Source organism: Lichenostomus cassidix, chromosome 5 (genome assembly GCF_008360975.1).
Source record: "Lichenostomus cassidix isolate B80296 chromosome 5, HeHo_3.0, whole genome shotgun sequence".
Lineage (NCBI taxonomy): Eukaryota > Metazoa > Chordata > Aves > Passeriformes > Meliphagidae > Lichenostomus > Lichenostomus cassidix.
In genome coordinates this window covers 48,725,872-49,014,229 of record NC_139486.1, presented here as the reverse complement: position 1 = coordinate 49,014,229, position 288,358 = coordinate 48,725,872, and the positions used below count along the sequence as shown (strand labels likewise).

Sequence of the window (288,358 nt, the reverse complement as noted above, 5' to 3'; positions counted from 1 at the left end):
GGATCTGAATGTAAAATAAGTTGGGGTTTTGTTGTTTTTTGGGGGTTTTTTATTTAAAGTAGGCTGGACTGTGAATCGAAAACATATGCAGAAATGTGTGCATATTTGATGTAGATGATTGATAACATTTTAACTGGAAATAAAAACATTTTCAGTTTTATTTTAAAATCAGATTGTTTCCATTGACTTGGCTTATGACATTGAAGTAAGTCAAAAAACAAGGTTGGAATTGAATTGATACAAGGAAGGGGTGAGACCATGGTTGGTATGTAAACACTGGAATTACAGGGAAGTAAGTCCAAGACAGGGGGCGGTTTGAGTTTCTCTGATTCTTCTAAAATCCTGATGAGAAACTGGTTTTAGCGCAATGTCTGGGTTGCTGTTCTGTTCACTTTTTCAGAGCGATTGTTCCTAGTCTGGAGAGTTTAAGATGACACACTCAACAAAAGGCATCTGAGATTCAGCAGTGTGCCTCAGGATAAAATTGGTAGTTAGTTCTAATAATAAAAAAACCCCAATAAAACTGCCCTGAAATTAGGTTGGAAATTTTTAGAAGTTTTGATGTGTTCCTGTTTCTTGTTGCTTTGGAGACACATCTCAGGTTTAGAGTGACAAAATCATGAAAAGTACAACGGGCTCTTTATCTCTCACCTTTGTTTGCTTTTGTTGTGTGGTTCTTTGGGATTTTTTGGGGCAGGGGTGAGTAAATTGGGCATTTTATTGGTAACAAAAGGGTTAAAATAAGCCTGCGCAGACACATGCTAATAATTTCTTTCCCACTCCTCAAAAAAAAAGAAGCCTTGTCACACATTGCAAGGCTTAAGAAACTGGATCCATTAATTCCAAACTGAGCAATGCTTAGATCTCTGTATGACTTTTTTATCTGTTTAATTGTATCATCTGGTATATTGATAAATCTTGTCTAAAGAACGACTTCTGTTCCTTAAAGCTGGAGTAAGATGGATCCATTCCAATATTGCTGCATGTCTGTGTTCAGTCTTTTAAAGCCTTACATGGAAATTGTGTCCTGCTGAGAAATAGTGATCTTGAAACAGTGGTTTTCTCCATCTAGAGTAAACTTCCATGCTGCTCCCCCCATCCCAATTTATTAAAAATAGAATATGTTCCTGCCTGGTTGATCTCATTTGGTAGTGTAGAATGTAAACATGGCTCTAAGTGTTACACAGGGTTTTGTGTGAAGTTACTGATTTTTTTTTTTCCATCATAACCTGTTTTAGACACTCAGACATACATTCTTCCATACATACATTCTTGATTTCTCCTTGGCTTTCTAGAAGATAGATCTGTAGAGGTGGGAAAATTAAAACAACCAAACACCACCCTCCCAACCCCACCAAAAAGTCATCTTCCTGAACAATGCAAGACTGAGTCATGAACTTCCAAAAGTAAGTAAAACCACCTGTACCTGGTTCTTATCTAATCACAGCTTTGCTTCTCTGCCTGAGCAGTACAGTTGCATTGTCTGAATAAAATCTAATCAGTGCTGGAGACTAGATGGCTAACAGCAGGGAAATAAGTCATCAGGCCTTCCACCTACTTCAAGTGGCTGTAAGTAAAAGGCAAAAGTTAGTGATTTATTGTATTCCTGGCATTGCAGTAGTGTATAAAAATCCTGGGCTTGAATTAGGGTTAGAAAATGATCACTGTTTTCTGAGCATGTATTACCTTCCATTCTAGTAAATGACAATGAAATACAGTGGCCTATTTTGCCTTCCCCTGACATTACAAAAATTACAAAAGTATGGGGGAAAAAAGGGTCAGAGTGGCCAAGCAGTGTCAGAAAGAGTAATTAAAATACACATGTAAAGGACCTTGAGAGACATCCAAGGCTTAGGCATTTTTTGACTTACTATTGCAGAATGCTAAATTGGATTGTTGTGGACCTTCACTGTGCCCCTGGCCTGTAGTCCTGCAGGGGGTTATTGTGGCCAAAGTGCAGGACTCAGCACTTGGGTCTTGTTGAACCTCATCAGGTTTGGTACGTTTGCTCCACTCCACCAAAAGTATCTTGCAAAGTGCCTGGCCCCACTGGAGGGCATCAGTGCAAGCATGTGTCAGTTCTTGAATCAGCACTGTAAATATGTACTGTGTTTTACAGAACAAAACTTGAACCTCTGTGTGGCAAATCAGAGAGAAATTATGGGAGATGACTTATGAGTGAGAGAAAGAATAAAAAACTGCCAAGAGTGCTAAAATAGAATAAATTGGCCAAAATTACTAGTATATGCTTATGCTCCAAATTTTGAAGATAGTTTCGTATCTGATAGATCAACATGATGATAAATCCTAATTAATGTGCTTCCCTTTTTCCTCACAAGATACAAACTGGTTAAAATAAAGCTGGGATTCCTCACTCCAGTAATAAGGACTCTGCCAAACCCTATTGAGTCAGTTGTCTTTTAATTATAAGAGCTTTTCAAAAGGACAATGTAAGGTCAATCCTAATGCAACTGTGGCACTGATAGATTGGTAATGTAACTGCTTCAAAATATGAATAAAAATACAAATTTTTGTTCCACTGCAGCATTTGAGAGAAAAAGAATAACATAAAGTGTGAGACAGTGCTGAGGAATTGTGTACTAAAACAAAGCAAACACAACACTTCTCTTCACCCTTAAGGCTTCATGTACAGGAAGAAATCAGTCTCATGCAGTGACCCAATCATTTAATAGAATCTGCCAAAAAAAGCTATCTATGACTAATTGTTTCCTTATAAGATCCCCTGTATTTCTTCATGTGCATTTCTTTTTCCAAAGCATCTGGGTTACTCTGTGGTGATGATAGTTCATGTATCAAATCAAGTTTTCTTTGATAAAGGACTTGAACAACGGGATTTTATTCATTCTTGCACAGGAGCTTTAATAATATTTTGCTAAACAGCTTAGGATAATGGACGTGTGCTGAGAATAATTTGTCATTGAAGATAAGTTTACTCCTTTACATTACTTGGTCTCCACTATAATTCTTCAAAATAGGGTTTAAATAGGATTCAAAGCTATGTAATCCTTAAGCTGGTCCTCTGCAAAGGCAGATTTCACCCTTAAAGCGCTGCTTTGTTTAGGTTTTTAATTCCTGGTGTAATGTCTTGCCTTCAGTTTTATACTGGTCAGCACTCTGGTGGCTTATAAAAAAATAATAGGTGACTCAATGTGATTCTCGTTGTTTCCTATGAAGCATCTCTGGGAAAGGGGTATGGGCAGGGTGGGAGCTGCTCTAGGTGGCTGAGCCCACTCTAGATGCTGCTGGAGAGCCCCTACCTGCCCCTTCCCACTCCTCATTCACAGTGCTCTTCCTGCTACTTCTCTATTGGCCACATATGGTGAAATATGCCAAAATGAATAAAATACATATTGGTGGATATGGATGCTGCCTTTTCAGGCATTGACTCAGTGATCAGGCTTGGCTTTGAGCTGCTCAGCTTTGTTCTTGCAGGTTGCTTCCCTATGTAGGTCATAGTGAATTCTGTGCTGAATTCCACATACTTCTTTGTAACCCCTTTCCTGTGCAGTATTTGCTCAGCATATATAAACTGCCCCTGGTCATGAGCCAATTTAATTTCGGTTACCCTTTGATTTGTCTTAATGTGTAAAGTATTTCACTCTAGAATGTCTGTAGAAAATCTTGATTGTGTTGTGTTTCTAATGAATATTTCATATAAGGAAATTAATCTTTAAATCATCTGCATTTTAGCGCCAACTGGACCAATTTCTTTCAAATGAGGGAGGGTTCGTTAGCTCTGTCTAACTTAGAAATAGGTTGAATTACTGCAAAGTGCCTACAGAGTAAAGCAATGCTCAAATCTAAACCAGGAGGCAAGTGGTCAGACAGAGAGGAGAGGTGCACAGTGTCTGCCCCATGGTGGTGTTCTGCCAAAGGCCTGCAGTTTGGGGCAGGTAGAGGTTGAATCTCAGGGCAGGAGAAGCTGGGATTCTGACCTGCCACAGGTTGCCCAGACAAGCTGTGGCTGCCCCAACCTGGAAGGGTTCCAGGCCAGATTAGATGGGGCTTGGAGCAACCTGGTCTAGTGGAAGATGTCCCTGCCCATGGCAGGGGGATTGGAACTGGATGAGCTTTAAAAAGGTCCCTTCCAACCTGAGCCATTCTATGATCAGGCTACCCACTGCTGCTCTGGGTTGGGTGGGTGTGGGCAGCATGGGAGGAACTTGGTGCTGCCTGCCTTGTGCCTACTTTCATACGGGAAGACAGAGATGTTTTGTACTGTCAACTTAAAGTGGAATATCTTTAAAAGCTGCAAAATATGAATTAAAGCCTGTTCTTTTATTACAACAACTTTCTAGATAGAATACAGACCGACATGAATATTAGACTAAACTCTAAACCTAATTTCCAGTAATTTTGTCCTAAATTGCTTTTTCATTCCTGTAGAGTTACCTATTTTCAGCTGATGACTGGGCTAAAGTGCTAAGATATTAATTTGTTACAATGTTATTATGGTGTCCCTCTTTTTTCAAGGGAAACACATAGTACTGGAGAAACTCCAGAGCTGATTCTAGACAGCAGAAGAGCTGACACACCTAGGCTGAAAAATCCCAAACAAACAAAAAAAAAAAAAAAGAACAAAATCATGAAAATAACAACCCTCAACACACATTTTTGTGAGCTGTCCTCTCTTTTGACTTTGTTCTATCCAATTCACAGAAGGTGTTGGAATAAACTGCCTGCAGTCATTTTCTTTTATTTATGGTACAACGTCTCATTTCTGCTTGCAGCCCAGCTCACTGCATTTCAGAGGCATCTTTTGGAATAATCAAGCAAGGATATAATAACCAGGCTAGACTGCAAAATAATTTATGCTCTGGACCATCAAGGTAATCCACACACAGGAAAAGTGGAAGAGGCACTGTACCATTGAAAGTTAAGTACTGTTCACATATAAAGGTAATATTTAATTCTAAGCAATTTTAAAATTCATTTCCTCTCAGGTTTCTATTCAGTATTTAACTTGCGTGTTTTTTCCTTCACTCTCCATGTGCTGTTTCTCAACTATGGATCTTAGTGGTCTTCCTTGTCCTCATTAGTTTTTCTTGTTTTACAGAGGTATAAAGTAGATATTGAGAAACAAATTTTCTGGGTAAGCTTTTGACCCTACCAAAATAATTTTTTTTCCAATAATTTTTCTGAAGTCTTAAATTGTTCCTATATTTCTGCTATACCAAGGTTTGGATCTTTACCTTCATTTTCTTAACAAAACTTTGAACTTGGCTCAGCCTTTCATTTGTCACTTGTTTCCTGAACTGATTTGCAGTTCAACTGAGTAAAAGTTTCAGCCTTATTTTTGTGGGAAGAAGTATACTTTCATTTTACAGAGAACTTGCTTTGTCAGTGCAGCTGTTCCAGACTGTTCTTTTTCCACAGACAGCAGTTCTATGTCATGTTCTCCAGGATAACTTTTAATTTCCTTGTGTTGTGGTTTAACCCCAGTCAGCAACCACCCAAAACCCAAGCTGTGTAGCTGGAATCCAAGTGTTAATTGAATTTGCCAGCAGTATGGAGCTAAATAATGGCAACAGCAGCTTTTGCACATGATGCTTCTTCACAGTAAGCTTTGGATGAATCCTTCAGCTCCATCTCTAGCCTATTTGGAGCATAAACCTTATTTTTATCACTAGACAGAGATAAAATTTAAAACTATTCTAAACTGCATACATTTCTGTGTTTACATACGCATACTAAACTGGGTCTGGGCAATCCTCAGGGAGGGGAGCAGCCCTTGGAGCACATTCTCCCACATTAGCATTTCCAATGGAGGATAATTTGGACTGTGTGAAACCAGTGGTGATGGAAACCAGGGATGAAACAGCTACCTTGTAGGACTAACACACTGACAGCATTTTTACTTCAATTTATAAATTAAAACCTCCATGCAAATCCCATTTTTTTCCTGTAAAGTCTAATAATTTCTTAAAGCAAAACGAAGTTTTTATCATGACTATGATCTTTGCATTCCCATTCACCTGCATTCCTCTTATGGCACAGCTCTAGCATCAAGGAATTCTGCTGCTCCAGTCAATTTATTGTATTTATTTTCATGTCTGTGCTCCAGGTCTTAATCTGCATGCTCTTCAACATCAAACTCCCATTAAATCCAAATGAATTCATGTCTCTGAAGTGTGATTTTTATCAGAAGTCGTCATGTTGCTGGACAATAGAAGAAAAAAATCTAATGTCCATATTTTTGTATTTCCCCCCTATATCTCTCAAGCTTTCCTAATGCCTGTTTATGAAATGTCTGACAAAAGTTTCAAAACCATGTGCCTATACATCAGGGTCTAAATCCTGAAGATCTTACACAGTGATAGATCAGTTTATGGTGCTTTCCAGTTTCCCTGAAGAACAGAGAATAGTTTCTCCACAGGTCAACCAAGATGAGCTATTTTTGTCTGTTTTTTTTATTATTGACATGGTTGCTTGACCCTCATCTTCTTCACCTGGTTTAAAGCACACCTCAGGATTTTTCTCTCTTTTGCAGTTTTTTTTTATTAAATAAGCTAATTGCTGCCTTATGCTGTATTTTGGAATATTGGAATTTGTGATATTAAGGATTGCTTCAGACTGGATTTTTAAACTATGATAATTTCAAAGTCCATAGTATAATTTTTAGTTAAATAGGTCATTTAGTAAAATGTGGCCATATTTTTTCAGCTTTAAGACATCTTAGCATGTGGATCTTTGTTACATAAATGAGCCGGCTTTGCAAAAAAAAAATTAGGGTTTTATTTATAAAGGAAAATAAAACCAACAAATGCCTGCAAACAGGAGTCTGCATCAGAAGAAAGTGAGAGAAATGGGAACTGTTTATGGGGAGGAGAGAGCAGTGATCCAACAGTGCTAGCAAGGGAGAGGCAGAGGTTGAAAAACTAAGGAAAGTATTAATTTGCCAAGATGAGTTATGGACTAACTGAAGGTAGCAAAGCAGTATTGACAGAATGAAAAGGGGAAATGGATTGCTCCTAGGACAAGAGTTTTGAATATAGAGGTTTCAGAGAGCTGCACTAAGGAAAAAACATCTGAAGTGATGCTGGGAAAAGAAACAGAAAGACTGAAATCAGGCAAGGATTGAGAGGAAAAGCTAGGCAATCCCAGTGTTTCAAAGCTTAAAAAAAAAAGCTCTGCTATTCTGCTTTTACCAGGGACCTTTTGTCCTTTTTTTCAGAGAACTTCTGTGGGCATTACAGGGTGCCACTGCTGCTGTACAAAGTAACCCCCATGCTACTATTTGTCTTCCAAAATCCGAGCAGGCACTGAGGGCCATTTCTGCTCCCATTATCTTTGGTTAGTGAAGTGAGACTATTTGCAGAGTGAGTATAAGTGCTTTGTTATTTTTCTTTGCCAGTAGTAGAAGTAAAATGTCACTTTTTTCTTACAGGGATTGGTTTGGATCTGTTTTGTTGAAGTAAGTTAACACCTTTAAATTTTTTCCCCCTTCTTTTCTGGTTGTTGCTCCTCCACTGCTATCCCTGAGCAATGGCACAGAGAGTGACATGAATGCACGGTGTCTTTGACCCTGACATTTCTTAGAACAACATGGCTTTGACAACAGCATTTCTGTGCCAAGATCAACTGGGGAGGACAAGAGATAACCGTATGTGTCTGTATTTGTATGGCAAAGTTTTAGCATACATTGGTAGATTCAATTTTGAGAACCTCATATTTCTCACAAGGTACAGGACAAGCCCATAGCCTATTAATAAAATGACCTTACTTTTGCACTGATGAGTGATGATGCTAATATAAAATCAGTGCATCAGGAACAGGATCCCTAAATGCAAGAAAATAATATTTTAATAACTATGTAAAATAATGTTAACACTTTTGGAAGAGAGTTAGAAGTTGAAAAACAATGAGGAGAAATGCAGGAGCTGGAGGTGGTGATGATTGGAGGCTCTATATTTCTAGGGTACCTACTGTGCACTCTACTTTCTTGGGCACAGATGATTTTAAATCTTCAGGTGTCCACTATTTTTACATGTCTCATTTTTAGTTTTCATCAAATGACCATTTTTAAGCAAAAACTTCTGCTTTTTTCCCCCCACCTCAGTCAGCTCAAGAAAGGTGTGATTAGCACAGACCTCAGGCTGGCATGGGATGTCCTCTGGGATGTCAGTCCTGTTACAGGCAGTCCTTGGGAAGGTGAAGTGTAAGGTGTGAGCTCCTCAGCTCCTGACTGACCTGCACACGATCAGAGCACTAGTGCCAGGCCAGGGTCGCTATGAACGCTGTCTCTTCACTGTGTGTCTGCTGGGAGCAGGCCTGCCTCAGCCCTGACATGTTTGCCTTACTGTGTGTTTGCAGGTATTTAGAATTTTTCATATGCAATGCAGGAATTTGAAGTAACTGCTGCCAGGCCATGCGACACCCTCGTGCAGTTGCTTTTACTTTGGAATAAGGGTTCAGTTACCACTGCAGATCTGCTTCTGGCTTTGGGGAATTTTGGAGCTCAGTGTATACACGGTGGTGTGGTTCATCCCATTTCAGTGCTGCAGCAGAGGTGGCTTGTCAGCCCCTGACTACTTTCTGTGCTTCGCCATCATTTATCCACAGAACGGACAGAAGAGTTCCTGCCTACCTGCCTGTGTCTGCAGTGGGCTCTGCGGGTGTTTGTGCAGTTGAGGTTGGGCTGTTCAGACACCTGCCTGGGTGTGACTCAGGCTGTGCCGGCAGTGCAGCTGGGCAGGCAACTCCCCAGGCAAGTTCAGAGCATCCAAACGAGACATGTAAAATAGGTGGTGTGAGTGTGCACAAGGACAAGTCCCAGTGCCTTCACAGTGCTTTCTTCAGCCAGGTCTGTTGGTTCAGAGCTCAGAGCCCCTCTGGACCAGAGGGGCCAACAGTGAGAGGTCCCAGCTGGTGTTACCCAAGCGCTGCTGTGACATCCCCAGTGAGATGCGGTGATTGCATGGAGCACGGTGCGTGAGTGAGCTAAGCTGAACAGGCTTATTCCTGGTGGTGGCTGCAGATTACAAACATCCAAAAGAAAGTATTAAAAAGAAATTGGGTGATGGAAGGCACTACAGGGGTAGATAGGCTTTTAGATTTGTTTAGTACTCTTTTTAAGGTAGTTAGGAGAAGATGATACAGACTGGCACAGGTTTGTTTGTGATGTATGAGTTGCATAAAAGCCACGGCAGTGTTTTGTGTGGGAAAGAAACAGTTCTTTAAAAGCAAACCGGTTTTGAGAAGAGCTTGTGCTGCAGTCACTGCTGCTTTGGGAACAGGAGTGTGAAATGCTTTTGTGTCGCTGAGGCAGAAGGACGGCATGGCCCCTGTCCCCGTTCCCAGGGGATGGATGTGCCGTACCAGCTGGAATCCTGCAATACCGGACCCCGAACAGGGCTGCCTTGATCTCCTCCCGCTGCACGGTCGGGGCCTTGTCGGCACCGGTGCCTGCCGGCTGCCGGGCGATGCGGGCCCAGGCGCTCACACGCTCCTGCCGCGCCAATGCCGTAGCTGAAATGGTGTCCCGAGGTCACGGGGCCCGGCGCTGCCCTCGTTCGCAGGCCAGCCTGGCCCCGTCCCCGCCGTTCCTGGGCTCGCTGCGCCGCGTTTCCGCGGGCAGGGGGCGAGGGGCCTGGGGCTCCCGGGGGTCCAGGCGGCCGCCGGGGAGCGCCCGGGCGCGGCGGCGGCGCGGGGAGGGCGGGGCTGCCCGGCCACCGCCCCGCCCCTCGCGCCCATTGGCTACGGCCGGGCCCTGTTTTACATATTCCCCGCCCCGCGCCGGCTCCGCACCAATGGGAGCGCGGGTGCGGCTGTCTCATTAGCATACGCACCTCTGCCCTGGGCGCGGAGCCGCCGCGGCTGCAGGACCGAGGTCCGGGAGGGGCGGGTGCGCCGAGCGCAGCCCCGGAGCCGCGGCCGCCGAGGGCCGGGGCGCACGGCCCGGGACCGCCACGGCCTCCCCCTCGCGCTGCCCGCGGGGCTGAGATGAGCGGCGGCGAGCGGCGCTGCGGGCTGTGCACGGGGCAGGCGGGCAGCGGAGGAGGGCTGACTTCCCGCTGAAGGGAGAGCCGCGCCGGCCGGAGGAGCCTCTTTATTTTGGTTTTTTTGTCGTCGTCGTTTTTGGAGGGGTTTTTATACGTTTTCCCGGCAGCCCGCCAGGCTCGGTGCGCGGAGGGCGCCAGCGGAGAGCCGCAGGCCGAGCCGAGCCGGGCCGGGCCGGGGGGCTGGGCGGCCGGCGATGCGGTGCCTCGCTCTGCTTGGCCTCGTCGCCTGGGGCCTGGGGAGCTGGGCCGGACACAGCGGCGGAGCGTCCCCCCCGCCCTGCCCGGCCCCTTGCAGCTGCGACGGCGACCGCGGCGTGGACTGCTCCGGGCGGGGGCTCGCGGCCGTGCCTCCGGGACTCAGCGCCTTCACGCACGCCCTGTGAGTCGGGGTGTGGGCCGGGCCGGGACGGGCGGGCAGGTAGCCGCGGCGGGGAGGTACCTGCGGCGGGAGCTCCCGGCGATTGAGCGTGTACGCGGTTGTTGTTGCCGCGGCTCTAGCGCGGTCGGCTGCGGGCCGCCGCGCTCCCCCGGCCCAGCCCGCGGCGGGGCCTCCGGGCCGCAGGCAGGGCCCGGCCCGCCGGGGCAGGTGAGCTTGGCAGGGCCCGAGGCGGCGCTCCGGCGGGCGGACTGGAGCCGGCCGGCCCCGAAGGCATGGCCTCGGAGGTTTAAAAGGCCGGCAGGAAGCCGCTCGGTCCGGTGGCAGCGAAAGGGGAGGTGTCGGGGCGTTCGGTGGGGCCCGAGTCAGTCCCGGTGCCGTCCTGAGCCGGGAGGGAGCTGCTGCCCGCACATGTGTGCGCCCCGAGTCGCCTTGCTCCTAGTTTTTCTCCAGAAACAAGTCGCCAGGTTACTCAGTTTTCTCCCAAAAGTCAAGGCGTTTTCGGTCCGAAGAACTCATAAGTCTGGTTAAATAAGGTGCCTTCGCTTTTACAAAATCTCTCACTGTGGTAAAGCATAGGGGAACCTTGGAAAAAAACAGCATAACAAAACCTCGAAGGTTTATCGAGTTTTGCTTGTGAATGAAGAAAAATACAAACTCCTGAAACATTTTATACCATATTCTATGATAGTATTGGAAAGCAGGCAGAAACTGGTCGATCTTGTGTGGAGTTTTGGTAACTTTATTATTAAAATTTTAATTGAGGAATGAGCACTGTTCTGTAGAGACATGACCGAGGAGGGATTTGCAGCTTTCAATACGGTAGCTTTGCTAATCCACAAACCTGTTAAGTTTCACAATAAAACCTGTCAGTCTTGCCCCACTTCTCAGCGCAGATTTCACAGGGTGGAGCAAGGTCTAGTGTGGGCCAGTGGTCAAGTCTGGTATTACTAAAGCTTTGCCGTGTTTACAACATATAACACGGCACACTACGGCAAATGATGGTGCGTGGCTTCAGATCGGTACTCAATTGCTCTTTTGTTGAAATACAGCAGTGGTGTATGCCTTCGAAAATTGCACTTTTTTTCTTTCTCTTTGTTTTCCTACACTTAATATGCAAAGGGAGTCTGATTCTTGGTTACTGGATGTTTTGTTTACTGAGGAGGTTTCCAATTTCTCCTACGTATTTGGATTGTTTCTTTTAATTGTTCAAGCTGGGTGGAGAAAGATTACTGGGCCTTTTTCCTTGTGTAATATTTGATGAATGGTAGAAGTTGCAGGTGTCAGTTGTTACCTGTGCTTAAATATTTTGTTCCTTTTTTTGTGCTCATGTGGTATTAGTGGGACCTCACTTTGTGGTGTTTTTCCTGTGGCAGAACTGGTGGTTTGTGAGTATTTGGGGTAGGGAGTTAGGGGCTGCCATCATGAACCCTTGGACTTACTGGTAAACAGTCTTCTCTTTCTTCCACAGATAAAACAGGGAACTTACCCAAATTCATAAAGTGCTTGAAGCCTCTCTGGTAAAAGCTGCATTTAAGCATGGGATTTTACAGCTGCTACATTACCTGGCTGTCTTATAAAAATGGGCTGGTACATCCTTGAGTGTCTGCAACACGACATTCGTTGTCTAATGGCCCTGAGTTGCCATAGGGAACACCTATTAGAGATAAGGCTGCCAAAGAGTTTCAGTTTGTAAGTTTCTCCTTACTGTACAGGTAAATTTCACAAAGCTAACGTCACACTTGTGGCAAAAGTGAGAGAAGACCTGCACACACTTCAGTGGGCTTTGGAATGAGTTTTTGTAGCTTTTCATTCTATGTTCTTTAAACTTGAGAAGAAACTTCTTTGAACTTGAGAAGTATCTGTCTGATTCTGTGGCAGTAGAGGATAGTCTTGATCCCTGTTTGTGTATAGTTCCTGCTTCCTTATTTACAGAAGGAAAAAATTTGATGACTTCTTAGTACTTCTGAGCTTCTCTGGTCTCTCTTGTAGTGAGGCCAGTAGAAGACAGTTTTGGAGGCAATAAAAAACTCACTTCTGACCTGCTTGAACTGGGCAATGTATAGTTTTGCCAGAGATGCTGAGTTGGTTTGTGTGGAGGAAGAACACATGAAAATAAAATTACACCCCTTCCTGACCATGTTTGTGTCATGGCAAAGCACCTTAGCTATGTGAAGAGAAGAAAGCTTTTCAATGCTGTTTGTCAGGCACTTTAATGGTGCCATGAAAGGCCCTTGGCACTGCTACAGGGCTTTTTTTGATTATAGCCATGGCAGCAGAAAGCCTATAGCATAGAGATGGCCGAAAATGTGTTACAAGTGATGTTCTGTGATAGTAAAGCAAAGCTGAGCCTAGATTTTTGCTTTGGCTAGGAGAGAGCAACTGAAGAAAAGTTGCTCACACTTGAAGTTGGCAGTGAATGAGTTCCAAGGCAGTTCAGAACCATGGAAGGGAGCTGGTATTTAATTTTCACTAGTTCTGTTTTCCTGAAGTCTTAATTTCTTAGTATTAATACTAATAATTTAGAGGTGACAGCACTAGATCCAGACTTTCTGAGGGGATGGAATGGATGGGAGGAACTCAGAGAGAGTTGGGTCAACATGACCAAGGATAATTGCTCGATACTTCTACTGTAGGCAGCCATTTGTTCTGTATAATTTAGGTAGGTGTTTATGTAACTCTTAATTACCATCTGCCTGTTTTTCTGTTTATGAAGGTTCACTTAGCTTTGTTGCAAAATAACTGTCATCTGTGCAAGTGGTGCCTGTGCTAGAATATGAAAATATTTCAATGCTACTGTATGCTTCTGATTTTTGCTATGATGTTTCACATGCCATGTTCTAGAAAACTTCATGCTAGTGAGAGGAAATTGTGGTAGGGCATACATGTGCTTGTGTTTCTCATAAGTGTCAGTTTGAGAACTGAGATTCCAGTTTGTAGAGTTTAATACTCATGTGAGTCTTGTACAGGAGATTAAAAGCAAATACATCTCTCCAAAAGTAATTATCTAGATCTTCCATGGGCCTAGCTGGTTTAGGTCTTTCCTGACAACCATGAGGAATATAGCCCCCTCTCAATACCTGCTATTATATTTTAGGCACTTGAAAAAAGAAATAAGTAGAACACTTTCAAGAAAAATACTAGTGCTTCTTGCATGTATTTTCAGGGAATGGTAGGGTATCTTGCTTTGATTTTACTTTCTTTGAGTTGTGAAAGGTGGGGGCTTGTGAGCTCTGTCTGCCCTAGACTAGGGAATAGACCTTCAGGATGGAATTGTCATCTCAATCCTTTGGGTTTTATTGCTCATTTAACCTAACAGTGCTGTCTTTCTGTGGGCTGTTATGCACTAGCTTTATAAGGTCAAGATGTGGCAGTTGAGATCCTTTTTTTCACTTGTTTCATGCTACATGTTGCTTCAGCAATCACAGAGAGTTGGCAATCTGTATTTTGGTATACATGGTATCTGGAAGTACCTACAGGCTCTCACGCTCGAGTGAGATGCCTTGCTCCATTTATGTATAAATGGTTCTGTTTGGATTGAGCAGAGCTTGCCCATTCTTTTTTGTCTTTTCATCTATCACTGTTATTTTTTTTGTAGAATGGTGGTAAAAAGTAGTAGAGAGATATGAGGTGACTTCTTCTGATACAACAAAGATAGACATATTTAGCGTGCTGCTATGGTCAGATATGTAAGAACAGTTAAGGACCTGGATGAGTTTTGTTAGTGCTGTCTAGCAGAGCTGTTATAGTGAAAAGTGAAGATGTCCAGATGTGACATTGAGTCTGGAAAATGTAGCATAATTGCAGTTCTCCTGAGATAGCAAAGCCTTATCTAATTAGAGGTTTGAAGGTTTTACAGTTAAACCATTTAGTTTTTCACTTGCCTGTGCTACGGACTGGTGATGTGATGGCAAGCAATAACTCCATACTTCTTTTAGAAAGACATGGTCATGTCATTGCAGCTTTTATATTCCTGTAAATCAGCAGAAATGTTGTTATATTTGTACAGGTCCATGAAATCCCATGGACCTGTACTGAAGAAATTCAGAACTTGAGTTTGGTGCAATATTCAGTGATTGCAGCAACAGTCTTTCCAGCAAATATCATGCACCAATTGGAGTCTTTATCTTCATTTTAAGCTGGCCAGTTTATCTGTCAGTCTTGTAAAAAAGTAGATGCTCTTAGGTAGTGTACACAAAGTGAAACTGTTGGTGTTTTAAAGTTTTGTTGAGTATTTTTGCCTTTTTTATGTTTCTGTTGGTATCAAATTTGGTGTTTTCCTCTTTACCTTTTATCCCTCCCCCAAAAACCCCAACATTCTGCCACAGCATGCAATTTCTCAGGTATTTGGCACTTATTTTGTACACTGAGCTCATTTGTATCAGCAATATATACTTTCTTGTTTGATGCTTACTGGCAGAGGCTTGTAAGTGTGATTTTGGGGAATAAATACTAAGATAAGTCTGCAGCCTGGAAAAAAGTTCGACTTTATTGTAAGCAAGTTTATGCTAGTAAATAATCACCTTTTCAGTTCTTGAGAGGAATTTGCTAGTAACTATCTACTTGAGAGGGAAAATATGGAAGCTGTAATATAAGGACTGAAAAACAAAACAAAACCGAAAAAACCTCCTCTGCAAGGATCTTTGTTTGTTTTGTATTCTACATCTAAGCCAGCAATTTTTGCAGAACACAAGCTCTTATTTACCCAGAGAAAATTACTGGCCTAGATTTCCGAAGGGCTGAGCACCCATATCACGTTTTAGAGAGCATGGTAGCTGCGGGGCTCCGGGAGTATCTCTGAATGTCAGAGATCTTCCTCTCAGCCACCCTTGTGCTTTTCCTAAAAGTTTGTTCCTAAAGATGAGCCTCTTGTTGGGAATGGATAGGAGCTGGTGTTCTGTTTATATTCTGGAGGATTTGCCAGCAACCCAGGTTTGCCTGCTCCTTGTTTTGCAAACAAGCAAGGGAGTGAAATGGATGGCATTGGTTTGCTTCAGCGTGGCTGCATGAAACTTCATGGCCAGCAGTTACTCTGTAAAGGGATTAATGTGTTTCAGGCAGCAGATCTGTGCTGCCAGGCTGTGGTTTTGGGTCTCTTTATGGAAGAAGCAGAAAGTCAAAAATAGCTTGAGGAAGAATTAGAGAGATCTGTATAATCCTAGAACTAGGAGACAGACGTGGGAGAAGGTACATAAGAGAAGAGCAGAAGCGGCCATTCCTATTTGAGGAAACCTGTAAATTGAAGCAACATAGATTTAAATGCTACAAGACTTTTGCTTACAGAGATATCAATAGCATTTCATGGGTGAGAGATGCCTAGCCATCCTCTCCACCTGGTAGATTCACCATCTGCTTCAACAGTGACCTAGGATTTTGCTCTTCTGTAAAGTTTATAAGAACTACTCGTCTGTAAAAGAAAATCAAAGAAATACTCGTCTGTAGTTTTTTAAACCTGCCTTTCAGGTACTGCTGCAGTTTCTGATAAGATGTTCTCAAACTTTGGTCTGGAAAGAGATTTCTGGTCATGTGATGTTGGTTCTCAATGCTTTCCAACCACTAGCTTGCCCTGCACAACCCTGCTGAAAACGTGGAGGTAGCTGCTGGTACTTCCTTTGCTGATAGATGGGTAAAGATTTGGTTGATGCAGAATTGCATGAAGTGATGCTTGTCACAGGAGCTCACACAGAGGAGAGGAAGATCTTGGTGTGACTATATAAATACTGCCCTTGCTATAAATATGTCTAAGAGCTCTTCTTTCAGAATCAGGCCCAGATTATTTTTTGTTTTGTTTTTGGTTTGTTCTTTTGGGGGTTTTTTTGGTTTTTTTGTTTTGTTTTGGTTTGGTTTTTTTTGTTCCAAATAAAGCTGGTGTGTCCAAATTGGAAACATGCAGTCGTACTTGTAAGCGTACCTGGAAAGTATAATCAAATAATGAAAAAATAGCCTGTGATGTACCTGCAAAACAGTTGACCTTTCTGCCCTTTTTTTTAAAAGTGCTAAGTTATTGTTCCTGTCAGTGAGTTTCACTGAAGTTGAAAGTTTTCAATATTTTCAAATATTATGTCATTTGTTTTAAAATACATACTTGAAATAGCAGAATCCTTTTTTTTTTTTAATGCTGAATTATTTAACTGTTACAGGATTATGACAAGGTCAGAATTTTCCACTTCCCAGAAACATACTCCTGTTGCTGAAAGAGTTGGGGAAATCTGTATTTCAGCTTCACCATGAATTTGAAAGCACAATGATATTATACATCTCTTACAAAACAACAGAGGACTTTAGTGATTTCAAAAATAAAAACTTGAAGTTGGTGTCTGAAAACTGCTTTTGAACTTGAATGGGTAATAGCCAACTGATGGCATTATGCATAATGTCAGCCAATATGATAACATGTTTTAAAAAATACAGATAGCTATTTTTGAACAGGTGATATTGATATATATTCCCTGATGGACTGGGGTCTGACATCTGTGAGGGATATGTTTGATTTTGGGAAATAAGAATATCACTTCAGGAATTTCTATCAGCTTCTTTTTCCTCATATGTTTTTAATATTTGCTATTTACTGAGTTAGAAGGAAGTAATATTTTTCTTTGGTGGCCTATTTCAGTCATACAGTGTGTTTTGGAGTTAGGAAAACTTTGGCTAAGCTTTGAACGTTATTACCCTTTCTTAAACCTACTAAAAAGTATTTTATTAAATATATTTTATTTGATGTCCTATCAAAGGACGAATGGTCTCCATAGCATGGCAGAAATAAAAATCAGTTCCTTAGGATTTCCTTGTGTGTTTTTTGCATTTATGTCTGATAAATGCAATTCATAAAGGACACATGTGAAGTAATGAGTTGTGTGTGAGATAATGATGTCTTTTTCACAATAGAAAAAGTTTCTTGTGTTTCTCAAGTCATAGCAGTTTTAAATGTATTCAGATGTTTGTTGCTATAATGTCAGATAACTCGAAAACATCCAAGATTTGTTGCTGAAATTTGGTGTTCAGTGTGCATCAGTACTGGGGTTTTTTGGTTGATGTTGTTGAAGCCTAATATTGATAAATACATGTAATTAAGAGTCTTCGTTTATAACTTGGTAGGTAATTGTATGACTTGTAGGTAATTCAGAAAGTGGTTAGTGACTTCTGACAACTCAGCCTCAAGGTTTTACACAGTAAAGATATACTTGAAGTAATTTCTGAGTCGGAATTTGTTTTGTTTTGTTTTTTGATCTAAAATGAAAATTAAAGTTTAAAATTATGTAAGTTAACTTTTTTCCTTAAGGCTAGGAAAGCCATTACAAAAACTAAGAACACCTTTTTTTTTTTTTTTTTTTTAATGTAGTAACTAATTCCTGTAAGCTTTGCATTAAAAATAAAGGAGGAGCCTCAAATCATTGTGGTCTGGAAGACAGGGCTGAAGTTGCACAGAAGGTTCTGTCTCTGGGGCAGAAAAAAAGATCTTTCCAAGAGAGCAAGTACTAATTATTTACATTGAAAAAAAAAAAAAAACCTCCACCAAAATGAAGAAAAACCCAAAGTCAGAAGAAGTTGTTGAGAAGACTGTGGAGAGCACCCTCAGAAGTAAGGTCATTAGAAAGTAAACAGCCATCCTTGCAGCTCTTATTTGAGCATTTTCTTACTAGAATTTTTTTTTTTTTAAGTGATGCGCCTTCTCCTTTTCTCTCTCCAGCCAATTGTGGTAAAATACTAGGCCTTGTAAGGACTTTTTTCACCTTAAAACTTTTAAGCAAATGTGGCTGGAGTTTTAAATGGTTACATGATTAGAAGTGAATCATAAATGAATGTGCAATTTCAGAGGTATGCAGGGGAGGCCTAAACCTGTTTAATTTAGGTTAATAATGCTGCAGATGCAGTTGTGTATTTTATAAGGTTGCTCTGCGAAAACGTGTTTTAATTTGGGAGTTTTCCCACTACCTTCTTGACATCTGCATGGTTACAGATTAATTGCCTGACCCAGTGACCCAGTGGGGAGAGCAGCATGGCTGTGCTTTCAATAGGCATGTCACTGACAATGGAAACATATGGAATATTTCATTCCCATCTTTGAAAGCGATGTATGGGGCTGTAAGGGCAGAGGGCCGGGGGCTTCAAACTTCACAGTAGGTTGGTAAGCTGCTAGCCATAAGGTTTGCTGTGAGCAATCAAATGCTCTTGCTGAAGCTGTCATACTTTGCCTAGCTCTGCTTTATTGTGGCACTAGAACCTCAGATGTAAAGCAATGCTGTTTTGGCATTGCAGTATTGCAATGTATTGCAAAAGTATTGCAGGTTGAGTTTCATTCTTCCCTGTATGTGATACTATGGAGTGTTTTTTCTCAACCATTTGGGCACTGTGGTGGTTGGTGTTTGGTGTTCAGTAGATGCAAAAGATGTGAGTGCAGATTTGGGGGTCCTGCTGGGATGTACCTGGGGGTCAATTTCTCCTGTGCCCATTGCTTCCCTTTCAGAGCACAAAGTGGCACCTGCTGTTCCCTGCCATCCAAAGAGGACATGGCAGTGCGTTAGTTTGTAAAGTGAGAGTTTGTTTTTCTTACACTCAGGGCTTTAGAGTTGTGGCAGGAAAGCAAGACTTTCTGCTCCTGTTGCAGGAGGAGAAGATAGTGCAAGTCAGGAAAGGATGTTTGGGGAAGCTTGCTGTTCCTTGAATGTCAGAAGGACTCTGTGGTATCAAGCTTCAGTCCTTTCTTTTTTCCTAGAATTTGATGTATGGGATATCCTGACTGTCCTTTTTAAAACTTTGTCTCATGTTATTTTAAAAATAATTCTCACTTGAGAAGTTTCCTTGCTGTTTTCTAAATGCTGATCCAGAATATTAGCAGATGTAGTTGGTTCATCCAGAAAAGTGGAAAGACTGTGAAACCTGTGACTTTGGAGTGCAGGCCTCTCTCTCTGGTGCAGTGGGTCTTTCTGTCTGGAAATGTGCCTGGTGTTTTCCATGTGGTAGGATTGGATCCAACCTTCACTCCACTGGTGCATGTATAAGCTGTGAAGAGGCTGTCATCTTTTTCAGGTGCTATGGTTGGAAACGTTAGACATATGTTGGTTTTTTTACTAGGGGGAACCTTTCCCAGACTGGGGTATATGCCTGTAGTGGTGCTCTCAGCAGTTCTGAGCTGCTCCTGCAAATTAGGAGGCCTTTAACCTACTGAAAGGGGTCCTGCACTGTTTGGAAGATAGATGCCTGACTTGAAGAAATTTTGCAAAGCTGCTGTCAGCAGCAACCTACGTATTCCTCGTTTGTCTCCATTATTTACAGTTTAATTCATAGTAGGTGCTCTCTTGAGGCATTAAATGCTCCCTGTGCTGGGTATCTTTTTGTGGTCTTGGTGGCCTTCATGGAATTGGCTGGGGAGAGAAAAGGAAATGGTCCTTTGTAAAGAGTCTACTCTGAGAATATAGTTACGATTTGGGCCTGTGCAGGCTTCTGCCTTTTGGTAATTTTTTACTGCTGTTGGTTTTGACATTTAGGTTAAAAAAAACCAATAGAAGTGGATGGGCTAATATTGACCAAACTGTTAATATTTTACAGAACTAGTGTGAGTCTTGCTACATGTAGAAAATCCATGTCTTTTCCAAGGACAAATCTGCTGGCTCTGTGTTACTGTGGCTAAGTGTTTACTGGAGACATTGTATCTCTTCAATGTCAGGTCAGGCATTTATTCAGAATTGACTTGATCTTGCTTGGCATTTTTGTCCAAAAATTTCAACTAGTTTGTTTACATGTTGTTTTTCTTTAACCTGCTTACTGGAAAGGGAGGTCTCTAGTTTTCAGACCAAAACTGTACAACATATCAATGCTCAAGAGCATTAAGCAGGGATTTAATTTGTTTTCGGGATAATAAGTGGCAGTTGTTTACTTCTTCAGAGGAATCCTTTGCTGTTTTGCAGCAAGACCGGTTTTTCCTCCTTAAAACTCTTCAACCTCCTGAGTAATTATGCCAGTAAAATAAGTCTACGTATTCAAGAAAGACTAGCATGAAAACAATAATATATCTGAAATCCCGCTTAAGAGTAGGACTGTTTGCACTGTGATTGTATCTTCACTTACATAAAATATTTTTTTCCCTGTAATAACATGAATGGGAGAAGTTCTGTAACATTGGATAAATATGCAAATACCCTTGGTATTTGCCTCAACAGATATATTCCCTATATCCTTCAGGCAAAGTGCATCACCTGGTCTGGGTTGGTTCAGTGCCATCAGGAATAGTGAATAGTGGAATAATAATGTAAACATTAAAAAAAATCTGTCCCTCATGCCATTTTTTGGTGGACTTGCCTCTGTGAATTTGGTGCCCTGTCTGATTTATTTTACTGTAAAAAGGTTGAGATTTATATTGTTGGCCACTTCACTGTGCAAATTGACTTTCCAACTAGTTTGTCCTTTGTCATCTTCAATGGGAATAGGCAGCTTCTGTTTCATCTCTGGCCTGCAAATGCCTGTCAGGAGACACACTTTAGAGGTACTGGGGAAAGTGAGGATTCTACACAGTGTTTATGATATATGTACATACTTAAAAAAAAACCCAGTTCTTTCAAAAGAAGGTACATTGGTTGCATTGTGTTACAGAGAAAAAGAACAAGAATTGTGCCCACCGTCACTTACCCCGTATGCTATGTAAGTTTTAATTGTTGGCACCTTTCATGAACTATCAAATTGAAAAGTAGCTTCTTAAGAGAACAGATGAATCATAGTGTGGATCAACAGGCAGAGTGCAGAGGTGGTTTTACATGTGACCATTTTCAGTATTATGATTCTTTTGCGTCTCTAGTTTAAAGAAAGAAAAAACATTGAATAGTAGCAGCCTGCCTTGGGATTTGAGCCCGGCTCATGTTTGTGTTGAAGTAGAAGCCTTATGTATGATAGTGGTGAGTTCTGTTTAGCTGTGCTGTACATCAGTGAAAATCTGCAGGAACATATAGATATCCGCTTCAGCAGCTTTATCTAAGGGCTTTGCTAAAAGAGTTAGGAGTGAGTAATAAAATTTTAAAGTTTGGTAAACGAGGCAGAAAGGTTCTTGCAGCAAAACAGTGCTAGCAGATGCTTTTTTTGAGTTTGGTAGCAGATATCTTTAACGATTCACATCTGCAAAACTATTGGGAAAGCCTTAAGGTCTGTCAGTGTTATAGATGTTGCTTATCTCCTTTCGGAGCTCAAACATGTAAGCATAGCCTTAAATAGGATTACTTTTTAACCTGTCACTATGAAATAGTCAGTCTTTGGTTTAGGTCTTCCTGAAGTACATAGGGTGTTAGAAATACAGAATATTGCTCCATATTTGCTTTGTATTTTACAAGCAGTTAACACATAGTATAATTTCAGAGAATATATGTGGATCACCCAAGAAGCTTCAGCAAATAATCACTGCATGTGCAGTTAAAAACACAAACAGGCCCTATTGTGCTGCCATCTTGTCAGCAGCAGCACTGCACTGCTGATGTCTTGGAAAGGCTCTTTTCTCCAGGTATGCAGCTGGGAAGGAGGAGATTCTGTTACAGCTTTTCTTCACCAGCTTTTCGGTGCAAATGGCTTTCATTAAGTTTTCACACAATAGCCCAAGGCTTTTGGGGAAGGACTAGACTGGAAAGTCATCACACTTATTGCCATATGTTGCTTGCATTTAGACAAGGTGGTGAATGAAGCGCAAGAGGCATCTTAAACACTGAAAATCTTGGTCATATTTTAAGCTTTTTTAACTGTTACAAAGATAACATCTGTGGAGAGATTAATGAGCAATAAGTAAACTGGGTTGAATCCGGGCTTGCAGAATGCAGTTTAACTGCTTTAGGTTTCAGCACACTCATTTAATTACTGGGTTACTGAAGGTTTTCTCTGCTGTGGGGGAGTGTGTGTGTGTGTAGGGAAAACGTGAACATTTATACAAAGAACTGTGAATGAAGTTTGGGGTATTGCCTTCATGTTGCCTAAACAATCCCACTTTATATTATCCCTGCATTAATTTCCTTTCAAGAAGATTGTAGATAGGTCCTGCTATCACTTACACTCAATTATTTCAGTGTTCACTTCCCCGTGTGATTAACACGCACAAGCTTAATTATTCTTTTCTGGCCTAGGGAGAGATTTCCTTCCAATAATTACCTTCACTGCCCTTTACCCTTCTGCACATTAGTTTGTTTGGAGAAACGTAGTTGCTTGGTAAGCAACTCCAAACAAGGCAGTGCCTGGAGCTGTCTTGGAAACATAAATTATACGTTTTAAATAGCATGTTAAGCTTCAGTTTGCAGAAACTAAACTACTAGATGTACTGAATTAGCAAGCTCTAAACATTTCTTCCCTAACTAAAGTCACTCCCCTCCTGTGAGTTCAGCAGGAAAGCCCCAGTTTACACTGCACTTCTTCAATACTGTATTGGGGCAATACAGGTATGAACGAAAAGACATTCAAGTTACCAAATAACATCCATTAGTTCAGCCATTTCTTTCTACTAGCAGCTGTTTAGTCATACTGTGTTTAAATGTATTTATAAGGTGAATGTGATGCAATGCTGCCGAACTGATTGCTCTCTGGTAGCAAAGAAATACACATTTCATCTTGTGGAAATTTCTCAGGATTATATATCCTTCTGTTTGCCTTCCATTTTGTCCTTCCTAATACATAGTATGGATGAAAGAAAATACAAATAGTAAACATCAGCAGGAATAAAATACAGCAGGAATAAATAATGCATTCTTTGTTAAAACTGGTTTTGTTTGAATTCCGTGGTGGTTAGAAGATAGGATTTCTTGAGCTGACTGGTACAGAATTAGTTCTAAAAGCTTTTTCTGTTGCAACATTTTTTAATGTATGTGCCATACAGTATACGGTCTGATACGTCAGAGGAATGGGTTGCTTCACCCTCTACCATGTTTATTGTAAATAGTCCTTATATCTATTTCGTGGTAAATATAATGAAAAGTAGCAAAAAGTTTCATTTGTCTTAAAACTTTGAATATTTAGTGTTCTTATAAAGATGGGATGATTTTTAACTCCACTGTTAATGACATGGTAAATATTTGTAAAGTTTACAGCCTTTGTGTACGTGGAAACAATAAACTGTTTTAACTTGATAAAGCTATGTATGTTTTTAAATGAAATTGCCTTCTTCAGTATACCCTGGTTTTTGTTCAAAAACAGACAAAAAGTGATCATGTTTTGTGCATTTCCTCACCTTTTTCCCCTAAGGTAGTCTCTTAAACTAATCTGATCATCTGTCCCTCAGCTAAAATTTAAGATAAATCACTGTATCTGCTTTACACTCCTCAGATTTAGTAGCGAATATAAGATATATTGTTTTTTATTGTGGAATCCAGCATTGGAATTGCATTACATTACTTCATTTGTTGTATTAAAAATGATTTGTCAGTTTCAATAATAAACGTTTCACACTCTCAACTTGCAGGGCATTAATTCTTTTTTTTTTTTAATGTTATCTTTATAATTTTGCTGGGGATAAATTGGAAAAATCGGTGTGTTAATAGTAGTAAATTATTAAATTGTTAATGAGGAAATGGGGTGTCATAACTTAAAGGTGTCTGTGTTAGGAGCAAGTTTCAAGCTGTATGGCAAGTTTTATTCGCCTTGGCTTACTGATTCAGTAAAATTCATAGTCTTTCAAGGTAGAAGGAACACTTCTTCAAAACAAGCAAGACAAACCAGATCATTTTGTAATGGAGCTTGGGAAGGCTATGTTTTGTCCACTTTGTAACCATTATAGTTGTCTTAATGTCAATTTACATTGGTCAATGGCATTTAAGTAAGAGCTAGAGGGCATTTCCTTGCCTATAGAGCAGCAGTGATGATGTAAAGATATGCTCATGTTTGTCATGTAGAGATAACGAAGGAGACCAAGTGTTCATAAAGCCCATTTTTTTTCTAGCAGTTCATCTGTAAAATGCATATTGCTGGGAAGATGCATGTGCTTTTTTCTATCTGTGAGCAAGCTAGAAATACAGGCAGGTTACTTGATTGCCTTCTGTGGGTTGCTTGCTTTTCGATCACACATGAAGTAGATGTGTTTGTATAAAAATTGATCCTATGTACATGATTAAACTTGACAAGCCTTAATCTCTGTTGCAAAGACCAGATAGTTAATGTGGTAGGTCTTTGCTTTTCATGTGAATACTTGAAATGTTCTGTTTGCATTAAGTAAGCTGTTTTTTTCCTTGGTAGTTTAGTGATTAAAATCTGCTCAGTTTTAAATAGGTGTAGTCATTTGAATACTGAGAACAAAGTCAAACGGAAGAGATAACTTAACCTTTTCAAGAAAATTACTAGTAATAAGTGCTTTTTTGACCTCTTTTCTATAATTACAAGTGATGGCTATCAGTTCTTTTTGGCATAGAGTTTCTGTGAAAGATTTCACTTGCTTGTATACATTTTCCTTAAAAATTAGAACATATGCTAATTTTTTATTGGCTTATATTCTTGGGTCAGCAGTAGTAAGTATTACTAATTTTATTCATGTTAGGGCAAAATCCAGAAGTCCAGAGCTGCCCTTGTAAGTTTGCTTAGCACAACTATCCAGTTTGGGATGCAATTCCTAACCAACAGTCATGCTGGTGAGTGCCTCTGATGTCTGAATAGTTTTGGGGGTTTGTTTGGTTTCATTTTTTTTCACAAAATTATTAGGGTTGGAGGGTCCTCTGGAGATCATCCAGTCTAACCCCTCTGCCTAAGCAGGGTCACCTAGAGCAGGTGACCCAGGAATGCCTCCAGGTGGGGTTTGAATGTCTCCTGAGAGGGAGAATCCACCACTTGCCTGGGCAGCCTGTTCAGTGCTCTGCCACCTTCAGTGTAAAGAAGTACTTCCTCATTTTGCTACTTCAGTGAAACTTCTTGTGGTTTAGTTTATGGCCATATTTGCTTGGGTGTTTTTGTTTGTTGGGGTTTTTTAATTTGTTTGAGGGTTTTTGTTGTTGGGCTTTTTTTTTTTTGGGCTTATTTTTTTTTACAACAGCAGTTTAGACACTGAGCCATGCAACTAGTGAGAGGCAAAGCCTCACCCTTTTGAGGGCCTTGAGTTGTACAGGGTGGGCTGGGTTATGTTGTGCTTTTTTATGTTATATTGCAGTGGCATATTTTCACATTATATTGCAGTTTTATCAGACATTCTTGCAGTATTTTTATCAGCCTGATACAAATTTGGGTTGTAACTGATGCGTTAGATGCACTTAGGATGCAATTTCATGCTTGGTTTTAGAATGTAAATTACTTTTCTTGCTTTTTGCTAATAGAAAAGAGTTCCTCCTTAACTGCTGTGGTAAATAATCACAGAAATTGTCAATAATGTAGTAGAACTTGAGTGAAAATTCCTCCTTTATTAATGTTGAACTGTATTAAGGTTAGTGATATGAGACATTCTGATAAAGGCTTGTGAATAGGCTTTCTGAAAATATGTGCTTGGAGTTAGGCCTTCAAACCAAGTCATGCAGACATTGCTCTGTGTTTTTCCTCCTTATTTTTTTAGTGTAGTTACATCATATTTTCTTGGAGGAGGAGGAAACAGGAACACCATGTAGGACAGGTGCTAGTCGTGTATTGTTTGTTGTGGCCTTAATTCAGTGGTCTGAGGTAAGACTAGAAAGAGATTTTTATGTATAATACCTAAGTAGGCAGTCTAAGCTTTGAAAAGCAGAATCACTGAGTGTCATTAGATTACCATTCCTGAAAGGCAAGTTACTGCTTTGATTATGGGAACAGAATTACAAGCAGCTGACTGGTGTATTTAAAAAAAATAATGAAACGGTCTAAGTTGATTTGTATCCAGTTGCATTTTCATAAAATTATAGAGTGGTTTGTGTTGGAAGGGGCTAAAGATCATCTAGTTCCAACCCCTTGCCATGGGCAGGGATACTTTCTGCTAGGCCAGGTTGCTCAGACTCCTATCCAAGCTGGCCTTGATCAAGGATATTCCAGGGATGGGACACCCACAGCTTCTCTGGGTGACTTGTTCCAGAGTCTCACCACCCCTACAGTAACGAATGTCTTCCTAATATCTAATCTAAACCTACTGTGTTTCAGTTTGATGCCATTCCCTGTTGTTCTGTCGCTTCATGCTCTTGTAAATAGCCTTTTAGGCTCCCTTCAGGTACTGGGAGACTGCAATGAGGTCACCCCAAAGCCTTCTCTTTTCCAAGCTGAGCAATCCCAGGTTTTGCCTAGATGCAAAGTTTTCTTTTTATAGCATGTGTTGTTTGTTGAAGAGTGCCTGCTGGATACATAGGCGGTGTATAGAGTATTTTAAACCGTTGCTTTTTGCATTTGCTCAGATTGGTGTTTGTAATAAAAATGGTTTGGCTGTTCATGTTGTGGGAGTTTCTGTCAATCGCAAAAAGGCTATTCCAGTTTTCTTTCAGGGGAGAAAGTGTTGTAGAGATTACCAGAGCATCAGCTTGTGGTTCTTTGATGTGAAAAATGTCCTCTACTAATGATTTTGGTAGTTTTTGGCCGGACTGGCTGGGCCAGTCCTCCACTGGAAGCTGCTTGTATTCACAGGACAAGGGCATTTACAAGACAATGGAGTGGAGACTGTGGCCATGGTTGGGCAGGTGATGGCTTTGTTAGGTGGTGGTTGTACCTGGTGCTTCCTACTCACCTCCAAGCCTTTCACCACATGCATTGGGTGCCTGGCACAAAACAGTGACCACATCAGCCTGCTGCTTTGGCCGGTTTGGAGTGGGAAGGGGTTAGATGACTAGGTTTCTTCCAACCAGCCTGCATCTATGAGGATGATATTTCAATGGTGTTTTCTTAAAACTGTTTTGTTTCCTGTTTGTGGCCCAAATATTACAAGTTTCTATAGCATTTCTGTTAAACAGAATCTGCCTACACTGCTGAAAAGCAGAGGTAATCCTCAAATGTCCTATTTAATACACCAACATAGGTATTACATCAGTTTGGTCCTAAATAGTGGAGTACAGATTACCTTCATTATATTAAATGCAAGCAGATATTTAATTGTATGAGAGGCCACTTACATAGCAGGGTTTGTACTTTAGCCTTCACCAGCTCTGTTTTCAGACAATGCTAGTCATGTGCAGTCTCAACGTTACCCAGTCCTTTTTCAGCTGTGTGCTTCAGGATGACCAGGGATGTTGCATCAACATGCGTTGTTCGCCTTGCTTTCATTTTGGGAGCTGCTGTCTTGTGATGGATTTGAGTGAGCTGCTGCAGATACGCCAGTTTTATGACTGTTTAGCAAGGGATATACAGCAAAGAGTGAGCATAGTAAGCTTGAACTTCTTGTTATTGACGATAATATTTAAAAGCTAAAATGTAACAGTATTTTGGTAGTGAATACGTGGAAATTGTGTGTACTGCTTAATGTATTTCAGAAATCCCTGTTACTTTTCTTCTTTAAATACAAGAAAACAGGCGTGTAATGCCTCATTGAAAGAAGCCTGTAGGGGTGCTTTGTGAGGGTCTTAATTAAGGGCTTTGAAAGACTAAACAAAAGGAAAAAGAAAATGCTACAGGGTTATTGTTATTCCAGCCCATTGGCTCAGAGAGCTGACCATCCATTGGTGCCTTCTGTCCTTTTGGGAGCTGAATGACACTTTTGTTCATGGTTAACAGAGGTGAAAGAAGCCAATTATTGGCTGTCTTTTCCACAGGGCAGCTGCAGACGGATTTCACTGCAGGCAAATATGGACTCTTCTACCACAAGGACGGTTGTGATGACAGTTATTTTTGTGGGATTGTATGAAAGAAAACAGATCTTTTTTTCCCCTTCCAGTGACTTGTGTAGATGTTTATTGAAAACTACTGTGAATATGCTGGCAGGGAACAGGAATGTTTGAGGGACTAGATTCCCCATGCTAACAGTGTACTCAACGTTTTCTCTGAGTGAATTTTTTTTTATTTCTTTTTCTCCTCTTACTTTCTTTTTTACTTTGAAATTGCAGTTGATTTTAACTGTAGAGTTTTTCTAATTGGTGTTCAGTGTGCATTTAACACTCTTATGGCTTGCCAGCTCAGACTGTGCTGGCTCCTTTGTGTGCAGTAATGACAGAGGGGCAACCTCTGCAGGTTAGTGGGAAGCCCTACCAATGGCAAAGCACGTCTGCATGCCATTAAGGACCTCAGATAGTGTCTGTGCCTGAAACTTGTCACCCCTTCTCCCACACCTCTATTGCTTGGTCCAGTACATTATAAAAATCTTTCCCACAAACTCTTTCTTTTATAATTCAAAATGTATTCTTTCCCCTGCAAATTTTCTTTGTTTCAATCTGTAGTTGTAGTTTAAATGTGTAAAGAGAGTCAGTAGACTAAGAACCAGGTTCACTGACTGTTGGGATTCTGTAGAAGTCACCTCCAGTTAGGGGCAAATTTTGAGCAAGGACCCATGTCTCAGTCAGGGTTGATCCATCTTTGTTACACTAGCAGACTTCTTGTCATGTTAACTGCTCAGCAGGCCTGCCAGTGGTTGAGGTGGGCTGCTTGTGAGATAGCCTGTTTGCATTTAGGCATAGTTCATAATAATAGCAGTAAACAAAAGGAAAAGGTGATGGTGCTCATCTTATGTGGCTTTCTGCTGCAGGTGAGAGGAGAGTCTGCCTTTTGTCCTCAGACCTTTGGAAATAGAAGTGCTGAGTACATTCCTCCTTCATCTCTTGGTGAATAGAGGAGTTTTTATGCTTTCATTTGGTTTCTCTTCATCCGGACTGATTATTTTCCTTCATAGATTTTGGTTTTTTGTGCAATGGCTTATTATCCGCAGATGGGACTGCTCCTGCCAGGAGCTACTGTATTGCTAACTCACATTGAGAGAAGTTAGTTGTGCCCCCATGAGCTTAGTATGGTGCAGGCAGCATTGTCTGAAGCGCTTGAATCCTTAGAGGGTGTGACTTTGAGGCACTTGTCATCCGTGGGCCAGTGTCAGTTGTAGGGCTGTGCCTCTGCCAAATTCCTGGGAACGAGAGATGTGCACATGTGTGGGGCTGTGCAGTTGGCTGCACAATGCCAGCAGCAATGGCTGTGCATGCAGACACATTGGCAGTGACAAGGGTGACTCTCCTGGACATGGAGCTGGGCTCACCTGGTGGATGGAAGGACAGGCAGCCTGGCTCTCAGGGAAGTAACCAAGAAGAGTTGTGGTTTTTTGTCACAAGGCAAAAAGTGTACGTGCATTTGGCTTCCTGAAATGAAATAATTAGCCCTGTGATAAGTCAGATAATAACAAAATAATTCCTGGCACTCTATATGAGAGGAAATAAAAGTGGGTTTGAATACTGCCTTGATGTTTCTTGTTCAGTCCTGTGTATTGAAAAAGAAGCTGAATTTGTAGCTCTTCTCTAAGTGTGTTCTGGCAGATGTTTTGGGCAGCTTTCATTTTAATTCATGCCTGAGGTTCACTAGAAGCTAAGGTGGATGCTCCACCCATGTCTTCTTATATATTTATAAGGGACTTGGACACTGATCTCAAAAAAAGGGAAATGTAGCTGACAGCATTGTAACTCTACAGATCAGGAAGGCTGATGAGGCTGTTTGGATTATTGTATTCAGCTACACTCCTTGTCAATAGACAGCAACTTTGCCATTTGTTGAACATACAGTTTCCTGAGAGAAACACAAGAGTTGTGTGTTAGTACACGTGAACTCTGAACATGGGAAACTTAAGGCAGCTTTTAATCCTTTAAATGTCATAAAGTCGAAAGTTCTCTCATGCTAAAATGCTGTGCAATAATTGATGGCCAGAGATCTTCAAAACTTAAGTTTTGCATCTTATCAAAATTGGTTGTTCTTCGTCAGCTTATTTAAGATGCCCTGAAAATTGCTACATAAAAGCATGTTTGGTTCTAAAAAGGCCCTTCCAGGTGCTACCATGAAATCTATTTTGGCACTGGGAAGTTGTACTATGTGCTTTTAGTTTTCCCACAGTGTATAGATATTTATAGTGCTTTTTGCCAGAAATAGTTTTTAGTTACATCCAAGATACACGTTATATGTAGTTGAAAAACATTCTTAAATGCTAAAGCTGTTGTAATACAGGTTTGGACTAATTGTGACACTTAGATTTTGTCGTCTGGCTTTATTGTATCAGCGACTGTGTTCATACACCACTTTTGTTTTGCTGTTTTTTGGTTTTAGCCTTCTAAAAATGTAGGTCTTGCCCAGACTTGTGAGGCTCTGGTTGCTTTCTAAACATTGGGTGGGACAGACTAGAAGACCAAAATAAACCAGAAGAAAATGAATAAAAATTCAAAGTACTTAGAGTTACTATAGTTGGTGTTTTTATGAAATTGGATTTATAGCTGTTCATGTTCTCTTTTTGCAGCAGAGCAAAAACACAGGGTGAAACTGTAACAGAAGGTTTTTATATGAATATATGTGTGCAATGATAGCATTGCTTTTTTATCAGTAAACAGATCTAAGTGCCAGGCTCTGTCTGGACAGCTCAGAAACATGGGTAGCTTTAGCTTCCTCCTTCCTCACAAAGATGCAGAAAGATTATTCTCCTTTGAACCCGAGACTTGGGAAGGAAAACAAACCTGTCCAAACCCACGAAGTATGTCTCTGCTGGAGCAAAGCAAGGCTCTGAACCTCGCTGGGTCTGCGTCTGGAGTTGTAACTGGGAACTTATGGGGTGAAACATTTGTTGTTGTAAATACAGTGTTGCTAGGTGGAGAGGGATGTGATGTCCTTGGAGTCCGAAGGGTGAGTGCTGCTCCCGACGCTCCTATTAAGGCGGTTTAAGTTTTATGGAATTGCCCTTGAAGCTGTTAAATGGAATGAAACGTGCCTTGTAGGTGTTGCTGGTTATGCAGCAGAAACCTGAGACTGGAGCTCGGCGGGGGAGGCGGGGAGGGGCGGGGGGTAGTGGGATGGATGGGACCCAGATCTCATTAAACTGGTTAGATTACATACTTTGGTGATGTTCCTAGTGTCTCAGCAATGGGTGTTCATGGAGGTTTTTGATGAGAACTTCCTTAGTAGTAATGAGCAAAACTGTGGCTTGGTCATGTGTGAAGTGTTGGTGTCGGGTTTAGCAGTATGTTTTAACTTAAAACACAGATATGTGTCAAACCTGGAACTGACAACTCATTAAAGACAAATCAGAGTTGTTTAAAAGTGACATAGTTAACCTCAGTTGACTGGTGGTTCAATATGACTCCATGATGGTGAGGAAAATTGATACGACTGGCAATGCTGCCCTATTTTAACTTAGTTGCAGGTATGGTGTTAAACTTTATTAACTTAAAGGATAAAAAATACCCTTCCATAAAACTCCTTTAGGGCTTCTGGCGTTGCTTTCATTACGGGCATGAGCTACAGGTGATATTTTTTCTTAGTGTGAAGTTCCCACTGTCTTCTTCAGTACTTCTGTCTCCTGCTACCATATCTGCTGCTCCATAGTTGTGCTGATATGGCTCTTTCTGAAGCCGTACTATGTAAAAGACAGCTAACACCATCTGATTACAAAAGAAAAACAAAAAAGGAAAAAAAAAAGCCCAAAGCACAGAAATACACTTCCAGGGTATAGTTGGTTGAAGTCTACTGGCTTTTAAAATAATCTCAAGTCTTGCCAAAAATGATGGTTGTATTGCGTGGTTTTAGATGCATATGTTTTGAGCTAAGATGATCTTACTTTGTATGAATTATTTTAAAAATGTCTCAAGTCAGAGGGTAGCTGTGATGCAACCATGCTGAAAGCTTTCCTAGCAGGAGTTTGGGTGGTAGCAGGACATGCAAATTGGTTACAAATCAGGGATGTGGATGATCTGAGTTCCCACTTGTTTTTGTCTGTGGACCTTTTTGTGGTCCTACTGGTTATTCACAGTTTGTGATGAATACTCGTAGGTACAGGAGGAATATCTTGGTACAGGCTTACCCTCAGAATGCTTGATTAGCATGCCTGTCACATGGTTTGATTTTTTTCTGTTCAATTCCCTCGCACTGCTGTATTCCACAGAGTAAATAATTATGAAACTGTGAATAATACACAGTTTTACTTTCTGCTATAAATAATGTCTAATTGTGTAAATCTCTGTGTAAAAGAAATACTCCTGCACTGAAAGACATTTTGTTTCCTCTTCCAGTTTGCAATGAGCCCTTCCTTTAGTCTGCAATCTGCACCCAAAGCGTGGCTCTTAAAAATTAACTGAAGAGCATGTTAATTTGCCCTATATTCCTCTTCCGGGATAGGATCGCTTTCATAATAATGCTGTGGAATTTTTTTCTAGGTTAATTCCCCACCATGTGTCAACATAAGCCATTAACCGTATGTGTGATTGCTTAATGGCTGGCCTGCAGTGACTCAAATACCAGTTCAAAATAGGGCTTTGCATACAAGCATTGTTCTCTCTAAGATCTTGATGATGGCTTGATTGGCACCTGAATAGGGTACATTAGAGCTAGTTACTGTGTCTGAAAGAAAGCTAAAACATCATGTTGGGAGAAAAAAACCCAACAACAGGTTGATGTGACACGGGAAGGAGGAGGCAGGAGAAATAACTTAGAGATACGGTGGGAGAAAGAGGGGGATGTTGCTTCTCTTGCAGGAACAGACCTGCCTGAAATTTTGCAGCTTTTCTGTTGCTGCCAGGGAAAATGTTGTAGGTCCTGCTTCAGCAAAACGCTAAAAGCTTACTGGAATCTACAGGATTTATATGCTGCTTTAATTTTTTTTTTTTTTTTTGCACTGAAAAAGGGCTCTGTGTACTACTATTTCCTAAAACTTCGGATAATCAAAATCTTCTTTAATAGCCGGGGTGTCTGGGTAACATGAAGTTTGATTGTTTCCATGAGAAATCAGGTGAAGTGCTTCATCCCCACGTGAGCTGTCACATACTTTCCAGTTAGTTAGAGACACAGAAATGTGAATGAAAACATTGCACATAAGCTGCTTGCATAGCAGTTAGAGCATAATTTCTTTCTGCTGCTACCAAATGGAGAGAACCTACATATGTAGCAAACAAGAAATTGCCAGAGCAATCTGCTGTCCTGTTTTCCTGGTAAAAAAAACCAAAAGGGGCAGGGGAAGAAGGGTAATTAATTGGTTTTGGAAAGGACGTGGTGGTTAGTAGCTGGGCATAGAACATGGGAGCAGCACTGGTCAGCTGGAGGGGGCTCCAGGCTCTGTTGGTGACATTGGGCAGCTTACTTCACCTACCTCTGCGTAACTGTTTTCCTTGCCATGCTGTTTGTTTCACTTATTTTCATTTAAATTTAAAGAATTTAAACAGCAAATTCTTCTAGGTGAGGAGTGTCTCCAGCTGTGTATTTGTACAGCGCCAGTCCATTGACGTGTTCAACACCCTTAGCTTCTCGTTGCAATGCAAACAACAGATGATAAGACCTTGTGCTGATTAGTGAGATAGCATGGGTACTTAGGAAATGGCGAGTGTATTTGCTGGGTGGGAATCCAACCTGTGTCTTACTTAGCTGGTCACAGCAGATGTTGACTAAGGCTTTAAGTATTTGGATATTTCCTTTCTTGTAAGAATGTTTCCTGGAAGAATTGTAAAATGAAGCATGCTCATAAATGAAAAAATGTCATGTCTGATAGGCTTTCTGCTACTGCAGAATGGCCTGTGAGTACAGAACAGGTTTCTGTGCTTTTAAGTTTTGGCGGTCTCTGTGATCATGTAAGAGGCAGTAGAAGTGTGCTTGAGATTGTTATTCCATCTTTCCCCAACAAGAAGAAAACTCTGTATTAATGCAAAAATTGGTATAAAATCTTCCCTTTTGTTATTAACAGCTTTGCCCCATGTTAAAAGGAGCAGTAGATGAGTATCAGGAGATAAAAAATATGTTGGGACTTGGCAGTAAGGGTTGGAGATAAGGGATGGTTAATACTGCGGAGTTCTGGCTGCTGGCATACCCAGTGAGCCCTTCCCACTGGGAGATGGGCACTGGTGGGTGTGACTTTGTCAGAAATGGAAAGAATGTAAATTTTAAATACAACGCCAGTCTAACATCAAGACATTAGGGTCCTATTGCCATAAAAATGTTAGCTAATAGTATAGGTATTATGCTATTATACTACTACCTTGCAGTAATAGATGTAGGTAATATATAAAAGGCAAGAAATTAATTTCTCAGCGTGTTATTTAAACTTTATTTTGAACTCAAACAGCATCGCAAACTCAAACACTTTCCAAGTGTAGGTTCCTCTGTAAACATCATCTTTGCTTGCCTATTTCATTGCTTCCTGTTCATGATTTCCGACTGTTGGCATGTCTGCATGTAATGTATATCCTTGGAATTTAGCTGCACTCATTGGATTCATAGTGCAGACAGTTACCATTCAAAGCAGGGGTTGTGAGGTGGTGTTTCTGGAAGAGAATTGTTTGCTTCTTGTCATCTGGAAGATACAATAAAACAAAACTCTACTACCAAATTTGTTTCTTTTTAATTGAATTGAAATTTTCTTGCTGATCCTCTATGCTTTCATTACTACTGAATATAATTAAGATATGGGACATTATTAATGCAAACTCATTTATTCTGTCCCTTCAGTGGTTTTTATCACCATCCTGAAGGAACTGACTAAATGGGAAAGAAGATTTAAACCAGAGATGTAATTCAGTTCCTGCTGTCCCCTGGGACTGGCTGCTGAGGGGTGTGATTTGAATGAAAATTACATTAGTTTTCATCATGTGAACATGTTCCTGCAAGGAGCTGGGCACAGAATGTATTTCTTCAAGACCGTAGCATTGCAGTACAACTTAAATTAGTCTAACTTTGAGTTTCTCTGATTTCTTGTCTCCCTCTGCCCACTTGTCTTGGCTTCAGTGTCTCTGCCTCTCCCTGCTGCCCCAACACCAGGAAGTTTTCTCTTGCTTAACACAGATGTGACCTGGATGAAATTTGGAGTACTGACCATGCAGCTGTATGATCTGTCTCCCTTTTTTTTTGTGGAGGTTTTATTTGTTTGGTTTGGTTGTGATAATTAGGGAAGAACAGTTGGTGTCCTATGCTAAGAACAATATATGTTGCTTTGTCTTTATCTTCACCAATGTTAATGTAATCAGGTCATTATCCATGTCATCAATGGTCCAGATGGTAATGGGTGGCTGATTGTGGCTGAGTTCTTTCCAGCATCATGTTGAAGTGCGTTTGCTATATTCTAGCTTATTTAATGTAGTTTCTAAGAATATGAACATCTCAGCTTTTCCTAGTATTGCTGAAGCTGGATCATGGTTACTACCTGGGGAATTTTATACAAGATTAAGACCTATTACCTAACAGTTTTGTACAAGTAGGTAGGAGGGCTTTATTCAAATATAGATAGCTCTGCCTAAGTAATTTTCTAAGTGTTATAATTAAATAACTCAGTGGCAGAGGGCCCAGACATTGGAAAAGACTGAATGGAGCCTACAGTATTACATGCTATTATCTATCAACAAACAGGTTAAGCTTGCTCAGAGGCAATATTTTATAGGATTTTAAAGGTCCCTTGTTGAAACATGATCTTTCCTTCAACCAACACTCCCCTCTCTTTTTCTCTCTCACTCCTTCCCTTTCTCCCTTCTTTTCTAAACTTGACAAAGTCAAAGAGCCAAAAAGTAGATAGCTGTTAATGAAGTGCAGGGAAGCACAAGGGTGTATTTTGATTTTTTTTTTTTAACTGCCAATCTCAATTTGGTTTTGTTGAGAATTAGTTTTGTTTTTCTGTAGCTAGGTATTTCTTGGTTTATTTGGCTTAAGACCATTTTACAAAGTAGTGTGTTTTCGGTCATTAGTGTGTGTTTGGTTGCAGTGTATGAATGAGGTTGGAAGGTGTCTGTGCACCCAGTTCAGTGTAGATCCAAGTGTTGAGACATGAGGCTGTCAGCTAGGACAGAAAGCATAACACTGGCATCTCCTGTGACTGCTAGGAGACATGCCAGCACACCAGAGCTGTGAGTAAGGTTTCTTTGCCTAAAATGTGCTCATATTTGGGGGAGATGCAGTTAAGAATGGCAGGTATTGTCATTAAAAAAAAAAAAAAGACTGTTGCAGTTAAATGTCCCTCAGTTCAGACAGACAGTCACTATTTTCCTTTTCAATGCCCATCGGTTATTGTATGTAATTTGCTTTTATTATCTGCTTATATCTTGGGCTAATTTATCTATCATTTTGTTGTCCTTTCTGTCCTACAGGAAGTCTGTACTTCCCATTTTGTGGTCCCTTTGTGTTGTTACAGCCTTTCTTCTCATGCAAGAATTGTCATCCCACTCCTCCCTTTCCCCCATCTTTAGTCATCTGTTCTTTCTAGCTAGAGTCATCCTCTGGCGATTGGTAAGAGAGATGTTTAGGGTAAATGTAACAAGAGTCAGGCTGCTTTATGGTAGAGGCAGTACTTTAAAATGATAGAGAAGGCTGCCTGTGCCTGCAGGAGACACTGTGACATGCTGTGCATTGCGTCTAATTCTGTTCCGTGTGATGCCACTGATGAAAGCTATGATTGAAGCCACTACTTAAAGGTGACAGTTTCTATTTTTAAAATGTGAGAGATTTAATAAGTTGCCATCCAAGAGACAAAGTATTTCTAATCATCCTGAAGGCTGGGGATGTTTGACTTTGGTTAGTGATAAAATCAACAATCCTTGAAAAAAAAATCCAAATAACTGAAACCTCACATCAGGAAGTGAAATTCTTGCAGAAGGAGTATAATTAAAAATTCAAGTGCGTTATGTTTCCTAGTTCAGTTTTCTGAAATCTCCACTGCTGGTTGATGTAAAAAGTGATTAAATATCTGGCATTATGCGAAGTGAGATGTGGTGCTGTGCTTTTTTACTGCATCCGGCAAAGCTGCTTTTCCTCTTCCAAGGAAAATGGACACAACAGCTTTAAATGGGGAAAACCCAACTGTTTCATATTTGCAAGAACACTGAAATCTCATTTGATGCCTGTTTTCAACAGAGGGCCATTTTCATTGCTTTTGCTATCATTGCCAGTTAGTATAAGTTTTTTTAATGATTTTGAAGTGTTTCTGTTTTAGGTGAAAGCAGGAAACTCTGCTAAACTCAGCTAGAAATTAATATTCAGGTAGTTGTCAGAATAACCTGAAAGGATCTACTTGAGCAGGCTGGAGACAGCAAATGAGTGCTAGAGTACCGTGGCTTGACTTTTCACCTTTTGCCTGTAAAAATTAATCTCTGCATTACCTGGGATAGTGAATTAACATTTAGAGTTACAAGCTACTAATTTTAGTTAGTTTTATTCTTTTCTGTGGTACCTTCTTGGAAGAAAGACAAAACTTCTGACAGAGTATAAGAAGCCTTATTTATAATTCAAAACTGCAGCCATGGCACTGTAGGAGGGAGTGCTGCAGTTGTGTTTATTTTCTGGTATTACATCTCTCCTACTTGAAATGGTGAAACTAACTGTAATTTTAAGGCTGTGATTCATGTTATCCCCTGAGTTGCAGCCTGTCTTCTTACTAGACAGGTACCTTTGGTGGCTCATATTTGAGTTTCAATGCCAGCTTCTTGCCCATCATTTTAGTTTCAATGCCAGCTCCTTGCCCCATCATGCCCTTCAATGTTTCCAAGCAAGGTGCATCTGGTGCCTCTGCCTTGGTTAAAGTTGGTTAGTGAGCAAAGAGTTAGCCTGGCTGCTTAGTAGAGATAAACCTAGTCAATGGCTACCTGCTGAAAGGTGCAGGCCTACTGTGACTTCTTCTTTTTCCTGATGAATCTACTGGGTAAAACCATGGTATTAACATCATCTTAGATCTCTTAAAGCTGTTGTGTCTGTTTTGCACTTTCTGGGGAAAATGTCCCAAATATAAATGTACATCTGAATTTAATTTCAAGTCAGAGGTATAGTTTGCTGGGCTGACAGACCACTCTGGAGACTTGTTGGAAGAAAAAGAAGCCTTTCAGATACCGAGTCTGAACTTCAGTTTACCAATAAAATTTAGGGCAAATGTATGGAGGTTTTTGTGTTTGGTAGTCCTGTGTGCATGTGTTTGGTGGCAATCCAAAGGTTTGCAAGTGTTGTGCTTTTTTTTGGGGACTTAAATCTGGATGTAATAACCCAACCCATAGTAGGTTCTTCAGCTTAGTCCTGCTGAAAAGGGGCTTTAGGCTACTGCTGACATGATTCTTCTGTTGTGTGATAGCACAATTCCCATGAACACTACTAGAATTTGGGAAAGTACTATTCTTTTGCTCATTCTTAGAGCTTTATTTTATATATTAGCACCCTAAGGGAGTTCTGCGCTTATAGACCTGAGGGCTTTTTAGTAAATGTAGAGAAACGAGTACAACAGCTTCTCAGTGGAATTTTCATTGACATATTAAGGGTCACACTAATATTTATCTTTATTAAATGGACAGCCTTCTTGATACTGCATAGACTGATCATGTTTGTTTTAAAGTTTAGGAGTAGTAAAATGACTATTTCTAAAATACAAACAATAGAAACTTAGTAAGGGCTATTTTTGTTTTGGACTGTGGTTTTGGGCAGTATTTGTCATTATTTTGTCATAGTATATTGTGCTCCACCATGTTTGTTGCAATTCTTCTATTAATTATGTGTTATTAAGAGTATCTTCCCAAATTAACTAGGTAAACTTTATAGAGAATTGTTATTAAGTCATTTAATTTTAGTGCCATGGTTGTTCCTAATTCTGTTTTGTAAATTCTTGCTCATGAACTACTTAATATTTTATTACCAGCATATAGTGCCTATGAACTCGTTCTTTGAGGAGATTCTGTAGCGTGAAATGAAAATAAAAAATATTATATATCTGCAAAGTTGCTTTTACATGTTTTGAATTAAACAAGAATTTTTTTAAGACTTGCATGATGTTCATGAAGAAACTTGCAAAGTTGGTGTTTTGATGTTCCCCAAAGTTTGCAAATCAGTGCTATTAAAAATTGGCTTATTTACTGAATAAGAGTTACTGTCACATGTAATGAAGGCAAATACAGAAATTTCATAATAATTTCAGATTTTTAGTAGGGCATTGTGATAAGCAGTCCCTGAAGATTCACGTGATAAAGACAATCACAATTTATATTTGTGTCTGGTTTTGTTACAAATTGAGCTTAATTGAAAATAAATTTCAGTAGAATTTGAGAATATTGATGATGGTTCTCAAGTCCTCATTATTAAGGTAATCTGTTTCATGCTTACATCCAAAGAATCTACCATGTTAGAAGTTGTAGAGGCTGACTTTTGGAGCTACAGGCAAAAAACATTTTTAGCTAATTTCATACCTCAGAGGAAGCAAAAATTGCTTTGAATTTGGATGTCAGCCTTTCTGTATGTCTGCATGGCTTCCATTGACTTTGTTTAGGCTTGCATAGGGCACTTCTGAAATTGGGAATTTATAGCTCTAGAAATTTCAAGACCATTGCTTTCAGGTGGATGTGATTTCCTCACTTCAGCTGTCAAAAAGAGCTACCATGTAGTGCAACAAATGTGGCTGCAGCCAAAATCTTTGCCAAAGCAGTGTATAAGCATTCATCAAGTGCTTTCTGATGAAATGTACTGTTGACTTATTTTTCCTACCACCATTTATTATGGTGCATATGACAGTAAGGTTTTCTATCACCTGGACAGTCTTTTGAGAGTGTTGTGATTTTCTTGCACAGGTTACTGTTTTTTCAGATTAGGGTCTCCACTGCCTTCTTACTCTTCTGCTCTATTCGTAAATGCTTCCCACCTGATACTGGAAGTGGATTTGCAGTCCTCTGGAAAGGAGTTTTTGGAGTACTATTTAATTAACATCTATTTTAAGAGAAACCGTTTCCTCTAGATTTAATGCAAGAGCAGTTTTCACACTGGCAGTGCCTGAGGGTCTCTGCTGCACAGCTGGGGCAGCAGACCAGTTGCCAGTTACTTGTTAATGTCATGGAGGAGTTTTAGTGGAACTTGTTCGCCATTAGCGAGATAAGAGTAGTTCGGCTTTGTTTGTTTGCTTTTTATCTGAGTTACATGGGGAGGTGGCACATAGATACTAGAGAACAACATGTGGAAGGCAGCAAGCAGGGAGGGCTCTAACAAGCACTATTGAATTGCTCATTAACTACATACTAAAAAAACACAAACCAGTAACCAAGTGGAAAGTAAGAACTTGGATTATGTCATGAATTGTTATGCAGTTAGTCTAATTATCAAACCAAATTGTTTTCATGCTGTTTTTATGCACATTGAGTAATAGTTTGCTTTAGGACTGGATTATCTGTGATGGTTGTGTAGGTGTGAACTGAGGTGATGGCACCAAGTTTGCCACTTACTGTTGCTTTGTAAAGAAAAAAGCTGAGCAGGTCCGCATACCTATCATGTAAGCACTTGCTGCCAGCTTTTCTCTGCTTATGGACTGAGAATGAAATCTACTTAAAACTATTACCTCGAGGACTTTTATAGGTTTTGTAGAAGGAAAACAAAACAAAAAAAGACTGTGGTAGAGCTAGGACATGTTTCTGCTATTCTTGCCAGTTGTTCCAGAAGGCTCATTTGCCAGAAGCTATTTATTAAGTCCTAATGCATGTATTCTTCTTTTTTAAAAGACACTGTGGGATGAAAATTTGCATGGTGGGTGGTCAAAATATTTTTTTTTCATATGCTGGGATTTTAGACTAGTCTTAATCATCTGAGTTAAAACTGTATGTAATTTGGTAAAAATTAGTACTGGGGATAACAGTATTGTAGGGCCTCTTCCATTGATGCCTTCCCTGTAGTTTCACAGTAATTATTATTGTTTAGAGGTGTTGGAAAACTTTGCCAGCTTCCCATTTTATAGGTCTTTGCTGCAACTAAATTCTCAAATTACAGTGATTTGAAAGTTTAGCATGCAAATTTCTAGAAAGAGATATTACTGTGTGATGCTAGATGTTACATACCGTCTGATGAGGCTTTCTTTTTCTTATCCTTTTCATAGAGTGTAGAAATCCTTTCCTGGTTACTGATAAATCTGTATTTCTTCTTTTCCAGAGATATCAGCATGAATAACATCACAAGACTACCAGAAGATGCCTTCAAGAACTTTCCCTACTTGGAAGAGCTGTAAGTATTTTACACGTTCAAGTTTTGCTACAACATCATATGGCTGTATAAAGTGGAAGGTGGGTGGAGAAACAGTGTTGAGTTGTGAACAGAAAAAGCAATTATACTTTAAAAATATAATCCTGTACATGTTTGGAAACCAGGACAGTAAATGCTACTTACAAGGGACTTTTTGCGGTAATTATTTTAATCATGGCTAGAGTGATGAAACATACTAATTACAGTGTTATCCAAAGATAACACAAGAGTTGTGTAATTACCATTGTTTCTGAAGGAGCTACAGCGTAGCTGTTGCATAAGTTCCATAAAGTGGATGTTGCTTCATTTACTGGGCAGTTGTCTTCCATTGTCCTTGTAGGCTGCAAATGCAGTGCTCATGAGCCCATCCTGACCTATATCAGAAATTCTGTGGTAACAGGGCATCTTGTTCTTAATTTCTCTGGCAGATTTTTTTTCCACTTCCCATCTCCCTTTTGTTCTGCTCTCATTTTAGCTTTCTTTGTTGTGTTTTACTTAACTGATACTTGGATTTCTGAATCTTCAAGCTCATGTGGTTAGTATTTTGCTGAAGTCTTTACTGAGATGCCTTTGCAAAGCTGAAGCATGCTTTCACAGCACAGTCCTTAATTAGGTTGGGTTTCAGAGTCAGTAAACAGGGAAGCAGGTTTGACATTCACTTACTACTTTAGTAAGTACTATTATGTGACAAGTGCTTTCTGTGTGCCTTATAGTTTCCTTATCTTTGAAGAGAGGGTAAGGGTTCAACCTTTGCAAGAGAGCTTTGAGAACTTCCACTGCTAAGCAATAGATAAGACAAAACCCCTGCAATTTGCTTTGCTTCTCATATGTTTTCAGTGACAAGGTAGGGTTTCTTATATTAAAACGTTGTTAAAATACGGATCCAGTCTGTCTCTGTTTGTGACTTTGGGAAGACTAGGGCTATGAATGCTTTATTGAGGGGTTTTTCAGTAAAAGCACCTTTGGAGAAACAAGCTTTTCTCTCCCTAAGAGACAACCTCTATGAGGTAGGGAAGTGTTCTTCTGACTTTACAAATGAGGAAACAAGCAAAGAATGGAAACCATTTGTAGAGGGCAAAAGGATAAATGAACCCTATAGTAAAACTGCAGATAAAGTGCTGAACCCTTTGACTCTCATTATCTACTATAACCAGTACCACCACCTCACTTCACTGGAGCAAAGATATTGAGAAATTGATAAGAGATGGATTGCTTGCTTCTGAAGAAAGACTGGAGTTCCTGAAAGCTTCTTCTTTGTACCTCAGCCTCACTGGTTGCTCTAATAAGGTGTTCCACCTCTCCTTAGAATTTTGATCTCTCTTATATACTGGTAATGCAGCAGCTACCATTACTAATGCAGTTAACTCCATTTTGCCTAGTTCTTTAGTAGTTTTGACTCAGTTCAGTACAATTGTGAAGTGCAGTTGAGTCTATTCACGTCAGATGAATTGTGTGTGATATCTTATTTCATGTTTAACAGGTTCTGGTTCATTCCCTCTGATTTTATGTATTGCTTAAGTCTGCAACATAAGAATGCTTTATGAAGAAAAATAGATCTTCAGCTGCATTTGTGTGATTGACAGATTTTAAGAAAGGCTCTATGGCATGAGTAGTCAGTTGGAAAAAAAAAAAAGAGGCCTAGGAGGGCTTGGTTGGCTTCAGAATATATACTAGCCAGTATTCCACATGTGCTTTATAATATGTGCTACTGTATGTCTGTATGTTTTGTTAGACTAGATTTGTAATTCCCCCCACCCTTTCTTTAATACTTCATAGGCATATTTCACACCAGAAGTTGAAAAATCCAAGCAATTCTGTTTTCCCAACTTAGACGACTGTGGGAGACTTCATTTTTTTTCCCAATAAGTAATTAAGCAATAAAACTTAACTGGTGGGTGTGCATATTGTGTAACTTCATAAACCTTGGGGTGTGTCAGGAGGTAAAGAGAAAAGGCAGAGCCTTCAGCCATCATCTGTTGTGCTTATTGCCTAAGAGCCATTTGCTACATGTACCTCATTGTCCCCCTACATTCCAGGTTTTCAGTTTGGAAAAAAAAAAAAAAAAGGCTAGCATTAAGCTCAGCATTATGTGTGAATACCCAGAAGCCTTGAATCATTCTTAGCGTGTTTACCTGCTGGGTTAAAGCAACTTCTGGGGAAAAAAAACCCCAAACCAAAACCAGAAGTCAGCTCCAGATTCCCTTGTTTCAGTTCAAGTTGTTCTTAAATGGGAGTATAATACAGTAGATTCAAACAAAAGCAGCTTACCTCCCTAACAGAAATGATCAGCACCAGATACGACACATTTCTGCTTCATTCTGCCCGTTACTTTTTCTCTATGGGAGAGGGTAGAAAAATATTTCATTCTTTATTTTTGATGGGTATGAACAACAACAACTGAACTCCCATACTTCCTACTGTACAACCACAATTTTTCCTCTCTGTGATTGTCAGAGTTTCTTCCTGGCTTTTATTTATAGTTGAACAAATCCAAATTCTGACTGCCAGGCACTAGCAAAGTTGCTTTTTCAGCATGCAAACCTGGGCATTAGTCTCCATGCCAAAGAAAAATAATGTAGAGAAAAGACTTAAAGTGATGTTGGAATCTGTGCTGGAAGTGGCTTTTCATTGAGAAGTTCTTCCAAGAATTACATGTGTAAAGCAAATGAAAATCCCACAAACTAATGGGAATGCAGTAAGGACCCACAGCAGCATGAACTCTAGTAGCTCTCCTTCAAGGAGACAGCCCCAGACAACTTTCTCTTCATACCATGCCTTAGCCCTTCTAATTGTCAAATGCTGTGTTTGATTAGCCCTTGGCAGAGTTTGCTAATTAAAATTGCAAAACAGTATCATCGAATTTAATTGAATGTAAATGGGAGGCAATTAGAATGTATTATTTAGGCAACTGAGTTGCATGTATGGAGAGGCTGAGATTAAAAAGTGCAGTAGAAGTCACTTAAAATGGGGTTGTCATTTCTTCAGTGCAATGAATTTTTTAGTAGTCTGCAGAGACTTCAGAGGATCATTTTCTGAATTCTAAAATGAACACTAGTGAAAGAAGCAGAGTACCTGACTTGGAAAAGCTGTCTGCTTGATTCAAAAGCACCTTCTGCATCACCAAAGAGGAAGCAAATCGGATGCTTCAATTATGCATCCCAGGCTGTTTTTAGATGTTCTGGGTTATCCTGGACGCCCACGCCAGACTGACAGGTCTGACGCAGATGGGAGACCGGTGGCTGCTGTGAGTGGCAGCTGACACTAAATGCCCATGTTTAGGCAACTGAATCCCCAGCAAAGTATCAAATTTGCAGGAATAATCTGAGAGTTTGTAACTTTGAGGTAGTGTCCTATCAGAGTATTACTCACAGGTACGAGAAAAGGGATTTTGATTTGTCCATGGGCAGAATCCACCCATTGGGTTGAGTGTTCCATGTACCTTCATTCACAGCCTCATCATGCATGTCACTGCATAGCACACTTACCATATGTCTGCAGGATTCTAGCACTATTTATAAATGTTGTAAAAATTCTCTGTGTCTGTGTAACTGATACCCATCTGGAAGTAATTTGCAAACTATTGAAATGGCAATGGTCAGAGTCAGTGAGAAGCAGACCACCAAGGGTTTTGCCTTAGCAGTTAATGATGTGTATTCTTCAGAAAATGCTAACATAAATATGCTGCAGCCCTGAACATGATATGGAAACTAAAAATTCTTGAAGAACTTGGCCATGGTTTTCTAACCACACCTTAAAATATTTATAGAAAGCTAGAGGAGGAAAATATAACTAGATAATGCAGTGTTTTTGGAAAGTAAAAACCATTTTCCAGTGTGAATTTTTAACTAGAATATCCAGCCTGTGTTATGTTTTGATTGTATTTCAGAAGGTGGCAGTCCCTTCTAATATTTAAAGTTATCTAAAGTAGTTTGAAGGATTTTACACTCTATTTGTGAATGATCTGCTAGATTCATTAAAAAGGCAGTTTCTCATTGAGGAAGGCAAATGAAAATGATTTTTATTCTTGGTAAGTTTTCCAGTCTGTCTTCAGAAACTTGAACCACTCCAGTAAAGCAGAAGTCTATTTGACTTAATGACCTTTTAAGTTTGTTTTGATTTCCACTCTTAAACCTTTAAAATGTTGTCATCTTATTTGCCCTGCACTCGTGGGCAAGATTTAGATGATAAGGTTTTAGCTGTCTGGCTGCTGGTCCATGTGAGAAGAGGATGACTGCAGGCTGTTCTGTGTCTGTCTGTAGGTTACCTGTGACAGAGGGATGTGGTTGTCTGAAGGGGAGCAGAGCTAGTTTCTCAACCATCAGCCTTGGGAATTGCCCTGACCTTCTCCAGCGAGGGCTCGGGAGGGTGCTCTCCACTCTTCAACTGTTAGCTATAAAAACCATATCTCACCCAGTAATACTGCAGGGAAAATAATCCTTCCTGAAAGCACCAGACAGGAGTGCTCGATTACCTTCCACATGTGTGCTGACACCAAGATCTGTTGTCAAGGTCTGCTGTGTTTTCATTTTTTGCTCAAACATGATACGAAATTGTCTCTCTTCTGTGACACTGCCTTCATCAGGCAAAGGCAAAACTTTTTTATGGTTTTCATTTAATGGCTGGTTGAAAAGGGTTGGGGGAATAAAGTAATAAAAGGAAGACTTAGATCAATAAAAGTTTTCTGAAACACAATGCTAATCTGCTTTTGAGAGATGAATAAACAGTGAACAAGAGACCACACGTGCAACTAATTTTTGCAAGAAAAGAATGGTGTGACTGAGTATTTGCTTGACTATTTAATTATATCCATGTTGATTGTAAGTCTTGAGAGGTCTTGCTTAAATATCTCCTCACCTCCCCTCCCCAGCCAGAGTCTCTGATCATGGCTTTTAATTGACGAAGTACATTTTAGGAACATAAGGATTAATTAAAATGTGTACTGGCAGTGAAAATGACGTGGGTTTTTGCCATAAGGTTGTAATCAGGAAGTATCTGCAAGGGAAATGTCTAGAGTTATTTTCCCTCTTGACTGCAGCTGAAGATGACCACCTGGCTGAAACGCCACAGCTGCTTGTTTTGGTAGTATCTGTTTCAGTGTGTAATTTAGATGGTACCCTTTCTTCTAATTTCTGCATGAGCACCAAGTTGTATTATCTTTGGGCAGGGAGGGGGAGTATTGTGTCTTTTTTATGGGTTTTGTTAGTAGGACATGTCTTGGAGTTATGCCAAGGCTGGGCTGTGAGTTCAGGATGCTGTGTCTTTCCTCACCTGGCTGTAGAACACTTGATGGAAAGACTTTCTTTGTCCTTCAGTGCTGGGTCTTTTAAAGCAGTATTTTCAAGCTAGTGTGCGAATGTTGATGAGATGGTGCAATTCTTTGCTGTTTCATATATGTGAGAAGTCCCAAGGTTTGTAGTTAGAAGCTGTAGATGAAGGACTTGCTTTGAGTAGAAAAGGTAAGGATGAATCTTCACGTTGTTCTGGTGCCTTGTGTTAGCTCACATGAGATAACTAAAACTGTGGTTAAACATCCTCTTGTAAAACAGGCTGGCACAATTGGAGACATTACTGCCCTGTCTCTGTCCATTCAGCCACACCAGCAAAATCTGAGGAACAGGCAGAGATCTTTCTTCAGCTGCTTTTTTACAAAGGCAGCCAGTGTATATACCAGCTGTTGGTTTTTCAAAAATAGCCATCTGACATTGGGTTGGAAGCCAATGAGTGCCCTTCATCGATCTACAAGCTCCAAATATTTGAACAGCTGGAGGAGGTGATTGCCTCAGTTGCTCCAGCCTGAATTCCAAGAGGTAAAGTTTAAATGAAAAAAATGCAAGGTGTAGGTTTCACATGTGGTAGCAAGTTAAAAGCCTAACGACTTGACCAGCCAGCTCACATTAGAAATGCTTGCTGCCTTGTGTGCACCGAAGCTTTAGAAAGCGTCAGCGTGTTGTAACTTGCACCTTCAAATTCTAGTCAAGACAAACCTTTAGGCAAAGACTCCCAAGTAGAATTAACCACAGTCAGCTAAGATATTTTTAAACATCACTTACTTGGTCTGCATTAGATGCTAAATGATGTTTAAAAACATGTTGGCCAACCTGTGTTTAATTAGTGTTTTCTTATCTCTGCGAGTCCTAAATCAGTTTGATTCTGGATGAGTTTCAATCATGCTGATACAAGATTAATATTTCTGTAGCTTAGAAGGTTCTTTCTCAGCTTGACAGTTGCATGTTTTTTCCTGTTTGTGGGGACATATTCTAGTAGGTTGAGTAAATTCCATTGTTTTTTAGAAGATGAGGAAGCTTCTTTCTTTCCAGTTTCTGTTTCTACATGTTAATTTCCAAAGTTGGCATGGTTGTGTATAAGGAACCCAAGACTGGTTATTCTGATGCAAGTACTTCAAGAGGACAACAAAACCTTTTCCTTATCTGTCATTTTTTCGAGTTTCAGTGTTCAGTTCACATGCACACACACAGAAGCTGTCTTAGGTAAATGGCCTGAAGGCTGAACTTTGTGGTGTTAGCTTCAAGACCAGTCTTACCAGCCTGAATTTATTATGCTGCCTCAGTTGCTAGGTTGGGGCTGTCTGAAGGTATAAACCAGATAAGAAAATTCTGGAGGCTGAGCAGTAGCTTGAGAAGCTCTTGGGCTGTGTCTCTGCAAGTAAGAGAATCGTACTCTGAGAAAGTAATTGAGTATATTCTGTCATCATAGTTTCATAGTCTGATGCTGTATGTTACCATAAGAAGACATTGTGATGTCATTCTTTTACCTCCTTTCCTCCCTTCTGCTTAGATGTTTGTATTTTTGTATATTTTTTTGTTGGTACAGAGATACTTTTGCCTTATTAGCCCAAGCAGATGTCCTGGCACAGAAATAGTAACCAGACTCCTTTTTCGTGCTCTGCTTATATAAAATAAAATTCTAGATGATTCTGTTAAAACATTTGCTTTTATTTCAGCAGGAAGAAAGTTAACAGTCAACCTAAACTTCATCTAAGAATCCTACTGAAAATTACCTCCATTTCTCTAAGGTCATTCATTGTGAAGGTGTCTGCAGAACCTGGGTCTTGGATTTACCCAATATGTATCTGAAGTAGTTAGAGGACCAGTAGCAGAAGTTTAATTGCCAAATATATATAGGCTTAATCCACTTGTCCGTTTTGCAGTGTCACTTGCTGGATGCATGGTTATTGAAAAGATCCTATGTCTGGATAGCCAATAAATGCCAGGACAAGAGACAAGAACAATATGAACAGGTCAAAGCACTTTGAGGATTTACTATATCAGCAGCAGTTTTTTCACCTTCTCATGTCTGACCATTAATGTATTTCATGATCTTGGAAACCTTCTGAGCATCCAAATAGCACAATCCACTAAAAGCACAAGTCTGTAGTTAATTCAGTTGTTGCATCCCACTTGATCAAAACCAAGCTCGGTGGCTTGCAGCTCTGTGTCTCTGCTGTACAGACTAGGTAAGGGAAATGTGTTGAAATAGCTGTCAAGGGAAAGGTCTACCTGGCCTGTGGTAAAGCAAAGGAAAGTTAACCGCAATATAGTACAAGATGTGCAAAGGCATGTAGGGAGAAGAGAATGTATTTTGTAAAATATCTTCTGCATTTTGCTTTCGAGGTGAGAGGAATCAAAATTGCTTTGTGCAACCACTTGGCATTACTGCTGTAGACTAGGTGTTAACCAGTTTTCAAGACACCATGGTATTGCTTCTTATGTTTACGACATGTATGTCCATGTTAAAAAATTTATCCAAACTTCTGAATTTTTTTGCTGCAGAATACTAGTTGGGATTACAAAGGCTGCTTGTTTCAACAGCTTGTAGTGTCTAATAATTGTTTTATGTTATAGAATTTCTTTTGGGGTGTATGTTGCAGCCTTTAAATTCTACTTTGAGAAGCTCTTGCACAAATAGAGATAGTGCTTGAAAATGAAATGATAGAGCATATTTTGCATGGTTTTGAATGCTTGTTTTCCTGAAAATCCATCATAATTTATTTTCCTGTTAACAAAAAAAAAAAATTCTTTGATAGTCTATGAAAGCATTACCTATAGCCGTATTTTGTCTTGTGGTAGATGCTGGTGACTCTTGCTGGCAATTTAACCAGAGAACTTCTGAACGGGCTTTAGACTTTTTAATCAGTCAGTTTAGTTCACTTAGACATTTTAGCCTTTTAGACCTAAATGCATTTTGAAAATAAGCAATTATCTTAAAGTTCAGTATAACTTTGAGAAAGCTGTAAATGCTGGAAAGGGAAGGATCATGACAGGAAATGGAGTTGGTGAGGTTTCAGTGCTGGTTGTAGTTACAGTCCTCTTTCTTCAGTCATGATGCGTCGGTGTACGCACTCACAATTTTATAAATAATGGTTGAGGCTGTATAATACTAAAACTACTGCAGGAAAAGGAGTATACAAATGCATTTTCCATTAGCAGCAGCAGAATTAATTGTCCATTTATTTTTGTTAAATTGATGTGGAGGAATTTGGAGTAACCTGTAGGTAATAGATTGGCTTCCTAGCAATTCAGCATGCTGCAGCTGACAAAAGTACCAAAGGGGCTGTTTGCTACTCACAGATAAGCAAAGCCAAGTTTAGTCTGGAGACACAGCTTCCATTTACCAGCTCTTCCCTTTCTGCAGCTGCCCATCTTGGGCAGGAGCTGTCTGCAGAGGCGTGTGCCCTCACCAGGCAGGGCATCCACCCCTGCATGAGGGATGCAGTGAAACCAAGTATTTTCCTGCAAATGGCTGTACCTCTCCTGTAGAGCTTCAAACCTTGATTTATAAATTGTAGTACACAAATATGCAGCATCTGTTAAGAAAACCAGAATTCTGTTCCAAAGTGACTGCTATTCTGGCACAGATGGAAACTGAAGCTCTTTTTTTAGGTTTGACCAAAACACTTGCTGGGCACGATGGATTAAGTTATCTACTAAGCATTTTCAAAGATTACTTCTGTTGTGGGAGAACTTAAAATAAAATTCAAGTTTGTATTTGGGAAGCACAGAGAACCCAGAAAAAGTGGAAGAAAGGGACAGGCATGTAAGGATGGCAGAATAGTTCAATGTGAGACAGCACAAAAAGTAGAGATTGTGAAAATACAGGTGGAGAAGCACTGGAATATTTTCCAATGGGATGAAAATAGGTAGGTAAAAGCTGGATAGCTACAAGTAGATGTTGGCTGGGGAGAGGGACAGTGATGAATGTGGAAGGTTCAGCCTTGACTAAACCTTGAAATAGGAGTCTTGGGTCTTACCAGAAAGCAGCTAGTGTAGAAGTAAAAATAATAAATCAGGTGTTTTATTATGTCAGGATTGCAGTCTGTGTCCCTATCTAAATTTGATCTGTGGAGAAAGCAGCCATTATATTTTTTATCAGAGACAAAATAGACAGAAGATTAGGAGCATCCCAGAAATACCACCAAGAGGAAAAGAAAAACCAACCCAAAATCCACAGCACAAACATTTTCAGTATGAGCATAAGACCTTCAGATGGACAGTCAGAGATGAAACTCTTTGCTCAAGTATCCTGAGGTTCACTACCATCTGGGATGCAAGACAAGGAGAGAGGTTTCCAAGAAGTTTGTATTGCGTCCTGTCATAATAAGAGTGATGGTTTTAATTGTTACAGGCAAAAATGTATCCTTGGGACACCCTCCCTGATTTTTGGAGTGACAGCAGTGATTATCTTGGCTTGGTTAACATACATCTGGGTTGCCAGACTCATAATTGCAAAAGTTTTAATTTCCCAAAAGAGAGAAAACAGTATTAGCTGCAGTTCCAGTGCAAGAAACTAGACTTGTGTACTCTGGGAGTGAGACACCATGAAAGGGTAGTCTTCAGCCACGTTGCATCCTGGTGTCTGTACTAACAGTAAGGTGTCCTCCACATCTGGAGATAATTTACTGTGTCACTTAAAATAATGACTCTGTATGACAGGCTAGCCAGAAGTATTTCATCCTCCATGTGTCCTACTCTGTTTTCCTGCTATGCTGAAATTGATTCTGTAAATTTGAATTTGTCCAAATTTACCATTAAAACACTCAATTTTAATTTTTTAAAGTAGAAGACTACAACATTCAATGCTAATCAATTACTAGATTGCTCACCTAGAAGAAAGATACCTATTGTGGCCATACATGATAGCTGTGACCACTGCAGAAACCTCCAAGGTTTAATTCAGATGCACTACTTCCAGATACCTGCAGTCCTTGGCAGAGTCTCCAAACAAAGGGAGTCAGGATTGAGTTAGCAGAAAAACTCATGATCAGTGTAATACACATTTGCATCCCACTTCAGACTATGCCAGCTGCTGTGTCTCTGTGCCTTGAGAAGTAACAGATAGCACATAAAGTTTTTTGGTGGCCTTATAGCGTGGCAAGATACTTTACAATGGTCTGTTTAATTTAGTTTTTACTGTCTTTGTAGGTGAATCTGATTTGCAGCCTGCTGCCTTTTGGGAAAAGATCTCTAATAATGGAGATGTACCTTGGTTCAGTGGCAACAGATGGACTTTCAGACCAGGTTTCTGTAACTATTTCCACTCAGAATGCAGGGAAGGAGGGGTACTCAGCCCTTGATAGTGTAAATGAAGGGCTGCCTTCAGCTGCTGCTTTGTGGCAGTGTGAAGTTGTCCCATCACAGAGCAGAAATTTCCAGGGCTGCTCTTAAACAGGATAACGAGTTTTGCTGCAAGGAAATGAAGGTTATGTCCTTTCTGTTGTGCTAGAGTTTTGGCCTTGGTAAAGCTGTGATTTCCCTTAGCCCATTTACCATGTGCGTGAGAGAGAGAGAAGCAGAGATGCTTTTAAAATATTTAATAATAAATATTTTTAAGACTTGCTGAAAGAAGGTAACATGGAAAACCAGACTGGATGCTTTCAGTGATAATTTATAATGCTGTACATGTGCTATACTGTATGCTATTAGTTTTAAAATGAACCTGGTTATGTAAAGAGAAATATTTCCTTCCACCCAGCTGCTGCATGCTGCTGCAGAGGGAAGCGTGTTGAGAGCAGTGTGTGATATTCTGATCTTTGCCTGCTTGGGAGCTGCAGTTGGAACCTCCTCACGGGCAGCTCCCCAAGGCTAGGATGTGAATGATAAATGTGTATTTGGCAAACTGATTAGTAAAGCCTTTGCACACTTCCTGGAACACTCCCAGATGGTGGAGAAATGGAAATGTAATTGATTGCACGGGTTGGTTTTTTTCTATTGGTTGGTTGCAAAAAGGCTGAAGAAACAGGAGTTGCCTTGAGGTAGGCAAAGTCCTACTATTTGGAAGCACACAAGTCTTGCTCTGGCTCAGCTGTAATTTGCTTCCAGTGCTCTTTAGGTTGTTTTTAGTGACATTCAGGTTGGGGGAGGCTATTCAACTGTACTTAGTTTAGCTTTTTTAAAGCTAAAGTAATAATCTCCAGACTTTTTGGGAGAAGGAGCAATTACAGCAGATGCCTGACAAGCCACACACACAGCAGATTAATGGGGAACCTTGGCTGAGCTGCAGCCTGAGCTGCCTGACACATTTACCAGGGCTGCCACTCCTTGAATTGTGTAATATGTAATCTTAGTAGTGTTTGTATGCAAAATGATTCAGTGTCACAGCCTCAGTTAAATTTAGTTTGATTTAAGGATTTGTGTTTTGCTGTTTCAAACACATTTTAACATAAACATGTTTTGCGGATTACTGCCTCTCTGCTGTAAAGACCCAGCATGTTTCATCAGTATGTCTTTCTGTTTACAGTGAACTTCGTAGGAAATGTTAAAAAGAAAGACATGAAATAGTGGAAACCTCTCTCCACATCCCCCTGATAAAGTTAATAAAGTTGATTTGGACAGCTAATGACAACAAAATGAATTTTAGGGGAATGTTTAGTTGCCATCTGGAAACTTCCATTAATGTTAAAAATTCAAAGTGTTTGAGAAATCATGTCCCAGCTCTGAAATTCTGAGGTTGCTTGCAGGCAGGAGATTTCAAGAATAAGCATACATAGACTCTTTTTATTTTTCTTCTAGTTTCAGAGCTGTTTGATTATACACAAGCCATGCAGACAAACTTTTCTCAGCAGTCAGCAGACGTGGGGGCTTTTTTAAGCATGCTTGTAGTGATGTCAGAGCCATACCTATGGCAGTTGGGGTGTGTGTGAAAATACCAGGACTAAAAACATCTGCCTTAACAAGCAAGAGTAACACAGTTTTCTAAGAACAAGTAGTGTCTTCTGCTGTCATTTTCTTGTTCATGAAGGTGTTCTTGTTCTCTTCTCCTTTGGTTTATAAATAAAATCATCTGCATTTAAGAAACTGATTTAATAAACATAACTAGTATCCTCTCTATCAGGCAGCATTTTATTAAGTCACTAATTCTTTTGCAAGCAGATTTATGTAAGCATTAAATGCTGTGGGTAATCTCTTCTCTGTAGTTAGAGAAGATAAAAATGTAATAAGATTGCTGTGTTCTGGCAAGCTGATACTTTAGATGTTGCTCTTCTTATTTCCTTTGTTTGCCTCTGAAGTCATATTTTCCCTTTACTGTGTCTGGCTTGCTTTACAGTGCCCTGTAACAGCAGAGGTGGGTTTTGACATTCTGTGACCTTTGTTAAAGCACATTGATTGTCATTTAATTATTAACACTCATTGGATTGTACATAGTATTTCCATGGATTATTTCATTGCGCAACCTTGTCCAACATTGCTTTTGCTTAGCTTGGATATGAAACCAAGTCTGAAAGCAAATACTTGGCTTAAGTTATTGCATCTTTTGGCAGTTATGGATTACCAGGTGTTTTGCATTATTGTCTTTACCCTTGATAAAATACAACTATTAGGAGCTCAACCAAGGCTGGGCTGCACAGGGTCTGCTGGTCGGGGGATTGGTAAAACCAGTGAACAAAAAAAAAAAGTGGGCAAAGTGAGGGAATGAACTGTTTGGAAGCAGCTGTTTTGATTGCTGGTTCTGCTTTCCTGCTTTGTGTTCTGCAGGGTCTCCTGTATTTATTACTTTTAATATTGATACGGTGATTTTCATAATTTACTTTGTGTTAATGTCTAACAGGCCAAGTTTGAATCCAGCCACATTTTGAGAGAGACTGAGTATGGCTGAGAATCTTGTTCTATTTCTCCCTCCCCCAAAAGAGTTTAATTTCTTGAAAAGTTCCTTCAAATAGCTGACCAAAAAGAGATAATATTACCAATATTATGTCTTGGTCATATCAGCCGGTGTTCTGTCAACTGTCAGCACTAAGAGAACATACCACTTGCTTGTGAATATTGTTTTCATATTTAGGATTCTCACAGAGACTTCTGCTTTGCTGTAGCATCTAGCTGTTTTTACATAACTTCATACTTTCTTTATAAACTGCTGTATAGATTAAAAATACATGGACACCAGAGCATGTGTTTCAGTGGAGCAATGCTGAAAGTATTGTGCTGGTAAATGCACTTTCAAACCTAGTACCATAAGAAGGTTCTTCATCATTCTAGGGTGTGTTTTTTCTAGTATGTTTGCAAAAGAATATCCATGAGGCTGAGTAATGCATTCTCATAGTTAAAAATGTGTAATAAGTGCAATAACTGTTACAAACTTGGAAGATTGGGAATGTAGCATAACTGAATGCAAAATGCATAATTGATTGCAAGATTTGATATATGAGTGATTTTCCTTGTTAGATGGTTGTAGAAGTGCTGTATTTTGTGACTGAAATTATTATTGCAATTTTTTTCCAGGAGACTGGCTGGCAATGACCTTACTTTTATCCATCCAAAGGCCTTGTCCGGGCTGAAAGAACTCAAAGTTCTGTAAGTAATTGGGTTTTAGCACTTCATAGCTAGCTGTATGCTTTCTTAGTGTACAGCCAGACTGTTTACCAGTAGGATGGAGAAAATTTTTTTGCCCTCCATCCTCCTAAAGCATAGCTCTCCTGCTTATATATATATATTTTTTTTTTTAAACAAAGCATGCTGGATGTGGTTAAGATGACAGTGATGAACTTGACTAAACTATAATTACTGCATTTTATTAGAACACTTATTTGTTTCTGAAGTATATCTTGTAGCAGAAGAATCAGAGGAAAAATCTTTAAAAGGACATGTAAAGCATTTGTTGTTCTCACCCTTTCAGCATACTCTGTCAGGTGCCCTGACATTATCAGGTAGTACTAGTACTTAGAGATTTAATACACTGTTCGAATTACTCCCCACTGGTGATAGGAAAAAATTGCTATAACTTGATGCTTCTCTAGGTGAAAATGGCTTACTATGAAAAAAAATTTTGTTTTTCTTTCTGAGATAAGAATTTTAACATCAGCTGTTTTTCCATAGCTAAGGATAAAAAAAGCTCGCAGGGTAATAAATAATTAATTAGAGAGATACTCTGAAAAAGTAGCAGATCTTGAGATTATAAAGTAAAAAACATAAACAGAGACAATAAGCAGGGTACAGATCAGGGAACTGCCCATCTCACAATACTATTTAATACGGTATTTTGTAAATTGAATGCATAGTGTCAAAGCTCTTGAAGGCATATCCACTGAAATACTCAACACTGGAGGTGCCTGAAATTCTAGCAGTTCTTGGAAAAATTTGGGACATGGGTCTTAAGTAACAGTTAACTGTCTTGTCCACTTGAATTTTTACCCCAGTATGCACCAAAATGAGTAAGATTTTATAAGATTATTTACATTCTTGTTATAAAAGAACACATAGGACATACATTGTCCCATAAGAGAATTCTTAAGAAACCCACAACAGTGTAACTTAATTCAGCTTGGCCCAAAGGTACTTTGTTGTGAGCACACTTTGTAAATTAGATTGTTAGTGCATTGTGTATTGATGCAACTTTGGGAAAAATTAGAGATTTGTGTGTTTTGTAGCATGTATAAGATAATTCCACAAGAAAACAGTAAATTACTGTCTCTCATATCAAATTTGTACTAGTATTAAGTTGTTCAACCTCTTCAGTGAGTTCCCAAGGGAATTTCAGCGTATTGTGTCAGACCTTTTTCTCTGCAAATTAATACTGTTAATGAACGAGTTGTAAATAAAACTAAAATAGGCAATTTTCTTGTTTCATCTTTGCCTTTGGGTATTTGGTCTTGATAATTCTACATGGGAAACCATAACAGGACTGTGGGGATTTTTTTCTCACCTCTACTGTTGATAAAGGTGACTGTCAAATTCTAGTTTATTAACACAGTGGATTTTTACAGAACCCTACAGAATAACCAGCTGAAGACTGTACCTAATGAGGCCATCCGAGGATTAAGCGGTTTGCAGTCCTTGTGAGTTTCCTTACTTCGCTTTTGGTTTTCAATTGTTCTCCAAGTTCCACTTGCCCTCTGTCTGTACACCTTTGCTTCATTTGATAGAGTTATGAAGTATAATGATGTGTGTGTAGAAATGTTTCTGATAGTGCAATTGGAACTGCAACAAAGTTTCACAAGTAAAATTCATTTGGAACTTTGTCATCTTTGGTGGGGTGACACACATGCAAACTCTTTCAAAACTCTAACACCAAGTGTGAGGTTGCTGTATGAATGCAGTGGTGGTGTAGTTAAATTATCATCCCTCTTGCACATCCTGAGATGTTTAAGCAATTTTGAAATGTTGTCCAAAAATGAATGATGCCCAAGTCTCTTGTATCCAGAGGAGGAAAAGAGAAGTATTACTTGAGACATGCATTGTATTGATTTTACGGGAAGATGTTGAAATCTCACAGACAGTTATGAATACATCAACCATTATTGCTAGTTGCACATAAGGTATTTCATATGTGTTTATACTATCTCATGGCTTACTATGTTTTATAAAGCATCTTAATCAGACCTTAATAGTTAGTTACAGCTCCCTAGGTGGTAGATGCCTATCACAGTGGTGAGGAGGAGGAGGTGGGAAGGGTTTCAAATTTTTCCTACTTCCTGCTTACCTCCAGAGAGAGAGAGAGAGGGTAAATTATCCATTCACTCTGTGCCAAAATTCAGTTTTCTGGCCCAAGATCCTGTTTCTTTTGGTGTTGTATCAGATTATAGATTTTGGAAAAAAACCCGTGGTTTTGCAAAATAGATTTGCAAACTGTTGCACAACTTTTGCAAAGATGCTTTTCTGCATTCCCTGAGCTTGGATCTTGGCCCTACTTCTCCTAGCTGCTTTGATATTCCAGTAAGCAGTGATTTTAATGTCTACATTTCACTCTTCTTTTAGCCTGTGAGTAGAAGAGAAAATACTTTGGTCTTGGTGCAAATACTATGCATCCTAATAAAAGCCCTTCAAATCGTGTGATATTTATAAACATGTAGTAATTATTATTTAAAACAAAACAAAACTTTCTTTCTGGCTTCTATCATTTCTGTGATGCCAAAGAGAGAAACTGCTTTAGCAAAAATGTTTGTGTGCAAATCATCCATTTCATTTTCAGTAAACATTCTTTTGTCTCTACATATTTACAGTAATGTTTGTTCTCTAATTAAAGTTGAAATTACTAAATCTGCAGTTGCTGGAGATGATAATTTGATAATTTTATGTGCAAAAGAGAAGGAACAAAATTTAAGGGAAAAATAATGAATATATAAATTAAGCCATTGCCTCTCTTTTTTCTTTAAATTCATATGTTTTTTAATATTTTTTGAAAGACTATGTTAGAGCCATTTTAAAAAAGCAAACATTTTAGTTTTGAAAAAACAGTGGGATGATAATGTAATATTGTATAATGTAATCATTATAATCACTTGACCAAAACATCCTTATAATTAAAATATAATAGTGACAATTTTAAATGTAGTGAGGTTTCTCTTTGTAGGAGCTTCATTGTTCAAGGGCAAATGATAAACTGTATCAATTTTAGGATGGTGAAAAAGGAGGAAATTAGGTTAATAAGTAGTAGCAAGTGCTTGTTACTTCTTTTTCTGAGGAAAACTAAATTGAAATTTCCAGATAGCTGTTGGAAATGTGGTGGACAAATCCAGTCTGGATGTCACTGGTATAAGAATCACGGACAATTCTGAGTTAGAAGGGTTGTTGAATCCAGCTCTCAAGTGAATTGTCCACACAGGGATTGAACCCATGATCTTGGTGTTATTAGCACCATGCTCTAACCAACTGAGCTCATCTGAAGCTCAGGAAGGTTTTATCATGTTTTTTTTTTTTTTTTTCCATCTACTGATGTGGATCAGCCTTTGGTTTGTCCCTCTCTGTTCCTGAGAATGATACCTGCATTGCAAAACCACTGTGATTTGTTAGAATGGGCAGGAATTTGATAGTAAATAGGGTTTTGAGACAAGTGTAGTGAGAAATACAACACATTTTTTCTATGCAATTTGTTTACTTCACCAGAATACATTTCTGTGATTTGAATGAATTTCAGGAAAACTTTGTTAGCATTACTCATGCATAATTACACTGGTTATGCATATCTCCTAGTAATGCAGATAGCACCTTCTGGCAAAGGAATGTAAAAGTGGTCCTCTGAATTTTGTGTCTGAACATGTCAGTGTCCTGCTTTATTAATGTATTAAAAAAAAAAAAAAGAAAAAAGTGGTTTATTCCCCCCCCAAAGGAATTTGTGTGGATTCGAAACTCGCAAGTTGCTGTGAGCTTCTTTCAAAACAAATAACTCTTTGCAGAATATGTGTTAGGAAACCTTCTTCTACTCTTTTAATATTATAATCTCCATCCCAAACCTGCAAGTTTAAACATTACTGAACTGACCCTCTTTTGGTGGTTTCCCAGTTTGCTCTGAAGTGTGGTTCAGGGGGATTTTTTTCTTGGTGAAGGCACAATTTACTAAATTCCTCGTAAAACCTTGTAGTATATTGATAATAATTTGATTTGAAACTCCTTTACGACTGTTTTCTATCTTAATACGCTCCAGTTTTTAGTTTCATCGGAAGACAGTTGCCACACTGTTGTATGTATTAACAAGCTCAGTAAACATACCTGGGTGGAAATAAAAAAAAGATGGTTACAGGAGCCTCATGATCACTTAGCTGGTGAGTAGCCAGCCTAGTTCAGAATACTAAATGACAGCTCTTTATTTTCTGTTTGCATTGAATATTTTCCCCAGCTCTGGCCTCCAGAAGAGAGTTAGAATAGAGTTCTTTTTGTGGAGGTGAAATGTAGCAAAATTAAGGAGTTTCACTGAGTGCAAGCTCGCTGTGTAGCACCTCAGAAAAGTTTATCTGGGAGGATATATCCTCACATTGCAAGGTGCTGTGATAGGTGGGATTGTGGGACTGCTCTGCCAAGAAGCAGAAGGCACTGCTTGTCCAGCTTGTGCCCACCTTTTGGTGGCAGAAAAACCTGACAAAGAGCTTCACAAATGTAAATGGTCTTGATGCATTTCGATTACCACAAAGCATCAACAGCATGTTTTTGCTCTCACAAGGCCATGAAGTGGTGTAGTGTGTATTTTAGATCTGGAAATGGTGTCAGTGAGGTTTATGGGCAATCCAAGGGTCATTCAGAGAGCCAGAGGTAGCACAGCAGTGTGCTGCTCAGCAGTGTGCAAAGCTGCTTCCTGGGAATGACCAGGAAGCCATTAAAGAAAGTCACTCCTTTAAAAGCCTTGGCATATTTGGCTGTGATGACTTATTTGGGTAACATGGCTTGTTCTGAGCTTTTATCCAGAATCTGGAAATTTGTAAAATGGGTCTGTAAACTACAGCAATTTCTAGAGTTGCTCTGATTGGCTGCAGAAACCCAGCTACACAGGAATTCTAAGTCATAGCACAGAATATTGTAGTACAGTCCCCAGTGTGTGACAAATGTTGGAATTACACTATTTAAACAAAGACTTTCAGATACTTTACAAAGGAAAACTTTATTCCACTTGAATTAAAAAACCCACAAACCTAATTGCCACTGTGCATTTCCTATCAAATCTGGGAGTCTTCTTTTAAAAGTGTGTCAATATCTGCTAATGTATTGAGTATGATTTGTTATAATTGCAGTTCTACTGTCCCAGCACATGTGCACACATGTCCACATGCAGGGAATATTAGAGCGTTCTGCAGCAAGAGTTCAAAGCACTGCAGCTTAGCTGCTCTGCCAGATTGCTAAATTGTGGGATTTGGGATCATGCCAGTGTGATACTCAACTGTGATAGCTCCTGCCTTTCTTGTTGTGTGGGTGTTCACCTGAGCTGCAAGGGTAAGTGTCTTCATGCATGTGGTCAGCAGTCATTTTCTGCAGTACCTGGTGGCAGTTCTGGCTCCCTGAACAGCCCAGTCTGCTCACAGCAGGATCATAACCAGTTTTTCAGTCTGCTTTCCTATCTTAGGAGGCTGGAGCAGGCTTGAGACAGGATAAGGCAGGAAGCATAAATGTGCTGAACTGGGATGGGATTATATTTTCTGGGAGTGGGAATCATCTTGACCCAGGCAGGAAGGATTAAGGTCCTAATGCAGAACTGAAATGAATGAGAACAGAATGATGCTTTGCAGGGTAAAAATGTGTGGTAAAAGCATGGGGACAGAGAATGGAGGCATATTTCTGTCAGGACACCTTTAAAGTATGCACTGTAGTACTTACCAGCTACGGTCTTGAATTTCCAGCTTTTTTTGTATTTTAGAAATGATTCCTTATACAGATCAAGTTATTATCTGTATTTATTAAAAAAAGTCAAATTAGAAACATTTTGCTGGTAGTGAAACTGGCCAATTTTAAGCCATAGTTCATGGTGGTGACTATTTCAGTAATGTAAACCATAAATGCAAAATGTGTCAGAAGGGAAGATCCCTGAATTTGGAGAGGACAATGCAAACATAGTTTTAAATCAAAAAATACACAGTTCTGTTCTAATTCTCCTATTTTCTTCTTAAAGAGTACTTCAGGGCTCCCGTTGATAATTTTGTGATTCTGGATTTTAGAGTTTAAAAGGACAAGAAGTATCTGTAGGGACAGTAGTGTCTGGGAGCCTATGGAAGGTGTCATCAACAGCAATGACTAGACGAAGTTAAGCCTTAAATGGTTTTATGTGTAGTATCTACCTCTAACAGTAGCAGGTGTCTTTTTAACTAAGCATGTTTTAATGGGTTGTCTTCAGAGGTTTTCTAGTTTCCTGCTTTGCTGTTGTTAAGGGGTTAAAGGGGAATCAGCCCTCAGGTTTAGTCTGTGTTAAGATATGGGATTAATCAGAATGGGAAAGAAGAAATGGGTATGTTTTCTTTTTAACCTGCAAAACCAATACAAACTTAGATACACTGAATATGTTTTTCTTCCTTGAATATTTAGAGTTAAGAATGTATAAGAGCTCTTCTGAGCGTATTCGATTGGCCTGAAAAATCTTTTAATATACTGCGTTATATACTTCTCATACTTGCTGAATGATGAGAGTTGTATTTTTTTATGCCACCTTTACCTTTAGAAGCTGTTCTGATTTTCTTGAAAGTGAGGTATGGGATGTTTCTTGGGAACTTCAGGAATTTCTGGGATTATTGTAGCTTTTTTTTTTAACTGTCTGGGCTTGCTTAAGGAATTGGTAAGTTTAAATAAAATTAGGGAATTATTTAGAGATTGAATTGAATTATCAGAAATTTAAATGAGATGGTGAAAGTTAAACAGCATGTAGGCAAATATTAGCTGAATCCTCTGTGGGTAATTTGCAGCAAACTATGACCTCTGACTGGTACCATCTTAAACATTTAGATGGAAGGAACAGATGTGCTGGCACATCAGTACTGGTGATTGAAATAGCTGTGGCATGTATCATTAGTTTCTGAGGGCTGCTGTAAATTTGTCTTTGAATAAAGCAAATCCTTGTAGTGATGTTCTCAACACATAATGCACAGAGAGCCACTGCTTGATACAGTGAGCAAACTTTCAGAGTGTTTTAAAGTACCTCTGTTAACATGGGTTATTGCCTCCCATTGTAGCAGGATTTCCGAGATACCGGGCTTATCGGTACTCAACGTCAAAACCTAAAAATCTACTCCACTGTTACTGGAGTGATTTCTTTGTGGTTTTTGAAGGAGCACTTTAAAGAGCAAAGTTCTTTAATGATTGCCATTGAGCAGAAGTGGTTTAACACAAGAGCTGGGAGTGATTTGCCTTTTATTAACATCAGCAGTAAACTCCTGCTAGTACAAGGCTGTTAATTAGGCTATTAGTACAAGGCTGTTAAAGTTTCCTAGTTGCTGAAGCCTGGAAGACTGCCTGTGGTCACTGATGAGAGCTAGTGAGACTGGGAGGCTCACTCTGTCCTGGAGGCCTCTCAGGTGTTACCTATAGGGGATGCAGGCAGTACAGCAGTTGCCCTAAGCACTGTGTGTACACATATATGTGAAATTTCATTTGTATTTGTGTGTTAGACTTGGAGCTTTTATTCATTTGAATTGAGGTAGGAGTTCATATTTTAGTTCTGGTTTCCTGAAAGCAGAGTCAATTGTTTGAATACCTTGCTATGTTCCTGTTTTAACAATCAAATACTGATATAAGAGGTGCTGAATGTTTAGGGTTCTACCATCCTCATGTTCTTTTCTTCTTCTGGACTTGGTGCTTGTGTGAGGAGGGAACTTGAGAAGTAATAAAAGTCAGGATGGCAGCTCCACAAGTGAACTCTTAATTTATAGACTAAAATGTAAAGGTCTCTCACAAGCCAGTGCCTATAAGAAAGCTGGAATTGGAGCTTCTGGAAGATTAAGGAACTAAGTGCATGCTGCAAGCTCTAATTTGCAGAATATACTCTTATCTTTAACAGTGTAATGGAAAAAGACAGTCTTTGTACAAAGTTCAGTCCAGGCAAAGAATATTGCTTCGTTAGTTATTGGAGCTAGTGAGTATTCCCTTATCCACCTTAAAGAAAAGTTGTGGCCCTTAGTTGTTAATATTTTGTGAAGGTTGTCAAATATTTCAGCTTTGCTTTTCAGTTGTTTCACCAACTGCTTCGCTATGTGCATTTTGCACTACATAGGAGCATTTCAGCTGTGTTTTGTGCATTCAGTATCATGTGGATAAGTTTTGACTGTTTGGAAGAGAGAAGAAAAACAACCATGGTGTATTAGGCTCTTAGGAGAAATGAAGGAACATAAAAAATTGTGGATGAGGCGAAAATGGCCAAATAACTTAAAAATTTGTCTTTAACTTTCCAAACTTCCATGCTTAATGTCAGTGATGGGTGGTGATGCTTGGTCTCACCTCATCTTTCCTGCTGTAGGTTGAAGAAAATGAACACAACAGATTGGATAGCTGTGAACAGTCATCAGTGTAAAGTATAGTTACTTGGGTACTTGATCCACCTGTTCTGGGGGACAGAGGTCTTGGCAAAGTAAGCTAAGAATGCAAGGTCTGACATCATCTCCTTGACTTTCTTTGCTCTCCCTGGCTTGAGAGTTCAACTCCCTCGTTGTGTGCATCCATCCTTCCTCTGTTCAACTCCTTCTTGAAGGAGGGGAGAGGAGGAGCAGGATGTGCTGCTTTTTTGTGTGCTTTTGTCTTTCAAGTCTCCTAGAATAAACGGAATTTAGCAAGGACCTAGTGGAAGTACAAATGGACTAGAAGAGTAGGCACAGTGATTGAGGCCTGTCTTTTGAGTATGCTCCTTCTCTTAAAAAAACCCAAACCCAACCCCTTCCCCCTCAAAAGAAAATCAGATAAAATAAAGGTGGGGGGAGGTGCAGGGAGAAATTGGAAGATTCAGATATGTTTATTCCATTGGGAACTAATTCTTTGATCTTCAGGGAGATGTGTAAATTTAGGAGAGAGGAGAGACAGGTAATTTCTAGTTGCTTTAGCCTCAGGCTTTTTTCCTCTCTCCCCGCAGCCTCTTTTTTTTCCTCATTTATTATCATCATACTTTAATTTCTCTGAAATGTTCTAGTCTCAGTGCAGCCTAAGAGCATTCAAATAGAATATTGTACACACCTGTCAGACCATGGGGCAAATGATAAGGGGATGCCAGTATATGAACCATAGGAATTACCTCTTTGATGTACAGTTTTAGAGCTAATGACGCCTCACTCATCTTAGGAGAGAACATTGACTGCAGACAATTTTGTTAATTCCCAATGTAATAGTGTATTTGTTGCTTAATTTGATGTATTTTTGCACTTTTTATTACATGGGAATTCAGCTGCTGACTTTTTTTCCCTAATAATTTGAAATATACAAACCACTCTCCTCACAACAACAAAACTCTGTTTTTAGGAAAAAGATTCAGTGTGTTAATTTGTGATCAGGCTTGGCTTCTGCATTAATTCTTGGTCAGAGTTGTCATCTCCCTTTGAATTCTGCATGTCCTTCAAGTGTTGGGATCCAGATCTGTAATGGTTGTGCCTGGAATCAAATGCAGTAAAGTCACTTGGTCCACACTGCCTGCCCAGAGAGGGACAGGATGAATGGCTGGAGGAAATTACTTCTGAAACTAACCCAACTAGACTTTCAGGAGCATGTCTGATCATGGCTTTAGAAACCAGAGAATGCTAATGTAATTCCAAACCTGTGCTGATTTGTATCATAATGAGCATCCATGCTAATGGAGGCAGATATGTGTGTTCTGTTTCCCTGCACAGCACCACAGTGCACCATGGCTGGTACAGCAGTCGTTTCAAGTCAGTTGTGAAAGGTGCTTTCTTTTGTGTTGGCAGCAAAGTCACCGTGGTTCAGCTGTATGTTGACCTAGAGAAAACAGCCTTTAGGTCAGAGGACAGTCAAATATTGCCTCGTGCTCTCTGCCTTATGCCTTCTCACATCCATTACAGTCCAATTTTTTAATCTCATGGACTATCATTGCTTTATGAATGTTTTTCTTCTTCCTGGGATATTGAATAACCTTTGAGTCCCAGACATATCCTCTCTTGATGACTGCAAAAATTAACCCTGTGGTAGCTGGAACCAGGACAGTTACTATAGCTAATTTTGCAACTGACATTCATTTGGGGAAAAAGTATGATGGCAAATCCAGTGAGGTACAATAGTCAACAGTGCTGACATGCTATTTTGCATTTTCTTATGGGGAATGTTAGAAAAGATTAGGTGCAAGAGTGCAAGAAATCTCAGTTTTAGTTGATGTTTTATTTGTTGGGATAATTCATAAATCTGCCTTTGTTCATGAATGACTTTTAATAATCTTGTTCTTTAAAGTAGTTGCTTAGTTACTGTACAGCAGTACCACAAAACAGCGTGCAACAGTACATGATGCTATCAACGAAGTAGCTTTAGGAATAATCTGTTCAAATGAGTAAATGCCTCTGTAGTGTTTCGTATGCTGTCAAGCTACCGTTTTAAAGACTTGTTGCAGTGTTAGCAACTGGGGGTTTTGTGGGGAGATGCCTTATAGGATTATCAGTTCATTTTGGTTAGCTGATTATAAGCTTATCAGTTCATTAAAATGTTTTATTTAAAATGTTTGAAAAGTTTATTATGGAACTTCATTTTATGGGCTCTTAATTTGCATTGAAAGGGTTTTCATGCATCTTTCAATAAAACTTCAAACTTTGCAGTATTGAATTATTTCCATGAAACATACATAAGCTTGGAAAAAAATGTTTATGATTAGTAGGACTTCAACTGATATTTTTGCTGACTTGTAGTTTGTGAGTTTGTTGCATGAATTCTTTCTGTTGTAATACAGGCGTTTAGATGCAAACCACATCACTGCCATACCAGAAGACAGTTTCGAGGGTCTTGTGCAGCTGCGTCACCTTTGGTTGGATGACAACAGTTTGACAGAAGTTCCCATCTATCCGCTCAGCAACCTCCCCTCTCTGCAGGCCTTAACGCTGGCCCTCAACAAAATAACACACATTCCTGACTATGCATTTACAAACCTTTCAAGTCTTGTTGTTCTGTGAGTATTTGTGTTTTATAGGTCACTTTGCTTTTCTCCTCAGTTACAGTTTGATTAATCTAAAATGATTGAAAATGGTTTTTTCGCTATGTTTTAGCTCAGTTGACTCGTAACAGCCTACACTGCCAACATGAGATAATACCATGTATGCTAGAGAACCTACTGAAGGTTTGCTAAAGACTTAGTCCTAAATAAAAAGTCACACAGGCTGTGGGTAGTGAGATTTGATTTTTGACATCTCATTATCTAATGAATGTTTCAAAACTGTGCTTGTCAGAGAAAGCTTTCAGAGATACTAAAAGAAGAAAAAATTATCTGTTTTATCTGAAACCTGTTTCTTTGTAGTCTTAAAAATCTCCAAGGAATAATATGAAAAACTAGTTTGATTTCTGTGTTTAAGTCTTAGTTTTATCACATTTCTGGATAGTGATTAAAGATTTAAAATAGGTTTTCTTGACTGCAGGCAATCTATTCTGTTGCTGTATGAGGATGAAATTGACTGTCTGGAAGTGAAAGATATTCTTCTGTGTAATCTACCCCATGCAATGTTTTTTTTCTTAAACCATTTAACTTTCTTGATTTAATAGAATTGTTTGCTAATTAGTTAACTTAGATGAAATCATTCACCCATTTTGGTTTTTCTTTTTAGACATCTTCATAATAATAAGATAAAAACTATAGGAAAGCACTGTTTTGATGGATTAGACAACCTTGAAACCTTGTAAGTATGTTTCTTAAAATACTTTGTGGTCAGTGTTTATCTCATTCCCAGCTTAATCAAGGTTGCCATACTGGTATGATGAAGGTTTTGCATATCAGGCATTGTGTGCACTGTGCAACATATACCACTGACACTTAGGTCCAGCTCAGGTTTTGGAACTGAAGGCTGATATCAGTGCACTGCTCCACCAAAAACTAATTAACTACGTTGAGAAGCAGGTAAATATTAGTCTGGGTGAAATGTCATGCTGGATGATGTGGCTCTAATGTTCTTAGCCCTGGTCTAGCTGGTGTATCTTTGCATAGCACTCCACTGAGTCAGGTGGATAGATCACAAGTGTTTGAGTGGCCCCATGGGTGATAAGGGACAAATATTTGTTTCTCAGATTTCCTGTAGGATTAAACATGTATAGGATACATTGCCAAAGCTGTTGTGTGACAATAGGAGATTTCCAAGAGGGCCTCAGCAGGCTGTTGCTCCACTGCTCCTTGTCCTCAGCCTCTAGAGTGCCTCACTGGCAAGGAATGGCTTTCAGCTGCTTGGGTTACATTTCCCATTTCCCTTTAGCTCCCTCCGTGAATGTCTAATAAGCAGTATCTCCCTCAGCAGTGCATTTTTTTAATGGTTTGGAGAATGCTAAATAAATGAAACTAATGAATGAGGGCAAAGGCAAGCCAGTGACAACCCATGTTAACATGAGGAGCTTGCATGAGTCCAGAAATGCTACTTACTCCATCCTGTCATCCTCTTACAACCTCAGTTAAGTAATGAGGTGCTGCGTAAGTAGATACAGCTGATGTAAGACTCTGAAAATGTTTTTTGCCGGTTATAAGGAATCCCTTTTGCAGAGGTCCTGACATTACTGCTAGAATGGTGACAAGTTCACTGAGAATTCAACAGATCCCCATCACTGAGGTGTCATGAGGTTTCCCTGTGCTACTAACCAGTATTTATAATTGGTTTTGCTGCAAGGTCTGCTGTTACATAATGGCTTGTTTACTGTTTGTTTTATAAAACCTGGACAAAAAGTATCCTTAGTAAGATAATAAAGAGTAGTCATTTGTATCTACTTTTTTTTAAAAAATCTTTGAAATCATAGCTAATTTCCATGTAAATTCTGCTGAAGAAGAATCTGTGAGATACTGAAAAATACTGAGCTTTGCTGTAAGGAAATATTATTTGACTTAATAGGAATAATCCTCTGGGTAATACTAAATATCTTACCTAACTTATTAGCTGGTTATAAAGCATGTAAAACATCAGAAGACTAAATCTAAGTTGAAGTTATTCTATGGTCTAGTTAAAGGTGTTCTGAGAACTTTTTTTCTTTCATTGAACTGTCTTTTACAAAAATTATTTTGACAATTGCTACTGTTAAAAATTTTGTAATGTTCTTGCCTTGTTTCTTCTAGGGATTTAAATTATAATAACATGGTAGAGTTCCCTGAAGCCATAAAAGCACTTCCAAATCTAAAGGAGTTGTGAGTATTACTTATTCTCCCTTTTTACCAATTTTTTTTCTCCTTTCCATTAATAAAAAGGGGGAAAAAAATCCTGGATTTAGGACTGCTTGTCTCATTATGCAGCAGCCTAAATCAGATTAAGTTATGCTAAGTGAAGCTATAATTAAAAGAAAATATAATCATCATCTAGAGAGGGCATGTGTTAAATGATTTTGGAGTTACATAAGCAGGCAATTTATTCAGGAGAACCATTAACATAGATCTTAATCATGGTTTTGGCCTCCAGTAGTATATTAAGTACTCATTGATCATACATGTTTTCTTTGTCCCCTCCTTCAGAAATGAGTAAGAAAAGTGAAAGTACAGCATCAAGTTTGGTCAAAACAATTTCTTTCTAGTGAAATACTTTCAGTTTAGCTGATGTGCAGTAGGCAGAAATTGTGCCTTTGAAGTTATTCCTATAGTTTGACTTAGTCCTATTGCAATCCTGGTTTCAGCAGGATTGGGAATTGAGTAGATGTGAAGGAAATCATTGCTGGTTGCATCTGCTGGTGGTATAGTTTTAAATGTTGTTTCTTTGCTAATATCTTTAGGGGATTTCACAGTAACTACATTTCCATAATTCCTGATGGTGCATTTGCAGGAAACCCCCTTCTAAGAATGATGTAAGTAATTTTCATCCATCTATTTTTAGCCTTTAGCAGACAGTGACTGTGAGAACAACCACTGAAACGTGTTTTTCATTTCCCAGACATTTGTATGATAATCCTTTGTCTTTTGTGGGGAACTCAGCATTTCAGAATCTGTCAGATCTGCATTCCCTGTAAGTACTATCTTGACAATACAATACAATAAATGGGTATGAAATGTTGTGGCTAAGAACTCAAAATAAATAAATTTTCTCACTCCCTTTTACAGTTTTTTTGCAGTAAGTTCTAATAAATATTGTTATTGTTGGGAATATCCAGTTTCTTAAGAAGCTCTATTAAATATGCTCTGCAACTTTTTTTTTTTTAAAATTACCTTTCATAAGATACATAACCCCAGGCCACATGCTCAGATTCTTAGTTAAACAATCTGCAATATGTCCTCAGTGGTTTTTTGAGCAAGGGTGTACATTGTGAGAATGTTTTGCAGGTTAGTGCATGCATGCTCTTAAAAGATATCACTTCTGGGGGTGATGAATAAGCAAAATGGAGTGAAGACTTTGAACTACAGACTACGCTTTTCATACATGTATTGATAGCACCCTTTCCAGTTTCATGAATTCCAGTTGTTTGCTCATGGAGTAATAATATATTAAGCAAATGAATAGTATAAGAAGCAGTGAAAGAACTATATTTCACAGATAATTCAAGTGTAAAACTTAAAAGCAGTGAGAATATTAGAATGTCTCCTTGGTGTAAAAATCCACCTGATAATAAGATTGAATGTCACAATTCAGTTTCATAATAGTTTTCAGCTAATTTTCATGGGAATTTTTTTAGGGTCATTCGAGGTGCCAGCATGGTGCAGTGGTTTCCTAATTTGACAGGAACCATAAATCTGGAGAGCTTGTAAGTATCTTCTGCAGAAATAAATTCTTGGGTTTGCCTCTTGTGAAGTAATTGAAATATGATTAGTGGATTTGGAGAGCAACTGCATATAAGTTCTCTTCCTGTCAATAAATGTAATGATAGTTTTCTTCATTGTGATACCTGGGTGCTACTTGATGGTTTCTTTTAGTAGGGGAGGCTGAGAAAAGCCTTTGAAGAGGCCACTGATAATAGCCCCCCTTCCCCAGAGCTGAAAAGCAGAAAAATTGTCCTCTTCCAAAAAAACAAACAAATTTGGTGGGTGAATCTAGCACCCCAATAGCACTCTGCTCTTATAAATGCTTGTTATGCCATCTGTTATAAACAACACAACTGTTTATATGTGTGGGTTTGTCGGGTTTCTTTCCCACAGAACTCTTACAGGGACCAAGATAAGCAGTATTCCTGTTAATTTATGCCAAGAGCAAAAGGTGCTTCGAACTTTGTAAGTATACATATTATGCCTCTCTTCATGCATAAGAATGTTTTGAAAGAAACTTAAATCTAATTGAAAGCAAAAGTGTTGCTTTGCATTTTTCATCCTCGTAGTTCTACCGAAGTTGGAAATGTGGTTTCTTGGTTGTTCAAATCAAAATTTTCGGCAGAGTTGATGTAATGCCTTACATTCCTTAAAGAGAGTCTCCTTTGTAGGGATATTTCTATATTTCTTTCATATGTTACGAGAGGTATGTAAGGAGGTGCTGCAGAGACCAGTCTTCAAATTCATTCTGCCACCATTCATTCTTAACAGTAGTTATCTACATTCAGAGGTTAAGGAAGAATTTAGTTATAGTGCTTTGATTTTCTGTGTTCAGGAACACAGGAGAGAGCATCAGGAACCAAAAGAAATGGAGACGAGAATTAGGAAGAAGGCAGCAATACAAAGATATTACAAGGATACATATAGAAAAAGCAGTGAGGATGTGTTAAAATTAATGCAAAAACCCCCAGACTGGTAGCTGAAACCATTAGGTGGATGGGGACAAACCATGTTTGCAAAGGATACGTGCAGGAAAACGTGGAACAAAAGCAAATCCTGAAAAAGGGAGGAGAAAAAATACATTCTGTTTTATAGAAGAACAGGGAAGAAAGAATGATGAGATGGGATTTATTTTTAAACATACATTTACCTTTCGAATAGAAATTTTAAGATTGTTTGCTTGTTTCTAGTCTTTTTTTTTGCTGCATTGTTACACAGAACATTCTGAGCTTTCCTAGCTTTGTTTAAGCAGGTACCAGCACATTAAATCAAAATTGGAACCAAATTCATGCATTACATATAATTTATCCAGCTTATTCTAAAAAAGCAGGTTATGGATAAACTTTTTTAGATTATAACTCTCAGAATTCAGGGAGCTTGTATTGTATGTTTTTAGGGTATGTGTGTACCCAGATGTAGAGTTCACACTTGTGATTCCCTCTGTGATTTTCTCTAAACTACCCTTAGTTTTTCAGCACAATGCTACTAACAGGATGATTTTTCTGTCAATCTGTGTAATAGTTACAAGTGATGAGATGTTTCAAGTAAGAAAGGAATTGAACTAAGCACCCTTCTCCAATTTTCTGTTTTGAAGGGACTTGTCTTATAACAATATAAAGGACCTCCCAAGTTTTAAGGGCTGCCACACCTTGGAAGAAATGTAAGTAGAAATAAGTGCTGTTTATCTTTATAAACTCCTTAGTGTGCTGAGCCACATCCCTAGAACTTTTTTTGCTTAATGTTTGATCCTAAATTTCAAAAATTAGGGACAGGGAGAGATTATATGATGATCTCATATGAGGAGTGTGCTGGACAGAGGATTCAACCCCTTGTGTTTTCCTTAATTAGCTAATGTTTAATTGCTCCTGTGGCACCAAAAAAATTGAAAGAGACACCCTGATCCTGCATTTCATAGTAGTATTACTATGCACAGAAATGGAATGGTTAGAATATGTCTGAAGATTCCCTGCAGAATGGAGTTGTTCTAAGTTTCAGTGTGACTCTTCAACGTTCACAAAATTTTATTTTTAGCTTGAAAGTAATTCAGCCCACATTTAATAGTCTCTTCTAAACTAAATGAGTTGTGAATTGGGATTGGGCAGAGGTGCCACAAAAGTGCTACATGGATATATTATCATTGCTAATGCAAAATAAGACAGTCTGCCTGCAATGGGAGATGAGAAAAATCATTTATAAGGCTGAAGCCATGTATTAGCAGACATGAAGCTATCCCTTAATTTGAAATCAGCTAATGAAGTTCTGTTTCTGCTTCTTCCCTTTGCAGTTCCTTACAGCATAATCAAATCCATGAAATTGCAGAGGACACCTTTGAAGGACTATCCTCCCTTCGTATCCTGTAAGTGCATATATAGCTGCATGCTGAGTAAAACAAAATCATGTTTTTGCTTCCCATGTAAACTGATGTCAGGGTTTGGTGTTACAAATTCCATTGATGGCAAAAGGCCAGCAGTCAGTTTCAGCCCTGTTCTTTCTATTCTCCAATTTATTTTTCTAGCTTATAAAGATACTTTTATAAATACGAAGTCTAAAAAGTGCTATTTTTCCAGTGGTGCAGTATTTTGCATTGTAACTATATTATTTCATTATATAGTAGTTGTTGGAGAGATCCTATCTGTTTTCCTCAGGAGGAGCAGATAAGTAAACAAAATCATCCTCTCCCCTTATAACTCAAGCTATATTAAATTAGCAGGGAAAAAAATCCACAACTTGGCAGGTATTTTGAGAAGAATGTTATAATTCATGGTAGTCCAGCAGAAACTGGAGCTGGATTTGAAATCCAACAAAGAAGATGCTCTTCTGCTTGTTCTTTTTTGACTTCCCCCATCTCCCCCAGCATGTCCTGCTAGAGGTGCAGTTGTAACCAAAGTGGTCATCCTGGCACCCTCATGCTTGGAATAGGTGGTGCCAGAGCCAGCCTCTGCCTTGGGAGCACAGAGTGTGCTGGTAGTGTCAGAAAGGAAGGGAAAGGGAGCAGGAATGGGATTCAGCTTCAGTGATGAGGTGAAGCAGGATGCAGCTGCCATACCAAGGAATTTGGCTGCCATTGTGCCTGGCTGAATGGAAAGAGAGGGGATATGTTTTCTTTTCGTATAAAGGCATTATATGTTTGTCACCTTAGTTTTTTTTCTCAGCACAGTGGCTGTTACATTTGGCAAAACTGCTAAAATAATCTCCTTTGGCATTCATTGCAGGGACCTCAGTAGAAATCAGATCCATCAGATCCACAAGGGAGCTTTCATCACTGTTGGAGCTCTTCTTAACCTGTAAGTAAGCTGTTCTGTGCAGTCACCTCCTCTCTCTATCATTTAACTGCTGAGATAATAAATATTTTTAGCTTAAAAGTGATGTGTTCATCATTTGTTTAATACCTGTGAATCAGGAAGGCTCTTGCTAGCTGAATATATGCACGGCACACTTCTTTAGAGTGCCTGCTGCATTGACAGGCATTTCCAGACCACAGCCTTGTGGGAGACTTTTAAAGTCCTTCCCTATTTCAGTGAAATGTATGCTAGAGGATCTTCAAATTTACTTTGTAACATGGTCTTAATGTTCACGTTCCAGAGACCTAAGTTTCAATGAGCTCACTTCAGTTCCAAATGAAGGATTGAGTGGACTGAACCAGCTTAAACTCACAGGCAATTCCGAGATGAAAGAAGCTTTGGCGGCAAAGAACTTTGCGAAGCTCCGGTACGTTGGTAAATAACACCACAGAGTGCTTGCAGTACCAAGCAATGTGCTAATAAATGAAGCCAGTTTAGACAGTACTCAGGACAAATGATCAGGCCCTTTGCTGAGTCCTGTAGTACCTCAGTGTTGGTCCATATAAAGGGCATCTGACTGTTCTGGTATAGAAGCCATCTGCAGACAATTTTCTTGAGATCTTTTATATTTTACTCTTTAATTAGCTTACTTAATTAGTTTTCAGTTTAACTTCTACAGCAATGCCATGAACACTCATCAGAATTTGGTTTCTATATGGAGTAGAAAGAATAGTAGAGAGCTAAATATCATAACATCATCTTTGTGCTGCTCACTTGTATATATATCACCTGTCCTTTATCTCAGTGCAAGAGTTCATTAGAAATGGTTATACCTGATCCAATTTGAAATAGTTTTTATTAGCAGCTGTGAGAAAAAGATTATTTGAGTTTAGCATTGAAGTGTGCTACTTAAATGTTTTTAATAGATGGTAATCTTAACTTTGGTTACAGTGTTTAATGGTCTTCCTTGTTCTGCCTGTATTTCAGGTCACTCTCTGTACCATATGCTTATCAGTGCTGTGCATTTTGGGGTTGTGATTCTTATCTAAACCCTAATGCTGAAGATTCCAGTCACCAAGATCAAGGTGCCTTGATGGATCAAGAGAAGGGTAAATGTTTCATTGTACTTCACCAGCAGTATTGTTTCACACCAGAGTAGGGTAACACTGTATGTTGCCTTTGAATAAGGGAATGTGGAAACTGTGAATCTTTATAGGGATACAAAAGCAGTCTCTGAAATTGCTGAGCAATTATTTGCAAATCAACAATGCCGTGTTCCTTCTAAACATGTGAAAGGTATATTGGACACTCTAAGACTTGCCTGTCTGAAAAACAAATTAATTTTAAAAAAAAATCGAACTGCAAGTGTTGCTTCTGTCATGGTTTTATTGTTTTCAGTGTTTCGACCTTTCTGTTCAGACTTGTCCTTCCACTGCCTACTTCAGGCTCCATAGATCTTTCCCCAGTGATCAAAGATGCTGCTTTGTTACAAAGCCTTGTGAGCAGCAGTTTCTGCACTGAGCACTTGACCTTATATGGCAAATCAGAACAACTTCACTGTTAAAAGGCTCAGGTGTTGGTGAACTACTTCCATCCTGGGCAGCTTCACTGCAATTTCACTTATATTTTCTTCCTACAACACGTTTTTTACTTTTACAGCTGATGCGGATATTCTGAGAAACACGAAAAATGAGGAATTGGGACAGACTATTATTCACTGTACACCAGCAACAGGTAAATCTTATCATGTGCTTTAGCCACACTGAACTTCAGGCATGGTGTTTTGCAAAGAGCTGAGTGCAGAATTACATCTTTCATTCCTGGTAGTCATTCTGTACACAGAAGATTAAATTCTACAATGCTTTGGGTAAAACTTAATTTAATATCAATGTTGTTTTGGATGAGCAATCACAAAGATTTGACTCAGCTTTAGACACGCAGCACTTTATTGGAAAATGATGCTAGGGATATCACAGAAGTTTCTTTCCATAAGCAGAACAATAAGACTGTAGGGCTAATATTTGGAGTCTGCTGTGTTTAATGTAGTGCCCCCTAATTCTGCCTTATTTTTGCCAAGGAGATGTCTGTGGACCAGACTGTATGAATGGTCATCTGTTTCAGTGAGAGTTCAGCCTGTGCTTTAAAAGCTTAACTCAAACTGCTGTCTGTCACTGGTGGTTTTAACAAAGCTTGATGTCTTTCCAGGAGAGAGGATAAGGAACACTCACGTGATGTGTTCTCCAGCTCTGCTGTAGCTGCATTAACTGCAAGCAGAGGGCTGTTACTAGTAGCTGGAGTAGGCAGTAGCATCTTAAACTGTTAAAGACACTTGTGCAGTGAATAGTCTTATTGGCATACCAGATTTACTCCAATTCAGGCTTGAACAGTCCAGGAGTGTTGAAAGTCTTTGATCTTGCAATGACTATTTCCTTTCTAGGCAGCTTTATTTCTGCCCTTCTGCTTCTCTTACTCAAACTGCAATTTTCTGTACACAATTCCACTCAGCTCCTAAAGGACTTGCTGTGGTGCCTCTTACTTTCTTGCGTTTGCCACAGCCTCTGCAGAGGATTCCTTCCACACATCTTCTACCCTTTTTTTCTGCATAAACTGGAACATGTAGTTGGGGGGAACAGTATGCTTCCAATGAAGTTACTTCTGGATGAGCAGGAGTTTTCCAAGTCTTAACTTCATTCTCTTAACTACAATTCTATGTTACGAAAATCTGTTTATATTTTGAGCTAGCTCTGGCTTTAATATCCAGAATATCACAAGGATTTCTTGATCACAGCCAAAAAAACCTGTATTCAGAAAGTCAAATACATTATTGATGTAATTGTACATCATCTGCAAGTTAATTTGTTAAAGGTGCTTATTTGTTTTTGATCTCCTGTTTACAGAATGAGCATTCAGATGGTGTGTTACATGAGTTAAATTTTTTAAGTCTTCAGCTCTTTCTCTCTTTCCATGCCAGAAATGCTGTAGTAGGTCTAAAAGAAAGAGCTTGTTCTACAAGTTCACAATTTGCCTCATTTTTTACCAGTCCCTCTGGTGCTAACAAGTTTCTGTGCCATGCTGCCATCTGGTCATAAGATACTCCACCTGCCATGTAAGCTCTGAATCACTGCTCAGCTTGTAGATCCACTTTCCACTTTGCCTAATGGCAGAAATGGATTGCTGAACAGTTTGCTGAAGTAGCTGAAGTTCACTAAAACACCTGAGCATGAATTTTTGTCTCCTCCCAGCATAGGCTGGGAATATGAGTGAGAGTGGAGGGTAACTTGTAAAAAACTCAAAGGATAGCCAGACTTTGGGAGAAAGACAGGAAAGGGTTGGTGCGTTTTGTCAAAAGTACAGCTTGTAGAAAAATGGCTTAAAATTGATTTTTGCAAGCACAGAATTGACATTCTTAACTTTCATAAGTAGGAAGTTGTTTTTAAGTAGGTCAGCTTGGCAGGTATTGTTGTCATGTGAATGTATTGTGAAATTAATTATTCTGTCATTGATGTTTTATTTGGGAATACCTGTTAAAAAGGTGTTTTACTCTTGATTTTCTGATAATCCAGTGGGCCCCATTATTTTGTGCCCATAAATGAAGCTTGGTCATTTAAACAAACAATAAAAATTTTTTTTTTTTTTGCTTGTCAGTTCATTTATTTCTGGAAGTTGCTTTAGGCCATGGGACATTTTTGTACTGACATTGAGTCATTCTTGGCAGTTCTGTTCCTGCCCACATTAGGGATGGGTTGTCCTTACCTTTCCCCTGCCTAAAGGGAAGAAAGGCATGCACTGCACAAGCCAGGCTCACAGGCTGAACACAGCTCAGAAGCTCCAGCCTTTGCAGTTTGGCATTTTTCTTCAGCTCCCTGAGCAGTCCCCAACTGTAGGGAGGGATCCTGAGCTATTGTGCTTTGGACAATTAGCAGTGTCTAATGGGGGATGTAGGAGAGGTTAAATTCTTGTAATTATTACTTAAAATCAGTAGGATTTCCCTGTGGAATAAGTAGCAATTAGGAGGATTCGAACGGTAAGCAATAGTAGTGACCTTTTTGCCTTGTCTTCCCTCCTGTTATTTTGCTTGTTGGACTTTTTTATTATTTAAGCTGTTTTAAGTGGCAAAAGAAGAAGAAAAAAACCATTTTCTCATATGACTTTTCAAGTTCACAGTGCCTTTCAGTGGCGAGGCTGGGGGTCAGGGCTCTTGGTAAATTCCTGTCCCTATTAAGGCTGATTAAACTGAATTAGTCTGCTGTTCTACAGATGTTTCCTTGTGACCAAAAGTTACTCCAGAAGGCATGTTTGTGAATCTTTTTTGAGAGAACATGTTCCTTCTAAAAAATTCTTTTCCCTTACAAGGGGATTGTGAACATTAGTTTTTATATTTTTGCCAACTTTTTTTATGAAGCATGAAATCGACATAAAATAAAAAGTGTTTAGCTGGCACTAATAAAAGCTATTTTGAGTAGCTAAAAGGTAATTAAGTTTGTTTAGCTAGCTTGTTTATACAAAATGTTCTCAAGTGACCATTCACTGCAGTGATTATTATTTCAGGCATAATTAATTAGTAAATAGCTTCAGCAGAATAGTTTACTTTCAGCTGACCTATTTAGCAGTTCAGCTGTGTATTCTATTTGTGAATTAATGAGGAGTTCGCTTTTAAGACCTTTTCAAATTCTTGCTTATTAAGGCAGAGTGTTTGCTAAATTGGTTGTCCTTCTGTTTGTTTTTTGTTTTCTTCTAGGTGCTTTTAAGCCTTGTGAATATTTATTGGGCAGCTGGATGATTCGGCTTACTGTCTGGTTTATTTTTTTGGTTGCTTTGTTCTTCAACCTGCTTGTCATGTTAACAATATTTGCATCCTGTACTACACTGCCATCTTCCAAACTGTTTATAAGCCTGATTTCTGTCTCTAACTTATTTATGGGAGTCTATACTGGTATTCTAACTTTCTTGGATGCTGTATCTTGGGGAAGATTTGCTGAATTTGGCATATGGTGGGAGACTGGCAGTGGTTGCAGAATTGCTGGGTTTCTTGCAGTCTTTTCTTCTGAAAGTGCCATTTTTTTCCTGATGTTGGCAGCTGTTGAACGGAGCTTCTCTGCAAAGGAGTTTATTAAAAAGGGGAAAAGCAATCGCCAAAAACAATTTCAGATTGCCGCATTTTTTGCTTTCCTGTGTGCTCTGGTAGCAGGATGCTTACCACTTTTTTATAAAGCAGAATACTCAGCATCACCCCTTTGCTTGCCCTTCCCCACTGGAGAAACACCCTTGTTAGGTTTCACAGTAACTTTAGTGCTTCTGAATTCATTAGCATTTTTGCTGATGGCTGTTATCTACACTAAACTCTATTGCAACTTGGAAAAAGAGGATCTCTCCGAAAACTCCCAGTCCAGCACGATTAAGCATGTCGCTTGGCTAATCTTCACAAACTGCATCTTTTTCTGCCCTGTTGCATTTTTCTCATTTGCACCGCTGATCACTGCAATTTCTATCAGCCCTGAAATCATGAAGTCTGTTACTTTGATATTTTTCCCGTTGCCTGCTTGCCTGAATCCAGTCCTGTACGTGTTCTTCAACCCAAAGTTCAAGGAAGACTGGAAGTTGCTTAGGCACCGTCTGAGCAGGAAGAACGGAGCAGTGGCAATTGCCGTCAATGCTCAAGGGGGCTGCGTGACGCAGGATTTTTACTACGACTGCGGCGTTTACACCCACTTGCAGGGTAACATTGCTCTGTGTGAATGTTGCGAATCGCTCCTTTTATCCAAGCCCGTGCCCTGTAAACATTTAATAAAATCCCACAGCTGCCCCGCACTGGCAGTGGTGCCTTGCCAAAGGCCAGACGGCTACTGGTCAGACTGTGGCACCCAGTCAGCCCACTCGGACTATGCGGACGAGGACGACTCCTTTGTGTCAGACAGCTCGGACCAAGTGCAGGCCTGTGGCCGCGCCTGTTTCTACCAAAGCCGAGGCTTCCCTTTGGTTCGTTACGCCTACAACATACCAAGAATTAAAGACTGAAAAGGCTTTCTGCCATCAGCTGTTCCAATAAGGCGGTGTAATGCTTCGCAGACTGTTGCCTGTTTTGACCTTTCAAGCAGGAAGCACTTTTGTAATCATTGTTTAGTGTCATTTGTAAAGAAGGGAAGTGGGCAGTAACTTCTTGAGCCATACATTTAAAAAAATTGAATAAATCAATTGCCCTGACTGTAAATAATTGGTAAACCAAACTTGTTACCCAATATTTGTACTCTTTCCACACAATAGTGGTTTCTTTTATACAGTTTTTACATGCTAATGGTGTGTTTCCACATCATGCTGCAGTTGTATTTTGCTTCTGCTGGTGGTGAGGTAAGTTCTGTTGATTTTTTTCTTCCCCCCCTGCGAAAGCACAATATAAAGGACAGCTGTTTAATATTATAGAAATTATTTTTAAATGTGACTTTTCTATAATTAAGCAAAAAATCTATTTCTAGCTTTGTATAGTATATTCAGCATTGAATCTCAGGATGCATTTTATTGCAGGGCCAAAAAAGGGATTAATTCTCCCATACGTAACTGTGATAGCAATATCGGAATACTGTGTTTGTTTTGTATTTTAGCCAATGTTCAATTAAAAAAAAAGTTTGCTGCAGTAAAGTACGTGTAATCCACAATATTCTGTAGTTTCATTGGAATAAGAATATTAACAGCTGTCAGGAATAATAGGGTTGAACACGTTTTTCCAGTGATGATGCATTACTTCAGGTGAACCACAGCAAGTTTCGTCAGTATTACACAGCCAAATTGTACCATTGGAAGGAATGTCAACGTGTCGAGGTGTTAGCAGTGCTGTCACTGTACACAGCTCACGTCTTTGCAATAAGACTGGCTAATGCTCTGAAGCCTGTGGAATGTTACAGCACTCCAGTAACACCTATGTTTAGACTGAGATTTTAGGAAATGGAGGGAAAATGCAAGGCAATTTGGCAGTAGAAAAGAAAGCATTTTTCCAGTTACTTTACTGACAGTGAAGTACATGTGCAAAGTCACTGATTTTCACATAAATCAGTGCAATCTTCTTAAACCATTCAATTTCTGAGACCCAAATGATTTAAGTACAACCAGTGATCCATTTTTCTTATTTAGTTTGAAATATGATCAATACAAAGGTTTTAGCACATGATTAAGTAATTGTGTAAGGTTTTTGGACAATACGCTAAATGAAGAGTAAATTCACTGCCATCCCAGTTACTCTGGAGATATTCTTGTTAAGAACTAAAGCTAGATTGCTGTTTTGAAAATTAAACTGTATATACTGTTCATACAATGAATTTTTATCTTTGTATTGTAAGTTATTTGATAGAACCCATGATGGGGAATGTGGCTTCAGTTCATTTTGTTAATTAAAGCTACCTCCTAAACAATAGTGGCTGCCAGTAGCAGAATGTTTAAAATGTGGTTTATGTACTTTTTGCATTGTAAATAGACATGGTTGTATATTGTCACTATAATAAAAACAAGATCCTTGTATATCAAAATCATGTAGTTTGTACAAAGTATGGGAGGATTATTTACTGTATGCCGTTAATTTTGTAAGCCAAAATATTCAAGTGTAAAAGGGGAAGAAAACCATCCCAGAGTTGTTAATTCTTATATTTACACTCATGAATATTACATCTGCAAATAGCATGGAATGTTACACTGAAAGCAAATAAAGGGTACATGAATACCTATGGTTATTTAGCTCTGTTTTTCAAAAGTTAAAGCTGAAAATGGTGCACATTTAGAATTACTGAGCATAAATAATGCATCATCTGCTCTTGGCTACATGTAGTGAAAGTTTCAGGAAAGAACTGCCAGAAAAACAAGAAAGTTGCCAATTTACAAGTGGATTTATGATTTCATAATAATGCTGAGTCTTGGCATGCAAAAGGTTAAAACCTTCAGCAAAGTGTTTGCCCTCTTACAAAGCAATCTCTTGATTAAAGGTGTTACATATTGTGTTTGACTTGAAATGTTTTTAGCATGTTTTGAATAATGATACAGATTACAGTTTTCATATTGATACCTTACGTTGAGAGTTGTGGGGGTTTTTTAAGGCATCCTTTTGTAAGGGTCCCTGTCTGTCCCACATTCCATCTGTTGGCCAACCAGTCAAAGGCAATAAGAATGCTTCTCAAAAAGGATCGTAAATGTCAGCTGCCATTTATAATCAGTAGGGAAGGAATTCCAACCACGAAGCTTCCAGAAAGCCTGTTGTATTTTCAGTGTTCTTGAATATTTATTTCTTATGTTTTACAAATGAGTCTTGACGGCAGTGCTTTTAAAAAGGTCCGATGTGATCCATTTGATGTTCTTCTATTTCACTGTACCTCAGTATGTTTTTGGAGTTCAGTTATGCTAGCAATTAACTCTTTAATGCAGTCAGCCCAGTGTCTTCCAGCACACATTGGTTCTGTCTGCTGCTGGGAAAGAATTCGGGCAGCAGCTACTGAAACCAGCCTATTAAGAAGCAATGCTGCAAAACCTGCCTCTCTCAACATGACCACGTGCCTGACACCAATGGACAATCACATAAGGAAAACCCAGGCAAATCCAGCCACCAGGTACTTAATGCCATCTTTTGTTGTGTCTTTGCTGTTCAAGCTGATCTCAGGCCAGGGCAGAGTGGAATGTTCAGATGTTCACATGCACTGAGAATTTGCTCCCTCTCCTAAAGCATTATCAAATATATGGGGACAAGTTGCTCTAAAGCTGTTTTGTGTTAGCAATGTGTGGGATTTTTGTTACCTATGTACCAGTGACTTTCTGAGCTTTCACCTCAGCAGTCTCATCAGCTAGGTAAAGCTTCCTGATTTCAGTTTTGAGACTGAAACAAGTGAAACTACAAGCTACACCCTTCTGGGGTGCCCACAGAAAAGAAATCCTCCAATTCTAGAGTCTAAAGCTAGCTGAAACTGTTCTTACAGTGGCAGTGTCACATATCTTCCCTGTAGACCCCTACACAACTGTCATACTGAGCTGGATTTAGCAGTCAAAAAGGCTTGCTGTTGACTTTAAATGAAAAACACAGGGCAAGGAGTGCATTTTATTTTTGTTCATCTTCTGCTGTTGTGAGGAAGCACCTTTTTGCAGGGAGATGGTCACAAATAAAATTGCTAAAGGTATTCTCTGTCTTTCCCCCATTAAGAGTAATTTCTTACAGACTATTAGCTTGCTCTGTGGCCTTATGCTGGTGAGAGCTCTTCATTTGAAATTGAGCCTTTTCATTCTCTTATAAAAATAATGCTTTGCAACTTTTTGATCTAGAGCCCTTTTGCCTCTTTTCATTTCTTTCCAGTAGAGTTTCCCATTTATTTATGCATTTACTCAGAAGCTTCAAACTTACATAAAGATACTTCAGTAATCGTTCCCACTTTACTATTTTTAAGCCTTCAGTTTCAATTTACAGGGTAATATTTTAAATTAAACGCACAATGCAGAGTTTGTTTCATATGTACCCTCAATAATTTCAAATTACATAAATGCTTTTGATCTTTTGCTGTTAGCATAAGAAGTTTATTTTTTTAGCAAGAGGTTTTTTTAATATTAGCCTTCACATATTGTACTGTAGAGTTTGACTGATTTAGCATTAGATTTCAGTTGAAGATGATTCAATAAATAAGGAAATTAAATCTGAAACATAATAGTATATCACAAATTGCTGTTTTCTGTACTGTTGTATAGTGTAAGAACTCGAAGGGTGAACGGACATATTTCATATGTTGCACTTAAGGCACTGCACCAATATAAAATAACATTGTTTCGGTTTAACCTGAGAACTATTAGTTAGTGGTCACTGTGGTGGTTGCAATATGGAAATAATTTTGAGTTGAGGGTAACAAAAGATGAACTGTCTCACTGGTTTCCAGCAACAAAAGCATACCTGTGTTCTGAAAATTTCACCCCAAAAATGAGCAAGTAAATCTGTTACTAACTGGTGCTTTAAAAGAGAGAAAGACTCTGTGCAGAACTACAGACTAGCTAAAGAAGTGAAGACTGTTCTAAAGCAGGGGGGCTGTGATCTCTAACTAACATAAAACATCTGGGTTGAGTGGGAATCCTGCTAGTGATTAAAAAAGATGTGATTTTAAAATAAATGTGTTACACAGAGTTCTTGCGCATTTCCCCAAATGAGAGAAGTTCTCATCTCACAGCCTGCTCCCGTTAAAGCAGATGGTTCCACATCTGCAGTCAGCAGAATCTGGGCTGGGAATAGCAGTGTATACACTATGCTGCAATGATGAGAATATGTAATGCCATGAAGGAAAGTGAAGCAATCCAGGACCTCTCAGGTTTCACAGCCTCTAATCAGGCAGAACTACACATTCAGGCACAAAAATAGCCAGTAGACAAGTATAGGCAGTGCTTGTTGTGCTCTGACATGGAGTGTGAGCCAAGTAGTTTTCTTCCTCACTCTTGTGCCTGCCACACTATTTTTCCTTATGCTGGAAAATCTGAAGACTTAAGAAAACTTGAATTCAGCTATATTTGGTTCATGTTTTCTGCTTTTTTCAAGGTTGCAAGTAAAATATTCTTTTCTTCAAACTCAAAGCATGATGTCTAAACCTCCCTTTCTGCCTAAATTTAGTGATTTTTTTTCCATAGGATTATTTTTATGCTTCTGTGTTCCTTAATGTCTAATGTGGTATTAGACATGACATCTGCAAGCAATTTGATCTGGATCTTTTCAGTAAATCTGGCCAGTATTCATCAAGTTGAACAGAGAAGTTTCCTTCTGCTGGCTCTGGTGTTTTCAGAGACTGAGTTCATCAGATTACAGTTGAATTTCTAAAATTGAACTATATCATAAACAAGAGTTGGCAAATCAAGGTGCTTAGTGATTCAGAGTAGTTGATTTGTGTCTAGAATTTAATTTTCTATGTCTGTTACCTGTGAAATTGCTTTCTTGATATTTTATGTGTAGAATGTTTTTTCAAATACTGTGGGTGGCAATTAGGGAGTACTTGCAAGAAATTTGTCAGGAACATTTGGTTGTTCAGACATGCTGATTGGCATGACTAAACAGAAGGCATAGGTCTGTGAACACATCATGCTACTTTTACTCTGAATTTTATTCCCTGTTGCTAGATAGCTCTAAGTGCTTATTCCATAGTATATGACAGTGAGCTAGCACTGAAAGACTGAAAGCAGTTTTTGTATTGTCTTTAGTTTCTTTAATCAGGATGATTTTTCACACTGGTATCAAGCATAGGGGTGTGTGTATATATTTATTCATTACATTCAGTTGTTTACAGCAACTTCTGTGCTTCATTGTAGCAGTTTGATTTTGCCTATGGGTTTTAGCAGGGTTGGCATGTAATTCTTGCCAGGGCAGCTGCTTCTGGCATTCAGTTCACAGAATTAAGGTTTTGCCATCCTTTCAACATCCCATTTATCTGCTTGTCAGTCCCTCTGTTGCCATAGGAGTTGTGTACCTAAAACTGCAGGTTTGTTGTTTCAATGCTTAGTATTTAACAAAATTACATTATTTGGGCTCATACCTTTCCTGTGTTAACTAGGGCACAGTGGCTGTGGAGCTGGCTTGACAAGTTGGGCAGAATGGTAAGAGGGATAATATTATTTTATGTTTTCACATCTCTTCAAAGTTGGATGCTTCTGCCATTCCAGCAACAATGCTTTAATTTCCTGAAGGGTGAACTGGCTTTTGCCTCCCTCTCTACAGGCAGTCTTGATGCATAAACTCTACTAGCTTGTCACAATGCTTAAGTTTGTTAATATAAGCTATTTGCCCAATATCTGCTCCTGAATCCTGAGAAATTCTCATACTCTGTGTAATAGGATAGGGAGGGAATAGACAGGCTGAAATGTTTTTGTGTTTGGTAAGATTGCTGCTACCTTGCCTTGAGACATCCATTTCATAGTTTCTGGCCATACCAGATGATGTGTGCCTCCATCAAAAGTGAGAGATGCCCAGTGCAGTGAGCTTCAGAATTCCTCAATGTACTGAGACAACATGGGGCTTTTCATTTTTTCTAATCATTTATGACTCTGTCAGTCTTCACTATGAGATGGCCTTTAAGTTCAGGGAAGGTTTTCAAGCCTTCCTAAGACATTTTGAAATTACCTCAGTCTGCAGCCTGTTGAAATACTTGAAGTTCTCCTGCTTGCCATGACATGGAGCTTTGCTCATAGTGCTTGTGTAGCCGTGGAGTGAACAACTTTCATGCTTCTTTTATGTCTTAGCTACATGCAGCACATATGCAAAAGTTCCTGTAAAACCATAGGTTGTTTGTGTTGAACAAAGTGAGGCATTGGTTTGTGTAACTTGTATTCTAAGAATTCAGTCCAATCTGAAATTTTCTTCTTGTAACTTTACATGGCATGAAGTTTAGATTCTAGGGATATTCTTTTGTCTCCCATACTTGAATCATCAAATTATTTCAACAGGTGTAATTTGCTTACTAGATACTGTGGCTACTCGTACTTGATTCTTTATTTTATGATAATCAGCTCAACAATCTACCACAAGTGGCTGGAATTGTTTTTACATCATGAGCATCGATTTGGTGCATAGTGATGTAGTCAGTATTCTGGGGATGCTTAGATCAGAAATGCATTTAGGCCTTTTTTATGTTTTTCAGCTTGCTGGAAAACAGTTCCAGATGATCATCTGATGATCAGTGATGCAATAACATCTGCTTTTTTCTTACAGGAACCATAATGTTATTTCTCCAACCTGCCAAAACTGCAGCTCCTGTGAAATGGTAAGCCAAAAGTGCCACCACTGAAAGGGAAAATCCCAAATCCCTTGTACGTCACCCCTGTGTCTCCCTTCCGTTTTGTGCCTGTGTATTTCTGTCACTTGCCTGGTTTTGACCTCAGCAGTTGTCTGATACATCCCTGAGCTCTAGCTTGCTCGGACCACAAGTTGTTTGGCCAAATATTTTTCTACCACTTCAGTAAGGTTTTCTGGGTCAGTGAAGGGTCCAATGAGCAAGAGGTAGGGAGAAGTATGTGCTCCTGAGAGACAGGAGAGATGCAGCCTGTTTGGCAGTGAAATTATGGATTTGGGTGCCTGTTGGTGTGCAGCCCAAGCACCAAACAGCCCATCTTAAAATTTCCAAATTCGATAATTTAGGCATCTTTTAGGGCTGTTAATGATGGCATTGAAATGTCTCCCGCCTCATGGCACTCATTTTTGGTGGTGTCTAGGTGCACATAATGGTTCTATAGGTTTGATGACCTTTTTGTATCACTGAGTCACTGAAATTCAATTTCTGTGGCAAGTCAGTTGCCTAATATGTCACAATTGACTTTCCTGATTTAGACAAAGTGTTTTGAATACTGTTTATTTTTCAACTTGCCTATCCAGTTAAAAATATATTTCTTGTTAAACTTACCTGGAGAATCTTGGCAAGAACAATTAATATAGCAGCCAAATTTACAATAATTTTCAAACTTTTGTATCTTCTGTTAATATCAGTAATGCTTCTGCTCAGTCAGCCACAGCAAAATGACTTAAAGATTTATTAAAATCTGCCAACTGCTGATCAGCAGTTATCTCCTTGGTTGATGACATTTGAAGGTCATGAAAAGCTTTGGTAATACAAATGTTTGTTGTTGATCCTGCTTAAAATTTGGCTAAAAAGTGGGGGTCAAGGTGGCCCAGCATAGGCAATGAAGACAGACTGTGTTCCTGGGAACTGGAACCCATATAGAAGACTGACAGAGAACATAGGAGCAAAGAGGGATAGAAATATATATATAATCTGACCGATTTTTAAGAAACAGTTGTAGACTAAGTGGAGAATTAACTGATAGGAGAGAAGGCAAAGGACACTGTTTGCCGAGCAGTGGTGTATGAAATCCAGAAGTCTTCAGAACTTTGAGTCAGAAACACAATAGTAATTGTGAGGACTGAAATGGGATTTTGCAATTTAATGCAAGTATGGATTACAACTTTTGACTTGGCTGTTGGAAAACGTTAAAATGCCTTCTGACATGTTGGGATTGTCACCTGCGTATGAGGTTAGTGGTTCCCGTTTATAGAACTGGTTGGTACGCGTGCCAAAACGTTGTAGGAAAGAACTCTGAAGAGTTTTTACAGATTAGCATACGCGTGTCAGCGATCGCTCTGGAGATGCCCGGGGCCAGGCAGGCATTTCGAGCCTGCTGCCTCTCCCGGGCCGGCGCGCCTCCGGCAGATCCCATGCGCTGGGAGCACTCTGCTCACCGCTCGGCACCGTGCCACGGGCCGCCGCTTCTGCCCGCGTGTTTTCCCGGTGTCCCCCCGCGCACTGCCTCAGCCCTAGCGGCGGCGGGGCAGGGCGGGATGAGGCAGCGGGCGGCCATGACAGCGCGGTGGCGGGGCGGGGATGGGATGGGATGGGATGGGCTTCGGGCGGCCATGGCAGCGCGGTGGCGGGGCGGGGATGGAATGGGATGGGATGGGCTTCGGGCGGCCATGGCAGCGCGGTGGCGGGGCGGGATGGGATGGGCTGGGCTTCGGGCGGCCATGGCAGCGCGGTGGCGGGGCGGGGATGGGCTGGGCTTCGGGCGGCCGTGGCAGCGCGGTGGCGGGGCGGAGAGCCGCGGGTGCCGCCGGGAGGTCGGGCGGGCCGCTGTGCCGCTAACCGCCGCCTGCCGCAGGTGTCCCGCCATGAGCGGTGGCGCCCGGCGCCGCGGCAGCCCCAGCAGCGCCAGCAGCACCAGCACCCCCGTCAGCCCGCCGCCCTCCGAGGGCGAGGAGCCCCGCAGCCCCTCCGCAGGCTCCCCGCGCTCCCTCGCGTCCCGCTCCAGCTCCCCGGGCTGTGAGGAGGAGGAGGAGGAGCGGGCGGAAGCCTCCCGGAGCCCGCCGGGCGATAGGTAACCCCTGCGGCTGGGGCCAGGCTCGAGCAGGGAGCTCGGGCTGCCCTTCAGCCCTGCTCTCGCTCCCTCCGCTGGAGACCTTGCGGACACAACATTATTTCACATAAATACTTGTTTGGTTTACGTAGATAAGCGCTTTAAGCACTTTGTTCCTTTTTTTGGTCTCTTGGAAAGTCTTCTCAGTGGACAGCTGAGTATTTTTATGGGTTCATAAATTGTCTATAAGCAGTTGGCCTGAGCCTGCAGATCTTTGCCTGATAAAAAGCTGCAATCTTTCCTGTGTTCATTTAAAAGTGCTTGCAGACCGAAGGGCTCTTTTGCATCGTGTACATTGCTGGGTCCAGAGTCAGTTTTGTATGGATGCATTGCACAGCTTCTGCTCCTGTGGCTTAATCTTAGTCCGTTTTAATTACATGCAAACATAATATGCCTTCTTTTTACTTGGGATCTTGACGGCTTGACAGGAGAATAAATAATTCTTATTCCCTTTAAAAGAGAAGGGGGAAGAGCAGGGAGTGCCTATCCTATTCTGGAATGCAACCTTTGTGATGGAAACTTCACAGATTTGTGCATTAACTAGCGTGGAACTAGCAAGGCTGAACTGAGCTAAAAGTGCCGGTGGGGTAAAGGAAGGACAGCAGAGCTTCATGGGGGTGTGTAGTTCTCAAGTTTCCTTGGAGAGCAGTGAAGGAATATGGACCACACTGAACTTTACTTGAAAGCATTTATTGAAAAACCTGCTAAAAGTCCGGGGAAAGAGTGTTGAAGTGTACTCAGAAGCTTCAGGGTGAAAAAGAGATCAGTCAGTTTATGGTCCCTTGTCTTTCAGTTTTTGTATTACCTCTCTATATACTTCTTCCTGATAGGCAACTTTGTTCACGTTCCTTGAAGTTCTGTAGCAGATTGTTCAAGCTACAGCATGCCTTTGCAGCTTGAGAGGCTATTTGAAACAGCTCCCAACTCTTGGGCCTGTTGCTGCAGTATTCTCTGGCAGCAGTAAGATGCAGCTGAAGACAGCTTCGTTTAAGACCTGAGTTGGCAGAGTCTCACTAAAGTGTGGCCAAGATACATGCTTTGCTCATGCAGACACTGCTTCTGAGTAACACTGCTGCTGTGTTGTACTGAGTGCCTCCCAAATGTTCATATAGCAGCTTCTGTGTATAGCTGCCAAGATCTCAGAAGTATAATAATAAAAAGCACTTGTTATGTAGCCCCCCCACGTATGCATGCACTCTGAATCTTTTTGCTGTTGTTGTCTTCTTAAAACTACACACAAATTAGCTGAAGGCAGATACTCAGTGTGGGAAATGCAATATTTGCAAAAGAGAAAAGGTAAAAACAAGGCCTTGTGAAATGGTGTTAGGCATTTTCATACTTTTGTGGTGGATCAGTGTTGTGTTTGATGGTGTGATCTCAGTGAATATGTGGCAAATGGTAATCACTGTTCTCTATTAGTCAGGCTTCAGTTCTAATGCCAAATGTGTCTAGTTTGATTTAAGATACTTGTTTAGAAAGAAATGTGCACTTGAGAATGGGGTATTTTAAGAAGTCTATTACTTTAATTATTTTGACGAAGTTCGTAACTGCAAATAAGCTAGCATTTCAGAAAATGGTCCTGTGAAATTCAAGGTCTGTGTGGCTCAAAATACATGGTTGGTGTGCCAGGAAGAGTGTCACTGGTGGCTGCAATGTACACCAAGAAGGACTGGGTTCTGGTGCAGTCAGAGAGCCATAGACACAGTATTGGAGAAGTGTTTCTCCTAACAGGTCTTAATATTGCGCTTGTTCTTTCCTCTGTTTAAGCTTCATTTTCTGTTATTTCTTACTTGACTACAATAAAATTTTAATCCATGACTGTGAATAACTTTTTTGAGAAGTTGACAGCTTGAATTTCATGAGTACTGATACAAGAAAAGATATAGTAAATACAATTTTTCTGAATTTATTCATTCTCCTAGTACTTTTTCTAAGGTTGGTTTAATTTGTCAGCCATGTTCCAGTACTAGGTGCCATAATGCAAATCATGCAAAGCAAAAGAATGTATTGAGGAAGCATCCCTGCCCAAAATGTCAAGTCTGTACAAAGTTATGGGTTTTTTTCCTGAATGTGAATGTATAATACTCCTATCCTTTAATAAACTTTCAGAGACTTATTTTCTTACAGAATGTGTTATTAAGCATTCTTAAGTGGCATGCCTTCTTACATGTATGTGTTTAAAAACTGTCTCTTAAATTTTTGGTCTTTATTAACACTGTAGCATAAAAGTTCTAAGTTGTGTTGGACTATGCTGGGCTTGTGAGTGTTTGGCCTGTGCTGTGTCTGTCCTTACACTGTCTGTATGTCAGGGTGTCTCTGTCAGTTCTGTTATTCTACATCTCCGTGACAGCACACTGTAAAAGTGGGTTTGTCTAGGGAAATAAACCTTTTCCATGTGAGTTTCAGTGTAAATCAGTTCCCCTGACTTGACCAGCAAATGGTCCTATGAATGCAAACACATATGGATAAAACAACAGAGAAGAGTAGGACAAAACTCCCTAGCACTGACATTGTCCCCAGATGCCTTCAACAACAGAAATGTATTCTAAAGATGACTGGGACAGAAAATGTTTTGCAGCAGAGTATTGGAGTATTGCTCTGTCCTGTAAATCTGTTACAGTTTTATATTGAGAAAACCCAGATATCTTACGTTTAAAGACTGATTTCTGGTGCATTAACATAATATGCTTGTTGGATGCTTCTTCTGTATCTTAGATTCAGCAAACAGAATTCCCAGCTGTAGTGAACTATGTATCTAAGTAGGTATTTCCAGAGCCTGTACATCCTTATGAAATACTAAAGTGAAGTCTAGTTTCACTACTTTGTTCTCAAGAAAAAATTCTGTGTCAGATAGAAGAAATCTTTTAAAGAAATCTCTTGGCATGTTTTCAATTTTTGCTGACTTGGACCCTAATACACTGTTACTTATGAAATAGTACATGTATAGAATATTATCAAAAATATTTCTGACCTGGGGCTAGGATTGCTGCATTATTCATGAGTAAAGAAGTTATGAATGACTTATGTAAGGTATCCTATTAAAAGTCTAATAGAACCTTGTATAATACCATCAAGTATTGTAGGCTAAGTGTATTTCTTAAGCACATTTCCTGTGAAAGTGTTTTAAGGTGGAAAACTTTACTGCTTGAAATGAACGGATTCTTAATGCTGACGTTGCTTGATACCATGAATCCCCTTCTATAGGATGGAATGAAGAAAATATATTCTAGCTTTTGCTTTGGTTGTGCTAGAGACCACTTGATACATAGATTGATACAAGAGGCTTCTTGTGATTTAGGCTACGATGTTAATGTTTAATCTCTCTTGGCTTCCATATATGAGAAGTGACACTTTGATGTTACTGGTGTTCTTTTTGTTTAGTTCCTAAAAGGTAATTATTGAAGCTGTTCCACTTAGTTTAGAATTACTAACAAGCTAGAATTTAGTAAGTAAAATGTAGAATGTAAGGTAGGTAGTCAGAGGTGCATTATGAATGCCATTTATCCATTAGGGACGTTACTAAGCAAGTAGAAAAATTATGTTATTGTTGTCACATTATGCCATAAAAGTACCTTTTCAAGACAGCAATGTTTCTTAACTTTTCAATCAAATACATTATAGATAATATTCTCTTATGTTACTTGTTTTTAATTTAGGAAGGCTGAACACTCTGAAATCGCAGAGGGGGGAGAAGTGTCACCTTTGAAAGATAACCTTTCACCATGGGAGGAGTGGTTCATTGGCAAAGAGAAGGAACTGCGTGCCCGCTTACAAGCTAGAGCTGCAGAGGTGATTACATCCAATTGGCTTGATGCTAAGTCTAATAGAAGACAGCAAACAGGATTTTCTTTTCCTTTGGTTGTGGAAACATGAGTAGTTTTTTCCATTCTTTTTAGTGTCTTAAGCCTGCATAATGTTTGTGTTTGTCAGTGCTGGTGTGATTCATGTTGTGTGCATTCTCGTTTGTTAAATGTTAAGCTTCATTGAACTGGTGCTGTATAATATTTTGTTTATCCAACTGTCAGGTAATGGTTCAATTTTAGAAGATTAAAACATTTGTATAACTGCTACCTTGATTTTCATCACAGGTACATATATCTGCATGTAGGTTGTAGAAGAAAATGGCGTGTGTGCTGATTGAAAGTGTGCCAAACTAATTGATTAGTTTTGAGGCACGGTGTTGTTACCCACTTAGTGCATAATTTTACAACTGTTTGGTGTCCTTTCCCATGATAGAGATCCTGTTACAGCATTTTTTTCCCCCTCATTCTATCTTTTGCCCCCATCCAGATAAGCAGTTCTGGAGAACCAGGGCTGGGGCACAATTAAGTGAGAGCACTCTGTCTTTTCTTGGTTACTCTGTTTGTAGTTGCAGTTGATTAAATGATACTGATGTTGAAAATCAAATGGGAAGTATTGGGTAGTGATTAGAACAATCACATCAAAAGTAGATAATTTCTCACTTTAGTTACTGATTAACCATTTGACCTTGAATGTTTTCCTAGCCTTTCTGTGATTATCTGTGAAGTGAATATAGCATGCAGCTGTTTTATATGGGCTACCTCATGTTGTTTATAGAACACCTACAGCTGGAAGGTTCAGGAACAGTATTTTACAGGTCAGCAGAACACCACGGCAGTTTGTTAAACTTCAGGAGTGTTTTGATCCATTAATATCCACCAAACATTTCATGACTTCCCATTTATATTCTGGATTGGTAATGTAAATGTAAGATAGCAGATGTCTCTCAGCTAAGTATTAAGAACAGTCATAGGACAAGCATTACTTAAAGCCATGTAGAAAATAGTCATATAGGTAAATATTTTTAGTTTGTAAGATTTTGTAAATGCTAAGAGAACAAAATATGTGATATTTATATAAAAAATTATTGCTGCATTTGCATGTATTTTAAACTAGTATCCTGAGAAACAACTGTGAAGTCCCAGATCTTTTGCTGACATTAGCACCAAGTCTGCCCTGAATGTCAAAAATGTGGATATACATTTTGAATGGTATTAGGTTGGGTCTTCTAAAGTACTTACAGTGCTATCAGCTTTTACAGAAACCGGGATCCCTGCAATAAACGTGTCTCAGAACTCAAAGAAGACATTATTTGCTGTAACTTTGCCTCAATACAGCAACAACTATGTTTTCAAGCTATGTCTGTATTGTGGGTGTTTGAACTTTCTGTAAGCTTCTCTTGATGTCCTACTAAACTGAAATTCAATGTCATAAGAAAAGGGGGTTCTCTCTGAAACTGACTGCATTGTAGGGACAATAAAATCAGTTTCATGGGAATAATTCCATCTATGTTTGAAGGTATGAATTTTCATTGAAAATTAGCACTTTGTGTTAATGCTACTATTGGAGAAGGTAGATATCTCAAATTGTTTCCTTAGTTATGTTTTTTCTTTATCTATTAACTTCACTGGGGAGACACAAGTGATTGCATATATACTGTATGTCATATAAAGATACTTTGGATTTTCTTCTCTCATCTTCAAAATAAAACTCCAGTTTCAAAGTTTGCAAGAATATGCAATAATTTTGGCATTAGTAAGCCTTAGGTTAAGCCCTAAAGTTCTGGTAGTTCTCTAGTACTAAAAATCACAGGTGAGTAATATTTCCCTTAGCTTTTGGTATCTTCCACAGTGCAGAGCAGTACACCATGTAAATTTAAAGTATTGTAGAAAAGTAGTGCTGCAAATTAAGATCCTGCTGACTAAAAAGGCATTTCAATAAACTGAGGAGTGATTTGTTGCATTTAAATTAGGCTTTGGAAGCAATAAAATACATATTTCCAGTTAATATCCTAAAAAATATACATTTCCATTGATTGAATTTCATAGTATTTCTGTGTTGACTGTCATTCATCTCCAAAATCTTAATGTAGAAAAAATACCAAAATCTAATGCTTACATTGTTTTAACTGCAGCACTATTTCCAGTGTTGCTGTAAATGATCACCATGGATTTGAGATGTATACTTTTTCTTTAATAAGGAAATGAATATCAAGCTTGAAAAAATGAAGCAAAATCAAGAACATGAAAGAAGAAAAAGGATGGCTGAAGAGAAACACAAGGAATGGGTAAAAAAAAAAAGTGAAGAGGTAAGTATTGCTTCAGCTGGAAATATTCTAGTACATGCCAGTAAGGCTTAAGTAAGCCAATGTAAAATTTACTCAGTCTGTTTGGACATCCATGTTTTTAGTTTGCTGAATAAATGGCTGCTTTAATTAAAAATCATAAAAATGTGCCAAAAAAGCTAAATATTTTTTCAAGACTGTGTTTTTTTGTGGTTTTTTTTTTAAATTTCTGTAAGGTAAAAAGGAATTTGTTTTCTGAGTAGTCAGATAACTGACAATTGGCATACATCTTGTGCAGTAGCCTTCTCTGATTATAGCTTGGTTTTTGGTCTTCAGTGTGCCCAGACTTCCCAGGTTCAATGCCCAAACATTTTGGGTTAAGTGTACATCTTGTCTGTGTGCAATGTCTTGAACACCAAGTAGAGCCAGAAGAAGGATTTAGTTAAAAATCACCATGGACAGGCAAAGAGTATGGTAAGGTTTAGAGGGATAATTGAGATATGGGGCCAGACTGAGGAAATTCTCATTAGACCACAGTTAGTAATTGGAAATTCCTTCACCTAGTAATTAATTTCTGGGTGGGATCAAAATATTAAATTCTCTTGAGGGGAATGCCTGAGTCCAGGGTCAGAAACAGACAGAATCCTGATCCTACTGGGGCTCTGTACAGCTGTGTCACACCAAATGAGCATATGCACTGGGTGGCAGAAATGGGAATGCTTGGGAGACCAGGGCAAGTTCAGCCCCTGGTAGTTCATGGGCATACATGTTCATTGTCTTATGGTCTGTAGCAATATCAGTTGTTTACTGTTCTATACTTCTGTTTCTGAATACAATCAGGTGAAAATTGACCAAGAATATCAAAATAGCACTAGCTGGGCTGGATGTCCAGACCTTGTACATTTGTTTTCAAGATTTCAGAACATCAGATTCAGCCTAGAACCATGAGAATAGCATGTGTTTGGATCTAACCTAATTAATCTTAGTCGTAATGCTGGTTGGATAATTGGCATAAACCCACTGCAGAACCTATCCTGCTCTATTAATTTGTTATGATTTAGATTGCTAATTAAAGTACACAGCAAAAAGTAGATTTATTATTCAGCACATACAATGCCATTTTCCTCTTCCATAATGAAATTTTAATGAAAATTAAATTCTAGGTGTCTGTAACTCTTCATTGGCCTGAAAGAGTTGGTCTGCCTCTTAAAATAGTTCCAGTTCAAAACCAGAAGTTTTCCTTCTGTCTCCTCCTCACTACCCATACCCCCTCCTTCAACTTCTGTAAACTTCTTGTTCAGGTTTTCCTTGAAATTTTATGGATTTACTGATTAACAACTTCTATTCTGTTGTCAGTGGGAATAAGAGGTCTTTTTTATGGTAATCACATCAGCCCAGAGGACAGGAGAAAAGACATACTTGTGTCTGGACTTTATTGTATTATGTTTTGAAAGCATAAGGTCATCCTTAGAACATGTTCCAAGTGTTTGGAAAAGTAAGCTGATTTTCATTTAAATCAGGCTAGTCTTTCCTATAAACCACACTCAAATCAAGGACAAACTGTATTTAAAAGCTTAGCTGTCCATAGGATATTAACATTTGTGCTGCATAGACCATCCCACTTCAAGCTTCCACAAGATTAGTTGTGGATCTGGACCACAGACCAAAGGATAAATATGTCAATTCACTAAGAAGATGTTTAAAATTTCATCAAGATCTCACCTGTAGTTAAGGTTGGAGTCATGAGCACTGACTGTTGTGCACTCTACCTTCTACAATCTAATATGGTATCTGCAAATAACATTTAATCCACCTTTGCTGACTCTCCAAAGCTGCTTCATTCTTACAATGCCAATAGAATATGAACTTAGAAATATCTAGAGTATTCAGTTCATATATATACATGTGTGTACATGTGAATATTTATATTAGATATTGTGGGTTAGCCCCAGTACGCAGGTGAGACCCCACATAATCTCTCGTGTGCTGCCCCAAGCTTTTATTGCTGAGCAGTAAAGTCTAGGATATCCCTTGGGTTGGTTGGTGTCAGCTGTTCTGGCTGTGCTCCCTCCTTGTGCACTGGTGGCATGGGGTAAGAAGCAGAAAAGATCTTGAAGCTTTGTAAGCACTGCTCAATGATAACTTGTTGTGCTATCAACAGTATTTTGGTCACAAATCCAAACATAGCACAACAGGAGCTGCTATGAAGAAAATTAACTCTTTCCCAACTGAAACCCACATTTGTTATGCATATGTTTGCAACAGTAACAGAAATCCCAAAAGAAGAATGCCTGCATCCCAAAATAACTGCAATTCTGAAACACATTTTGTCTTGTATTTAGTCTTTGCATGTAATTCTTTATGCTGTAATAATTTGATACCTAGGAAAGTTGTAAGAGCACAAGTAGTGAAGTTACAGTTTTCCATTGGAAAAACCATTTTTTCTAATACCAATCTAAATTTGACTGTATTTCTAATATTTTCTGCATTGTTGAATAGAGAATAAGGCAACACTTCTTTTTTTTTTTTTCCCCCTTAAAAGTGAATATGACCAAGCAGGCATTAAGTATAGAATTTGGATGTTCAACTTTTTTTGTTGTTCTTTTCTATTCAGTAAGTCCCCTTCACTTACTGAAAAATATAATTTTAATGGAAACTAGGTTCAGAACGGAAAGTTCTGTTAGGATGCTTTTTCATTGAAAATTTCGTTGTCACCATTTACTGTGCTGTTGTAGTAATGAATGACAGTGCTCTTGGAGCAGACTTCCCTTTTTGGTGTGCTGGGTAATTCCTCCCAGAGGACACCTAGATGCCAACTCTTACACCAAAGACTTTTTGTTTAATGTGTTCTTTATCTCAGCATGGTTAATACAGAGCACAGATTGTTCAGCAGCATGAGCATGACTTTCAAGTTCAAAAGCTATGCTTGCTCATGCTCTTTTCTTTCATCCAATGAGTTGTTAATTATTTTGTGAGGAATGGTACCACTTCCACAGAAGGGGTGGAGAGTCCTGTCATCCCAGCCTGCAGCCTGGTAGTTGGGGACATGTTAGTTGGAATCTCCTCAGGCAGAAATGTAATGAAATCCAGATCTTCCCTGTCCTAGGTTAATGTTCTAACAGCTGAACTGTTGTTGAGTCAAAGCAGTGGTTGCTAATGTGGAGCCTGATGTACTGTGGTTTTTGCTGACAGTTCAGACTTGAAAGAGATGCTAAGATGTCCACTTTTTTGAGACTGAACCCTTTCAAGAAATGTGTTTGTGAGGAAAGCTTCTAGCAGAAATGCTTTCCAATCATGAGAACCAGCTGCATTTAATAATTAAAATTTTCTGTTTACATACCTAAGTCTGTCTTTACATATCTGAATTTTTTTATGTGTCTGGGCTTATTTCTTTTTGCATGTTGTTGGTCTTTTACTCTCTGGACCTGGAAGGTCTTTACACAAAATTTTTCTGTGGTGTCATGCATGAACAATGCCATGGTTATAATTTTAGGTCATACCTGAATCTTAATTAGATTTCTGTAAGTAGAATGAATTGATTTCTCATGGTTAGTGTTAGATTGAGTTTTAGACAGAGTTTGGAAGAGGAATTCAGGGTGACAGGTGAATATGAGTGCTCATGTATTTCAGCAGCATTTGTGGAGTCCACATTCTTCTGAAGACCCCCAAGAGTGTTCCAGGAAACAAATACACTAAAACTTTGTTTGTCACATACATTGAGTCCTCACATGAAATGAACACAGTTTGGGAGAAAGATCCAATGATTCTCCAGTTCCCAGACTGCAGTGGGGGTCTGCATTGACTTTGTGTGAACTTCAGTGGTAAATCCATATAAACCTGCCTGTCAGGAAACATCTGTAGCTCAGACCTCTGTTGACCTCCTTTCTAGCCTCTTGTTTTTACATGGCAATTCTAGACAGATTAAAGAAGTATTCCTGTTGGCTAGGTTTGGTCACTGAGTTGTGTTACAGGGCAAAATTGAAAAGATAATTACAATTGTCTGAATGACCCAGATTTCCAAGATTTCTAAAAGTGGTTGATGTTCAGGATTATTATGAAGATAAACAAGTAAATCTGCATGTATGTTCTGATGTTAGCATTGTGGGCTTCTCCTATATTTTGCCATCAGTCAGCATTAAATGATGCTAGAATATGCTAGCTAAGATGTCAGCAAACAGCTGTGAAATTGAACCCTTATCTGTGGAAAGAAAAATGTTGGCACATTCTGCAGACCAAAAGATAGAAAGGATTGCTGTGAGAAGTATCTTAAAAATATCAATCACAACATTAGTTTCTGGAAATATTTCTGCTCGGTGACAGTCTACATAGCAAATGCAGAACAGAAAGCACCTCTGCACTTTACGCTTTCCATCCTCTCATTTAGTCATTGATATGAAAATACAGAAATTTATATTTTAGTAGCTCTCTTCCAGTTGGATATAGGGCCTCTGCTTAAAAAGCAGAGATATTTTTCCTACATGGAAAATTGTTTAATATGTCTACCTTCTGTCAGGAAGAAAGTGGGATGCTTCTTCGAATTTTAAAATCCTTTGACCATTCACCATATACATGTAGATCTGATTTTTCTTGAAAAGTTAGTACTTAGTACTGACTGGGTAAGATGCTACAAACTGAGTCACCATCACTGCTTTGTGGGACAGATGGATTTGTGTTGAGTGGGGAATTCCAAGTACAGACCTAGCCCAGACTTCATTAGGTTCTGAGACTTGATAGAATCACAGCACAGAGCCATGAAACCTTCAGGGCAGATTTGTATCCTTTCTCCTTAATTATGTGCTTGGGTAGGGTGGCAGGAGAACAAGCCTTTCTTGCAATGAGTAATTGGATGTTTTACAATCAATACCTTAATTTATGTAATACCTGCAACCATATTTTACTGTATGTAAGTTTGCTAGTGGTTTAGTGAATAGATCGTGACTGTTTTGAACACAAGTTCAAAGAGAATTTTTGAAACCCAATCTAAACAACACCAAGCATAGAGAAATAATTTTTTCCCCTTATTTATACGTGGAAGGAAAGTAAAAGAAGGAGTGGGGGACTTGTTCATTAATATGCACATTTGTCACATTTTTGACATACTTTTATAAGGGAAGGTAATGAGGATGGGGAAGAAGCTGGGAAGGTCAGGGTGAAAGAAGCTTGACATGAAACAGTTTACTAAAGCAGCTAGGAATGTAGTGTACATTGACTTTGTGAAGGAAAAGCTGTTCTGATTGTGAGAGAAAGAGGAAGCATTTCTGATTTGTCTGCATAATAAATTCTAGGCAGCTGTAAAGTCTGCAATCCTGCAGGGAGTCTCCCTGTCTTTAGGATGTCTCACTGGAACTAAAACATCACAGTAGTCCTGGCTTTCATGGTAGTGTTCATGTTATTGTTTACATAGGACCTAATTTAACTTTGAGTCAGCCTAGATGGTAGCCAAACTCATCTAAGTATTGTGATTAAATTACGTAATATAAGAAGCTTCCCTGTTTTGGTTTTTTTTTTAACAATATTTGGAAAGATTTTTATTCTGTTTTCTGCTTAAAATGGTTTTCCATTATTGAACAGTTCCCCTAGGTATGGAAGTAGCCCCTTTTTTCAGTTTTCTCCTATATTGATTTTCATGCCTTTTATATTATAAGACCCTTAGCTAAAGACTGTGTTTTTGGAATATCCTTAGTTTTAGAGGTAAGCCAGCAAACAACAAAATGTGTGAAGTCTTTGTAAGCTACCTTCTCCCATAATTTAGCTCACTAATTTAATGTATATCTTTCATCTACATGAATGCTTTTTATGTGTCCCAGACTACCATTGTCTCAAAACTGGAGTTGCCAGTGCATTTGGGGAGTATTTGGTAATGAAGAGGCAGAGAAACAGCTCTGAATAGAAGAGATTGAGATGAATTTTAGATGAAGAAGGAGGAAAAGCTTAGACAGTTGGTTATTTTTTTCAGGAAGGTGATATTTAGACTCTGAATAATTTGCCAAAAATACATTATTTTTTTCAGAGTTTTTAAATATGAAAGCATTTTTTCCTGTTAAGAAAGATCTTGTTCATTGGCATAAAAGCATTTCAGAATCTCAATTTTTTTTCTTGCCAGAATGAAATGTACTTTTTCATTGGTCTTGGTTGTAAATAGTTTTATCACATGTACAGTCCTCAGTGTTGTGAAATCATATTAATAAGACCAATTTTATAATTCTGTGTAGTTTTACATTCCAGAATATGCATTGAAATTGCAATGTATTCATATTTGACCATTTTCCCTACGCTACAGAACAGATTAAGCCAATGTTTGCTAAAATGTATTAGAAGTGAAATGGAAGAAACTTCACCAAAAAACCAAGGAGAAAGTAGAACTAATAGCTAGTTGCAATTGTTTTGTGAAATTGTGTGCAGTGTGTACAAAAAGAAGTCTTTGTTGTCAAATAAGAATATTTAACAAGAGTATACCAGAATGGTACTACTGAAAGTATGCTTGTGATTTTATGCAAAGAAACATCCAGCTCAGAGATTATGGTAAATAGACCTAATAAAGCACAGTTTGTAAAAGGAGGCAGGTGGGGGGGGAACCCCACAGTGCATAGTATAGCTGCTGATGTTAGCATTGCAGTAATGCTTCTGGTGTTGGCAAACAGAACAGGACACACTAACTCAAGCAGTTGTGTAAACTGGCTTCTTTCCTGGCAGAAATGAGGTAAGTGTGTTGCAGAGCAATATAAGCTGAAGTTTTTATTCTCTGTGTGCTACTTTATTGAATTGCTGGTAGTTCTGGTGTGGGGAGCAAGCGCTGAACCAGCAGATATCCTGTTTAGGCCAAACTGAAGGAATTGTGCTGGTCTGCAGTGTTATGGCTTCTGCTTCATTGTGCATAATTGGATTTTCCAGAAGTGCAGTAAACTTGGGAAATGGTCGGGGAGTGACACATGGGGAGAGTTCTAGTTTTCTGCCTTTTAGTTTGTATAATGGGAAAAATGGTAATATATAATGGTAAAATGGGAATGGGAGTATATTTCTGGTTTTCTTGAGAATGTGCTTTTCCTGTATTTAATTTATTTATAATACTTTGCAGCTGTGGTTCTAGGCATTTGATATCCATTGTGTCAACTGTAATAATTCTGAGTCAGTATAAGTTTCTGCTAAACTACATATCTCCTTTGTTCAAGAACAGTGTGCAGGAACATTTATAAGTAGAAGATTTCTTAAAAAACACAATTTTTTTTTGACAGCTCTTTTCTATTGAGAGGAAACTGGTCTCAAGTCTTGTGCCTCTCCTCCAAGTCACGTGCACAGTTGGGTAGATTTTTGCTTCTGCACATGCATGCAGGTGCTTCAGTGCTAAGTGAGTTAAGCAGGAACAGTATTGAATCAGTAGATTCCAGACACTTCATAAGGGTTACAGGGGACAGAAGTGAGAGCTATTGTTACTATTCAAATGAAAACACCTCCTTCTCCAGATCAAGAAAAGGCCAGTGGATGCATGGCTGTTTGGATAAAGATCCTCAGAACATTGTTGTTGGATACACACTCACTGAAAAGGTGTAGTAGAAGTGAATGACACCTCTGGTGTATTCTGTCTTCCAAATCATACAGGTAGCAATTTCACTTCACACTCTGTTACCATTTTGCCTACCCTAGAATGTGCTTTCTCATTTTCCCTTTCATAATTTGGACAGGAGAAATGTGTGGATTGATTTATTGAAGTAGTCCCTATGTGAATAAACTAAAAAGCATAAAAAACTTAATACCACAAAACATGAACTGGATTTTTATGTGAACTTTTTCTTTTCCTACTTATTTATGCTTAAGTGTGCTGAATAATCTGCATATTTCAATGACTCTTAGAAGGGAGTAGTTTACCTGACTTCCATTTGGAGCTGTGGTTTGCTCTAGATTCACTGGCAGGTAAAGCTAACACACCATTGTTGAGAATTAAAAAATATATTTCATTACCAGAAATATTGAGAAGTGTCTGAAGTGTACGAAAACATATGTGAATAAATGAAACAGAGTAGTAAATGTAATAGTATGAGGAGACTATAAAAAATAGAATTTTTATCATCTTTTTTGACAAGTTTATCTGTCTAAAACTATCTTACCTGGAATCTAGCGATGAATAGGTTCTGACTTCAAAGAGCTTACAGTATCACATATTTTTTCAGGTTTATGATAATTTTCTTTGATATTGTGTAATAAAATTAATTTTATTCCCCAACAAAATCACTTATTGAAATATACTGAAAAATTTCTATTCTGTTTCTTTGATATGTTTCACATAGGAAAGAAGAGAAAAGAAACGAAAGCTGACCAAAGAAATGGCAGAAAAAGCCACAAGGGAGCTAGAAAAAATGAGGTTACAGGAAAAGGCTGAAGTAAAGTATAAAGAATGGTTGGAGAAGAAGAGGGCTGAAGAGGCAGAAAAGAAGAAAAAAGAGAGGGTATAAATGAACTGATAATTTATTTGGATGGAGTTACTTAATCTGTAACTTACATTAAATTTATTGATAGCAAGCGACAGTGTTGTACATGAGAAAGTCTTTCAAGAGTTGCAGTGTTAGTGCATTGAACCACTGTGGTATGATCAGAAAAGTAAGATGCATGTTAATGCTTTTTTGTTAATAGTCTTTGAGCTTTTCTCAGGGAAACACTGGAGTAACATGGAGGTTGGGTTTTTTGGGGCTTTTTTCAGACTTACACCAAAGAATGAATCTTCTCCGTTGTTAGGAAAAGGTGCTTGTATTTGAAGACATATTTGAAATATATTCACCAGTCTGGAAATCTGAAAAACAAAATTTACTCTTTTGTGTATATTGTGTAGGGATTTGTTGGGAATACCTTAGATTTCTTTTTTTAATTTTTAGGAAAAAGAAAAGGAACGGGAGGCTGAGCTAAAGGAGAAGAGAACAAGATCGGAGCAAGTCTTTAGGGAATGGCTGCAAAATGCTAAAAATAAACCTCAACCTGCTTTAAATGGGTGTGATCTTCCACAAGGGAAGTATAAAGGTTTGTACTTCTAGTACAAAAATATATAGTGACTTTAGTTTGTGCTTCCTTCCTTCTAATACTTTAATGTAAAATGAAGGCTGTTTAAGATACTCATCTAGTATCTTATTTTGGAACATAAGAATGACTACTTATGGTATAAGTCAGGGAAACAGATTCTGAAACCTTTTGTCTATTTTTCTTAGCCTTTTTGTTATTTGGGAGGAAAATTGTATTATTTGAGATAATTATATGGCATACCAAATAATAAGAGATTCTATCTGATTTTTCTTACCTGGCATAGGAATCACTAGAGCAAATAGCTGATTCCTGCAGAGCAAATTAGTTATGTCAGTATCCTTGTAAAGTTAGTTTTTGTGTTGAAGGTGTGTGCCACCTTAGGGCACCTGAACCCCCCTTAGAAAAGAGGTGCAGTTTTGAGACACAAGAACAATTAGAAGCTGACAGAAGTCCTTGTCTGAAAAAGGAGAGAGGACATCAACCTGTATTCTGAGCTAAAATTTCCTTTCTGATTTGCTTTTCACCTGCATTGCACCTTCTTGGCTTCCGTAATCTTATTCCATTTTTTGGTTGAAAGGCAAGGTGAAAAGAGAATGCTGTTGATAGTGTGTCTGTTCACAGCTCTTACTTTATTTTTGTGGTTTTTGTCATCCCACATAGTACAAAAGCAGAAAAGCAGCAAGAATTAGTATTGCATTACATGCTATTTTTCTGTGCAACTAAAATAATTGCTTCTATTTGATTTTGCAAAAGAAATAGTCTTGGGACTAAAATTCTGGTCTCTGAAAGTTTAAGAAACGTGTATAAAGCAGGTGAACAACCTTTGCTCTTTTCCTTTCATTTATTTGTAAAGAGTGATATACCTTGCCTTCATGTTTTGCTTTGACCTTTATTACATACTGACAGCTGCAACCATTTATTGAACTGATTTTTGAAAAATACTTCTCTACTCACTTGTGTCATTCACTAGAATGTATCACAAACTTTGAAGTGTATCCATCATGTGGTTGGGTAAAACAAAGTAGCCAATTTGTAGACATTTACAGTTTTTAAGAACACAAAGGACTGAGCATTCAACCTGCTTATTATTTTAAGTAGAGATGAAGAATATGCTAGTTACTGGTTAAAAAAAGAATGTTGTAATATTTATTACTTTGAATCACTTAAATTATATGATGTGCCTGTGCTGTCTTTCTCTGTTGTGTCGTAGTTAGTCCAGATGATGTTTATAACTGCTTGTATTGGAAAGCTTGTAGTCTAAATATTCCTGTTTAGTTACGTGTATTTTCTGAATGTTTTAGGGCGTGCTGATAGAAATTTGTATCCAGCTCCAGCGTATTGTAACCCCATTCCTTGGAAACCAATACCTATGCCTCCTTCAAAGGAAGACAATGTTCTTACCATGAAGAAGAGTAAGAGACCTGGATCTTGTCAGCCACATGCATCTTTATCGATGGTAATTTCTAAGCCCAAGAACAACCCTTGTATTGGATCCCTGTGCAGAAAAAAGTTATAGTTCAGAAAAAAATTTCTTATGATCTTGAGAAAACTGAGCCGTAAGTGTGGAGTTCTATGTAGTTATATGTCCATAGCAGATTTCTTTGTGCCTTTTTTTTTTCTGTTTTTGTGAGTAGGTTTTGTGTTTACCGCTAATTGACCAATCACGCTTTTAATGTTTTTTCTATATTGCATTTTAGTTAAAAAAAAAAAGAAAAGATAAATTGTAATGGGATTGTACCTAAATACCAATAAAATGCACAGGATTGTTTCTTCTTTCCTCTCTTTTTGTTGAAGGAGTTCTTTGTTATATGTAATTATTCTTTTAGGCAACACTATTACTAAGTTATTTTAAAGATGCTAATTATAACAGATTTTAATAAAATTCTTGGCTTAATGTGGAAGGAATTCAAGGCCTGCATCAGTTCCAGGGTTATCATTGGGATTGCAGAGATGTAGTGGGATATCTTACATTCCTGGAGTATTGCAACAAACGGATGCAAATGTCATTGTAAGGATACTCTCAGTTACCTTTGAAAGGTCTGGTGATAAGAGGAGGCTCCTGAGAACTAGAAGAAGGGGAATGTCAACCCAATCTTCAAGAAGGGTATGTATGTAGAACTACAGGCCAGTCTAGTAGCTTCACCTCAGTCGCCTATGTTTTGGTTTGAAAACAAACCAGTGGGAGATTACAAGTTAAGATTGAAATTAAAAATAAGTGAAATAATATAAGGAAAAGCACTGACAAAGTTAGATATAACTTAACACCCTGTTAGGGTGGTAGTAGCAGTTTAACTGAAGTAGTCTAGTTGAAGCGGTGATCTTGTGAAAGTTTAGTCTCTAGCTGAAGATTTAGTAGTAGCTCTGGTCTTTTGGGAATTCAGTAGACAGGGCTAGCTCAGGTAGTTTTAGGGTTAGGTTATATCCAGGTGGGGACACCTGGCTCTTCTCTCTTCGGCAGAGCATCTCACAATGGGATGAGATAAGTTCATGAGTTACACGGTGGGTTTCTGATGGTTTATTGCCTGTCATGCGGGGTGGGTCGTTAGCAAGTGATAATAGCTAACGGATGGCTTATTGTTTGTCATCTGGAGTGGGTGATAGCAGCTAATGGCCCACAGCTGGTGGTAATAGAATACTTAACTACATTAATATTGTAACTTAGGACATTATCTACCTTTTATTTTATTACTATTTACACAGTTTTCACTTAAGATAAGGTTTCTTTGTGGGATATAATGGGTTTTCTCATTTGCTTGCATCACTTACTAAGTATAATTAGGTTTTTGGGCAAAAACCACTCTACGGATGGGTTTGCCTTTGCTTGAGGTGGGATTAATCTAAACAGTCTTTCTTAAAAAACTTCTTATGTGTATCACAGGGACTTTATCTCTATTTATTGTGTGTAAAGGTTTGGACTCGGTAGGACTGGCTCGATTGATAGAATTTTTTGTGTTAACTATCTAGGTGGCTTTTGCTAAGTTTAGTTCTTAATTTTTGAAGGTTTTCTCGCTAAGTGTTTTTAAAGTTGTTTTAAGTAGTTTGTTGCACCGTTTAACTTTCCCGGCAGCTGGTGCATGATAGGGGATGTGGTATATTTATTCAATTTCGTGTTTTCTAGCTTAGGTGTTTATGAGGTTATTTTTGAAATGGGTTTTATTGTTAGATTTGATTTTTTTAGGGGTATCATGTCTCTACAGGACTTGCTTTTTTAGATTTAAGATGGTGTTTTGGGCAGTAGCATGAGGCACAGGGTAGGTCTCTAACTATCCCGTGGTTGCTTTTACTATGGTCAGTACGTAGCGCTTTCTTTGGCGGGTTTGTGGAAGGGTGATGTAGTTAACTTGCTATACTTTTTCATATTTGTATTTTGACTATTGTCTACCGTACTACAGAGGCTTCACTCGCTTGGCTTGTTTGATTGCAGCGCAAGTTTTACAGCTGTGGATGACTTGTGAGATGTTGTTTATGGTTAAGTTCACTTCTCGGTCACGAGCCCACCTGTATGTCGCATCTCTCTCTTGATGACTAGAGGTATTATGGGTTTAACGAGTTAGAAATAATTTTTCTTTGTGTTGCTAGTTTAGATCTACTTGTGACACTTTTACTTTGGTAGCTCGGTTTACCTGCTCGTTGTTACGATGTTCTTTATTAGCTCGACTCTTGGGTACATGTGCATTCACGTGTTGAACTTTCACGGTCAGCTTTTTTGCTCGGGCGGCGATGTTTTGCCAAATTTCAGCAGCTTAGATGGGTTTTCTTTTGCGCTGTTAGTTAGCTTTTTTTCAGCGATCTAACTATTTCCATAGCGCGTTGGTTACTATTTAGGAGTTAGTGTAGAGATAGAGCTTTGGCTATTTTTCTCGTTTGGCAATATTTAAAGCCAGTTGGATGGCTTTAAGCTCTGCGATTTGACTTGATCCACCTTGTCCCTCGGTAGCTTGTATAGCTTGTTGTGTGGGGTTTTATATTGCAGCTTTTTATTTCTGATTTGCGTTTACAATTTGGCAGGAATTATTAGTGAAGAGGGCATAGCGTTTTTTTCTCTTTGGCAGTTCGTTATACGGGGGTGTTTTTTCGGCACGTGCTACTTTTTTTTTTGCTTTTTTTGAAGATAATTTAAAAGTCTCACTTTCAGGCCAGTTTGTTATAATTTCTAGAATCTCAGGGCGATTCGGGTTTCCAATACGGGCGCGCTGTGTGATGAGGGCAATTCATTTGCTCCACGTGGCATCAGTGGCATGGTGGGTAGAGGGAACTCTTTTCTTGAACATTTACTCCAGCACTGGCAATCGGGGTGCGAGGAGAAGTTGTGTTTCTGTGCCGATCACCTCTGAGGCGGCTTGGACTCTTTCGTAAGCTGCTAAGATTTTTTTTTTGGTGGGAGTGTAGTTGACTTTAGATTTTCTGTAACTTCGACTCTAGAATTTCAGTGGTTGACTTCGGGTCTCACTAGGCACTTTCTGCTAAAGGCTCTAGGACAGACCATGGCTCCCAGCTGCAGAGTAAAGCACATTCTTTACCTCTGGTCTTGTCCTGACTGGGCTAAGGGCTACCGCATGAGCGATCTCTTGTTTGATTTGGGTGAAGGCTTGCTGCTGTTCAGGGCCCTAGTGGAAATCGTTCTTCTTGCGGGTTATGAGGTAGAGAGGACTCACGATTTGGCTGTACTCAGGGATGTGCATTCTCTAAAAGCCTATGGCGCCTAGGAAAGCTTGCGTCTCCTTCTTGTTGGTTGGTGGAGATATCGCAATGATTTTATTGATGACTTCAGAAGGAATCTGACGCTGTCTGTTTTGCCACTTTACTCCTAAGAACTGGATCTCTCGGGCAGGTCTTTTGACTTTACTCTTCTTGATGGCAAAACCGGCTTTTAGGAGAATTTTGATGATTTTCTCTCTTTTTTTAAATATTTTTATTGCTGTGTTTCTCCACACAATGATGTCATCAATATACTGTAGATGTTCTGGAGCCTCACCCTTTTTCAGTGCAGCTTGGATCAGTTTATGGCAGATGGTGGGACTGTGCTTTCACCCCTGGGGCAGTCGGTTTCACGTGTACTGCACACCTCTCCAGGTGAAAGCAAACTGAGGCTTGCACTCTGCTGCCAGAGGAATGGAGAAAAAGGCATTGGCAATGTCGATGGTCGCATACTACTTTGCTGTCTTGGATTCTAGCTCGTACTGAAGTTTTAACATATCTGGTACAGCAGCACTCAGTGGTGGTGTGACTTCATTTAGGCTACGGTAATTCACTGTCAGTCTCTATTTTTCACTGGACTTACGCACCGGCTATATAGGGCTGTTAAAGGGTGAGTGAGCCTTGCTGACTACCCCTTGGCTCTCTAGTTTTCGAATCATCTTATGGATGGGGGCTACAGAGTCTCTGTTAGTGCGGTATTGCTGGCGGTGCGCTGTTGTTGTAGCAATTGGTACCCGCTGTTTTTTAATTTTCAGTAGTCTTACAGCAGACGGGTTATCTGAGAGACCGGGCAGGGTATTTAGTTGTCTTATGTTTTTTGTCTCTACGGCTGCTATCTCAAAAGCCCAGCGATGTTTCTTTGGGTCTTTGAAATATTTACTCTTGAGATAATCTATGCCGAGGATGCATGGGGCATCTGGACTAGTTACAATGGGGTGTTTTTGTCACTCATTCTTAGTTAAATTCACTTCAGCTTCTAGTACAGTTAGCTGTTGGGATCTTCTTGTTACCTCAGAAATAGAAATGGATTCGGTCTTCACATACTTGGATGGTATTAGGGTGCACTGAGCGCTGGTATTAACCAAAGCTGTGTATCTTTGTGGGTCAGACGTGCTAGGCCATCGGATCTACACAGTTTAATAGATTTGGTTATTTCTTTTTTCTATTTGGCTAGAGGCAGGGCTCTTTTAATTTTGTTTTTGGTGCATGATGTTTTTCTTTTGTAAATGTGTTTTTGAGGTTTCTTTAAGAGGATTAGTCATATTATCACTTTCATTCTGTCTGGAGTTTTGTCTACAAGAGACTGGGGTAGTGTTGTATTTAGATGAGCTTTTTGAAGTGGATGTTTTTTTTTTTAATTTACGTACTCGGGTTGCTAAGGAGGAGGTGGGTTTTTTATCTCACTTTCTCATGTCTTCCCCATGCTCCTGTAGGAAAAACCAGAGGTCACGTCGTGGAGTTTGTCTTCTTTTTTTGGCTGGGGGACGTCTGCTCTTGATGGCAGAGACTTGGGTTGGTTTTGGTGTGGCATGGAAAAATTTTTCTTTGAGCTCTTTCTTTAGTTTCTGATTTTCTTCAATTAAGCTCCGGACTTGCTCGGCCAGGTTTGTTTCTACCGATGAGACTTGGGTACGTAGTGGAGCGGTGACAGTGTCTTCATAAATTTTCAGTTTGTTTGTTAACATGCTTACCTGGTCTTCGCCTTCCTTCTACTGCAGTGTTGCCAGGTAACGAGAGTATATCTCTGGTCCGAGCCGCGCAAATCTTAGTCACATTTGTGAAGTGCACTGGACATTATCTGGGCTTTTGGGGAATTTTTCGTTGTCTGAGAAAATGATCTCTAGTACGGCCAATTCCCTCAGGCATCGGATACCTTGTTTTATTGTGTTCCATTTTTTTTGGTGCATTTGGAGGTCTTCTTTGCAGAGGTATCTGTCCCGTACACTCGCCAGCAATCGCTGCTAGAGGCTGAGAGTTTTCTGGGTTTTCCCAATCCCTTGGTCAATGACCACATCCTGAGATAGGGATCCCAGTTGCCTGGCCTCACTTCTATCCAGAATAGTGTCATTAGCTGCGGCGTCCCAGATACGGAGCAGCTAGGTTAAGATGGACTCATTCGCCTGCCGGGTGAATTCCCTCCGTAGGTCCCGCAGCTCCCCCAGGGACAGAGAGCGAGTGATGATCTCTGGTTCTGTCTCTTTTGCTTGGTGAGATGGTCCTGCCGCATCCTCATCAGTCGCTATGCGGACTGATTTGCTCTTTGATTTTTTTTTCTGGACGGGGGCAACTGCTACCGGCTTCGGCTGTTCTGATTTGCTTTGTTTCTCTTTTTCAAGAAGACAAAATATTGTTCTGATTTTCAGCATGAGGTACACGGTGCTGGTCGCAGAGAAAAAAGAAAACAGAACTGACAGGAAGATTATGCCATCTTTAGCATCCAGGGAGAACTCAATATTGTCAAGGACGGCTGTGCCTGACCTGAAATGTTGGAAGAAACTGCTCTCTCTTCCTAGCTCCAGAGGCTGGGTGCGATTGCTGAGGAGGTCCCAGACGAAGCAGCTTAGGTTAGGCTAGGCAGACAAAGTCGAGTATATATAACGAATGGTGTTCATCGCTTCACAGGTAACCATGCCATAGGCATAATAAACTAATAGAGCAATCTTCATGCCATTCCCTGGTCGCAACAGGAGCAATATGACGGGCAGATAGTATCTCATTTGAGGAAAAATATAGAGAGCGAGATACAGTACTCATATAGATAAGCTGAGCATCATGCTGATAGGATTTCTGAGTTTCCCCAGGTCGTGCCCCACGTTGGGCGCCAAAATATGTCTTGGTTTGAAAACAAACCAGTGGGAGATTACAAGTTAAGATTGAAATTAAAAATAAGTGAAATAATACAAGGAAAAGCACTGACAAAGTTAGATATAACCTAACACCCTGTTAGGGTGGTAGTAGCAGTCTAACTGAAGTAGTCTAGTTGAAGCGGTGATCTTGTGAAAGTCTAGTCTCCAGCTGAAGATCTAGTAGTAGCTCTGGTCTTCTGGGAATCCAGTAGACAGGGCTAGCTCAGGCAGTTCCAGGGCCAGGTTATATCCAGGTGGGGACACCTGGCTCTTCTCTCTTCGGCAGAGCATCTCACAATGGGATGAGATAAGTCCATGAGTCACACGGTGGGTCCCTGATGGCTCATTGCCTGTCATGCGGGGTGGGTCGTTAGCAAGTGATAATAGCTAACGGATGGCCCATTGCCTGTCATCTGGAGTGGGTGATAGCAGCTAATGGCCCACAGCTGGTGGTAATAGAATACTTAACTACATCAATATTGCAACTTAGGACAGCCTAGAAAGATGATAAATGCAGCAAGTGCAGCCAGCAGCCCCCTGGGCTGCATGAGGAAGAGCATTGCCCAGCAAAGAGAAGTAGTCCTTCCCTTGTACCATTACTGTTTGAGACCTTATTTGAGACCACATTCCTGGGCATGTCAGTAAAAGACTGGCATTGATGTTCTGGAGCAAGCTCAGTGAAGGGCCACAAAGATGATTGAAGGATTGAAGCATCTGACAGACAGGAGCTGAGAGAGCTGTGACTGTTCAGCATGAAGGAGAGAAAGTTCAGTAGTGTCTGAGCAGTGTCTGTAAATACCTGATGGGTGGAGAGATACAGCAGACCCTTCTTAGTAGTGCCCAGTGAGAGGAGAAGAGGCAGTGAGTGTAAATTAAATACAGGAAATTCCATTTAAATGTGAGGCAAAGATTTTTAAAGGGAGAGTCATTAAATGCTGAAGCAGAGTGCCCAGAGATGTGGAGTTTCCATCCTTGGAGATGCTCAAAACTTGACTGGACATAGCCCTGAGAAACCTTCTCCAGTTGGCCCTTTTTTGAACAAGGGAATTGGACTAGATGATTTCTAGAGGTCCACTCCAATCTCAACAATTCTGTTATTAATGATGAAAAGGAAAAAGCAGAAAGAAGACTTCTTTTTCCTGTTATAATTGGATCACTTTGAGAAATGCCTTAAAAGTTACAGTATTAAAAATTGTATTGCATGCTGTAAAATTTACATGGTAAAAGAACCCACTAAGTCACATTCTGGTATGTAAGTATTCTAATGTATTGATTCTAATTCTACTCTTAATAGTATGTTTTAATTTCTTCAGAGCAAGTTGTGAAAAATACTGGACTATCTCATGTCAAGTTTATACTTAGCTACATTACTTGTACCATTACTTTGAGTGAATCAGTTTATACAATATGCCTGTGTCTGTTCTTTCTAGACAGAGACAAATACTAATAAGACCTTACAGTGATGCTAATAGATTATTTGGTTTGTGTTTGCATTTGGACTTTCACAACGTCTTAATTTTACTGCACACATTCAGAAGGAGTCTGGACTCTATAAAATACATGGACTGTCAAACTGTGTTTCTATTAAGTAGAAGGACACAGAAGTCTGCTCATTATTTTATCTTCAGGATGTAGAAATTTGTGTCCATCTTTTTCCATGAGGACCTCTGCAATAGATGGGTATGAAACTAGAGGATTAATAGATCAGTTGTTAATCTCTCCATCTCGTCTTGCCATGTGGAAGTCTCGAATCAGACTCAGAAGTTTCAGAATTATGTAAGCTATGAGAAGCTCATGAGTGTTTAGATGAAGGGACAGTATTTTACTGTAATACAAGTGAATAATTTTGGATTAGCTTACAGAGATTTCTTTAGACTCTGATTCAGTTAAAGAATCATACTATTTTAGTGTTTTCTCTAATAGTTTCTCTGAAATAGCATGTGGCCACCAGTGAAGTGTGTTGACATAATTATCTGAGTGGATGTTTATGGTTTTATATTTGTTTCAGCATTTATTTGCTTGTAGCAAAATAAAATTAACTAATGGACTTACAACCCCTAAAATGGAAGCTTTAAGATGAGACCTTTGCTGTAGCTTATCCATAGCATTGTGAAGACAGTTTTGCCCTAACTAAATTATAAAAAATGGTTAAGGCAAGATAGCTGCTGAATGCACATGTTGGCCCAAATTCAATCCACATAATGGGTTTGCTAAAGAAGAGAAATAGTGTTTGGATTTTTTCCAACAAGATACTAACTACATGATAAAATGGTCTGGCCTTGTAACATAATTTTAGATTGTGTGCTGCAGAAGGCTATAATTCTATGCTGTTGTGGCAAATAATTTACACCATTCTTTCTCAGATATTAGAAGATAAAATCTTGACACTTTGTTTTAGCTTAAAGAGCATTCTGTATTCTATTATTAAGGTCACCCCTGGATTTCTCTGCTCACAAAATTTCACAGTAGATCAAGTTACGGAGTCTCAAATTACTCACTGGAACCTATGCAAGATCTTGCATCTTGATGCCTATGCTGATAAAATAAGACTTAACCTCAGATTTTTTTCATCCCCATGTTTTTGCAGAACTTGTGGTTGTAAGAATTCACAGACCACTTCAAAATCATGACTGTTGCATCCTTCTAGGATTCACAACTTTTCCACTTATGTGTTGATCATAAATAGATTGTCACACTCAGCCTCACTGTGAAGGATTACATCTCCTGTGAGCTTCTGGGTTTGAAAATTACTGTGTAGGTGCTCCATAAAGCATAACTTTCCAGTAACTGATAGCAGATCTTCATGCATTTGTTTCAGGGTTGAAAGTCTACAAGCAGTAAAGTGTATCAAAAGTCTTAAAGTCCAAATTATACCCATAATATGAGTACCCATAATATGAGTAATAAGAGGTCACTATGACTGTAGAGAGCCTTGCATTTGTAGGAATTAGGCTGGTTCATGTAGCACAATGCAACTCCACTGTTGGAAGTTTTGTTACTGGTTCTGGTGTGGAATCATGTCCTTGCCAGTGTAATGTTCAGTTGTAAAATTAATTCCTTAATTTATCATTTAGAAAGTCAGATGAAAGAGCAGTCAGAAGTTCTGACATGACTTTCACTGGTATATTTTTGTGAGTAAACAGACTTCAGCCTTTATTGCTGTGGTCAAAAGGTGAGTGTTCCACAGTGCTGTTCCCTGGTCAGCATCAGGAGCTATGTTTAAATTCAATGCCAAAAAGGAAATCTGATCACCCTGATCTAGTAAAGCATATGAATACCTGGTTAACTTGAAATGTGTTAAGGAGATCATTGATAAAGAAGGGCTAAAGCAGTCATGCCATCTGGGATTTAAGGCCTCTGCCATAAAGCTTATTCAGTTACCAAAGCCTCCATTTTATATGTAAGGTGATGTCCCTGTTTTTATATGTGTAACTAATTTTATAATTTTCAGTTTCTAAAATTGTAGTTAAGTGAGGCAAATTTTCTGGAAATTGTGAATTCTTTTTCTTAATTATACAGACTTAAATATTTGGTAGGTCTAGCTTAGTGACTGAAACAGGAATTGCAAGTATTTACAGACAAATTTGAATTTACAGAAAATTGGCTGGGTCATTTGGAAACATGTACTTGAAGCTCTTAAAACCTATTGAATTATGCTGTGGCCAGATGCAGGAGTGCATTCGATTATGTTTCAGTTATCTTGATGATATAATTACAAAGGACTCAGACTTTGGTTTCTTTTACTGGAGTTACTACTGAAATGATTTCAGTATTACTAGCACCAAACAATGGTAAGTGCCTTAACCCAGCTTGATAAATATGAAAATAATTTTTTTCATGTATAGGTCCTGTGGAAGATGGATCATTGACTTTTACAGGTAATTTGTTTAAACAGTGCAAGGTTGTGTGTTTTGGGATTAAGGCAACAAGTTGTTAAGTAATCCAGCAATGCCAAGATGTTCATAGATGCTAGGATGTTTTTTCTCTATAACTTGAGTCTGACTAAAACAACACAAAACCCTACAGGTTTTATTATACAATACCACCATGTGTGGATGTATATGTATGAAATCTATAATATGTAGATCCTTTTTGGTAAAATGTTGATCAGGGAAAACTCTTCAACTTCCTCTTTACATTGGCACATCCATCTTTACGTATCAATTCCTGAAAGCTATTTAGAATATCAGCTCCCAGGAGGAAAGCAAGATGGCTGGGGTATGCCTGAGTTTGAAGATGCTGGTATAAATCCTCATCAGCCTTCCCTAACAAAATTGCGATCAAGTTGTAGAGGATGCGTCCCAGCAATTCCTGTGTTGTTCTTGCTAATGCAGTAGTTTAAAGGGTTAATACCAGTGGTTTGATTTTCACTGATCAGAAGTGATTTCTCCCTTTCTTAGGATATCTGTTCCAAGTTGAGCATAGCTCACAGCACGTTGAGTTAGGCAATGGTGGATACATAGGACATGTATATTGGGTCTGGCTGAGCTCCATAGCAGTCCTCACAGTGCTGTGCTTTGCATTGCTAGCTAGAAAGGTGTTGATAAAAAAATTGCAGAAACTGTTTCCATACCAGATGTAACTGCCAGGATGCAGGAAACAAAGATGAAAGGTGGATGGATGGCAGGTGAGACCACAGCTGTGACGGGGCAGAATGTGATACTTGTGCTGCATTATTTATTTCACATGACATCAAAATTTATGCAGTCATGAACTGAAACAAGTGAGTTATTGTGCCCATCCAGCACTTTCTTCTATGCCACCCTATGCACAGTTTGCCAGAGGTGCACCAAAATTATCCTGAGCCAAATGTGAATGACAGCAGCTTGAAGTACCCTCATCAGTAGAATCTTGACAGTGATATTTATTAAGCTAAGTGCCAAAGCTGCTGCACTGATACAGGATTGAACATTAAAGCTTTTGGCTGGCATTTGTTTGTAATGTTCCAGCCCATTGCAGCTGACATTAGCTGTATGAAACTTCCTTGTATGTACTTCAAACTCAAATGGATTTCAGACCTTAGTTTTGATTCATATCCAAATTCTTATACTTCACAGGAAGGAAAATGGGAGGGTAAAACTACCAGCATTCTTGGTGTACGGAAATGGGTAATATAACCCCAATGAATTTAGCAAGGAATGTGTTTTCATACTGGTTTAATCAGCTAGCAATACAAAATGTTATAGAAAATTTAATTTGAGAAACTCTGGGATTTTGGGGGCTGCTAATGTTTTTTTCTAATTTTTCTTTTTTTAAGTTTTTGTTAAAACATTGCTTTTAGGCTGATGTTATTATGGAATTACTTGTACAGTCCATGCTTAAATGCTGACCCGGGAACTATTTTTGCTTCCATGTTAAGCTTAACAACTTTGAAAATTGAAAACATTTTATGCAATCTCCTGAATATAGTGGATATGCTGATCATGTTTCATGGGATTCCAACACAAACAGATCTTTGAAAAAAATCTCCCTACTTTTTTGTTATTTCAGGTGGTCTGGGTGTGTTGCTCATGCATAAAATTTTTAGGGTTCTTCTAAGGCTGCTTCAGAGGTGTAAGATTTCAGGATTAAAAAGCTTAAACAGGAGTAGGGACACTAAGCTTCAACTTTATGCCTTTTAAAACTATTGAAAAGTGTCATTGCCACTTACCTTTAAGCCTTTGAGACTTTTAAAGCATAATCTTGTAAAGCAGTTGAAATGTTTGGTAGAGTCACTTTAATGTTAATCTACGTCATGCCTAGTTGAGTTAGATTGGTGATTTGTTGTTCATTTACTGTCCTGGTCAATAAATTTACAGAATTGGACCTCACTCAGACATTCCTCATGAAACGGTTGTGGTTTTTCTAAGAGAGTTTACAGGTAATAATAATTCCAGAACCAATGGCCTAGAAAATAAATATGTGAGTTTTAGTCTCTGATCCATGAACTTTTACTTATATATGCAAAACAAAATACTTTCAGCAGAAGGATTAAGCAGTTTGAGGTAAACTATTCTCATTTGGCCACTAGGTCTCTCACCTGAGTACCCATGGGAGAAATGAATGAAAATAACAAGTTGACTATTGAGAAACAGTGTTTTGATTTCTTTTCCAGAAGTTCTTTGAAAAATATTTTAATCATGTTTATGGTAAAAAAAAAATCATTGTATGTTAAATGCTGAGTGAACAATATTTTAGTCTTTTGCTCTCTATGGGCAGTTTTAAGTTGGGTTTGGATACAGTTTGAATGATATTTCAGGGAAAGGATTGAGGTGGGAAAACATACTTCCTCTACTGATGCTAAAACGCTAATTACTTTGACAACTGTGTCCCTTAGTATCTGAGTTAAGATTTTGCTGCACACGGTTGTCAGGATATGAAATTCTGGATGGAAACTCATATTTGTGCACTGCAACTTGTGTTTCCCAGTGTGCTCAACAAAGAGGCTAGCTAGGAAAAGAACCAGGATTAATTGGCATTTTGACTTTATGTGTAATACAAGTATTGCAGTACTATGCTACTCTTTCCTTTTAATTTTGCATGTAAATTGTAAATTTTGTGTAAGTGCTATATAAGAAGGATTTGTAATCTAGACTTCCCAGACCAAATCACTGTTAAGCAAAAGACACACCTCATGAGCTAAATGATATGATCTACAAAGTGTAATCCAGGGTTTGGTTTGTTTTCTCCTTTCTGTTCATACTGTGAAGCATTTTCATTGTGTTTTATCTTGGGACTTTTTCATGTGTAGAAACATATATGAAATTATATTTTTATTTGCATAAAGATTTCATATATGCTTCTTTTCTAGTTTTAATATATATAATATGTGTGTTTTTAAATATATGAAAAGCATTTTGCTAAGCTTTTGTGCTGCCTCAGTTTCTTAACACAAAAGGGAAGTAAAATGAATAATCATGAGCTTTTGAATCACATTCTCCAAAAAGAGTTCTTGTCTAGCTGTGTATAGTTTGTAGAATTACACAGTATGGTCTTTAATTAACATTGAGACAATATATAATGGGTAAAAAATGCTGTCTTGTAATGAAATCAAAGAACTTGATTTAAAATTCACGAGTTATATATCTGACTCTTTGCTAGATCAAGGACATGTTAAGTAACTTCTCTCTGCCAAAGTTATAGCATGTCTGAAAGGTACTAGCTTTCATAAATTAGCACTTTGGATTGCCAGGTGAAAAACACATACAGGAAATGGTGTAGGAGGCAGGGTTACACTGCATAGCTGAGTGGTAAGGGAGATTTTCAATTGTCTGGCTTTTTGGTAATGGCTGGCATGTAAAGGAGTACTTTAACTACAACAGTGCTCCATCCCTATAAAAGGCACTGTCTCAAGCACATGCAATTAAATATTATCTAGAAACCAGATCATGACATGTTTTCCATGACTTTGTTTTAATTTTGTTTCTTAATTTGTTGCCATGTTGTTGTTGTTGATTATGAGTTAAAGGCATGCTCTGCTAGGCAACTAAATCCACTTAGGAAATGTGAAGTTTTTTAAAAAAATGTAATAAGAACTTACTGGTAGAATATAAACCAAGTTCAAACAATGTCTGGAACTAACACTAAAAGCCAGAAGTGATTGCCCTTTCAAAAACAAAACAGAACAAACCCCCAAAAAAACCTTGGCAGTAAAGGAAATTATAGCCAATTATAATATGCATGTGCAATACCACACAAATAAATACTATGTACAGAGAGTTATTACTTAGTAGAAGTTTTCCTCTCTATTCCCAGTTATTAAAGATAGTAGCTTTTCTGCACTTTAAGGTCACCCCAGTTTCCCTCAGTAGTTTTTAGAGGAATCAAAAACAAAAACCACAAGACAAAAAAGCAACAGCAGCTCAGCCAATCCAATATGAAACCTTGACTCACTGCAGCTTGAGGCATAGTTTAGAATTCAACTTTCTGGAAAAACAAGTTCTCCCTGTTGCTGGAAAAGGGAGGGTAGGGATGAAAGTCTGTGTCACGGATTTCAAATGTAGCTTGATTTGTAACATCAAGCACTGGTTGCAGTGCTGTGTACTTCCAACAGTGGTTTTAAAGGCTGCTTTTTTCTCAGGTGATCAGCTTATGATATGTGTCAAAGTGGGTGGATTTTTGAGAAAATGCTTAGCAGTTTAAATCTGATAAGCCTTTCCTAAAATTTCTCTCAAGTAATTGGAGGCAAAGGAAAAATGGGAGTTACTTGGGGTCACTTTCATCTCACCTAACTTCAGACCCCTGCTTTGTGAAGTAGTGCCACGATGTTCTTTTGTATCTATGAGAACGTGTTGGCATGCTCAGGGTGCAGCATGGTCTTTAAGAAAGGCAGATTAAACTATAAAAGTGCAAGTTTCTTCCCATGATATGCAACTACTATTTTGGAGGTTGTCTGTGTTAGGGTTTGCTGCTTCATCAGACCTACCTGTCCTACCTGTGCCTTTTATAGCATGAGCTGTATCTTGAGATAAACTGTGCCTGTTATTAGTCACTGTTACAGCTTTATTCTGAGTCTTGTGTTTGGTATTTTTTCATTACAATCCTGGATTGAATCCCACTTTCATTAAAAACAAACAACAAAATCTCAAGATGCTATGAAAATCACAAAAGTTTGGTGTGTACTTTAAAAAAGATATTCTTTCATTACAGTGAAATATCCAGTATATAACCCTTGATTTTGTGTTCACTTTCACTAGGCCTGTAACTCACTAATTCTTCTAGATTACCTAACGCTCCATTTCCTCCTGGTTTCCAGAAGCTGTGTAAACACCTTTTAAAATACAGACATATAGTAACTAGTGAAATGTTTAGAAATTTCTGAGAAATTTTGGTTGAGGAGCCTCTGGCTGTATTGTGATACAAGAGATTTGTGAAAAATTACTTTGAAACGTAAGAATAACTGATGATGGGATCCTAATCCATGTGAGGAAGAAACTCTCTTAGATAACTGAAGTCAGTCCAAACTCAAGATTTATGGGATTCCCTTGCTTTTCAATCCAAAAGTTTCTCACAACATCACAAAATCAAAGTTTTCATACCAAGAAATCTGAAAATGTCAGGTCAAACATAACCAATTAAAACCTAGGCAGGGCACTAAGCCAGGAAGGTCTGGCCAGCAAAACAGCCAGCCAGTGGGTAATGCAAGGTCTACCTACATGTTAACAGACAGGGAAAATACATATTTTTCCCCTGAAGTTTTTGAAGGAAAAAAAAAATGCTTGTACTATTGCTCCTATTTTAAAGAATATCCTTTTTCTCAGTGAAAGTGAAAGAAATATAGATGTGGTATTTATACAGAATATGTTATTTATTGTGTACAAATGTGAGTAGTAATTTTTTTAGGTTGAAAAAAGAAATTGATAATGAAAATTACATAAATCAGGGAATCTGACCTAAATTTTCAATTTCAAGGAATCTGAGCATTTTTTATCATTTCCAACCCTTGCAATTTATAGTGAACCTGTTACAATACAGTGATCAGTTTCTTTTTACCCTCCAATTTTTTGTTGTGATTATTTGATAATTTCAACTCCAGTTTGAAGGAGTACATTTCTGTTTCTCGAATGTGATTCATGTGTTTGTGTTACATCTTTCCTACATATTTTTCCATACATGTTTTCCCAGCAGAACATCAAGGGTTCTGCTCTGAAATAATGTTCTTTATTTTATGACCCCCAAGAAGCAGTTCTGATATATTTGAAGCTGATGATGGCCAGTTTTTTTGAACTGTGTTTGCCAGGGCCATAGGGAAAATAATTAGCTTGATCTTCTTATTGAATCAGGAATGAAGTTATTCCAGGTTTTTGTTCTACTTCTTTATGTCAAGAAAGTTGTGGAAAGCTTGTGTTTCCTTTAGAAAGGATGGTTTAGACATCCTGTGCCATGTGATTCATTGCAATTTAAATACACATGGTCTGTAGTGATAAGTATGCCAGGTATGTGTATAATGGGTAGGACCTAATGCCAGATCTGCATTACTGGCAAAACCAAGAAACATGATTTCTCTGAGTTCCTATGATACTAAGTCTTTACTAGAACAAGAACCTGATAAAAGACCAGAACACTGCAATGAGATCCTGCACCAGGTGGGTTTTGATGCAGAGTCATATCTTTCCTTGGGAACTGTAAGAACTATAAATGTACAGTGAAAAAATCATGTGGTAATAATTATTGCCCAGCAATGATCCCACAGACTTCTTACATCTAATAACTAAACCCAAAACTGCTTAGTTTATATAATATACAGGAATTCTACTTGCAGTATATTTTTCACTCACTAGATGTCTTAGTTCTCTGTAATATTCTGGACATGGTATGATTCTTGGTAAACTAAGTCTTGAAAAAGAACTGAAGACATGACACAACAGGATTCTCCAATATTTTTGGAATCATAACTATTGGCAAACCCCCCATGCCCCCCACCCCTGCATTTGAGAACCTTCTCTGGATTTAGGTAACTACAATGTGCATTCTTTTTGCCTTCTGTGATGAGGATATAATTATACCCTATAGCACTAATTTTGCTTTTTAAGAAGGAATGAGCACTTTTGTATCTGAAAAAAATTCTGTCATACAAAACAATCCTAGCATCAGTTAAAGGTATATGATGTTTGTCCAAGTATTGGCTCAGTGGAAAATTAATGTTACTCTTCCCATTAGCCTTAGTTTTTTACAATGTGGAGTTATTCATCTTGATTTAAATAATAAAAATACTGTGAAGCAAATAATTAAAAGAAAATATCACTTAGTCAGTGCATTAGGCAAATGGCAAGGCATTTAGCTCTAAAGACATTTTCAATCTGTTCTGCTTAGATGAAAATTATTATAGCAATAATAGGATTTTTCGTTCATTTAGTTGAATTCTGGGACCTAATGCCATCTCTAGGTTCTCTTGTCATTGCTAGAAGCTCATTCTCCTCAAATGCTTTGGAACACAAATTTCATCTTTTGGACACAGCACACCTCATACCTTCCAGGCCCTCTCTCCTGACTTCTTAACCCCCTAATCATATTTTGTTTATCTCTTATTTCTCCTCCTCCAGGTAAGTCTTGATAGCATAGGCAGGTTAGAGGAAGGTAAGTGAATGAAAGGACTTACCTTTTTCTCCTTGAGTCACTAGATCTGTATAAGGGAGGGATGCAAAAATTAATGTGCAGTCAATTCTGAGATATCAACTAGTTTGGCATGGTCTTAACTACATGTATACCCAATACAGAATACATCTGTGGGCTTCCTTTTGATTCCTGTTTCAGGGAAGTAGTATGCTTCTCATAGATATTTCATATAAAGTTTTGTGTTGGTATATGTGCTATAGAAAACTTCTAGTTTCTTCAGATTAAGGAGGCAACTTTTAAACACTGCAGAGGGTTCCTTTCACCACTTGTGTAAATCTTGATCTGCGTGTGTTTAATCTAATAAAAGCAGAAAGGGAATTGATATTTAATTAGATTGTTAGAGGCTTGATTTTCACAAAATATTTCATAAAGTGTTGTGGAAAGACTAAACTGCTGTGGAACGCAAGAATTTGACCCTACTGTTCTTTATATTGCTGAATACTTATGACTGGCTTAAATAATTACAAAAGTGCTAATCTGCACATTTTAAAGGGGTTCCAAAAATTAAAAGCAGCTGAGGAGAGGAGTTCAATATCTGGCAAAGGATCTAGCTGTATTTTCCATATCAGATGTATATATAAAATACAAGCAATTATATTCTATGTGTTAGATCTATGTAGTGAAGATTAAATGTCGGATTGCATGTCTAAATTTTTACATGTGTCTTTAGACTACAAACATTCAGGCTCCTTTTTTTGGCTGGGGGGGATGGGTAAGAAATGGAACACATTAATGCAGGCATTAATTGTTCATCCTGGTTTTAAGGAAAATCCTCCTCTTGTCTTGGCATCACTGGGATGGATGCCCCTACCTCTAAGAATTAAAACAATGCTGTAGAGGTGGTTGTGTAACCTTGGGCACGCTCATTCCGGGATCAGAGGGCAGGAGAATCTTACACCATTCAGCATTTTAGGGTTAGCTGATGCTCTGCAAAATCCCTTGCCAACACAGCTACACCTTGGATACACACCTATACTGTGCATGTGAATATATATCTTGTCACTTCCTGGAAGAGTTCTGCGGTGGCAAAGCTCAGGAAACGCAAGTTAATGGAAAAACATTTTTAAAAATGTTCTTTGGGTTCTTGTTTACTCGACAGAACAAGCAGGGGGAAGCTACAAAGAGGCAGCCCTTTATTGTACTCTGCAAATTGCTGGGATGCTGCCAGCCCACAGCATTTCTTGTGGCTTGCCTCTGTGCTTATTCCACTCTGTTTTCTAGCTGTTGTCATGAACTAGGTACAAAAATCCATAAGAAGACCTTCTTATTACTAAAAAGATAAATTGTCAGAGTGAAAAGAAGGTATGTTGTCTTTAACATCTATGCTGTCAGCACATTTTATATCTGATTACTGTGGGAAGACCTAGTGTGCAGGATTGCTGAGATCCAAGTACCTCAGCAAAAGAGATTCACACAAAATGTCCCATGGCTCTGACATTTTGCATTTTCGGGGAACCATAGCTTTGCAATGGACCTCTGAGTCGCAGGTTCCTGCTTGGCCCTGGTCTTGATAAGCTAATTTTTCCTACAGAGTTTTTACAATGGCATATAGTGATAGAACAAATGAGAATGGCTTTAGAATGACAGATGGTAGATATAGATTTGATATTAGGAAGAACTTATTTACTCAGAGGGCAGTCAGGCACTAGACCAGGTTGCCCAGTGAAGCTGAGGCTGTCCCATCCCTGGGAGTGTCCCAGGCCAGGTTGGATGGGGCTCTGAGCAGCCTGGTCTGCTGGAAGGTGTCCCTGAAGGTGTGCCAGAAATCTGGCCAGCAGTATTTCTGGCAGACATTCACCTGAAGGAAGTAGTACAGTGAAGTATGATCCCATGCCAAAATCAACTGTTGTAAGTGTTCATCCACTGGCCATTCTATCCTACCTGTGTACAATAAGTGTTCCCTTTTTTTTTCATGTTTGACATTTTACTGTTCTTTTCTCTATAGTCTGGCTGCCACATCTCACCTTTGTTTTCAACACTGTTTTTTTGTTTTTGGTTTTTTGTCCTAGAAAACTACTTATTTCAGGTAAGTACCTATCCAGTAGAGAATGGCAATTGCACACTTTTGGTATTTTTCACCTGTTGATTTGGCAACCTCTGCCAAGATCTTTGGTAGCTCCTGCTGCAGGAGTCCTGTAAGGATGGGTATGCAAATATGTCTAGTTCTAGAAGGAGTGAGAGAGAAAACTGTCTTACATAGTTCTTGTAATGCTTCTCTCTTTATTCCAATGAAACTTTTTAATGAAGTAAAGGTCTGTTCATAAAAAAAATCTTGTCTGGGTTGCTGCCAGCTGTAGTACTTTAGGCTAGAAGGGGATCATGATTTTCCTCCCCTGCTTTTTCATTTCCTGGTATCACAGTTGTGCATCCTGCTAAAAATCTTTCCCAGAAAACACCTCTATTAATTCCTGAGCAAACCTGAGTATGCTTTCTTTGGAGTGTAGGTGGTATATCTGTAGTATGTTTTAACCTGGCCATCTCAAGTACTTAGGTTGGATTGAGGGTAGCATTTATACTCGTAGTTTGGACAGAGTTTTAGCTCAGCTCATAGCAGGACCACCTACTGAGCATCCAGACTGACTGTAAGTATAACTTGGATAGTTATCCAAGGGGCTGTTACCCAACACTGCCAAAGCTTTTTTGCCTGAAGTTACAGTTTATTGACACAAAAACTACTTCTCAAAAATTCACAAAATTTACTGTTTCTTGTTAGTAAGTATCCTGGTGGCATAATGCTCTGCATACATGCATCTAAAAGAAGGGCTCTGATGTCTTTGTCAGCAGCAACATAATCTACATATTTGGTTAGTAGGACTAAAATGCTCAGTTTCTACAGGGATGATCAGAGTGTAACTGATAGACATTAATACTTGAGTTAAGGGCTGGGTGCAGATCTGAACAGGCTGGTTACACCTCTGTGAGAAATTTCTTGTGGAAGTTGTGTTGCCAGCATACTTTAAATAAAAATTTTTGAACTGCTAGTTTCAGGTTAGCCTGAATAACTCCATGTTTCAAGAGGTTTAGAACAAAAAATCCACTCATGCACCTTCCTTTTTGAGGAGGAAACATGGGAGGAGATAGAGGGAATATCTGCAGACATTGAAACTGCCTGCTTAGCTGATTTTGACCATTTAAGCTAATAAAGTTCAACTGTGACCTTGTTTGGCTTGTTGCAAATGTGAAGTAATTTCTGGCATCTGAAGCAAGTCCATGAAGCTTAAAAATCATAGCTCTGTAAACTGGGCTCTTCTGTGCTACAAATAAACTAGTAATATGCATCATTTAAGATGTGATAATGAGCTGGTTTGCTTCAATCCATTTGCACGGTTCAGAAGGTCAGACATTGCCACAGTATCTCTCCTGTTATTTTAGGGCTCTCGTGTGTTATGGTTGCCTGATCACATGGCATTTGGTTTCACTTATTTTTCCATGGGTTTGGCTTTTAAGAACAGACACATTTCAAGAAAAATCCAACAAGTTGTAAAGTTAACAAAGACTGAGGACAGGCTGGAGTAATTGAAGGGAGCTAAGCATCTTTTTCCAAGGACTGGGGCAGTTTAATCTAAATATAGCGTGTCCAAGTTATGGGTAATGGAAAGAGCAGAGCTTGATGTTGGTTGTTGGGTAAAAGAGCCACAAAGAAACTAGAGGCACTTAGGGTTATAGTAGCCCTTAATAACTTTCTTGGACCAGCTGTTGCTAAACTACTCAAAATTTGGAGGCAAACGAAACCAAAAGTGGAGAAACAGTGCTCTTGTTTAAGCAAAGTCCAGTAATTCATTTGATAAATGATGCAAGGAGTGGAAGAGGGATTCCCTTCTGGTGAAGATGCTGACCCTTTGATCCCCAGCTGTGGCTCAGAATTTGAACTGGTGTTTTTCTTGTTTCTGTGGTTTTCACTGTAAGAAGCTTTCCCTAACCTCTTTTCACTCAGTAAATGTAGGCACCCTTTGTTTAAAGAGTGCCTGAGGATAGAGTAAAAATTTCAAGGGCCTAATTTCAAAATGTATGTGGCTGTTTAAATGATCAAATACTGGTGGTGCTGAAAGGAGTGTGTGTCTCCTTTGTTGCCACAGTACTGAAAATTTGCCCTAGGGGCTCATAGATGGCTGACTAAATGATGTGGTAAGATTTTCAAAATCAGAAACTGCTCAATACTTGGAAAAAAATTATTTATGTTGGACTCATTCCTAAAAATGTTTTTGAAAGTAGAATGAAATGCCAGAATAAAAGAAGTATGTTTTGTGTAGCTGTGGATTGGTAGAGTCTCTGGCTGCTGATATAGAAACATTAGAAGGCAAGGGAGACCTGAGGCAATTTGTGCTGATGTGTTGCAAGTCATAAAGAATAATGTTATATACACATATATAAATGCAGAGAACATGCAGTTTTGCAAGGAACTGTGGATGTGGAGGCCTGAAATGCTGATGAATGTGACAGGGTTTATTTAAACTTTTCAGACCCTGCAAATTAGCTGCTCAACACAAGTTTGATGCTACAGCCCAAACACTTGTTGGTTTTGGTTTGTATCTCACAGAGATGCACTTGAAGGTTGATGGAAGACTGAAATACTTAGTGAGAAGCTGCAGAATAAGACTTTAGGGGAATCCTTCTCCACTATCTCCCACATCTCCTTGGCTGCTTGTTGCCCATGCTATAGGAAAGGTGTGTTCTTAACTAACTTACTCTTTTAGTGCAACTAATTTTGTTTAAATACACATGAAAATATAAAGAGCTGAGGTTTGCCCATCTTTTCTGCAAAATTTGCCTCTTTTTTCACTGTTACTCTGATTCAAATTACAATTTTATTAAAGAATGCACTAATTTGCTAAGGTGGATTTATCATACTTGCAATAGTTTGGATATGTGACAATTTATGTTTACAATACTAGTAACATAAGTTTTTAAAGTCCTCTCAACTCTTGGGTATTTTTTTCTGTGCACTAATCTTAAAATTGCTAGAGTACAATTAAACATAATGCACTTCTGCTCCAGAGAAAAGCACAACAGAGATAATGAAATACATCTACTGTTATGGGTCTGGCTTCTGTCATTACAGCACCAGATTGAAATGAGAGATAAAAAAGTTGATGTTCTGATGGAATATAGACATATTCTTACTTTCGTTTTGCATTAAAACCAACTTTGATGTGTTCCTTAACAATTCTCAGTTCTGTTCCTTGCTGGACTTGTGTCACCACCAGAGGGTGACATCATTGCTGAGTGAAAGTCAGAAACATGTGTTGAAGAGTTTAGTGGAATAACAGGACCTCCTCTGCTGTGGCACTGGGGGGAGTACTGCCATAAACCAAAATGCACCACTGTGTAACTGAGAGTATCTGAGTAATGCTGGTTAGCTTTTTGTGAAGTAGGGATTAAAACTGGAAACATCCTATATCCTTGCTGTCAAAGAGTGCCAACAGCAATAAGAATGTATTTTTTGTTTGGTTTCCTTTTTTTTTTTTTTATTAAATATATTTCAGAATAATGTTGCCTAGTTCAACCCCGGTAGGCTGGGAATAGGCAGGGAACCTTATTGCTAGTGGCAGGAAACCTATTATTATCAGTCAAAACTAAAAAGTATGTACAGGTCTCCCAAGAGAACATGGAGATAAAAGTAGCATCACATTCATTAAAAAGCATCTATCCGCTGCTTGTTTCCTGCTTAAAGGTGTGAAAGTGTTAAGACTCTTTCTTTTGTTTTCTCCAGTGTATTTTGCTAACTCAAACAGGTTCCAAATTATTTTTCCCTATCTCCTTGTGATTCTTCTTTACCTTCAGACATTCCACCAAGAATCAAACACAAAAAGACAAAGGGAGAAGAGATAAATATCACCCTATCTTTTCACAGCTTTCTTAAATTTCTGGAAGAATATGTGCCTATGCAATGAGTTTCCTTAAAGTGAAGGGAACTTTTATTTCTTTAGTACATATTTGCAGTGGGTGATAAGAGGACTATAGAGCAGTCTGTGGCTATAATTTTCCAGAATGAAAAAAAAAAAAAAAAGAACAGAATAAAAGCAATGTACAGTCATAGAAATCATTGCATTTTAAATGTCATTCTTGACTAAGATCCACTAAATGAAGAATTCGTCCCTTTTTAAATTTGGTTGAGGCATGAAGTTGTTGTGCTGGAGTTTTTACTTATGCCTCAGTCAGGCACTGAAATTATTCAGGCTGGAATAAGTATTTGCCACTACTGCACAGCAGCAGCTCTCACAGTGCAGTTCACTTGGTCTTAGGAAATCTAGCATTTGGATAACCAAGAGATATTTGCAGCTCTGATTTCCTTCAAGATACTGATTGTAGGTATTGCTATAGAGGCAACGTTTGGAATATTTCAGTATTGGGGATTTTAATGATCAATTTTGCTGTAGACATTGAATCTCTGTCTAAAGATTCAGTTTTTTAAGTATGTAAGATAGTAGCTGTTTTGAGATTTAGTGTGAGATGTTCTCCAGTCACAATCATCTTTTGATTTGTGTTCACACAGTAAGCAAATTTTCCTTTTTATTTGTACAGAAGAGAAAACATTAAATCTATATACAATTGGCTAGATTGTGAGTTAAATCTCATCTTCTGGTGTCTTGGAAATCTTGGGTTAAAAAGGGACCAGAAGGCACTGGTGCTCTTTAGAGCAGCCTTCAGATGCCTCTGAAATAGGCAATGTCGAAATTTGGAATAACTTGTTTAATTTCTGTAAATTGTGTTGTGTGGCTGTGCAGGTTGGGTAGCACTAAGGGTTTATTTGGTTTGGCAGTTAGAGTGATCTCCTTTTGTGGCTCAGGCTTTGTTTAGGACTGGTATGGCAAGAGATGTAGCAATGCCACTGCAGAGCCTGGTGCCTTCCATGCCGTGCCTGAGCAGTCCATCTGCTAAAAACAGAGTCATGGGAATGGCACTGTTGTGTTATTCCTGTGTTTTGTCTGAACTACAGACTGTGGCTGTTCAGAATTTTTCTGACCAAATGAGTAAATTCACTGAAATGGAATTGTTGCCAAGAAAGTCACAGCTAGTTGAGGCTCCTGTTATAGGGGTTTGGGGTTAAGAAAAAAAAAAAGTCCTTTGATATTTCCATTCTTACACTTTCTCTTTATTCCATTCCACTGTTGAAATGCTGCTTTCACTTGGATGAAGGAGGTGAAAATCTAATGGAAACATTTCAAAAGGATGGAAGGCCAAACTGCTCTCCCCAGCCAATCTGTTCTGCTGTACACACTCAGTCTGTGGACACTCTTCCCTCCAAATTTTCAACTCCTTTTGTGGTAAGGAAAAATGTTTGAGTTCTTAAGTGCTGACAGGTTAGGAAAACTGTTTGCCTTGCTGCTCCCCCTATGACTGTGCAGCCCTTGTTGGAGGGTCGATGACGCTGGGATGGCAGCCAGAACTGAGGCAGTTCACAGGGGCTCTGCTGCAGTGCCTGGTGAAAGAGCTGCTCTGAGATGCCTTTGTTTGGCTGTCATCAATGTGCCATTGTTTGCCAGGATAATTGCCCAGTTAACCCTGACTGGTGGGATAATTATATAAAGCTGATGTCCAGTGTAAACAGGAAGCAATATACTTTATCTTTGCTAGGCATGAAGCTCCCTTCTGTCAGCCTTCTAGGACTGGCTGGTAATTGTTTGCTGGCAGGAAATATGGGGTGACAAATTAATATAAGGGGCATGGGATCAAAACCTAATCTCCCTTATTATTCAGGTGAAATCCCTAGGTTTAAGGCCTAATTGAAAGGCTGAGAGAATTGGGTTTTTTTCAGCCTGTATAAGAGAAGGCTTTGGGGTGACCTCATTGCAGCCTCCCAGTGCCTGAAGGGAGCCTGCAGGAAAGATGGAGAGGGACATTTTACATGAGCATGTAGTGACAGGACAAGGGGGAATGGATTCAAACTGAAAGAGAGTAGGTTTAGGTTAGATATGTGGAAGAAATTCTTTACTCAGAGCATGGTGAGACACTAGACCAGGTTGCCCAGAGAAGCTGAGGCTGTCCCAGCCATGGAAGTGTTCAAGGCCAGGCTGGATGGAGCTCTGGGCAACCTGGTCTAGTGAAAGGTGTCTCTACACATGGCAGGGAGGTTGGAGCTAGATGATCTTTATGGTTCCCTTCCAACCCAGGCTAGTCTATGTTTTTTTTTATTTCTCCAGAGCAGATCACGCCCTATATCTACAGCTGTTCAGCTGCTTTTTTTAACTTGGAAACAAATAGTTCCAAAAGTTCATGCTTCAAAAAGGCTTTTCTCAGTTCTTATGGTAGTTCTGCAACTGTGAAAAGGTAGAGGGTAATTTTTTTTTTATACTCAGTAGTAATGCAGCTCACTATAAAAAAATCTTACTATTACTATAACAAATTCTTGATTATGTGGTTTAATAATAATTTTAAACCAGACATTTAAGTGATTATTATCATTATGACAAACAGCTATAGTTGAAAAGTGCCTCATATTTGGTGAAAAATCATGGGTTTGTTGTCATCTATTTCAACCCTTAAGGTTTAGGAACAGTTCTCCTTTGCATTCTCATGTTGGATGTTGGTGCCTTGGAGCATAAGTGAGGCTCTTTCCTTCAGTGTCACTGTTTGTCCTGGTGAACATAGCAACCTGTGACTCACAATAATAACTGACTCAACAGTTACTGTGTGCAAACTAGTTAAATAATAGTGAATAATTGGACTGGCAAGTCAAAAAAGTCTCACTTTTTATTTCCAACTCCTGAGTAGCACAGAACTGTGTGAATCCATACTGTACAGTCAGAGATTGGCTCTGATGTTATGAGCTAAGGGATGCAGTGAACACTGCCTGGATACCTTCCCTGCTGCCCATTGCTTTGCTCCATCACATCTCTTGTATTTCCAAGGCTTGCTGACCTCCAGGTATCCATGCTGGAAGTACAAGTGGTACATCAGGTTCTGAATAACATCATCTCACCCCTGGGCTCTCTAGCCTTGAGCAGCAGACCCTTGCACATTCTGATTAGGTGCTTTTCATGTGCACAAGGTGACAGACACTGAATTTATCCAGTTCTCCTACTACAGCTTTTGTGGTGGGTGGAGTTGGGCTTGTGGTGATAGGGCAGGAACATTTCCTACGTGGCCCAAGGGGACTATATAATTTGCCTGCATTTCCCACTTAGATTAATGGAAAAGTTAATTCCATTGGGTCAATGGTTTGGTTAATCAACTCATCATAAAAATTACTGAAGTGCCTCCAGGAGAATCAGTGAATTCACATTCTGCTCATCCATCTTTTTGAGGTTTATTGGAAGCTGTGCTACTGTGCAGACCAGCAAATCAGATCAACACTTTTTGTCACTTGACTTATTCCCAACCACTGTTGAGAAAACAAGAGTGTGGGCTGCTGCTTGCTTGGTAACTTGCTGGAATAAGATGGATTTTGGAAGAAATTAAGGGCAGCACAACTCCAGTGAAACACTTCCTGTCAGACAGGTTTCTGATGGGCTCTGTCTTTGTTCTCTTTACCTGCCCAGCTTCTCCATCACCTTCCTCAGGCTGTAGAACCTGCTTTTCCAGGGTTGCCCAGGAGACAAGAGCTGGGCTGAGGTGACTTGGGCTGTGCCAAGGGTCCCAGCTGAAGCAGTAAGGGAGCAGAGGTGTCCAGTAATGTCTAATGGCTAGTGAGCAGCTCTGGAAAGCTGTTTCGTTAAAGAATCTGAGTTCCCAGGCCTGCAGCTACAAAGTTGCATGTGCATTAACACTTTTGTTCCAGAAAACAAATCGTATTTCACCGTGTGTATGTAATTCATCAGATTTCTGGAAAACTAAAAAAAAAAAAAAAGTTTCAATTGAAAGTTTTGAATTGCAGAGATGTGCAGCAATAACTAAGTGCAAGATGCACTTAAGTTTCGGAAGTAGAATTTGCTATAAATTTTCTAAGGCTAATACAGGATTTGTCCCATTAGTCAGCCCCCATACTTCTTCTCATTCCAGCTTGTGGATAAATGAAGTTAAATGTTCCATAAATTCTGAGCTTGATGATGTGCAGCAAATTAATACTAACAACTTCACAGTACCTTCTGCTACTGGTTTTGCTGCTTTTTCTTTTATGTTCTCTGTCTTTTCTGCTGCTGTGCTTGTTCTGTGAAGGTGCAACCTGGTCTGTACAAGCTCAGCATCAGTTGAGAGACATTAGGTCTGACAATGCTGTATCTGCAAAGCTCCCTGATGAATAAAACTGTCATGGGACTTTGGGAAAAAACAAATGTTCTCCGAAGACCTTATTTAGGGCTTCTCAAAGAAAACAAAGATATTAGCAATGAATGTGAAACCAGTAGAGATGCTGAACTGTATCCTCAGATATGTCCATCTCTTCCTGCCATCAGCAGTCTGAATTTGCATCCCCTGGCCCTGTGTTCACACCTGCAGCAAGAAAACAAGCTTTGCTGTTCTGCCTCATGGGTTGACTTCAAGCTTGGCTCAGGAATATGCCTCCTAGAACATGCAATGTGGAGCCTTCTAAAGAGGTAAGTTGTGCCTCACTGCAGTCACTGGTGGAAGAACTGCTCTTTCCTGATCTGCAGGTGTAGTTGGAATTTTGGACTGCTGATTGCTGATGGGGTTACTTTCTCCATGAAACTGTTTTAGGATTATTTTCCATGCTGATGTCACTGGGTTCAAACCACCAGCTAAAATTCAGACAAAAAATATTTGAGAGCAAGGAAGAGCCTGTTGTGCTAGTGGTGTGGTTGCATGCAGAAGATGGAGGTTCAGATTTTGGCTTTGCTACAGACTTCCTATGTGACTCTGCACAAACATCCTGGTGCATCAGTTGCCACAGCAAACAGAAATATTGTTTCCTCCCTTCCACTGCCTTTTTCCAAGCTGCCATACAAGCTTTTGAGGACAAACATTTTTACTTAAGATTTTACAGAGCAGCACTTGATGCAGTGTGGTCCTGACTTTTGGCTGGGGCCATTCGTTGCCCCTGTGTTACCAATTATAAATAAAAACAAAGCAGCCTTGTTCTGCAGCAACAGCAGTCCTGGCATATGCACTGTCTAAAAACTATTTTATCTCCTATTACAAGTTCCCTGGTTCATCTAGCCTTCCAATTATTCTTGTGTAAAGAAACAGTCAGTGCCAAAAGCCAACAAGCAAAGCTGTAGATTCTTCCCTTCCCTACTTAAAAGAGATGTGGAGAAGTAGCAGCTGCTCGTGTTCCAGCATCATATGTATGCCTAATTCTTCACAGTGAGAGTGGTCCCTGAGGGCTGGAAATAGGACCAGCAGCCAAACAGTGTCTCTTTCTTCAGTGTGTGCTAACAGACATGACAGGAGGTTCATCCTGACCTGCATCTGTGGTGGGAGATGCACAGAATTGGCCATGTGTTGAGGATCATCTTCAAGGTGTGGGCTCAGAATGGGATTATCTCTTGTGATGCTGTCCTGAATGCTGTCTTGAGCTTCAGCCTTGAGTACATTTCTCATAAGGTAGGTGTCAGAGTCTGTAATGCTTTAATTTGCTACAGAAAAAGAGCCTTAAAAATATGATCACACATTTATATGGAAAAGAGCTGTAAAACCAAGGTATTACAGGTGAGACTTTCAAGCCAGCAGTCTCTGAGAATGGAAAATGGCAACTGACCCACTAGTCCACATAAGTAGCTCTGGCCTTGAAGTGGATGAAAACACCTTGCACTCTGAGGAAACTGTGTAGGAAGATATTGATGGTTGAATTGATGATCTTGGAGGTCTTTTCCAACGTGAGTGGTTCTATGTTTCTGACATTAGCAATGTCTATAGTGGAGCAAGAGCATTCCTGTTAAACTGCTCACTTCCATGGAAGATTGCAGGGGTCTCTGGAACCTTGGTGGTGTGTAATGCAAAGTTTTGAGAGATTTATAGCAGCTGAGTAGTAGAAAGGACCTACTTATTTTGGTGCGGTGATGCCTTAGCAAAGTGGCTGTGCTGTAAACAGCCCCTAAGGCAGCTACTGGTAGTCAATACTAGTGAGTGTTGTCTCATGGCATGGTGGGATGCCAGCAGAACAGCAATTCACATCGAGGAGTGCCCTCTGCAAAATTACAATGTCTCCCTTTTAAGCTCCTGTTATGTTTCTGGAGGTTTTCATCAGCCAAACATTGGCACAATGTTTTTTATCCTAACTGAGGAGATCATGGATTGAAGGGATTCTAGGACATCTGAGTTACAGCAAAGGGGAATATTTTAGGCACATTTAAGGACTTAAGAAATATATTGACTAAGGAGCCAGCACATTGATCAGGTCCCAAGAAGAGCATATAAAAACTCTTTTTGATTAAAATAAATGTCAATTCTGCAGAAAGGTGAGAGAGGGAGGGGAAAATGCTTGCTAAAGTAATTCCTGTCAGATACCTCTACTTCCTTTCTGACCTGCCCATTTCCTTTTGTTTTCCAATGGGTAAAAGCTCTCTTGCCCCTGCCACCTGCTTTTGAACTCATCATACCAATGACATTCCTTTCCAAACGTCATCTGTTTTCCTTTATTTTCAATCCTTGTCATCCTTTTTCTTTTTGGTTGCTCTGTCTTTTGTTCCTTCTTGCCCACCCTCTAAATCCATTATCATGTTGTTTAGTTTTGCTTCTTGCTCCCCAGTTGAAGGGGAATTTTGAATCTACCCATAATCTCTCATAAAGGAACAGTATCCTGAAATGTTTGCTTTACTGAACTGTTTGCTGTTAATTAGGCGTTCTGTAAAAGTCATTGAAGGTCAGTTCAGTGCCTGAACGAGTGTGATTTATGTACAGAAGGTTTTCAATTGGTCATGCTCACATGACTCTAAAATTCATATTGTTAAAAGTGTTTATAGGATCTGGTGGGCTCTGTACCAAACCTGTGCTTGCCACAATCAGGTCCTGTAGCTCTTAAGAGCTGTTTTTGTGATTTGGTTCTTAGCTGATCTTGACAATCAGCCAACCATACAGGTGGCTGGACTATCTTCCACAAACAGAAACTAAGTTTGTGTTTAAATGTTGGATAAACACTTGCAGGAGAGTATGTGTATTTTTCTGTCTTGTCAAACACTAACCAGCTTCCTGATGAAGAGCTCTTGCTCCCAAACCAGCAGAAAGGACAACTTATTCCCAAAGAGATATGTTTAATATAAAAATTAATATTACAAGTAGAGAATCAGTCTGAAGTGAGAAGAATTAAATTTGTTTCCCATCCATGGGAGGATACTTTTCAGGTTGAAATGTGTTCTGCTGTAGGATGAAATATATTACTTTTATATAAGGAAAATTATCTGTTAACAATGGATCAGTGGTATTTTTATTAGCATTAGAATCATCCAGTGTAATTTGAAAGAATCACCATCATTTTTTATCTACACATCTGCATAGCAGCTGCAGGCATGTACTTCCCAGGGGCTCAGTCTAATTTGTAGAATTACAGGGGTTGTGCCTGGCTATAGAAAAGGTCTGTTAGTTTTGCTCGCACTGGAAATTTAGGCTTGATGCCTTCCACATGTTTTGTTTTGTACTGTTAGTTTTTTTCTGGGTCCATAATTAACTGTTTAGGGATATTTCTCTTTAAGCAAGGCAATATAGTGTTGTCTAACAGTTTTGTACCATATCCTCTCCGAGTTTTTAACAATAGCATCAGATAACCTGTGAACTCAATTGGATTTTTTCCTTTCACTCTCTTAGTTGCATCCAGAAATCGACTCCTCCATTTGTGAAAAGTAGTCATTCTCACCAAATAGTTGACAGAGGAAGTGTGTATAAAGCAGAATTTATCTGGTTATGATCTATCTTATATAGAGAGAAGAATTTATCAGCCAAATTAAACTCTGGACATTACTTTTGGATGGCAGAGTAACATTGGCAATGTTTGAATTCAGTCAGAACACCAAACACAAGGCTTCACAACAATATTTTTCAGCCTCAGCAGCAGCCTGCACCTCCCATCACAGTCAGTCTCAAGGCTCCATCCTGAGCACAGTAAATCAGCAGTGGCAGGGCCAGCTGAAATCCACCATATGATTATGTTCTGCAAGTGAAAAAGTCAGAAAAAAAAAAGGCAAAAAACCCCCAAATCAAACCAAACCAAAGCAACCAAAAAACCAACTAACAAACAACAACAAAAACCAACCAAAAAAGTAAAAACACAAATCCCAAACCCCAAACCATTGCTACATTTCTAAACATTTGGATAATGTATCTGTTTTCTGTGGTCTGACTGACTGGGACTTCTTACCAGACTGGAAGGTCTTACAGAAAAGTGCCACTAACTGAATAACCACCATCATATCCTACTTCTGTCTTCCTCTTCTGTCTGTTGTCTGAACACTGAGATAGCTCTGCTCATCGATTCCAACAACTGCAGACAGTTTCATGTCAAGCACATGGATTTTCAAGTGGAAGAACATGGCCCTTTTGGGTATTGCTCTGTCAGCTGGTGGGAAGTGTAATGAGGTGCTTTTAAAACTATTTTGCCAAAGTTCTGGATTTGCTTCTGGAAAAGAAATTGAAGCTGGATGAAAGCACTTAGTTTTTGCCAGGTGAGCTTTGAAAACATCAGTTTGTAAACCTAAGCCAATACTTTTCCTTTTAGATATGCTTCATATTAATCTGTATTGATCTCTGTTATTATAATACTTTCACAGTGCCTTGACTCACTCCTGCTGCAGGGCCTGGGCTCACTGGAAAAGCCATATCTTTCATGCTACTATGGCCACTCAACCCAGCTTGTATCACAGAAATCATATCCCAATGGAAAGGATAGTCCATGATGATGCTTGGCACAAAAATGCAGAAATGGGATTCAGGCAGACTTTATGAGGTGAAAACTGGACATTTTCTGAAGATAATATTTAAACATTTAATGGTATTTTGGCTCATATTTGTATGTATTCTCTATATATGTTCTCTTCCATTTCTGAAAGTAAACCAGTGGGAGAAATGAAGCCCACACAAATACCTTGAAAGAGATTTCAGGTCAGAGTTACAATTCAATAGAAAGATTACCTTAAATGCAATGATACAGAAAAACTGGCTTAAACCCACAAAGTCAGAGTACAGCCTGGCACCCTGTGGGTCAGGATGGTGGTTGCAGTCCTGTTGAAGTGGTGGTTGCACTCTTGTGGAAAGCTGTGGTTCTGTGGAAGTTCTGCTCCTCCTCTGGATCCATGGGGTGGTGGTGCTGGTGGTGCCCTGAGTCCCCAGTTTTATAGGCTCAGTACCTCCTGTGGGGTGGTGAGTTTCACAATGGAATGATGTAATCCTATGATAGGATATAAGAATTAATGGTGTTATTTTAATTTCATTGATCTCATAACTATTTAAAGAGATAACTACTCAACCACAGCAATTTGTTTCTGGAATGATCTTCAAATTTTTAATGAAGAAGGGGCAAATTATTTTAATTTTTTTATCATAAAATTCATTATTTCCAGCCAGCTTTCTGCTCAGTCTGCTATTGCAAGAATTGTTTAAGAAATTATTAGGGTTTAATAGGTATAAGTAGGCTTTACCTACTTTTTATGGGAACAGGGTTTATAATTTGGTAATCTAAGGTAATCTAAGTAATTTGATATTGAATTTCAAGTACAAAGGCAATTTCATGAAATTACTTTTCATTAACTGCATGTAGACTAATTATATCTGACATTCATCTGAAATTTGTTGCACAAGATCCAAGTGCACTTCAACTACAATTTCGGTACTGATCCTGCTGAAGTAATTGATTAAACTTCCATAATCTTCAGTGGAACCAAGAATTCATCTTCTCCTGAGGTCTTTAGGCCCTTTTGATCCTTCTCTCCTTCACATCTGCCCTCTCCCTTCTTCTCTGTTACCCTAAATTCCCCTGTTTATCTTCATTGGCTTCCTGCATCCATCACTAAAATGCAGCTATTCCTGTCCATCAGCTTGCAGCAGTGTTACATAAACAAATGAAGATAAATATAGGAATTGGGGTATCAAATATCCTAGGGTACCTTAAATCTTTGGGTTTAGCTTTTGAAATATTATTAAACCGTATTTTGATATTTAAGATCACACCACCTTGTCTTTGCATGTGCTCTTCCTTCAAACTGAGCCAATGCTGTAGGAATTTCCTGGGCACATGAGTGCATGTTGGCAGCTGCAGCCAGAACCTTGCTGCAGCATCAGTATGTCCATACCATGGATCCAAGACCCTCTCCCCTACAGTTAAGGGTACCTTTACCATAACTTTAGGTAATAAAAAATGACAGGCCCAGTGAAATACATTAAGTTGACTAAATATGCTTTTCTGTTTACTTATTCCTAAATAATTTTCTAAATAATGATAAATTTTCTGGTTTCTTATTACAAAATGCGTTCACTGTTTACTTTTCATATGTCATCTGTTCTTTGAGTATGAGCTCATTATTTTATATTCCTTCAGCTGAATTTGTGCAAAAGAACTATGTTCTCACATGCTGTGTAACTGTTTGCTCTGACATATTAAATAGTTTTGCCTTTCAGGAGGCTGCCATGATATTATGCAAACATATCTGTTTATTTGGTGGACCATCATGCTTGCCACTTCAGCCATTTTCATTCCAGCTTCCACATCTATCTTTCTGACTGTGTAATGTCCAGCAATTTCATTGCTATTTGGAGAACTTAAAAAGTAAAGGGAAAGATTAATGGTAATTTCATAACCTGTGAGCAAAACTCTCTATTTTGACTGTCTTTGTTGTTTAATATTAGTTGATGTGTGTGCAAAAGAAAAAATGAAGTAATGGGAACAAACTCAACTGAGTCAGGAGATGTCTGGAAGTCAGATGTGCTTTTGGTTTATTGAAAGCCTGAAAAAAGGAGCAGATCTGTGGGAAACATGAAAATATGTGCATTAAGGCAAAGGGAGTCTCCATTAGTCAGCTTTACTAAAATACTTTGGTAGATTGGATGGTACTTCATTTGTGGTCTGAAAAAAAAAATAAACATCAGGTCACATTCTTAGTATAGGCCTGTAAGCAGAGGTCCTTGAAGTCAGTGAGGTTACATCATTAGTATATTTTAGTGAAAATCTGTCCCTGCATGCAAATAGAAGTGATGATGACTGGTCATTTTTAATGACTGCATAGGTCAAATTTAGGTTTCTCAGAATCTGTGCTGTTGCTAGTAAGTATTTACTGCCCTTCAATAGAATGAATAAAGGAGCCCAGCTTGGATATATTATTATGGTATGGTTATTTTTTCCTTTTGACATATTGATAGTAATATTACTTGGCTCTTACTTTCTTTCCCCCCCTTCTTTTTTTTTTTTTTTCTGTTAACAGCAGACTACATAGATGGATGGCTTCAATTAAGTTTGCGCCCCTGCAAAGCTCAACTCCTGAGCTGGACTGCCCCAGCCCTGTGTTCAGTGTGAGTACTGGTTGTGGAGAGCTCTCCAGTGATGGGCACCAGTAAAATTGTTGTTTAGGTAAAGTACTATCACTCTTAGGCATACACCAGGCATGGAGGACAAAGCTGGTGTTTAGCTTGTGCCAAGTCAGCACTAAGTAGTGCAGGGCTTAAAGACATTTTTAAGGAAGTATCTTTTACTAGTTGCCTTTGGAAACAGAAAATTCAAAGAGCTTAGTGCTTGTTGGGGCAAATTCTGTATTGGCCACATGGTATTGTATGCATCAGGAATAACTCAGGTAGAGAAAATAAGGCCATAGTGGGAGGTACCTAATGGTTTGTTACGACAGTATCATATTTGCTAGTATAAAACACATACTAGCTTTATTTCTGTTAAGTATTAGAACATGAATTTTCTGGGGTTTATTTTTGAGTACTTCACTGTGTGGAAATCCATACAATTTCAGTGAAAAAGTGCTCAAGGAATTCTAACAAACCCTTCTGGGTAGCTAGACCAGTGTGCTGGGGAAGGGGTGAGGAGCCTTTGCATTCAAGGGAAACATTTATGACATTAGGAAACATCAACTGTAAATTTAGCCAAATTATTTAAGCTGCATGGTCTCACAAATTAAAAACAGTTGAAGAGAATTATAGAACTAAATGGAAAAATATAGTGTTCTGAGGAAAATACTGATATGCATTTGGTTTGTTTTAATATTGGGTCAAGAGATTCCCTACTTTTTTAGCGCTGATGAGTCCAGCTCTGGAATGATCTTGTGACATCAGTGGACTCCAAAAAAAGGCTAGTAATTTAAAGGAAACACAGGCTGAAGCAATGCATTATATTTAGAGGCAGGGAAGGATCCTCCTTTTCTAAATGCAATAGCAAGAACAGTATTAATAGTTTGGCCAAAACAGTTGATACTTTTCAGGTTCCTGTGCACACTAATATATATGAAGGCAAAATGTCTGCACAGGAGTTGGACTCAGTGATCCTGATGGGTCCCTGCCAAATCAGTAGATTCTATGATTCAATGAACTAATTTGTAAAGTCCAATGATAATGTTTTATCTGAACTTTATGGTTTAATTTAATTTTGAGTAATTTTCAAGCACTTGGGAAGCCAGCTGCAATCAAGTTTTTGAATGCCAAAAGGCTTTCTCTAGAGAGAGGCTCCTCAGCAGCAAAAAACCTATGGCAATTCCTCCATGCTATCTGGACACAAGGACTCACCAAATAGTACAATAATGGCTGAAAAAAGGGAAGACAGCTGCTTCATTTTTCATCTGTTGATACCAGTGCTCTCCTTTCTCTACACTGATCACCCTGAGGTAAGACAGGCTGTTCTGAAATGTAAATTGCAGGTATTTACTGACCATAACCACACCATGTTTTGAGGAGTGTACAGTGAACCTGGTCATGAATACTTGTTTTCCTCTTGGGATAATGAGAGGAGGAAGACACACTCTATCCCAGATTTTCAGGACATAGGAACACATGCATCATTTTTTCATACCTGGTTTCTCACTTGATGGTAACTGTTGTATGCAAGTGTTGGGTCAAAACAGTGTTGCTGCATTTGCCAAATGTGACTAATTTTCTAATTTGAAGACCACATATATGCGGCTTTTCAGCTAATTCCTGCCCAGTCATGCAGTTCATAAGACCTTTTCTTCACTCACTGCATGACAACCCTGATGTGAGCAAGCTTGGTCAGCCATGGTACAATATGGTATCACAATGACTCTGTTACACTGTCAAATCCAAATACAGGTGTTGTCAATTACAGTGCCACTGACTGAAAAAAGAGCTAGATATACCAACCAGCACCATTCAGCTTTGAGGGGCAGAGCCAGGCAGGGGGAACTCCATTCAGTCCTAGCCATTGTAAGGCATCAGGCTTCTGCTTGCACAGACTGTACAACATGTCATGTTTGCTCTAACCAGCACAGGGTTTTATGGGAGTGAAGGTCTACATGCACTCAAGGCATTTGGCACTCTTCTGTAAGCCAGATAACATCTTTGGCAGGAGGGCCTCTGGCTGCTGCTGGCACACAGGGTCACTCAGACAGAGGGAGATGATGTGCACAGACCACAGAGCTCTGGGCAGGTTTCATCAATCAGTGGAATTTACACCAATGTGCAGAAGGAGGCTTTGGCTCCTGATATTCTTCAGTCTGTGTATTATAAAGAGCAACATAGTAAGTTTTAACTGAGGAAAATGCTGTAGTGTTCTCCCTAAATGTGGCAAGTCTGTGGCTTGGTATGTGTACCTGCCTAAGGTCAATATTTAATTAAATGAATGGAGCATTTGTATAAATGCAGTTTCTCAAACATATCAAATGCGACATTTATTTCTAAAGTACTGGCAAAGGATATTTAAAGTAGTTGCAATTATTCAATGATATAAGGCCCTGCAATAGCAAGCTGTTTGCTTCTATAACTACCATGTGCAGAACCAAAGACTAAGCACAGCTTTTCCTGCCAAGAAGGTTTATGATTGTACTTATTTCTTATTCTAAAAGAATTTTATAGAGTAGATGGTGTGTGAACTGTGCATTTTGGGAAGTGGAAGCAATTTCTGCTTTAAGAAACACTGAGCAGCATGTGATTACTTAAGGCCACCTGCAGGTGATGTTTTTAATCCTTAAGGCAAGTAGTTACAAAGATACCCTAATCACCTGCAGGAAAAACAAAACAAAGAAAAGCACAGCAGAAAAAGCCTGTTTCTGACTAAGCTCGTGGAACTGAAACTAGCCAAAGCAAGCTGTGTGGCATGACAGGAATGGAAAGGGCTGATGCTAGGTTAGTCTCAGGAAAGTTACTGGAGTTTGCAAATTAATTTGGATCCATCATGCTCTTTGTTAACAATCTGCTTCAGGATTCTCAGAGGTAAGAAAAGTAACCCCCTAATTACAGATAGGATTAGATGCCATTCTACCTATTGTATTACCCCTAACTTAAATGGAGTCAGAATTTCATCCTTTCAATAATAGGGTCTGAAAAGCATGGACTTTTGTGGCACTGAGAGCATTTTAGGTGTATGGATATTTGCTTGATAAATTTGACAGTGGGAGTTGGAGCTTGCCTTGTGCTCTCTCCGATATGGAGGAAAAATTAGTAAAATTTGAGCCCAGATTTGGCTCTCAGTAAAGCTTTGTACCATTCAGTGAAATACACTAGCCATTTCAGTGCTTCAGACCATACTGGCCATCTGTGCTTTGAGAAAAGATACTAACCTTACTTAATAAGCAAGAAGGGGTTAAAATTTAGTAGGACACTTTTTTTGGGAAAAAAGTGTAGGGAGGAGGGTTGTGGTAGCTGATTTGCTTATTTTTACAGCTGAGGTTTTTCCCTCTGAGGATGCCAGCTTGCCAGAGCAGAGCTGCTCCATGGACAGAGGTCTCATTTACTGTGGCAAACAGCTGTACTCTGAGCTCTGTTTAGTTTATGTTGTGATGGATGACTTGAGGAGGAGACGTGAAGAGTGAATTAACAGCTTTAGTGAAAGCACATTGTTTGTCTTACCAACGCCTTTTCATTTCGCCTTACCTTGCTGTCATATCATCTCCCTCTGGTGGCTGTTCTTGCCTGTCCTGCTCTTTTCCTTGTGTCTCCTGACTTGCAGGGCTCCTTTCCTGCCTTTTTTGTATTGCTGGGTTTTCCTTTTTTTTTTTTTTTCCCTTTTTTTCTTAAGTATTAAGTATTTAAAGCAGTGTGTCAACAGCTCCTTATTGGCTGAGTGGACAAGCATTTTCTTAAAATAACTAAGGCTACTACTGTATTCAATGGAGCATGAGATACTGCTTGATAGGGACTCCTTTATATCCTCTAGGATAGGAAAAATATTATTTTGCTTAATGACAGCTGAACTAATAATGTCTTTGGTAGCCAAGTTTAAAAATACCAAGTATATTGATATTAATGAAAAAACCTGGTAATTGAAAGCTTTTCTACGTTATGTGGGAATGTTGCTTAATTTACATAAGCCAGCTCAATATCTGTATGTATTTATGTAGCTGGCACATTATTTGCTTATTGTTTTTCACCCAGTAATGGATCACTGTGTCAAACTGCATAACTTAGGAAATCTGTGTGGTGTATCAATTTTTGAAATCTGACGGGATGCAATTCCCCTAAATTAGATTTACACTGCAGCAGAGGTGAGCTCTGATATTTCATTTGTAGACACTGATGTGCTGTACCAGTCATATAAGTGAATACCATCCTTTGCTGCTAGACAGAAGGGCTTGTCTGAGGCATAAGGGTGTTTCTGAGGCAACAACAAATGAAACACTGGTTAAACATTATTTCCTAGCGAGGCTTTGGTGTCAATTTAATAATGAAGCACTGAAACAGAAACTGGCAGTAATGTCAGTGAGGGGGAAGTAGTACAGCCATTGAATTTTCCCACTGGTGATAGGATCACTGTTCTCTTTTATTGAGTCAGTTTGGCTTCAGTTAGGGCTGTGCCTCTACATGCTCATGTGTTTAGGCTGAAGAGAGAGCAAATACATCATGAACAGCCTGAACAGAGAGGATGATTTTTGGCCATGACGTATGAAGTGACCAATTCTGATGACTGTGTCACCTGCATGTATAGAATTACTCTAAGCAGTATTTGAAATCCTGGGAATTAAGAGTTTTACTTTTTCTATTATAAATCTCCCATGAGACAATGATAAAATTGATTCAGAGGTACAGTCTTACTATTTTCAAATTCATTGTGGTTAAGGCAAAAAGACATTCAAAGATGAAGTTTTGTGTCCTTTTTTTTATTTTTTAAGAAGCAGGATAGGTCGCTTATATATATATATATATTATATATATATATAAATTTTTTTATATATATATATTATATAATTATATATATATAATTATTATTTTTACAGCACAAGAGAGAAGTCCTTATCTGCAAAGCAGTAGTTATCTCTCTTCCATTACCAGTGCAAGTTGTGTGATTTGATTTTCTGAATCTAGCACAGGAAAATAAACAGTTGCTCATAACTGTCCAGTTCAGTAGAGAAATGGAACAGGTATTTTAGTGAAATTTAAGCTATAGTTTGGGTAGTGTGTATGTGGCATTAAACTCTGTGTTTCGAAACACAGTGATCATAGAACCAGTTATAGTTACTAGTGACTGTTTGTCTCTCAGGAAGAAAGAAAAGGACTCTGATGGGCAAGGTGCTGTACAAACACACAGCATCTGCTCAGATATTATCACAGAACCACAGGCTGAATGGATTTGAATGGATCAGTTTATTGTGCTGCCCCAAGGCAAGATTAATTATCCCCAAGTTATTCCTGGAAGGTGTCTGTGCATCTCTTTCTTGAAGACCCCCAAGGATGGGTTTCCCATCTTCCCAGGATGATTTAATCCAGTGTTTTCTCCACTTCCTGTTGGAGAACTTCTTTCAGATGTAATATAAATCCACACATAATATAAATTTCTCTTATTGCAGTTCAAGCTCTTTGTTTCTTTTCCTGGCCACTACAAATATTGTAAGAGATTGCCCCACCTTGCAGCAGCCTTGACTGCTGTTATTTCAGCCCTCCTTTCCTCAGTCTCCTTTTTCTGGCTAGATGACAGCAATTAATTCAGGCTCTTCTTGTGTCTCTGCCATTGTGGTCTCCCTCTTGTCTTTTTCAGAAGTATTTCTAGTGGTTTGCCTTCCCTGACATGCACCTGAAGTGGGATGCTGCTCTCTAGCTGGATACCCCCAGCAGGTGAAGGGCTTTGGGGAGCCTGTAGGCTCCACTCCTGTCCATGTTCCAGTGAGGTTCTTGTTTCATAACCAATTACAGAGTTTATTCATGCTCAGCTGGAGATCCATTACAGCCTCCAAGAACTATTATGAAAAATAACAGGCCTAACCCTGACTAATCACTCCCTGTTTTGAATTCGGGTTGCTGATTAATCCTACCTAAAAGTGCAGTACTTTTGTTTTGCCAAGAGAGACTGAGGTGTGTTTTTTACAGCTAGACAGGGCTGAGGTAGAGAAGAATACCCTCACTCAGACAGGATCACACAGGGAGTTTGGGGAAGAGCCAGGAATCATTCCTGAATGAGCTCTGGAGGCCTCATCAGTCAGTCTCCAGGTTTTAGTAGAAAATCATGGGATTGAATACTGAAAATGTGGCAGGCTCTCCATCTGACTCATTTGCACTGGTTTTGTGGACCTCTCTAATGAGACCCAACAAGATGAGAGTGTGCCAGCAATCTATTAGAATTTCCTGCATGTTTGCTCTACACCTGGCATTGTTTATAACTGCAGACTGAAAGCAAAAAATGTTAATTTTGCAAGATGTCAATGCTGTATTAATTAGTTGCCTTGTGGGCAGACAGACCATCAACCTGTTGGACAGCAGAACTTTGTATTTCATCTTCTCTTAACAGATTAAACTATTTCTTAACAGAAAAAATCAGATACTCTGATTTTTTAATGAGAAAAACAGAGGTAGAGCTAGTCCTTGGTATTCATCATGCTCCTCTCCAGCTATATGAAAGAGAAGAAAGGTGGGATACCATCAAACTGTTAACTGCCTCTTCTTTAAGAAGGTGGGCTGGATCCAGAGTTTTCCAATGGAATTTCCCCAGATATTTCAGAAGTTGTTTGGTGTTAAGCACTCCACAGCTGGCTGTTTCACTGAGTTCTCTAATGGGAACAAAATCCTTTAGGGAATCTGAGCAGTTATCTGAATGTGAGCTGCTGAGGGATTTTAAAAATACAGTGCCAAAAATAAAGGTTGCAAACAAGCAAATGGAGCTAGTAACAAGTAAGCAAATTATTGAGACAATGGATGAGGTGGACATAAAGCAACAATACAGTCTGCTGGGTAGGACATGTCGGCATACAGAGTTTTATTGCCTTTGGTGATGTGGCTTGAAATGTTTAGCTTGACTCTCATGCTGGTGATTAGAAATACACTGTTGGTTATGAAAAGAGCCAAATGCACTCAATTGTATCATATTCTGGTTTCTAAATGGCACCTATCACTGTGGTCACCAACTTCTTTAAACATTTATGTATTTTTTCTAGCACAATACTTTTTAAAGTATTTTCTGGCTTTATCTGTACAGTTACTAGTGGTTCCAGTTATACCTTTTGCTGCTGCCTTCTGCCAGAGCATGTGTATGCTGGGTTTACAAGATTTTATTTGGTTTCTGGTAGGGAAAAGAGCTTATCTTGCAAGTAAACCAGTATTTTAAATGCTGCCAGGGCTACATAAAACCTTTGGCATTTACCTAGCATTTAGCAGTTACCTAGCATAAATGTAGCCCAACGGGGAAAACCCTTGAACCTTCTGCAATGCTATGTTACCCAAAAGTTCCAGGCCAAGAGAAGCAGGAAAGGAAAGAGAGGCAGAGAGGAATACAGAAGGAGAGAAGAGAGCTAGAAAAACACACACAGAGCTCCCTACCTCCTCCTAGGATGGCAGTGGGGGCAGAACAGCAATTCCATGCAGGCTTCTGGGCTGTGACCATGAGTTGACCTCATGCTCCACCATTTAAAGAATTTTTGTCACCAATACAAATACTCTGTAGTCTGAACGTGACTATGCATAATGGTTTTATCTCAACTACTTGCTAGTTTTTTACTCTGCTGCTTTTTACAAAAGATTCTCTATACTGCATGAGTGACACATAATCAAAACTATTCCTTATAATGCTAGCATTCCTGGTACTCCCAGTTCTTCCTTCAGCAGGGTTTTTACATTCAAAACCACCTCAAACTGAGACATAAAAATTGACTTAAGAGAGCTAGAGCAATATGAGTGAGAACAGAAGTTACCTGTGTACTGTCCCATTTTCCCAGGAAAATCACTATCTAGAAAGTAAAAATATAATCCTTTTCACACCCAAATTAGCCTGTGAATATTTATTTACAAATGTTGCATGTGGGAACAGACATCCGTGTTCTATCTTCATTTGTCATTTTAGAGTCTATTTCCAAGAAAATGGAAAGATAATTTTCAAAGATTGGCCCCTCAAAACAGCAAAAAGAGATCAAGTGCTCACACTGAACTATGCTGGTCAGCACTTCTCAATCACCTTGCAAAAACAGCTTTGTTGTATGTCTATAGAATGATAATAATCTATTCAAATTATCTGAAGAACCTGAAGTCTCTAGATCAATTTACAGGTCAGTCAATAAAGATGCATTTCATGGGGTTATTGATTTCCTATTTATTTACTGAGCAGTGGGTTTCTGCAGAGGAAAGACTCCATTTCAACAGTTGTAGTCTTCCTTAAAAAAATGTCCTGTGGAAAAAAAGAAAAACATAGTGAGAAACATGCTGTTAGCTCTTGTGCTACTTTTCATTTTTCTCATAAGCACAGTTTTGTAACTGGATCTTAAGTAATTTTGATTTGTATTATAAGTAATAATTGAGAAGACCCACATGCAAGAAGAAATCTTACCTTGGTAGTTCTAGAGATCTGTGACTGTACTTACAGTGATTACAGCACAGAGAAACCATACAGAGTAAACTGAATTTCTGAGACAAGGATAATTTCAGAATAAATCCATTGTATGGTGACAAATTAACAGAGACAAACTTCAGTGAAAACCAAACACTCATGAATACTTGTTTACAGACACACTGTGAAACAATACAAATGGGAACTTGTTCTTTGGACAAGCCTTCACAGGAGAATAATTTGTTGTTGCTTATATACTTATGAACTCACAAAGCCACAGCAGTGGTCCACAGATAAGGAAAAAAACCTTAGGTTAATCCTACTTGTTTAGACAGGGCCTATTTATTTAATAGTCTGGCAGGTGATAAACCAATTCTGCAGAGGATCTCTAAGGGACTTTATGTATGAAGTAGAAACTAAATACTTGTATTTTAATAGTGCAGGCATGGCAAAAGCCCAAAGAACACTCCAGCTCCAGCATGCCAGGAACAGAAGCAAGCATGGCAAGCAATGCACAGGCAGGCACATGCTGAAAAAATAATGCAGCCTCACAATGGCCAGTCCTGTTAAGCCAGCTGTGCTATTCACCGTGAGGGACACTGCAGTGGCTACAGCTGCAGGAGATACCCTTGTCTGTACACAGGTGCACTGCCTTCAAAAACCTTTCTGTGTGTGTTGGGACTGACTGCTGAGGAGGGAATGGTAGGGCTGAATATACAGGATATGAAAACAAAAATAACAGTGACAGTTACTTCCTTGCCTGTTAGTTTATGCACAGGTATTAAACAAAATTTCACTTCAATCCACAGTTGGTGTTAGCCAGTAAAACTGATTTACAGCAACTAATACTCCAGTATTCTGCATGGAACAAGAGCCCAGGCTAACTACACAACCTTATTCTGCCATTTTATTGTTAGTAAGGATATCTTCAATTTTTTTCCTTCAATCAAACTAGAAAACATGGGTATTGCTTTTGAAACTGTTTGCCCAAAGTAAAGCAAGTTGTATCAACTTGATACCTCTATCACAATTGTAGTGATGGATTCTTCTGTTTCACGCCTATGCTGATTATCTTTAAAACAAGGATTCTGAGAACATCACAAATTGCCAAGGCACCCAAATCACTTCATCTCTTTTGAAAATTTTACATCTAAGTTTGCTTAGACAAAGACAGTAACTGCAATCTAATAAAAAACCCCAAAACCAAACAACAGAGTTCAATGTCTGGTTGTGATGAAGAATGCTTATGGGGATTTGTTTGCCTGAATTACAATCTGTGGGAATACAATAAATGATTCAGACTGAAGTTAACTTCTAAAAAAACCCAAATCCTCAAACTCTGAACTGAAAGTATGAGTGTGTAGTCACATACAACCAATGCTGAGAATCACAATCCTGCAGTCTGGGAACCACTGCTGTAATGCATGACAGCTACTTATAACTATCAAATTAGCAACCATGTAAAGCAAGAGGTAATATAGTCCACAAGAAGGAGGTACTTGAAAAAATGTCTGACAAAAAAAAGCAAACTGGCTATTGTTACTCAGCTTTTAATCCCCAGAGAAAAAAAGCTTATGCACTTACATTTCATCGTCATATTCCTTTGGAGGTGATGCTGCAATGACTAAGTCAATCCAATCCTGAAAAAGAAAAGCACAGGCAAACATCTGCTGCTGAGTACTGCTTTTAGAGGTAGCCAGTGCACCATCATGGAATGTCAGAGGGAGGATCAGGGAGATAATCTATTCCTGGAGAACCACAGGGAGCAGCAGCACAGTCTGTATTAAAGACTTTTATAGGAAGGCCATTTAAAGATTGAGCTGTTTCTATTTGTCTTTTGAAATGAAAGAAAAATCTAATGTTGCAACAAGATTTAAAAAATATAATTCTAAGAATCATCCCATATTTGATCATCTGAGTCATTAATAGAGTTCTTGCTGAGGAAACACTGTAGCTGAAGTGCAGTGTTGCTTGTAAAAGAAATCAGAAATACGAGAAGCTATTATCAGAAAATTCCAATCAGCTTGCACATAATTTTCAATATCAGAGTGATTGTACAGATAAATGTACTATAAACACTCAGAATGTAATATGTTTAACTACCAATCTTGAAATGTGGCTAAATGCCATGAAAGTTCCCAATTAATCACACACATGGTTTTCAGAAATGCTACATACGAATATCTTCTGCAGATTTTAGCTCGCTTTGGTAGTACATGGCACACTCACTACTTTTGATGTTTGTAACCTTATTTGTATTGACATGACAGTGTCATGATAGAAAAGTATCTCTCATATGAGCTCTACAGGTAGAAGGAAGCAGGATTCCAGGTTACTTACCCCACCCATGTTCCAAGCTTTTGCTAGAGTTGCCTGTGCTTCTGCCAGCTTGCTGTCAATTAATATCTTGCCATTTACAGCCAGTATTTCATCCCCTTTCACTATGCCTCCTAGAGAAAAGAACAATATGTTAAACATACACAAAAGCAAATAAAATTCGGGGAGTCTTTGTCATATTTGTGCAGTACTGACTACAATGCAAAGTGTTCTCAATGGATGCAAAGGTCTATACTAAAAATTGTAGGACGTTTGCTGCAGGCAAACACAAAAGGAATTTTTAGGCATGGCAAAGCCAAACTAATCTCTTATTGATCATGACCACTAAGAGGCTAGTTCAACAAGATTTTCCACAGTTTGCCTGTTTGGGAAATCCAGCTATATATATTACAAACTGTGACTGACTGTAGGCTGTTACTACTATGCCCCACTCTTGGAAGTGCTCAAAAACCAGGTTGTATGGGGCTTTTGAGCGACCTGGTCTAGGGGAAGGTGTCCTGGACCATGACAGCAGGCTTGGAACTAGATGATCTGTAAGGTCCCTTCCAACCCAAACAGTTCTGTGATTCTATGATTCTATAAAAATGGAAAAATTAATTAAATTCATGAAGGAATAAACTGGTTTACTGTCAAGGGTTTGCATGACTGTCCTTCCTTTGCAAGCGTATGTGTAATGTTTGCTCCTTAGAACTGACTGACTTGCTAATCTGGAGTGAAGCACAACCAGTTAACTGGGACAGCATTTGAAGAGGATGGTAAGGAGACAGCCTGAGTTATGAAAGATCCTAAAAGGAGTGAAAGGTCAAAAAGAGCACTGAGGAAATTAAATGGCTGAGATGTTTTCACAGCAAGAATAACTTGAATTTAGATGCAGGCTGGAACAAAGGCAGCAAAGAGAGTGTAAGGGGACATTATCCTGTTGTCAACTTGGTCATCACAAGAGTTCTCAAGAAAAGAATGGCAGGTATTTCCCACCAGGTGCAAAGCCCAGGTGTGTTGCTGAACATCTTCTTGAGCCTTCAGAAAGGTAAGCTTAAAGGCTCTGGCCTTTAGTTGGGTTTTGGTAGTACAGCCAGCTGTTTAGCTAGACAAATTACTATTGAAAGCAGCATAAAGAACTAAACTAAGGAGCATAGTGTAGCTATGGTCAGATAATTGCTTTGTATGTAGAAGTACTACACATGCCATTGCTTGGAAATTGTGAAATAATGGAGAACATATTCCTTGATTAAAGAACACACCAGAGAATCAGGTGTTGTTTTTTACAGATTTTACATAATTATTAATTTAAGCAATGCCCTTGAAACCACGTGGCTGCCCTTAGACTTGAGACTGAACTTGTCTTCTTGGACAATCTAAGTGAGCTTTCAGTACTAGGTTATGAAATCAGCCAACCATTCTCAGCCACTGTAAGTACACATCAAACTGCAGCATTCAAATTGCCCATTGTTGCTCACCATGTTTGTCTGCAGCACCATCCTCATAGATGGCAGAAACAACTATCTTTCCAATTGGAGAATCAATTCCCCCCTCAACTGCAAGGTCCAGCGATCCTTCCTATGAAAAAAGCAGTTCTAGTTCAGAAAAGGCTGTTAATTTTTGCCACCAACAGGAGCTTAGTCTTTCCTTCTTCCCAGTAAACAATGCTGTACATCAAATTCTTACATGAACCCTTTAAATATGAATCAAACAGCACAGTATTTACCTTTTTAATTCGTAATAGCCGTACGTCTTTTCCCATAATCTGCTCTGGGGTAAACTAGGAAAAGATGTAATGATTAATCATCTCCACTTTGGAAACATGAAACAATTAGGCTGATCTATGTAATTTCTGGGCAAAGAGAGACCTTTCCCTCGTCTAAAAGAGTGTTAGAGGAAGATCAGAACACCAAATCACCTTTTCTTGCAAGAATGCTCCTGTTCAGCAGGACTAGAAAAGACAAATACACAAGGCCCAGCAAAGCAACAAGCAAGGATCTTACTCACTCCCAGCCCTCAAAATCCAGGATCTGGCTTTTTTTCCAGTGTATTTCATATTAAACAGTGAGGCATTTTCAAATTCTCTCCTTACCATTGAATATGGATCAAAATCTTCCACATACTTCTGGAAGCCCTGAGAATAAAACAATATTTAATTGCAAAACCAGCAACTCATGCACACAACACACAAACTCCATCTTATTTATCAGTGAGAGAACATGTGATTCTGTAAGCTATGAAAGAAGACAGTAACTGGAGAAAAGCACGGAGAAATAGCAAAGAGTCCATCCTGACAGTCAGAAGACATTTCAAAACCTCATGACAGATCAAAAATTTGAGTTGGAAATATCATGGAGCAGTTCTGAGGAAGAGTTTACCACCCCATCAGGTCTACAGTTCCTCTCTGCACCTGACAGAACAGAAACAAATCTTGAAAGCATCATAGGCAGGTATGTTCTGCCACACTCTTTGGAGCAACATTTCTTGGAATTATCTCAATGTTGGATGTTAACAGGTAAAAATGACAGGCTCCAATTAACCTGTCAGCAACATTCCTCTACCCTGCCTGAGTTTTAGAACTGTTTTTCAGCTTCCTTCTCTCCTTCTTGATGTGGAGTTTCAGAGAGTTGGCTCCAAACCACAAGCAAGTCCAGGACAACAATTTGCAGGACAATATATTTTTGTTTTCACGTGATTTTAAAAGTTTTGTCAGAGAGGACTTAAAAAGGACTTTAAGAGGACTTAAAAGTTTTGTCAGAGAATGCCTGAAATGCAGAAGAGATAGCACTGCAATTAGGCACAGCAAGATTTAAACTTTGTGAGGACCCATTAAACACAGTGCTTAACCCTTGTCAGACCAAGAGTGTAGGGAAAAGCAGGAGTTAACCTTCTCTGCAAGGATGGGAGTTCCTTTATCAGCGATGGGGAGTCAATTTGAGTGTTTGAGTGGCAGTTCCTTGAGGAGGATTAGTAGCTACTGGGTGAGACTGAATGGCCAGTGCTGGAAACTTGTAAAATCTCTGCACTTATCCTGCACGTTAAAGTAAGGACTTCAGGACTTAAGAAAATCTTTACTGAAGCACCTAGCTGCACTCTTGTGGCCTCAAGCTACAAAAACCTGGTGATAGGGGAACACAGAACCACACAACCCTTTGCAGACTCAGAAGGCAAGCCAGTATCTGACACAGGCCAGTGGTTCAGTGCATGATCAAGCTTGGTATATTCATTACTGCCCTCTTTTCTACTGAATCCATTTGACAACAAAGTCTATTCCACTCTCAGATTCAGCTAAGCTATTTTTCCATTTGTAAACCAGACACACAGCTTGAGATTCCTGTGGTACATTTAAGGGCTGGCTCTTATATGGCAAAGCTGCAGCAGAAAACAGTAATGTCTCCTCTGCTATACTCTTTATCACCTCTCTCAGTTGCCTAATTTTCATGTGACTATGGATGATCCTCTGATCTCATCTTTAATAGCACTGCCTTGCATTGAGTTTGTTACACTGCATTACATTTGTTTACCAAACAGAGGAATTTCATCACAGACATCAGCAAGGATGGAATTTCATCCCGGGGGAAAAACTTCAGTCAATCACTCATTAATTTACAAAGTGTATTAATATTATGAAGCATTTAACTAAAACTGTAAGAGAAACATTTCACAATGACACTTACCTAAGCAACACTTTGAATAACTGAATTAGTATTGCCTTTTGGAACCATGGCTAAAGTAGATATCTATGGTTTTGGAGCAAACAATTAAGAGAAAAGAACTCCAACCTCAGCCAAGTCACTAAGTCATTATGTAATCTAAAGGAAGCCAGTGAACTCTTTGTCCCAGGTTGTCCTCATGAAAAACTGATGTTGCCCTTGAAGGAAGTTTTCCTGGGAAAATAATCTTTAAGCAGGGAAAAAACCAAAAGCCCCACAAACACACACACCACAAAAACCCGCACCAAACCTAAACCAAAACCAACACAAAAAAACCAACCTGCAAGCAAAAGTCATAGAAACATAGTATATTCTGAGTTGGAAGGAACCCACAAGGATCAAGTCCAACTCCTGGCCCTGCACTGAGTCACACCATATGCCTGAGGGCATCATCCAAACATTTCTTGAGCTCTCTCAGGCTTGGTGCTGTGACCACTTCCCTGGGGAGCTGTTCCAATGCCCAACCTCCCTCTGGGTGAAGAAACTTTTCCTAATATTCAGTCTAAACTGTTGTCCCTTTGGGTTCATATCTATGCATATCAGAGATATGATGTGAATCCAAACAAATATTGCAAAGACAGAAAGAAGACACTCACTGTCTGTAATGAATCTTCCCTAAAATGGGCACCACAAATTCAAGGATCAGAGAGTGCACTCCATATCCCAGCAGGGACTAGTGAACCAAGCAACACCGTGTGGAAAGCACAGTCCTAAGCCTACCCTCCCACTGCTCAGGATGCTTCAGGTGAGAGAGTTAAGACCATTCACATTCCTTCCTGACATACAAAAACATTCACAGGACTGAGCATAAGCTGAAAATGAAACATTAAAATATCTGATTGCACTGAAACAACTGTCTGGACTTAGGTGAAAGCCAGAGTTACTAATTATAGAATAAACAACCTCCAAAACACAAGCACTTACACCAATGTCACTGTTTCACTGGTTTCTAACAACAATAGTCGAGAACAATTGAGACCTGACTGAAATAACAACAACAAACCACAAATGAATAAAACCCAAACAGCAACAACACAAGATAATTGAAACTGATGACAAGACATAACAATATTTAAAAAAAAAAAACCCTCTTTTGAGAACATGACTATTACATATTCAGAACATATTGGCATTTACAGGCAAATGAATAATCTCAAAGTTGGATTTTTTCAGACAAATCCAGTTTTTCCTTCTAGATCTGAACTGATTGAAAGAACAAAAAAATATTGTTGATGTTAATGGTTTACCACCCGAAAGCTCACATTGTGAGTTCATTACTGTGTGCCCACTTTTCATACATGTCAATGCATCTAACTTAGCTTGCACTAACAAAGGGGTTTTGCAGAGAAACTGGCACATTTTACAGCAGCAGAGAAGTTAAGCATGACGTTCACTTCTTCAAGGAACCATCTATTGAACCACCAGCCAACCAAAGAGGAAGAGACGAAAGCTTCATCATTATGACAGAGGAAAGCAACAAAAGTAAAAATTCAGCAGGAAAATCCTACACAATACAGGAAGGCTGAATGAACAAGTGCTTTCCACCACCAGTTCCTCTGATTTCCTACCAGTAACTATGTTATGATGATAGCTCTATTTGTCAAACTAATGAAGTATTTTATTACAAAAAGCATTGCAGCTGGACACTAAGAGAAACAAGGAAATCTCAGGAATATCAGTATCAGATCAGTTATCAGCGTTCAACTATCTTAAAGGTTGCACTTAACCATACAAGTAGTTACAGATGGTTCAGCCTGAAGGATTTACTCTCATTCTTGTTCTGCCCAGACTAGCAGGAGCCACAGGAACACACTTAAAGCTCACAAAGACTAGCAGTTCTCATGCACTAGGGCTGCCTTGCATCTTCTGTTTCAGAAACTGAGCAACAGGATTGGAAAGGAAAGTTTTAAATCTATGATCAGCCAAACAAGAAGTACCACACAAAACACGGAAAATGTTATTTTACTTGTTTTTTGTTAGATCTAAATGATGAATTGTAAACCACCATCCTTTTAAACATCTCTTGTGGCTGCAAAAGAAAGAAAATTGCCAAACCAGGTATTAACTTCTTGCTGTAAATAAGTATCACCTATTCATAAATTATCTTACTCCTGATTTTGCTCTCCTAGGGACTGAATCACACTTGCACTTCTTAGTGTTTGTTCCCAGTATCATTTCAAAATAAGAGAACACACACAGTGAAAGAGTACTGAATGCAAAGTGGAAAGAATTCTAGAGAAATTACATAAATAATGCACATGTCCATACCACAAGATTTCTGAAAAATATTTTCCATATTGCTTTTACAACTAATTTCTATAAAACCATGCTTGGGTCTCTTATGCATCATATATATAAAAATATTGGAAAAAACCCCAACCCTGAACACGGACAAAATGGTAGACAATAATTTCGAAAATATTGAGAAGTCACGATAGATTTAAGTTTATGCATTTAAGATCTGCTTTCCTACCTGGGATTTCCTATACTGAAGAGGTGAATTCCATTATTAAATTGATTTTATTTTATTGTGTTTGGCACCAAACATTTAAACTTCATAGTCATTCTGTATTTCTGTCACTTCCACTATTCTAGCAAAACTGTCCACTGTAGTTAGAATCACTTAAAATACAGAATATTTTATTAGTCTACAAAAATTTTAAAAAATGAAATGGGCTAAACCACCAAATTATTATACAAAATACTACTGAAACCTCCCCAGCCTGCACTCAAAACCTTGCAGCAAATCAGGTAAAATACTTGAGTCTTCTGAAACATGAGCAACTTTCTACAGACCCTGGCATTTACCTTTTCAAACTCAACTTGCTTTAAAATGAATTACTATGCATCAGTTTCACTACTGATTCTCTCAGTGTCCCATAGTCCTACCATTACTTGGAAAAATACATTCTGGAGTTAACGAAATGTGGTTTGTGTTTAATTAATACAAACGATGAGTTTTTGTTTTGGAGGACTTATGGGCAAGTTTGGAAAGATTTTCCACAAGTCTCTTTAGACCATCTCTTAAAAAAAAAAAAAACAAATTCAACACAGATTGTTTTGGTATTGCTATAACCAATAACTGAAATTTCCAATCCTCATACATCTTGCCACATGTTATCTAAGCACCTGTCTTGACTTCAGTCCTGCAGAATCAGGCTTCAAATCGCGCAAATTAGGAGAAAGCTTAAATATTATTTTTTTCCCTTCAGGAATTCTCCATCTAACCCCAAAGGAGTTAGGGAGGAAAAATCTTTAGTAGCAGCAAGTGCACCAGAGCCTTGTAACTCAACAGGATGTTTGTGATAGATGGGAGAGAAGAGAGTAATGTTCCTGGTGGTTTTGCTTCCATGAAAATCTCACAACTAAATCATAACAATCCTCTCCTGTTCTCTGAGCTAAAATTTAATTGGCTTTGCCATGAGCATATTCCAATTCACTCTAGTACAGCTCACACTGACTTTCACCCAGAGCAGCCCTCAGCATTCAAGGCCATGCTTAAGGTTTAAACAACTCTGATAATTTCCCTATTTATAAGTGAAAACAATTTCATTTTCATCAACTGTTAAAAGGCCAGGTAATTCTAACCTGAATTTAATTAATAAGATTACTTAAGTCACAACAGAGACTTTCTGGCCCAACTATCTTCCAGGGAACAAGAGGATTTTACCCATTCTTACATGCCTATTTTATTCTTAAGTGCATGCTATTTCATCTTTGCTACAGAATTGCTTGAATATAGCTGGGTTAGCTGCTTGAATCAAATAAATCCATCAACCTCAGTTTCTAGAGTTTGGTACTCAGGACAGTTAAATTCAGCTAAAAAAAAGGTAGAAAAAATTATTTGCATTAAGACAAAAAGCCGGAGTTCCATAAGGCATGTGAAATCAAGGAAGATGAGAAACAGGACAGCAAATGATATTTTGTCTTTGGTGATACGTTTTTTCCTCCACTAAAAGAAGTGGAACTGGTCCTGTATCTGAAGTGTGAACTTTAACACACACACCCAAAACCACACACACCCTACTCCAACCCCACCCCACTCCCCTCCTGCATGAAATCTAGTTATAATTCTTACACACTTCTGGAGACAGGCAGGTACTGTCTTGTTTGTTTTGTCACACACTTTCCTTCTTCTTTTTTACTAACAGAAGTAATCTCCCTCTTCAGTATCCATGCAAGTTTTACTTCACACACCAGTGTGTGACTGCAGTAAGGGTGAATAAATACCCTCTACTGCAGTAAGCCATCAATGGAAGTAAGAGGTATAGGATTTACCAAACCAATTTATAGACTGATCTTTCTCTCAAAGTCCTACCAGAATATTGCTCGCACGGGAATGTTGATCTTCCAACTAATATAGGGCAGTTTGGGAAGGAAGATGATTGAATCTGGAAGATTTTAGCAGACTTGTGATTTGGAAAATGTGCATGCATGCATGACAAGTCATAAGACTATAAAGATGGTTCTTGTTGCCAGTTTCTTAAGCTAATTGTATGTAGCCAGTAAAAAAAAAAAAAAAAAGAGCTTTTTAAAATTTGTATTAAGATTTGATCACACTTAAGGGTATTATCAATTTTGCAAATAGTTCACATATAAACACTTTTTAAAGAGCTAGATGATATTAACTACAGATTATGACTTTGTTCACTCCTCCCCTAAACAATTTCATATTGCTTAGAGATGTTAAATTACTGAACACAATCAGAATGAGAGCTCCAGCTGAAGGAAACATCTACACTGGTGGGATCTGAATTTATTTTTAGCTCATGTGCCTGCCTTAAGCAACTTCAAAAAAATGCTTCCAATTATTGTTCAATTCATTTATAATGTAGAAGTTTCAAGATGACTTGGGCTGTTGGAAAAGTGGTTACTGAGTATGACTTAAATTTGTTCAAAGTCCAACTGAGGAAAATAAAGGAACAAGAGTATCTAAATTATTAAACAGAAAAATTACAAAGAAATCCATCATGTTTTAATGAAACACAGCTAGGAATATTGTGCACATAATTTACTGTCAGAAATAGCTTTTAATTAAATAAATGCAGTGCAAAATTGATGGTTTTTCTGTCACTTACTGTCTCACAAATGCACATGTACTCGTGTGTCCACACACGTGCATGCAACAAACACAGAACTCCAACACTAACAGCATAAGCCACCGTGAACCTCAAGAATAAAAGCTACTAATTGGTCCACCAGCTAATTAGGTGAATTTCAAGGGCTGTTAGCTAGAAGTTATCACCTGTTTGAGCAATATTTCTGGTTTTTTGTGCAGTGTGCCTTGGCTCACTTTTGCTCATATACTACAATTCCCAAGGATGTTACATGGTTGGTCCTAAAATGTTTAGCTTCTGACTTTTCACTTACATTTGAAACAGAAATGGAAAAGAAATAAGAAAAATAAGCCAATTGTGAGTCAACTTTGCAGTAACCCTGTATGACCAGTATATTGCAATCTGGTATAACAACACTCTTTTTTCCCTGGAAATGAAAAGGTACATCTATAAATAATATATATATGATCAATGATATAATGAGGCACATATCTTCAATTATGTTCATGACTATTTAGAAAGGAAAAAATGCAGTTGAATTTATTTTTATTATTTCATTTCTGACAAATTAATTAAGAATTTATAAAAATAAAACCCAGCATGTGAATAAATGAAAAATAAGATGTACAAATTCCACGGCTCTACGCTGCTCTGGAATTATGCACCCCTGTACAAAAATTGTCACTAAAAGTGGCTTCTCCACCATGGAAAAAAGTAAAAAAAAAAAATTTTGTACTTACCATTGGTGACTGCTTGAAAATATACAGGGCTTTAGTTAGCAGAAAATGGGACAAATATTGATTCTTTGAGGACATGTCAAAGAACAATGTCAAAACCAAACCCCCACAGTACTGGAGCACTCAGTAAAACAGCATTAAAAGGCTTACCAGGGCCTCTGATTTGATAGTTGGCCTGACCACGAAGTTTGGGTCAGGATGCAGCATAACTGGTTTAGAGACTATTGGTACCCCTGGGTGACGCTGGGTAGGTGGACTTGGAGCAAGCTGCTATGGAGTTAATTTAAGAAAGTTACAGTTCACATCATGATTTGTGCAAATCCAGCATTTCACCAAGACTCCTCAATTCAAATGGTTTATCATAATGAATTTAACGACACTAATACAAGAAAAAGCTTACAGAATTATTTTAACTAAGGCTTATAAAGGCAACTACCGAAACACAATTTCTGCATCCAAGTAGTAGCTTTTCCCCCAAATTCTGGCTTCACCAGCAAGATAATGGAAAAATCTCAGCACTGCTTTTGGCATTTTTCCCATAAAGGCAATAAACTGAATGAGCAGCTTAAGGGAAAAAAAACAACAAAACCTGCTAAAGTTTAGTGTAAAAACACAGTGAACCCAAAATAAGATTTTAACTAACCCATGGCTAAATATATCTTTTAAGATGAAATTCAGCAGGGCTGCAGCAAACAGCTTTCCATGAAGAATTCCAAGTTAAATTATCTTGATTTAACAGCAGTGGTTTATTAGGTTAATCGCCTGCCCTTGACTCCACAAAGAAGAGATACCCAGAGGCATCTGAGACAGAATCATTCAGTGCATCCTAGGCCAGTGCTACACTTCTCACTCAGGCCAAACTCCCACTGACATGAAGCACAGTTTTATTCAAGAAAAGAATTCAAAATTGAGCCCTGTGGGTTCAGATTCTGACTTAACCCCAGCAACTCTTAGGACACTTTTCTCAATGTTTCTCATAGGAAATGCAATCTATTCCAGAGATCATTCATATAGTACAAGCTGTATCCTCTAAAATTATTTATTTGCTTCCAGCAAATGGGTTAAGCCACTTCTTGATTTTGTATTTGGGTTTTTGTGTGTGTATGTGGTTTTGTTTCCCTTGGGGGAGTTTTTTCCCTTTTCCTACCTTAAATATTTATTTTAAAAGTTTGAATCAGATATTTGAAAGTCCCTGTGGATATCCCTCAACTAATGTTGTTCCACACTGCAAAATAGATTATTAGTAAGCTTTCCAAACTTATAAGAATCAAAATCAACAGGTTCACAGATACCAGCCTGTTAAAGCTGCACTGGAACTGGATGATTTCTCCTGGAGTTGCACAATTTAGCAACAGGGTTTTCTAGAGTGCAGAACGGACATCTGACCATTCTGACTCAAAATCAGTGCAAAGAGATACCAAACAAATCTCAGTGTTTCAGAGATGAAACTTGCTTCTTAGCACCCATTATATTGAAAACATAGTTTGAACCTAGAAACTTTTGCCTTGACAGAAGAAGAAAGTACATGCTCTGTGACATACAGACATTCACAGCATGCAAATATGGACTGTATCTTGCTAAACTGTTGAAATATTAAATCCTTGGACCATTTGGAGTCACTTCCACTACTTGTGCCTTCAGCACAGCGATGTATCCACACACATCATTCCCTGTGCTGAACTTTAAATAAATCAGCCATGCAGAGTGAAGCCCTTGACACTTCCTTGCTATGAGAACTACACGGGAAGCCCACGAAACTACAGCCATTATTAACAGCAGGTGACATACCAGAGGGTTGCTTGACACAGAAGATGCTTTGCCAACGTGGGAGGTGCTTCTTACAACCTAAACAGCAACACACTCAGTACTGGGTTCATATAAAGTGTAAAGCTAACAATGATTTTTTCACAAACAGACAATTTATACCATGTATTTTAATAGCTAGTTCTCAATAATGTCTCTAACAGGATTTTATTCCTTTTGTCAGGATTTGAGCTGAATTGGAAATTAAACGATCTGGGTTAAAAACACAAATGTAGCAATGTAGGGAAGATTTACCAGCTTAAGTAGTATTAGAAAAATGAACTTATGAGACAACTACTGTAGTCTTAGTTTTTTGGCTTTAGCAGGCATAAACACAAGATCTTTAATCCATAAAGTCACATAAATGCACTGCTTTTTCCTATCTGTGGGGTTAAAAACTGACTTTGTAAAAGATACCAAGGATAAATTGTCAAGATTTAGATTTTTCTTTCATTTCAGGAACCACATCAGGAATACTGAGTTATCTGCTTATAAACAAAGCAGCTTTGGCTCAGAATTAATTTTACTAAGAGCCTAGTTATTTCCTCATATACACTAATCATATTCAGTGAAAACTGACATTAATTTTGATGGCTATGTTGTTTTTACCTAATGTATTTTTCTTAATTATCAGTTTCTGTTCTCTGACATACCTAGCTGTGACAAACTGCCAGAAACACATATTGGAATATATTGATTTGGGTTCAGAGCAGTATGGCAGTATTCCTATATTACTCCTCCTGAATATTTTTTGTTATCTTTAGAAGAATAATTATCTCCTCTCAGTATTAGTATTTTGTACGCTTGTGTCATTTCATATAATTTTTATTTAGCAAATAACTTGAGAAACCTGGTATCTTTAAGAATATTTGATATTTCCATTTCAGTGGATCTAGCACATTCTTGGCACTTCAAATGTATAAACCACATAAATCAAGCACTATCAGAGATCCACATAAGTTTAAAAGAGATTCATGGGTCACATAAGAGCAATTATTCATATAGAGAGAATCTACCTGTTTCCACTAAAAAATGTTAAATTTGCATACCCTTCCCCAACCAAACCAGAATCGTGCAAATACAAAGACTATTTAGTAAACATGCAAAACTCCCCAAAACCAACAATGCAGTCAACCCATGCAGAAAACTGTGTAGGAGACAAGTGACCATATGGGATCTCCTTCTGCTGCTTGAAACAAGAATCTTTTGCCAAAAGAACAAGTACATGAATTTCACTATAGTGCTTAGCAAAGGGAATTATGATGAGTCAGCTGCCATTTCTTTCCTAAAGCGAGAATTGGCACAAGATTTCTTATATTTGATATTCTTTTGGACTCAGATTGCAGTAAGGACAAAGTCAGTGTTTCCTCAAAGTGAAAAAATTCAAACCAGGTTACCATCTCTTGCTTTTTTGTTTTACACAGTTTTGACCTTTCAAAATTTTGAGCTTCTGATTTCAAGCCAGTTTTCTCTGTCCACTCTTCTCACCTAACAAAGCAATTTAATGACACATTTAAAGCACTTTCACAAGTCATTTTCCCTACATGGGTACTTTTCTCAAATTTAACAACGCATTTAATCTGCTGCCTGCTGTTGTTTTGGGGTTTTCTTTAAACACTCAAGTCCAACTCATGTTTGGTTGATTTTTTTTAACCTGATACATTCTGCTGAATACATCTGCAGGTGATAGGGTTACAGTGTATGTAGGCAGGAGAGCAAAACCCTCCCGACTTAAAAATCAAAAAAATTCAAAATTTAAAAAATGTTAAACCAGAACTACCTCTAGACTGCATTCACTACTGAAAAAAAATGAAGAAACCACCTCATTTCCTCATCTAACACTGCAAGTGGCAGGAGGGGAGATCCAGTGGAGAAAGAGGGTGATGGGTCAGGGCAGGGAGGCACACAGGGGCATGGCAAAGGCACATGCATCCAGAGAGATCCCGAGGTCACCTGGGAAGCTGGAGTTACCGACAGGGCTGGAAGAGGAACACTGGAGGCAGGGAGGGGATGAGCTGGCGGTGCTGGGGTGGCAGCGGGCGGCGGTGGTGGCGGAGGTGGCGGCACGCGCTGCTTGGGTTTGTCAACTTCATCCAAGTTGATGTCATCCAGATCTGTGGTGTGGAGCTGCAGCCCCCCGGCAAAGCGCCGCATGGACGTGGCACAGGGAGAGGCAGAAGGACGTGCACTGGCCAGCTATGTGCAACAGAACAGATCTGCCTCAACGCTTCTGCCTGCAACAGCCCTGGAGAGATTGATGGCCAGCCCTGGAGCACCACTCAGCCTCAGGGCTCCTCCACAGCAAGCTCTTGGCTTCTCCCACACAGAACAGACACAAATATTTTCTCTGAAACCTTTCTCAAAGCCTTCCTCGGGATTCTTGTTTAAAAAAGAAAAACAACGCGAGTTGTGTGACATAGCCTTGATTGTTAGGGTAGTGGTGACAACAAAAGAGAGCCCACAGAACTCCAACAGCATGAAGTCTTCCGAAGGCAAAATCACAAGACAAATCACAATAACACAAGTCTTGCCTCTCTGGCTCTTTATGGAAAGAAAGCAAGACTTACTCCTCACAAAGGTGATTATCTGAAGGAAAATAATCAAAGACAGGCCCTGCAACTCTGTGTCATTAAAAGAGTGAAAGGGGTTAAAGTTGTGTAAACATAACCACACATTAATACAAAAAAGGAAACTAAACTTAAGCAGCTATCAAAACAAAAAGTTTAGTGTGCTAAGAAATGCAGATCACAAAGGGGCTTGATCTAGTAATTTAAATTAATCCACACCAGATCTATTGGGGCACTAAACAACTCCAGAATTTGAACACAATGAGCAGCTGATCCTAAAAAATAAGGATGTGTGTGGAGAGGGATTCTAAATATGCTGTTAAGAGCTGCTAATATTTCTTTTGTCAGTGATCAAACTGGAGCATTTGAGAAAATATATTGCCATTTGACAAAATATTTTGTAGACTCAGCTGAAGAAACATTACACAGATAAGCTGTGTGTCAGACACATTCATCTTACTCTAATATGGCAACATTTTCCTCAAGTGGGTAACACTTTTCATGTTTTTCTTATCTAACATGCTCACCACTTTGTACTGAAAAATAGCTATTTCTATGGCAGAGGTTGAGAGATTTTGACTGCTCTTGTTCCCAAGAAACAGTTCAAGCCTGTAGCACCTGAATATTGTTTTTATAGCTGCATTTACCCTTAAGAAGCACTCAGGTTTTGTGTTTTACATATTTTAACTGCTTGGGTAGGTTTGTAGAAAAAGGGTAATACAGCACTTATATATAATGCAATGGAAGAATTGTTGGAGCAAATACAACACAGTGTTCGTCTTAAATCTAAAGCTCTGAAAATACAACAGTTTTTTTAATCTGTAATGTTCCCTCTTACTTTATAAAATAAGGGAGACAAAGTTCTAGCAGAACAAAAGCTGCCAAGTTTGGACATTGAGAGAAAACTGCATAATCATTCCACTGTCCTAAAGACCTGCACTGAAAAACCACATGGGTCTGAGCCTAGGGCCATGAGGAACTGAAGATCAGCTGCTTTTTTCAGAGCTGCTCCACATTGACCTGAAGGAAAATCATGTGAGAATGTTCCCCAAGGTCCCCTTTGTGGCTGCAGTTTCTCAGGGATCCCACAGGAGCTCAGCAGATTGCAGTGCTCCTCTTGAAAGTGGCTTTCCTCCGAAGACAGACAGAGGAGCAGAATGGGGGGAAAGCCTCACTCCACATCTAGAGCCATCAGGTTCTGAGGAATAATCACTATCTGCAGCTCCCCTAATTAAAGGGGACTACTTGAAGCACAAGCCCAAACCCTATTCCTGCTGAGTTTCATATATTTTTGTGATTTTCTTAGCCTGTAACTTTATCTAATGCAATACAAGGAAGCTTCCAAGAGCTCATCATCAATGACGTTCTCATATTCACAGGATACTAATAAATATAACTGGATCTAGCTTTTGCTATTGGTAGCATGTCCCACCTAGCCCAAATGTTTCATGAGACAATAAAACTGTTAATTTAGTTGTGACAATATACTTAAAAAGGAAAAAATAAAATCAGTTCATTAAAATAATGTTTCAATCTTCATAAAATAAAGAAACAGCAAGTTCCTTTATTTTATGAAGATTGTAAGTCATCAATTACTGACTTTTTCCTCCCCTCTTAGAAAGAAGGCTGAGGGGGGAAGACAAAGATAGATTTTTTCACTGGTAAAACCTGTTGCTTTTAGGAGACAACTTTAAGTTATTTAGAGATCATGCAATATATGGAAAAGCCAGAATTTTACCTCAGGAGACTCATTCTCCACAGAGGAAATCTGTTCTAACCGTGTTTGACAAAGTCTTTCCACCCAGTGCTGAACCTTTTCTGATTCTTCCAGGTCTTCTCGTTCTGTCTCAGACACCTTGACCACAACATTGGTGCATCAGAAAAGGTAGAAGGTATGGTCACAATACAAATATGTTTCAAAAGTATGAAACACGACTTAAAATAGTATTTAAAATAATCATTCTTTTAAGAAGGATTTCCTATTTGGCTGTCTTTCATTAAATTCATCACTACACATGGACACTCATTAACTGCAGAGCTATACTCATTTGTGCAAAAGCTGACTAAAAACAAGCAAATATGGGAACAGAGTTTTGCAGTTAAACAGCTTTTTAAATTTCATTCTCTTCGACATAATTAAACAAGTGTCCTGCTAAAATAATACCACTAAAAATCTACCTAATTTTCTTTCAATATAGTTTTGCACTTGATAGATCACAACATACCTCTTGCACAAGACGATTTATTTTCAGCTGTTTTTCTTTCTCCAGCATTCCTTCTTTCTCTTTGGCAAGTTTTTGCTCAAACTCCATTTCCTTTTTGTTCTTCTTCTGTTCACAAAAACTATCACTTTTTGACTTCTTTCGTTCTTTCCCTTTCTGGGAAGGTTTTTTAACAAAGATTTTTACTTCAGCTAAAAACACCACAAACTTCAATCTTGGTACATGAGTGCCTGCCTTGGAAATTTAACTACAGTCTCTGCAAGTAACTAAGTCTCTGCAAGTGTGAGTACAGTCTTTTAAAAGAAAATCCAAAGTCCATTTATCCAGCACATTACAGGAAATTCAAACTTTTTGGAGGGCTTGTGCTCACTAACATGAGCTGGATGAGATCAGAAAATCAAATTTTTTTGTACCTCTGTAAAGTTAAAACTTTAGAGCACACAGGCCCACTACAAAACTTTGAATATTGAAACAGTTTTGATTGCGTATTGAGTTGCCTTTTTGGCATTTATATATATGTAAGACTGATTGTTTTCAGGTGGCAGATGCTCATGTTTAGGCAGATGTGAATAGTCCATGCATCCAACAGCTTCATGCATATATCCTAAAACCAGCATTGCATCCCCTAATAAAACTGAAATAAGGAATTATAAAGGAAAGGCTTAGATCAGTGCAGAAACCAGATTGTTTCCAAGAAGGAACACTGCATCAGAAAGACCATGTCGCTCCTACAAGCACTGGATAAAATCTACTCAGATAAGTTAACTAATACAGCACAAAGTGACTCTAAAATTGCAGATGTAGATGTACAACCAAAGGGAAAAGCTACATAGCCTTTTGGAAGCCTCTGTTCCCATTGTCTTCAAAACACACACTGCTCCTTATTTCTACATTAATGATGTCACATTTCTGCTACCCTTTCACATTTGTACAGGTAGGACTTAGTTCATATTGGAAATCCCATGTCCTCCTTTTATTTATGAAAAAGTAAAATAGAGGAGCAGGTGTTCACTTATTGCCAATTACTGCCATTGCCAGCAAGGCTGAGCTTCAGGTTTGATTTTGTTCTGCTCATCATCAGCTGCTATTGACTTTTCATGCTTTGAATTCCCAAAACCACCATGAACTGCTTCACATTAAATAGCATTATTTGTCTTCCTTTCACCTTTTGCACAGTAATATTGATAACAAAGCCTTGGAAAACAGAAATTTCCCCTGGAGGCTACAAAAGCCAATTCTTCCAGTCAAGCAGTTTAATGGAACTTTGTACTGCTGAGTTCAGTGGGATATTGTTTCATGGTTACATGGTGGTGGTGTGGTAGGAAGGGGAGCAGGGGGAAAAGAAACCCCAAAAACATTGGAGATAAAGCTTAACTGAAAAAAATCTAGCTTTTCACACTAATGTTTTAGCATAAACTTAATTCCGTGGCGTATTTTACTCAGGGATAGTTTTACCTTAAAAACAATTGCCAATACTTGTGGCTAGCACAGGTCTTTCCCATGAGAATTCCTTTTGTGTTTTATAAATAAAGATAAAGTTTGGATGTTATTAAAAACAGTGTCCCAAGATTTGGATGGTGCAGGCCTGGCCAATCAGGCCTAGGGGGAGGTTTCTGACTGACCAATCTGGGTGACCTTTGAAAACTCTATATATATGATGAAATCAAAACAATAAAGGTCTTTTCCTTCTTGCCACTGAGAACTGGATTCTTCTCTCTACTAGCGGCTCAACAGCGACAAATACTAGCCTCTAAAAATTAGAAGATAAATTTAGTAATGTCTACTAAATGCAACAACAGGCAGGTCAACCTGCTAGGTACCAATATTTAAAGAATTACTGAATTCAAAGGTACACTAAGCAGTTCACAAGCCAAAGTCTTCCAGACCATGGACATATATCTGACAATCTTAGCTGCATTCACTACATTCAGATACAACAGGATGATTCACCCTTTCCTACAAATTTCCCCACGGACTCAGTTTACTTTCTATTATAGACATTTTTTAGTACAGAGTGAAATTTTGTTTTTAAAACAAACGAAAAAATCATTAGCGATAGGGAGTAGGACGAAAATTCATCACTGCCAGATTTAAAGTATTCCTAAAAGCAAATTATGAAAAACACATCTTTTCAAGCTTCTTGTGTACACTGTGTTGTAAAGTTCAACAGGAATTGTGTAAGATCATTATTACATGGAGAGGTATTTAGACATTCTCTAAACTATATTTGTCAGCAGCAATACAAAAGACTACCACTTTGTGTGAAGAGTTGCCATAACATGCATTTAAAATTTTCCTATAAAAATCCTAAGTGCCCTGGCTTTCACACAGGTTACAGATCCATGATGATTTACAGTCACTTGCAGTAGAAAAAGGTATTGGAATGCAGTATCTTCCCCCATCTCTTTTAAGGAAAACAGGCACATCCTGGGCGCACAGAAGGTTAAAAACAGAAACAATCCTGACCTCCTCTGAAAGAGTTCTCAGAAGATACACACACAAAGTCTTCATGGCACTTTTACCACAGTTAGTTACCAAGAAAACCACCACTAAAGCACAAAAACCCAATAGCAACTGCCCTACAATATGGTTAATATACCTTGCAAGAAATAAAGAGAAAGAAGCAACAGCAAGTATAAAATATTATTTGAAACTCTCATAAATTGAAATTGCAGTACTTCAGCAGCATCTCTACAGAGGTAGAAGCATTCTATCAGCTTAAATATTGTTAATTTTTTTTCTCATCTGTACATGCCTAGAAGCCTTTTGCCTTCAGCAATCCTCCTACAGGGAGATTTGCAAAGGTATAACTATTTAATTTTTGTCTCTTTACTGTTTTGATAAACACATGACTCCCAGGACTTTTGGAGAACATGAAGACACGCACTGCCCACCTGTGAGGAACACCTTCTACAAAGTATTGACATACAATTCCCTCTGCAGCTGGCAGAACTCAGAGCTTGAAGGACTCAAAAGGACAAAGTCCTAGACACATGCATCCCACAGCAATCTTAATTTGTGCACACGTTAAAAGAAGGAGCATTTCACTATAAGAAATGTTTACTAATAACACAGAATGAGAAAAATGGGGAATACCGATACAAACACACACACAGCAAACAAATTCACATTTCACACTTTGTACCTTACGAATTGTGGGAAATTTTCCTTCATACCGATAAAACCATCCAAAAGCTACAAAAGGTAAAAGAAAAGTTGTTTTTTGAAGAAAAGCCAAGGACTAGCTTGTACTCAGATCAATCCATGCTGATATGTGCAACAGATTAAAATTTATTTAGTACTGAAGACGCAACAGCAGAGGTTCCTCATTACATGACAAGCTCTTAGTCAAATTCTTGATAAATGGTTGTAGTACATTTAGTCCTGAATTTTCCTTATTTTAATGATACACATTTTTTGTCAAACAAAGCAAATGCAACAAGTCATCTTCATAGAGAACCACACAGGCATGTGCATTGCCAAGATTTCTATGGTCACACTCCTACTTTACAGTAGTTTTAGCAAGACTTATGAAAATTAAACAGGTATTCAAACCCATTGAAGCTTGTGGCAGAACACTGGGCTTCGAGGAGACATGAAAACCTCCATTTTCCAGGACAAAATATTTCAAGCGAAGTACATAAATACCACAAAATATATTGCTAAGTGAAAACATATGAAAGAATATATTACCCTAACTTTACATAAGAAACACTGCTAACACAGAGCACTCAATATAGTCCACATTGCTGTAGGGTTGTTAGATTTCATATCAAGGTATCTCTACAATGCAACGACAGCAGCAGTGTCAAAACCTTTCATCATTTACCATAGGACCACACATGTTGCCCCAGGAAAACCAAATGGTCAGTTCAATGTCAAGACTGACTGTCAGGAGGAGTTGAGCCACAGGAAGAATCTGAATCAGGATAGGAAGTTAGGGCTGAGTGGCAAACCTGTTTGTCCTGCTTCATGTTCACTTCATCCATGTCATCTGTTTCAAGTTGGTCATGTGCAACTCCCTTTAAATCTTCTAGAGAAACAAAGGAGGAAAGGAGTGAGGAGATAGAAGTGACAGTCTAAATAGAGGTTCCCATGAAATGAAAAGGAGTTCAGCAATGTGTGACTACACGTTTCCATTAAATAAATAAAAAAAGAGTAGTTAGTGATGGGATGTTTTGCTACAAAGTTGTTAAAATAAAAAGGCCCTTAAAGCAATTGCCAACCTCCTCCAGTCCTGAAGAGCAGTTAGAATCTGCACGTGGGCAATTAGTCTGCTCTGTGATGAAGGAAAGGCTGTAGAATTTGATGGCTTTTCCTGTAATGGAACCATAGGCAGACTTCCCCGAAGTCACACACAAAATAATGTAATAAAATAACATCAGGTTAGGAACTGGCCCAGGTCTCCCGTAAATTACGCAACAAGCACTTTCCACCTTTTTCTTTGTACAGTGCAGTTTTAGTACACATACAATTTGCAGAACAGCATCTTGGGCTGCATCAAGAGCAGTGTGGGCAGCAGGGCAAGGGAGGGGATTCTGCCCCTCTACTCTGCCTCCATGACACCCCACCTGGAGTGCTGCATCCAGCTCTGGGGCTCTCAACATAAGATGGATGTGGACCTGTTGGAATGGGTCCATCAGAAGGCCACAAAGATGATCAGAGGGCTGGAGCACCTCTCCTGGGAGGAAAGGCTGAGGGAGTTGGGGCTGATTGGCCTGAAGAAGAGGAGGCTGTTGGGAGACCTGAGATCAGCATTTCAGGACCTAAAGGGGCTACCAGAAAGCTGAAAAGGGACTTTTTACAAGGGCATGTAGTGATAGGACAAGGGGGAATGGCTTTAAACTGAAAGAGGATGGATTTAGATTAGATATTAGGAAGAAGTTCTTTGCTGTGAGACACTGGCACAGGTTGCCCAGAGAAGCTGATGATGCCCCATCCCTGGCAGTGTTCATGGCCAGGCTGGATGAGCTCTGAGCACCCTGATCCAGTGGAAGGTATCCCTGCCAGTGGCAGGAGGCCGGAACAAAGTGATCTTTAAGATAGATCCCTTCCAACCCAAACTATGAAAAGGTTGACAGGCAAACACTGAACAGAAAAAACATGGGAAAAACAATGCACCAAGCCCCCAAGCTAAAGAGGTTGATGCTTCAGACCATTTCGCAGAGAGCTTTATTATTTTTTCTGCTGCTGTTGTTTGTTAAAAAACATGACTGGAGTGAATGTAGATTTTGCAAGATAGGTACCTGTTAAATAAATTATTAAATTAATTTATCATATACTTCCATCCTTCTGGAAATAACCAAATCCCAGCTAGGTTGGATGGACACAAACTGGTGATATACTCCATGCAGCTCAGTGATGTGTCTGACACAAATACAAGGAGGCAACTTGAAATCAATTACTTACTTTTGTGTTTGGAACGAGGGGCAGAGTGCACTTCTGCAGTTACAGTTTTTAGAGACTTGGGTGGTTCTTTAGGACCCCAGTCTTCTTCCCACTCCTTTTTAAATTTCTCTTCCTCTGCTGTTATCCTAGAGGAAACAAATGCAGTTTGACATTCTGAGTACAAAACCAACAGCACCAGTAGATATTCATTACCATTATTTAGTATTCAGCATATTAGTTTTTCCTCTTTATATTAAAGCATAACAAAATTCCTCCACTTTTTCTATCAGAAAATTTTAGCTAATACAGGTACATGAAAAGGGATGTAAGTGAATTAAATGAATTAAAACACCCTTAAAGTGTCAAAGGGGCAAAGCTGAAACTTGAGAGTCAATCTTAGCTCTAAAAGGCTGAATCAAAACAGATATTATTGTGCAACTTGCATTTCCATGCAATTTCCCAGCATCATTTAGAAGGGAAGTTAATTACTGTGACAACAACAATATGTAATAATGGTTAATTTCAAACCTCCAAATGTAAAAGAACACTTAAGTTACAAGTATAGCACTGATCTGTTTCTTAGCAGTATTAATTTTTTTCTGTTAGAATTAAATGTAGTGTTTCAGTGACAACAGAGTAAATGAGTTTTGGGACACAGAACTTGTTTAATCATTAATTTCCTTAATCATAAGTTTCTCTATATATTAATAAACATATTTTGAAAATAAGTGCTCAACTTCAACTTCACACTGAATTTATTATCGCCAAAGCCTCACATTTTCCAGGTGCTGATTTTCAGAGCAGTTTCCTATTCCATAACTGTGGTGTACTTACTGATATGTACTGGATCCTACCTTTAGCTAAATGGAAATACAACACAATTTTACTAAAAAAAGGAACATGCAGAATGTTTTCAGCCAGATCTAATACACAAGCACCCTTTTCCAGGTGGCATATTGCCTATTCAAGGTTTTTACTCACTGCTCTATTTCTCTGCGGTATCTCTCTTCTTCCTCTGCAGCCTTCTGGGAAATCTCCAGCTTTCTTCTATAATAAGAGGAATTAGGACACCATGGTAAAAATAGTATTTTCTGAGTAAGAAACTGAACAAACTGTGTCAGCATATAGTTAATAAAAGATATAGATGGTAAATACATATATATTGGGGGAAAACGCTCCTTTTGAAAAGTCGTCTTTGAGATAACAAAGGTTCAATATCCTTCCACAGGAGCCCTGAGGACATCCCTCATCATCTGGATAATATAATCTACCTAACTCTTTAAGTCACTATCTCTTTCTGAGACAGGTCTATAGCATGTTTTTGTACATACTCATTTTTGTAGGAGCATAAAATTTCCAACTGTCTTGCTAAAAAAAAAGCATGAGTGAATCGCATCAGGAAGATAACAAATACAACACTGAATCATTGGAGTACGACAGTTGGGGAGCAGAGTGACCATTCTGCTCAAGATGGCTTTGAATGATATCAGCTCTGAAAGCCCAGAACATCAAGAGCATCACAGGACAAACATTCTATGAACAGAGACTCTGCAACAGCAAAACGAAGCTAATCTAAGTTGAGAATCTTCTCACTTCCGTGAGAAGCATCACAAAAATAATGATGTGCTCCTGTCTTCTGTGCCCTCTCCAAAACCAAGCTGAATTTTTCAGACTGTCCTATGTTGAGAATCCTCACAATCTCTCTTTCTCTTGCTGCTCTTTGAGGATTTTGTTGGTCTCCAGCGCCAGCCGCTTCTGATGCATTAGCTCCTGGCGTTCCTGCTCACGGAGGCGTGCTTCTCTTTGCCTTTCTTCTTCAGTCATGAACAGCTCCTTCCCCTGAAATTAAAACCATCATACCAATCTGTTTTGAAAAAATCTCATGAATGTAGTTCTTCTAGGAAATAATTCACACCCAACTACATACTAGCACAACTGCCATTTCTTCACATCACTTTTCCTGAGGAACGCCACCTGACAAATCCTTAGTGATCTGACCATTTAATCCAAAGAGTTATTATTGTTTCAGCCTCAAAGTTATTATGTGCTTCACACCTCAGAAGAGGTTTGCAACTACTGTAGTCAGCAACAACACTGTGGAGGTCATGCCAAATACATGCTCAGTGTGTCACCCAGAAAAAACTTCACATTATACTTTCCTGAAATCTCACTAAGCAATGAAATGCCAGAGAACAGAACACTGAATGATTCCCAATGTGAAGACAACTAAACACTGAAGTCAGAGGCAAGAGTTAATTAATTTCAGCTGCTTTAGATTAGGCCCCAAAGGCTCATAGTTCTATTGCATAGAACAGTGAAAATGAAAATCTGGGCAACTTTCAGTGTGTCAATACACTAATGAGATCTGATAAACAGTTACAAAAGGAACTAATTTTGAATAGGACAAAGACATCACCTATCCAGGATCAAAAATTATTTGTCTCCAATCCAATTCACCTTTATGTTTCAGCACATGCAGACATCTATTAGAACAGAAGCTCTCAAACATGAGAGATCATTACAATAAAGTTAATTTCCATTCCTTGTCAAGGGAATGGTTTTGCATTGGCCCAAAGTCATGTTTTATTTGAGAATACTTTGTGTAGTATGAAATAATCAAAAGCCACTCAAAACTCTCCTGATCTGATAAAAGTATAGAACATATAAAGAAAAACAGCTTTGTTTTTAACCAATTATTTATCCACACAGTAATTTTCACAGATATTCTGCTTTTACAAATGTATTACTTACAGCGCCTGCTACCACAGAGATAGTCAAAGTACGACTACTCTTGAGCACTCTGACAGCCTGCAAATTAAAACAAAACAAAAATCAGTGTGAAGGGATAATAGCCCAGTATATATTGGATAAAAAACACTGTTTGTCAAGGCTGGAATTTCCAGAACTAAATAGGGAGGTAGGTATGCAAATCTCCAAATTCCCATGTTCAATACACAACCCCTTGAGTTAGCAGCCCAGTATCACGATGTACTTCTTGCGGACAGGAAAACAGGACAGATGCTTAATAAGCTGACAACTACAAATTCAGGGGATTAAGACCTCTTTTAAGGGGATTTTACCTCTTTATGATCCACATTAGAAAAGTCCACCCCATTCACCTCAACAATCTGATCACCAACCTAAAGAAATTAATACAAATTTTAGTACAGATGCTAAGTTAGAATATATATTAAATGAAAACAGAAAGAGATGTGCTTGCTAAGTTAGAACATATATTAAATGAAAACAGAAAGAGATGTGCTCACTAACACCCTTCATACAACAATCATGGGTACTGGCAGAGCACAAGGGGAACACACTGGAAATTGGTCAGGCTTGCACATTCTCCTCCACTGGCATTTTCTATTGCCATTGCTTGGGATCAAACCCTAAGCTTCAAGAACAGTGGTCTGACCCAGTTCATTCATGTTCTTAAAATTTAGGAAACTAGATTCGTTTGAAATGTAACCTCAAGGTATTTCTTTCCCATGGGGAAAAAACCCACCAAGCAATAAACCCCACACAGCTAGTGACTTTACAGAATCCTTGAAGTTGTGAATACAAAACAAGAGTTCCTGGTGGTACCTACCTGGGAAGGAGGCAAACTTACCTCTAAGCCCACCTCTGCTGAAAGAGAGCCTGGCTTAACATTGCTGATAAAAATGCCAGGTTTTTGCGTTGGACCACTGGAAATACTGGTAATGTAAAAAACCCCAAACATTAACAGGATAATACTTATAGAATAACATTTATGGAATAATACAGTTTAATACAGCAAGTAGTTTTAATTATTTTATCATAGTTTGGTTTTGATTAAAATTATTTCTGGTTTTAGCCTACTCTGAAACTAACACCAAAACTTGCCAGTACACACACAATGGTTTATCATTCTATTTTTTTATTCTTCACAGCACAAAACTGGTTCTAAAGATAAAGCTAAAAGAAAAATATTCAAGTTTCTGGATTTTGCCTAACATAACATACTGACCTACACTGTCTAAGAGACTGTGACACTAATGATACCTGTAAGGAAGGAAATAACACCATCAAGAATTATTTATTGCTTACAGATTTGCTCACTGAACTGAAGCATACTCTATGCATAAAACAACATTATTTTTTTAGGATTATTTATTAGGAGTAAGAAGGATGCTCCATCCAGAGGCCAACATTTAGCTTGGGAACTTTAAGCTGCCATCTAAGCTGGGCTTAAATACAGAAACTACTTTTGTAGATTATATATTCAACAAGTGATCTTGAACCACCCCTCCAAGTTTGTAAATAATTTTTTTAAAACTTTTATATCCTCCAAATTACACGAGAGAAAACTGGTAATTTCAACTATGTATTCCTGAATATTTAAGAAATCCTACAATACCCCTTCTATTTCAAAACCTCCACAAGTATTGCAAGGACAGGAATCCAAGAATCCCAGAATCACATTTCTAAAAATGCTTGTCAATTCAACACTAATTTTAGGAACTGGATATAGTTTTGTGATGGTGTCTTGATTCTGAAAAAGGTCAGAGAAAGCAGTCTGAGTGCAGGGAGTGAACCTGACAGCGGATAGTGATGGAATTTAGTACAAGTTGTCATGAAATTTGATCTCTTAAATGCTTTTACATTTTGAAATACTTAAAAATGCCGCTTGGTGATGTAGCAAGGCACTTTTTTCACTTTTAGCCTACTCTAATATTTAAATTTAAATTTTTTTTCCTTTATAACAGAACTTTCAACAGAGGTACTTATGCTTTGCCTAAAAATATGTAATACATGCCACAGATACCCTGCTGTTGCAGTGCAGTGTGCTTTCCTCATCCAGCATGAATCTCTATTTTCCTGGTATCATATCTAAGAAGGATGGAAATGACTGCCTGGAATGCCTCACTTAACAAAGCAGTGACATTAAATAAAAACTGTGTACCCACCTGCATCCCATGCCTTTTGTACCAATCAAGCTAATGAAGACTTTCTTCTCTTTACTGTCTCTCCCTCCAGAGGAAGCAAGCCCAGCCACACTGCCCTTTCCTTCCTGTAGAGGGATTAACAACACTGCAGATGTTAATTATGTCTTGAATTCGTATCAAGACTACTATAAAATTTCATGTAGCCAAGATGAATCCCAGCCAGCATCAAGATAAGATTCAAGGCTCTATTCAAGACTCCAAGGTCCTATCCTGCTGGCAATGAATGTGAAGCAGAGTCATTTCAGTGGAGCTGCATGGCTGAGGTGAAAAGACTGAACTTAGCTATTTGGAGGAGATTACTTAAAATAGTCAAACCTTGTCTTCAGAAAAGGGTGAAGGAAAATTAGAGGAAAGTGATATGGCAGAATAATCATTTAGATATTCCCTGACAAAAGGGCTGGAGAAATACACGATAAGGCTCACTATTTAACTAAGTCTTTCTTCCTGAAAGCAAAACAACAGTAATTGTGCTATTTCTTTTCACTTTTGCAACCCTCAGAAGTCACTTGCATTCAAAGTTGTAATTCCCCCAGTAATATGCCTAAAATTGGCCAAATAATCTGATAAAGATTTATGCAGGAGAACTACAGCATGGGAAGTTAATAAGCTCAGGCAAAATAAAGTATCAATTAATGAGTAAAAGCTATTTCTTTTATGCCCTTTCCTTACCTAATAGCTCTAGAACCACTTCATATCATAAAAGATGTTTCTCACAGAATACTTTCAACAAGATATTTCATAACAGTAATGCATTCAACAGCTTGTCTGGTAAGGTCAGAGGAGAAAGTGTTTCGGAACCATTACAGATTCCCCAGAAGACATTTAACAAAATATTGATCTCTTACCCCTGAGTCTGACACAAACTGATCCACATATTGCCATTTAAGGGGTTCATCTGCTGAACTGAAAGGAAAAATAATATAAATAATGGGACAAAATAAATGTAAATGTATTCCAGAAGCTACTTTGGAATGAGACTTTCTATTCCACATCCACAACTTTCTTTGGACACCATTCACATCACAACAGAACATCAAACAAGCATACGATTATTTGGACTACTAAAGCTAGTCGAACATAAAATTGTTAAAACTCTTTCAAGGGAAATAATTTTAGGAGACTTTAAGAATGACTGTGAAGTTAACCACAACCACTCGAATGTCTTACACAAATGTCTGTGCAGAGTGACACCTCCTGTCATTAACGTTTCTCAAACATTCCACTTAAAGATTCAGGTTTTCAACAAAACGTGGAAGAGAAAACTAATTCTAAGTTTTTCCAAACTCTGAAGCCATCATCAAGCATTATATACATAGAGAAGCAGTGGAGCTCTCCATCAAACTAGGTGCATTGATAATTATATTTCCAGGAGATGTCCCTGACAAACGAGGAAATAGAAATTGCTTCATTTAACTGGTATAAAGTCATATTCATCAAACAAGACATCTGCCTGTTCATCACAAAGGATGTGACATTTTAATCAGCATTCACACATTTTCATAATTAAATACAGATTCTTCGGACAGAAAAAGCTGTGTGAAAATCAACAATCTAATTTGTTTTCAAATGAAAAGCCATTACCTTTTTACAGGTATCATGCCAACATCTGAAAAGAAAAAATATTTTGTTAAGTTTCTACAGACCACCTGCAATTTACTAATGCCAATTTTTGGTGATAGAGGTGATTTTTTTGTGAGTGTTACTTACGTCTTACTTTTATGGACACAATTTTCTTTGTACGAATGAGGTTAATGACTTCTTCGTGTGTGCATGACGAAATGGAATATCCATTTATGCGCACTATCTCATCTCCAACCTCACAAATGGAAGGGGGAAAAAAAATAATTGAGAGTTAATGTTTTAAAAATTTTTTAAGATTGGTAACAATCGGCAGTCATTTGATGCAAAGGTTAGGAATGTTGATTCATGAATACTTTCTGAATTTCAAGTAATGTCCAGATCAGACTTACCTGTATTTGTTTTGAATACTGAACACCAAAAGGCCAGATTAATGGCCAAATTACAATTTTATAAATACCATATAGTCCTACCAGATTTATACTCCACAGATTACCTTATATACAAGAGCCTGTGTTTTAATCCAAATAATTTTGGAGTTATTTTCTTCTTTAATACTTCAGCAGTTCAAGTTTGCTTTTACCACACATTTTCTGAGATATCTTAACTATTTTTGATCAACAGGAAACTAAACTTCATCTTTTTATCTTGCCCGTTTCTGGATTAAGAAAATGCATTTTAATGGACTTTATCTCTTTTTCTTTGTTTGGGGACCACGCTAACATTTATCAGCAATCCAATAGCAGCACCCCAAGAACATTCCCTGGCAGTGCTCAATTTACTGGTGTAGAACAGACAGGGTGCTTTCAGCCACTTCTATAAAATTTAAAATCTTATTTATCAGAATTCTATCAAAAATTTTCTCTTCCTCAAATATAAATCCAAATTTGATATGCTATGATAACTAGAGTAGAAATTTCCAAGTTTCTACAAACTCTGCCTAATGATCCTCTTATCCAGGTAGGCTGAGAAGGAATCAGTGATGAAGACATTGCCTACTTCATTAAAGTTTGCACCTTATTAGCTGCTCAAGATTACTGAAAAATGCCAGGTCCTGGCTAGAGTGTCAAAAGCAAAGACTTTTATTTGACATGAACCAGGTGATGTGGCTGTATGAAAATTAGTGCATGATTTCTTCCATTTGGCAATGCAGATCAATCCACTGTACATTAAGATACACAAATCATTGCCAGGAAATTACCTTAACAAACCATCAACAGTATCACCTTATACCTCTGTACTTTGATCTCCACAAGGACAAAGCCAAACACTTTGGCTTTACTGCTCTCCTTTGAACTACTGTGAATACTTATTAGGTAAAATGTATTTGATTAGACTTTTCTCATCAACAGCATGGGATTTTGTTCTCAGTTGATGGAACTTTGTGTGCCTCCTCACAAATACATCTGGTCTCATGGCAGCATTATCCCTGTTTAACGATGGCCTAAAAAGTTCAATTTGAGGACTTGCGTGTCAAGCTCCCAAATTTCACGTTAGGCTTAAGTTTTCCATGCTGGTATCTGCATTGGGCTGATTTCAAGTTTTGGCAAAGCTAAATTGACTATTTTTATTCAACAACATTTGGCTGGAATGCATTATCATGCACATTTAAAATAAAAATCTACAGCTACTTTGTTAAGAGGCTCTGTGCTTTCACTTTAGGTTTGGAAATGGTCCTTGTGCTGCAAAGTAAGAGCACTGTTTTTTTCCAGTCTTAGTGAACACCTGTATTGACTAAAGTTTAGGGGAAGAGACAGGTTCATCATAAAACATTGGTGAAAGTTAAATAATATAAAGACTGGTTATACTAGTTTTGATCTGGGGGAAACTTCCCTTTCACCTGACTGCTTTGAGACTGCCAGTGCATCAGCTCCTTCTACCACGATCAGGTGTAAACACACTTTCAACTGCTGCTGCAAAAGATTAGAAAAGTTGGCTCTTCAAGAATGCTGAAGGCACAGCAGACTCATCAGGGACAGGAAAATATGAGAAACTTCACTCAGCCCTACCCACTCAGGTGGCACAAAAATATTGCCATTGTGCAAAAATCCACTATCTGTTTCAAGAATCAGGGACTTCGTAAAGAATTCATATCAGTATTACAATAAATATTGTAATCTTTAATGCATTTGTTAAGACTATGCCACCAGAGGTAATGACATCAGTCTTAGTCAGTCTAAGTGGGGCTGTACAGACTAAATCACACAGTGTATCCACTGTTTTCTCCATCACACAAGGTTGATGGGAGTATCTACACCTGAAAAAAGCAAAGAGGTCAGTTTAGGTCACTGAGGACTAACTTACTCATACCTTGCTAACAGTTTTAGGTACAAAAAAAAAAAGGCCACACTTGGAGATTCCTCCTCTGGCACTGCACAGCTCAGTATTGAAGGCCTAAATCTGCATCACTGCATTTATGTGAGAGGAGTGAGTGGAACCTCCTCAATATAGCTCATGTTCTAGAGACTGTCTAATACACACGGAGGCAAGGCTCAACCTTGGTGACAGGACACTGGCCATGCTGTCACCTTCTGCCTTTCTTCATATGTAATAATGACTATTGAATCTTCCCACTGTGATCTGTTCAATCAGAAAAAAAAAGAAAAGCACAAACAACAAAACAAACAAACCAAAAAAAAAAAAATCAATGTATCTTCTTTATTTCTCTCACAAGCTTTTCTGATTCTTCTGGGAAGTGTCTCACGCTCTGCAATACTACACAAAACATTAACAACGTGTCCACCCTACCAGCATTGCTCACGTATCACACTTCCCACTGAAATGGAAGATTTTTGTCTGATGCAACACAGCATCAGAAGGCTACAAAAGCAAGGAAAACTGCCCTGCAGAACAGAACACACTTGCAGAGGCACACCGGGACTGTGGTCCCTAGCCCCTGACTAGTGGGACATCCGCTCCCTCTGCTGGGCATCCAAAAAAATCTCATCCATGCCAATGGCCTGCACTCTTAAGAGCTTGACAGTATTTATTTAAGCCACCAGGATTTTTAAAATAATCTTTAATAAGAGCAGAAATAGGTCAACAATGAAGGCTGTTGAACACACAACCTATGTTAAAAATACAGAATCTGACAAGAAAAGCCCATGGAGTCTGCAGTTTAGAGTTATACCCCTGATAGCTCTTGCTATGAAAGAGCTCTCACTTAACCAACTTGTTCCAAAGATTCAAAACCAGATCCATCCATCCACCCACCCAATCCATTTTCTGTTGATTTTACATAGGTGGTGGTGGCTTTTTGCCTGGCTTTTGTTTATTTCAAGATCCCTCATTTACTCACATCTTCCACATCATGCAGACTATAACAGACCATGGAGCCTAGGTCTGCAAAAAACAAACTCTTTAAAAGGGTAACCTATCATACTGGCATTGACTGCAATGCCTGACACATAGAAGCTCCCCAGTTTTAAGGCTGCAAATGACAATGCCATCATGGGGCTTCTATATCAGCAGAAGTGGTGTTGTTCTGAGGATGTCAGTGCTCACTGAGTCATATCTGTTATCATCTCCCCAAGAAGCTCTTACAAAATTATAAATGCACACAAGAGCGCATTTTATTTTTTCCTCCAGTGTGGGAATTAGCATTTCCCATACAGATATTTTTAACATTTCTCTTTGCTAGACTGTCATTTAATTTCTGAAACTCAACACTCTTCACTCAGCCTAATGACATTTGTATTACTGACAGACAATGACTGATGGTGCTTAATAAATAACTCAATCTAGGCTGAACTACAGGGGATGTATAGGCATATAGCAAACTGCTTCTCTTCAGGATACCTGAACAGCTTTTCCTGAACAAAGGTATCTAATATTGGGGTAAATAATAGCTGTTTTCATGTATTTTGTTACTTTTGTACTGGTACCACTGTATACCAACCTAATGAATCAGAGCAGTAGAGATAAAAGTCTGCAGGACTGAGTAGAGTAGAACAGGAACAATTATTTTGGTATTATATCACAGTTTCCCCTTTCCCTATCAAACAGAGAGATGACAGACTTTTTAGAAAAAAGATGCAAACCTAACTTTTCTCAAGTAAAATGCCTATTATTTGTAACTTTTAACATTGGAAATATAATATTTAGTGTTTCTAGGAAATTGAAGGGGTTCAGAGAATAACATCAACTGTTTCAAATTTCCCATTTTGTATACTTCTTCCACTTTCATCATTCACACCAATCTCTTTGTATTCAGCAGATTCCTCACACACACAAGTATCAAAAAGCAGTGTCTAGGGGGGGAGATGAAGTCCATTTTTTAATGGAAGGACAAAACACTTCTGCCTTTTAGAGAAACTGTAGTTAAAAAAGGGTCAAAACTACAAGCGCCACAGTGAGTCTTCATGATTATTTGGTCATTTTAATGTAATTTGGAAAGTACTTCAAGGAGAAACCATGTGATGTGAACTGGAAATTTTAAAAGCAGCAGGATGTAAAACTGATGGCATAATAAAAAATCATTATACCTTTCTCAGACAGCATTTTTGGGATAGAAACTGTGTAGAGATTTTGTTAAATAAAGCAGGTGGGTGAAATTTCAGAAGCAGTTGGCTTTACTGTGAGACAGCAATTTAGAACAATGGGCTGCCTGTCAGGTCTTGTTATTCAGTGAGGTTCAGAAAGTGCCTAGTGCCACCTATTATTCAGGCACTTTAGGCTGAGCTTCAACACCACATATCAAAAAACAGAAGCCAGGCAGTTACAGGAGCTGCAAAGCACCATCTGCCCATATTAATTCATACAATCTAACCCTAAAAAATTCACTGTCAGTCTCAACATACTTCCCCCTTATTGTCCCTACTTTGTCTGCCAAACTAACCATGTTCTGAGCTGCAATAGTTGGTACACTCCAGCCCAAAGATCCTTTACAATCCCTCTCACTGACACCAACATGTACTACGATGACCTCAGTCACAGAAAGCCAGTGGGGCCTTTTTGTGTACAGAGGAAGCAGGAAAACTGACATCCTTATAAAAGCACAACAGCTGAACATAACTCCTTATCCACCCATCGTGTCAAAATGTTAGTGTGAAACAAGCAGAGAAGCAGAGCTGCAACACAGCATTAAAATATATGTGCTAGAATGGCAATTTAAGGCAGTGGCCATTAAGTCTTTATTGATCAGCCTCATTAATGCCTTGCAATATTTTCCAGGAGGTGTTTACAAAAGCCATATAAAATGACTGTTCCTGGTCTTTTTCTCAAGTTTCTGGCAGTGGAGGAAGGATGCAGATGGAATCTCTACTGAGATAACCACAGCCCAGGAACAACTCCCTTGTCTACAATTCCCATCCTCTCTGTGTAATGTAGGAGATGAGGTACCTTAACTTCTGTAGTGCAAACTCTGAGAAGGTGCATCTATGTCCTTTCCTGCAGTTACCCACTGGAAAATCCCATACTCTAAAAGTAGGCTGATAACACATACAGCACAATGTTGTGCTGAGTGAGCTACAACATTCTCTCAGTCCTAACTACATCAGAACTTGTAGTTTTGCTCTAAGAAGGAGTTTCTGAAGCATCCAGGGGAGCCAGTCATGCACCTGTCCAGAGCACGCTGACAGATGATGGGAAAATTTCAGTGGTGATTCTCAATGGGATATATATGTGTATATCTATATATCACAATATATATGTATATATATATCACAAACAAAAGGGCACACACATGCATGCAAACACAAAGAGGAACAGTTTAAAGTTAGAAAGCTTTCAGCATGAGTTGCACAAACACAGAAACCTAACTTCAACTGCCTTGTTGACAGAGATTTATTTTTATTTCTGAGAGAGCTGCTGGGTAATACTGAAGCATGTCTGCAAAACAGGTTAGTATAATTCAACACTGTAATGAATCATGCCAGTCTAATATATTTTGGGATAGTACTAAACACAATCCTTAACCATGGATATTTTCAGCAAATATTCAGAGTTGACAAATTAAAAGCAGCCAAGCATATTAGCCTGTCCACTCCGAAACTCAGATCTTTAATACACCTTACCAGATGCAAAGGCTGATAGAAAGATGTAGACATTTGCCATAGCAATTGCTCACTTCTCTCTTCACCAAGCAATACAACACTCAAAAAGAAACCAAACACCCAAAACTTCATTAATGCAAATTGCGTAAGTACTGCAGTGTTTCCATACATAATTATTTTTGCCAACCTTGTTGGCAAATTCATTTATATAAAATTCAATCACAGAAAGTACAATTCTATGTAGTACAGAGGACACCAGGAATAGTTAAAAATATGTCCTCTCTTTTATTACATAAACCAACCCTCCCAATTTTTACATGAAGTTCAAGTAAACATTTTGTTACACAAATTATATCTGTGCAAGGTTGAATTAACACTTTAAGTATTTATATGCTCTCTTCCACATTTAATCAGAACTTGGCAATTTACAATACCCTTTGAGAGTCTAGAGATCTTTCCATCTGCTCACATATGACTGTTGCTACTCATGAAGTATAAACATTCCAGAAAAATCTGTAATCTTCAAAAACTATCATATCCCAAAAAGGGAAAAGAAAAGGTTTGTATTTCATTAAAAATGGTGAAGTGGGCAGTTTTAATACTTGATTCACCACGGGTATGATGTTTACTATGGCATTGACTTACATATCTTAGGAATTTTGTCAGGAGACAAAGATCAAAAGCAGCTTAGCAAAAGCAGTTCCTAGATGTTAAAGAACAATCTTTAGCCCCTAACATTACATGAATATAATTTTCTTACCTGAAGTCCAGCATTGTCTGCCTGCCCTCCTTTAACTAACTGGGAGATGAAGAGGCCACAGCTGAATTCCACTCCACCTCTTACACTTATTCCAAGCCCTTCAGGATTTAAACGATCCAATCTCACCTCTTTCAGCTTTCTGCAAAAATAGAAAATACTCGAGTGTTCAGCTGCATAACACCTTGTGTCAATTATATCTCATATGGAATTCAGACATTATTTTTCTCTTATAAATTAGGCAAGTTGACAAGTTTGGATGGATATGTGTTAAGCCATCAAGTTTATTCATATGAAAAGACATTTGCAATCACTGAAGCTGCTTTAAGAGGGTTAGAGCTATGAGGATTTTTTAAATTATTAAATGCAAGAAAATGAGAAAAGATTGGTTTTGACTTCTTTACCCTGCTTTTACTAGATTAAACTACTTGACAAACAATTTCAGGTACCTGTACTTCTTGCAAATGTAGCAAAATAACTATGCCCAGCTCTACACAGACAAACAATATTTTACTCTGAATTTACCGAGAAACTTGGTATTTCCTGCGTGTATTTAAGTTTGCTGCATTTTTTTTTGTGTATTCTGCAGCCTCTTACCGTGATCGTTTGGGTGTAAGCTGATCGTATTCCACCTGGTGTTTTAACGGGATGAGTGGGCGGATGGCATCGAACAGAGGCAACCTGCTTGGCTCATTAATCACGAGTTTTAGGTCCCCCACGAGCACTGGGAGATTCATTGACCTGCAAAAACACAGCGACAAAACAAGCACAGGTAATCAACACACCAACAAAAAGCTTCATTCCAGAAATTGTTGTACATGTGGGTTCAATATCTGCATGTCCTTTCAAGCTACCAAAAAAGATATTTATGCAGGTATTGGTTTGACAAAAGCAAAATAGCCTCTAAGAAAGCAAACCTTCTGTACACAAAATATCCTAATTCTTCTATACATTCATTTTATCTTTTTAGGTCATGCACATCACATTTATAGATGACATCTCTAATTTCATTCGCAGAACATCCACAAGATTTATGGAACCATTTGGAAATAATTTTCCAGATTAGGCAAACCTGCCTACTGGATTTTTGTTTCCTTACTGGTTAGGGATCCTTGTATGTAAATCTAGGCTACACACTCCTTCCTTTCCTGAACCTAGAGGACTGACAAATTGTTTCAATTCAGGAAAAAAATCACAATATTCAGCAACTAGAACAAAGATTTGGTTTAAGCTCCGATTTCTGTTCAAAATCAAATTTGAATGGTGACCAACTAATAAACAAAACCTAAGGAAGTTAAATTGCTGTGAACAATTATTTCATGAGAGCTATGCTGAGTGGTCTTCTTGAAATTGTCAGCACTGAGACAGTTACAGGTCTACAAAATAAACTTTGTTGTACAGCTGCAAGAGTGGAGGAACAGCTATCTACAGTTCAGTGGAGCTACTCCTATACAATATCCAGTTAAAATTACTCTGTATTATTTGTTATTCCCTTTATTTTAATTTAAATTTCCTGGCATGCAGTATTTCTGAGGCTTGGGAAGTAAAAATACAGATTAGGAATACCTATATGGGATTAGAGGTCAAATATTTCTGGAAATGCTATTCACAGTGACATTAAGTGTTAACTACAACAGCAATTGCACGTATTTTTGCCCTGGGATATTTCATAACATACTCTCAGGAAGTGATACATCAATATGTGTTCACAGAGATACTGAAAATTTTGCTCAAGTCATTGCCCAGTCTTGGCAAATGAAGAAAAGTTGCTATATGCATTGTTAATTTTGTAACTGCAAGAAGATTTTAAATAATTCAGACCTACTGAATCAATTGGCTTTCCAAACAACAGTCTTTATGAATGGAAAAGCAATTAGACAGACCAGAGTGAAACTGAATCAGATATGCAGCTGAATACCCCCATAACTATAGCTCAGTGCAAACAGCAGATGGAAACGTCTACATTTCACTCAGCTGAGATGCTTTTAATTACAACATGAATGGAAACAATGTCCATCAGAGCCATCTATGATTAGTGGAAAATATATTCTCATCTTCTTTGAACAACAATGGATCAGAGCTGATATCATTTCTGATCATAGAAGTCTGAGGCAACTGTGGTTTAAATCAGTTCAGCAAAAGGACTGGTAATAGGCCTATCGCCTTACCAATTTTTTACCATTGTGTTGTAGTAAGCCAGAGTCATTAAACATGCCAAACAGATTCCAAGACTAAATTTTGCCAGCTTTCTGAAGAACAGCTGCAAAACTTTTATCTGAAAAGTTCACAAAAAATCCTTGAAAAGCGATGTCAATGAAAACATCTGTATCAAATAAATAAATAAGCATTATTTGGAAATGTTAAGGAATTTTATTAATACTCTCTTCCTGTTTCCTAAGAACAGTTTTATCATGCAGGAGTTTCCCCCACACACTCCTAAATATGAATCCACTGAATTCTTTTACAAAACTTCCAAGTCATAAAACCAAAGTAACTTTGTAAGTGATTACAGACATGCTCCTTCTTTGCCAGCAGGTTATGCTGTGAAACCACAAGATTTCATTAAACAGGATGAAAACCTCTCATTTCACCTACTTTTCTAGTAGCATATAGAAAGACTTCAAAGAATCTTGAATACTAAATCTTCAAACTCTTGAATATTAATTCTTCAAATTTATAAATACTAGCAAAATTCTACACAAACATATATAAGGCTAGATCTTACTGGTGGTACATCCGCAGCACGTCATAAAGGTAATCCTTCTCCGCTTCATTGTCAATTAACAGATTGACCTGAAAACCAAAAGACATTATCTGCAAGAGCCACAAATGTTGAACATAAGAGATTTTCACAGATTCTCAGACCACAGAGCAAAGATTTCACCAAGGAAAATGATTTTTTTTTAAAGAGAAACATGTTTTTGCAACAGAGCATTACCTCAAAATGTCACACTTACAACAAGACTTTCTAAAATTAGTATTACAACAATTAGACAAGGTGCTAGATTTCCCCTCAGTAGTGGTATTATTACAGTAACATCACATTTGTCTTACCTGATAATCACTATACTGTTGAATAAATGTCTTCAGAAACCTTTTTGGCCACTCATTAATGTAGCACATGCTGTCACAGATAAAACCACCACACTGATATAATCTATGTCCTGTCCTCCAAACCACCGATTTCAGGAGCTCACTTATAACATTATGCAAACTGCTACACTGCTGTTCCTCTTTGCTCCAGCTCTTAACTGATAGAACTTGCTAGTTATTCTTTCCTCCCCCACTAATAGTACCTTTACCTAAACCAGTATCATATTACTATGCCTGCTCTTGGATAATTACAGTAAATTAAAGCAAAAGAAAACCAAACTCCAATTCTTACATGAGGAGTTCAATTTATATTCAGTGATAGTGAGACCCCCACTAATCTTACTTGCAGTGAGGGGTCACATCACATTAGTTTTACATCTGCACAAGCCCTATGTTTAGGAAAATAATTTACATCTGACCTAAAGGGTAACATTACTGTGACGTGAAGACTGAGAAGCAATTTGAATACTTAAAGAAAGGCCCTTTCTTTCTAGGTTGGCAATGGTTTGTATTATGTTCTAAACTAAATACATTCTTCATATTCCTTTTGTCCCACTTGGCTCTCTAAAGCCAGCAAGACTTCACATACCAGTGGTTTTCTATTACTTGAACCTTTCGGCTCTCTAAAGCTGGCAAGACTTCGCATACAGGTGGTTTCTTGTTACTTGTCTCCTCTGGAAAAAGACACTTTCAAAACACCTAAAGGCCAAAAAGCTACATGCAGGTCAAGATTGCTTTACAGTAATACCAGTGAGTAAACCAATTTATTCACAGTGAATTTTAAAACACAGAGGATAAAGTCTGCCTTAAAACGAAATAAAACGTTTGCAACCAAAACTGCACTGATACATTGTACATACTCAAAGCAAGGCAATACATGTAAAACTAATTCCAGCATCCCTTTTTCACTTCCTTGACAGGTAAAACACAACATAGAAATCAGTTTGGTTCTGGTATACAGAACTCAATCCCCAGTGCTAGCTAAGATACTGTGGGAGCAGTGTCCCACAAAGAACACTAAATGTTTAAGTGCATCAACCCTACACAGCAAAGGGCAAAACCATCACCTCTTCTTCTGACAGAGAATGCAAAGAGTAACAACATTCTGTTTTCCTCCTGATACGCTAGTTGGTGGATACATCCTCACTTCCTCTCAGAAAATGGAGGGCTACATCTAAATTCTGCTATTTCTCATCACAAAACATTCAGTCTTCCTCTTTGACTCCTGCACGTCTCATCCTGCATCAGCAACTTCCTTATCCCCTGATGAAAACTGACACCCAAACGACTTCTCATGTACTCAGAATGCTACAGCTGGGTTTATTTTCATGGGCCATCCCTACTAATGGGTCATTCTCCTCCTGCTGCCCTCTATTTCACCAATTTTCACTGCATCATAGCCACCTGCATCTCTAGCCATTTTCCTAATTCTTTAACTCCTTGGCATTACTGTAGACATATGCTTTACCTGGGCTAATCATCAGCTTTTAAAAGCTGACTCTAATTTCATAAATTCCAAAATATCTTGCCCCCCCCCACTATCTTTAGAAAAAAAAATTTAAAAAAGAAAATAAATTTTAAAAATCAGTGGTGACATAGTGTAACTTGGATCATGGAAGTATTTTAGTATCAATTTCTCAAGAAAACAACTGTAGAGTCATGGGATAGGTGATTTCACACCTTTTAAACCAAGGATAGTAAAGAAAAACCATCTGGATAAGCTGCTCTTGGCAGCCCTGAGCATGGGGAGTTTGGGCAGATCACCTCCAAGTGTCCCTTCCACCCTCAACCCTTCTGTGATTATTTAGAGAGTCTTCAAGGTAGTTGCATCATTTACAATTCTAGAATATAAAGAGTTGCTAATGCTATATTTCTCACTACATACATTGCACTGTTCTTCACAGAAATTAATAAGAAGTCATCACAAAATCTGCACTTACACACACAAAAGAAAAAAAGAAAAAAAAGATCTGTCAAGAGATCTACCTAAGTTTATTCAGTAGAATAGAAACTGTGGGGAGGAAAAAGCTCTTTTTGGTGTGGAAGAAGTTCAGAGGACAATAATGCACTATGTTAGCACTAGCCCAGTCTGTCAGGTTTCAAGTAACAGTATGAAGTCCTATTTAAGATACACAGATTTTGAAGAACTATTGAAGGAAATGAAGAACTGATCAATGTATTTGCACATATTGCATATTATGCATTGCTGCCTGGTTGATAGGGAAACTGATTAAAATTGCTTCGATTAAAAAGAAAAAAGAAACTAAGAAAAGAGAAAATAAAGAAAGTGGCAATTAAGGAAATTTAGATTCTGCAGTTGAGTATCTTCACTGGTATGTCACAGAAAAATTAAGCATCCAGAACTGTGGATGCCACAGAGGTTACTAAAAGCAGGATGATTCAAAATAATTTAAAGAAAAGACCTGTTCAAATGTCTTCTAACTCAGATAAAGTTGTCACTTGTATCTGCATCCCAGCTGTTTACAGCACCACTGACAATCCACCTTACGTTATCAGGGGTGGGGCTTGAATGATTTATGAATTATAGCAGCAACGAAAGGAAGAGGGTTCAAAGTTCAAGACAGTAACCATCCACCTAGAAACCAGAGTCTTAACAGATATGTTGCACAACCCCCTGTGGAGTTATACAGTAATAGGGAGCAAGGCAGAAATAATGTGCTAGATGGCTACAGTCATCACTCTGGAACACCCAGGAATATCCTTAATGTTTTTGAACTCTAGTTTGGCATATGAGATTTTTTTTTTTTTGCAGTCCCTCTGCTTCATCCTAACAATCCCTTAGTTATTGCGTTTATTACCAGGTGACAGATATTTCTACAGAGCATTACATTACTTTGCAGAAATGGTGTGTCCTAGCTGACAAAAAAAATGCCAAACCAAATCAACCACAACCTCCTACAAAAACAAAACAAAACCCCGCAAAATACTACAGAAAACTTCAGCCTGAGAGAGTCCTAAGTGGCTTCGCAAAAACATCTTTTACACATGTAAACTATTTTCCTCCTCCTTTCCTTAATTAGTGCTGTCAGAGCTCCCTTCGCTCACACAATTTTGCGCTCTGCTGAGCACTTATTTACCCGGGTAAAGGAGAGAAGGGCAGTGCCGGGCAGCCCGAGCCGCCGCATGTATCAAGCCGTTCGCACATGAGCGCACCCGCACAATCGCTCCCGGAATGCTAAGGTGGAAGCGCAGCGGGCAGAGCCGCGGCTGGGCGCTCGCAGGGCTCAGCGGGCACTGCCAGCGCCTGGGCTCAATATTAGTGTTAGTAGTGCCCCGAGCGGCACCGGCGGGCACGGGCCGTCCAACAAAAATAAATTGCTTTGAGCCCTGAAAAAGCCCGTGCGCTGGGGAACGTTCTTCCTCTTCTCTCCCGCTGTTTTTAAGAGTTTTAACACCCACCCCCTCCCAGGCGGCTGCCGCCCGCGCCACCGGCAGGGCAGTGCAAAGTCCCGAGCTCTCCCTTCCTTCCTTCCCCGCGGCTCGCTGGGGCACAGCCGTGCCCGGCCGGGCCGGGGGGAGCTCCCGTGCTGCCGGGGAGGTGTCCCCGGCTGTCCCCGCCGCTCACCTTGTGCCGGAACTCGCGGGCGACGCGGCGCTCCATGGCGCGGGTGCGGAGCTGCGCTGCGCGGCGCTGCGCGGGGAGGCTGCGCCGGCGAGGCCGCGCCCCGGGGCGGTGGGAGGTGCGCCCGCCGCCGCCTCCAGCGCTCCCGACACCGCTGGGCATGGACAGCCGGGCATCTATACCCTCCCTGCGACCCCCGGCTTGCCTTGCTGGAGGCCGAAACGGCGGAGAAAGGAAGAGGAAAATTAACACACATCCTTCACTAGCTAAGTATTCCTTCCCCCAGCTTTTCCCACGAGGAGCTGCTTACAAATAAAGCCTCTGACATGGCTGTTGTGAGTAACTGCAGAAGAATCAGGCTCGGAGCACCTGAAAAGGAAACTATTTCAGGCTACTCTCTTTCATACTATTTTGTCTGGAGCTGGTTCTTCTCCCACTTTCCGTACAGGAGGGTAGCAAGTGGAAGATGCCTGCAAACCTAAGTCTCAGCCTCCAAGCTGAATCATCTTTAACAACATAACTCTAGAGAGAGCAGGACTTGCTTAAGCACAAATAGCTTACCCGCTCCTCCTTCCAACAGAATGGAAATTTGTATGAATACATATAAAGGAGTGATTTAAAAAAAAATAAATAAAAATCCCAGGGCCAAATCACCCTGGGTTCTGTTTTGTTATTTCTGTGGGATAACTTTTGTACGCCACACCAGCTCCTTTAGAAACTACCCTTACTCCTTTCAGAAGATGGTTTTGCTGTATTGGAACACTACAACTGTGTGTACACTACCCATTTCTTTTATCAGGTGTCGGGGATGAGAGAGGAATGGATTTTAAGCCTGCAAACAAACAAATACAAATGTTTTCAGAAAACAATTTTCTTTTAAAATTTCAACTATTAATATATGTCACTTTTACCTAAGTTCCAGTACCACACAATATCAAAAAGCTATTCTCTCCAAGTGTTAAACACACAGATATAGAACTTCTTCCATGCACATGCAGAATAAAACAAAACTGCATTATATTTGCAAAGAGAAAGAAAGAGACACAAAAAATTTAAAGCACACGTTAAAAACCATGTATGTCACCTTTAAATTTACATATAGACTATAACAATCATTGACATCTATCAATCACTTCTAGAAGGCTTTACCGGAATAGATCTTTTACAAGCTCCAAGTTATGTATATTTGAAAGAAAACATCTGGTTTTTATAATACAGATAAACTTCCCAGGAGTCAGAAACTCCTCGAAGTAGTAAACAATTGTGAAATTAACTTCACTTGGTGATGTGTAAACTGCTCTGAATCATCATGTAAATGACACAGCATGGAAGGGATGACACACTTGGTAGGCTGATAGTCTGCTGTTACATGAATTTCTGTGCAATACTCTGCATAAATACAAAGCGAACAAATCCACAAAGCTAACTCATATTCCAAAACTGGAATTTTGATGAACGGTAAGTTTCTGAGATGGTTCTGCAGTTTTCATTGCTTCAAATCCACCACATTAAAAGATGGTACAATTATGACTGTTTAGTATTTTTAGATAATGAAATCTTTTCTAGGAAGAAAAATTGCGTGTAAATTGGCTCTAAATTAGCTTCAATTCTTGTTTGCTACTTGTGGCATTAAGGGAAAATGAATAATGTGGGCAGCTCATTTAGTAGGCAAAGAAGTGCATTAAGGTGTGTGTTGTGTAACCTGATTCCTATTGCTTTTATCTACTTTCTCTACTTCCATTAATGTAACCTTGATCAGAGAAAGTGCACCCGAGCCAAGCACATGCTGCACTCAGAGCAGATGGGCTCTGCTATAGGCTGAGGCTAGCACATAATTCTAAAAATCTGTTTGGGGTTATTGGGAAAAGGCTGTACCAAAGTTAAAGTGTATTTTTTATTTCTCACATTCTTTTCTCTCATGCACATTGTCCCTCCAACACTTACAGGAGGGAACAGAATTCTCGGTGAAAACATCACTAGTTTTCCATCATTTCATTAGAAATGAAACACAAGAAACACAATCCACGGGGACAAATTACAAAGGCAGAAAAGAGATCTTTTTAATGACTTACTGTTAACAGACTTCCCAAAGCAGTCAGAAAAGGCCCCTTTTTATCTGAGACAGTTTCTCACCTGGTATGGGCAGCTTCTAAAGCTTCTGTTATAAGATATGCAAACCTGAAGAATGATGGGGAGAGAGACAGCAGCAGATGGGAAAGGGAAAATAACAGAGGAAAGGTAACAATGACAGGAGGAGAGAAAAGGGAAGAAACCTAGTGGAAAGAAGCAATATTAACCACAAGGGATGAAAAAAAGAAAGAAAAAATAAGAGGAATAAACATGGAAAAGGCTCCACAGGGAGATCCAGAGTGTGAATTTATAACAATAATAAGTTATCAGAAGCTCTGGAAACCATCCACACACGTTCAGTGTGCGTCTTATGCTTGTCATTATTCAAGCCCTGACACCTGTTTCAGCGGGGCCAATGCTCCGTGCTGAGCACGGACAAGATTTGCCCTTCCCAGCAGGAGCAGGAGCTCCGCACCGCGCTCGTCCCCTGGAGCTGCGGGAACAGCCCCGGCTCCGCTGGCCTTGCAGCGGTGCTCAGAACCGCCCCGGCTGCTGCTGCCGGGGCACCGGCCTCCCAGAGCCCCGAAGGGCCGAGATGTGGAAGCGAGAAGAAATCAGCGCCCGGCACGGCACGGCCAGGGCAGCAGAGGCGGTAGCGGGGAGCGGCCGGCCCGGGGCCGGAGCCCGCTGTCCGGCGAGGGGCGGTGTCCGGGGTGGGTGCCGGGGCAGGGCCGGGCCGGGGGCGGGGGCGGGTGCGGATAAACTCCCCTGCCGCCCCGCCCGGGAGGGCGGGATGAGCCTGGGGCGCAGGTAGCGGCTGGAGCTCCGTGGGAAGCCGCTGCCGCCCGCATGGAGACCCGGCTCCTCCTCGGGGCGCTGCTGTGCGCCTGGCTGCCCTCGGGTGAGTGTCCCGCCGGCCGGGGAACGGCGTGGGTTGGTGCGGGAGGGCGGACAGGGCAGTCCTGGCCATCGCTGACCTGCCGCCTTTGCCTTCCAGCCCTGTCTCCGTGGCGTGCCCGGGCGCAGCTCCTGGCCGACGGGGACCTGCCGCTCGCCAGGTGAGAGCCGGCCGGGGCACAGCGGGCTCCTTCCCCGGGGGTGTGTGCTGTGTGCGCTGCCTGCGCCGGGCTAACTCTGCTTTTTCTCCCCTCTCAGGCGAGGCAGCACCGCGGGACCCCGGGGCAGGGGCAGCCTCGGCACGGCCGAGCAGGTGAGGCGCGGCCCGGCCTCCGGTGGGGCGGCGGGCAGCGCTGGGCCGGGCAGCACGGCACCTGCTTGGGGACAGCGCGCCATGGGATGGGCGGCTTCCAGTAGGGCAGACGCCGGGAAGAGAGAGAGCATCCGCCGCATTGCCGCTAGGGCTCATGAGGCTCATGACCTTGGGGGGTGCCAGGCTTCCCAGCGCCGCCGCCCGGGGAGACAGATCCCTCTGAGAGGGCTGGCGGGGCAGGACGGAGGGATGGGTGTTCTGGTTGTCGGCAGGATAAAGTGCTCTTCGCACCTTGCCTGAGTGTACCTGTATATTGCTGGGATGCCATCAGTATTTCTGGTGGCTGTTCTACCCTTGGTGGTTCTTCAGGACTTGCCCTGGAACGTGTATTTTTCCTAGCCACGAGGAGTGTCAGTCCTGAATGAAAGTTTAGCCTTTAAGCAACAAGAGACAATTTTATGACTCTGTCTAGAGCTTCAGCTTGTTCAAGAAGTTATGTGTTGTGCAAAGCATCCTTGCTTGAGGAAAAGCTGAGGTCTGGCTCATCAGCAACAATCACTTTGTGGGAGCCTTTTTGCCTCTCAGTGGAGGTAAACGAGCTGGCAGTATCAGGTCACTACAGCTCGGCACTCAGGTTTTTGGATGTGGTTTATCTTGGCAACTCGACTGTGTCGCTCATGGCACGTTGCTGAAATGTAATTAGGGTGTGTGATTCCCATTCCCTTGTTTGAGGGTGGGAAAAGGAAAGATTGCTTTGTAGTCCTTGTTTGTGGCTCCTTAGAGGGAGTCACCTTTCTTTCTGCTTTCTCCCTGCCCGTTCTGGGAAAAGCTCAGCAAAGAAAAAATGTCACATAACTGCAAGCAGGTAACCCAATCAACCACCAATAATAGCAAATGCTCATGAATTCAGGTTGTCCCACCAAGAATTCAAGATAGGGTAATACATTTTTTTTTGTTTCTTTCTGGGCTAGCCTACTGAGGAGAAATTGGTAAGAAATACACTTAGGAGGAAGGAAAAAGAAAAAAAAATATTGGAGTCTTGAGTAGAGTGAACTTTTTACTTTAGGATGAGCTTTTTCGGGAGCTTTGTAGTAAGCCAATATGAAACAATGAGCTTACTAAAAATGATATATTTACTGACAGACTGAAGAGATTTTTAAGTGTCTGGGTTACAGCTGCTGATTTCTTTGTTCTTTCTGAAAGGAGTCTGGAGTGGCAGTTTATAACACTTCACCTACAACAATGTCCTTGTCTCGGAACAGGAGAATTCACAGTATGAAATGTGAACCATCCAGTAAGTTATTTATGTTTCTACGTAAAGTGACTTCTCTTGTCCCTTATTTTCTGCATTGTTTAATCATTCTTAGGATGAAAAAATTCCTAAAATAGATAATACAGGCCTTCATGTTAAGGAGGCTCTACTGGGATTGGTCTCAAAGGTCAACAGAAGTGTAAAATTTTTGTCGTTAGAAAGACTGTCCCTAACAGCAGTTTTTGTAATAAAGAGCTTTCAGAAGGAAAATCTGCTCTTGTAGTGTGATATACCTAAAGATGTGTATTGTTGTCTAGATGCCATTAAATTGTGTGTCTATTTCCTCTTCTATGCTTGGAGGTTTTTTGCTTGTTTTTGCTGAGGTAATCTACAGATGCTTTTTGTGTGTACAATCTATGTGTTAGCAGGATAAGGTTTGGGTGGGCGTTTGCTTGGGGAATGTGCATCTTTGTTTTTTGATTCATCTTAATTTCAGAAGTGAAGTGGATGGGCTTAAAATATCTTGCTGAAGGGTAGAGATTCTCTGTGTTAACTCTGCAAAAGGGTTAATGCTTGTCATTAATCAATGTCATGCTCACCTTGTACAAAGGAGAAGCATGAGGCAAAATAATTCAAAGTAATTTTAGTCTGTGATACAAACCCTCTGGTTTCTCTTCAGTCAGCCTGATTGCATTGGATAGCCTGCGTCTGCATCCCGTAGCTTTATAGTGCAAAAAGCAAGACTGATGTGTGGAATGGACTCTGATAAATTGTGATTAGGGTTGTGTCATCTGCAAAAGATGTCTTTAATATATGCTGTCTTCAGAAGCTTTTGAGAAGTGTGTAGCTGAATGTGGAAGAACCGTACTAAAGTTTAGAGAAGCATAATATTGCTCAAATAAAAACTATTACCTATGAATCTCTCCAGTATATGAAAAAATCATCGATATATTGTGTATGATAAAATTGCTTTAGAAACTCTACACTAATAAAAATTCCTCTGTTTTTGAGGGTTGCACCATGTTATTGACCAAGTTATAATATTTTTTTTTAAATTTCATTTTTAAAAAACTAATTAAAGTAGCTCAAAAAGAGAAGATAGGTCATGCTGAGAAATTTGTCACAATAATTGTTTGTTTCCCTGGGTTTAGTTTTTGCCTAGTGAAAATTTCTTTTATGGGACTAGTGGATTTCATTTTTTGTTTCAGATCTGGAAAAAAGCTTCTAAGATACATTGTGTTACTTTTCAAGTGTGCAATAAAAACCATGCTCTTAAACCATTTGCAAGATTTCTATTAAAGGGCTTTTCTCAAGGGTTTATGTGCAAGTTTATTGCCTCTTAAATAGGCCCAATATTTAAGAAATGGAAGAACAAGTTTAGAATGAGGGAGAACAAAATGTTTGCAAATGTCTCATGCTACTTCGTCACATGGCTGAGCTTCTAAAGGAGGACGTAGTTGTGACAGCAAGAATTAGGTTTTATTGTTCTCTGTAGATGTAATAGCACAACCTTTTTGTTTTCTTTCTAATTTGGATCTCTATGAGGCAAAAATAGTCCATATGGGTTTTCCATTTCTGATGTACTTGTTTTGGAAAGACCGTGTTGTTGAAGACATGCCTTAAAAATTAATGATTGCCTATACTTGAAGGCAAATGAAATCAGTGTTATTATAATCTTTTAAACAGTGGAACACAGGCTTGGAAGTTTGCTTTTTAAATTCCAGTAAAGTGTGTGGCAAATGGAATCTGTTGTTGTCTGTGTGTGGAAGACACATTAAAAAAAAAACAAACCAAACCAAAAGAATACCTTCATCTGTTTTGTACAGTGCTCTAAATACTTAGAAAAATAGTTTTTTTTTTTTGGTTTCTCGAATTTAAAGAGAGATGCAAGCTGCTATAGCTCTGCCCATGGAGTGTGATTTGCAAACATCTGGGGATATATGAGATAACAAACCCTTTTTGTTTAAAAAAACCTGAACAAATACAAGCCTAAATCAATGACAAAAAAGCCCTAACCAAAAGAGCAAGGTAGGCTGTCAGCTGCTTTCTCTACTTTAGCAGTGTCTCTAAGAAAATGATTCTTTAAAATAATTATAAAACTGTGATTATAATGAACTTATATTTTGTTCTACTACAGTCAACTCTTAATGCAATACCATTCTTTCTTGCATTCTGTAACTCAGAATCAGAAAGTGATGTCGTGTCTTATCTGTCAGTGGAACAAAAAGGTTGGTATAGCACAGGCAAATGCCAAGAGACAAGTTCTGTTAATTTCTTGTAGCCAGGGAACATAGGAGTTGAAATGTCCTATCAGAATAATTGAAGAAGTTAAAATGTAGTTTACATAGCTGTTAAACTTTTAGCTTCCTTCCACACAAATCCTTTTCATGCAAAATTTTAAAAAACAGCAAACAGTTAAAAAAAAACCACAGGAAACTCCCGAGCTAAAGCATATTAAGAACCTGAGACAGGAAAAACAAATTATTTCTGAGGTAATCAAGCTAGTGCTGAGAATTTCTGACATTCTAAACACTACAGATCTTCTTGTGTTGAAATGCTGTAGCAGGCATGAGTCACTGTTACTTGTCTCTTACAATGTGTGCTTGAGAACTGATTTCTGGTGATGTACCAGGGCAGAAAATATGCAGCTAACTGGAAGGCTCTTGGAATTGAAGGATTAAAATTTCATCCTACTCATTCACATCAGAATCCCAGAGGAGAAAGTTTTACATCCTAATGTGATGAGGCACTTGGCTCTGGGCTGAATTGCATCCTGCTGAAGCCTGTATGCCAGGGAAAACCTGTGCCACTGCAGGCAGCTGCTTTGAAGGACTAGGAAGTTGAAGGGTGAAAAATAATGCAAGAAATATTTTTTGTATTAATTTCCATAGCCGAAGGAACACCTAAAAAATTGCAATGAAAGCTTTCACCTAGAGAAAGTGTGCAATGGCAATTGTGCAGAGTTACAGAATACAAAATTTCAAGGATGTTGACAGCAAAAATTTAAGTATTCCTTTTTAATCAAGCCTTCTACTTTATTTATGTATGATTTTGGTCTAAATAAAATTCTTGCAGGTTCTTATCCTGATCTGTTTTGTTTTTCACCTTTCCATTCAAGAATAAAATTTGTTGATAATAATTAATCACTGTAATACTTTGATTACTTTCAGGCTCTTTATCTGAATTACTCTTCTGCTCTTGCATAGCTATTTTAAAATGTGTAACTTTTAAAGAACACTGAAAAATATAATTCCTGTCCTATTTCTGTAAATGCCTCTCTGGAGCTCTGAAAAGATTTGGATCAAAGTTGGTATATAGGCAGAAGCATAAGGACTGAGGGCATGGACTGGATCTTGCATCTACCTTTCTGAAGTAAAACTTTATCACCTTCAGATCTCTAAATTAATCTTTCATTCTTAAACTTTTCTGTCCAAGTGAATCTAGTAATGAATGTCCTGAAGGAAACCTGTGTCTACTATTTTTAGTTAAGCAATTTTTTTCGTGCTTAATTGCTTTTCATGGGTTTTAAATAATAGCAAAAATAGTAGCGCTAGGAAGTACTTAGTGTTTTGTGTAAAAATACTCATAGGGAGGTACACATCAGGCACAAATCTTGAAGAATTAATAGTGTACTGGGGATAATGGTGTATTGTGGTGAGGTCAAACCTGAGCTCGAGCATCTGTATTCACATGACAGTTAAAGCAAAAATCAAGTATTTCAAAGTTGATGTGTATGATAATCTGAGTAGTCAGATGTGTTCCTGAATGAAAGTGAAAAAACTTTAGATATCTCTTTGATTTAGTATCTTACCTTTTGTGTGGAATACATAGACAGGACTTCTTTGCAATAACCACCTCATGCTCCAAAAGGAGTATGCTTCTTTAGTGACTGTATCTCGCTTCATGCTGAAGGGCTCCACACTGTATAAATTACTTCTTTTACTTCTAATGAGCATGTTGGATTGGAAGACCAAAGCTTGGACACTGCTCTGCAGAACCCCTTGCAGTGATGTTCAAACAGGCTTGATTACAGTCACACTTTTTCAAAGGCTATGATAAATAATGAGCTCGAGGTTCTGCTACTGTTTATGGAAGAATTTAAAAGGAGTATGAACTGAAAAGGAGGTCCATGTGCTCAAGGGACTGAAATAACCCTATCCATGGGGCTGCAACGTATTCAGTAATTACCAGGGGGTTAGAGTATTTAAGCTGTGAGAACAGCATAGAAGAATTCAGACCTCTGTTACAAGATGATCCCAAGCCTTCATCCAATTTGATAAAGAAGGAATTTGAGGCTGGTTGCTTCATCACAGCAATGGTGGTGTTATCAGGGTGATCTGCAGGTTGTAGTGGCAACACTGGTTAGAAATTCTGTAATTACTTATGTGAGTCAAACCATGTTACTTAGGTCTACCATTTTCTGCTAGAAAAGTCTCACCAGTTTTCAGTTTCGGATTCCAACCCAGTGCACTCAACGGGCATAATGTCAAAGGGGAGAGAGAAGCTGAGTTTTTAATAGGTGTCATTTTCAGGTAAATGAAGGACACAATATTCTTCCGTAACTTTCCCTAATTTTAACTTTCTGTTAGTATTGATGTCTTCGCCCTTTCTGCAAGTATTAAAATGTTTCTTACATTTCTAGGGGAGATATAAACTTTTGGTGTGATCATATGGTTCAGTTATTTAGAGAGCTCATGTTCCTTTAATGACAAAGATTAGAATTAACCCCTTGTTACAGTATATTTATTCTGGATACCTTAGGAAGTATTTGTGTGTTAATGGAGCAGAATTTCATGATTGAAGTAGGACACATTTACAGTAGTAGGAGCAGTAAATGTGATCTGAAACAATACTGCATTCCTCATTACCTGCTTAAGGATAACTAATGTTTGCACACACAGCTGTTCTGTGCAGTGTAAGGAAAAACACTTTACAGTGATGTAAAAAGGGATATAAACAAATACAAGAGCTAATATTATATTTTCTTAGAATCATATACACAGACAGAAGAGAACTTCATAAAGAAGAAAATGCTCATTTTTTGATTCAGATTTGAGTAATTTGATTTTTGATTCAGATTTGGCTAACACCCTTTGTCTCTGAAGGAGAGCCAGGGAGATCCTTCCCAGTGACAGCAAGGGTCCCTGGGCCAGCTGACTGTTTGCACAATCTGAACAAACATGGCTTGAAGCAGGTTACCTGAGCCATGCTTAGAGTGGAATCATTCAACCTGAAACATCAAAAGGGGGCTAACTTCCTCTACAGCTCACAGGAACATGACTTGCAGCCTAATTGCACATTATTGTAGCTGGACAGGCAACAGGGCATAATGTTAGAGAAGCAAAGAACAGAGACCAGAGCTCTGGTTACACAGTTCTCACAACACTCAAGATGAAGGAGATCAATGTCTGCCTCTCTGACAGGAGGAACAGGCCTTTGCATTATTGACAAGATTGGTCCCTGTGAGCATGTAAATGAGATGGCTCAGTCAGTGTAAGCAGGGACCTTTCTGCATGGTGCTTGCATTATTTTTTATTGACTTCATGCTGGCCAGGCAGGAAAAAGAGCTGGATAGTTGGGCTAGCAGGCAAAGAATCACTGCCTTTCACTTTGTCCACCTGCCTTGTTATTTTCAGCATGGCCTCTATTTTTTTTTTTTTTCCATTTAGGGTGGAGGGTGGGAGAGGGCATGTAGAAAACAAAGGAATCAAAATTAATTTTTTGGATATTTTGAAAGTCTTCAGATAATTACTTGGTATTTATGTGATTGAAAATGGAAATGGTAGTGCCTAACAGTAATGCCTTGAAATTGAAAGGGAGCAAGTTTAGATTAGGTATTAACATGAAAATCGTTACTATGGGGGTGATGAGACATTGGAACAGGTGTCTCCACAGGGTGTTACTTGTGTGTGGATATAGGCACTGGGCTGCTTCATGGTGCAGTAGTTGTTCACTTCCTCTATCCATTGCTTAGGGGACAAAAAACATGTAAGATTAACAGATGTCACAGACATTTTCATTTGGCTTGTCTAAATGTGCAATAGATTTATTAATCTGGCTTTATAACTTGAGGTGAAGCTTTCACAGTGTTTTTCCTCTTTGTGGGGCCAGTTGGATTGTCCAGGACACTTTAATGCTAAGTTAGCAACTCCTGTCATTCTCAGAGTCACATTCTGTGCAATAACTGGGTCTTAAGAAAGAAAATTATCATAATTTATTTTTAACATGTCTTATTTTTTGCTACACAGATTCACTTACATGTTTTAATGGAGGTGAGTGTGTCTACAGAGAGCTGTGCAACTGCAGTCGATTTAATGCCACAGGACCAAGATGTCAGACAGGTGGGTAAAGACTGAAATCCGACTGGTTTTCTGGGATTGCACTTGTGGTTCCCACAGCTACAATGACTACCCTCTGCCTAAAGGTTCTCTTCATGCTGTAGCATTTTCCATCTTCTTTCTTTTATGTCATTATGTTTCACAGCATGCTGAATGCACTGCCCATCTCAGTAACTGTTTGTATCAAAGAACCAGGACTATGTCTCAAGTGATTCTCCTTTTGTTAGTGCATAACACAGGTGCTGAAAGAGATCATATATGCAGGACATGGGGCCAGTATAATTTTGAAACTTTTGATGGACTTTATTATTACTTTTCTGGGAAATCCACATATGCCCTTGTGAGACATGCTGAATTAGATGAACAGAGCTTTTCCATACAGGTAGGGAATGGTACTTCTACATTCCTTTGAACTGTTGTTGAAAATGCTAATGCAAATAATTTTCAGGGTTAAAAATAACTTGAGATGATAGCGTGGGGTTGTAGAATATAATCTAGATGTGATTTTGACGTGATGTGGGTTACCAGTTACCATAGCATAAAATATAAACAGCTGGAATAAGACTGATGTGTGTCCTTCCAAATCTTGCTTTTTTCACTCAAAGCTGTGAAAAGACCACTCCGTGACTGAAAACACCGCTCCGTTTTTTCCACAAGAGGGGGATCAAACTTCTTGTTCCCATGCTGAGTGCAGATTTGGGAGTATTAGTTGTGTTACATGTGAATGACAAAGAATTTTATTAAACCCTTGTCTTTGACACTAGTCATTTTATTTGGCAGGTGAATAATGATCCTGAATGCCATTCTTCTCCTTATGCCTGCAAAAGGTCCATTAGTTTATTCTTTTCTGGAGATGACCAGATAAAGATGAGCAGTGAAGTCACCTATAAAGGATTTGGGTAATTGCAGTCATGTTTCTAATGCTGTAGTTACATTGGAATTAATATCATGGTACAATTTTGATAACAGAGATGTAAACTTATTTCTTGGTAGCTTGAAAAAGCATGCAGACCATAATTACTCCCCATTTACAGAGTAGTGTTTGAGGAAGGTGGTACCTAAATTACTGGTATCTAGAATTAAGTGTAATCATTGGCATCCATAACTTTTGCTGTTATTTGCAATTCTTCTGGATTAATGGAGTTATTCAATATTTACATCAGGGATTTTCAGTTGTATGAAGTCATTACATCAGCAAGTAAGTTATTTTTAATGGTTATGTTTTCTAACATAATATTATTTTTGGCTCTGTGTCATTCCAGAGTAAAATTACCTTATGTTATTGGAAACTTACACATCCAGAAACTAGCTGGATACTTCCTAGTCAGGCACCAGTATGCCTTTACCCTGGCTTGGGATGGCACATCTGCAGTGTACATCAAAATGGCACCTGAGTACCTGGGCAAAACCCACGGACTGTGTGGAAATAATAATGCTATCCTGCAGGATGATCTGGAAACTAGTTATGGTGAGTGAGTATTTAAGATACTTCCTGTTGTGTAATGTCGTGGGTTTTTTTGGTTGGTTGGGGTTGGGTTTTTTTTTTTTTTTCAGGTGAAATAAATATTACTTTGCTTTTAGTTTTTAGTTGTAATGCTGATTGAATTTAAGATGGGCATCTTTTGCAGTGGAAAATATGATATAGAAATACTTCTGCTAAATTATATTTAGTGAGGAGAACCAATTTCACTATAAATAGGGCTCTAGGGGGGAAGATCTTGAAGCTGTCTTACTCAATTACCTACAATGGTATTTGTACTTCAGTTTCTGGGGACCTGAAACGTAGAATCTGTTTTTAAATGTTCACTGCCCTTTTAGGAAATGTTCCAGCCTGTAGGAGTGTGAGTATTGCTATTGGAAATAAGTCAACAATCAGTAAATCAAATCTATGAAAACTGTCAAATCCTGTTTGAGCTGGCATTTAATTTATGCTAACACTTTCAGGATTAACCAGTGATCCTTCAATGTCAACTTCAGATACTTCCAAGAGTCTTGACTTTCAGTAAATAGTGAGGGAAGGCATGTATAAAATGAATAAGAAAAAAAATAAACAAGGAAAAAGATCAGGTCCCTTAAAAAGTATCTCAAGTTAGGCCATAAAAACTTCTGGAAATCGTTGCTTTGGGCTGTTCAACTGTTGGCTCCTCCTCTTTAACTTGAGGATATTTCTGTAGAGAATTGCTTGAAAGCTCAGAGTAAATGTGGTTTCCTCTGTTGTTCATGCATTCCATTCAGTTTCAGAAAGTACTAGCCCTGCACTGTTAACAGTCATCTACCCCCATTGAATGCTTTGTGAAATCAAACTGTTTATATTAATACCAGGATTATTTCCCCGAGACTTTCCTCTCTTCTTGCATCTTTCTCAGTGTGTTAGTCCCTTAAAGATGCATTTATATCCCAAATCAATTCACTGTGCACGAGCTTTACCCACTTAGCTTGGGGAGCAGTAGTAATTAAGATATGGCAAGCTATGCATTTTTGGATAACCCAAGCAGTAATCAATGTCACCATCACCACAAAGGGTAATAAAAATGATGGATTAGCTAGTTTAACCCTAGTATGGACATTTCTACTGAAGGGAAAGAGTCACACCTGTATTTGGCCAATTCAGACAATAATTTTGTACCATTGCAGTGACCCAGGAATGCCTCATGTTTCTTGGCCTTTAGACCCCCTCTTGAGAACTTCATACAAAGTAACAACATAGACCTATGTATATACAATTCATTAAAGCTTTTCTTTCCTTTCTTCCATTGATGGACTAAGGCAGGCACAGTCCTTCTTTAAAGCCCTTCCTTGCCAAATTTCCTGAGTAAGCTGCTTTCTGCCAATCCTGAAGCCCACTTCTGTTATTCCTTTCAAAAGTACATTTTTGCTTCTTGAAAGGACCAGATTGATTTCAGCTGATTCACTTAGTAGTAGGAAGGGTTAGGTGTCTTCTTGATGTGCTTTGATTATTAAAATGTTTCCCTGGAAAATCCTGTAGAAACACTCTTGTTCTTCCAAGTCACTGTGTGTTTCTGTGTGAATCTTGCCTAGGAAAACTCACAGATGATGTAAAAGAATTTGTAGAGAGCTGGCAGGAAAATCCTCCACAAGGAACACCTGATTGGGACAAATCTCTTCCCAATGAACCACCGTGCCTGACACAAAGCCATGAATTTCTACAGGTTTGGATCAACGTAAAAGGATTATTGACATAGTTGGTGATTCTAATTGGAGCAATAATTCTACTTAATTTGAATGTTCAATGAATAATTTGACAAATCTTGACAAATTTAAGCTTTGAAAAAGACTGGAAATATTCACAGTTCTTTTTTGGAGACATTAATTAAAATGCTTACTGCAGCAGATCTTCCCTTGTCCTCTAATCACTCCCCCCCTTTCCTTCTCTATTTAATTCTTGATCTTTTCAAATATTATACTGTCTGCATAGCAACCAATAGAAGTTTTGACTATGAAGCTAAATGGATAAAAAGTTGTAAAATGGGAGTGTTCTAGAACTAGTACCCCTTCCTTGCCTTAGGAAGGATAGAAAGGAGGAGGGAAGCAAAACCAGAGCCAGAACATAGTTTGTTTGCCAGTGTTTAAAAAAAGAATTATTGTTGCTTTTTTCCATGACATTGAAGTAATTTTTCCTTCTAGTTAATATTATCAGGACATAACCCTTAAATTAAATGCTTTGAAACTAAAGCTGATGCCAGACATGGTTTATTTCTGTTGCCTTTAACTGTGTAAATTAATTAAAATGAAGACTTTTTTCAGGTCATCTTGGCTTAGTTGCAAAGTTATCTGTGCCCTTTTTGGGGAAGGGATATGTTTTACTACCACTGGTATGACCTTGGATAAAAGATTCAATGTTATGGAAACTCTGGCATGGAGAGCAACATGTTGCTAAACACTGCTTCTAGTTGATGAAAGTGATTCCTTGTCACAGACATGTCTGTTCTGGTTTTCCACAGCATTCTATTTTATTCTGCTTATGTTTATTTTTGAAAACCTCATTACAACAGCTATCCCTTTCATTTCAGAGGGCATATGCTCAGTGTGATATCCTGTTACATCCCCCATTTAAACAATGTCATGAGTATGTGAGCCCTCTTCCCTTTATGGCAAGCTGCACAAACGATCTCTGCATGTAAGTGAATGCTTTTGGCTAATTCCAAAGCTATTATAAAACACCCATGGTCACTCTGTCATGAGAATGAATTGTAAATGTTAACAGAACTGATTTGTGTCTTTTTCTGCATCTAACGCTGTCTTATTATCTTGGTTTTCTCACTTGTTCTAGTTTTACTGCTGTGGAATGCTGTGGAGTTGTTCCTGTTTTCTTTGGTGTAAGGATGACCAAAGTCAAGCCCAGATATTTTCATAATGTGTTAATCTATCTCCCTTGAATATGTAATCTGTTTTGATTCTGAGTGTGCAACATCCTTAGTTAGGTGCTTTCTGCAATTCTAAAGCCTTCTTACTATAAGGAAAAGTCACAGTCAATAAGTCAGATTGGCTTCTGCAGGCTGTACGGTAATCCATTGAAAAGAGGAATTTGATTACTATTTGAACATACCCTGACATTTCAGAACCTGCTATACTCCTGGTCTGAGCAGTTTTGACTAGTTAAATAAAAAATAAGGCAGCTCAGGAGATAATTTCCATTTCTTATATTCTGGTGGCTCACTGGTGAAATTTTGCACTTCCTTCTTGTGAGTTTTCTGCAGGATGTTATTCCTTCTGTAAAAATCAAGACATTTATAGAAGTCTCTTTATACTGCTGTATTTCTGGCTTTTGTGGATTTATTCAGGAAAATTGTGTCAGGTCTCAAATGTGTTGATATTTATACTGATGATCTCTCCAAGTGTGGCAGAAATGTTTTTTCCCCTTTTAAGACTTTTAACCTAGTCCAACAGCCCAGTACTTTAGGACATTATTAAAGCAGATTCAAACAGAGTGGTTGAATGCAATGCAGAAGCATTCATGAGGTTATGACTGTATGTTTGAATGTAGGTAGAAAATAATGTGTTACTTTTTGTTTGTGTAAGGTCAGCAGTTGATAATTCAACTTGGTGTCGAGCACTCACTGAGTATGCCAGAGCATGTGCCCAAGCAGGAAAGCCACTTCATGGATGGCGTGTGCACTTCCAGCAGTGTGGTAATGCTGATGTTCTTGTACTTGGAAATGCTCTTTGGTCATTGTATTTTGAAAAGTGTGCTCTTCATCGTTTTACTTCTTTGCCTTTCTCCAGTTTTGAACTCATATAATTCTTAATGAAGCTATTGAGTGAGTCAAACTCACTTCAAGGCTACATAAAAACAGTTGAATTTCTCTTTAAAATGTGCAACTTATACTGAATTTATTTAAAGCACTAAGCTTATTGCAATGTGATTATTTAAGATTCTTAACCATTTTGATTTTCACAGAAGTACTCTTCCAAATATTCTCAAAGTCTTCATGGCTTTGTGATATATAAAATGTGTGTCACGAGTGTTAAAAATTAAATTGCACTTGCATGAGAGTTTATCTTACAATTCACATAAAGTAAGTTTTAAAAGAAGTAATCTAATTTGTTCACATGTCTGGATCACAGGACCAAAACTGTTTTGTTGTCCATGATAGAAGATTTCCCCTGTGGTTCACAAAAATCTTTGTCAATGGATGTTCTGACCAATTTTGATGATGGTCTGAGTATCTAAATAGCTCTGCTTTGAGAAAGTGTAATTTAAGATTATTCCTTCTTAATGCATCTTTAATGGAGTGTGTGTGAATATATATAAATAAGTATCAATTCTCTGTGTTATGCAAGCCATTATTTTAGACATTTATCTGGAGAACAGGTACTCAGCTGACTTGCCAGAAAGTAAATACCTGAAAGAAACATGTGCATTCCATTTAAGCCCTGTGACAGTAGCACAACACTTTTTCATTCCTCTACCTGTTTCTATTCTTCAGTCATTGCCTGTGCTGCACCCTTGACCTACAATGAATGCATCACCTGCTGCCCTGTTTCATGTCACCAGCAATCACAGTGCATTGGCAGTGAGCTTCACTGCATTGATGGGTGCTACTGTCCAGAGGGTGAGTTTGGCTTCTCAAAACCATCTTTGATTCCGGAAAACTTTCAGATTCCTCCCCAAGTTTACATCTCTGTATGACCTGACTAGATTAAAGCATTCCCAGGAGCTCATTATAAACCAAGTGCAAACAGAGTGTGGATAACTGACCTTGTTTTCCTAACTGTCAAGAGCCTTTTCCTCCCTATAAAATGTAGGAATAGGTTTCAGCACACATTCTAGCTGTAGAGCTACACAACTTGAATGAAAAATGGGGTTTGCTCTGTTGTTGCAGGGCAGCCACCCCCCTGATTGTGGTGGTTGCTGCTTGGTTTTTATTGGTGGTGGGAGGATAATTTTGGTGGCTTGGGGCTTTTTTGTTTTATTTTTATTCCTGGTTAGGGTGCTTGGGAGAGCTCAAAAATATGACATAAATAAAACTCATTCATGGAGCCAGAAACAGGTTCTGATACTGAGGTTCTTAGACTGTTTTATGATTCTGGAAAGTGAAGTATTTACCAGTGTGGCCTATAGGAAAAATTTGCCCTCATCACCAAAACAGATGTTGATATCGAGTTTTCCCTGAGTTGTTGACTTCTCTTGGGCAAGAGAATTCTATCTAAAAGAGGACAGAGAGGGTTATGCCATGGATCTTCAAGTGCTGCCTCTTATACGTACCCTGATTATTTAGGAGTTTAGTTGTATTTGTCATAAATTTTGCCTTTTAGGGGTTGGCAAAGCCTTTTTTGTTTCTGGTTCTTTGATAAGAAAATAAGAGTAATAATGAAAAAAAAAAAAACAGAAAAGTAAGGACCATAGAGGCAAAGATTTGTAAATGTGTTAAAAAATAAACAAAGGTATTCAAAATAGCATGGCTTGTATATTTGGGTTAGTTATTTTGTGTGTGTATGATTTCCTCTCCCTCTCACAGTATTAAATATTTGTTATTCACACTATATTTAGCATATCTCGAGAAATTTAGTGACATGATCCATGTAATATAGTTTACGAGATATAATTCAAATGCACTTTTTTTGATGAAAGTGACTAACAAATAGTCTAGAGTTTTATTATCATGTATATGACCATTCGTGTTGTTCTTGAATATACATGTTAATGCTCTTTCAGCTGTTTGTATGGACATTTCACTTTTTTTCTTGTTATTTTATTTTCTCTAGGCTTAATATATGAAAATGAATTGTGTGTCAAGCCTATGGACTGTCCTTGTGACTACCATGGAAGTTTCTTTGAAATGGGTTCAGTGGTTTATGAAGAATGTAATAACTGGTTAGTAATTTTTCTTTTTACACTGTGGACCAAATCCTTTAGTGATCAAAAGAAACAGCTTCTTCATGGCCTATTTTGGTTAGAAATTGGATAAACTTGATAAGTACTCACTCCTTGTACATACAAAACCTGTTGTTCCATATGTTTTGCAATTAAGGAAATGATAAACTAATTAGCCATGAATGTAGGAGAAGAGCAAATGACAGATTGCAGAGAATACTGTAATATGTAGTGCTCTTTTTCACTTGAAACTCTCCTTACAAATAAAAATAATCTAGAATTCAAAGTCTTAACAAGAAAACTGCTTTGACTTTGTCTCCTGTTTGTATTGTCTCACTTGGATGTAGAGACCTGATATGATTGTGACACTAAGCTGCTGGTTTGGAATTTGTAAGTTAATTTTATAAATTGGAAAGAAAAATTTCTAGGAAGAGAGTGCATTTTATTGGATCACCTTAACTGAAGAAAATGGACAAACTTGCAGATGTGTAATTTTTCTTTCCCCCCACAACAGTTTTATCTTTAAAATTTGGAAGATTCAAATTGCTTGTTTATTCTTCTCAATATTATTAATCCTTAACTTTTATAGTGGTTGCTAAGGAGATAAAAAGAAATGAAAGTGTTACTGAATGAATGGATGAAATTTCACATGACCATGTCCTCATGACAAGTTTCCAGGCATTCCAAAGACTGTGATAACTGTTATACCCTTTTGTAAGACTCAAGACATTTGGTGCTCATTCCATAGAGAAGGAATCCAGGAAGAGCAACAGAGGGACAGTTGTACATAATTCACAAACTAAAAGTATGAAAAGTTTTTGTTTTAATTTCAGCACCTGCATTGGAGGAAAGTGGATCTGTACAAATCTTACATGTCCAGGTATGTGAAAGCCTTGAATACTTACATGTTTGATAACTGAATTCTTACTTCAGGTAAAGTATTACTTTTAGATTTAAATATGATATTTCGCTATGTAATTTGCATTTTTATTTCTATCTACACACTCAGATTAAATATTAAAATGGTCTGGCTTATGAGTTAACTGTGTTACTGTTTCTAAAAATCAGTTTTAAGAGCCATAAATCAAATACCCATCATATAAGGATGACACACGTTATTGTCTCCTTCTGGGGGAAGAGCTGTTCAGTTATCCTAGCCTGGCATTAGCTAGGAACTCCATAACAAAAGCAAGGAAAAATTTAAATTCCTAACCATGTTGCTAGTACCTGGTTGTAATATGAATACAATTTTAAAAATTATAGAATCCATCAGAGTGTGCGAACTCTACAGCAGTAATAACTGAGGAGAGTACACTGTCTTTACCACATACTTACATGCATTATTTATTTTGCTTGGCAGCTGAATGCTCCGTTTCAGGAGACACTCATTTCGTGACCTTTGATGGGCGCAAATACACTTTCCAAGCGACTTGCCAATATATTCTGGCAAAGAGTCGCACATCTGGAATGTTTACTGTATCCTTGCAAAATGCTCCTTGTGGCCAGGTAAGACTTGCAACCTTCTTTTAATGTTTATGACTTGAAGGGTCAGTTAATTGAGATGAAAAGAGTATAAAAAAGAAAGTGGATCACTGTGGTTTTTGACTGCAGATTTTTATTTTTATTACAGTCTTAAAAGGGCTTATATTTTTCCAGAAGTTATGTCAAGTTAGAGCAGATCTTAAAAATACATGCATGTTATGGGAAGTGTAGTTGACTGAGCTTAGCTGTTGTCTGGAATCAGGCTTTTCTCACTGAGTTCTGCATGTGCCTGTAAGGGCATGATTTGGCTTATGTCTGTTTTAAGGTCATGATTACCAATTGCTGGACTTACAGTAGGAGAAAGACTGTGTCTTGGCCAGATTTATTTTCTGTCTACAATGGCCTTCTGTAATTTTTATTTAGAAGCAACTGTATAGGCATTTGAAGTGTATATAACCTTAAATATGACTTTGCTGTAGTTCTAGACCATCTATAGGTGTTAGGCCCACGTTATTACGTAATTCACATAAAATCAGATTTAGCGCCATTGATTTGTACTTCTGTGGAGGTAACTACATTAGTTTTCTTTTGTGTTCTAAATAAATGTATGATTCTGTAAGTCCTTTTACATTGATTGCAACACTCTTCTCTGCAGTTTCTATTGTTCTTGCATTTGAGATTTCCATGGGGAAAAGAAATGGTTATATAAGTTGTCATGCTACGTTTTCTTTCTGTTTTCTATTTCTGCATTTTAATCTACTTCTCTGCATGACAGAAAATACTTTTAAGAAGGAATTGATACTAAATTTGCAAGTTTATTACAATAGAAATTGTTTGCCATCCAGGTAAGAGATAGGAGACTGAGTGCAGGGAGTCCCCTCATTTCAGTGGTAAAAGTTGGGAGGTAGAGAAAAACAGCTTCACTGGATAGAGACCAAATATATTTTGAAACTTGATGATCCACAAATGAATGTGTCTTCTATGGTTCCTAGAAGTCTATCAGGACACCAGGTGAGATATGTGACAGGGCCTTCTAGTTACCACTGTTGGAAAAAATGGGTTCCTGGGTTGCAAATACAATTGCTGTATAATGCTCTAATAGCCTTAGCTCATTGAGATAGAAGTGTTCCAGTGGGGCTGTGAAATGACATCTTGGCAAGGACATGCACATTTTAAAAACTTCCAGGCTTTAACCTCTGTGTGCATTTTTCTTTGAATTGGGAAGAATGTGGTGATCCTGCTAATATTTCCTGTTTATAGGAAGACTGGGGCTGTTCCAAGATATATTTGGTTGTTGTTACGATTCCCCACTTCAAGGGCATATTTCAATTGGCTTGGTTTTGACAAATTGGGCTGGCTTCATACTGTGCTAGCGTTGGAGGAGTGGATTAAGTTAGTGTCATCTCAAAGAAAAATGACACAAATAGCTGTGAAACAAAACATAAACATAGGCATACAGTTATTCAGTCAGTGTCACAGTCGTAGAATTTTGCAGAGTCCAAAAAAGGAGCTTGAGAAAGGTGGTTGTGTATAGTATAGCTGTTCTATATCACGGAACAAAAGCAAAGGAAATCCCCAGAGAAACTGTATAGGCAACTTTTTTTATCAAATGAGAGTTGAGGCCAAATTGACTTCTTGCAGAAGCTCACAGCGAGGTAACTTTCAGCCTGATGTGTTGAAAAGCCCATCAATGGACAACAGAGCAAATACGTGCTCTGGTAGTGTGCAGGGTATGTGTGTGGATTTCATTCCCTTGTGTTAGGGGAACACTTATCTCAGTGTATAAAACAGAATTGTGCTTTTTGGTTTAGTTGTGGTTACTTTTTGTTGGGGAAGGAGATGACCAAACTATTAGACTTTCTGCAGCACTGGTGAGACTGCAGAGTGCCTTTGCAGTAACTTTTGCATTCTTCTTCAGCCTGACTTAGTGACTTTGCTTAATGTCTCTGTATCCAGGTGGTTAGTAGGTGAACACTTTCTTCTTGGCTGAAGTACATTGGGCTTCATACGTCACCAAGCCTATAACAAAGGTAGCCTGATCAGTCCCTAACAGGTATAGGTTTTACAGAGGTTTGAGTAAAGCGTTCTGAATGTTAACAATCAGGTGGATGATCAGAGGATTGTGGGGTATATCCCAGGGCTATGTGCTGCTAATTTAATTATCGGTGTACAATGGTAGGAGGGTAGTGAGAACAGTTTGCGTAGTATAATGCAAGAATGTGGGGCTTCAGTGCAGCTATTCAAGTGTCTAATTATCAACCAGCAGGTACAACTTGGCAGAAGAGCTGCTTTTCAGTTCCCCAGGCACCCTCCATTATCTTTTTTTCCCATTTATAAAAATTAATGAATTGAAATGGTAAGCTAAAAGATTTGAAATGTGGAATCTCATATTTCTTGATGGTTTGAGATTTTATGTGCGTCTTTAAAAAAGCCTTATCGCTCCCATCTCATTCAAGCAGACTGAAAAATGTGGAAAGAAAATACCTGGGGAGATTTTAGCTTTCTGAATCACAAAGAATCCAGTCATCCTGAGCCTTAGAGTTGGTGACATAAACAGTCATCAGGCAACAAGTTATTTCAAAACGATGTGAAATTTTGTTTAAGCACTTTCTGGAAGAAGAATCAGTCAAGTGATCAGCACAGCTTAACCTTATCTGAGTTTCAGGTGACAGCCTCACTGGCTTTGTAGTTTGTATGATGAGAAGGTCTTCTGAATATAGTTTTGTTGGTTTTTTTTTTTTTTAAGTGTCTAGTGAGAGAAATGGCCATTCCTGTGAAAACACCTGCCAAAAGCTGGCAGGGGCAGTGCTGTGAAAGAAACAGTCTATTGGAACAGAGAACAATTGTCAGGCAGAATTTCTTCTTCAGTTTAAGCCTGAAGGAATAATAAAGCTTTTGTCAATACTGTGTAGTGATGTATATAGTATGGGTGGTGGTTTTCTTGGTTCTGCTCTTCATGGCACCCGCCATTCTTTTATTTTCAGCTTCTTAAAAGACCAACAATATTGTCAATTTGTAGCCATTGTTGCCAAATGAAATGCACAGAAACCTAAAATCCTAGTAAAGAGGCAAGACAGCGAGACAAGCTACAAGCACATGGCTTCACTAGGCAGATGTCTGTCTTCACTGTCAGTCCTGGAGAGTTGGTTGAGCTGACAAAATATCTCAAGTTTTTATAATTTGCTATTTTCAAGCTTCACTTTATCATTTCATCTGTTGATGAAAGATCACTGTTCCATTATTTTCTAGAGACAGGGAAATTCTGCATGTAGTTTTTAATCTTTACACACCAATGTGTACTTGTGTCTGTGGTACTTGAGGAGCTGACAGGTCTGCTGTGTGCTAGTTCAGCATCTGTCAGAGCCACATGGTAGTGTCCAGTGATCCTTGCAGCTCTAGGAATTGGTTTTTAATTAGCAGGACAATATTTACCCTGTATTAGACAAGTCCCAGTGAAAGTCAGAGACAGTTGAATAAAATGTAAAACTTTGATCTGAACATTCTGATCTCTTTACACTGTGATTGGTGCTATTCACTGTATAATTCTGCTGTTTGTGCAACTGCCCAAAGGTCATCTTAATTATATCTTTTTCAGTGCCTCTTTCAGCACTGAAGAGGCTTAAAACTTTACTGTTTCATCAATAGTTATGCCTCCACTGGAGGCAGTGGGGCTGAATAATGCAGCCTCCAACACCTCTTGTGGTTGTTCCTTGGCCGCAGCACAGTTCCAGATCCAATCAATGTGGAATTTTCTGCAGTGAGACCTAAACACTTCTTTGACCAAGGAATTTCAGACATGTCTGTGTATATTCTAGTCTGTAACACTTTTTGAATTTGTGCTGAAAATGGATTTGATAAGAGGGATGTTTTTGTTAGGACATTATGAGACATTGAGGATGCATAATTGAGATGAGAGTAAAATGAACAAATAGTGTGACAAAAGTGACTGGACCCAATTTTTGTCATTGTTCTGGAATACCTGTAAAGTGGTTACAAGGACTTGCAGTAAAGGAGGCTGAACAAAAGGAACAGCAGCTGGGTGTTTCCCCCTTTTGTGTGTAGATGGCAGGGACTGGACGGTTGCTTAACTTTATCCAGGCACACTAAGCCAGTGCAAATCAGCTGGTGTCTCAGGTTATGGGAAAGAGATGTGAGTGTAGCAGGAGTGGCAGAAACCTGATTTCCTCCAAGAGCAATGAGAAAGTAGAATGTGGACTGGGATTCTGATGTCTTTCACCATTTAGCCAAGTCAGTTACAGAATGCTGACATGGTGAAGTTCAAGTCATCTCTTCATCCAGCTCTGTGCCTGATTATCTTTGATAGCACATTTTTCTTTTAAAAAAATTAAGTAGCAATTGAATTCATCCTGTTAAGAAAAAACTGTTAATCTACTGTAATATACATGCTTTGACAAGCATTCTTTCCATATTGGCATTGGAAGACAAAGTACCTGTAGTTACTCTGGAATTTGGAAATCCTGTCTTGGAAGCTTTGAGTGCCACAGACTAGTGTTAATCATCTATCTGACTTGTTTCCATGTTACTTAGTAGAGGTGTATTTGTTGTAGAGTTTCAGTTAATTAACTGCTTTCAGTATGGCTGACAAAGAAGTTTCACTGAAGAGCATGGGTGTAAAAAAAGTAAAGAAGGTTGGTCTAGGATTTTTTTTTTTTAATATATTTCATCCAGACCGCAATGCGGTATTCCTACTTATGTTTTTTTGCTATATGACATTTTGACTTGGCGAAGTGAAATGCAAATAAGGATAAGCAATGGTAGCACCAAAAAGCAAGCTGGGTCAGTTGGATGTTGTGATATTATATGCTGTCATCACGCTGCCTTTCTCATATCAATATTCACCCAGGGAGCTAATGAATGAGCTCTACTCTGCAACTCCCCTCTGAAGTAATGAACTTAAATGCTGTTTTAAATAGTGATTTACAATATGCTTCTGTCTTTCATTAATGTTTGCCTTTAAAAGAATTTTGTATCTTAAAATATGCTTTAAAAGAACCTGGGTGTATCAGAACACATTAAAGTACAAATCTGGAATTGGGTGCACTGCTCTGTAGATAATGCAGTGTTGTTCAAGAGCATCAGCTCAGACTCTGTGGGTTTTTAATCAGGTTGTCTCATGAATTGTGGTCTTGGTACTAAGTCTTGGTACTAAGCTATGTAAGAATTGCTTAAATTTGTCTTTCTAAATCCCATTTTTGTGCTGTATTTGCAAACCAGTGTTATTATTAAAAATATATATATGGTAAATAGTTCAAAAGACTGAATTTTCTTAGCTATAAAGCTGCATGTTTTACAATTGCACTCTGCTAAGGAGCAAGATATATCTTAAAATCTTCAATCCCCATTGTTTTTCTTGTTTTTCTCTTACTTGTAGAACCAGGATGGATCATGTATCCAATCCATCAGCCTTATTCTAAAGCAGGACCCCAAGAGGCAAGTGACTCTGACTCATTCAGGAGATGTTTTGATCCATGACCAGTACAAAATTAACTTGCCTTATGCTGATGGTAAGAAATAATACAAAAGCATATGAATCATATCAAACACTAGAGCAATATTTTAATGACACTTGTGCATGTTGTGATACTGTCAATATTGCAACCATACTGAAGTTAAAAGGCATATTTTAATAGCAATATTGTTAAATTCTGATGAAATGCTTCACAAATTAACTTTTAATGTACATTTTTCACTAATGGTAGGAGTTGTGCAGTAGCTGCATTGGGCTGCTTGTCTCTTAGGTTAAGACTGTGTTTATTTCAACAAGTCCAAATCCCTCACATTTGCAAGGTTTGTTAGTTCTTGCCTGAGGGGAAATTCTTTTCTCTGATTCTCGAACTGAATCATGTCTTTTTCCATTTTTGTAAGCAAGTCACATGAATTTAAGCAGAAGGAGCCCTATTGCCCCTTAGAGATGAGCGACAGTTTTTAAAACAAAAAATTTATTTAGTTTATTTTTGAATTTTTAAATCTCTGGCCTGAAGGTGTCTGGCTTTCTATGCAGGAATATATGATGGTGAGATTTAATGTTACCTTTGAGACTTTATTATGCAAATCATTAGTATATTTGATGTCTGCAAGGCTTTGGCTCTCTGGGAATTTCACAAAAAAGGCTTTAACATAGGAAGAAGCATGTTCCTGCTCTTAGGATTAGTTTGTCTACAAGAAATGGTCTGCAGTGTTTGTACCTTTAAATTGATTTAATTTAGTTTACTTTTATGGATGTTTCCATGAACTCTGAATGCATTTTTTTAAAGTGTGGTGACTCTCACAAGTTTCTTGTTTTCTTCTTCAAGTTTGAATCAGTATAACCTTTCATGAGAAATCATGATTAGGGGAAAATAGGGCCTTAATAGAAAAAAAATTAAACTTACATAAAGGTGATATAAACCAAAACCAGTGAAATGACAAGAAACAAAATGTAAATTTCAAACAGGTTTCTTTTGCCTTTCAAAAATCTCTGTTTTTACTCCCCAGAGTTATTTGAAGTACGGAAACTCTCCTCTGTATTTCTGCAAGTAAAGACACACATTGGATTACGGATCCTCTACGACAGAGAAGGACTGAGGCTTTACCTTCAGGTGGATGAACGCTGGAAGGATGACACCATAGGTCTTTGTGGAACCTTCAATGGAAACACAGAGGATGATTTTTTGTATGCATAACTGCAAGATTTCTATCTGCCAGTATATGAATGTCCACAGTTAGAGTGGTGGATCAAGTGTGTACTGAAGCTGAAAGGATGGATTTTTGGTAGTAGGGTTTAGTTTGCTAACAGAAAATCTGTAGCTTTAGCTACAGATTTTCAAGCCAGGTTTTGCTCAAAATATTTTATATTAAAAGTCTGGTGCCATTTATATGATGCACAAGGGCTATTTTACCAGAAAAATGTTGTCCAAAATATGGAGTGGCCTACATAAGGAACTGTATGCCTCCCTGCAAGCCTCTGTCTCTTTCCAGCTCCTATTTTCTGCTGAAAGTTCAAATCTGCTGTCTCTGACAGAACCTTCATTGTTCAGTGCCTGCAGACCAGCAACAGGACCTGGCTGCTGCCTGAGCTTCCTTTTGCTCTGATGCAGTGAGAAGTGGTCAGAGCTGCCCAAAATTTATTTTTGCCCAGTTTATTTGCAACTAATTTCTCACAGACACTAAAGAACAAATTGACTTACAGGGAACTGGAGTAGCCTAATGGAGCTAGAAGAACATAAATTTAGAACATGAAAGGATATTTCTTTTACCAAGAAAAAAATAAAGTAAGAGAACTTAATCTCAAGACAGTTGAAATTTTTGTAGCTCAAAACTAATTGAAAAATGGATAAGCTTAGTGGTATAGTTCCCGTTTAAAAAGACACATACACAAGTGTCAGTGAAGTTTTGAACAATTTTTATCTTACAGATTAAAAAGAATTATCAGACTATTATTTATAATGAGACTATTAAATATATAGGCACTTTCTCAATGAAGAAGTTTTAAGTAAAGCTCCTCAAAATATTTCTCTATTTTACAAGCAGTTTTGTAATATATTTTTGATTACAGTCTTTGGATTGTCCTCATGCAAATGAGAAGTTGCTAAATAGTTTGTATTTGTGAAAAATGCCCTTAAACCTGGGGATTTATGAATTGTGTTGACCATGGTGTACAAGCATCTTGATACATACACAAAAAAGCCTGATTCACACCAGATTTGGGAGACTTGCCATGGACAGTGTCTTTTGCAACACCTTCACTCCCAACTGCTTTACCAATGGCAGTGCTACTGATTGTGGGCCTAATGCAGTCTTTTTAGTCAACTGAGTGTAACACTCCATATTTAACTGCATAGTTTTGATCATTCTTTCTTTATGATATGATATTATTGTGCCTTGGTTATTTTGACCAAAATCTTTATCATTCAGCTTCTGTTACCTGGGCCTCAGGGGTATCTGTTCAATTGCTTTTGCAGTTACATTTCTGAATGCTTGGATTTATTTTTATCTTTCCTGCAGGGAATAAAGAGCCTGGGAAGTCAGCTATCTAGCAACAGTCAGGAAAATACAGGCAGAGGAGAAATAAAAATGAATCAGATATCGCTGAGGAAACAAAAGTACAAATAAGGGAGTTCAGACTTTCAGACAGTGGTGGTCCCTGCTCTCTTGCAAAAATGGAATTTGGTCTATTTTGATCTTTGGTTCCTTAAAAAGTCTCTAGAAGACGTCTTCTCTTGTTTTTGGGCCTCTACCTTCAAAGACAGAGAAGTCCTGAAACTTATGATTACAGTTTTATGGGCCAGTGCATGAGAATATGGAATAGTGAAAGAAGAGTTTGAATCAGAGGGTGCTAGAACTAAGACCATACTGAAAATTCACTGTATCTTTTCTGCCTGACTTCTGTTTTGTAAAAGATCTCCAGTTGGAGTAACAGAAAGCACTCCAGAGCTGTTTGGAAATGCATGGAAAACTTCATCAGCGTGCATTCTTGTGCATGATAGTTCCCAAGTGGATCCGTGTGATGTCCATCTGCAGGCAGGTGGGCAGTGAAGGCAAATTGTTATTGACAAATGTATTTCTACTTAGTACATCTGTGCCCATTTTTCTACTTGGATCAGGTACAGTAAAAAAACCAATCCTGCACATTAAAAAACTTAGTACTTACAGGTAATATTTGCTGAGTTCAATCCCCTAAGAGATCACATTTTGTATTGTCTGAGGATTTTGTAATACTTGCAGATGCACTTGAAATACCTTCTCTTTACTTCTGGTTTGCAGTTACACTGTGTTAAGTTAGACATGCATTTAAGGTTGGTAGCATGTCATCTATTGGTGATGCTTCTAGCTAAGGAGACTCAAAACTATTGCAGTATTCATTTTTGAAAATACTGAAAAAACAAAATACTTGATTTAGTTGTCTGCTAGGGAAGAGAATGAGTAGGAGAAAGATGCTTATGCACTGCCAGCCTATTGATTTAGCTGAAAGGGTCCAGCTGGGATAAAGTGCAGGTGGCTGATGCTATGAGGATCATACATGGATACTAAGTCATCCTTCAATAATGATGAGCTTTGTAGATCATTAATTGTATCCATTTCACAGTTCCTACCACTTCTTGTATTGAACACTGCACACTTGTAAAGTCTATGAGGTGAAATATTAAGGTTTTGCCTGTAATTTCAGCAGTGCTAGCGAATTGTCATGTCTCCTGCTTTCAGCATCTCTCTCTTTGAGTATTGATACAATGTGCAGTACTAAAAAGCTGCCTTCTTGGTGACAGATTTGGACATGAAGGCTAGTCATTCTGTGCAGCTGTAGAGATATCAAAGATAAAAAGATTTATGTGGCACTAGTCTATCACCATGATCTGTTGCATTGTATAGAAGATGCTTTCTGTTCCAAGTCTTTTAAACTCCCTCACTGAAACAGTTTTTAATCTGTTATTTGTGTAGCCTCTTATGCAACGGAAGCTTGTAGCATCCTTACGAAAGATCTTTTTGCTCCATGCTACCCCTATTTGAGTCCTGTTCCCTATTTTGAGCAGTGCAGAAGAGACACTTGCAAATGTGGACAGACTTGTTTTTGCTCTGCTCTGGCCCATTACGCTCATCATTGCCGAAGGTTTGGAGTTGTAATAGATTTCAGAGGAGCTGTCCCAGATTGTGGTGAGTTTCCTTGCAATTCTAGTCTTAAATAATTACTGTCTGAGGACTTCAGAGACAATCAGAAAATAAATTAATACAACCTTTAAATGAGAAAAGGATTAATTCTAGCATGATCTTTTGCCCACAGGATGAGGTTATTTTTTGTCAAAACAGAATTAGTAACAGCATTCTTAGAGGATTATTCCTTTAAAGTTTACTTTCTTTAGTTCCTTGACTTGTGAAACATTATAAAGATCTTTTTAAGTAGTTGGAGCACTTCAAATGTATACAGAATTCAAAATATGTTTGCCCTTCTTATGTGGCATTGCATATCTCATATCATATAGATATTATTAATGAGCTGCATGAATAGATTTCTTTTCCTTGTAGATGCTACATTTATCTAATTTTATAAATGAACAAGAATAATAATGATGGTGTTTAGCAGTTTTAGTTGCATTAGTGTCGAACTCTGCTGTCTGACAATCTCTTAACTTATTCTCTCACTGTCAGTGACACTGAAATTCACGAAGTGCTGAAGCAAGTGTTGAGAATTGGTATTGCTGATACTTAGTTTAAAATGAATAGAAGAATATAGATAGCCAAAGGTGACGTATCTACTCCATAAAGCCTCACAAGCAAAGGAGTGGGATAATATTAAATTCTTTATATTAAATTTTAGTAATGGAAAAGATATTATTAGGACACATAGAGCCCTCACATACATTTTTTAAAAATTATAGAATTGGAAACCCTATAAAACAACCTGAAACTGACACCCCTGTTGTAGGTTTGGCTCTATTAACAAGTTTGAAAATCTTTTCTAAGCAATCCTCAAGAACTTAACATCTAGTGGCTGTTATCACATCATGTAATTATCCATGTTGTAATGCATGATAAAGAGGATTTTTAGAAAGTTGGTCCACCTTAAGCATCTCAAGCTGAAGTATCTGTATGTACATCTGCAATGGCTGGCTTGTTTGTATTAATTATGGCATGAATGGCTATTTCCCACTTATGACTGAATGGGTCATTCTATCCATTTGATTTTAGTTTACTTTTCTGGAAGCAAGTATAGTTTTCTTATGATATATTTAAAAAGTTATGCTTAAAGCATTTAAAATATGCAAATCTGTTAGTATTTCAAGAGCTTCAGACTTTTTTTAGTGGAGCTTTATAGAAGACAGATATATATATATATGAATATATATATTTTCGTGTATATGTATATGATAACTTAATATGGTATTGTGCAACATCTGAAAAGTACATTTTATTTGATGCTTTTAAGGTATTTTTAAGGTGCTGTGCATTTCCAAAAGTCCATGCACAAGAGCCAAGTATTGTCAGAGTTAGGGGCAAAAAGGCTTCAGCTGTTTGGTTTCCACAGTGTAAATCTGGATTAACTGCCCAGACTCATTGCACTTGTTATTACTGTGGTTTTACATCTGTGTAGTTTACACAGCACAGTGCCAGGATAGCAATTTTAGTGGAATTTAATGTGATTGGGAATGAAAGAATGGAGATGTTTATCAGAAAACTGTTGGGAGGTACTTGAGTCTCTTGCACCGTAATTTGAGAGATTTGTTTCGTTTGGACAGCTCTTTCATGTGAAGATACAAAGGAGTACAGTACTTGTGTATCTACCTGTGGCAGAACCTGCCAAGCATTGTCTGTGCCAGAGACATGCAGCAGTGATTGTGTTGAAGGCTGTGCTTGTCCCTCTGGAATGTATTTGGATACCAAGACTGACCGATGTGTGCAGAGGTGGGTAAAGTTGCAGTTCTGATAGTCACACTCACTGTTTTAGCCCACCACATTTGCAAGTCAGAGTGGAAAGCTAATAAACGTGTACCCTGTAGAGGATACGCATCTGTAAACTTGACAGGGTCTCTTAGAATTATGCAGAACTGATGTCTGTGTTGATCAAAAATAGCTTTTCTATAGTATGGACACTCAGTATCATTAGCACTAGTTGTTACATCCTGTCTGGTTTTTGGCACATAAGAGATGCAAGACACAATCTTCCACTTTCCTACTGATTTGGTTTGGAATGTTTTTGATTTTCTATAGGAGTATTGAGATCAGTTTCTTGCTTTAAAAAAACAAAACCCCAAACAGCCCCAAAACCACCAGTGAACAAAAAAAGCCTCACCAAAACTAACAAAGCAACCAACTGAAATTTGAACAGTAATTAAGTCAGTGGGAATTTTTATTTCTTTCTTCGGTGTGGGTTAATCAGTTACATGTTTTTTCTCTACTCCAGAAATGAATGCCCATGTTATTTTCAAGGAATTGACTATCCCCCTGGAGAAAATGTCATGACATCTTTAGGCAAATGGTAAGATACAGAACTGTGTTTTCACATAACTAAACTGTATCACTTTTTAAAGATCTCTATCAAATCATTCTGGCTAGCTTGTTGGATTTTCTTTTGGTTATTTTAGTTATTTTTTAATGAAACATAGAGAATAGACTTGCATCAGTGTTCTACGTGTTTCACAAATGTCTTTTAGAACATAGATTTTTCAGGCTGCTGTGCTTTGTAATGCAATATATTGAAATGCAAAACAGAGAGAAAAGCCACAATAATTTCTTATATCCATACTAATGTTGAGAGCTCCAGAAAGGCTCAGACATTTCCTGACTGTCCATAGATCTTCATTGCTATTCTCCTTCCCTTTACCAGATTCTAAATGCATTTATGAAGAATTATTAAGACTCTGTCTTCCACTAGTATAGAATCATTATAAAAGAGCAATGTGGCTTTTATCAACTAAGAAACAACACAAAAAACTGTCAGCTGCAGCCAATGGTAAATAAGCATCTCTGTTACTGTTCCTTACATTTGGCATTTGTTTTTGTCCTCTTGCTCTTCCATTTGCATTATCACAGTCATGACATTAAATAAGAAAGCTTGTTAAATGATCTGGCTGCTACCAGATGCATCCTTTTCAACACTTGTTTCTGTCTGGAGGAGGTTAAATAATGTGGACAAGAAGTTATGTAAATAACAAGCTTTCAGAAGTAGTATCTGAGCTCACTGCCTGTATCAGTTGTTGCAGCACTTAATTAAAAGCAGAGCAGACCAAATCATGTCTGTGATAGATCAGCGTGGTACTTTAGTTTGTTGCAAAGGCCATATGAGAGATTGGTGTTGTCAGACACCTATTGCAATGGGGGCACTTAGTAAGCACACACAAACTCCTTCTCTCCCTTTTCAGCAGTACATAAATACTGATTATTATAAATCAATATCTTACTCATCAGGTTAGCTCATTTTTACCTTAGGGCTGATTCCCTGGAGGGTGCCAGGCAGCCCGTTCTGCATATGGGGCCATGCAAAGGCTGGGTTTGCTGTTGCCTGCCCTCCCAGGGTATTTTTGGTCACAGAGCATGTGCAAAACAGCACTGGCAGTCAAGGAAAGGGTCTTCTCCTGGTGAATCTTTAATCCTCCTCAAGGATCTAGTTTAGCTAATTTTGCTGAGCCCCGTAATGGATATATGGCTGAATGAAGATCATATGATCATCCACAAATGTAGTTCTTAAATTCCTGTAGACAAAAGTCCTCTTTCTGTTGATTTCAGTGGAATTGTTTGAGATCTGGCAGCTTATATTTGTTTAAAAAAAAATCGAATGGTTTATAACTATGAGAATTTTATACAGATTTAGAAGTCTGTGTCTCCCGTTTAGTCATGATTTTTCCTTGAGGTGTTTTAATAAGACTATATACATATCTGCTGGGAGGAAAGGCTTTCAAATGCAGATGTACAGTCAGCTCCTCTGAATTGCCTTGTGCTAAATAATACATTAGGAATCATGTAGGAACATGTGTGGATGAACTGGACAAAGCAAACTATGTGCTGATGGTTTTTTTTATCTGTCACTTAATTTTTATCAGAAAGAATTATGATCTTTATTATATTCTCCCCATCCTTTTTCCTCTCTATTGCTTCTTCTTTGGAACTTCCACTTTCAAACTGGAATTTCTTCTGATGTTTGTCTGTGGAATAGCTTTTCTGCTCTGTTGCTCTCAACCAGTTCTTTAAAACATTATCATTCTGATATTGATTTGCCTCCTTCTCAGCTCCCTTTGGTACTCCCTTTCCTCTTGCCTGAGTGATACTGTGCAGTCCTTGAGCACTTTTCCTGCAGGGCTCTGGTGTCCATACACAACTCCAAGTGTGTTCACAGAGACACTGCAGCACATACAGAATTTGGTTCTGAATCTGCTGACTAGTGATAGGGATCCTGGGGATGCCTGAGCCATTGCAAAAGAATGGGAGAATAGTTCAGGGGCTCAGGTTCTCTAGTGAAGACCAGGACCTGAAACTAAGCCAGCACTGCTACAGTTTTCCCTGACAATGACTTGCAATAGGAGCTGCTACCATTTATAAAAGTACTTGATTATTTTGGCTCAAATTAGAAAGGAGCAAACAGTCTTAGGTTTCTCAGTGCTTCCCTGCATAGAGTGTCTTATTAGGTTGAGTTCTATGCAGTTTTGAACTGTGTCATGTAGGAGAAATGTTTTTGGGAGCAGTATAGGGGTATATTCCTGTATGTATTTTTTTTGTCAGCCCATGAATTTTAACTCATGATAACATTATGCATAAAGCAAAAGTTTGATGTTTGACTAATGATCTTCATGTGTAAAGGCAAGGCACATTTTATCCCCAGTTATGTTCGGTGCAAAAATTTACAAAATTATTTTGTATTGACTTATACTGCATTACTAAATAGAATATTTTCTAGAATATAATAGAATATTAATATTTTAGATCTTCCTGTCTCTCACTACATCTTTGTGTATTTCTATTGCAGCCATTGCCGAGATGGAGTAATGAATTGTGATAACAATGTAATAGGTGAGTGAAGAGAGAGGGAAAAAATACTTGAAGCTCAATCAATACATTCCTCCAATCTCTGTGGAACCTCTTGTCTGAACTAGAAGATAGTGTGCAACGTGTACAAATTAACTTCCAGGAGGGGATCCATGATTTTACATTTTTGTGATTGAAAGTAATGCTCTTGCTTTGTACCAGCCTAACTATTCAAAGTACTGTTAAATCTGAGAAATTTTTTCACCCCAGTACTTTAAAATGCTATTTTTTTAGATTGCTAGTGCAGATAAGGTTAACTGCATGATAAACAGACCTTCAGTAGGACAAACAAAGGTTAGCTTTGCCGCAAATAACATGAATGTAGGAGCTGAACACTGGAAGTAATTTTTCACAGATATATTTTCTTTCCCTCCAGAAACCCCAATAAACAGAAACATGAAAAAAAAAATTCATACTTTGCAAGGCAATGTAACAAGTGCTTTTTCCATTAGAGTAGATTTCATATGTCATGAAGTATTACAGTCCATACTCTTGTTATGATTCTCATTTTATTTTATTGAGAAAGACATTTGTTTGAGGTTCCCATTCTGGAATTGCCAACTTTTTGGCTAGAAAGCTGTTCCCCATGCACTTGGAGGTGGTGGTTTTACTGATTTTACAATTTTCCAGAACCTCTTTCCTTAACAGATATTTCAGCAAAATCCCAGCAACCCACTAAAACCAATTTAAAACACCGACACTACTGTTTGTGTACACAGTATGCTCAGTGCAGCCCAAAAGCAACAGTGCAATAGAGTTGCTTTGTTCATAGTCAGTAGCTCCAGCATGGCAAGTCAAATGTAGGTATCAGACCTATTCTTGATATTTTTTTTGCTTTCTCTTGGATTTTTTATTTCTCTGTCAGTAGTACTTTTCATTTCTGTTTTGGAGGAGCAATTCCTGGCTAACAGTTGAAAAAGTCATGTCCCTTCCTAAAGGAATATATTCTTTTCAGTGTTTTGTATGAGAAATATAGGTGTTCTATGAAGTTACATAGAATATGCCTCTCTCTGAAGGAGAGGCAATTGCATGTTGCTATTATTGCTGGATATTATACTTTTGTGTTACATAAGCTTAATCTAAATCTATTGCACGCATTTACAGAATACAAAATTTCAGGTATAAAGACTAAAGCATTTGTCAATTTTTTCCCCCCTAGCACACAGCTGCCCAGTTGGACAGATTTATATTAACTGCAGTAATCCACAAGTGGATCCTGAGCTTAGCAGGGAGAGAACTTGTGAGAATCAGCTGCTAAACCTCACTTTCTCAGCACACATTCCTTGTGTGTCAGGTTGTGTCTGCCCACCAGGGTGAGTATGGACAGATTTGCTTCTTATGGTGCACAAACATAATTAACTGCCTTCAGTAGTGATTGCATAATTCATTCTGCTAAGGTTTTCTACCTAGCAGAATCCTGCTCGAAGAATTTGAGATATCAAAGGGTGAGAGCATCCATCTTATGAAGGCTTACCCCATGATAATGGCTGTTGAAGTCATAATAAATGCTAAATGCTAAACCAAGAGACAAGTGGAGTCAATGTCTAATACTTCACAATAATAAACTCAAAATAACAGGACTGTAGAAATGGCATTGAAATAATTCTTCAGTAAGAAGATTTGTGTTTATCTAGAAGAATTGTGTTTATCTAGATTTTTTTTCAGGTATCTAGCCTCTTATTTCAATGTCTGGCTGATGCAAAAGTTTCTTTTTTCATAGGCATAATTTCAGTATTATTTTCCTCAAAAGGATCTTTTAAGTCTTGGGGATTTATGCTGGTAATGTGCAGATGAGCTGTTTTGGAATCAAGGATTGTATTGTTGAGAGAATTTTGAATGTAAAAATAATAATGTGTTTAAGTTATGCTAGTCTTGATGGGATTTAGATTCTTAAGCACACAGCCTGAAGTTTTTTGGCATTATAGCTCTAAAATTATTGTTTATACCTTGATGGTCTTCTCAAAACATAATAAAAGCCAGAGCCTCATTTGAATTGTGTTGAAATAGCTCATTTGATGTCTGTGGACTCATACTGAGTGATGTGTAGGTATTTCTATGAAATGATAAAATATTGCTACTCAGAATTTTTGGGTTTTATGTAAACATCCAGAAACATGAAATGTCAAATGGTGCACATGAAATAGAACTGGTAATGAGTAGAACTCACAGTATAGCACTATGGAGAAAAAGTGCTGTGCTAAGGTGGATTTTGAAATGAATTGGAGGTAGATATTTTCAGAATTGCAAAAATTCTCCATTTTGGACCTGGCTGATACCCTTCAAAACCAGTGGGTACTTTCAGCAGCACTATATGGCTGGCAACTGAGATAATATAAACTTTTTATTCTCTGCTATTTTGCTGTGAATAACCTCTGAGCTTGTGATCTGTACTGCTTCCTGATGTAATTTAGGTCTGGAACATAGGTAATTACTTTTTTTTTTAGCATCAGAGGGCTCAGTGTCAGGAGCTGGTGATCCCAAAGCTCTGATAATATGGTTTTATGGTTATAAGAGGCATAGTGTTATGATTTCCTAGGGACAAAAATACAAAATTAAGGAGCTTTGTCAAGCTGTAACTTTACTGTAACTTTGGCAAACTGATTTCTGTTTTGCTATGGCTGTACATTGCCTGTAGAGATACTAACACAAAATGATTTGGTTTTGTTGGGTTTTTGTTTGGTTGGGGTTTGTTTTTTGGGTTTTTTTTTGTTTATTTGGGTGGGGTTTGTTTCTTTATTTTGGAGTTTTTTCGAGGGGGTGTGAATCGAGAGGCTTTTTTGTTTTTTCAGGATTTTACCCTCAGTGCCACTTAAGGTAGAATTACGAATGTCAATCTGTACTGATGAAGTAGAAATTAAAGTCACTTGCAAAGCTGTCAAAACTGACATCTTTCAAATTTTCAGCTCTAGTGGTCTTATATTGCTTATATACTTCTGGTTTTATTTGAGATTTTGGGAAGTTAAGATTATCCTAAAGGTGTGTGGTTTTTTGGTGTGCTTTTGGAAAAGCAAGAGACTTACGCTGTGTATTAATGATGCAGATTTTTTATTTAGATAATGAATCTTAATGGTTTAGGAAGTTTACTAAGAGTTGCTTTTGGATAGAGCTGCATCTGAAGAGCCCTAATGTTTTAAGTCAGTCACTGAATTCACAATCCAATGGCTCATGCTGCAGATTGGACACAGTAGATTCAGTGCAGTACAGTAAGACCAACTTAAATTTTTGGAAGAGAAAGATGGGTGAAATACAATTACCTTTGCACAATACCTTATTTTGTGTTCATTACAGTTCAAGCAGTGCAGGATTCAAATGGACTGTGAATTTGTGCAACTTTGAAATCACTTTTCTAGGCTGTCAGTTCTTCCTGGTGAAATAGAAAACTGAGGTGACATTGTCCATTTTAAAAGGGTAATGCAATTTCCTTGGAATTTCTTTGATGTTATCAACATTAGTTCTTTACCTCAAACAATAAGTTTAATTCCTTTATTCATGCTTTTGTTCTCCTTTGAGATCTTGCATTGGTTTACCTCAATACCTGTAAGGTAAACTGATCAAAATAGTAATGGAATCAGTTTAATGTATTTAATTTATTTAAGTAAACTAATTACAAAAGTGAGTATGTCACAACTAAGAAACCTGTGTAGGAAGCTGTGTTTTTTCAGGAGGAAGGACCTTTCTGATTGGTTTAGTGGAGTGACTGTTACTCAGTGATACCCTGAGAGGTACTTAAGAAAAAGAATGAAAGAACTTGTTTTCACAGAAGTGGTATTAGGATTTCAAGAGGGCAATAATTTTATCTTGCAGTCTATATTTCTAGTATCTGGAGTCTGAAATATTCTTTCAAATGTTTCACTGTTTCTAGCATTACTTCTTTCTTTGTTCTTGTAGTATGACTGTGTATGAAGTATTCAACCTTCTTTTTCCTCTTCAGTCAGTAAATCAGATACAAGTAACCATGCTTAAGTACATATCTAAATTTACAGGGGATCATTTTTGTTGGTTACAGTTCTTATCTGCAATTTTCTCACAAAAATTGATGATAAGTTTTCTGTCTGTTTTAGAAGCTGTTGAAATCAAACATTCATTCTCCTGGAACTCACTTTCTAGTATTGGCTCACCCTACTTTGCCTGACATATTAAGTAATTTTTAAGACTTTATTTATATTTTTTACTGGTTTTCATCTGTCGCTGTTTAAATGGAAATTTCCTATATTTCCATGTTGCATTTAAAAAAGAATAAGTAATACTTTCTCAGTGCATATTTTTTCAAGTACAATATTTGAATTACATTTTCTGCTTCTGCGTTTCTATGATTCAAATGATTTTTCTCTCCTTAACTAAATAAAATATGTGATTTGATATGGAGGCAGAATCTTTAATCAGACTGCAGAAGAAACAAGGAGAAAAGACAGAATAAAAGGAGAGGGGAAAACAGTAGCATCTTCCTACATTTCTGCATGCTATGGGACATATTGGCTACAAATGCACATATGCTGATTTGTGCCTGTCCTATTCCATTAGTTTTCCATGGTCTCCAGTCACATCAGTAATGATCTCTGAAACAGCTTCTGTTCATTGTTGCTTACTGCCTGCTCTTAGTGTTGCTCTCAAGAAAAGTAGTCACTTTCCTGAAGGAGTTACTCATGTTTTCTCACTTCCCCCATTGACAAGCTTTTGCCCTCTGACTGCAGCATGTTGGATTTAACCAATATGTACTTTATAGAGTGTACAGTATAAAATCTGTACTGTTTTTGCAATATATATAGTTTTGAGGGGGTATTATAATGTTTGGAGTTAATTATTCTAGAGGTCTTTTCCAACCGAAATGGTTCTATGATTTTAAAAAAAAAGGCAGATGCTTTTATTTGGACTGAGTCAGATTGTTTAATAATATACATCATTATTTATTTTAGATCATGTTTCCCACTCATATTTCCATTAACTGAAATGTGTAGCAATTTCCATGACTATTTTATATTAATTTGGCCTTGATGAAAAAACCAAGACACTCCAGCCTCTAAATATGAATAATAAATACAAATTCTGAGAGTAATGCCAATAGCTTGAAATACATATCGTCCCAAATGCAAATAGCAATGTCTTCTATAGCTTCTGTTACATCTACCTATTACATCTTCATACTTTTTTCCCTTTTATGGTTTTTTTGCCTCTATCAGGTGTGTTAATTAAATTAACCACTATACAATTAATCTAAGTCAAGGAGTCTCTGCTAACTTTGCAGTATTTTGGAACTTCAGTAAATTGTCATGATTAACTTTTTTTAACTTTAAATCATAACCAAACTTCTCTTCCTAACCATGCTTATAAAACTAGCTGTAATTTTCTCCTTGTTTCTGTGACTTTTTTTATTTCCCCTCAGTGTTAGTACTGCAAGGGAATAAAAAGTTAATTTTCAGATGGCTGCTAGTAGTGATTATCTGTACATCCAGGTCACTTAATTTTGCACAGCCAGCAACATCCAATACCCAGCTTGATATTTTTTTGAGAGTCAACAGATTGATTTAAAAAGAAAGCAACAACGTTCTAGAATAACTAAAAACATAGCATGCTCCATTTTTCCATGTGTACTTATGTTTATGGCCTATGAGTTGGTTTGAACCTCAAGAATTGTATTGAAGTTTTCTTTTTTCCTTCCACTGTATGTTTAGTTGTTTATAATTATGTGAGCCACCTTTTTAAGATGAAAGTCTGACATATTTTTTCTTATGTACATTTAAGAAGATCAAAATCAGTCCTTCTTTTGCCCATTGGAGACAATGGTTATTATTTATGACAGAGAAGAATATATTTTGTGCTGAAACTGGACTCTGCTAAATTTGAGGCAATTTAACATATTAAGAATTTTTGTCTGTTCCTTTTTTTCATCACTTATTGCTCTCATAAAACAGAGCTGTGAAGACATACTATAGATTTGAATTTACTATCCTGCACTTGTAATGAAGTTTTGTTGCTAAGAAATATCGTGCCAGTTTTTCCTTCCAAAATTTTCTAAATTATCATTGTATTTCTGTGGAGGTGTACTGTGTCAAATGACATATAAGGAGCTTAAACACATTCTTGGAAAGTTTCCTTAAAAAAACAAAAACCCTCATTGCTTTCTAATTTTCACAAAGAAAACAATGAATGTTGTCACCTTATATATGTGCCTATGGACAAACCAATCTATTAATGGGGAAAGAATGCAGTTGAATTTCAAATATTTTTAGAAAACTAATCTTTATTTAAGTAATTACATTGACTATGTTATGTCTTTAAAAAAGTCTCCTTAGATGAAATCAAAGTTTTGTGCTTTTGATGTGTGTTTAGTATAATTTTTCACAAGACCTACTGCTCCTCAGTTTAAACTCAGAATGTACTATTATTATTAAAATAAAAATAACAACTGTGTTCTGTTCAAACCTCTCTTCTGGATGGCCCTGCTGCTGCTTTCACACTAAGTATTTTTAATCTTTTGCTTCTTCTGGTTTAGGCAGAGTTTTGTAGAAGTCTGTCAAGAAGATTTAATGTTTTCTGGGCAAATAAGGGTTATCCATCATGGAGATACCATCATGGCTCTGCACTTGACTATTTCCTCAGGAAAATACAATTCTCTTACAAAGGCTGCATCAACATTCTTGTATTTGGTTGTTTCAGGAACTGATATTTATCACTTCAGATTTTATGCTGGTTTCAATTTTTGATGACTATAGACTCACAGCATGCTAAAAGTGCAGGAGCTCATTTCCAAAGAAAACATCTATTGCAGTGCCATTGCAAGACAATCCAGTTCTTTTCCATCCTCTTCTACTTCACAGACTTGCAAACTTCCTTGATACATTTTATTGTTCCTTATCTCCTCTTGCAATACTTACAAAACCCTTTTGGTCTCCTACTTTCTAGTTTATACCAGCTGCAAATTTCTAATTCTCTTTCCCTGTACCAGCACTCAATTGACAGTAAAACTTCACCATCAAACTTCACCAGTGTCATTCAGATCCTTGAGCACCTCTTTATATGACTTTCTTCTTTGACTTGTTTTTAAGAAGAGAAACATTAAGCTCTATCACTTAGTTCAAAAGGAAGACTTCCATTATGTTTGGAGTTCCTTTCTAGTGTTCTGGTGCTGGTGGTAGAGCTGATTGCAGGGGATTTCCAATGCAGAATGAAGCTGCACGAGTGCAGGAGTCTGACTATCTCAGTTAAAGCATCAAAATCATTTGTTAACACAGAAGGATAGAAGGGTACAGCAAGGATAATGAAAACCTTCCAAGCATTCTGCAAAATACTTATACTTTGGTGCAATAAACCAGAGGAAAGAGGAAAGAAGAGGTATGCTGTAAGAAGCTCCCCAAACAAGAATCATAACAGGTAGCAGGAATATGTTAACTCTTCCTGTCTAGACAGTGAGTGAACTCTAATGAAGGCATTAGGTGCTACATGCTACTAACATCAGGTTTTCTCTCAAAATTTATCTTGTTTTCTGGTTAGACAAGTCATGGGTGTTGTTGGAATTCTGGTAGTAGAAATGCTTCCTGCTGCTTATTCTGTTTTTTTTTTTTTTTTTCACTTTCCTAAAACTGTATTACAGACCTTTGTAAGAAGATCTGTGAAACTCTCAGAGAGTAAATTTGCTGTGGAAAAATTATTTGTGGCTGCATAAATCCGTTGATGGTAGGCTATTGCAGGAGAGAGGGTAAGGAGCTCGTGCAATACACAACCTGTTGAAAACTGCTCTGCTGGAAGCTGGGAGAGACTTTTTTTGTTTGTTTTTCTTAGTGTTTTGGTCCAGATTTGTGAGCTTTGTGGCAGCAAAGACATGTTTGGTGATTCACAGGTGACATACTGCTTCTAATGGTGCCTTTACCAAGACTATTTACATATTTCTGTGTATGTGAATGCAGAAAGCTATAGATAATAACATTATAATGAAAGTGAATGTTCAGCAGGGTGAAGTGTGATAATTGGCCTTGTGTCTTTGCAGTTCATTGTAGGCTGGACAGTAAGTATAAGCATCAAGAAAAATGTCTGATACTTCAAAGAGGAGCTGTGCAAGGTCTCTCTGTGGGGTATTTGTGGTGAATTCTTAGATCATTGAAATCTATCCATTTGCTTGGCTTTACAAGAGAGAAAGCTGTTATCACTTTTTTTTTAATCCAGTGTAATAATGTGAGGAAAAAACTGCATTTAGTGTTACCTTGTCAGTGTGATCTCTTTGTGTCTGAATGTGCTGTTCAGTTCTGACCAGCTTTAAACCAGTGGGAATTTCAGTCTCACAGTTGATTCTTTCCAAGTGACACAATACTTGAAACAAGTATGGATTACAAAGAACACGTCACCTATCCTGGAGGAAAACTACAGTTTTTCAGCTCAATGGGGGAGGAGGGTTTATGATGTTCTGCACGTTCCCATTTATAAGCCTTACAGAGCTGTAAATTTCTGACTGATAAATTACACACTAAAGAGTCTAAGTCAAATGCAACTTACAAATTTGTACAACGTAATTTGTCAAATACAAATCACCAGTTCATAAATAGGAGCAAATAAAACATTCCATGATAAATTCAATGATGAAATATTTCCTTTTGGATAACAGAGAAAAAAAAGAGTATTATCCCCCTGTTTGTTGTGGATGTGCCTCACAGCTATCATGTCTTGCCCTGTGGTGCAGTCTCTTGCCCAAAGTACAGTGCTAAACATCAGTAGCAATGAATCTGTTTGGAACACAGGAAAACCTGTCTAATTTGTTACTACAGAGTGGTACTGGAATTCTAAACAAACTTACCTCGAAGAAAATAATATTATCAGCCCAAGAGTACCATTGTAAGAGACTGTTCATTTCTCAATACAATTACATTTCAAACATTAGAAACAAGGATAATCATAGACTGCATGGTGCCTGTAAGGAATCCTTTTGTGATGGAACTGGCATGTTAGTTGCTCCAGATTCCTATGTTGTATGGAATGGGATCCTGTATAGGATCAAAACAAGTTGGAGCTACAGCAGCTGGAGTGAAAGGCACTGCTGCAGCTTGTGAGGAGTTCCAGTTTCACAACTTTCATTTGAGAGATTGATTTCTCATCACAGCTGTTCTGTTATTGGACTCTCAGGTCCCATATTGGTATCTCTTCGCCTGTCTAATAGCTTTACAATGTTTGTAAAAAAATGCATCAGTTTTTGGAAGAAATGCAGTTTTCTTGGGCTCAGTGAAATGGTGGCTTACTTAATAAAATAACTCAATACTTCTGGTATATTTCCTGGTATTTTTTTGTAGCATTTGCTTGAGATCTCTTTATCTAACTTTCTGTATCTGATTTGAAATTTTCTGGATATTGTTAAAAGGCAAAAACATTTCACTTTAAATTTTAAACTAATGCCTATATTTAGTCTTGCCAGGCAAGAATTCCTCAGTTCTTTCTCTATTAAAGTAATCTTTTCCAGGTGTTTTTTTCTTTTCAGTAATTTTTCATTTTTATCTATTACTCTAGGAGTTGAATATAAGCACAAATTCATAGAATTAGTCTAAAACTGTAAATAGCTATGCATAAGGTTCGCTGTGTTACAAAAATCTCCTTTGAAGACAGTGACATTATTTCTGCCAATAAAATTGGGTATATTTATAATTGTTTGCGTGAAGATGCCTGTCATGCAGAAATGAATATGTATTAACTAGTATAATAATTTCATGCAACCGGGATAGTTAATTTTATATTTATTAAATTATTAATGGAGCAAGGGGTGTAACTACAGCTATAGAAACTGCAGCAAATAAAAACTCTTTGAATCAGGGAAGGGAAAGAAAGGAAGAGGGAAGCGAAGAAAAGGACTCCTCCTCATTTAAAAACCCTTAGTCTAAATATGCCACTAATTTTGGATAGTAAGAAGAACATACCACTAGAACAAAGGGCTGTGGTGGCTCCCACATCTCATGGATGATCTTTTGGCTTAGGTTAACTGCAAGTTATTTAGCTGAGTTAAAGACATTTGGTGAAGTTTTGAAGATTTCTAGTAATTCTTAGTTTCCCTGACCTTAAAATTTGTATGTTACTGAGTAAGTCTGCACAGGTTGAGTGATTATAGGGATACTGCCCAAAGTGCTGGCACTTAGTAAAGTTAAAACATTCATGTACCTGTAAAAGGGAGGTACCAAATTGTTCATATGTAATTATTAATAAAACTGTGCCTTTTCAATTTCAGAAGATTTTAAATATTATTTGGGTTTTACTAACAAAGATGACAGTAACTTTGAAGTTTAGGAAAATATTCTTGTATCTGGATAACAGCTATACTGCTGCTGAATGTGTATTATTTTGTTCATTTTTTTTTTTTGGTAGTCTTGTTAAACATGGGGATATGTGCTTGGATGTAGATGAATGCCCATGCTCATGGAAAGGAAAGGAATATTTTCCAGGTGACAAAGTAATTTCTTCCTGTCATACATGGTAAGTGGAGATATATTTAAATGATTGTTTCATTTTAGTTGTGCATTTGTAGGTTGACTTTTTTCCTTCATGTATTTTAATCATCAATTTCACAGAAGATTATGGTAAATAATTTACTTTATATTTACATTTCTTCAAAGAACTATTGAAATTGGTTTAGGGTTTGTTGTTTCAAAGAGCTTTACATAACAAAATAATAGTTATTTGGGATGTTCTTAGTTCTTAAAAATCTTGATTCAGAAAAAGAATTTTTTTTTTTTTGCTTTCACGGTTATAACAACTATTCCTAAAGTACAGGTAAAATCCCTTAAATATTACACTCGAGTGACATTTGTTAAAGCATTTTACTTACTCATTTTCACATTTAGCATTTAATCTGAGCAGAGACCAGAACATAACCCTGTGTCCATAAGTATACACCCAATATTAAGTTAAATTAAGGGGAGTACTGAGCAACATCGTGTCCTGAGCAAAGCAACAGAACAATTGGCTGCTTATTTTGTGTATGTGGAGAACTGATGAATCAATCAGCTTTAAAAAGAAGAATTCCAATAGGCAAAGGTTGATAGGACCATTAAAATACATGCAGGAACCTACTGCTTTTATTATCCAGTGTTGTAAATGCAGAATATACCCTACAGCTACACTACCCTGCCAAGTTTCCTTGAGCACCCTCAGTAGGATGTGTTTTACTGCCATTTCAATAAGTTTCACAGGACTGTGAAAATATATCCCACCTGCCTGATCCTGAAACAAGCTCATTTCTTGACAGTCCCTGCCTGTTTTCCTCTCTAAACTCAGGATGTTGCAAGCTGGCACTAAGCAGTGCCGTTTGTCTCACCAGAGCCTCAGAAAAATCAGCTGTACTGCCAAGCACCACGATGTTAGTGGTGTAGCCTCCAGATTCTCAGCAGAGCAGTTCCCTCCTTGTGTGCCCTTCTTGCAGCTTCCCAGGAGTGTTTAACTGGTGTCCCTTGGTGAGCTGCTGCTCCTGGCCAGCGTAGCTCAGGGTAGCCTAGCCCAGGGAAGGCTTGTCCAGTCAGCACCAGGCTCTGCCTTGTCTGGATGTTATGCCCCCTCCAGCCGTGTGCTGACTGCCTTCCTCTGCCTCTCGTCAGGTCCTCAGTAGCTGCTCTAGAAGAGATTTGTAGCCCTTTGGTCGACTGGTGAAGCGACTTACAAGCCATCTCCACTGGGCAGGCAGGTAAAGCGACCCGGGTTGTTCACCCCCTTGTTTCCAAAGCCCTCTCCATTTGGACCTGGTGTGGGATTGCTTGCATCAGAGAGAATTCATTTATCCCATTTAATCCTTGTGAGACTTCACCAAAGGCAGCAGCAGTGCAGGCAGAAGGACACTGGATACTTAGCCTTCTCTTTTTTGTTTCTTTTCCTGAGGCCAGGCTGTACAAATACCTGTACAAATCCTTGAGGTTTTCATGGCTTTTGTAGTCTTCCATGTCCAGAAGCAAGCACAGATTAAGTGATAATAGCTTTTTGGCAGTCAGTTGTCCACTAAAAGAGGGGAGTCTGCAACAAGCTCTGCTTCATACAAAGCATATACAATCACTGAGTCTGCTGCGTGTGTATGCAGGGGTGTATCTGATATGTTAAGGGAAATATGCAAAGCATGAGACTGCTTCTGTGCAAACAAACCCACTTAAGCACTCATAGAAATTGCCATACAGTAGGGTTTAGTGCACTGAATTAGTGTACGTTGATACTAAATATCTTTCTCATATCTGACATAGTACTAACAACATAAATATTAATCTGGTTTATCTACTGAATAGAAAAATGTCAAAATTTCTTTAGTTGGCAAAACTACTGGTGAAATGACAGGAACTTTCAACCCAAGCTCTGGAGTCTGACTGAACTGTGATTCTAGGTTTCCCAAGTTCTGTTTTCAGTGCAAGTGACTGAAACACTTAGCATGTAGTGGCAACATTAAACACAAGAGGTTCTAATGCTGAGGGTATCAATGCAGCAATTGGGTGAGGTGCTGTGCAAGGTAAGATGGGTGGTGCAGGTAGATGTGCTGGTTTGCTGTCATCATGCTGAGACCACTGAGAAACTGCTGGTCACTCTGTGGGCTGCTGAATTGGGCCTCCCAATGTATTCTTAAACAAATACGTCTTGGAAGTATGCTTTATAAAAAGCTATTTGAAATGTAGAAGATTCTGATAGCTCTGCTTTTCCAACTAGGGCTCTTTAGATTTTGATAACTAAATGCTAGTTGACTTAGTATAAAACAAGTCTGGTGCAGAGGACTTTAAAGACAGCGTGTACAGACAGTCCCTTCCGTCTGACTATAAACATGTTAAGACTCCTGAAAAAAGAAAGTGTGCAAAGGAACTCCCTACTCTTTACATGTTTAGAAATGTTTCTGCACAGGCCCTTAACAGATCAGCAGATGGAGAAGGATTTGAATACCCCAAGAGTGAAACTAAATCCTAATGTCTCAGGAGAGCATAAGAAGCAGCACCTAGTCTTCCAGTCCAAATATAATTTCTTCTGTTTGCCTCTCTCCATCAGCTTGATGAGATTCCTTCCTTAGGTACTGCTCTGAGGTGACTAGAGTTAGCTGTGGAAGTCCTACTGCTTTCTCCTTGTGCTTTGGTACAGCAAACACTTCTCACATATTGTACTTCTAACTTATTTTAGCCATATCCTGTGTGTATTTATATATTTTGTGATGCAAAACACAAGCAGTGGACCAAATCAGTGATGGGATAAGCAGAGTCTTGGAAAGTCTGGATAATGGCTCAGTGCTGGTGCATGTTCATTTGTAAAGGAACTGGAAGAAACCTGGTGCTACTAGTAGTTGGAGCTGCCTAGATTTTCTAGATATTTGTTCCCCTGTTGAAAACAGTGGTGTACTGACACTGTGATATAAATGTGAAGAAAAAGTTACACTGACAAAAATTCGTACTGAGAACAGCCTTCATACTGCTTGAAGCTTCAGTTTAGGAATTGCCAAGTTTTATAAATTTATTCAATATTTCCATAAATTGGGTCAAGATTTAGTTGTAAAATATACAGCATTCATTTAATGAGAAAATTAATTTTTTTTAAAGTAAACTTAGGCATGTATCACATGCTGTATTTAGTTGAAATTACGTTTATAAAGATGTGCTAAAGCCATGCCAGGGCACCAGCTTTGTTGTCTTTATCAGGAGAAGTTTAGGTGTCTGGGTAATTTAGGAATGTAAAAATAACATTTTAAAGATTGCTTGTGGATACAGGAAATTAAATTCTGTCCATTATGTATAAAACTTATGTCGTTTCTGAAAATGTTATTTTGATTGCAAGAGGGTGATTCAGAGAGGCATAATATCCAATGCTGCAAAGCCTCTTATGGAGCAAAGACAATTCAGCAAGGTCTGAACAGTCACGTAGTAGATGTGTGGTGAAAGCCCTTTGAAATTTAAGGTGGCCATAGACAAAACTTGAACTGTTCTGGAAGCTCCTAAACTGTTAGGCTAGGGTTTGGGGGTGATGATATGTAGTTAATATCCAGATGACATCTGGAAAAAAAGTAAATCCAACCACATGGATTCTTTTAATGCTACTGAAAATGTTCAGTAGCAAAATAATGCTACTGAAATGTTTCCTTTGTAATCCTGTGAAATTCTCATTTAGAGAATGCATGAAGACTGTAGTTAACAGGACATGTTACTTGTTGATTTTAAGATTCAGCTTGTATAGAAACAAATGGTCGGTAGAAAACTGGAAAAGAAGGTTTTGTCCTTGTGGCACATTATTGATGTGCCACTAGAGAATAAATGGTATTATGTTGAATTGGGGTTTGTTGGTTTTTCAATTGGGTTTTGTGGTTTGGTTTTTTTTTTTGTGTGTGTCTTGTTGTGGTTTCTATGTATTCTGGAGCCTTTAAATTTTAATGGAAGAGGAAACATAGATGGTATGAGTTCAATATGTACATTTTTTTCCCCAGAAGATCAATTGATGTATGCTGTTTCTAGCCAACATTTTGAAATGCTTTTGTCCACACTCCTCACACTTGCACAGCTTTGGTTTTTTTGCATCTCAGTGCAATAGCTTTAGTTGTTTGTCTGGGCTTGCAGTTGATATTACCTTTATTGGTCCTACATTTTTCAGCGTTTGCCAGCATGGATCATTTCAGTGCACCTTCCACCCTTGCCCATCCATGTGTACGGCGTATGGGGACCGACACTACAGGACCTTCGATGGACTCACTTTTGACTTCGTTGGAACTTGTAAGGTTTACCTAGTTAAGGTGAGACTTCTTTGTAAAGCCTCTCTAAAACGGTGTTTAAAACTACCTGGTAAAGTCTACCATTGTACTTATTTCCTCTATGTGCGTTTTATTGAGTCCTACGTCCTGTTTTTTTAATTTTTTATGTTGTTTAGATGTTGAATCATACATAACATAAACATACACTGAGGTTTCTGCTAACTGAACTATGTAACAACATGCACATTTATATTAGTATATTTAAAGTGCACCTCTTTTTTTTTCCTTCAGGGGGCTTCTTCAACCAGTCTTTCTGTCATTATTGAGAATATTGACTGCTTTAGTACTGGAATTATTTGCAGAAAAAACATTTTCATTAATGTTGGAAAATCTTTTCTGGTATTTGATGATGAAACTGGAAATCCAGTAAGTTTGTTTTTACTGCTGATCCAAATGTAGCATATGTACTTCTGTGGATGTTTTTTTCCTTTCATGACCAAAAACTTAACTGTGCCACTTTAGTAGCAGAGGTATAAATATCTTTACTGTGAATGCTGATCACATCAGGATCGTTTAATGGAAATTTTAAATAAAATCTTGTCTATATTTGACAAAACGGTTAGATAATTGTAGCTCTTTTGTTTAGATTTAATTCCTGTTTAGTAACTTAGGAGAAATACAGATGTTTTGAAGTCAGTGGGAGTTTTGCTAATAATTCCACTAGAACTAAGAATTTAGTCAAGTCTGGAATATATAGGAAGAATATTTCTATACAGCTAAAAAAACACCACCAAACTACAGCCCTTGCTATATCCTCCACAGCCTGGATTTTGTTTTTGTTTCCACTAAACTGAAAACTATGTTCTGTAAACATATAGTATTTTAGGAATTTTAATGCAAGTAATACTATTTACAGTTTATATACTGACTATACAAAGGAAATTTGAGGTATTGAGTAGTCAAACCAGGCATCTTAGTCCATGCTACAGATAAATTGCAATCTGGTTGTTTGTGGATAGAGAGAAAAATCCTCTATTTACATAAGATTGTAATCTATGGACATACTTAAATAATTCCTTATTTCCAGAGGCTGCTTCATGCATCTTTTTTACCTATATTAATCTTCAAAAAAAGCATGTGACTGAGACAGAATTACTTATAACTAAGTGAAAATCATAATCAGGAACCTTAACACTACTCATCTACCCCCCAGATGAACCACTGACATTTTAATCTTCACTCTGTTACCCATCCTGTAAATTTGATATAGAATCAATTCTTAAAATGGGAAAATCATAAAAATACAATACACATTCAAAATCCCGGTTCCTTTTGATTGAGCCCTTATCCCTCTGTGGCCTTCTGTCTGTTTTTGAATAGATCTGAGAACCACGTTGTTAATTTAATTTAGGTGTTTCATTTCCTGTCAAGTAAGCATTTTATGAAGACATTACTTCCATTATAAACTCTCTTGTTTTATTTTTAACAGAGCTTATCTAGTTATATAGATGGCCTACAAAAAATGCAGTTATGGAAAGCTGGATTTTTCACTGTTGTTCATTTTCCTGATGAACATATCACCATTCTTTGGGATCAGAGAACAACAGTTCATGTGCAGATGGGCCATCAGTGGCAGGTAGGTGGAAGTCAACACTATTGTTGCTATTTCTTTGAGGTATTTATGTAAATCTTGTTAAATACAACATAATTATTCAGAGAATAGACCATGCCAGAAATCAATTAAAGGATTCAGCTACCCTGTTAATGAAAATACTCATTCTCATTTATCTTTTTTAGTTACTCTTCTCTGTATAACTTCTGTAACAACAGAAACAAGTATCTTTGGGGCAAAGTTCTCCTTCAGTGCTCATTGCTTATGTGACTGAAGCAGGTGTTGTTTTGCTGAGGCGTAAAAGAAACCCACTTAACTGGCTAACAGCTCCCTTCTCTGAACAAAAGATCAGCTCCTTTCCCAAAGGCTTGGGGATACATAGTGGAAAGGGAATAATACTAATACTGGCAAAATGAAATGTTCTCCATAGCTTTATTACTACAAAAAACTAAACTGTTTTGACTGAAATTTGGCGAAAAAGGAATCAAAATGTGACAAATTTATAGTTAAACAGCTGAAGATACAAGTTTTGAAAATGTTTGTGACTGATAGTATTTTTTCATGTGAATGTACATTTTAATATATGTGTGTATATATAATTTTTTTCTCAGGGAGAATTGACAGGTTTATGTGGAAATTTTGATTTGAAGACAGTAAATGAACTGAGGACTCCAGATAATTTTGAATTAACAAACTCACAAGAGTTTGGAAACAGCTGGACAGCTGTAGAGGTACATAGTAAAAAGAATGTTTGTCAGTATATTTTTGCTAGTAGATTTTTTGCTTTTATATTATAAAATTCATCTAGAATGAAATCAGAATTCATTCCTGTAAATGCGAGTCAGACACCAATGCAAATGACAATATCTGTGGCTCTTACAGATGTCATAATCTGTTAAGGAAAAGAAAATAATCACCTTTTATTCCTACAGAATTCTATACTGTAGAGAAAAATGCTGAACAATATTCTGAATATTTTTTAAGACATATGAACAGTAAAGTAGTATTTTTAAAATTTTTTTTCCGTATAATGTAAGAATTGTGAGTTCACGTCAGACTGTGTTGCTGGTTAATCTGATCTTTCATAGCTGGGAAGCATTTAAATGTGCAAACATAACGGTAGGAAAAAAATCTTCCCGTATACTGAAAAGTTGAAAATTGAACTTTTTTTTTTAATGTAATGCCTAATGCTGTTTATAGAAATGTAGCTTCCCAGTAATTAGTGTAAAATAATGTGATTTCTGACACTCCTAATGCACATGGTCAGAGTGATCTTTGTTATTTGACTGTTCAAGTGTAAGGACTGCAGGCTGGGACTCTGTGGCACCTCTGATTAGACCTGTATGTACCTGTGTGGTTTTCTCTGCTTTCAGACCTGTGAAACATTTCTTCAAATTGTCTAATTTTCCTTTTCTTCTTCATTAGCATCACCTTTTAATTCTGTGCCTTACTCCTGCTTTAGTTGCATAAATGATGCATTTGTTTCACATTTTACATCTCCCTAAAAAATAAAAAGCCACAAAACTGTGCTTTGCCAGTTTGAACACAAACTGGTTATGAAGAAAGTTTCTCACCTTCGCTTTGCTTTCTGGTTTAGTGTGTTGACAGCTCCGACATTCGAAATCCATGCAGCTTGAATCCCCTAAGAGAGCCATTTGCCAAGAAGGAATGTGGGATACTGCTAAGTGAAGCATTTGAAGCTTGCCATCCAGTGGTGAGTTGTGGCCCTGTGTATAAACAAGTGAAAGTGAACATATCACTAGAGAGAAATGTTACTCTTCAACAGGAAGCACTTTGTAATCAATGCAGACAAAAATATACCCAATCTGTGACATTTTCTTTTTAATCACAAGCATTATTTGTGTAAGCATAACCACTTGCTTGCTTTTCATAAAGTATGTTATACAGCACACATATTTTTCATGCATGTATAAATGTATTAAATAGGCAGTGTCAGATGTGAAGAACTTATTCCTAGAAAATGCATTCAAATGTAAATCTATGTAGAACATGTAACATTTCAATAAGCAAATGAGCATTGACAGTTTTCTTTGAAATTTTGTCACTTAAGACACGACTTGGAAATACTGTAAGGGAGAAATCACAACTTTTTGTGTGAAATTGTCTGATAATATGAAGAGAATATGAACCACTCACAAGAAAAGAAGAGTTTTCCATCTACTTTGTTTTCTTACATTTTATGTGCATCTGACTTTAACATCTGAGTTTTACTGATTGGTAAATAATCAGTAAATCTAAAAAAATCTATAAATAATCAGTATATCTGAAAAAAAAACTAAATCAATTTAGTGTGTTATTTCATAAGGTTTTCTGCAGTTTATTAGGGCTTAAATATTACAAAGTTATACAAACACAAGTTCTCATCAATATCTTAGCATGTCTGTTCTTAATGGGTCATTGATTTTATTGTGTTACTAAGCTGGACAAGATTTTTTGGGTGTGCTAATGAACATTTTTTCTCATTTTACAGAAGCATTGAAAGTGAAATCTTTACTATTTCAAGGTTTGATACATTGCCTTTGGAAAGAGCCATAGCTTTGTATCGAGGTATTGGTTGGCAGTGTCTGCAGGAGTATTTTTCATAAGTGATATTTTCGTTTCCAGATTGACGTCACCTGGTTTTACTCCAACTGCTTGACAGATACTTGTGGTTGTAACCAAGGTGGTGACTGTGAGTGTTTCTGTACAAGTGTGTCAGCATATGCCCATCAGTGCTGCCAGCAAGGAGTTGCTGTAGACTGGAGGTCTCCTAGAGTGTGTCGTAAGTTTGTTTAACCAGCATTGCAAAGGGCTACATTCACGAGAGCCAGACCTGAAAAATCAGTCTCACCAGGTTACCTAGAATTGAATCTAAGCCTCACTGGTAGGAAGATGAGTTGGTGCCTCTCGTTCTGATCACATTTTGGTCTAGCTGGATTACATGCTTTTTCCATGTTTGTGAGTGGTACTTTTCTACTTTTAATTCCCTATCCTATGGTGTGAAAGGAAAGGTTGTGGGAAGTCTTTATCAGGATATAGCATGCATCCCTCAAACCAAAGGTGAATAGTTAACAGCTCAAGTAATTTCCACCTTCAGGAGGACTTTACTTCTTAATAAGGTCTAGGAAACATGGGTGCCTTATTAAAGCCTCCACAGCAAGTGTGAAACATAAAGGTCTTCTGAAGGAAAACAAGTAGGTTTTTAAGCAGGGCACAGTCATGAACTTAGTATCCCTCTCCAGAAATTATTAGAATTTATAAAAAATATCTAAGTCCACTTTCTATGGCACCTAGTGGAAATGTCCAACCAGCAGGAGGCTGTCATTTCCCCAAAGATGTGATAAAAAAACGGGGAGATGCAAAGAATGGAAGGAAACAAGCGTTTTTCTGGCTTTGCAGTTGCTCAGAGGCAGTGTGCAGCTTGCCCAGGGTGACACAGCAAACTGGCCACAGAGTGAGGGGGTTACACTTAACTTTTGATAGAAAATATAAGTATGTTTTAATGTGAGCATGGAAAGACGGTGAAGCTCAGCCATAGCCACTAGAGGTCACAAAAAGACAGCTGTAGGTATTTAAACACGGCATTTCCTGTGAGGAAGCAATGCTTTCATTAAATCTGTGCAGTTTAAGTTAATATTTTATCTAAAGCAGTACAGTAAATACTAAGCAATAATTTTTTTAATAAATGTTTGTGCATGATCAAATTTGGCCAAACATTTGGCTCACATCTTAATCGTAAAGGGGAACAGAAAACCTTTTTATCTGTAGAATGCCTGTAACTGTATTTTTTCTTTTTTTTTCTTTTTTTTTTTTTTTAGCTTATGATTGTGAATATTTCAACAAAGGTAAGTCCTAAAGGAAGTGACAAAATTTCAATAGAATCTTGGTGTTTTAATTTAAGTCCTAGAATCTCTCATGAAAATAATTGCATTAATGAAAACATTTGTGAATGATATGTTTAACTAGCCAAGATTCTGTTTTACTCTTTCATTTTGCTTTTTCAAAGACTTTGAATTTCATATTTTTTTTATTCCTGGACCTTTCCCAAGAACATGTCTAACTAATTTTGTTTGCAGTTGTGGATAATGATTAGACAATTAAATCGTTAACTAGTTAATAGAATATCAACAAAAAAGTGCTAGTGGCACTACTTGCTTAAGGTGCAGTGCTGTTCAAAGCTGAACAGACCCTGGCAGCTCTGTTAAATCACTCATGGTTTCCTGTGCAGGCTCCAGGGGGAGGTAGCTGTTAAGCAATGACAACTTTGCATCCCCAATGGGAAATAACCCTCCATTTAGGTCTGCCTGACCTAGCCTTAAGTTCCTGAGCAGCCAGCATTGCTCCTGCATTAGTGTGTGTCAGTGAGGGCTGCAAACCTTGTACAAGGTGCTAGAGCATACCTTGAACCTGCACTGGGTGCTGTAGTGCTGTGATAGCCCTGGAATCCATATTCAGACTATTTTCGAGTTACCCTGTGAGTGTGTGCACGGTTAGATGTAGCACACAAGCCAGCCTGATGTGAGGAAGGGTCAAGGCTCCTGCTATTTATGCTGTAACTCTTTTTATCAAGCTCATGTGGAAGCCTGTCTATCCACATGGTGTGGGGTATTTTGGTCTTCTGTTGGATATTGCAGCAGCTCACTCCTGAAAAGGTCTCGGAAAGGGACCAAGTTTAAATTAGGAAAGGCTTGTGCACTGTACCAGGCCCAAGCAATATGGCCAAGAAATTTGTGTTCTCTCATGGACTGGCTCCTGAAAAGATTTTGAGTTGGTCAAATCACTAATGCATGTGAATTTTATCTAAATCACTGTTTAAGATTTTAAATTAATTTAAATAAAGGATCGTTGAAAATAAGAGGTAATTGAAGTTTTTAAGTTTTCTTGTTTGTTTCGTAAAAGAAACATGGTCTGATATTAACCAATCTTAGCACAGTTATAACAGACTGAAAGTGCAGTGCCTCTAACATCTGTGCTAATAGTGAAACTAGATAACAAGACATGCTTTTAAGGTGTGTTACTAGCTTTATTTGTGACTGAATTCTCACTGACAGAAATCAGTGGAAATAGTGGAGATTTGTTAATGTGACCAGCATTGCAATAAACGTGGCTATTGTATACTTCTTACTTTGTAGTTTTGTATTGTTTGCTAATCCAGCTCATCAGTATTCAATATATATCCAGTATAAGATGTTTCAGAGCTGTCATAGGGGGGAAAAAGTCATCTTCATGCTGAAGGTTTTCTTGTCTACGTAACTTACAGTAGGATGACCCACAATTACTTAGTTTTGGAGACAGGAAGGTTAAGAAATTGTCTTAGACCAGAAAGAGGTTTTCTCCATGTAATTTTGTAGTGAATCCAGAGTGAAATAGTTCCAGTCCTACTAGAAGCAGAAGCATTCTTTGGTCAAGAGAAACCTTCAGCTGGTTGCTATGCTCTCTCAAGTTTTGCTATGCTCTGCCAAGCTTTGGATGGGACTGAGATAGGAGTCCCATCCAACATATATGGATATTTCCAGGGCACTGAGTGTTTTAAGTAGTAATTTTTAAAATGTTTTTTTTCCAACTCCCTGCACTCATGGTAAAAAGGTGTCATTGTACATGTTTAGGTGGGCATGGATTTGTGTCCTAATTGGCTACCTTTTCATGTGGTTAGAATGTAAAGTTCTAGTTGTAATGCCACTTCCTTAGGATTTCAAAACTTTGTATAAATTTTAAGATTATGGAGAGCCACAGTGTGAGGGCAGGCTGCAAACTGCAGTCCACACTTTTAGCCCATTGGAACAGATTTTAAGGGTCAGATTTTGGCCTGATTTTGACAAGAGAGCTTAACAAAAATAGTTTTGAACATTTAAAAATAAACTGAAATATTTTTCTGCAGTGAAGTTGGATCTAAATGAGAAGGTGTGGCATTTTAAGATTTGTGAAATTATAATTTTACATGCTTTTGGCTTTTTTTACTTACAGATAAAATATTGCCATTCTTTGCTTATGATGCTGTTTTCTTCCTGTCTTACTTCACACTAGTTGTTTGTATCCTTGCTGTTCAAGGAGTTTTTTGATGCTTGTTGACAAAAAAATTTTCTTCCCTGCAAAATGGCTCGTGCTTTGGACATTAATAAAATCGGTTTTAAAGAAGGGTGAGATGTGTATAATCAGTTCAACCCTACAAATAAGCAGTCTAGAAGGATCCTAGGGTGGTCTACAGATGACACACTGTTTACTTCTAAATCAAATAACCAAGGGGTCAGCTAACTTTATTAAAGTGACTGTGAAACCAAAGCAGATGAGAGGGAGGAAAAGGAAAAGCTAATAGTAAATCTTTAAAATTGAATATAGGTATTCTTGACCATTTTCAGAACAGGTATTTTCTGAAAGGGTTTGTTTTGGTTGTCATTATAGTTTAATGCATGGCACCTAGATCTGTTTTCAGAGTGGTGAGATGTGTTTTTCTTTACGTGCTCTGACCTAATTTTAGTTTAGAGCACAAGAATTTGTGATACTTGACCTGAAAGATAATTCTGATTTTTTTCCTCCACAGGTCTGGGAAAAGGCCCGTACAAACTGGTCAGTTATTTGGATGGAAAGTTTGTAATGGCGGTGAAATTGGCTGATGGTGTTGTTTTCCCAGTGAAAGAAGATGACATTGTTCCTGGACATGTAGTGAGCTTTATGCTGACTTCAGGACTTTATAAACCCAAAGCACATGGTAAAGTCACAATAACCTAGCATCTTAAATTAAGACAGAGCAACCTTTGTCCTTGAATACGAGCCTGTGTTTAAGAGTAGAGCTGGGTCAAAAAAAATCTTTATCAGTTAGCTGAATATGCACTTTAATGTGTGATAGAATTTCCTTTGGTTGGTTTTAGTTAGATTGGAGATTTGTAAGCAGTTGAAAAGCAAGTGCCTCATCACACCTCAGCCTTGAGAAGCACCGAACTGGTAATGCAGCCCAGTGCTCCATATGTGTTTGTGTTGCTCTCTTCACCTCTCCTCTGGCAGAAGTGGGAAAGAATGTGAGAGAAATGTTGCCACAAAAGTGCTCCCCACTTACCTCGCTCTGCCACCTTCTCTCATTGTCTGCCCACATGCACAGAGATGCTCTTTGGCACTAACTGAGCTCTCCAAGGGTGGGTGCCTCCCAGTTTCTCCTGCAGATCCCAACTTAAGTTTGCTCTGAAGGAACATGTGGCTTCTTCAGCAGATGAAAGATGTCTTACACACCTTCAGACAAGTGGAGAAAGCTTACAAGAGTATATCCAGCATTTGTGATGTTAATTAAATGCTAAAGTTGTCTGCATACACAACTTTAATGCCCACAGAGCAGAGCACTTGGGTATCAATAGAGTTTTACTGACCAGAGTCCCCTGATAAGCTCTTTGACAGCCTGAAGGTGGCTGTCTTTGTGTAATCAAAGGAGGGATATGGGTCCCTTGAAAAAATGATAAGCATTTGATTACTAATACTGCTGTCTGTAGAACTGACACAAGAGCTCATGTAACAGAATATCTAGGAGCAGATTTCTTTTATTAGTCATAGTTTTGAGGCACTTGTACATTTCATTCAATTTATGTTTGGAAAGGGAAGGTCAATCCTACTGTTCTATTCCCCTATAAAAATCTCTTGCTCAGAATTTAACCTGGTGAATAGAATTTGTGCCTTATAGTCCAGTTTGAGCAAATGGCATTTCATCATTTGCTCATGAAGAATTTAACCAATCAATATGATGTATCATTTATGGACATTCTTGATTCTTTGGTACCTCAGCAATATGGATGTCTTACCAGTTTCAGGCAATTCCTAGATAATGGAGAGTTTGGGGTATTAATGCACTGATTGGCTATACAGCAGGTGTTAAAAATAACACTGACTGTCCATTGTTTCTTATTAAAGAGCTTCTTGCTACAGACAATCCATAAAAAGGCATTCACTAGTACTGCTAGGTTTTTCAGATTAATTGCAGCTTTTATGCTCAGATAACAAGGTGGTCTTCCAGAAGTGTTATACCACAATGTGATAATATATCCTTTTAATAGAGATCATTTGTTTTCTATGCCTTTTTTTTTTCTTAAGAAATGTTACCCAATCCTGGAGGGTTAGTTGATTTTACAGTAGATTAAGGGCTGTTTTCAAGAGAATAGCAGTTTACAGCAAAACAGAATGAAGTAATTCTGTGAGCAACAAATGCCTGTAACAGGCTCAAGATCTTTTGCCCTGCCATTGATTGTACAGAGGCTGCTTGAAATCAGCAATACTGCAGGGTAAGGTATCATGAGAGAACATTTGCCAGAAAAAAGACTTTGCCGTAATGTTCTTAGAGGGAGAGCTAGAGAGCTGAATGCAAAATACACTTCTTAAATTTATTTTTAATGAAAGGCTGAGCTTTTAAGCTATCAATTCCTGATGGCAAATGTTACTTTTAAAGCTAGTTAGATGGAGTTAAAGTTTTTATTAAATAAATGGCTTAGTAAAGACTGTAAATTAAGCTCTGCTTGACTGCAAGGCTATATTCCTTTATCCTGGTGTGGGCAAATGTCTTAATCTCTTTGTATTACTGTTGGAATCTGTAGAGTATTTAGAAAACGAAATAACCATCGCAATCTAGCACTCTGCTATCCATTCATAGTGTACTTTCTTAGAAGATTCAGGCTGTTTTCATTGGTAAGGCCAAAGTCAGTTTTCATTCCTCATGCTACTAGTATCAATAATGGCACATCAGAATGAATTTAGTTTATTAAGCATGGATCAGCAAATAATGCGTTTTCTGTGTTTTGGTTTTTTTTTCAGATTCCAACTTGATTTCATTTGAAACAGCTGAGAGACCAAACTATTTTCTTCAGCTGGTCTCCAATAATACCCTTGTTCTTTCTAAATGGAAAAAATCAGAAGAGTTTCACAACAGATCTACATTTGTCATTCACAAAAATACATGGCTTTCGGGATACAGTTCCTTTGAGTCATTTGCAAAACCAGGATACTTCATCCACGTTTCGCCCTTGTCAGTTGACCTTTTGAAGTACCATCATTCGGAGGAGTTCAGACTGTCAACCCTTTTTAAACTTGTAGGTGGGTAATTATAATGGAATTTTAAGAATGGTGGTTTTCTGCCTATGCAAATATAGGATAAATGGCATTGTTATTTTCAGAGATTATTAGATAGCTTACTTCTCCCCTACATCACTGGGAGCTGTGGATACCCTGGGATACACAGGCTCCAAATGTTTTTCCCTGAGCATTGTAGTGAAGATGAGATTCTGTTTTCTTGTGAAAAGCCATTAAATATCTTGACATACAATTTTATTTGCCAAATGGGTTTGAAAATACATTCCTAGTGTACAGTTTCTGGGCAATGCTTGCTATGTAGGTGGTAAGAAAATTCTTTAGGAGTAGAACATTCATAAATAATGCTCATAAATAATGGATTCATGAAGGGAATAAAAAAGAATTGAATGGATTTATAAAAGTTAAGGTCTGTGGACAACATTTTCTCTCCTTTTCCTTTGTCTGCTGTCAAGAGAAAAATTTCTGTCCAGTGAATTCTCCTTGCAAACCTTGTGGTCTGCTCAGGAGTAATGCCATCCAGTGCTAAGAACATGGCCTGGAGGTTACACCATTTCAAACTTCATTTTTCCCTTGACACCTTGACTTTTATCCAGGCGTTTTGTTTTGACGTTTGAAACACCCATTGTGTTTCAGTCATCATCTAGTTGGAGGTATTCACCTCTTCTTGGGAAATGGACATCTAGATCCCCTAATGTTTCTTGAGCATCTACAGCTCTTGAATACAAAGCATAGACTGCTGTGAGGGTGTTTCTACCTATGTGGCAGATTCCCATCGCTATAATAGCTCCATTCCACTGAGACATTAGGATCAGAAATTAAGAAGATGTTCACTCTGAGGATCCCTTCATAGGAGCTGGATGCAGATGTTGCTCCTACAAGAACTGATGACAAAAACACACAAAAAAATCATGTCAGTCAAGCTCTTTCTTTTTTTTTTTGTTTTTTTTTAGATTAGTAAGGAAAAGAAATAATAAGAATAACAATTTTTATATATTCTTAAACAAGTGGAACCATGTACTGAAATTAAAACAGCCTTACAGGTCTGGAAAAACATGCAAGAACTTGTATTGGCCTATAAAATAAAGCAAAGCAGGTTATTCACTAGACTAGTGAATAGGCAGTTACTAGACTAGTAACTAGTCTTTGCTTTAGTTTTTACTTGCCTTAGAGCATAAGATACGTCAAACATACTCATTTCACTTTATGAAATTCAGTGGCAACAATTACTTGCTGAAACCAAGTGAGGTGTATGAAATTCCAAAATCACCACAAGTGATTATTTTCTAAAACTTTTTTATTGTATTACAGTTTAAAATGCATTGGTAATTTGTTGATTTGAGTAGCAGAAGTATTTTAATAAGTGTTCCTGGCCAATACCACGTTTTAAAAACAGTCCTTCATTTCCTGAAACTGAGATGGGTTTTACAAGCAAAGAAAGAAAACTAAATACTGTATCAGATGAAGCATGGCCTGGCCATGTTTTAAAGTGACCATGTTGAATTGTGGCAAAGACAAACCTGAAGCAGCCTCTGACTTCTACAACAGAAGAGGCCAACTGTACGCCTCGTGGAACTTCTTGTTATCAAAACACTGAATTAAAGTGTTAATGGTGTCATTGTGAATCTGCTGATGTTTTGCAGTACATTATGCTGACAGCCTAATGCAGCTGTTGACTGGCACACTCCAACTTCAGAAAAATGACAGATTTTGTCATTGCCAAATGTCTGTTGCCTCTTGACAAATGCTTGTAATCACAGAGCCGTTGAGGTTTTTGAACGGCAGAATTAGAGAGCTAATGCTATTACCAGGACGTTCATACAGCATTTCAAGCAAGGAACTTTTTTTGGACCTAACAAAAATATCTCCTTAGTCTTTTATCTTTGAGGGAGGAATGAAGAAGGTTAAAACATGTTCCAATTCTCAGTGGTCGTCCATTAACACAGACTGGTATGTCTTTTCAAGTGTGAAGTCTTTACCCTTCAGTCATTATACCAAAAAATCCTATCTATGCCAATGGAAAACTAAAACAATTTACCTCAGCAAGTGGGATCAGATCAAATGATCAAGAAGTATTTCATTAATCACCACATCCGAGGGCTTGGGTTTCAGAGTTTTATAAGCAGAGGAGCATAGGGCTCCAATCTTTCTCCAGTGTACTTTCACAAGGGCCAGCCTGCTGATGTAGGGTAATTACATGGTCTAAAAATACAGCAGCATTTGTTTAAGTTAATGGAAAAGTTACACCAGCTCCAGAGTGCGCAGGCAAAAGCATATTGAGTTTCCTGCTGACTATTGTAAATGCTTTGCATCTTAGATCAGAAACCCTTGAACCGGGAACAGCTATTCCTGCGGAATCAGAGGATAAATATCAGGAGCAGAATAATAGGCCCAGTAAATCCCCTTGGCCAGAGAGTTCCTCATGAGACTTCTTCATGCTCTGACGCACATTCAAAAGGAAGAATTCTAAGTGACCTGGTCACCACTGCAGTAGATACATATCCGTCTAAAGTCAGCTGACGAGTCACTTTTTCCAGTTTCATCGCAATAAATATTGTCACATTGGGATGCACTAAGGCTGTGAAGTATTTGCCATGAAAAGTCACTTCAGCTTTAAAATTGGGTCGTTTTCATTGTGCTTCGATTTGTCTGCTGCCCTGTTCACACAAACAGTTGAGGAAATGGAGTAGAAAACTGAATTTTAACTTGTAGTGTGTACTTATTTGTAAGAAAATACATTTTTGCATTCTATTTGGGAATTTTTGCCAGCAAATGAATTGGTATGCATTCAGTCAAAAAAAAACACCCTTAGTCTTACTAGATGGACAAGCCCAGAGATATCATGTAAGAGCAATCAATTCCCATTAAAGATTGTTGGGAAATCAGTGTATGAAGGAATTGATGATTTAATTTTTTTTATGGACACAGCAGCTGCTTTTTTACCTTTTTTAAAAAATTATATGCTCTGGCTAGGTACCATTTATCATTCATATAATTTGTCACCTGTTAATGATCTCTATTATTTTTCTGTATGTTATGAAAATGTGACTTGCCCTATATAAATTCTGCAATAAGGTTTTTAATAATACTACTTATGTGCTTTAATTGCTAACTTGCTGTAAATAGAGGGTCTGTTTTAGAGAGAATTTTCAGCTAAAATTAAAATCTCAAGATCCCCTAAATATAGGCACATCTCATAGAGGCATTTTTCAATGTTTTAAGTTTGATAAGAGAGCACTTTCAGTTCCTTTTAATCTTGGTATCTTAATTAACTGAATCACATTCAGAAACATGGTGCAAAACTGAAAATTAAATACATTTTAAAGAAATTTTTTTTACAAAACCATCTTTTTATCTTAAATCAGTTTTATATGTGATACTACTGACTATTGAAGCTTCAATTTATTCTTACCCATTTCCATCAGTAGAATTAATTTTCTAGAGTGTCCCGATTCACTAATAATGAGTTGCTGTTGAGTTTAATTTGAGCTCATGTGCTTTGTTGTCCCAAAAGATCATGACATGGACCCTGGGCCTGGAAAACGCTGAGCAACTGCTGTTGTACCTGTAAATCCTGTGTGTGTCACTGGACACATGTGCTTGGTAGCTCCCAGAATCAGATTGACGTTACCATAGAATAACATCTTTCCTTTTTATGCTACAAACACAAACATTTGACGTACCATTTTTGGCTGATTAAATAGAAGGAGATTAAATAGTCATGTTAACATTGTAATAGTAAACGGAACCATGAGTAGATGAGAGATAGGTAATTATACTTTGCTTTCAGCAATGTTTTGGCTGGGCACAAAGTTTAATTTTTCCAGTGATATTTGCTTACATTTCTCGTTGCAGAAACTTAGAAGTCATGAGCAGACTTTGTTAGTAGTTTGTGTGTGTTAAGTGGGTAGATAGGATTTCATGTTTCTATACTTGTAACTGAGGAGACAGGCAATCTAAGCTACCAAGCAGAGTTTTGCTGCCATTATAAATAGAACTAATTCAAAAGCAGTTTTTTTACCTACTGGATTTTTTAAAATTTTGAGTTAAAGTAGTGAAAAACCAAAAAAAAAAGCATCAGATAACAATGAATATCCAAATACTTGATTTTTTAAAATTATTTTTTAAACCTTTCTTTTAAATGCAACCTTTTATTAACACTGGAACATTTCAAATTTTAGAATTTATTTTTATGTAAATAGCCATTTTTGAGTATAACTTGGAGTTACTTATAATACAGAGTTTCTAACAATGGCAAAATTTGTCCCTGTGAGGTAAAAGCCAGCATAGAAAATTAAGGTGGGGTGGACTTGTGAACGGTATGAATTATCAACACACAAAAATGTGGCCAAGTTACTAAGAAAAGAGGTTATGACTCAGCAGAACCTCATGGTCTGTTAGTGATAAAATATTAAAAATCTTCATTGAATGGTAGCATGTGTTGTTATTATCGCAGTATTCTTTTTGAAAGCCATGAAGAAGAAAATCATAAGTAACACAGAAGAAAATGGTTCTCTGATGTCCAAGAAAGTGAGAATGCAATGGAGTTGGGGAATATTTTTTAATACATTGTCTTTGGCAATGTTGATAGCTGTGCTCTGACAAGAGGTTTCTGCATTACTGCAGTGTGTTGATGTGGTCAGCTCCTGTCAGATAAGAGCTGTGGGCTCAGCTGGAGCCACTGTCACCCAGGACATCAGTCACCATTTTGTAAAGGATTTGCTGTGTCACCAAGCAGGAGACAAATGCTGGTAGACTTGACAAGGAGACACATGGTTATCTCCAAATGCCATGACGAATCCTTTTGAGAAACACATGCTTGATACAAGAAGCTCGATTCATTGTCTAGAAACTGTTTATCATTGTTTTGTAGTGAGCGAACTCTGCTGCTGCACAGGGTACAGTAAGCTCGGGTTACTGGTTGCTGCAGGGGGAATTTATGTATTAACAAAATGGGAAGCATGTGGTGAAGGTGACTGAACAGACTAAGTGACCTCAGCCACTCCTCATGTGGCTTCCCCTGAAGCCCCTTCACCATCTTCATTGCTCTCCTTTGGGCACTCTCCAACAGCTGGATGTCTTTTTTATATTGTGGTGCAATATAAAAACTGCACACAGAACTCGAGGGGAGGCTGCACCAGTGCAGAGCAGATGTTTTCACACTGTGTTCTGTTTTCTTTTGTGTTGTTTTATAGTGGCTTGATTCTTGGGATGCTCAGGCATTCCAGAAGTTAGGTTGGTAATAGTGAAAACTTTAAATATGATGAATGACTACACTGCTGCTCAAAAGGATTTTCCCCTTAACTCATAGCAAAGCACAGATTTCACTCTACCTTATGTGTTTACAGAGACACCCTGAAAGCTTTCTGAGAAAAAGGAAACCAATTCATACAAATACTCCACTCTTACTGGGGTGATTTGGTGTGCTCTTTAATGTAGTTTGCACACTAGAAACATTGATACAGCTTGGCCTGGCATACTCAATTCTCTAAAATCCCTTGACTAAATGTCCATTGACTCTACAGCTCTTAGAAAGCGGTTTTTATGGCTGGGTTCATGAATTAATCTGTTGTTCATAGGTCTTTCTGTACAAGTAGAGACAAAATTTGCAGACAAGCATGACTTCAATCTTGACTGAAAACAGCATTTATGAACCACTCAGCAAATGCTATGCCTTTTAGTAGAGATTCACCCTAATTACTACCATGGCATGCAACACCACTGAACTCCTAGCTTAGTCCATAGGACGGCTTGAGGAGAATGTGGTTAACATTTCATAAAAGTCTAGATTCATTTAGAGAATGGGAGAGGGTACGTTAATCCCAGCACTTGGAAGTGTTAATTCATGGTCACTCTTCTGCTAAAATGAGAAACTATCGCATTTCATCAGGTTACAGTCTGTCTTCTGCAAGCATCTACTCTTATTGTGTTTGAAAAATATTCTGTGGTTTATGGTGAGTTTTATGGCCAGAGTTAAAAGTAATGGATTTGTCCCCATTCTTAATCTGGGGTAGATTCATGAATGAGATTTCCTAGATTCAACTTGGATTTACTGTTATTGCTGGTTGTTGCTACTGCTGGTGGTTGCCTGTGCCAACAGGTCTCTGATATGTTCTATCTTTCTGCCATATATCTTTTGTCCTTAAACCTTACCACTCGACAAGCCAGTGCGTACAAAACTCCATACATCAGTCACCAAAATATGTGGAAAAAATTCCCTTTCTACATTAGATTTATGTAACTTATATGGGTTTCACCAGATGAGATCACAGAAGAATTCAGTGGCATGTACATAACTTCTTTTGAGAGTATAATAAATCCATTTTTTACTGTTGTAAGAACTGCATTTTTAAAAGCAGTGGTAAGTTACATCTCTGAATAAAATGAGATGTAAAAGGGGTAACGCTAGATGGCAACATTCACACCCTTTTGTCTGAGTTTGATTTGTATTTTTAAGGGAATTATTTGTATTTTAAAAGAAGCTATAATTGGTTAAAAATGGCAGAGAGATAATTATTTGTAAGTACAGACTCCCTAAATTGCAGGAAGAGCAATTTCTTATGATCTTCATGGTAAACTAGTTGACAGTCTTCACGAAGATGTAAAAGAGCTACTCTCTTTGTGTCTCAGTCAAGCAAAGATCAGGAAAACTTTAAAAAGGCTTAAAAGAGCTAAAAATGGATTTTTTTTTTCTCTAAGTAGTTAGCATTTTCTTTCTGGTGCTTAAAGTACATACAGTGTAAGAGCAGTTGCTCTTTGTAGGCTCTGAGCAACGTCGCTCTAAGCTGAGGTTTAGCAGTTTATAGAGGACCCGTGTATGATGACAGTGGTCTTCTGCAGGCCTAAATGTACAGGAAGTGTCACTGCCCTGCCCTGACTGCTACCAGAGGGAGCTGGGCTGGGCTGTCGTAGTGCAGGGACTGAAATCCAGATAGATCATGTAAATCTTGCAGGTGTTGAAAGAGCCACTGGGCTCATCTAGCATTGTGCAGCAAACCAGTCTGCATGCAGATGAGGGAGGGTTGGAGTGAAAAAGAAGGAATGATGGTGCATTTGAATATGTGTGTCACCCACATGATGATTGCCACAAATGTGTTCCTCAAATTTTACACTCACTCAGTTTCTTCTTTACATTAATTTTATGAAGTTTCTACGTATTCTAGAAAGTACTGGAACTATAGCTGGTCCTTACTTCTGCTTATTCTCTCTTTGAAGTTTAGCTCTTCCTCTGTCTGAATTTGTACTTTGCTTTTCCATTATGTGACTTGAAAGTCACATAAATAAACACTGTCTGTGTAGATGCTACAGTGAATGTAAGACATGCCTCTTGCTGATATGTATCTGTGTGTTTCTAGAAATATATGAGAATAACAGATCTTTGTTGTTTTTCAGATGTCAAATTTAAAGTTCTGTCCCATTCTACATGTGAATGGCGTTATGATGCCTGCACAAGCCCTTGTTTCAAGACATGCAGGGACCCTTTTGGAAAAAACTGTCAGACAGTACCAAAGTAAGTGTCTGTATTTTTATGGAAAAGTGTGTAATTTGGGCAATATACTTAAGAAGAATAATAGGAGTATGAGCAACCAAAGGGGCACTTAGTATATCAGGCCTGTCTTCTTGTGTAAAGAGGTGAGGGAAAGAGAAAAAAAATGGAATAAAACCTGCTGCTGCAGCCACATAAAACTGACATTTCAGCCTTGAGTGTACTGTCAGGTTCTGGAATGACTGGTATATTTGTAACTTTCATTTTGTGAGTATTATAGAGTATTAGTAAAGAGAGGTTATTACAAGTTTGTTTCAAACAGTTGTGCCTCTAATTTTCCATTATGTCAGTGCGACAGCCATATCTGGCCTTACTTTTTCCTCCCAATTGGAATTTGTGCTAAGTCTGGCAAAACTGACATTCAGATTTTGGCATGTAAAAATCTTGGGTATTTCTTAAGCAATAGCATTCACTCTTGAAGCTGTGACTGTTCATTTCAAAGGCTGAGTGTCACAGAGTTCATGCTTTACCTTAGATCTGAGTGAGAATGGAAGTCATGGCAATGACATTTTGAAGGAGTATACTCAGGTGAACCAGACTGTCTACTCAAACATATTTATATATGGATTCTGTTTTCCTAAAATTGAGTGCTTGATCCAGAAGATACTGTTCAAGTAGTTAATACTAATTGTTTTTCTTTTAGAGTGGAAGGATGCATCCCTGCCTGTCCTCTCAACATGTTGCTGGATGAAATCACTCAAAGATGCGTTTATTTTGAAGACTGTATGTCTTAAAAATTATATATATCATATATTAGACTTAATATCTACATTAGACTTAGCTTATTATCAGTTCTTGAGTAATGATTTAAATATCAGTGCCTACATTTGAGTAATCATGACCTTAGTTATGTGAATCTTGACTCACTACACATACACTTTAGTTAAAATAATTTCATTCCTTAAAAAGGAGACAAATTTTAAACTAAGAAAGGTGTTCTTTTTTCATAAAAATTTTCAGTAACTTTGGATGCCAAACAACTAATTTAATGAATTGATTTCTTTATTTGTTTAGGAGTTTTAAAAGTTTAAAGGCAATTGAAAAGATCAGTTATATGAGTTAACCTACAGCTCTGCTGGCTCCATCACTATAATTATTCCTAAATTTCAGGCTGTTGTCTTGCATCTGATTTCAGGCATTGAACCTGCAGATGATAGCCCACCTTCACTTCTCAGCATTCAAACACCAGCAGTTCCACACCTTACACCAAGTGCAAGTTTGGCAGTGATCACTGAAGAGGCAACTTCATTTCCTGTACCTGAAGCGAAGGACATCAAAACAACACTTGCTACAAAATTGCAACTCACTACAACAACAGGGAAAATGGAATTTCCAGCTATTACATCTAGTAAAACACTTCCAGCTATAACCTTATTGCCAAATATTTCTTCACAGTCAACAGAAATGACATCTGGGAGAAGCATTACAGCAGTGACTGGGACAACCAAATCTACTGTAAGCTTGTCTGCTTCTGTTGACTTTTCTCCTTTGTTTCCATCTGCTGTCAGTTCAGAAACTTCCACAAGGATACAACTGATCACTAGTGGCTCCACTAAATTCCTGAGGGCTACAGAACCTCAAACAGCAAGTGCTACACATGGAGTGACTACAAGCACAGAATCAGAAAGCAGAGTAATTGCTACTTCTGTTTTTACTGGGGCACCGCTTACACTTAGAACAACAGAAATGCCAGTCAAAACTAAAATAATGGAATTATCAGAAATAGCCACAAGAACCCTTCCCACAAAAGAAGCAAAAGTAAAACCAGAAGGACTTACCACATTTGCACCTAGTTCATTTGAATTAATAACAGAAAAAACTACTGCATATCTTCCGGAGTTTCCCACATCACCACTTCTGGGTGTGCCTTCGTATACACCACCAGTAAACTTAACAGGAACTTCAGAAGGGACAAAAATAAGTGTAGAACAGCCTTTTACCACAGTAGCTAATGTTACAGAGACATCATTTTCTCCTGCACTCACTACTTCATCTTTGTTAAAGCCACTGTCTTCAGCAACAACAGAAGCAGCATCTGTTTTAACCAAACAGAGTGTGAAGACTACAGTTTCACCAACATCCACGCCACCTATTTCATTAGGAAAGGCAACTACACAACCTCCTTTGGGAATGGTTCAACACCTGACTGGTATTCCAGAGGTTCCTTTCACTGCAGCTGTAGGTCCAAAGATGACAACTCTACAGACTCAAGAGAGATCATCAGAAACAACTTTGTTGTCATTTACAACTCATAAAATGGAAGTCCCAAAAATAACATCTCACATGGAGCACATGTCAAGCTCCTTTTCCCCTCCCTATTCACCGCATCCTAGTTCTAGTACTGAAAAATCCTTCATTCTTTCTACAAAGAGACTTGCAGTGTCTGCTCCTACTCCTGCTTCTCCAGCTTCAGGTGAATTAAAAAAAACATTTAAAACTGTTTCAACTACAAGATATCCCTTACACACAATTCTAAACAAAACAGGGTTTCTGACTACATTGTACACTAAATATCCTGCCATGGCTGAGACTGTCAGTGTGACACCTTTGTCTGTTCAGGTAACATCCAAAATAACATCCCATGTTGAATTGGCAACAAAGTCAACTTTGTTTTCTGGAAAAACATCTACAGAATTCAAGTCAGCTCTGGTTTCAAGTACAATGAAGACAAGCACTCCAGCATATTCAGGTAGTGTTACCACATCCACATCAGCAATGAAAACCAGAGAAACCACCATAGCTCCTTTTGTTGCTACAGAAAGAGAATCACCTCAAAGAACATCCATTGCTGGATCTCCACTTGCTCTCCTTAGTGGAACTGAAACTACATTGTTGACAACACAGCCTGATAAATCACAAGCAGAAAGTATTACTACCACCTCTACTGGAAAGCCATCTGCTTTGACTTTTTCACCATCAACTTCTCTAATCTCTTTAAACATTTCTTTACCTTCACTAACTTCAGATGGAAAAGAAGCATCTCTGACAACTCTCAGTCCCATGCATACATCCCATGAAATAATCTCTTTATATCCAAGAACAACTATACCAAAATCTATGTTAACAGAAAAGACTTCTCCAGTCCTGACTTTCTCTATTTTATCTACTATATTAGAACGATCAAGTTCAAAACCAACAGTATCAGATGAAAAATCACTAGTGAATATCACTAATGCCACATTCTCCTCATCCTCTGAATTAAGCAGTCAGCTTATAACAACCAAAAAAATAATGACAGGCAAAGAAAAATCTTCTCTGTCACCTTCTGTTGCACTTCCAGTAACAGAGTCTTCTTACACTTTCTCCACCTCTCAGTATCCAGGGGATAAATTAGTTTCTTCACCCTCTTTAACACAACTGATGCCAGAAGTAGCAACCACACCAAAATATTCAGTAGAAACTAAAATGGTTTCTACAGCATTCAAACCTACAGTTCAAAGTATAACAGAAGCAGTGAAACTTCCAGCAGCTGCAGCTCAGCCATCCCTGCCTCTGTCTTCAGCAGGCCCCTTCTCCTTGCACACATCTTCAGGAGATAAACTTTCAGTACAGACCACAAGGACCACAGTTATACCACCTTCTTCTACTCAGAAGGCTACTGAACTTGGTCGTCAGACCTCTGAACCTTCATTGGCAAGCCAAGTTCATCAGTATCCTGAAGAATCTCTAAAAGAATACACTGGTCAGCCACAACCTGTCTTTAGCATGACTGAAGCTACAGTAGAACTGACTTCCTTATACCCCTTAATGACCTCACTACCTGAAGGCACTCATTCAAGTATATTACCTACTTCCAGAGGTCCTACGAAAGTTACCTTACCAACTCAAAAATATTTGCATTTAACTGATTCGGTCACACAGCCACTTGTATCAAGGACTTCTGTTTTGCAGCCTACAGTCCCATCTAGGACAGCAGCTGACTTGATTTTTGGGACTAAAATTTCCCCTTTCCCACCAGAAGCACTTGTCACTTCCTCTTTAACAACAATTAAAAAAGAACCATTTCCTTCATTTTCCACTCAAAAGGCAGCTACAGATCTAAAACTCACACGCCATGCCTCGTTTACTGAATCCCTTGATTCAAGACAAACACTTGAAATATCTCCGTTGCCAGATTCTGAGTCAACCTCTTCAGTGGTTTTGTTACCAGAAACAACAGAAATTCCTGTTGTGTTGGGATCCACATCAACAAGGAAAAGTGATACAGAGAAAACTGCAGTGTTGCCTAAGCAGGTCACGCCTTCAGCCACTGCCTACAGTTCCATGGTCCTACCAAGTACAGCCTTGCCAACTGAGGCCCTTTCATCATCAGCAGCTTCAGATGAAGAAGCAGCAGTTACAGCAGCCACCATCAGCTCTGTGGAGCTCACTTCTCCTTCTGTTACTTCAGAAGCCAAAGGAGCCATGCTCCTCGACACAGTAAAATCTGAAGAGTCAGAATTAACAACAGCATTCCAAGCGGTGCTTACTCAGGGTGTTACCATTACACCTCAGACATTTTACCCTCCATATTTCACAAACACAACTTCAGTTCTGTCCACTGTACCTTCATCTTCTGAATCACAGTCTTTTTCTTCTATAGCTCCATCATCAGTCAGTACTACGCAAACTTCAAAACTTGAAATAACACCTGAGATGCAAACACCTTCTGTGTTAATGGTACCTGATCATCCAAATGATACAACAGTTCCATCAGTTTCCTCATTTGTCTCTTTGTCATTGAAACCATTTCATGGCCTGACTACAACATTTTCTGATGGATTAGCAACAGCTGAAGCCATGTCAGGAGCTGCAGCATCACCTTTTATGTTGCCTCGAGAAACAGCTACTCTTCAAACTTGTACAGTGAGTAGATACAAAACACCTGCCTGATTTGGAATATTTCTTACTTACTTTTACACACTGATTAAAAAAAAAGTTGTGAGCCATGTCTTGGTCTTTAAGATTTAAAGTATTGGTATAAACAAGAGAGCATGATTATGTTATCCATTATATCTGAAACTTTGGATAACTTCATTGCACATAACATTTTTCCCCATATGTTACACTACACTAGGTTTCAGGCCTCAGTTTTCTGAGTGTGACTGTTACAAGATTTTTTTTTTTTTTTTTTTGGCAAAATATAATGTTTCATATTGTCCAGTGGCAGTGTTTTGTCATGTTGTACATCTTTCCAGACAGCCCTGTTTGGGTTCCTGCTTGTTTCCTTCCATATTTTCCCTTCCCAATTTTATTTGTTGTGAGGTTAAAAAGTCAGTAGTGCTGTTCTCGTCTTTACAACAGGACAACAGTGTTAATCTGTTCTCAGAATGGTCAGTTCAAAGGTACTCTTTGCTTGTAGCTTCTGTCAGAGTCATGGGAATCAAAAAGTATTCGTAGCAGAAGAATGTGAACTCTTTTTCAACAAAAATTCTGCAATATTGTGACACTAACTTGGTAAGAATGGTAACCTCTGTCTCTTATTGACTCTGCCTTAGCCAATCACAGAGAGTGAGTGCATTAAACACATTTGTTTGGATGGACAACTGATCCAAGTTAATAAGTCACAGAACTGCCCATACAATGCTACTCAGCCCAGCTGCGGAGTTTTAGGATTCGCTACTCAAACGAATGGTGACAAATGCTGCCCAAAGTGGGAGTGTGCATGTAAGTTTTAATTCTGCAGTACTTTTGAAGTGCATTTAGGTAACAATGTAATGCATGTGGTAAGAAGGCTAAAAACTGACACTTCTATACCACAGCATATAGATATAGAATATGCATAGTGTATGGAATACTCATTTCTGATGAAACTTAAAATTGTAGTTTTACATCCAGGGAAATAAAATGAAAATGCTTCTTTAATGTACTCAGCTTTAGGTATCTGCAGTGGATATGTCCAAGTCTAATTTAGACACATCTTGTCATCTCTTTAATCAGGGGACACCTGATCAATACAGATTTTTTTTGGTTCATTTTGTATCCACTTCAGGATTAGAAGATTCCCTACATTGCTAACTAGCTCTGCTAGCAGTCTGGGGGCTCTGTGCTGTAGTCACTCCCATCAATTACCTAGAACTGGGCAGAAAGAATCCAAACCTTAAAGAAAATTAAATTTAGTTCATAATAGGAAATAAATTATGCAGAGATAAGCAATTGGAGCTTCTGCTTAGGCTTTAGAGTTTGAAATAACTCGTAGTAGAGCTCCAAGCCTATTGAAATACAAAAGTTTTAGCAATAAGACTGAGGAAAAATTAATCTTTCCACCTCAGGAACAAGACTATAAGGAAACTGTGGATCTGACATGATCTGCTGTCACTCATGATTTTTCCTAGTTTGGAGTTTGTAAAAATTGCAAACCTTTGTTGGCAAGAACTGTAAGGAAGCAGCTGATTTGCAGAGGTCTGCAGGTTGTCCCACTGAAAATATGCAGAATTTGGTTCTGCTGTCTGTTTACAAAGATGCAATGGTATGAAGTATGTGAAAATATGTGCTGAATATGCGAAACTCTTAGTAAGCTAGTTCATCTAATGAAATTTATTGGTTTATCTTCATATTTTGTAAGATTTACCAGAATTCTAAAGTAAGTCAGAATAAAAAAAAGCATTTACTTTTTCTTTCCTTAGGTCGTTGCACCATTTTCTCTGATCTGAGCATTGTAACCTATGATGGAAACAATTTGGCTTTATTCAAAGAAGCATCCTACATTGTTAGTCAAACTCAAGATGAAACTATAACCATCCATGTCCTTGACTGTAGAATGGTAACTAACATTTATCAACTAACAAAAGGTGTTTGGTGCTGCTAATAAGATGTATCTGAAAAGCAAGAGCATAGTAAATGCTTCATACTGTGGTTATTATTCAGTGCAATATGTATGAATTGTACTTGCCTTTTGCGATACTTATGAATTGTATAACACTCTAACACCTGGCTGTACATGCATAGTTCCTTGTGAAGCAGCTGGAGGATGAGAGGTTACCTTATGGTATGTGTAGTATGGACAAGGTGGTGAGAGATTGAGTGGATTTACATCATTAGTCACTTCTGTGAGTGCTGCCTTATAATAAGTACCACCACAGTTGTACAAGTATACCACCAGTCTCTCACAATGCAGGATTTTTGTCTATATTCATATGGAGAAACTTGCACTGGAAACACTCATCTTCAGAGCCATAAAAGACTGTAGGAACGCCAGACTGAGCTGGACCCCTGTGCATTCCAAGTTTCTGACACCGGAGTAAGACAAAAAGCCTAATGGGTAGTGTGAATTGGCTTTTGTCATGAAAAGTTGGGTTTTTTTATGAGCCTTTACAAAACTCCTAAAACTTCTGTCTCTTCTGTGAAAGGTTGGTAATTTTCATGTCTATATAAACGTCCACTGCAAAGTTTGGTCCCAAGTTTCACCTTCTGGAAGTTAATTTCAGAAGCTCAATATTACTGATATGAAGATGATGTGTTTGTGACTTTCAGATTTGTTTTCCTGTTTTATTCTGTATTTTCTGTTTTGTTTATCCCCATTTACCTCAGTAAGTATGCACATATTCCTGATCTGTTACTTCTGTGCTGTATATATCATATAGATTCATCATTCCTAGTCTCATTCCTGCTGACCTTCAGATATGTAGTTCATATTTTTTCGTGTCCAAGCAGCTAGTCCACCAAATTTTTTTTCCCTGAAAACCTGTGTTTCTGTTGTAATTTAAAGACTGTGTGATGTAGCACAGTTGCTGAAAATAACGAGGTTATAGTATTTTGTTTGTTTATTAAGATAAACTTTGTAGTCTTGACTTGAAACCGCAATCAGCAATGGTTTAATGGTTTTCCTACCTTAATAGTATAATCCCCAAAAATCTGTAATATCCCAGTACCTAAAACGAGTAAGAAACCAATGCCTGCAGATTTTGCACATCATGGTTATGGGTGATGTATTTTTGCTTTCTTCACAGGGTAATTCAAATTCAACTTCTTTGTGCTTGGCAATGTTGAATCTAACCTATATATCAAATCAAATTATTATCAATCGTTTAAGTAGAAAAGTAAGTATTTTGAGGGGTTTTGTTTTCCTTTCAGATAACACCTTACTTCTGTAATCAGCTTCATGTATTCTTCTTGTGGATACTGAGGAATAGAGTAGAGCAAAATAGGTCATATGATTCCTTGTTCCAATTTTGTAATTTAGTAAACTTCTAGTAAATTCAAGGCCCAAGCTTGTGATCCAAGGACAGGCAATGATGTAAGTCACAGACCAAGGCACATAACCTGTTACTACCCTTGGTACCTGTATTATCTTTGTGGTGAAAGCCTGGCTGCTTCTGAAATCAGTTAGGACTTAAATTCCTAAGCTGTCAAGAATCTGGTCTTAGGTCTTCTGCCTGACAATTAACCTCTCTTCTGTGTGTCTTTTAGATAACAGTAAATTCAAGATCTGCTTGGCCTACTGTTAGAAAATATGGATACAAAATTGAAGATTCAGGCTTCAAGTACGAAATTGAGACCCCAACAAAAATCAGAATTCAGTGGTTTCACAGCACAGGTGTGATGATTATTGAGTTCAATAGTACCAGAGAACCAAGAGCTTTGGGACTGTGTGGTAAGTATAGAGTAGTGCAAGAAATGAAGGCTTTCGGATGCTTTGCTAGAGAAACATATTTTCCCCATTACAAAAGCTGTTTATTGCAGGATCTGTCCCATATCATTGCAAAGTTTAAGATACTATTAAAATTAATCATTAATTTTGTTAATTGTTGAAGTTGTATTTGATATCTATCCCTGTGATCACTTTTTGCCCAGTGTTGCTTTTGTGTGAAACATGTTTAAATCACAGGCATGATTGCTGTTACCAAACCCAAATAACTAAGACAGGTCTAAGTCTGTAATTTCAAATACGGTTATTTACAGATTCAGTGTTTGATATCCATCTGATAGGATGTGATACGTACTATTTTCACTTTCTAAAGGTCAAAATTCCGAGGAAATGGAAACTTGAGAGAGCTAATCTTAGTTTAATTGTTGTAGCAAATACTTGAGAGGGAATTTTGTAATAATGTTGCACTCTGTTAGATCTGTTCACTAGTTTTGCCTTCTTTGTTTTTTTTCTAAAAAACACGGCCTTGAATAAGCTGGGGTGTTATAGTTTTTGCAGGCATGTATTTGTTGATGTAAATCCCCACTGTGATAGCTGAATCTGTAAATTTATCTGCTGTAAATTGGAGCTGGAAATCAGGATTAAGGAGATCATATAATTAGAGTGGATATCTTTCCAGTTTCAGAAAGGGCAAATGCCTGTAGCTCAGTATCAAATACCAGGAATAGCTCAGTCCACTTTCCAGTCCTGCTGACAGAAATGTGCTTCTCACAAAGAGAGTTTGAATTTGTCATTTTGAAATTTGATTGTTATCTGTAATTTGCCCTAAATTCTGTTTTCATTTTTGTTCTCACTCTGTTTGGCTAATTGTTATTGTAATTAGATCAAACAGAAACAAGAAAGTAAAGACAGTGGGTTTTTATAATAACCCTGATTCAAGTTATCCAGAAAATCTCTTTTACCTTTACCTATTTGATTACTGTGATAGGGAGGATTTGGAGCATTACACTCCTGGTTTACAAGGCATTTTGACTAGATGACAGCATGTTTCTGTGGATGGTGTTGCAAGTACAACTTCAGGGAGTGTGCTGTGTATTTCTGGGAGGTTCTCTGCATAAGTCTGCCTGCACAGTGCTGTCTGGTGCCTCTTACAGAGCCTGGCTCAAAAGAGCTTTTTGTACTGCATCTTTTCAGGGTGATTAGTCTAGCCTGATCTCCTGTGCTTTCTGTGTTAGTCTGCTGCTTCTATTTGAGTTTTCTCAGATGTCTTTTAGCTGTATTGCAGTATTGGTAGGTCCTGATCTCTCAGCTTCATGGAAATGCTGAAAATGAAGAGACCATTACAGATTTGTAGCACTAGCATCCCTTGGAAGGATTGAGAATAGTGGTGTCTTTTACAGTTCAGGGATTGGGCAAACGTGGCAGCTGGTGAAGAGCTGGGATGGGAGATGAGGGATGTGGGAGGGAACATGGACATCTCTATAGCAAAACTGGTGAAAAACATTTAAAGCATGTCAGTTCTAGTTGCAACCAGATCCTGCCAAGAAAAATGTGAAGCTTTAGTTTTGCTGTGTTAAATCTCCTTGTCAATGTGTAAGAGAGGTGAAAAAAGATATCCTTGATATGACAGCAATCCTTTGAAGTCTTTCAGAACCATCACATACTTCTATCTGTGTTGCAAATACAGACTCAAAAGGTTCAATCAGAAGCAGTTTGGAAAACTGTTTGTCTCAGAATGCCTGTTTCTGTACCACCAATTGTCATCAGAAATTGCAAAAAACAGTAAAACAGATCAAATCTTTAGAAAAGGGTGAAATCTACAAATACTTATTTTGAACAGATGAAAAATTAAGCTTTAGATTAGATGAAAAATGGAGACATCAGAAGAAAACATTCCAGAAGTCTGATACAAAAGTCTCAGAAACTGATTAGGGAGAAACAATGGGGGACTGATCCATAATTCTGCCTTTTTCTATCTGTTGGTTTTTAAAGGACCTGCTGAGGAGACTACTGCAAAACTGGGATGTTCTTTGCTGACCACTGTCACTGTCCAATTACATTGCTCTTCTGCTCCAAAATGTTTCAAAATTATCAACTATCTTAGTTAAAACAGAAAAATATGATGCCTTCTGAGAAGTGAATACAGACAAGTTTGATTTTTTTTTTTTTCTTTTTCCTGGTATAAGTGGTATTTTAAGTATAGCTAGAAGTGCAGAAAGCTGTAATTTATGGTACCTCTTCAGCCAGTAGATGCTTAAGATTGCTCAGAAGCATAAGTAGAATATTTCAGTATTTTCTGAAATACAGTATCAGATCAGCATCCTAGCATCTTATGGTTGTTCCATTTTATAATATTTATAGTTTTAATTTGTTGCTATACATGGAGGTGCTTTGCAGCCTTTTTTAAATGTGTTTTTGTTCATTGTTTGTGCAGCTGAGGAGTGAAGTTTCAGTTTTTTAGCTGGGCTCTCTGGACAACTCTTTGATATGCAGTAGCTTTCTCTTCAGAGATGCATCTTTAATTTTGCTTTCCTTAATTTTTCTGAATTTTGTGTATTTTTATCCTAACAAAGACTTTTCTACATCTGTTGTAGGTTGTGATACTGTCATATTGTATAAGATTTTGAAAAGGTGTTTACTTTCTTGAATATGCTACTTCAAGCGTATTTCACGTGTTAACTTACTTAATTTTTTTATCCCCTTCTGGTAATTCACAGGGTTTTGTGATAGAAGCTTGGAAAATGATTTGATGCTCCCCAACAGGACAGTTTTAAGCCAAAATAGTTCACCATCGACTTTTATAGACAGCTGGCAAGTGCCAGACACGTTAAAGTATGTCGGAGAAGACAGGCATCAAGAAACTAATTGCTCAGTCATGGACTGCTCAGAGTGCTTAAGAATGGTGTTGAACCAGACCTTCAGCAGCTGTCACCCCTATGTATGTTAACTATTTCCAAGCTTACATTTTGAGAGAGCTGCAGTTGAGATATAATTTTGTATACTTGATAATTTCATTAATGTGACACTACATGTAACTATATCTGTTGAATGAAATGTATATTTTTATGTGTGCCTACAGTTATAAGGTAGAAGTAATTGAAGAGTGTGGCAGCTTGATAGGAGTTGCAATGAGCAACTTTCAGAATTTCATCTCTTTCAGTTTTGAAATGCCATGTTATTTGTAAACCAGTCACAGATAATTCAGCTGTATCAATAATATGTAGAAAAATGTAAAAGAAAATAGTTTCAGGATTTAATTAATCCTTAAGCCTTCAGTAATTTAACAAGTCCCAAATTGCAGTAGGTAATGTGAGAACCTGCATTCTCAAAGGCTCTAGAGACAGAGTTCCAGCTTGGAGATGTGAGAGGGTAGAACAGACCCCTGAGAGCAAGCATAAGGCAAATAGTAAACTCCTGGTGTGCAAATAAATTATTTGCGGTCATGTTTGTACTTTTACCGTGTGATCTTTTGTACATAGTTGATTTTGATGAAGAGGAGGGCAAAAATATAGAGGTAAGAAGGAACAAAGTAATTGTGCTTTCTATTAGAAAAACTGTATTACCTCTTACCTTGGCACTTGTAAGAGATGAAACTAAGGCATATAATCATGTCAACATTTGGGAAGTCTTACTTGTAAATACTAGTACCAATGAAAGCTTACCATGAACCAAGAACTCCTGGCTTCTTTGTATCTGATATTTTAAAAGGTCAATGTTTTTCATACCTAGCATAACTCTGTGAAGGTGCCATCTCTTTTCTTTTTTTTTTCTCTTTGTTAGATTCCACCTGAGCTATTCTGTGATATATGGGCTCGAGACACTGAGTACATTCAAAATCCATGTGTTTCACTAGCTGCCTATGTGGCAATGTGCAACAAATTCAATATTTGTATAGAGTGGAGGAGCTCTGATTACTGCCGTAAGTATTCAGTGTGTATGTGCACCTCTAGTGTTCACAGACACAAAATTCACCTAATTTAAGAGTTACTATAAGTTGAAAACACCAGTGCTTCTTGAGTCTTCAGGTACTTTGATGCTGCTGCAGAAAGCTGTGCCTTTGGAGAATGGATTAGAGAAATTGAGTACCTTTGAGATTAGATGGAGATTAAGGAGTAAAACCTGAGAATTTAGTGCATCCTGGCAGCAGACTTCTCCTGAAGCAACACCAAAATGCAAGGCCAAATGTGATCTGTAGCTGGATTGCAGCATCTCCTTTTGCTGTCCTTGATCACCTAGGAAAAGCCCCCTGCAGTGATAACATAGGAAGGTCTGTGGGTTTGGTGCTTGAAAATGGAAGGATTTACTGATGAAGCATGATCCTCCCAAAATAAGAGAACTCACTGTACACAGAAATCATAAGTGATGCCTTTTCTAAAGTGATTTAAGGTGTGTGTATGTGTACAGGCTTCATGCAGGCATGTCATCAGGCCTTGCAGATAATAGTCTTGTAGTCTAATGCTTAAAACAGCCAATTTTTTAAAATTCTCCAGTTTGTAGGGATTTTTTAGCAAGTAACTGTTAAAAGGAGCTCTTACAAAATATAGCTGTAAATATGTATTCCATCCATTGTGAAGGGACCCATTCCACTTATTTTTATACCATAATGATGCATTTTCTTTGGCCACTGCAAATTATTCAGAACACTCCATGATTGTTCTGCATAGTATTTGAAAATATTTTTGAAGTTTGAATTATTTTGTGTCAACACTCTTGCATGGTTCGATATATCTACTGCCAAAATGCAAACCAAAGCTTCGTGAAAATGTTATTACAAGAAGAGAAGTAAAAGTGCTTGCAGATTCCTTATGTTTGAATTTGTTTTGTGGGTGGCTGGTCTGTGTTGGTGTTTCAAGTTGGTAGATCTAACCGAATTGGCAAGCATAGGAAGTTGACAAAAAGATAATGATGTCTTCTCTTAGATGTTGCCTTATGGGATTACAGCTTGAACAATGTCCAATTTATTTATTTCCTTCCTAGCCTTCCCCTGCTCTGAAAACTTCTCCTACCAGCCTTGCATAGCTGCCTGTGAGGTTCCAGAGAGCTGTCAGAATAAAGAGGCTGCTTCTCTGGACTCAGACTCCTGCTCAGTGCTGACAGAAGGCTGTGTCTGTGCTGGAGGGACCATCCTTCACCGGACTCATACTGCTGTCTGTATTCCTGAAGAAAAATGTGGTATATTTGGATGTGATTTTTTTCTTTATTATGTGCAAGTTGGTGGTCAGATACTTCATAAGTTGAGTTCTGGTTTGGTGTTGTGTGAGGTCTGTATATGTCATTCATTTGAGGATTGTAGATGTTCAGTGAGCATTAACTGCAGGTGAGCAAGCGGGGGATATCCTTGTGACACACAGTTTTGCTCACCTTCTCTCAGCTGGACAATGCTCTTCAAAGTCTTTGAAGTTTATGTATTCTAGTATTCTAAGTGTGTTAGTCTTGGCTTCCTTTTCACCCAAGCCCTTTGCCAAGGGTCCAACCTTTTGACACCCAACGCAATTCAAATGACATGCAACAACAGTTAATTACATGGTTTGAATAATACATGTGTATGTCCTGCCAGCATTCATGTTTATTTTCGTTGCAATTCTGCCTCAGCACACCTATTCTTTTCCCTAACAACACAAACTTTAAAGATGCAGATTATGATAAATCAGACAACTAAAGCACTGTAAATTAATAATAGTTTTGACATGTGCGAAATACAAAAATAAGTTCTTTTCAGATCATTACTATAAAACCCGAGGGTTGGGTTGGGATTTTAAGTGACTGGCCTTGCAGTGGAGACACAAAACAAATTGGAGATCTGAATCTTCTGGAAGGTGCTGAGTGTCTTGCTTTCTTATACAAACTCAGTTGCAGACTCTCTCTCACTTTTTTGTGGAGTGATTGGCATAGTCAAGCCTTTAAAACTCTGGGATTTTTATGCTTCATAGGTCCACATCCACTGTGAAAAATAATGGTGATCAAAATTGGGATTAAAAAGGAATTACTTCTGTTTTCTGTTGTCCTGATGCAGCTTGTACAGACAGCTCAGGAGCACCTCATGCTGTGGGTGAGATCTGGAAAACTTCTTTGAGTGGATGCTGTATGCAAAAATGTGTTGACAGTGAGACCATTATTCCAGTGGAGCACAACTGTTCAGATATCCACAATTTAGACTGTCAGCGATTTGCAGAAGTGGCCTTGCTTGTTCCTGATGATCAGACATGTTGCCCTCAGAAGATCTGTAGTAAGTATTCCTTCATGGTTATGAATACTGCCTGCTGGAATATGCAGATATCCTTCCTCTGTGGCTTGTTTTCACAATAGACATGCTACTTTTGAAGCAAATGGAAAAGACTTTGAATTTACAGATTATGCAAAAAACTGTAGAAACTTTGTACTGTTTGACTCAATATCCAGTAGGTTTTGGGCGAAAGCTAGGGGAATAGGAGGAGGACGGAAATAGCACTGTGTTTATTTGAATACGAATTGTGTTTCCCTCAAGTGTAGAGCATACTGTTTTATTTTTAATATCCAAATACAAACAAATTATCTAGGTAATTCTGAGGAAAAAGTCAGATGATTGTTTATCTAATTGACAAAGTAAGCAGTAAAACATTATAGAAAAGTTTTTCTTCTTTTAATTCTTACTTAGCTTAGAAAAGCCATCTTCAAAAAGAAATTGCAAGCAATTTTCATGTTTTCACTGCCTGATATGGTGGTGTTGTGAATTTTCCAGAGGAGGTTTGTTTTTTTTATTCTCACAAGGACTCAGCTCTAGTTTAACATTGGCTCCATGGAGAGTGTTGCAAATGATGAACATTTCTGAATAATGCTTCATGGGGGATTTTTCTGCTCCACTGTGATTTTCATATGTCTGTGATGTGGAGTTTTGGGGTATCTAACTGCAAATACTGCTTGCCACTGCTCTACTTGACTTATAAATGCATAGTTTAGAAAGTGCTTATTCTTTCTTTTTTCCTCTTTATGTAAGTTTGTAATCAGAGCCTCTGTGAACTCCTAATCCCCGAGTGTAGCAGCTTGGAAAAGTTGGTCACCTACTACAGTGAAGAATCCTGTTGTCCCAGCTATGTTTGTGGTAGGTGTCCTTTGAAAGGTAAAGAAGTGCATCCTGTAAAAGACATTCAGGAAACTAAATAGATCAACTTAGAAGGAAAAGGGTAGCTAGTGTAAACCATTGTTAGTATGGCCATTTACAAAATACACTTTTTTCTAAAGCGTGAGTTGGTCTGTGCCTCAGTTTGAGTGGATGTGATGCAATTTTGTGTTAAATGATCAGGCAAGATCTTGTGATACAAGGTAAAAGTTTATCTAAAGCAGCTTGTAGTACACCTCTGCTCTGCGCTGCTTTTCCTCATGATATGGCATAACAAAGGAGGAATGCTGAACTTCATCTAAAGGAATACATCTGTTGCACTTTTTTCAGAATGTGATCCAGAAAAATGTGAAACGTTGGAGCAGATGCCAAGCTGTCAAGATGATCAAACACTAATTGCTGCTCGGGTGGAGAATACCTGCTGCATTTCCTATATATGTGGTACAGTAGCCTGACTGGTTGAGATTATAAGTGTGGGTTTGCATATGCAATGATGTCTCTTATTATCTTGCCAATTAAAACTCTTTGTAATTCCTTTAGCTCTCCCAACATAGAAAGGCTTGAAAGAGGTTAAAAAAATCAGTATTAATTTTCTAAAACATAAGAAATGGCAACAGCCATCAAGAGTCACAGATCAGCCTTGTGCAACTGAGTGGTATTCCTGGGTCATGTAGAGAGTGGTGGTGGAGTCCATCAATGAGGGAATTCAGGGACTTTGTGAGATTGTCCACATGCAGTGTGTGAACTAGATGCATGAATATTTTATCTGAGAGAAGGCTGAAGTTATATATGCTTTTACTCATATATCATGGTGCAGCCTATATCATGCTGCATCAGCTATGGCCCATCTTAATTGATGAGAAATACCTGATATTAGAATATTATGCGTATTTATTAATTTCTTTTGCGGTTTGGCCTTTAATGTTTTAATGCAATAATAAAATTGCACTTTTGCCATTATTGTAGGAACTCCAATATTAACATATAGTTGTTTTCTGTTTGATAACAATGTGATAATGAGGTGCTACTGAGTTTATTCTTGATCAGATATCTGTGAATCAAAGGCCCTTCCACATGCAAAAACTTGAGTGTTAACAGCAAACATGAATTACACTTCTGTTATTTACAGTTATCAGGGAATTGCTGTGATCATGTGATAGCATTGGGCTGTGTTTGGCTGTTCTCACTGCCTGCAGAATATCCTTTTGCCTCTTTTTCAATAAAATGAGTCTTTGCACTGCACATATTGGAAAGTTCCTGTCGTGGTTGTCATATGTGTTCAAGTGGGAGGATAACACTGGGATCACACAAGATATTGGGGATCAAATAATCCTGAAAATAACAACAGTATGACAGTAGGAGAGAAAACCTAGCAATACATTTTCATAACAGGAGAGGGAGTGAAAATCAAGTTTGCTCACAAGAAATGTATTAAATCTTTATAGCAGGGCACAAAGGAAAAGGCAGGCTGCACTGAAAATTAGCCTTCTGTATAGGGTCTGTAAGCAGTGAATGCAGAGCACCTCTGTTCTCTTTCATATGAGTCTGTGACAAACTTACAGGCATGCTCCCTAAGCAGTAGTAAAATTTCTTCCAATGTTGTAGATTTAAATAATTGTTTTCTCCAGCATGCGGGGCTTGCTCGGATCAAATACCGAAATGTCAAGAAGGAGAAGTTCTTATTGTGGATGGCAACACTACTGACAGGTGTTGCCCTACATACCAGTGTAGTAAGTTTGACTTGATTTTATTATTTTAAATAACAGAGAACACGGGAAATTTTGTAGTATAGATGTTCAGTGTCAAAAATGGCGGATTAGAGATACAGCTCCACTTGTGCATATAAGGAAACTATCATCTGTAGTCCTAAACAAATAATCTTCACTTTTAAAACTTCATGTGTGCAAAGCATTGTCTGAATATCTGTATCATGAAGACAAATGAGTAGTTTCAGCCCTCAAATTCTGAGGGCTGAAAAATAAAATCAAATAATTTAAAATTATTTAAGTATTTGTCTAGAGTATTTGTACTCCATGCTGCTATTACCTGATAGCTAACAATTCAATTTCTACTATTAGTCTTTTCAAGTAAGATGTTTTACAAATGTATTTATTTTAAACAATTTAGTATATCTTGGTTAATATTTCCATTCATCCAAACATGACAACATTGCATTTATTGGACTTTGTTTCCTTTTAGTCTGTGAACTCCATCGTTGTCCTGAGTTCAAATGCATGCTCGGCATGTCTCTGGTGGAGGTGTGGAGTCCTGAGCAGTGCTGTCCCTTCCGGACATGTGGTAAAGTCACTGATTTTCATTGTAGTTGCATTAGACAATAAGACACTGACAGCACCTTTGGGCTCTTGGTTTTGGGTCTGGTTTCAGCCAATTACTCCATTGTGATCTGCTCGTGAAAAAGGACACAAAAAAGTAATTTCATGGTACAGAACTTCCTAATCTGCCTGTTTTGCTTTTCTTGCATCCTGTAGAATTTACACGACAAACTGAGTGATTTACCATCTTGAAAACGTTGTAAGAGTTACTGTATTGGGTTTGCTGACTTTTAAATCTGGAATTTCTTTTCTCTCTGTTGCTCTGTTGTAAGCAAATGGCATATAACTTACTAAACTGCTGTTTCTGGTGTTGTACTTTATTCTAGAATGTGCATGCGAAACAGTCCCCAAACCTCAGTGCAAACTGGTATGAAATTTATCTTCTTTGTCAGTATTTAATTAATTTATTAATAAATCTGCTTATCACTATCTGAATAATAGTTTTATCAGTGAAATATGAAATGCCATGTCATTACCTCTTTTTTAAAATTACTTTACTGTAAGATATATCCAGTTTTAAGAAGCCAGCTAAGTCTAAATACCTTGCAGAATAAAATGACTGTACAGCACTGATATTTCCAGAGCTTTTTATTACCATATTCTTCCCCAATATATTAGTAAAGTAGAACTGCTTTCATGCACGCAGAATAATTCAGGATAAAATTTGGGGGTTAAAGTGTTGGAACTAAATGCTTTAAAGCATCAGTGTTTGCTAATACTATTTGTTATGGTGAATATGTTAACATATATCATGCACTCAAGCTGCTGACTAAGCAGAACCTGCAAGAGATACTGCTACCCAAATTCTCAACTTTCAACAAAGAAAGTTGTTTAAAATAAAAAGATCATATATATAGGAAAAACCACTATTGTTTCATGTATATTTTTTTTTTCTGCTTTTATACCCTTAGGGGCAGAAGCTTCAGATAGACGAACTATTTCAGAACAGTACAGAAAATATCTGTAACTGTGTGAAGTACAAATGTGGTAAGTCAGAAAATAATTTCATTCAAAGAAATACCCTTTCAAGTGCTGAGGGAAATTAGGAATTAAAAATCGGGTATTCACTTTGAACACGGCACTGTAGAGGACAGGATTAACTGACATAATTCACAAACAGTGCTGATTCTCCTTTGTGGGAAGAATAGACATTTCTCACATATATTTCTTATCCTGAAGTAGTCTTCCAAAAAAAAACAGTTGAAGAAACCTGCACTGTCATTTGGGTGCAGCTAATAGAATATTATATATTTATTTAGATTTCATGCATGGCTATATTTGAAATAATCTAGTGACTGTAGTGAAGCGTTAGATTACTATTAACAGTTTTTTTGAAAATGCAGCCCATAATTCTAAAATAGGTAGTGTAGCTTTCTTTGTTTCTGTTTCACTAGTTAAAACATTTTTAGTGGAGTTTTGTTGCAGAGTTGATTGTCCTGAGCATGCTGTTTGTGTTTTCTTGCAGTGAGAGACAAAGTTTGCCTGAGTAATGAGAGAGGTGTGCTGCTTCCTGGGCAGAGAATCGTGGAACACAGTGCAGATGGCGTTTGCCATATTTCTTATTGTACAGATGTGATTGATCCCTCCACTAAATACTACAGAATAAACACATCTTCTATAGACTGCGCTGTTAAGTGCAAAGTGGTAAGAAATTCAGTAATTTAGACATGTGTGCTGTGACTGGTGGCCTGAATTACATTGGGATGGGTTTTGTTAAACAGATGACAGTCATAGGATTATACTCTTTGGAAAGAGCAATTAAAATATCTCCCTCTAATGATGTGCTACCACAATTCTGACGGAAGTTCATAAGTCTCCCTCCCTCCACTGTTTTCTCCCCTGTTTAAATCTTACACAGACTAAAGCATATAGTGACTGCCTTCTTGGGTTAATGGCATGCTGCTTCCTTGCAGCCCTGAAGAACTTCAGCTGCATTATGCACAAATTTTTGTACCACAAATTCCTGGCAGATATTAGCCAAATAAGAACTAGGAAGAACATAATTATAAGTAGAAGAATTCTAAATGTGGTGAAAACAAGTTTGTAAAATAAGCAAATGTTTTGTTGTCTTTTTACGAAATACGATTCATTACCATGGGAATATATACATAAATTTTTAAAATAATTTTATTCTTGATGTCTAGTGTGTAAAAAGTCAAAATTTCAGTGGTAGTTGGAGTAAGCTGTCACATTTAAAACTGTAGAAAGACCAGGTCATTCACTCAGATTTGGAACTCCTCCCCTTTTACTTCAACTAAGATCAGAGGTATTTTATAAAAGCCTCATGAATGTACAGTGCAGGCAAATGTACTATGTGGTTTTGAAAGTTATTTTAAAAATATCCCTAAAATCAAATTCCTGAAAAAAACTCTGCCTATTACTGTAGTAAAATGTTGGTCTGCAAGATGGTCTCATACAAGGAATAATCTATTTGGTTTTGGCAGAACCAAGTCTATCAGCCTCCAAAAGATTTAACAACTTGCTGTGGTAGCTGCAAGAACTTGTCTTGTCTCCATACTTTCAGCAATGGCACAGTTGCCAGTTTTAAGGTGAGTTTGCACATTTTATTCCCTCAAAATATTTAGGAGTAAACAAAAAATTAATAAATACTGTACACTTCTTGCCATATAAAATGTGCAGAAAAGGTTTATTTGGCCAAATACTTGGAAGTTTTGCACGTACACAACATTAATTTCTTGGAGAGTCAACCACATAGCTGTCAACAAAAACTAAAGGATTCTGATATATATCAGTGAATTACCATGTAATAATCTATTTTAGGACCTGCTTAACATTATGTATTTTTTATTGGACTTTCAAATGCAGTACCTTAACAGAACTTAAATATGCATCTAAATTATCTTTTGCTGTAAGCATTACTGTTGATTCAGGTGAGATCTCGTTCAATTGAATTCTTTAATTACTTAAACTACTGTTTTTGCTGAGTTGCCAAATAAAGTTTTTGTTTTACAATTTTTGACAGCCTGGTGCTGTTTGGATTTCAAACTGCATCAGATATGAATGCACTCACACAGCAATAGGACCAGTCCTGGTTTCCTCTGCAGTTGGCTGCCCACCCTTTAATGAAACTGAATGTGTGAAGGTCAGTGTACAAGACATTGTTTTCATTCCAGCTGTGATTTACGTTTGCATGAAAAGATTTAACTCTGACAAAAGACACTCTACCCTCAAGAAGGGAGAAATTACAAATTTTTGCAGTGCCTGTATTTTTTCCCAGACATTTAAAGGTAAAAGGTATAACCACACCCCAGACTACTGTGCCATCAGACTGCTGAGTTACACAGCTGGACATACCTCTTCTTATTCTTAGAATTTTTTTACTTTTTTAATTGAAGCTTGTAATATCCAACTAGTCTTCATACAATTGTTTGTATGCTTTTCTGGGCTGGATTTCTCCTGTCTAACGTTTTACATGTATGGCAGTTTAATTCTGCACAATGACCAAAAACATTGATTAAAAGGAAAGATTGTCTGAGAATCAGGAGCATCTTTTCTACAATGACACGTAAGGTTTTATGAACTACAAGAACAAAAGTTCTATTTGAATTTGCAAAATGAGATTAGACTAAACACCAGGAAATGTAGGCAACGAGAATTCTCTTACTGTGCTCTGTAATTCTACATTTATATGTGGATAGAAAGATAATTTCCTTCGTGAATGATGTAACACAAGCAGGGAACAGTCCTGAAGGAAGTGGGTGGCTGTAGTCCTTCCTCACCAAAAGCAGTGGGTTGGTTTTTCAGAACTGTCCCAGTTTCGAAACCAAACATTCATCCATTCACCAGTGTTGCATTTGCCTGAATAATGATGCAAAGTTTTATCTGAAAGATATTTCTAATAGTGCAGATATATGGAAATGAATGTTTGAAAAAATCAAGTTTTCTCTTTATCTCTTGGTTAGGTTGGAGGCTATGTTGTGCCATTCTTAGAAGGATGCTGCAAAACATGTAAGTGGTTAATGACAATGCCTGCCTCACAAGTCTCTTTGATTTTTTAACTTATAAATAAAGTGGATTATTTCGTATAAAAGCTTGATTTACATCTCAAAGTCTGTGCTTTTCCTGGTTTTACTCATGTGTGTAACACTGAATGTAGTGGAGTTAAATCAAAAGAAAACACTTGACATTGAAACATTTACTCCACTGATCAGTGACCTGACCAGCTACAATCACTGTTCCTACCTCGAGTATTTTGTAGTTCTTATGTAAAACACCTCAAAATTTTAGATACTGCATTCAGTGTAATAGAAGGTACTGTATTTTAGAAGGCACCTTAAATCCATGCTTTGTCTAAATTAATATCTTGATTATTGGTAAAAATTAAGATTGATCTATGTGGTTTGTGAGTTAATTTTGTGAATAATGAAAATAGTAATTAATAGACATAGTTCAGATACCTTCGGGCAGTATCTTTTAAAAGATTTTGCAATTCAAAGTTTCCCCCCTCACTTGATTATCTGTAAGAGTTAATAATGATTCTCTGAGAAAAAAAAATTCTACAAAATAGTTTTGAAATACACTGTTTCTTAATGGAAGTCAAGAGCTAAGTACATTTTTTTCTTAACACATTAATATGTAGTTGAAACATTTTGGCTGATTTCACGAATGACTTAGGCTGAAGTTGATACTATTAGAAGAAACTGAAAAGAGATTTCTTTATATTAAGGGCAGTATAATACTATATTGAAAAATGCAAAAAATCTGACCTAATTTGCATGAGTGGCTGAAATAGTGACCTGAAAGTGTGGGAAAGAGCTGCAGAAAGGTGCTGGTATTTCCTGCTGAGTGGGATGGAACTTGAACAGTTATGAGTACCGGGCATGGTACCATGTGCACACTTACTGCAGGGGTTTGTATGTTGCTGGCTGGGAGGTACGTTTTGGTGTTACTCATTGGTATTAGATTTTCTAGTAAAAGGTTTATTGAAACTGTGCAAGATTTATCAGGGGCTTTTTTCCCTACTCCTACTGTAAGGGAGTGGTAATATCTATTCAAGTTTTTTCCCTCTGATGGACATGTGTTTCAAACACTTGTCCTAGTTCTGTGGCTAATTCTCCATAGGCTCTCTGGGATCAGTTTTTGATTATCTGACATTGTCCTTCAATGCCCTAGCAGCCAAGTCAACCAGCTTCTGAACAATTTAGTAAGACAGTTAAATATCCATTAAGCTACCTTTCATAAGGGCAGAAGATCTTGCTGCCGTGCTTAGAGAAAGATTATAACCCTGCTCTTTAATTGTTAAAGACAGAAATAAGTTAAGCTGGGGCATGCCTCACAAAGTAAAATGAAAGCCTTGAAGAACCCAGTGACTTTTGAGATGCATTTACAAGTACATTCCTAGAGTTTTGGTTTCACACCTGTTTGTGTACAACACAGTACCTTTGTGAATCACATAGTTTGTTCTGACTCCAAGCAAACCTGCCATGAGAGCTGTCAGTCAGTTGTAATTGTGAGAGACATTTTATGAGAAGGATTATCAGCATTTTGTTTTCTTTTGAAGTACTTTGCCATTAGAAACAACTGTGATTTTTGTTTTCAGTTTTAATTGGTCTTTGAAAATTAAGAGTCAGGAGCTCCATCAAAACCCAGAGAGGAAAATACGTTGTTTCTTTGTTGTAGCCCCAAAGGATACATTAAATTCAGGATACCAGATTGGCTTGGTTATACCAGCATAGATCAGATTCTTCCTGGTTTTCACATGAGGTTTAGCAATGCAAGTAATGCCTGGATGTGGTACTGAGCTGCTGGCACAGTGAGCCCTGCCTGAGCAGGGAGGCAGGACCAGATGACCTCCAGAGGTCCCTTCCAACCTCAGCCATTCTGTGATCCTGTAATATACACTCGTTTTAAAGTTGAGTTCTGTTTTCCAAGATCTAGTAACTCCCAAATGTTTTCATACTACCCAAAATCCTCTGTAACACGTGCTCTGTTCAATGTGTAATATTCTTACCAGGTTCTTCAGTGTCAGTGCTCCTCCCATTCCTTGTTAGCCCAGTCACTCCTACAGCCTATGTTGGCTGTCACACAGGTACCTTTTCCTGAAATAAGTAGGACCAACCCAAACAGCATCATTGTTGATTTCCAACAATGTACTCCCTGATAGGAGCACCAGACCTCACGTTACCCAACTATTGTCAAAGCTGCAGTGTAGCACAACTGCTCATGGTTGTTCGGAGTGGCTCCCATTTTGGTTTGTTTTTCACTTTGCACTGTGTGGGCGGTGCATTGTTGTCAGCCAACAATGTACTGTTGGTAGTAAGCACTTGCATAGTCTTTAGCTTGCTGCATGTGTAAAATTGCTGTGTTTAAAAAGGTAAACTAATTCCATCATGTTTAAAGTGCACTAGAACATAGAGACTAATTGCTTTGCTTGTTAAAGCTTGTTATGTAAGCAACGTTTTTGCACATGATGTGTTGTACAGTTTTGCTTCCAGTGCCATGTACAGTAGAAGCAAGTAATTGCTTTCCCATCCATAGTTAGGACACCATACTGAAAACAGCAAGCCTGTGTTTGCTCCATGAAAATTGGGGATTATCTTTGTTCTTTTTCATAAAGCATGTTAATTCTTTGAATTGGAACACGGTAAGAACACACTTGTTTTGGCATTTATTTTGTGAAAACAGCTCTCCAAATTTCTGTAAGAGAAATTATGTTGACTATAATTTTGTACACCACTGAGTGATACATCCTACATTAAACTGCACTTATGACTCTGGGACTACTAAATCAAAATCTGTATTTCTCTTTCATATTGATCTCACTTGAAATGACCACAGTGTTATGAGTCAACCCAAAAACCAAGCAAGGATTTTCAGCCATACAGATGGTGCAAAAGAATCTCATTATATTATGACACATATAAAATGGTCCCATGTTTTGTAAGGTTCATCATGTAAAAGTATATTTTGTTGTAAAGCTCATAAAACCAGCATTAGATACTAAAATACATGCATGGAAATACATTATATATTTATTTTTTATGAGATACGATGTACTTTCACCATAGCTTGGATGAAGTCATAGTCACAGCTGCACTGAATTCTCCACCCTACACACCATGTATAATTCAAAAGAAGAAAGAGCCATGAAAAGAACTGTGAAAAACATGAAATAACGGTGAGTTGGGTTTTTTAAAAAACAATTCATTCTTTTTCTTCATTTCTCAATTTACTTTTCCCCTAAGCAAACGTAATTCAATGACAGTCAAGCAGTAGCCAGACATTTGTCTTTAGGTTTTTATTTGTTTCCAAGAAGATTTACTGTTGTCCTTTCTGTCATGTTGTAGAAAACTCTATGTCTAGAAATAGTGCCAGGCCTATAGAATTTAAAAAGAAAAAAAAAGAAAAAGAAAGAAAAGGAAAAAAGAAAAAAAAAGGCAAGAAAACCCCCAAACAAAAAAATCCAAATAAAAACCTCAAACCAAACAACATACAAAAACTGTTTTTCTGAGAAGCAGTGTTACTAGCTTGACAGTGATTAGAGCAGGGAACTGGACATTACACAAGATGTAATTAAACTGTGTCACAGTTCAGTATTGGGTATTGGTCAAACCAATTAACCCTTTATTGCCCTTGTTTTTCTGGAGCTAACAGTATTCACCTTTTGTCAACATATTTTAATTTCTTGGCTCAAAGAAAATGCAGCTCTGTAAGTGTAGAGTCACTGGAGGCTGCATCACCATGTGTAAAATCTGGCATGAAACAGTGGAAACTCTTCTAATGGAATGGGTTGCTCATTCTCTTACAGATCTGCAGTGTGATGTGGTTTCTTCAGCATTGAGAGGATCATCCTAAGAAGATACTGTTCTTCTCTTACAAATGAACTTACTACTGAAAATCTTTGGTTTTCTTCCAATGTTCAGAATTCTCTTTGTAAATTAAATTTCGCTCTTCATTTAATTTCATGATTTCTTGTGGTCTCTTTTATTTGATCCATGTGCATTCTACATAATTCTGTGACAAAAATTGTGGAAGCAGTGTTAACGAAAATATAAATAAAAAGTTTCATTTGTTCACTGGTGTTCTTTGATTTAATAAAAACATACAGAAATGTAAAGCTCTCTGAAGCCATGTTCTTCATCAGATTCTGCTGTTACTTATTTTAAATTCTGTTTATAACACTAGAATGCAATTGTTGCTATTAAAGTTGTATTTATTTTGTAGAAAATGCACTTCATACATTATTAACAAGTCTCCTCACATTAGAGTTCGATCTGTTTTGCAAAAGTTTTTGAAAACAGTGGTCTTACCTTTAAAAGGCTTCTGAGTGAAGAATAAACCTTTTATAGTTGTTAGTAAAGATAAAGAGACAGATACTATAACAAACAAAATAGTTTTAAAAGGGATTCAGTGTACAGCTAATGTCACTTCACCAAAGTTATGTATGTGCAGGAATGTTTGGGGTATTTTCCTCTTTGTGTGTCTTGAACCCATAAAATGGTCAGGAGTGTTCTTGTGTCTGAAATGTTTAGAAATTTGAGCTGATATTTTTAAATCTATGCCCATTTTGCAGGTAAGGAAGATGGTAAATTCTGTAAGAAGGTGACGGTGAGGATGACCATCCGCAAGAACGACTGCAGGAGTAACACACCTGTAAGTAAATTGCCACTGTGGTTTCTTTTGATAGAAGAGAAAAAATGTGAGATACAAAAAGAAGGAAGAAAGGGAACCCCAATTCCACAAGGCTATTGTCTCCATTCCTGTCACAGAGACAGAGGTTTCTGTGTTTCACAGAGCTGTTTTAATACTTCCCTACATTCTCAGCAATCATCTAAATAATAAAACAGGAGGCTGTTACTTCTTTTTGTATGCATTTAGATGCATGTTGATTTAATCTCATTTCACCCTATCATGTCACTGTTATATGCAAAATAACTAATATAACTGAACCTTGCCCCGAAATTCTACAGTTAGAACGGCTGCAGATGTGTGTAATTTTTCATCTGCCAAGGGAAAGTGTTTAAATGCCAGCTTCACAAAGAAAGGAATCCTGGGTCCTGAAAGCTTTTTTTAGGCAGTAGCATGAGCACACTGTAAAATGTGAGGGAAGAATGAGGCACTATCTGTGTGTCTATCAAAGGATTTAGTGTTGGAGGACACCAAGCATGTCCTGCTGAGCAGTAAGGCTGAGAGCAGCAGCAAGGGTGCAGACAGACGTCTCATGTGAGATGTGTAAGAGCGCCTGGAAAAGCTGTAATAAAAGAGAGGAGGGAAACAGCTGTAGCCTCTAAAATGACTCTGAGAGTACATTTAGTAGAGTAAGCTGTTGAGCTGCCAGGAAATTTATTCTCAGTGTTTCAATGAACAGAAATACAAATCCTGACTATTAAATTTGAAAAAAATTATCATTTTTTAAGGCTATTTGTCTTACAGTCTATGTTACACATTTGGTATCATTAGTGGTAATTCCCCTTGGCTTTCCAAAGGATTGGTTCTTTTATTCCTCCTTGCTGATACCCAGTATGGCAACGTTGCCTCAGTGCATCACTGAAATGAATACTGTAGGGAGTTGTGGAAAGAACACTTGGTGCTGTGTTCAGGCCAAGGTTTTTATGAGTACTTTAAAATTCGAAACTGAAATTGCTTCTTTGTGTCTGTTGATAACCAAAATCTGTTACTGAAATTGACAGAAAAGTCATCGTTAATGTTAGTAATATAAAAATTGAGACCTGTCTGGGCAATGTACTTCAGAGGTTATTTTCAGATGTTGCAGTATAGAGGGGCTAGAGGAAATTTCCCTGGTTTGACATTGGATTTGGGTGCCTAATAGCTTCAGAGTTCCTTGAGAATCCCTAAATGCCTTACCTGCTCCAGTTTGCTAATTATTCTTTGTGCTTGTTGTCAGGTGAACATTGTTTCGTGTGATGGAAAGTGCCCCTCTGCCAGCATTTACAACTACAACATCAACACCTATGCCAGGTTCTGCAAGTGCTGCAGGGAGCTTGGGCTGCAGAGAAGGACTGTGCAATTGTACTGCACCAGCAATTCAACCTGGGTCAGCTACTCCATCCAAGAGCCCACAGATTGCTCTTGCCAATGGTCTTAAAAAATGTAAAAGGAAAGAAAACAGCAAGCCCATCTGTTCACAGTGTAATTTTAATAGTTTATCTATTAAAAATACAATAGCCAATCCCCTGAATTTCACCACTTTAATGCAAAAGAGAGCACAAATACATTTGGACTCTCCTAATTTTCTGAGAAATTGGTTTGCATCACTTGTATTGCGATTTGTCTTCATTTTCATTCACAGGGATTGTTTTAAGGGTTCTTGTGATACGTGCCAACTTAAAAGGTGATTTACATTAGTGACATCTAAAGAGAAAGAACACCATCTGTTCTTTTCTGTTCTGGAAGGCTGGCCCACTCTTTGTCAAGCCCCCATTCCAGTTTTATATTATTGCCTGACTTTCCTGGCAGCAGGTCACTATTTTGAATGCATTGTAATTGTGCAAGTACTTTTAGTGTTTATTAAGAAAAATTCTTTGGACATGAGAAGAATTTTCAGTTTAAATCATATTTGTGTTGCTAAGTAGTGCATATATAAGAAATCTGATTTAGGATTTTTTTTTTTTAAATCAGGGAAACATTATCAATACTGATAACTGTATGTAATGTTGCCTGGGAATAATTTGAGTTTTTCTAGTGTATTTTATATTGTAGTGGAAAGCATTATGGCAAGCACATGTTTATGGAACAGATCAGCTGTCTTTAGACTATCTAGATGAGTTATTAGTCACTTTCTCTTTCTGCTAAACAATATGACATAAACTGAAAATACACAGATTTAAAAAATAAAAACCATTTTACATTCCTTTGTATAGAAACAACTTAAGGGAAATCATTCAGCTTTTAAAATGAACCATATTTAAATTGTCTCTTTGGGAAAAAGAACATTGTTTAAAACTCATTTTAAAGATGTGAAAGTTCATTAGGAAAAAGAAAATGAGGATTATATATCTGCCTCAGAGAAAAACAAAACTGAAAATCTTTGTCACCTGTATAGTAGATGCAACTTTTTATGGTAACTGCTTGAAACTGAAAATGTACAATTGTAAGGTTTGAAATTTCAAAAGCAATTTTTTTAATGAAGTTGAAGAGTTAATTTTTTTGTAATTAAGTAATTTTTTTCTTCTCTAAAATAATGTTACTATTCTTCTTTAACAAATGCCACTGAGATGAAGCAAAAATTCAGTAGCTTTTGTTTTGTAGATTAACACTGTAGATAGCATGCAGTGACACACTTGAAATCTATAATAGAAAATAGATCTTGGCATAACTTCTTTAAAAGCTGCTTGTCTGCAGTTAATCCCAAGAAAAATGCATTGTCAAAATAATTGTGAACATTTTTGATATTAATTTTGTATACTGTACATTTCATTCTTACAATGTCTAATAAACAATAGGAAGTCTTATTTTGTTACAATTAATTTTGCTATCATTGCTAAAGCAGCTTACTGTCATGTGATTAAACACACAGTGTTTACTAATATTTTCCTTTAGTGGTGCACATGGGTTTGCTAATATCACTAGTACCACATCAAAGAAGAAGACCTGCCTATGGATTTTAAAAATCTACGTATTTTTCTGATTTCATCACAGTTCACTTTCCTCCTCAGAAATGCAAAATTCATCTATATAATTTTATTCAAAACAAAAATTGGAAAACACTGGTTCATCAAAATGTAAAAACACAGCTCTGGCTCTGTCAGACTGTTTGTCCTGGAAGAGCAGGGGAAAAAAGAAGATAAATTTCTGCACATTCCTTTTCATGTTTTTCTAAATTTACCCTCAGTTTGACTTCAGTGTGTAGACTGTGTTTTGAGTAATTGTTGTGTAGTGATGATCATCCTTCAGTATATAGGGCCAAATGTGTCTTTAAGCTCTACCTGTTGTTGGGGCAGTCCCTCCTCACTTTGCAGAACATATTCCTTGTTCAAAGATGTCTTCTAAATAGCAAGAAAGCACAGAATTTGGGACGAGTGTGTC

General features: G+C 38.3%; 4 protein-coding genes and 1 long non-coding RNA gene across 11 annotated transcripts; 4 read left to right on the top strand and 1 right to left on the bottom strand.

Annotated features, from left to right (window-relative positions):
- Positions 1–9,826: 9,826 nt before the first annotated feature.
- Positions 9,827–80,888, top strand: LGR4 (leucine rich repeat containing G protein-coupled receptor 4). Its single transcript, XM_085062970.1, has 18 exons — positions 9,827–10,401; positions 41,290–41,361; positions 55,113–55,184; positions 56,594–56,665; positions 65,947–66,162; positions 66,812–66,883; positions 68,296–68,364; positions 68,940–69,011; positions 69,098–69,169; positions 69,834–69,902; positions 70,294–70,365; positions 71,495–71,560; positions 72,185–72,256; positions 73,113–73,184; positions 73,483–73,608; positions 74,169–74,290; positions 74,841–74,915; positions 77,920–80,888. Exons 1-18 carry the CDS (start codon positions 10,217–10,219, stop codon positions 79,194–79,196), a joined length of 2,853 nt encoding a protein of 950 aa, XP_084919096.1. The 5' UTR covers positions 9,827–10,216; the 3' UTR covers positions 79,197–80,888.
- Positions 80,889–87,716: 6,828 nt separating this feature from the next.
- On the top strand, positions 87,717–104,935 carry CCDC34 (coiled-coil domain containing 34). The gene is made up of 6 exons (XM_085062971.1): positions 87,717–88,025; positions 91,721–91,853; positions 94,066–94,173; positions 102,432–102,590; positions 103,014–103,155; positions 104,457–104,935. The coding sequence occupies exons 1-6, from the start codon at positions 87,820–87,822 to the stop codon at positions 104,669–104,671; spliced, it is 963 nt and encodes a 320-aa protein (XP_084919097.1). The 5' UTR covers positions 87,717–87,819; the 3' UTR covers positions 104,672–104,935.
- Positions 104,936–123,559: 18,624 nt separating this feature from the next.
- LOC146436592 (uncharacterized) lies at positions 123,560–143,844 on the top strand. 2 transcript variants are annotated; one of them, XR_014852716.1, is made up of 5 exons: positions 123,560–123,641; positions 128,931–129,058; positions 133,055–133,232; positions 136,388–136,563; positions 139,031–143,844. It is a non-coding gene; the product is annotated as an uncharacterized LOC146436592 (long non-coding RNA). The 2 variants fall into 2 exon arrangements; XR_014852717.1 differs by lacking the exons at positions 136,388–136,563; positions 139,031–143,844 and adding an exon at positions 135,429–135,828.
- A 493-nt stretch (positions 143,845–144,337) lies between these two features.
- USH1C (USH1 protein network component harmonin) lies at positions 144,338–191,447 on the bottom strand. Of its 6 annotated transcripts, none has more exons than XM_085062966.1 (21): positions 191,297–191,446; positions 187,343–187,410; positions 185,215–185,358; positions 184,621–184,759; positions 177,997–178,105; positions 177,871–177,895; positions 177,135–177,192; positions 176,251–176,354; positions 174,933–175,017; positions 174,403–174,462; positions 174,074–174,130; positions 173,019–173,161; positions 172,304–172,369; positions 171,344–171,468; positions 169,891–169,967; positions 151,928–151,969; positions 151,562–151,615; positions 151,314–151,413; positions 149,860–149,969; positions 149,104–149,159; positions 144,338–147,360 (listed from the first exon to the last, which is right to left on the bottom strand). In XM_085062966.1, exons 1-21 carry the CDS (start codon positions 191,330–191,332, stop codon positions 147,348–147,350), a joined length of 1,671 nt encoding a protein of 556 aa, XP_084919092.1. In that variant the 5' UTR covers positions 191,333–191,446; the 3' UTR covers positions 144,338–147,347. The 6 variants fall into 6 exon arrangements, with proteins under 6 accessions (XP_084919092.1, XP_084919089.1, XP_084919090.1 ...); XM_085062963.1 differs by having other exon boundaries at positions 147,261–148,227; positions 191,297–191,447; XM_085062964.1 differs by having other exon boundaries at positions 147,261–148,227; positions 169,891–169,964; positions 191,297–191,447.
- A 2,723-nt stretch (positions 191,448–194,170) lies between these two features.
- On the top strand, positions 194,171–287,795 carry OTOG (otogelin). The gene is made up of 56 exons (XM_085062962.1): positions 194,171–194,264; positions 194,361–194,421; positions 194,519–194,573; positions 195,777–195,867; positions 202,074–202,166; positions 202,391–202,545; positions 202,944–203,062; positions 203,426–203,631; positions 205,203–205,333; positions 206,195–206,301; positions 207,204–207,313; positions 208,112–208,237; positions 209,391–209,499; positions 210,333–210,379; positions 210,860–211,005; positions 216,374–216,506; positions 217,477–217,654; positions 219,381–219,505; positions 220,417–220,629; positions 222,210–222,375; positions 222,875–222,949; positions 225,431–225,474; positions 226,649–226,802; positions 235,822–235,929; positions 240,046–240,184; positions 240,434–240,568; positions 241,632–241,778; positions 242,366–242,485; positions 243,352–243,468; positions 244,380–244,536; positions 245,573–245,599; positions 248,293–248,460; positions 250,539–250,817; positions 258,204–258,321; positions 259,001–259,080; positions 259,493–263,202; positions 263,835–264,003; positions 264,963–265,099; positions 266,286–266,375; positions 266,746–266,929; positions 269,641–269,861; positions 270,704–270,842; positions 271,901–272,095; positions 272,937–273,149; positions 273,897–274,001; positions 274,350–274,460; positions 275,648–275,749; positions 276,219–276,317; positions 276,679–276,719; positions 277,264–277,339; positions 277,818–277,996; positions 278,797–278,901; positions 279,336–279,455; positions 280,276–280,321; positions 284,886–284,965; positions 286,218–287,795. The coding sequence occupies exons 1-56, from the start codon at positions 194,213–194,215 to the stop codon at positions 286,416–286,418; spliced, it is 10,614 nt and encodes a 3,537-aa protein (XP_084919088.1). The 5' UTR covers positions 194,171–194,212; the 3' UTR covers positions 286,419–287,795.
- Positions 287,796–288,358: the final 563 nt, after the last annotated feature.

What these genes read in the sequence shown, in the direction of transcription:
- USH1C (XM_085062968.1), bottom strand. Translation starts at nt 187,740, where the DNA reads ATGTGCTACATTAATGAGTGGCCAAAAAGGTTTCTGAAGACATTTATT. An exon ending in TGGTGCTGCAGACAAACATG is followed by an intron (nt 149,970 to 151,313) that starts GTGAGCAACAAT and finishes TCTTTTCTCTAG; the next exon opens with GAGGCATAGTGAAAGGGGAT. An exon ending in AAGGAATATGACGATGAAAT is followed by an intron (nt 148,228 to 149,103) that starts GTAAGTGCATAA and finishes CTGTATATTCAG; the next exon opens with CCCTACCATTCCCTCCTCAG.
- CCDC34 (XM_085062971.1), top strand. Translation starts at nt 87,820, where the DNA reads ATGAGCGGTGGCGCCCGGCGCCGCGGCAGCCCCAGCAGCGCCAGCAGC. An exon ending in TAAAAAAAAAAAGTGAAGAG is followed by an intron (nt 94,174 to 102,431) that starts GTAAGTATTGCT and finishes TGTTTCACATAG; the next exon opens with GAAAGAAGAGAAAAGAAACG. An exon ending in TCCACAAGGGAAGTATAAAG is followed by an intron (nt 103,156 to 104,456) that starts GTTTGTACTTCT and finishes TGAATGTTTTAG; the next exon opens with GGCGTGCTGATAGAAATTTG.
- LGR4 (XM_085062970.1), top strand. Translation starts at nt 10,217, where the DNA reads ATGCGGTGCCTCGCTCTGCTTGGCCTCGTCGCCTGGGGCCTGGGGAGC. An exon ending in AGCGCCTTCACGCACGCCCT is followed by an intron (nt 10,402 to 41,289) that starts GTGAGTCGGGGT and finishes CTTCTTTTCCAG; the next exon opens with AGATATCAGCATGAATAACA. An exon ending in AAGAACTTTGCGAAGCTCCG is followed by an intron (nt 73,609 to 74,168) that starts GTACGTTGGTAA and finishes CCTGTATTTCAG; the next exon opens with GTCACTCTCTGTACCATATG.
- OTOG (XM_085062962.1), top strand. Translation starts at nt 194,213, where the DNA reads ATGGAGACCCGGCTCCTCCTCGGGGCGCTGCTGTGCGCCTGGCTGCCC. An exon ending in GTGCGCCTGGCTGCCCTCGG is followed by an intron (nt 194,265 to 194,360) that starts GTGAGTGTCCCG and finishes TTTGCCTTCCAG; the next exon opens with CCCTGTCTCCGTGGCGTGCC. An exon ending in GAGGTCTCCTAGAGTGTGTC is followed by an intron (nt 244,537 to 245,572) that starts GTAAGTTTGTTT and finishes TTTTTTTTTTAG; the next exon opens with CTTATGATTGTGAATATTTC.